Source organism: Prionailurus bengalensis, chromosome A2 (assembly GCF_016509475.1).
Source record: "Prionailurus bengalensis isolate Pbe53 chromosome A2, Fcat_Pben_1.1_paternal_pri, whole genome shotgun sequence".
NCBI classification, from domain to species: Eukaryota; Metazoa; Chordata; class Mammalia; order Carnivora; family Felidae; genus Prionailurus; species Prionailurus bengalensis.
In genome coordinates, this window is record NC_057348.1 from 116,302,976 (window position 1) to 116,566,717 (window position 263,742).

The 263,742-nt window shown below is 41.6% G+C and overlaps 1 protein-coding gene across 6 annotated transcripts; it reads right to left on the minus strand.

Moving 5' to 3' along the window:
• Window positions 1-11,539: 11,539 nt before the first annotated feature.
• OSBPL3 (oxysterol binding protein like 3) lies at window positions 11,540-190,839 on the minus strand. Of its 6 annotated transcripts, XM_043589107.1 has the most exons (24): window positions 190,525-190,837; window positions 143,032-143,153; window positions 101,371-101,609; window positions 79,697-79,813; window positions 79,463-79,516; window positions 78,376-78,489; window positions 74,898-75,065; window positions 74,219-74,342; window positions 72,272-72,375; window positions 71,991-72,083; window positions 70,791-70,947; window positions 60,882-61,012; window positions 57,230-57,337; window positions 49,718-49,852; window positions 48,708-48,801; window positions 44,823-45,073; window positions 41,989-42,126; window positions 31,346-31,409; window positions 26,857-26,935; window positions 25,293-25,437; window positions 22,593-22,737; window positions 20,770-20,896; window positions 19,012-19,134; window positions 11,540-15,314 (listed from the first exon to the last, which is right to left on the minus strand). In XM_043589107.1, exons 3-24 carry the CDS (start codon window positions 101,461-101,463, stop codon window positions 15,218-15,220), a joined length of 2,661 nt encoding a protein of 886 aa, XP_043445042.1. In that variant the 5' UTR covers window positions 101,464-101,609; window positions 143,032-143,153; window positions 190,525-190,837; the 3' UTR covers window positions 11,540-15,217. The 6 variants fall into 6 exon arrangements, with proteins under 6 accessions (XP_043445042.1, XP_043445041.1, XP_043445045.1 ...); XM_043589106.1 differs by lacking the exon at window positions 143,032-143,153 and having other exon boundaries at window positions 190,525-190,839; XM_043589110.1 differs by lacking the exon at window positions 57,230-57,337 and having other exon boundaries at window positions 190,525-190,836.
• Between the last annotated feature and the right edge of the window lie 72,903 nt (window positions 190,840-263,742).

Genomic DNA, 263,742 nt, shown 5'->3' on the forward strand with positions numbered 1-263,742 from the left:
CTAATGAGCTGTATTTATTGTTTGCATTTATTTTGTCTTAAAAAAAAGTTTATGGAACCAAACTCCATCTTCTAATTTTTCTATAAAGAACATGTATGATGTGATTTAAGAAAGAAAACAAATTTATTTTGCCCTTGAATCCACTTCAGCTTCCCATCTGTTCCCCACAAAGGCTCCCTCTGAAAGGCTGAGTATCATAAAAGGGTAAGGGGATGAGAGTAAGAGAAGAGGAAGAGAGAGAGAGAGAGAGAGAGAGAGAAAATGTATATGTGGATGTGTGTGTGCAGATTCATGTGATTGTGTGTGTATACATGTGTGTGTTTATGTAGGGGAGTTGGCCTGGACTAATCGATAGGTTTCAAAAAGTCACTTCCCACTAAGAAAGGTAAAGAGAGGAACAAGATTAGAGCCAGAAGATGACCAGGCCTCAGCCTCCCCAGGAGGCTCAGTAATGAGAGATTGGAACCCCGACATATGCAGACCAGACAACGGGGTGTGGGAGCCCAGCCAAGGAGCATCAGACCTCAGGTTGAGCAGCAATGAAAAAGTGGTCAACAGGGATCTTTAAATCAAATGTGTCTGTATTTATTAGGAGACAGGAGAGGGTGATGCAAAGAACTCCCCCCCTCTACCCCCAGTACAGTGGTTTAATCAAGATGGAAGGATTTTGCTTTTTGTTTGTGTTTTGTTCTCTCTCAAACAAGAGTTCGAGTAGGTGCTCCAGAGTTGGTGTAGCAGCTCGATGGAGTAGGGTGACCAGCTGTCCAGGTTGTCTAGGACTCTGGAGGTTCCTGGTTTGCAGGACTTTCAGTGCTAAAATTGGGAAAGTTTTGGGCAAATCAAGATAAGTTGGTGATCCTGGGTATCGGTATTGACCTTGCTGGTTTGCCAACATGCAGTTTCCACCTTGAAAGGTAGAATAGCTGCTCTAGTTGTCATCATTATGTCTATGTGCAGCCAGCAGGGAGGCAGAGGGCACATTCCCTCTTAAAGACACATCCCAGGGACTCCTGGATGGCTCAGTCAGTTAAGCATCTGACTTCAGCTCAGGTCATGATCTTGTGGTTCATGGGTTTGAGCCCTACGTCGGGCTCTGTGCTGACAACCCAGAGCCTGGAGCCTGCTTCAGTTCCTGTGTCTCCCTCTATCTCTGCCCCTCCCCTGCTCATGCTCTGTCTTTCTCAGAAAAAATTAACATTAAAAAAAATAATAAAGACACATTCCAGATATATCGCCTCTGTTCACAACTTTATAGTCAGGATATAGTCACATGGCCGTACCTAGCAGGACTCTGGGAAATGTCATTAGCTGGTAACCATGTACCCAACAAAAACTTCCACTTTTTGGATTAAGGGGAGAATAAATATAGGTAGGACATCTAGCAAACTGCCATAGTACTGAGCAGATAATACTTCATAATGCCTGTTATAGTCCACACCCCTCTTCTAAGTGGTTTTCTGCATAAGTTGTCATACTGGTACCACGTGACCCTCTGCCCAGCCTCTCGCTGAGTAGAGGAGGGCTGGGCCTATGACCCAAGTATGGTCAGTTACAGTGTCGTCAGTAGTTGACGAGATGGCCTGAGGCGACAGTCTTACCCACCAGGATGTGACCTTTTCTAGAAAAATTGAATTCTGAATGTATTTAGTTGCAGAAGTTGAAAGATATATAGAGAGAATTTAGGCTGTACAAACTGAACAAGCAGAAGCCATGAGAGAGAGAGAAGATAGTCAGGTAAGAGGTTGTTGGTAATGTTAGAATGGCAGGTGTAGAGGCAGAGAAGTGCTCAGGAGGGATTCACTTGTCCTTGAAGAAGAAGAGATGATCTTATTTTTTTAAACATTTATTTATTTTTGAGAGAGAGAGACAGAGCAAGAGTGTGGGAGAGCAGAGAAAGGGGGAGACACAGAATCCAAAGCAGGCTCCAGGCTCCCAGCTGTCAGCACAGAGCCCGATGCAGGGCTCGAACCCACGAACTGTGAGATCATGACATGAAGTCGGATGCTTAACTGACTGAGCCACCAAGGTGCCCCAAATAGATAATCTTATTGATGAAAGTAGGTGGGATGCTGTATAATCTTCCAGTTCCATAAATAGGTTCCAGTTTCTAGAGCCCCAGGAGTAAGCCTGCTCCTACATTCCCTGTGACACCTTAATTTCAGTTCCCAGGTTGGGGAAGTGACAACATGGTATGTTGTGTTTGTGTGTGTCTGCGTGGGTGGGGTGTCGTTCGTGTGCATTCAGCTGGGAAAAAAACAACAAAAAGTGGCCTAATGTATAAGGACATCTGTCATTTCACATATCAAGATGTACAGAGATAGGGCAGCTCCAGGAGGGCTGATTCAGAGACTCGACAACATCATTGCCAGCCTAAGCTCTGTCTGCCATTTCTCACTGCCAATCTCCGCCCCCTGGCATCATCCTCAGGCTCACCTTTTCCTGGCTCCAGGATGACTGCAGAAACAATCCACACAAGTGATGGGCCAAGGCTGGAAGGGGGATGGTCCTTACTTTACTCCCTTTGTCAAACTAAGGAAAACATTTCCAAAGCTGCCAGCAAATCCTGTCCCTGCCTCACCTCGCTGCCCAGAACTGCATTCCATGTCCATTCCCAAGACAGTCACTGGAGGAAGAATTGCCATATAGACTTCACCTCATCAAGACGCTGGGGCCAGGGATGGGGCTTGGCTTCCTTTCAAACACAAGGCTGCCCATATCGAAATAGAACCCAAGTTCTGTTAGTAACTAAGAAGGAGGATGAACACGTGACTTTGGGAAACCATCCATAGTGTGTGATACGGGTCTGAAGGTGAGCTGGCTCTTTTGGCTAGCCTCATGGGGGAAGGCTAACCTTCCCCCTTCACATGTCTGGCGAAATCACATTGAATTCCTTAGTGTTGCAGGTTAGAAATGTAATTTTGCCACCTGATACTGTCTGGAGTAATTGACACATCAAAGGCCAGTTTAAAACTTGGGATATCAGTTAACTTATTTGTAATGCAGGATGCACAAAATGTCTCTCCAATGGCTGGAAAACTCATGTTTACTATCCAAGACAGAGTAGCTAAATATAGCCCAATTAATATCCAGAAAGTTTCTTGGTTGAGCATAACATCAAAGCAAAGGATGCAGGATGGTCTGTGTCCTTCTATGTCTGTGCGACATGCTTCCATGTTTCTTTTCCATTGCACACATTATTTTTCTTGCCTAGAACATCCTTATTGTCCTTCCCTGCATAAAAATGCCCATTCAAATCAACTCCAACATCACATCTGTGAAATCCTCCCCAATCCCCTTCCCAATAGATCCAAACTCCCTTTGTTAAGTTTCCATATGTGGCCAATATTCCTTCTAGACCATTTCCTCTACCAGTGTAGTATAATTCGTAGTCATCTTTGTCCGATGGCAGAGTGAGTGGCTCTTCTGGAACCTAGAAGTATCTAGAAGAGCAGTTCTCAGACTTTGGTGTGTATAAGAATCACAAAATCAACACAGGACTTTCTTTTTATTTTTTTATATTTATTTATTTATTTATTTTTTAAATTTTTTTTTCAACGTTTATTTATTTTTGGGACAGAGAGAGACAGAGCATGAACTGGGGAGGGGGCAGAGAGAGAGGGAGACACAGAATCAGAAACAGGCTCCAGGCTCTGAGCCATCAGCCCAGAGCCCGACGCGGGGCTCGAACTCACGGACCGCGAGATCGTGACCTGGCTGAAGTCGGACGCTTAACCGACTGCGCCACCCAGGCGCCCTAGGACTTTCTTTTTAAAAATCATATCCTTGGCTAGAATATACACTATACACTATAGAATAAAATAAAACTGGCTGTCTTTGACATCTAAGCTTATTTCTAGTCCAACAAATTAGGGGAAACAACCTACAGCTGGCATACAAACCGTACCTATTGTATTAATGATTGGTGGCAGTTCAAAGAACATATTTATAGAATGTAGTACTAAATACATTCATATTTTTCTACACAGCTTTATTGAGATATAATTTCCATTCAATAAAATTTGCCAAAGTAAAAAGAAATCATATTCAGGGGAACCTGGGTGGCTCAGTAGGTTAAGCGTCCAGCTCTTGATTTCAGCTCAGGTCACGATCTCACAATTCATGAGATCGAGCCCTATATCAGGCCAACACTGAGCCTGCTTGGGTTTCTTATTCTCTCCCTCCCCTTCTCATGCTCTGTCTCTCTCTCAAAATAAATAAATAAGCATTAAAAAATTTTAAATCATATTCTTAGGTCCTATTCCCAGAGTATGACTCAGTACATCATGGATGGGGGCAGGAATCTGCATATTAACATGTACCTCAGTGATCTGGTAGCCAGAGTCTAGGCCACATTTTGGGAAACACAGGCTTGGCTGATGATCTTCCTTGCATATATTGTTCTAGTGATGGAGAAATTGCTGTTCACCCGGAAGGAGGCCTTTTTCTCAAGTGTACTGAACGGGCAGTCACAAATCTTTCTCTGTAAAACCTTTCCAAGGAAATCAACAAAATCTCCAAGTTTCTGCCCAAGTCAGTGTGGTTCAGGGGAAAGACCACTGGACAAGGAATTAGAGCAGGAGTGTCTAACTCAAGACAGTCGTCTAAAAAGTGTAGCTGTTTGAGCTGAGGCCTCAAAGAGAGAATGTGTGAGTTTGGTAGATATGGCAGAGTATCCAAAGGCATAGGGACCCAAGGTTGCACATAGCTCAGGAGAGAATAGTGCATACAGGGCAGTGATGAGACTACTCAGGGAAGTCACAAGTCAGTAAATCTGTTATTCATTTACAGAGTCTTATAAAATAGTAAATGTGATCATTTACTGAGCCCTCATTCTCCATTAGACACTGGGGTAAGCAATGACATATATTCTGTACGGCTTAGTGCTGTGTTTCTCAACACCAAATTTGGTCTCAAGACCAAATATGCTCTTACAACCGATATGTTCTCCAGAGAAACTTTATACTCTTGAAAATTATAGAGAAATCTAGAAAACTTATATTTATGTGGGTTATACCTATTGACATTCACTGGCAATAGAGAAATTTAGAAATTTAGAACTGAGATATTTAGAAATATGAATTAATTTAAAATATCAACAATAAACATACCGTATGTTGACCTACAAACATACTTTCAATGAAATAGAACTACCACTGCCAAAGCAAACAAACAAACAAATACAGGGAAGAATAGCATTGCTTTACATTTTTGCAAATATCACTAAATGTCTGGCTTAATGGCAGACAGCTGGACATAACATCAACCTGCTGCATTCTCATGTCTTGTAGCTTCTGGAAAAGTCCACCGTACGCTCATGAGACAATGAGAGTGAAAAAGGCAAATGGTGTCTTAATATTATGATGAAAACATAAGATCTCGCACTTCCCCTGGACGAGTCTTGAGGGCCCGCAGGGGGGCCCAGACCACTTTCTAAGAACTGCTGGCTTAGAAGCTAAGAACACCTGAATCCTGGCTTTATCGAGTATGAAGTTGTGCCTATGCGCTAGTTACCTAACCTAAGTCCCAATTTTCTCTTAGGTAAAGCAGGAATGCCAAAGGAGAGTTGAACTAGTGATTGGCACAAAGTGCTCAGCAGACGGCACTAATCTGGAATCCTCATAGGTGCCCTGGGGGTTGACTCCAGTTTAGAAATGAGGAAGCTGACACTCAGAACAGCAGAGTCCTGGGCTCAAACCCTAGTCTCTCTGACCCCAACGTCTGGTCTTATGACCACTGCGTTACACACACCCCATGCTGAGGTGTTCTGAGCAGAGAAGGATTATAAAGAGATTAATGATATGATCAGACTTTAGAAAAATCACTCTCTTTGCGGCTTGGAGGATGGATGGGAAGGAGTTGGGACTGCAGACAGGGGCTTGTTTGCCAGACTGGAACTGACAAGAGCCTGACCTGAGGCAGGGGCAGTGGGGCTGAGGATGAAATTCACAGGTAGGCTGGGCAGGACTCAGTCTCAATGTGTGGGAATGAGGGAGACGGTGGAGTCTAAAATCTCTTCCAGTTTCTCAGGGAACACATCCCAGCAACTGTGTGTGACAACATATTCAGAGTATTGTCAACCAGGGAACTTGGTTTCCAGGCTTGGTCCCAAAGGCATGGAACACCCATGTAGCTGACCGTCGTTACTTAGTCTCTGACTTGCCCAGAGGTCAAACTGATACAGCGTAACCAAAGTCCCCACTATATAATATTTTGAGCATTTAGCAGGGCCAAGGTCCCAGGTATACAAACCACTCTTACCTGGAGGGATATTCCAAAGGCTTGGAGGGCATCTCCCAGGAGATGGGCAAGGGCCAGTCTTTGTTCACACGTGCAGGGTTTAAACAAGCCAAGCCTGCTGCATTACCCTTTACCACACACCTATATCCAGTTGCCTACTTAAGAGTACCTCTTGGAAAAAATCACCGTCTAACTTTTTTTACCAGAGCACCCAGATCGACTCTGTCCCTAGCATTCCTTAGCTCATGGCAACTTCATCCTTCTAGTAGATCACAACACAGAACTTGGAGTTGCCCTTGACCTCTCTCCTCACACCTCCAAATCCAACTCCTCAGCCAGTCTTACTGATTCTATCCTCAAAGGATCGCCAGTTTCTTACTGCTTCCCTCTACCCTCACCACTTTTGCCCTGGCCCTAACCACCACCGTCTCTCTCTGGATTGGGCTCTTGGTTTTGCCTGTGCCTGCTAGTCTCCACCAGGTAGCCAGATCATAAGTTAAATCGTGTTCCTCTGCTCAAAACCCTTCGCTGACTTTTAATTTCACTCAGAGGAAAAACCCAAGCCCTCTGATCCCCAATATCTCCCAGCCCTCATTTTGACTTACCATCCTGCCCCCTCCACTCATGGCTCCACCTGCACTGGCCTCCCTTGCCACTTCTCCAATAGCACCAGCCACAGCGCCTCGCTTCAGTCTTATATTTGCTGTTCCCAGAACTTTCTTCTGCTTTTCCTCTGCATTCACTTCAAGTCCCTTCAAGTCCTGGACTAGTGAAACCCTCTCTCACCACTCCCTGTAACATGCAGTAGTAACACCCTCCAGGCTTGCCTCTCCACATCCTGGAGAATCTTGCTCTGCAACACTTTCGTATCTGTCGCATCACACACTTGTCCGTTTACGTGCCACCCCCACCCTCTGCGCACTAGACTCTAAGCTCCAGGAGAACAGAAACTTAATTTTTTCTCTCTCTGCTGCATTCCCTGTATTGTTGGCTGGATGAACATGTAGAGGCAAAGGACCATCTCGATAGGTTTGTGACAACTGCTCACTCTTGGATAATTTTGATTCTACAAAAGCATGATGATTCAGAAGCTGGCAGATTTTGCTAAATATGTGATCATCATTGTTCCATACAGCCAAATAATTCCCACTTTCAGGATAAAATAGAAAAGAATATTTTTTTAATGTTTATTTTTGAGAGAGAGGGAGAGAGCATGAGTGGGGGAGGAGCAGAGTGAGGGGAAGACAAAAGGTACAAAGTGCGCCCTGCGTTAACGGCACAGAACCTGATGTGGGGACTCGAACTCACGAACCATGAGATCGTGACCTGGGCCGAAGTCGGATGCTTAACCGACTGAGCTACCCAGGCACCCCCAAAAAGAATACTTTAAAACAGATTCTGCAATTTATAGGTAAGCTCTATGAGGACAGGGACTGTGTCTGGCACCTGTTTGGTGCTCATGGATATTTGTTGATTGACCAAAGAACATTTCCCCTGTTCTTGAGAGCACACAGTGGCAGCATAGAGAGAAACTTAAGAATAATCTTTCCATTTACTGTTGGGGTTGAAAGAGACTTGTATAGGGTAAGTGACCTACCCAAGATCTCACCACTAACTAGAATTAGGTTTCCCAAGTCCTAGCCCATGCTTCTTTCCCATCCTTGAATTGCCTGTGTCAGCCTCAGAGACCTGAGGAAAGCTTTGGAGAACAAGTTCTCATTCTTGGAAGGCACAAGGGTGTTGGGGTCCCATTGTTTGCCTCTCATTCTGTACCAGAAGGAGCTGCATTTAGACCAGAGATTGCTTATGTCCCCATCCCGCTATTAACTACTTGTGTGAGAGTTTGGTCAAGTCGCTTAACTTCTGGTCCTCAGCGAACCATTCTGTTACGCGGGGGATTACCTAAATGGGGCTGCCGTGAGGCTTCTGCAGTACGGCTGCAAACCTGTAACCCACACTTCCACTTACAAGTGAGGAAAACACAAGGCTTCCATCTTGTCCGTAACTGATCTGGTTTTCCTCATGAGCCCTTCAGTGATTGATTGGCAAGAAAAAATTAACTCAAGATCCAGTTTTGCTTAAAGCTTAGTTTAAATGGGCACAAATTCCAGGACGAGACAATGAAAAGGTTCTGGAGATGGGGAGTGGTGATGGTCTGACAACATGAATACCCTCAATGCCACTGAACTATACACTTAAAAATGGTTACAATGGTAATTTTAATGTATATATTCCACAATAAAAAATTAAAATAGAGGCACCTGGTGCTCAGTGGGTTAAGCATCCGACTGTTGATTTCAGCTAGGGTCATGATCTCACAGTCATGGGATAGAGCCCTAAGTCAGGCTCCATCCTGACAGCACAGAGCCTGCTTGGGGTTCTCTCTCTCCTTCTCCCTCTGCCCCTCCCCCCTCTGCCCCTCCCCTGCTCACACATGCGCGCTCTCTCTCTCTCTCTCTCTCTCGCTCTTTCAAAAAAAAAAAAAACCCTTTATCTATTCTGGTAATTCACATGCTCTACTCTGGTAATGCTTAATCACTCTTGGAAAGATGATCAACCCCTCAGATTCCTCAGGCTTAGGCTTGCTTTCCCTCACTAAAACTGTGTTTGGTTACGTAAGTGGGTGAGTGGGTGCGGGGAAACACTGGAGATGGCAACTTATGTGATCTTGCAGCAGAGGAGGAAGAGTGAGGTCCTGGCATATGACTTCCTTGGCCTGCTTCAATCCCCAGGGGTCCCTGGAGGCTGCCTGCCAGGGCTCACCACCCTTTGTCTCATAGCTCCTGGCTGAGGAAACCCCAGATATTGCTACATGTCAAAACTTTCACTGTGGTGTTAGTTGGGAAGCTGAGTTGTGGCTTAACTGGCATGGAGAGGAACCGTGAGTCACATGTGGCATTTTCCCCACCGCCAGCCTCCACCATTGCCAAGTCCTCTCATTTTCTTCACTGTCTGCAGTCTGTCCCTCCTCTCCGGGCACACCTGCCGCTCCCCTGGTCACTTGGGCATTCTCTGTACTGAGCCTTCTTAACCACACTGGTTGTTGACCCACCACTGGCTTCCCACCAGACTGGAAGCTCCAAGGTAGAGGGAGGACTGTATATTCCCAGTGTCTGCGACCATTCCTGGCTCAGCAAATTTTTTCAAAGAATCCCTCACAGCAGCTGCTCGTTGCTCCCTCTGTGCAAGCCCTTTTTAAAGCACCCATCAGGTGTCACAGGAGAAAGAAGCGGCAAGGCCCTTACCTTTACATTTCGAAGAAGGTATAAAAGCAATATACAACATTTCATGAAAAGAAACACGCAGCTGTGGGCCACCTGGGTGGCTCAGTTGGTTAAGTGTTCAACTCGATTTTGGCTCAGATCATGATCTCATGGTTTGTGAGTTTGAACCCTGCATCGGGCTCTGCACTGACAGTGCAGAGCCTACTTGGGTTCTCTCTCTCCCTCTCTCTCTCTCTCTGCCCCTCCCCTGCTCATGCTCTCTCTCTCAAAATAAATAAGTAAACTTAAAAAAAATGTGACAACAACAAAAAATATCACAGAGAATCAGAGTTGTTACAAAGCATAACTAACCATAATTCATCCTTGGTAAAATAACTCGGAGTCAAAATGATTTAATAAATTCTATCCTCTCAAAAAAGAAAAATTGGCTCTTAAGCCTATTTACTTACTGAAAATTCCTCTGAAAGCCCAGATGTGAACTCCTCCAGTGAATATAAGGTCCAGGTGCTTGTATTTCTTTTCTTTTTTTAAAATGTGTTTTATTTTGAGAGGGGGCACTGGGGAGAGGCGGGGAGAGAGAGGGAGAAAGAATCCCAAGCAGGCTCCTCGCTGTCAGCACAGAGCCGGAGCTCATGACCTGAGCTGAAATCAGGGGTCGGAAGCTCAGCTGACTGAGCCCTTTAAGGGCCCCCTGAAGGTGCTTGTATTTCTGTTCGCCACTGCCCGCCCCCTGCCCCAGCAGCTGAACTCTAAGAACTGGGGTTGCCTGCTTGCTTGGGTTCAGCCACCAGGTAGGATGGAGGCCATTGGAGACTGAGGTTGGGACAGTTCTTCCTTCCTCTGGGCTGGATCTTCTAGCAGAGCCGTCCCTCCACCACAGCTCCCCATGGCCCGATGGCCCCTCCCTCCTCTGAAGCTTCGGCTCCTTCAGGGCGGCAGTAACAACTTCCTGCTGTTGCTAACATGCCTTTAACCTGTGAGAAGCCCCTCAAGTAGCCCCTTCATTTTCGTCTCTTTAAGTACTGGAATTAGATTTGGTTTTCTGCAGGGACCCTTAGTAATAAGTCCATAATAAGAAACCCTTGCCTGAGTGTGCAAAGGACAGTGATGTCCTGAGGTGCAGGGCACTGGTGTCCATTCATCACGTTAATGCTGGTATTCTATTGGTACAGCTAGAAAATAATAGGACTAAGTTTGTAAACCAATGGCCTGGAACTCGTAGATTCAAAATTTATTGCCTCCTTGAAGTCGACACTTCTAGATGCTTTAAGACCTATTTCAGCAATGGCCAACATGTTAAACGGCCAACATGTTAAAATATTCTCAGGTTGCTTTTTAAGATTTCCGTTAGTGTTCATAACCCATTATTTTGAATGAGGTTGGTAAATAGTCCTCCTTTGATGGCAGATTCGATTCAGATCAACAGGCAATATCAACAACACATATTTGAAAATTAGCAATAATTTCATTAGGCTTCTATCCAATTTTCACTAATTATCCTCAAAATGTCTTTTATACTTTATTTTTCTTTTAAGCCAGGATCCAACCAAGTTTCATAAATTGCCTTTGGTTGTCTAAGTATTTTTTAGGGACACAGAGATGTGAGTTTATGCACATAACTGCGATCCAGTGCCTTGTGTAACATGATGTATTTATCTTGTCAGTGAACCAGGTGGGCCTTTAGTGAAGACGAAGAATGTTCCTAGCATTGCAAAGGACATAACTTGGATATGGGAGGAGGAGAGGAGCCAGTCACTCATAAGGGCCGTTAAATTGGTGTAAGCAGTCAGCACTTTCCTTTTTCATGTTAGGGCCCGCAGAAAATCTTATTTCCATAGTATGCTGGGGTAAACACAGGGCTCCCTCATCCTGAGGGCTGGGGGACCTACATTTGTAGTACATCCTGAAAATGTGTGGCAACTTTTTGGGTTCCCAGTTTATGTCTCAGGGTATTCTTATTTCAAATCTCTGTCATTTTAGGTAACCTGGTGTGTTTCTTCCTCCAAAGAACCTAGAGTCTTACTCTGTCCCTTTCAGCAGCCACTAATACCCATTAATCTGGAAAAACAAAGACAAAGTTGGCCTTTTTCCATGTTGTTTATTCCCAGTCAACTAGCTACATGAGGGGGATAAACAAATTAGTAGGAGCTTTGTGGAGATAATGAGGTATGGGTGGAAGGGTGGGATTTAAACAGAAAATAATCTTATACACAGCTAGATAGAAGATTTACAGACATCCTTTTTTTTTTTTTTGTAAGTATCCTCTGAGGGTAACAGAGGAAGATAAAACCATCATGAGTAAAATAAATTAGCAACTTTTTATCATTGCATAACCCAAACAGAAGTCTCAGGAAGTGGTTTGCATTTTCTGTCATGATTTACAGATACTTATGTGATACATATTTCCAACACAGGGAAATAAAGACTAACACCGAATAACAGATTCATATATGCAGAGGGAAGTTGAGCACATGAAAATAGCTATCATCTGGTAGCAAAAATAGATTTATGCTGATGTTAATATCAAAATTAAAGACATTCAAATAAATTATGCCAATACATTGGAACTATTATTCCTAACATCACAAGAACAACTTTATTGCTCCTACTCATAACTTTAAAAAAAAGGTCTGAGAAAATTATACGATAGTTTGAGGGCATGATAGAACTTCTGGAGTATGTTAGTAAGCCTACAACAAAATTCAACAGCGAAATAAAAACTTTATGGTTTTTCTTTTAGGGTTGACACTGTTGATGGTCGAACAAGACCACTCATCATAAATCTGGAAAATACGGATAAGGGACAATACTTCAAGTTCAAGTAAATGATTTACTGATGGTAATTAATTATAAGCAGAATGTGAGAAAGGCAGCAGCTCAAATAAACAATCAAGTATTTTTGAGGTTTTTTTTTCTCTTCCAGAGAGCCCCACAGGAAGCAAACAAAGATTGTGGGCTATTGGGGTACTTTCCTGGATAGATAACTGGACTGTTGTCCTAAAGTGAACTCTGGTTCAATTAGTACCAGAACTGGCCTGACTTTTGGGAGGCGAATGGCATGGAGAGCCGCCTTGTGATTCTGATTATTACATTTGACTCGGGAAATACCAGACTGTGCTTTGGGGTCAGCAGAGGGAAGCCATGTGCTGTCTGGATACACTGGAGAGTGCTGGTTTCTTCCTGAATGAATCACCTGCAACTTGGGGTAATCGATAGTGGCCATAGGAACTTCTGAAGTACAATGTGGTTGACGGTGCAAAGTCCCATTCCCAAGAGTATCTGTGTAATTCCCCATGGATTTGGGATAGAATCATCAGGAATAAAATGGAGGTTGGTTACAGCATATCTTAGATGGTGCAGTGACTGCTATTGTTTAATTGGGATTTTCAAAGTTCAGAAAGTCAGATTCTACTTCAATTCTTCCCAAAGAATGCCACGTTTGTTTTCTTTATCTTAAAAATATGAAATACTCTTGAGCTACAAATGACATGGGAAGGTGCTTTTGAGAATAGGGACTAAAGGAAAAAAGAAGCCATTTCCCCCTCAAGGTACTTTTAAGATTGTAACAGTATGACTCACTAAGCTGTTTAAATTTTAGAAAAGCCCTTTACAGATGCTGGTACTAGTAGCTTTTTAAATTTGCATATAGTTCTGTACTATATTCTAATTCACCTCTGTTTCCATCTCAAGTAAGAGGACTACAAAGGTGGTATTTGGTCCATTTATCTTTGTGACTCCAATATAAAGCATAAAATCAATTGAAATAACAGCACGGGGACAATTAAAAAATTTCCAAATACTATATAACAATGCTACACCCATTCAGGCTGCCCATCTTGGTTTTGTTGTTTCTTTTTTGAGCCAGCCTCTGGAGGAGGCCTATTTCATAGTCGATATGGCTAAAAGTCCACATTTTCCTTCACATTGTGAAAACTAGGTTTGTTTTCCCCTAGAGTATCCTTACATCTACAGCCTGCTTCTTCCTCTCTGTGAGCAGACTTTGGATATATGCTTGAAAAGAAAAGAACAAAGCACGTACCAAAGAATCTGATTGTGTCCTTTAACTGCTTAGAAATGGAAATGACATTCACATTGTGTTCATCTTGACTTCTTGATAAAATGGAATGAATGAATGTAATATTTAAGGAACCATTTGTTGTTTTAAAATGCTAATCATTTGCAAATTCCAAAAGGCCATGACTCACTTTCAGTAACTCTACATTTTGAAAGTGCAATACTGTCCAACTAGTTGATTATTTGGTGTAAACTGAAAAAAATCATGTGTTCTTTTTTCCTGATACTTATTCTACTTTTCATTCCTAGAATTCTACATGCTCTGAAATTATTTAAATATCTGTAAGTGTTTTCTGGCGAAAACTGTTTAACACACCATTATACTTGATATTCCATAGGACTGTTATGGACAATAGAGTCAAAGACTTAAAAATTACGCTTTGGTTTTAATGTAATCTGGGCAGAAGTTGGAACTACTTTGATAACACACTTCAACTACTGCACAGATTCTATTATTGTACTTTAAAATAACATATTTAAAAAGACAAAGTTTCCCCTTTCAGGAGTTATCATCTGTATTATTCAAGACTGCTGCAAGACTCACAAAAGAGGGAAATGAGTAAGAAGAAAGTGTAGGAAAGAGAGAAGACAAAGCTTCATCAGAACACAACACAAAGGAAGAACATCAATTCTCTATATTTGTCTATAAGGCAGATGGTCAAACTTCTTATACAAAATCTAAAATATGGTGTTATTAAGAGGTAGAAAATACCAAAACAGTATTTAAGAAAAAACTGTTGAGTTCTTGAAAACAATCAGTTATTTTGCTAAACTTTTAGAAAGTCAAACTGCTGTGTGGAATGCACCGTATGTTTTATGCTAAACTGGAACATTCCATACTCAACAGAAAAGTAGGGAGTGGGGAATCTAGGAGTGGGGCTGGGGGGAAGCAGAAAACAGTTTCTTGTCAAGAATTTGGTCCTCACTAAGGAGAGATTTCCTACTGTGTCTCTGGGATGCCATTGTAGTGTTTAACTAATGGGCATTTCTCAGATTGACAATTTCTCTGAGTAACAGGGTACAGTTTTGCACATAAGGCAATAAGAACTCTAGGGAGGGATGAGCTCAAATGCTTTTCCTCTTCAGGAAGGTGCCGTATCTATGTCATATAAAAACGTACATCCTACTAATCTCCTACCAGCCTCCCAACCACCAAAATGGAAGTATTCTTCGGACTCCAGCACCAGCAGAATTGTTCTGGATGAGCAATTCAAGAGCTGTCGGAGGCAAAAAGATATCTGAGCTACCAAATTAAACTTGGGTAGCTTACGCATGAGTGAGTAACCCTGGGTATTCTTAGTTCTTAATGCACCTGGGAGAGATAAATTTTTTTCTCCAACATAATTTTATAAGGCATGAATTTAATTTGAATTTTCCTAACCTTTGGAAAATTAGTGTTAAAGCTTCTTTTTTAACCCACACATTAACATTCAGTCTTTCATTTTTATTAAATAGCTTATATATAAAATGAAATATCAAGGTGTTCTACATTCATATAAACAATTGTGATAACATTTGAAATTATAAAGGAAACTATTGAAGAAAATACATACTTAAATACAATGCTAAGCTAAGCACAGGTAATCATTCTAGATAATTTCTTTTAAATATATAGACACAGGTTTGTGGCTTCAGAAAGCAAACACAGGAGAAGTACAGGTGTATCATTCTTCTTTCCTTTTTCACCACAAGACAGGATGGTCCAGTTTGGAAAAACCAAGATCTTTTCTAAGTTCCAAATAGGTGCCATTGCTCACCCAACAGTCATCATTGGATTTCCTGTGAAGGATAAAAGAATTTCTTGAAGGCTGCTGAAAACACTGTCATATTCTCTCCTTCCCTTTCCCTCCTTTCTTCCTCCCAACCCTGGGCCAGGCTATCATTCTTACAGACATACAATGTCCCTGATAATCTCATACGGGAACTATGAGGGAACAGGAAGCCTGGAGGCCATTTTGTCACTTCTGACTTTGACTTCTCAAACTTAGAGGCTGTGAAAAATGGTGCTTGAGAGAAGCATGGATAAGGGAACAGTTTGTCATATATAAAACATGGCTGGGATGACAGCCACACCTTGGGTGTGACTATGGAAAAGCTACAAATCAACTAGATTGTTCAATGAAGTGATAAGTTAACATTAAAAACAAAAGGAATTGGAAGACATAAGAGTCAGGAGAGAATAGCCTTGGTTCACTATCCTTTGAATAGATAATATATTAAATAGATGAAAATTCAAAAGGTACAAAAGGGTAGATAGCTAAAAGTTTTCTTCTTATTCCTATCTCCCAGATTTCCAGTCCTTTTCTTCAGAGGCAATGATGATCTTATAAGCTTCATTCTTTCAGGGAAATTTCATGCATGTGTGAGCACGCATGCATACACATACATACTCCACTCCTCTCCCATTTCTTCCACAATGACAGCACTCTATGGTGTCCTACCTTTTGAGTTTTTGACATAACAATATATATTGGAGATCATTTTCTGTTGTCACAGTAAGTTCAGCAAACTACAGCCCAAGGGCCAAATCCAGGCTTCTGCCTATCTTTGTAATGCTGTTGTTTTTTTTTTTAAGTTGAAATATAATTAACATAAATTGTTATATTTGTTTTAGGTGTACAATATATTGATTCAACAATTCTGTACACAGCCATTACATCAGTGGTCACCATAATAAGCGTAGTCACTATCTGTTACCATACATTATTACAATATTATCAACTATATTCCCTATGCTGTGTTTCTCATCTCTGTGACGTATTTATTTTATAGGTAGATACGCTTTAATCTTAATCCCTTTTTATTGGAACACCACCATGCCCATTTGTTTAACTGTTGTCTATTGGTGCTTTTATGCCGCTCAGTGGGTTGGAATAATTACAACTAAGACCTTATGGCCTGCAAAGCTAACAATATTTACCATTTATATTTTATAGTCCCCAAAAGTTTGGGGACTCTGTGGCAATAGGTAATCCTGATTTTTTTTTTTTAAGTTTATTTGTTTATTTTTGAGGAAGGGGAGGGGCAGAGAGCAAAGAAGAGAGAGAATCCCAAGCAGGCTCAGCACTGTCAGCACAGAGCCCGACCTGGGGCTTGAACTCACAAACTGTGAGATCATGCTCTGAGCCGAAATCAGGAGTCAGATGCTTAACTGACTGAGTCACCCAGGTGACCCTGATTTCTTTTTAAACAGTCGCATGATATTCCATTGTAGAAATGGACCACAATTTAACAGGTACCTTACTGGTGAGCCTTTAGAAGGTTGTTTTTAATCTCTAGCTATCACAGACATATGTTAATAATAATATGATAAACATATAACAATATGTAATTTTGTACATATGTGAGTATAGTCACATTAAAAATTCCAGTAAGTAGAACTATGTCAAAGAGGGTGTACATTTATAATTTTGACTGATATTTCATATGCTTCAAAAGCATAAGTGGAGAGTGCCTGTTTCTCCAACCTCCCAGGAACAGGGATTCTTATCACACTTGTTTCCCTATTCTAAGAAAGGGATGTGTCTAAAATAAGCCAGTCTGCATACCTAGTACTTGACTATGAAACAGAGGAGCCCAGTTCTATAGGAACTGTAGTTGCCACTTGGAATTTCTGTGGACACTTCCCTTGTTCCCACATTCCTCTGTCACCTCTTTGCCAGGACCACTACTGCTGAAGAATTCTTGCCTTTTCTCCAGCTCTTCATTTGCCACATCTAATAGCGTGATAATTTAACAGACAATCAAGAGGAAAAAGAGCCACCTGGCTGCATCCATGTTCTGTCCTTTTCCATTCCAGACATAATTCTAGATGGTTTCAACAACAGCCTAGATAATGGTTTATATTTTGCATTTAAATGTTAATTTATTTCTCATAGAGCTCCACAGACTTTGTGGACTTTCACATTAGGTAAAATTGATGACTCTCCCTACCTAGTTCTTGAGACAGTTTAGTTACCTACAGTTTTTAATGATCCTGAATATACTGCAATGAACATCTTTATAAATCTAATTTCCCTTGTTTAAAAATGACATGAGGTGCGCCTGGTTTGCTGCGTCAGTGAAGTGTCTGACTCTTGATCTCAGCTCAGGTCTTGATCTCAGGGTTGTGAGTTCAAGCCCCATGTTGGGCTCCATGCTGGCCGTGAAGCCTACTTAAAAAAAAAAACCAAAAAAAAACCACAAAAACTAGACACAAGACCCTAGATGATTTATGAAAGAAAAAGAAAAAATTAGCCTACTTAAAGGTATATGTGTATATCTATCAATTGATCAGCAAATCAACTGATCAGTCTGTTAATCTATCCATTTATCTATCTCTTGCCTTTAAAAAATAGTTAAAGATGTCTTGTTTTTAAAATATTTAAACAAAGTTATGAATATTCTGGGATGAAACTCTGGTTGATCTTCATTTGCTTATCTCCTGAGTCTGGGGAAATGATCAGAAGGGATCTGGCAAAACCCACATTGACTCTAGGGGGAAAAAGCATTATATTTTGGGGATGAATAGTACTTTTTGCTATTTTGGAATACAGACTTTATTTCTGCTGCTGACAGATTAGTAGCTAATTCCTCCTAAAAGTGTTCATGTTATCCATTAAAACACAATGGCAACCAAAACAAAACAAAAACAAAAAGCAAAAAACCGAAAAACCAACCAACCAACAAACAAACCCCAAACAAAAAAACCCTGGGTTCCCTGAAAGCAAGACTGGGGTGGAAGGGGTAGGGCAGAAGCCTGTGGCTTTTCTATGTGCGCCTGTTTTAATGTTGATTTTTTTTTTATTATTAAACGAATAAAAAAGCCCCTAAAACCATACAAAGCCCTGGCCAGTAGTCAGGAGAGCCAGGTGCCAGTCCAGGACATTTCACTGGGGCCTCCTATGTTCCCTGGGCCTTTGCTTCTGCCCAGTTAATATAAAAGAGGGGGTAAAGGGCTGATGATCTCTGATGCCCCTTCTAGATCTTTAAGTCTATTTTTAACAGGACTTTAATGGCAAGTTATTTTAAAACTAATAGTAAATGTTCCAAATCCAAACTGAAGTGTTTTGTAACTTCTGCAATTCAAGAATTAGACCACTTGCAGGGCACCTGGGTGGCTCAGTCCGTTGAGTACCTGACTCTTGATTTCAGCTCAGGTCATGATCCCACGGTCATGAGATTGAGCCCCATATTGGTCTCTGTGCTAAGTGTGGAGCCTGCTTAAGATTCTCTCCTTCTCTCTCTGCCCCTCTGCCCAACTTGTGCTCTCTCTCAAAAAAAAAAAAAAAAAAAATTAAAAAATTTAAAAAAAGAAAGAATTAGACCACTCAGAATTTCCATTTTCCAGGGGAGAAGTTTCTGTACTCTGAAGCAAGAAAAACACCAAGAAGGCTCTCCTTTGGGGAGGGGACAGCCCATTTACTCTCTTCATACTGGAAGCATCAGGTGTCACCAGTACCTATCCACCAATGACCCACACAATATGCGCACACACCTGAAAAACCGCGGCTGGTGTTCCACATTATTTTCTTCTAAGACCCGTCGCCTTTCTCTCTGTAGCTGTTCAATCCTCTGCTTTTGTATTTCAGCTTCTTCCAAGTTCCCTTCTTCTAGGAACCTGAGGCATTAGGGAAAAAAAACAACACAAATTCTGAGAAAATACTGTTAATCATTACTTCTAGAGTTATGAATCTAAGACTGGATATTCAAAATGCTTCCCTATAGGTAAGAACCCCCCTTCAACCTTTAAAACAGTATTTTGAGGTAGTTAGGGAAGACATCATCATCATCATCATCATCATCATTATTTTAAATGTTTATTTATTTTTGAGAGAGGGACAGAGAGTGAGCAGGGGAGGGGCAGAGAGAAAGTAGGACAGTGGATCCAAAGTGGGTTCTGCACTGACAGCACAGAGCCCGATGTGTGGCTCAAACTCATGAACTGCGAGATCATGACCTGAGCCAAAGTCGGACGCTCAACTGACTGAGCCACCCAGGTGCCCCAAGATATTATTTTTTGAACTGGAGCCATACATGGCTCAAAAAATCAGATCTATAAAAAGGAATTTGTCCCTTTCATCCCCATCTCTCATCCCACCTGTTTCCTCACCATACCTTTTGCCTGTAGCCTCAGAGTACATCAAACTTTTGAATCTTGCTACCTGATACATTAAGAATTAGTATGTTTTTTAAAAATGCATTTTTAAAATGCATTAGTATGCATTAGTATGTTTTTTAAAAATATGCATTTCTTGGGGCACGTAGGTGGCTCAGTCGGTTAAGCATCCAACTCTTGATTTCAGTTCAGGTCATGATCTCACAGTTCGTGAGTTTGAGCCCCACATCGGGCTCCATGCTGACAGTGCAGAGCTTGCTTGGGTTTTTTTTTTTTCTTTTTTCTTCTCTCTCTCTCTCTGCCCCTCCCCTGCTTGCTATTTCTTCCCTCCCCCCAAAATAAACTTTTTAAAAAATTTTTGAAAATATGCATTTTTCAGTGGGACTAAGCATCTTTTCATATGTTTAAGGGATATCTGCATTTCCTACTTTGTGAACAGTTCATTTTCCTATGTCTTTTTTTTTTTTTTTTTTTTTTTTTTAGTGAGTTAATCTTGATTTTTGAAACCAATTCATGAAATGAGTTGAAATATAGATTTCCCAGTTTGTCGTTTGTCTTTTTGACTCTGGGTATAAAAATATTTTTTTACTTTGCCATGAAGAAGTTTGTTTGTTTTTTTTAAATAAAGTCAAATATATAATTTTCCTTTTTCCTTTCTGGGTTTTGAGTCTTAATTAGGCCCCAGGGCAGAGATAATTATTTCTATTATACAGAATAGGAAACTGAGACTAAGAAAGATGACACAGCTTGTGGCCAGCAAACCTAGAATGAGAAGTTAGGTTTTGTGCACCAAAATAATTTAAATCTGAAGTGTAAAGGAACTGGGTGTTTTTCACTCTTTCAAATACACAGTTATAAGTTCTATATTATTATAGGCAGTAAAACTCTTAAAAATAAACACTTTGGGGGGATATTTCAATAGAAATAAGGCTTTACTGATGAATAAAGGCCAGGCCACATATAGAATTAAGCTGGGCTCCATACCTTCCATGACATGATTGTTTTCAGTCCTCCTAGACCTCTACTCCTAACGACATTGTCTCTCTCCAGCTCCTCTGATGGCCTGGGAGTTGTTAGTAAGACTCTTTATAAAGAGTTTTACATCTCTGGAGATAAAGATCTTTAAAAAGTCCTTACCTTTGGTCTGGTCTAAATCGAGTGTCAGTAGGTGGTAATAAAGACTTTGACAATGGATCCATTTCATTTAATTCTAGGGCAAACTGTGTGAAGCCATAATATTGCTCATAGCCTTTTGGCATGGGATCTAAAAGAAAAAGAAATCATTCATTTCCAACTTCCTTTCATTTACATTACATTTTAATTCCTTCACCTTTTTCATCTCAAACCAGCTATTATTTTATCTCTCTCAGCTCTAAATTCTTCCATTTCTATTAAAATATTCTGGCTAACAAATAGGTGTTGAATGTTCCTCCATAAATCTTTTTCTCCCTAAGTTTTCTTCTACCTACAAGGATAAGACCTCTTTTGTGTGGTCAGATAGGGAATTTATGTAATGCTCTGAAGTTTTTATACTGTGCAAGTTATAAAAATAATTTGTTACAAAAATAAACATGTGAAAAAGAACTCTGGGTCCATGTTTTCCTGACTAACAACACTCTCACTCTGGAGAATCAATTTTTCATTTAAGAAATGTCAAATCCTCCTGGAACTCTGTCTAGTACCTAAAATAGTGTTGAACCCATAGCAAGTGGTCAATGTTATTCTTTTTTCCATTCCTGCCCTTCCTTTTACCAAGTCTTGTCCCTCCATATCTTACACATTTATATTTAAAACTAACTCAGTGGAAGCCGGGAATAGACGTGGGATTATACCGGCAGAAATACTGCCAGCTGGATGTCAAGGGGACCGAATGAAGTAAGGGTGTTGGACCACTGGCATTTTACAGGATGCTTCCATCAAGTTACCCAGCTGCAAACATGTGTTAACCCTCAAGCAAAGGGAAGAATGAGTGGGAAGGTGATTCAGAGATTATCAGGGCTACCACTGCCACCACAGGCCCAGACGACAAGGCCCAGCGGGGGAACGATGCCTCCACCCTTCAAAGGATGGGGCCACTGCCACAGTTTCAAGCTGCCAGGCTGCCACCACCCAGAGCCTTGGGCCCCTGCAATGTATCACTGCTACATTGGGAGTGACAAAATGTGTCCTCAATGGTCTGTGCTCTTGACACAGCTAAGTTGCCTGTATAACAAACACGGCCCATCCTACCCCTTCCTTGTTAAGTAACAGCACACATCCTAATGATTTAAGTCACTATTAGAATGGTTTTGTTTTATTTTGTTTTGTTTTTATCAGCCCAAAGCATTCTCGTGGTGGTATCTCAGAATGATGGTTTTATAATATGACCAAGACTTAAAAGATGGACAAACGTCTTAAAAGGTTTTGGGGGACATGTTATGAAGGTTTGGATTCCCTAGCCCTTTCTCCCCACAGCTGCTCAAGGGCTATTTTTCTAGAATTACAAGAGACATCAGAGTGGTTAATGGTATTGGGTGAATCTGGGAGACCCCTGACTTTTGTAGAAGCCCCAGGTCACTCTTCTTGTCCACTGACAGTTTCCTCTTTATTCATTCTTACTCTAGAATGACTTCCTGTGCTTCACTAACACTCCTTAGTGCCCAAGATAGGCATAGGAGTGATGTGTGTGGCCTGGAAGATTTCCTCAGAGAGAGTGACCACGGATTAAGTGACCAATGGCTTTGTTCCAGGATTAAGAACCCAGGACCTAGCAGGCCAAGTGAGGTGTTGTTGAGAAGCATAAGGATGAGGCTGAGATAATGATTACTGAATGAAAGAAGGGCTGGCCGCTCGAATGGAGTTCAAAGCAGGTAGAGGCTAGAGGTACGAGACAGACACTGCTGCCAGCCCGCCTGCGGTTCCTCTGGCCATGTCCCCTACCAGACAGAACTGGCCCAGAACTGATTAACCCGAATACTAACTTGCTCTCCAGACACAAGTGGACGAGGAGGAGCCCCCACAGTAGATGCTTTCGTGCCATTTCCCGAAGAGCCGATGCACGGCTTTTCCATTCTTGTCAAATACCGTACCTTCAATCTCACGGGCATTAGTGCTCCAGTATTTTGCCTAGAATTCAAATATAAGTTATCTGTTTAGTACTTTGGGGTCAACTTATTACAGATATTAAGAGGAAAAGCAAAGGAAAGAGAAAAAAACCACAAGAATGATTCTGCATTAAAACTTTTTGTAAACCAAGAAGGAGGCTCCTTAAAATTGGTCATAATAAAGCAACCAATTTTCAGTTTCTCCGACTATTTCTCCCCCAAACTAGATTTGTTCATCCAATCCATTGGAACATTAGGCAACCCTTGTTTACACTGTGGAATGGTCCTGGTCTGAGAGAGCAGCTCAGCTCAGCTCAGCCTTGTGGGTTTTATACAGTACCACAAGGTGGCCAGCAGAGGGTGGTCTAACTCCCTAGAGTTGTGTGGTTTTTTTTTTCTTTTTTTAATCTCCCCATTACCTGGCTGCCCCAAAAAAATCTCTAAGAAAGAACGGAAGGCATTACTTCATAAATCAAAACTCCCAGTGCTATTTTCAGCCAAAACAGAATCCATATTTGGAAACCAATAAAGTTGAGTGGCATTTTGGGGCCATATTCTGGTGGTTTGGTTTCCCCCTTGTGTGTCTACGAGGAAGATGGAAGGAAGGACAGAGTACAGCAGCATCACACAGCTGAATCAGAAATGTAAACCTGAGGTCTCTACTCAGGTAATAATGGAGGGAAGTGGCAAAAGATACCATCCAGGCTCTTAAGTGTATTCTGAAGCAGGAGTCTGGTTTTCTATTATAGACATTTGCTGACAAATCCAATGCTGGCAATACAAGGGGATGCCACAGAGGAAGGGCTGTGCTCCATTGGGAAGGGCCACATCTGCTTTCAGATTCTCTTTCAACACCAGAGGTACGTCCAGTGTGCCAATCCCCTCATTTCTTGTAGCCACAGAAATCTATTCTCTGGCCCTAAGTGTGTGAGTACTAAGTAGACGGTAGAAATGGGATTCAAGCACATTTCCTTGGGGAAAGTGCTGAGAACCAGGTGGCCTTCACCTGGGTCAGGGTGCTGAGCTACATGAAGTTTTCAAGGCAGAGTCATTTTTATATTACCTCAAACATTACTAGTCTGATTTATAGGATATAATAAAGACCTCCTTCTATCTTGCCATAATATCCCCTACAGGCTACAGGTGGTGCAGGGAGGTCCTGCATGAAATGCCACAATTAGAGCCTAATCTCTTGGCTTCTGATTTTGATCTTAATTAAATGCAAATGTTCCTTTAAGACCATGTTAAGTACATGATAATTTTAAGGGGAAGAGGAATCTAAGGGAATTGAGGCACTTGGAAAGGTAAGCAGACTATTCCACGCTTTTGCCTTTGGCCAATCTGTTCATTTACCCTATGAATGTTCATGAGCCTTTCCAGACATCAGCCTACAGCAGTGAGCAAGATTAGACCAGGCTTTTGCTTCTCCAGAGTCACGGATGGTGAGGCGGGTGTGGGGAACAGAAGATGAAAACACACAAGTAAACCAACAGTGAGCAAGCTAACTATAGATGGGAATAAAAACTTTGAAGAAAATGGGATATGATAGAGACTGACTAAGAAGACAGGGCTGATGATGAAGGATCTGTGGAGAAGGGCTCCAAGCAGGAGGAAATGGAGAGAGAGAAAGGCCAGTGTGGTCAGAAGGGGAGGGAGTGTTGGTGGAAGCTGAAATTGGAGAGGAATGAGTGTGTTTGTGTGTGTGTGTGCGCGCGCACATATCCATATAGAGGCAGGTATGTGTGCATGTGCGTGTTCATATATGTGCAGCCAGCTGTGTGTGTGCAGGTGTGTGTGTGTGTGCATGCACATGTGTTCGCATGTGTGTGTATGTGCCAGTGTGCGTGTTTGTGTGAATGTGTGAACATGGGGGGGGGGGCGGTGGGCAGTGCATAGTGCACAGCGCCTTGTGGGCCATTGTCAGGAGGCAGGCTTTTACTCTAGGAAAGACAGAAGTTGTTGGAGGAATTCTGGGATATACAGTGTGACTTTTGTTTTTTTCATTCTAGTAAAACATAAATAACAAAATGTACCATTGTGATCATTTGTAAGTGTACAATTCAGTGACACTAAGCACATTCACTATGTTGTGTAACCATCATCATTTTATATTTCTAGAGCTTTTTCATCTTCCCAAACTGAAACCGTGTATCCATGAAACACTAACTGCCATTCCCCAACCCACCAGCCCCGGGCATCACCATTCTACTTTTTGTCTCTATGAATCTGACTGCTCTAGGTACCTCAAAAGTGGAGTCACACAATACCTGTCCTGTGTCTGGCTTATTACACTTAGCATAATGTCTTCAAGCTTCCTCCATAAGGTAGCATGATGCATTACATTGTATAAGAGTCCCTCTGGCTGCTGCAGCGAGGACAGACCACAGGGGAGTAAGAGTGGAAGGAGGGAGGCTCGAAGGGACCACAACCCTGGTCCAGGTGAGAGGGGTTGGGAGGGGGGAACACCAGGGATCCCCTGACATTGCTTGCCTGATGGCACAAGGGTGAAGGTGAAAAGTTCCCTGGGATGTCCCGTGCCCGGAGGCCCTGCTCTGCCAAGGCCTTTCTGGCGGTTACCTTTATGAAATTCACTTTGCAGTGGCAGGAGTCATCATTCAGGTTCTTGATGACAATCTCCCCATAGTGCTCAATCCATCTCTGCCCGCTTAAGATGTTATGGATGCAAGAGGTCACTTTGTTCCACTCAAAATGATCTCCAAAGCTAAAAAGGAGGAAATGGTGGCATTAACAATTCCCAGAAGAGCCAGCAGCAAATGCAAACAGATATTGCTATTAAAAAAAAAAAAAGTCACATAATGAATTATTCCTTCCTTCATTTCCAGAACCAACTGGGTGCCTAAGCCATGCTGGGCATTCTGACTTCCACTCCCCCAGGAGTCATCCGTGTCACAGAGGGGAACAGCAGTCAGAGACGGCCACTCTGGAAGCTGACAGGGACTTCACTGGAAGCTGGTGATGTCCTCGAACAACCCACTCTCTCCTTTGACAGAGGAGAAAACTGAGAGCCAGAGGTGACTTGCCGAAAGTCACCAAACTAGAAAACGGAAGAGGCAATGGGGAAGGTGGGGGCATCTTCCACAATCTGCTCTCTACACACATGTGCACATGCATGCACACATATGTGTATATATGTGCACATGCATACATATGTATATATGTATATGCAAAGACACATATCTATGTTATAGATAAATCTTTCTTTAAAAATTTTTAACGTTTATTTATTTTTGAGAGAGAGACAGAGCGCAAGCGGGGGAGGGGCAGAGAGAGAGGGAGACAGAATCTGAAGCAGGCTCCAGGCTCTGAGCTGTCAGCACAGAGCCTGGTTGCAGGGTTTGAACTCACAAACCACAAGATCATGACACGAGCGAAAGTCAGACGCTTAACCAACTAAGCCACCCAGGCGCCCCTGTTTTATATATAAACCTTACACATATCTTAAATCTTTTTACAATGAGAAAGTATTCAGACTTACAGAGTCATATAATAATTATGAGGATAATGATAATAAGACCAAACACTTACATGGCATATACTATTTGCCAAGTACTCTTTAAAGTGCTTTATGTACATTATTCCTTTAATCTTCATAAGCCCTGCAAAGTAGGTGGTTTATTTCTCGTGTTTTATAGATGAGGGAACTAGTGATCAGAAAGATTAAGTAACCTGCCCAAGGATTTGCAATTAGTAAGTGGCAGGGTGAGTACACGAGTCCTATTAGCCCAGTCCCGGAGGCCACACTCACAGCCATTTGGCTTTATAAATGAGTACCAATAATCTCTGTAGGATCAAGTCCATATCTTTCTTTAAAGGAATTCTGACAGTGAGGTAGGACAACAATGTTAAGGCAAACCACCATTCTTAATTTTGTTAGAAGTGGAAACGAGTTTTAAAAGAGCTTTTTTTTTTTGTTCAATGAACTTTGGTTTCCAGGTGGCATTTCCATTTGAAGGAGAGAAAATGTGAGCTTGTCAAAATGAGGTACATTTGAACTTACTGTCAAACCAATGAAAAGGGAAAAAACATATACTCAACACCATGGGGGACAATGGGAGTCCCATTCCTAAAGCTGTATCTTGGCCCTAAATTCTATAAAGTTCCTAAGCACAGAAGAACTTACGCTGGCAGAGTCACGTGGGTGGTGCCAATGGGGACAATTTCCATGGATTTGCCCCAGAATTTGTTTTTCCATCTCATATCTGAAATGAAATACCAATTAGTACATATTTAAAAGGAGAGCCACACAGATCAGAGAATTCTTAGGCTGCATGAATGATCAACCACTATATAGAACCTCTTCATAATAAAATTCATTATTATACAGGATAAATTTTCATTCAATATATGTACCAATTGAGTATCTGGAACAGAATCGGGGAACTAAAATTATAAGGTAAGTTCCTTCCCTTAGAAGAACTCACAGTATGAAAGGGAGACAAAAGTGAAAACAAGTAATGCCCACAAAGAGAGGCACAGGCTGTAACTGAGTATGTTTAAGAAGAAATGGAACCATAGAAGTAGGAATGACCAATATGGGTGGGGAAAAGCATCAGTAGAGGCCTGTCTGAAGGGGGCACTTAGACTGGGCTCTGAAGAATAAGCAGGAGTTCACTAGGCAGGAAAAAAAGCAATAGAAGGCAGAAGACAGTTTGTTCAAAGGGAGAGAGGTATAAGAGAACATGGCGTGGTTCTGTCCCACAGGTCTTGGATTGTTCAGCGAGACAAGCTGAAAGACAGACTGAGTACAAAAACAATGGGCCCTAGAAGCCAGGCTAAGACATCAGGTGTGTATACGCTGGGGGAAAATAAGATGTTTGGTTAGACAGAAAACTCATGCGATTAGATACAGACTTTGCAGAGGCAATTGGGACCAATACAGAAAATGGACCAGGAGCACAAAAGATGAGAAGCAAGGTGACAGGTTACAAGGTTGCTGTAATTGCTCCAAGGATAAGTGAGGGTGAAGTGACCTAAGGCCGTAGCAGACAGAGTAGAAGGGAATGATCCCAAAACCAGGAAAAGAAGTAGGAATAGAACTAGCTGACAAATAGATGCCGATTGTGACAGACAGGGAGAATTTGTAGATGGTCTCATAGTTTTCTCATTTGCATAAATGGTGGCACCAACTGGAAGACACAAACGGAAAAAGAACAGAGTAAAAACAGAAATTTTAAAAAAAGGAATAGAAAAACAATGGCAGAGAGGGTGATCCCTCTGACTGCTGCATGACAATACACAGACCATAGGGGAGCAAGGTGAAAGGAGGGAGGCTGGTAGAGGGCTGTGGCCATGATGCAGGGGAGTGATAGGGCTGGGAGCAGGCAGCCCTTGGCCACATGATTTCACGTCTATAAAATATTCCTAATAGGCAAATCCATAGAGATAGAAAGTAGGTAAGGGATTGCCTAAGGATGGAAGAGGTTGATGGAAATTAGAAGCTGGGGTGGGGTAGGTACTGGTAGGTAGGTGGGGGTGGTTTCTTTTGGAGTGATGAAACTGTTCTGTCGGTGGGAATGCAAACTGGTGCAGCTGCTCTGGAAAACAGTGTGGAGGTTCCTCAAAAAATTAAAAATGGAACTACCCTACGACCCAGCAATAGCACTACTAGGAATTTACCCAAGGGATACAGGAGTGCTGATGCATAGGGGCACATGAACCCCAATGTTGATAGCAGCGCTTTCAACAATAGCTCAATTATGGAAAGAGCCTAAATGTCCATCAACTATGGATGGATACATACAATGGAATACTACTTGGCAATGAGAAAGAATGAAATCCTGCCATTTGCAGCAACACGAATGGAACTGGAGGGATTATGCTAAGTGAAATAAGTCAGTCAGAGAAAGACAGATACCATATGCTTTCACTCACATGTGGATCCTGAGAAACTTAACAGAAGACCATGGGGGAAGGGAAAGGTGGATAAAGTTACAAATAGAGAGGGAGGGAGGCAAACCATAAGAGACTCTTTTTTTTTTTTTAATTTTTTTTTTTCAACGTTTATTTATTTTTGGGACAGAGAGAGACAGAGCATGAACGGGGGAGGGGCAGAGAGAGAGGGAGACACAGAATCGGAAACAGGCTCCAGGCTCTGAGCCGTCAGCCCAGAGCCCGACGCGGGGCTCGAACTCACAGACCGCGAGATCGTGACCTGGCTGAAGTCGGACGCCTAACCGACTGCGCCACCCAGGCGCCCCATAAGAGACTCTTAAATACAGAGAACAAACTGAGGGTTGATGAGGGTGGGAGAGAGGGGAAAGCGGGTGATAGGTATTAAGGAGGGCCCTTGTTAGGATGAGTACTGGGTGTTGTATGGAAGCCAACTGGACAATAAATATTTAAAAATGTTCTAAAATTGATTGTGATGGTAACTGGACAACTTTGTGAATATACTAAACCTCAGTGAATTATACTTTTTAATAGGGGAATTGTATGACATACAAATTTTATCTCAATAAAGTTGTTACCATAAAAAGATAATTGGCTGTTTAAAGCAAAAACAGTAATGTTGTATTGTGGGGTTTATAATGTACGTAAATAAAATGTTATGTTCACAGTAGCACAGAGGTCACAGGTTAGGAGAAGGGAAATGGAGGTATACTTTTGTAAGTTTATTACACTATATGTGAAGTGGCATATTACTTGAAGATAGACTATATTAAAGATACATAATATAAACCCTAAAGTAACAACTAAAACAATGAAACAGAGGTTTTAGCTAATAAGACAACAAAGGAGGTATGATGGAATCATAGAAAGTACTCAGTCCCAAAGAAGGCAGAGAAAGAAAACAAGGTGAACAAAGAACAGATGCAACAAACAGAAAACAGATAATAAGAGGCCACATTTAAACCCAACTTCATCAATAATCATAATAAGTGTAACTGGTTTAAACAACCTGATTAAAAGGCAGAGAAATGTCAGATTGGATTAAAAAGCAAGAGGGGCACGTGGGTGGCTCAGTTGGTTCAGCGTCTGACACTTGATCTGGGGTCAGGTCGTGATCTCACAGGTTTGTGAGGTCAAGCCCCACATTGGGCTCTGTGTTGATAGCATGGAGGCTACTTAGGGGATTCTCTCTCCCTCTCTCTCTCTCTGTCTCTGCCCTTCCCCTGCTCTCTCTCTCTCTCTCTCTCTCTCTCTCTCTCAAAATAAATAAATAAACTAAAAAAAAAAAAAAAAAGCAAGATTTGGGAGTCATGAGCCTATGGGAATAGGTGGGATTGCCCAGGAAAAGGCTGATGAGAAAGGAGAATGGAGACTGAAGAGAATACTGTTGTGTAAGGTAAGGGGCACACAGAAACTACTTGGGAGAAAATCCTTCCCATCACATAATACATCACATCATCATCATCATAATATGCTTCCGTGGTCAGTGACTCTTAGCAATTAGGAAGTTAGAGATCTTATAAGAATTCTTCCCAGAGGGTTTCAGTGAAAGTTAGAGAAGTTTCTAATCAAGCTTCAATTCTAAACTTTACTGGCAAAGATTCCGAAAGGGAACTACGGTACTTGCAACCTAAAGCGATATTGTCTCCAGAGAGAGGAACTGAGTGGCTGGGGATTGGGGTGGAGGGGGGGGATTATTATTATTTTTTTTTTTTTGCAAAATATTCTTTTATATCTTTTAACTTTTATAGGGTTTTTTGAAAAGGCAATGTGGTAACTCAGGTGTTATCACTGTGAGCAGAGAAAAATGCTTTAAAAACTGATGTGTGCTCATTGTTTGAAAATCATTGTTTGAAAACCCAGGATGTTCAAATTCTCCTCCTAAAGTACACTCTGCCTTTTGAATAAATATAAAACTTAATAAAATTAATTAATCCATTTAGGAAATATTTTCAGTCTTATTTATTCTTCAGAACAACCCACCCTCCTCCCAAATCCAAAATATAAACTGAATATAGGGACAACAACTCCCCAACTAAAAAAAAGTCAGCAATATAAAATGTGATGTTTAGGGGTGCCTGGGTGGCTCAGTCGGTTAAGCGTCCGACTTTAGCTCAGGTCATGATCTCACAGTCTGTGAGTTTGAGCCCCGTGTTAGGTTTTGTGGTGACAGTTCAGAGCCCGGAGCCTGCTTCCGATTCTGTGTCTCCCTCTCTCCCTGTCTCTCCCCCGTTCATGCTCTGTCTCTCTCTGTCTCAAAAATAAATAAAAACATTAAAAAAAATTTTTTTAATAATAAAATGTGATGTTTAGAAAAAAAATTAAATTTTTCAAAAGCAAAAAGAACCCTGTTGTCTAGACTCTGATATATGCCTGTAAGTATTTAGTGTCTCTTAAAATACACAAGGCATTTCAAGTGGCTGTGGAATTAGAGAAAAAAGTTACAGGAATAAAATGGTGGTGGCCTAGACATAGATGGAAAATTTTTTTTTTTAAGGGAACAACTTAAATTATCCTCCTGAATCCTTAATTATGAAGTAGACAAACATCAGTAACTGTTCAGAGATGAAGGCATGAACACCAAGTGGTGTAAATCCATCCGACAAAGCCCAAGTCCAGGGCATACTTTTGATCTTAACAAGCACTTGCCATAGTTCCTGATTAAAACAAATCTATAACATTACAAAAAATGATGGAGGCCAAATATATTAGCACATTACCTTGCCAGAAAACAAAATTTCCAGACTCAGCGTGACATGCAGAGATAGGTGGATGGTGGCTGACCTAATGGAAGTAAAATCCAGAAAACAAAAAATTAATTGACTTTCACGTCTCATAAAATCCATTCCTTCACCCTTGGCCTTGAGATGTAACAGTGTGCAGTGTCAAAGCGAAGTTTAGTTTTCCTTCAACAAGTCTGTCCTCAAGAGGGCGCTCCTGATACACTCAGCCCTGATTTGCTCAAATTCCTCAGGCCTAAGAAGAAATCAGGTGATGGAAGCATCTGGAAGCTCTGGGAAAAACAGCCAAAGAGGCAAATGTTGAGGATAAAGAGATGTTTTGGAAAGTGTGAAGCAAAAGCAAGGGCATGCAAGGGCGCCTGTTCATAAACCATATAATCTGACACTGGCTACCAATGTCAAAATCTCTATTAGCTGTTGTGAAAGTACCTGCAAATGTTTTAATTAAGATGTCAGATAATAGATATTTTTGAATGCTGCTTCTGAGCCACACTAAAATGCTCCAGCTCAGATTTTGCTCCTTTGAAAGCTCTGTATCACAAAGCCCAGCCTCTTTCCAAATCACCTAAAAGACTGATTGATCCAAGATAATTTTTTAAAAGAATAATGTTTCTATAAAAGAAAGAGCCAGGGCACCTGGGTGGCTCAGTCGGTTAGGCATGTGACTTTGGCCCAGGTCATGAACTCGCAGTTCATGAGTTCGAGGCCTGCATCAGGCTCTGTGCTGACAACTCAGAGCCTGGGGCCTGCTTCAGATTCTGTGTCTCCTTCTCTCTCTGCCTGTCCCCTGCTCTGACTCTGTCTCTCAAAAAATAAAACAAAGTGTTAAAAAAAATTTTTTTTTAAAGAGCCAAACAATCATTGAAGAAATGTTAGCCAACTGCTAAGATACACATTTTATTCATTTTCTGTCAAGATAAAAATATCTTCAGTAAATAATGTAATTTTGTTCTAGGAAAGAGAATCCCCTGGAATAGAGACTATGGCACATCCCCCTGTGTTCTGTCACTGGGGTCATTATTTCTGTTTTATTCACTAATGAAGAAGCTAAAGGAAACATGGCTCCTGAGTTAGATTTCCTTGTTATCTTAGTAACTCCAGGCATGTGAGTGGCGAATGTACCGTTACTAGGATTCAGTACCAGTGAAACCAGAGTTATGCCGACAACAACGTTTCAAAATTTCTGTGACTTAGCTGGTTCTCAGTGAAGTATCTTATACTTAGAGCATCTAGCCTAATACCTTCACGTCACACGTGAGGAGACCAAACCCAGAGAAACTAAGTAACATTTCCCAAACACATTGAGAGGGAAGAGAGAGAGGTGAAAGGCAGCAGTTTTGGTGCGTATCAGCGGTTTCCAGTGAGGAGGTGACTCCTCTTACCTTGCTCTGGACCCTCAGCTGTAACAAGGAACATGATATGAAAACCACTCATAGGTGCCACTCTGCTGGGTGAGGAACTCAGGGAGAGAGCCGTGCCACATACACATTTAACTGATGGCATTTCAACTGTGCCAGCTTGACCCGATTTCAACAGGGCAGGTATCTTTCAGGTCTCAGTGACCATAAATCCTAGTTCTGACACAAGGTGGGAGATGCAAATTTGCTGTCCCTTGGATGGTTTTAGTTACCAGAGACCTCCTGAGAATGTAGCCCCTCTCCAAACAGACACAAGCAAAGACACTCAACAACACTCATCATCAGGAAAATACAAATCAAAACCACAATGAGATACCATCTCATACCGGTCAGAGTAGCTAAAATCAATAACTCAGGAAACAACAGATGTTGGCGAGGATGTGGAGAAAGGGGAACCTTCTTGCACTGCTGGTGGGAATGCAAACTGGTACAGCTGCTCCGGAAAAGAGAGTGGAGGTTCCTCAAAAAATTAAAAATAGAACTACCCTATGACCCAGCAATTGCACTACTAGGAATTTATCCAAAGGATACAAAAATGCTGGTTTGAAGGGGCACATGCACCCCAATGTTTATAGCAGCGTTATCAATAATAGCCTAAGTATGGAAAGAGCCCAAATGTCCCTCAATGGATGAATGGATAAAGAAGGTGTGGTTATATATATACAATGGAGTACAAGTCGGTATGAAAATGAATGAAATCTTGCCATTTGCAACAATGATAGAACTGGAAGGTATTATGCCAAATGAAATAAGTCAGTCAGAGAAAGCTATCCCATGATTTTACTCGTTTGTGGAATTTGAGAGACTTAACAGATGATCATAGGGGAAGGGAAGGAAAAATAAGATAAAAATGGAGATGGAGGCAAACCATAAGAGACTCTTAAATACAGAGAACAAAGTTGATGGGGATGAGGGCACTTGTTGGGATGACCATTGGGTTTTATATGTAAGTAATGAATAAAAAAAATGTAGCCCCACTCTGTGCCTATGGGATTTTTCAGGTCAATTTTTACTTCCAGCATGCTTTAGAAGCCTAACTCCTAAAATGCAACTCTCTGCTGGCCTTCATTGTCTTCCTTTTTATTTTTTAATATAATTATTTTTTTAATGTTTATTTATTTTTGAGAGAGAGAGAGAGAGAGAGAGAGAGAGAGAGAGACAGAGACAGAGCATGAGCAGGGGAGGGGCAGAGAGAGAGGGAGACACAGAATCCGAAGCAGGCTCCAGACTCTGAGCTATCAGTGTAGAGCCCAGCTCCGGGCTTGAACCCACAAGCCTTGAGATTACGACCTGAGTCGAAGTTAGATGCTTAACTAACTGAGCCACCCAGGTGCCCCATTGTCTTCTTTTTTAATTGAACTCCTTTGGAGATACTTTTTATCACAAAATGTTGCAAACCCATCCCTCTTTTCTCCCCACTGCCTCCGCACCCCTGCCGACCCCACACCCACTCCGGACTATCAATGAAAGCAGTGGAGTTAATTTTTAAACCTTGGGATCATATAAAACTAAATGAGGCAAGACAACACCCACACCCTACTTCTCCCCTCCCTTCCCCCTGTAGCAGGTGAGGAGCTATGGAATGTTCCCCCTCCCCCATAACGTAGGCATATTTTAAAGTAAATTATTAAAAGGCGATCGTATTTATTCCTGCAGAAACAATGTAGTAAAAAATGTAGGATTCACAGTCTTGATCAAGAATTTGGCCTTTTGTAGGTGGGGCCAAATGTAAACATTAAAGCAAAATACAGTATATACAAACTATAAACCTCTTCTGTAATAATTTTAAATCCCATAAAACAGGGATAAATACACTGTCCACATGAATTACAAAAGAAGCCCTATCAGTCCATAAAGCATATATATGTCCCATAAAAAGGCAACCTCGACCTTTTAAAACTATTATGTCAGATACATGAATCAGTGCTTCGCAGAATGACTTTACATGGGTTCAAAGGATGTTTCCTGAATGAGTAAATCTCAACATTCACAGTATCAATGATTTTGCTTTTTTTTTTTTTTTTCTGGCTTAAAAAGGCCTTTGGGAGTGATTTATTTGGTGCACATTTCTTTTAAGAAGTTTACAAAGCTTCTCAGGAAAATGAAATTGGTGTCTTCGTTTTCTTCGATGTATTTCCTCACAACAGGTATTTATTCATGAAACATTTCTGGAACATCTGCCATGTGCTACACTAAGTGTCAGGGAACAAGGGAGCACTTTTGGGGTCCCATAGATATAGGTCCTAACCAGGCAACATCATCTACTGGCCAAATGGCCTTGAGCAAGTTTTTAAACATCTTGGGCCTGAGTGACCTCATCTGTAAAATAGGGCTAATGCCAGTGACTTTGCAAACAAAAAGAAGACACAATTAACATGTCAGGATCATCCACTGGTATGAAGTGGGCGGAGACTAAATTTTAGCCATTTTTCATGAGTAGTATTTCCACTTAGTTATCATGGTAACCTTGTGTCTTCATTCGCCTTATTTTATAAATTAGGAAACAAAGGACCCATCCAATGCTACACAGTTACTAAGTGACAAGGGGTGGTGCTTTACACCAAGGTCTTCTGATTCCAAATCCAATGCTCTTTGCTTTATGTCCTAGCTGCCTCTCTATGGCTGTTCTCAAGGCTGAGCTCTGGTCACTTCCCAAAGCCTCCGCACACCATTAAGTTCCCATCCCGAGGATATTTAGACAAAGAATCTTTGGAGTCTGACCTTCTATTCTGAGTCTCATTTATTTCTTTGTAAAATGAGGTCTGAGGATCCCTCTGACTTCAAAATGCTCTAAATCTAACATCTATTCCCAATGGTCTTCCTCAAATCCCAGCATCAGTGGATGTCAGCCAAATGGAAAAAGATTATACCAGGGCTTAGACTAACTCAAAGGGCCCATCGAAAGGGGGTAACTCAAGGTTCGTAATTTAATCTTTGTTGATGGCAATCTTTCTAAAATCTACTGGAGTAGAGAATGATGGGCACAATCTAACCTTAGTATGGGATTTGATTGAGTTTCTATTCCTGTTATATCTTAACCCAGATGTAACCCAGAAAGGCACTGGATTTTGAGTTTGGGTCTGAACTGACCCAGTCCTGAAGCAGACACTGTCCTGTCTGTCAGGCTACTGGATAAATCCAATTTAAAGGGGTTCTTATCATCCCTCTCCACCATCCCAATCAAATAAGAGCACTTTCTAATCGGTAAAGATTCTCAAACATTCAGGAAATTAGTATATATGGTTTTTATTGTGCAGGTATTTATATGCATCTTTCTTTCGACAAGCCCAAAACCAGTGAGTTCCCCTAGTGGTTGAAAATTCTTATAATTTATCTGTATATCTCAAGACTTACCTAATCATTAATAATTTCTGATTAGAACCTAATCATTTTTGATTTATATTTTGAATGTACTTTATAGAAGAGGCAAGTGGTATGGGGAGAGGCAGATGGGGAAAGAGTATATTTCAATATTTGTGTATTTTTGTAAGTATATCTTTTTTAAATTTAGAAAAATATCCCTTAGATACATCACTTCTGCAGCTGTCCAGAGACCTAATTTTTCAGTCTTCCTAGCTCCTGACTCACCTCCTATCTTGAAGGTCAGCTTGTGGAAAAGAGGACAAGTGCTAGGTAAGAAATCATGCAGAGAGGGACCAAGTGGCCATTCTTCCCACAGCATTTGTCATTTACTAATCAGTAAAAAGAAAGAAAAAAAAAAAAAGAAAAAGCATATGATATGTCAGGCACTGTCCTTGTCACTGGGGATACAATGAGAAATCAAAGAAACAAAAACCTTCATGATTGCAAGATAGATAATAAAGAAATGAGTACATAATTTTTCAGTTGTGCCATGCGTTAAGAAGAAAGCAAGGCGTGAGGATGGGGGGATGGTAAGCGGGAGTGCTGTTCCAGACATGGTGGTAGGGGCAGGACTCTACAGTGGAAGTGTCTGGGGCTAAGAGAAATAAGGAAGTTAAGCACGTGGAAAACTGGGATAAGTGCATCCCAGACAGCACGGGCACTGCTCAGGGCTGGCAAACACTCCGTATGTTTGAAGAGGGGCAAAAAGTGCCTGGAGCTGAATGAGCAGAGGTGCGACAGGCATGCTCTCTGGAGCTAGCATCTTGGTGGGGCTTTCTGGGGCCATGGCCAGGAGTTTGGATTTTATTCCAAGTGACAAGGGAAATCACTGGAGGTTTTAGAGCAGGTGTTACTTGCATTTTGAAGCAATCGCTCTGGCTGTTGGGTGAGGAATTGGCTATGGAAACAAGAGACCAGTGAATGAGTCTATCACAACAATCCCAGTCACTGATTGCCATTGCTTGGGCTTGGAGGCTAACCCCAGTGGGGGAGGCAGTGAAAATGGCTGGCTTTGGAAGGAAGGCTTCTGAAGGAAGTCCCCAGGATTTGCTGATAAATAGGATATGGATTCTAAGAAAAAGCTATTAAGGATGATGCCAAGGCTGCTGGCCTGATCTTTGGGAGAATGCAACTGCCAATTATTTTCTCTTCCCCCATGTTCAGAGTTAATCACCTGGTTTGACAAGCACGTGGCTTCTTGCCAAAACAGAAACAAAAACACGTGAAGCGAGGACTTGACCCAGACGTGAAAAGCACTGGTTTACTTGCCTTGTATTCCATTTATTGCTAGTTTTATTTGAACAGCCTGAATTTCCTTTCTGATAACGTCTTTAAATAAGATGCCACTTTAATCAGTAGTAACTAACTCTGCCTACTAGTAGATCAAAGAACCACTGAGGGGTGACGGGCTGGGAGAGAAGTGATAGGAGTGGTATTTATAAGTCTGTCCAAGAATATATGTTCGGGGTTCTCTTGATGAGTAACCGAAAAGCAAGAAGGGCTGAGGCTGGAGATCAAAGGAAAAAATACTTCATTTGAACCTGTTACATTTTAGTAACCTTCAAAAACTCCATTCAGCTTTTCTGTCACGAACTCTCAACAGTACATGGCTGGGGGAGGAGGGTCCGGGGGGGTGGGATAAATGGTAAAAATGACTCGAACAGTGATCGGATAGCTGAAGTTCCAGATAATCAGGGATAGCTACTTTTAGGTAATAGCTTAACTGCATATCCTTTAGATACCAAACCTCTCCCAAAGGTATAAAAAGAGAAGCAAAGTTAACTGAAACAAGTTTTCTGACCTGTCCAGTCCCTGATGAAGCCCTGAGCCAGCTTGCTAGCCCTTTGCCAGGCAGCAGGGGAACTGAGTAAGGAAGAACCTACCAGCAGGATGCTTGGTCCCTGAGGAGAAAAAGGGGGAATTCAAAAAGGACTTCAGAAAAAGGAAGTCATTTTTGAATTCCCCTTTCTCTGAGCTTATTTAGACAACCGAGGCTGAATCACATTTCTTGGCACAAAGCAAACTCCTCCCCAGAGAAGGTAGAACTGCCAGGGGTTAGAACACAGGACAGGAATGTTTATGACTTACTCCTGAATGTTGCTCATTCACAAAGACCACTCCCCAGACCACAGTGGGAGCTGGGAACAAAGTCCTATGTGGGTTTGGAGGATGAAAGGTGTAAGTGACAATGGCAGGCAAAGTCCCAGAGTCTGATCGGCGCACATAATGCTCTATTCCCATTGGTAGCCAATGGCCTTGGCAGCTCTGAGTAACTACACTTACAAGAGACTCCAAGAAAGGTGAGGCAGGGAGGCCACCGGAATGGAAACATTCCAACATTTCTGGTGCAGGGCACTGGGAGATGCTAATGTTCCAGGCCTCCGTCTTCTTGCCTAGAATTGATCCTCACCTCATCTGCCACACAGCGGGTACTTTGAAGATCAAATAAGATCCTGCACAAGTCCGAAAAGCATAAAGCACTCCGCAAACCTAACAGTTCATTTTTCTGAGGAAAATGTGAATAGCAAATGCTTTCTCTAGTTTCTGACCCCATGAGTCATTTTCATATTGCATTTGGGGGTTGCTTAGGTGAGGAACAATACAGAGGAGCAAGCTGTGATGCAGCCAAACTCTGCGAAGTAGCAATTACTTCAAATTTTTTGGCCTCTGACTGCGTCGAACATCCATACCCCCAACCAAACCACAAAGCAACAACATCCAAAGGCTTCCGGAAAAGGACAGACACTGCTTTTCAAATCTAGAAAACTCAGTGGAAGAGCTGAGTTACCCTAGTTTCCTTCCAGGTCCTTTCACTTGGATACATGGTTTCTATCAAGGTCCTTGTTAGAATAAACTTCCACCCTAAAATACTCATTTGGAGGTCCTACCCAGTTTATTAATCATTCGGTAAACCCTACTCACTGTGGAGAGGTGTAATAAAGCAAAGAAGGCCCCAAACTCTGAAAGCTGACCTATTATCACACGTATATAATGCATGACGGTAGAGTCACGCTGTCTCCATAAAGGGAGACTGTCTCCTAGGCCGGAAGCAGAAAGGGCCATCCTGGCAGGTGCCGGCATGAGACACAACAAACACCCTGGCACGCTCTTTAGATGTGTTAAGTTAGGTCTTCTTGCACAACGGGTCAGCTGGTCATCATAAGTAAGGGTGAGAGGGGGAGTGCAGGAGGCTGAACTGAAGAGTCTCCTGGTGGCCCGGAAAAGGAGCCCTGGACAAAACCCTTTCCACTCCTGGGGCAACGGGCAGCGGAGCACATCAAATTCCACAGCCACCTCCCCTTCTTATTGTACACTTACCTGGTGATTAAATTCCGGGTTCCAAGTGATCTGTTTATGGCGAAAGTATGCTGGGTCATGCGACCAAGGCCCTCTGGTCCCCATAAGAGGTCTATTTTTTTTTATAGTAAATGCATAGAACAGCACTCTTGTTTATATATCAGTTTCCTAAAGGATTAGCTAGAGTGAGTCTGTGCCTGAAAGACTCATCCATTCTTGGGTATCTGAGGCCATAGGCTAAATTCCAGACGGGTGAAGTGGCTCCATCATGAGCAGGACTGCTGGTGCTACCATAGGGACGTCAGCTGTGAGGACTCCCGGCCGCCTCGTGGCTGACTTTCTGTCAGAGACTCGCCAGTGACAGGGTGCCCTCTTCAAACCATTTGAATTAGTGGAATAGATACAGTATATCTTATTTACTATTCTTGACACTGCATATTAGAAAGCACTTTAAAAGTTGCCTCTAAATATGAGAGCAATAACCACGTGCTGAACGTTTACCGTCTTCAGTGCAAGTATTTTATATCTCAGTGTATTATTTCACTAGAGCCTTACTGCGACCTATGAGTCGCAGCTAAGCACAATCATTCCTATTTTATAAAGACACTACTGAGGCTCAGAAAGTTGAAGTAGCTCATACAAGGCCACACACAGAGCATGTGGTGGGGTTAGGGTTGGAAAGCGGGTCTACGTTACATTGAGCACACCTTCTGCTACTAACAATGACTAAATGTCTTTCTTGCTTATTTCTTTGGGATCCATTTCATGGAACCGAAGACTAAGTTATGTAATGCTCTTTCTGTCTTTGTGCCCATGTGCCCAGGAGCTCTGCTTTCTCTCTCCATGGCACCACTGGAGGTACACAAGCAGATCTGGAATTTGGCCCTGCCCTGTCAGGGGCTCATGGGATTGAAGCTCAGCTTTACACCAGCTCACGTTACTAACTCTTTCCTTATACCACTCATCCTGTCCTGATTGTCTGCTGTAGTCCGGGCTATTTTTGGCCTTTATTTTTTCGCATGAACGCATATAATGCCATGGTAACCAAATTATATTTTCATTTATTCTCATTCCATTTTAGCATTAGTATTTAAATAACCCAGTTGAATCTGAATCTAATTATCTTACCCTTTTAACTACTGATTTAACCCCCCGCATCCCCAATATCAGTGTTTAATTTCCTGTTTTAGCTTCTAACTGGCAATCTACTAAAGATGTGCTGTGGGATTATTGTATATTCATTCTCCTTTGGGTTTCAGAGAACACTGCTTGTAATTTCTAGTTGAGACAAGCACCATACTCTTAAGTCTGTCAGCTATACCAGCTTTCCTTTCCTACCCCCCAAATGCAAATCCACTGATAAAGGGGGCAGCAAGACAACAGGAAGGAAAGCAATATTCTAGCAAAAATCCACCCATTTTTCCTCAGTTTTCTAAGAACTGGGAGGAGAGAAACGTAGTGAAGCAACTGTGTTTCATGTTCCTGGGCTAACATTTAGGGACATACAGAGGGCAGACGTGTCCAGTCGCTGTCATAAGCAGGGGTGAGAGGATTATTTTTTATTATCTGTATCAATGCATCCTATCTTAGCGAAATAATTCCATATTGACAGATCCTTGAGAGGTTCCCAATATTCCGCTATTACCAACTACACTGTCATAATAACGACAGCAGACACTCATCTAAGGCTTTATACTCCATGTATCAGACACCGTTCCGAGTGCATTGTAGAGAGTATCTCATTTAACTGTCACAAAGCCGTCTGAGGTCTGCACCACTGTTACTATTTCCACTTTAAGGAGGAAACTGAAGCTAAGTAATTTGCGCTGGGTTACAAACAAACCTGTTGAGAGCTAGAGCTGAGATTTGAACCTAGGCCAGCACCAGAGACCCTGCTCTTTGTTCCTAAAAATTATTACCTGCTAATGCTTAGGTGGGCAAGTCTCATGGAACCTCAAGGAACTCAGGCTACATAAGTATAAAGTATGTCCATCCATTACAGGAAGACCGACACTGACCCCAGCCCCCAGCCCACTGCAGTCTCCCCACACCTGGAACAAGGCTGGATATGTGTGACATGCTCGGGAAAGATTCAGTGATTAAATAAATATATGAATGAATGGTTCCTCTTAAATGGAATCAAGAATAATGCTGTTATTTGATGCTATCCATTCTGATGGGGGCATTCATCCTCTAGAAGGACAATGTCAATGAGTAAGGGGGCATCTTACTTTAAACCTTAAATCACAGTTTGAAAAGTTGCCTCACTATGACTTTACACAAAGGGTGCTGTTGACGCCTGTGGTCAAAGGCTCGCTCAGCATTGCTAGTACCTTCATGTGCCTGGGGGCAACTAGGTTTCAGGTGAAGGGAAGTTCCTTCTCTTTATGTGTAAAAGCACTGTAATTATCTAAGTTGCTTAAAGCCAGCGAAAAGTGGACAATAAATATTTCAAAAGCAGATGTAATAGAAAGCGTAAGCGACTCCTCTAGCACCAGTGGACGAAAAGGGTGTACATAACAAACAGAAAGGGTACATATCCACCTGCTCTGAGAAAAACCGGAAGCCTTTGTCCTCGCGGATACACTCATAGGTTTCTCCAAGAACAGGATTGAAGGGTTTGCTCCCAGCTCGGAAATAGCTAGATGCATATGCTGATACAGCAAAGGCTGCCACGTACACCTGAGGAGAAGGAAGAAAGAACTTTATTATTTCTTGGTGTCCAAGAAATCGTTTTACAAACACATGAAGAAAATAAAACCTTTATTTCTCTCTTTATGGTTTGTTTTGGAAAGCCAACAATTTGTCTCTGGTTTAGAGACCACCAAACTAACTTTGGCTTAAAGTTGCAGGTTTAAATAATGTCCATCTTGGCCTAGAGACCAGTGAAGCAAACATTTTCAAACTGTCCATCTGTTCTGATGCCTAAAAAGAGGCTTTCAAGAGGATGATATTTATCAAGGGATCTACCCTGTTTTTGAGCTGTTAAGTTCAGTACCTCTAAACCTGACGAAATCTGAGAATCCTGATTTTCAGGAAGGAGAAAGAAGAAGAGCATAAAAAAAGCCAAACTTCCCCAAATCCAGGAACAAGCAACCCTTCCTAATTTGATACTGTAGAAACCTACAAACTCATTTTGACAAAAGAAAATCTGTGAGAGTAATTCCCTGTCTGGGTAACAAGTCCCAGGACAGGGCACAGTGCCTTTAAAAGTGTCTTGCTTTCTGGGAGGAAAAATGAAAAATCAAAAGATAAAGGAAGGAAAAAACTATAGGTAAACATGAAATAAGCACTCACTGTGAGGCTGTCACCATCAAGTTCTCCTTTTGGGGCATCAAGGAGATGCGTTATTCTTTTTGCCTTTTTTGGCGAGGGGTGGGGTGCAGAAATTGAACCTAGTTAACAATCTCAATGTCTCCTCTTCCCAGTACATTTCATGAGGTTTCTTATATTGTGTGTTGGGGGTGGGGGTGGGGGGGGAGGAAGCTGAGTGTCTTTCACTAGTCATATAACTTTTCTTAAGCCTTCTGCAATAGGACCCACCTTAACCACTCACACTACAGAATACTGCAGAGCATCTGGTTAGCTTATAAAAACTCAGTTCAGGAGGCTCAAAATTCTGTCTTTGTTCTCAAAGTCCGGGTATCTGCTCTTCTCTTTGCTTCCCCATATGTGTTCTACTGGCTGAAGAAAGTTCACACTGCCTCTCTGGAATGTTGGATCGACCCTGAATCACCTTCACAATTTAAAATGTGACAACATTTATGACAGAAGCTGGTGTCATCCATAATGCTGGGTCGGGGGAGAAGTGGGGGAGGGAACAGGCACAATGAAGCATATTCCTTTGAGGCAACATGAGAGAGAATCTATTCAGGGGCATGAGCTGACCTGCAGGGCAGTAAACAACCCAGGGACAGGGTTGCTGCACAATGCCTTCCTGCACTTTCCCTTCCAGATGCATTGTACTTGAATGCAAAGCCTTCCCTCAAACTCCTTCTCAAGGTCAATTCCACCAATCAATCAGCTGACATCCTAAGGGGCTCTCAATCACCACAAGAATGAAACACCTTGAAGAATATTTTCATCTTCAAAGCCAATCTTTTCTTTAAAGAAAAGAGCTGTCCACGAATGTTGACTTTTCACACTTGCTTTAGAAGCTACTTGCCTCCCTTTGTTCAGCAGAAATTCTCTGGGAAAGGGTAACAAAGAAGATAAAACACACACACACACACACACACACACACACACACACACACACACAGCTTGTTATTTTCTCTCTTGCTCTTATTATCATTAGGATCAAGAAAGTCTCTTTGATGGAGAAGTCCCTGGAGACTGTGGACCTGCAGCGGGATGTCTCTTTCATCCATAGTTAGATTTCCCCTTCATCTTCAAATCACTAAAATAATGAAGTTTTAATGAGGGTCAAAACTAGGGACTGCTTAGAATTTAGAAAAGAATGGTGTCCTCCATCAGTGAGAGGATGACTTAGGGTTAGGTCCATGAAGCCCAGGGGGTGTGCAGACTCCGATATGGCCCATCAGTAAATGCCCAGGACAGAGACTCTGCATTTGGGGGAAGACACTGAAGTCCCAGCCTCCCATTCAAACAATGACCTTACTGTGGAGCAGGTAACATATGAGGGAGCAAAAAGAGGGAAGAATACTCATTTTCAAAGAACAAATTCAGCTGGTCACAGAAAGGGCTGATTTGGCCATCATCTTATAACCATGGTCCCCTTATCTCCACCCCATAAGACAGGAGAAGGATGTGAATCACACCACTAAGTGTTTCTAGGCTCTAAGTAGAGCTTTAAAAAAAAAACAAAAACTTACTCTACAGAATACGAGTGGGGGTGGAACAATAATCTTTCTTACGTAAAAACCTCGAATGTTATTTTTCAAAAATCTAGTTGCTAGTGGGACAACTCCCAAAATAAAAACATTCTCAAGGGAAATTTACCCTGGAAAAGAAAAACAGCACAAGAAATTAAATTCTGTCCACCCGGGATAGTAAAAATAAACACACAGACAGCCCTCAAGACAATGTTTTACAGCCAGGCATAACAGAACCATCACTTGGAAGGTTCTGGAGAAAAAGGAAGCGTAAAACCACAGAGCAGAACTACCCACAGGCACCAACTGTCACAGAGAAGCTCCCCCACATGGCAAATCCTATCGAGGTGACTGAAAATAACCAGGCACAGGGGAACTAGATGTTGGTGAGAAATGAACCAATTTCAAGGATAATCCAAACGAAAACCAGAGGAGCCGGGGAGCTCTGACCCTGCCCGTCTTAGCTTTGCCGGGCCCCCCGCGAGGGGCCGGCTGACTCCGGAGCAGGGGCCAGACAGCACAGCTGGAAGAGTGACTCCTCACCATCCTTTCCAAGGCGCTGGGGACTTGTGCGGCCTTGTCCAGAAGCTCGCTGTACTCCAGCTCCTCGCAGAGCCGCTGCAGGGTGTTCAGCGGCTCGTTCAGCTCCACCGGCATGGCCACCTTGGACAAGTCCTTCCCTATGTTGTTCCTCAGGATGTTCCACAGGCTGATGTTACTGGCGTTGGGACACGGAGCTGGCAAGCAACTTCTTCTTTTGGACTTTGCGTCCCCACCGCTTTCAAGCACAGGCCCTGAAAGGGACATCAGCCTCACTGTCTCTAGAAGACTTTTCATTTTATTATTTAGGTAAAATCAAACAAACTAACAAACAAAAAAAACGAAACCGTGAATAAAACCCGACCCGACAAGTACTCAAGTTTACTATTAATCTCAGTTATCTGGAATATGACCGAATGTCAGAAAATAAAAAGAATTCTGCACGGCTAAATGAAGTACCCAAAATTACACGCACTAAAACTCACGGAGTTTATTTGCAAGGGAAGTCTTCAAGTTCCTGCTCAGACGTTAGTGACTCACCGCTTACATACACTTATGATAAAACTGAAAACTAGATTTCTGTGCTCACAGCAGTTTACTATTTATACCTTTAAACTCTTTAAATTTTTAAAAAGCACTTGAAACCCTGCTTAACAACACTTTTAAGCTCTTTTTAAAAAATCACGTCCAATTCTGATAAAAAAACAATTGTGCTTACTACAGAAAAATGATAAGGGAAATAACAGTCGTCCATTATCCCACTACCTGCATATAATAGCTGTTTATGTTTTGGAGTGTTTTCATGTAGCATTTTCTCCATCCATATAGCTCATACAGCACATCTAGTTTTATGTTCTGCTTATTAACGTAACTATTTCTCCATGCTATTCAAAATTCTTCCAAAATATCATTTGTAATGACTGTAAAAAAAAAAAATTCCATGCTATAGATATGCCATAATCGACTGAATCATTCATCTACTGTTGGACTTTTAGATTTGTTTCAGTGTTTTGCTATGATGCAAAAAAAAAAAAAGTATTCAATATTTATATTCTTGATATTTGATTATATCTCTGAGTATTTGCTTAGGATATATAGACATGGAATTGCTATGTCAAAGACTATAAACATTTTTAGACATTTGATTCAGATGATCAGATGGCTCCTCAAAAAAGGTACATCGATTTCCCATTTATCAACAGCATATGTGTATCTATCTCCTGAGGCCTTTTCAGGCTTGTCATCATTCATGTTGAATTTTTGGCAAATTGTTGGGTGGACGGTGTTATTTCCTTGCTGTAACTTGCATTAAAAAATTCCTAGTAATTCTTTCATGAATATTTCTTCTTTTCTGAATCATCTGTTTTCCTATTTACATATTAAGGCATAAATTTTTTGTTTTTATATTTGTTTTACAATCAAATCCCCATTTGACACTGATCTTTAAGTTTGGTCCATGTGGTTAGCTGACACATAAAACACTTACACTTTAGGTATTTACATCTATCAATCTTTTCCTCTGTAACAACTTCCATTGACTCAGGCTCTGAAATTCTTTTCCCATGCCAGCTGAGCCTATTTTCAAATAAAAGCTTTTGCATTACACCAACACATGAGAAACAGGCATTTTATTTCTACATATTTATTTATTTAAAATGTTTAACATTTACTCATTATAAAGCCAATCACTCTGAATAAAGAGGTTGCTTTGAGGAACAGAAAAGTATGAAACTGGGGTCACACTTTATAGTCTCATGTTAATCTAAGCATCCAATTAATTGTTGAATTGGTGTAAGCAAAAGTCTGATTTACCCAAGTAAACAGCTGCAAATGATGGTAGTTTTTAAAAACAGTTTTCCATGTAATCTCAAAATATTTCTTTGATTCTGCTAATCCAGATTTTGAAACAACACTAGATGAGTGACTACTACCAGTGAATGAATAATACCTATCTAGCAAGTCTTCAAGCATTTTACATATATTATCTATTTTTACATATACTTTACATACATTATCTCTTAAGTAACTTGCACTAGAACACATAACCAGTGAGTGCAGAGCTGAGGTTAACCAAGGAAGTCCGGTCATGAATCTATATTCCTAACCCCTGAACCTCCCACAGCACCCATCATGGTGATAGATCCCAATATTTGCCTCCTGATTTGGGGAGGAAGAAATTAACAGGAATCACTCTAACTATCTAGCATTTACTATAGGTTCAGAGAAACTCTAACATCATAAATTATCAAGAACTTGATCCAATCCCTATTTCCTTTTGTAGGCAAAGCTGTGTCGTATGATGCTAAGGTTAGGTCTACATCCAATCTTTTCAGTAGAGTACTGATGTTTAGAAATCTAATCTTCCACAGAGACAGTTAAACTGAAGGACACCTATTTTGCCTCCAAATTCTGCTGACGAAGAAAGCTGGGTTTGGCCCAGTGTTTGTTGAAGCCAAGGCAATGCACTGATCACCATTCCAGCCAAATGGCTGTGGAATAAGATAGAACCAGCTTTGACTTCTATGCTTTTCCTGGCTGATGTGACCTCAGCACAGCTGGAGTCTTAGGGCAAGTCTTCTGTTTCTAACCTTGACCTCTGAACCCTCTATTCCTGTGCTCCCCTTGGCCCCTCCCTCAGGCCTCAAAGAGAAAAAGACTTCAACATTTGTCCATCTTCCTCATCCATAGTGGGAGTGCCATTTTAGCGTGTGTGCTGTTTGTCAAGGGGATGTGATGTTTCTTGATTTCTCTTTCAATCCACCTCCTTGTTTTTCTAGAAAAACAAGGAGCTCCTACATTATTGGTCTTCTCCTTTGAACCAATGGACTTTTCCACCAAAGTGTTCATCTCTCTGGAAATATTTCAAGCAAGATAGAGCAAAATGAGCATCAGACTTCTAGCAGATATGATGCTAAAAGGATGTACTTCCAGAAAATGGTAAAATTACCTGCCTTTTTTGTGGTCCCCAAAGTGTAGGCTCTTTGGCATTCATATAACAATTCATCATCATATTTCACACATACTTTCTGAACTGGGAAGCACTAAAATACAAAAAGCCTCGACATGGTCCCTATCCTCTGGGTAGATATGAAAATAGGTGGTGCTCTGGGTACCCAGTATGTGGCAGAGGCCAACCTGGAGACCCCGAGGCACACTGAGTACCAAGACTGGGAATGTCTGATGCTACAGGACCCATGCAGAAAACTGTCCAATGGGCCAATTCTTCTTAAGCACATTTTCTGAAACAGACTTCAGTATGCTTACTGAACTCCTAAATCAGAGCTGTTTGGGGATAGGCAGACACTCTAGGTACCCCACAATGCAAACTAACATTTCCTCAGCATCGTTTTGCTCTTGGGATCAAACAGTAATAAAGGGATGTCTTAGATACCCTGACGGCCCATCCCCCCCTTCTAGGAGGTAGCCATTTGTTACTTTTAAATGTGTTATCTTAAAGAATCGGAGGTTGAATTACCACTTAGATCAGGTGTTCTTATTACATAAGCCTTACAGAATTCCTAAAGCATGAAAACCACTAGATATCTAAAGGCAAAAAGCTATATTGTAATGTGCTTGCTGAGAGAATGTTTGACCATATTAGGGGTATCTATTGCACTAATTTTTGGTATTTATATGATAACTGGTATACCCTTACTTTATAAAATCAAACTTTTCATGGGCAGACAAATTTATTTGAATGAATATATATTTCACATGTCAGTGCTGATTCCCCACCTAGATTATATAAACCTCAAGGATGGGGACCATGTCTTAATTTTCTTATATAAAACATGTTACAGTTCTATACCTGCAGAAGATACTCTATTAATGCTTATTAGTATTCACTGAAGATGCAATCTTTCAGAAATCAAATAATTTAAATCTTACCCAAGGTCTGTCTCTCATTATCTAAATCATTACTGAGATTGTCTAAGGAAAGGTTATCACTTATGTCACTGACATAGGAGTCATCCTCAGAAATCTATGGGAAAAGAAAAAGACATTTGAGTAAGAATAAACAAACCAGATTTTCGTTAAACCTTTACTCCAAATCATCAAACATTTTGAATCCCATGTTAAAAACCTACAGAAATAATTTTGGATTACTTTCATAGAGGTCCAAATGCCAGTCTGCCTGAAAGCTGTTCACGGCAAACACCTGTTATTAAAATTTTTATACTTTCTTGAGCAGTTATCACAAAGAAAACACTCAAGATCTTAGTTATTACAAAAAATTCTTATTATTTCAGACTGCACTTTCAGAATTTGCTAGTGTTTGCACAGAATAATTACAATTTGTCTTTCAACTATTTGTGGGGAAAAAAAAGGATCTTCCATGGAAATTAAATAAGATTAGTACTTCTATATGAAAGGTGTAAAATCATCAATTCACATTTTCACAGAGCAATGCCAACTATGATACTTGCTTATTTAGGAAAGTATGATTTTTATGCATCAATATAAAACTGTATTATTATATATTATAAATTAATTATTATAATAGCCATATTAAAATAATTATAGTAAAATAATTGCATGTTATAAATTAATATTGGTCAAATTCAGTGATTAAAAAAATAAGATACTAATTTCCAACCCTGTAGTAGAAATATTACATTATGAAATAGCTAATAGTCAAAATCATTAGCCACTAATTGAAAAGAGGTATAACAAATCAAGAAACAGAAGTGAGGAAGTACCCAACACCTTCTACTTTTGCAACCTTTTCCCTGAGGTCTTGTATCTTTTCGTGTTTTCTGGGGGGGGGGGGGGGGGGGGGGTGAGAAGATCCTCAGAATGCAACGGCAGAAACAGCCCACTGAGTTTAGCATTTCTAAACAAATGAGTAAAGCAACAAAAGAGATTTTGAGGCACGTAACTGAAAACAGTGCTCAAACCTCATTTTCTGAAGAGCTTGGAGATAACAGAACTTCCTGTGCATCAAAAAACTCTGAAAGGGAGTCAGTGATGGAGAGTCTACTTTCATTGGAAAGCTGATGGACCAGAGCTCGGTTGTCATCTCTGGAGTTTTCCTATTTGAAACACAAACACAAAAATGCATATAATTAGAAACAGTCTCAAGAGAAGCAAAAATAAACAACTGATTTCGCTGCATGATACACAAGGTCACAGGCACATGCAAACAAGCAGCTCAAAGCAGAGGTCAGCTCCAAAGTCAAGGAGAAGCAAGCCTCACACAAAACAAAATGAAAAACAAAAGTGTCCCCCACACGGACACCTCACTTTATAGGCACTATCCCTGCTTAGGCACCTGCAACAAATCTCAAAGCAAAAAGAAACTGTCCAAGGTCAGTCTCGGTTCCAGTTAAGAGGGGGAAAATTCTAACACTCTCTGAATCATATCCTCTTATTCTCTCTCTACCACTGCAGGATGTTTCTTTTCATCCTAAAATTTCCTCTGAATTGTGCTCAATGTATGTCCTTGCGTGGCTGATTTGCAGCCACAATGCCTTTTTCTGCCTCCACGCTTTCCCAGAAGCCAATATGCTGTTCTTGAGGCGTCCCTTGACAAATACACGGCGTGTTTTGGTCCAGAAGTGCCCCTGGTGGCAGATCATTCATTATTCATGGATGAATGAGATAAATTCTCTTTGTCTCTCTCCAACCACAAATGACTCTGAGAGGGATGGAAACTCCCAATCCCCTTTATAAACCTCTCTACAAACAACATAATGGGGTATCATGATTTTTCCATCTTGCATGGCCCTCCCTTCCCTACTTCACTGGGTCTAAACTTCCCCGCGGGGAAGGTCCTAAATACTTTGTTTGGAAATGTGCATTCTATTCAATTTGCAAGTGAAAATTTAATACAACTCAACAAATTGAGCAACTGCTTTATGCTGGCTTTGGAGAGACATAAGGATGCACTGGCCTGAAAGAGTGGCGCAAAGAATGCACTCAGCACATGAGACCAAGACTGTAGAAGAGAGGGTACTACAGAAGGGAAGAGGAAGGTGAGGCTGATTCTATTTCGGGCTTTGGTTTGGAGGGAGAGGTGACACCTTGAGGAATGTTCCCCAGTCTAAATTCCTTCAATTCAGAGAAGATTGTTGCCCTGAACTTCCCTACAGTTCACAATTCTCACGGGGCTGATAAAGGAACAGCTTCTGCATCACATGTATGTCATAAAGGAGTCTCAGAATATTTGGAGAGCAAAAGTTACAGCAGATTATGTCCTTTCCAGAAGTTTTATGAGTTCAGGATACGCTCTTCGGTCTCATAAACAAATTATATCCAAGATGGGGATGCGATAACAGAAGGACCATAGCAGATTTTTATAATTAGTAAAGGACAAGTGGTCCCTTTATGAAATGTTTACTTCAGGAACACATTTAAATGGGTACCCCTTCCTCTTGGATTCTTCCTACGTAAGACACCTGGTTATTCAAAGGTCTTACCCATTTTAATACCCATAAAGCCTTGAGAAAAGCAGGCTTCTTTTCTGCCCTGACAAAGAGACCACATTGGGCTCTATAAACAAGTGCCATAGCTGTCACCTTCAAGGGAAAGGAATGTCTCCTCAAAACAGGAGACACCATAGTGAATGACTGAGCGCCTTTAATGCTCACTGAAACAGCAGAATCTTCCTGTGTCTTTTGGTGTGTCGCTGCCACATAAGACTCTAATGATTTATTTACTTGTTCTGTTCATTAATTCATTACTAGTCGCTCCTGCTCTCTATCTTCCTTCTCCTAGTTGGATGGATCAGAAGGATTTCTTGGCTCACCAGCAATGAAAATAATATACCTAACGCTAGCCCCTTCTGACGTTCTACCTCCAGAAACGTCCTATCAATACCCACTGAAAAAAAAAAAAAAAAAACTCAATGGGGCTGCAGCAGCCCCAAGCCTCAGCATACTACCTTACACACACAGGACCGCACTTGTTACATATCAACCTGCTCGGTTCACTTCAACAATTTCCCCACGAGGTTGGAAGGCCTCCATGGTTGTCTATCATTTTTTTTAAATCAACAAAGATAAACAGAAAAAAAGGGAAGGAAGGGAACACTCATAATCCTATCACACTAAAACTACTATAAGCATTTTTTAAGGAAATATAAACTATTATTATTTTTTAAATTTTTTAAATTTTAATTTTTAAATTTACATCCAAATTAGTTAGCATACAGTGCAACAATGATTTCAGGAGTAGATTCCTTAATGCCCCTTGCCCATTTAGCCCATTCCCCCTCCCACACCCCCTCCAGCAACCCTCAGTTTGTTCTCCATATTTAGGAGTCTCTTAGGTTTTGCCTCCCTCCCTGTTTTTATATTATTTTTGCTTCCCTTCCCTATGTTCATCTGTTCTGTATTTTAAAGTCCTCATATGAGTGAAGTCATATGATTATTTGTCTTTCTCTGACTGACCAATTTCACTTAGCATAATACCCTCCAGTTCTATCCACATGGTTGCAAATGGCAAGATTTCATTCTTTTTGATTGCCGAGTAATACTCCATTGTATATATACATACCACATCTTCTTCATCCATTCATCCATCGATGGACATTTGGGCTCTTCCCATCCTTTGGCTATTGTTGATAGTGCTGCTAGAAACATTGGGGTGCATGTGTCCCTTCGAAACAGCACACCTGTGTCCCTTGGATAAATACCTAGTAGTGCAACTGCTGGGTCGTAGGGTAGTTCTATTTTTAGTGTTTTGAGGAACCTCCATACTGTTTTCCAGAGTGGCTACACCAGTTTGCATCCCCACCAACAATGCAAAAGAGATCCTCTTTCTCCGCATCCTCGCCAACATCTGTTGTTGCCTGAGTTGTTAATGTTAGCCATTCTGACAGGTGTAAGATGGTATCTCATTGCGGCTAAAACCACTATAAGCATTTTGATACATTTCTCTCCCATCTTTTTTATACACATAGCTTTGCTTTAAAATAATTGTGTGTGTGTGTGTGTGTGTATATAAACTTATATAAATATATAAAACTGGGGGGCAAATGGAACTGAGTAGTGAACATGTTCCCCAGTCCATTGATTTATATATAATATATATTTATAAACTTTCCCTAAACAACACTGTACCATAGTCATTTTTTCAAAATTAACATTTATCTTGAGGATAAGATAACATGTTTAAAATGGAAAAAAAAGAAAAATGTAAATAAAATACCTATCACTTAAAGCCTCATTGCCCAGATGTGGCCCCTATTAACCTGTTGGTGTACTTTTTATTATTAAAACATGTGTGTGTGTGTGTGTGTGTGTGTGTGTGTGTGTGGTACGTATATGTGTATGCATGTATATGTATTATATAAAGATACAGATTTAAGTTTGAAAAACTAGATCACACTGTAGTCTTTATATAGTCTGCTATATTCATTTAACATTATATTACGAACTTTTTCCCAGGATGTTAGCTTCTTGAGACATTAACTTTAGTTCATAGATAATACTTTGTTATATATGTGTGTCACAAAGTGACACTTTTATGTATTAGAAATTAAGGGCATTTCCAAATTTGTAAAGATCATGAGCATGTTTGCAAATGTCTCTTGTAAACAATGAGATAATACTTGTATCTCACTATTTCTTAGAATCAGTCCTCAGAAGCAGAATTATTAAAAATGTTAGAGGTAATACATATATGATTTAATCACATTAACAAAAGAACCTCTGTTTTCTCTATATCTTTAAGGGCATAGAATACTATAATTTAGAAAAGCTGTATGTTAAACAAATTGTTGTAATTTGCACTTCTTTGTTAAGAATTAGGTCTAACATTTTTTTCTTAAAAAAAAAAAACAACCTATAGAGATGTTGACATTAGGGGAGGGTACATCAGGGTGGATGGGACCTCCCTCTGCATTTCTTTGCACTTTGTTGTGAATTTATAAGTATCACAAAGTCAAAAGTTTCAAAAGAACTGTATGTATTTGGGTTTTTTTGGTGAATTGGGTCCCTTTCTTCATTTGTTTATTGGGGTCTTAAGTTGCTTATTACTTATTAATTATTTACATATTAAAGACATTATCACCTAGTTAGCATTATCTAAGTCTGTCATTTTCACTGAAAATATTTTTCCTAGTTTATTATTTGTCTCTCATTTTTCCATATACACCATTTCTTTCCTAAAACAAAGGTCAGATCTAGTTAATGTGTCTTTTGCAATTTTTCTATTGCTCCCAAATTTAGACAGTCCTCCCTACTCTAGCCATTTGATAAATATTTACGTCAATGGATTTCAGTTTGAGTTTTTATATTTAACTCCAATTCACTTACAATTCATTTTAGTGTGCAATGTGAAGATTTAAAGTGCTCAGTCAAAAGATCGCCTTTGAGCTGTGCCAAACAAATTTGTTGAATGATCCATCTCCTGCCCATTGCTTTTTTTGTTGCTTTTATCATGTGTTTGTTTCTTTTATGTGAAATGGTATTTACGTCTGAGATAGTTTTTCAGTCCATTCTCACACCATCCCCAGCATATTTCCACTGCTGGCCTGGCACATTTCCTCAATATATAGCAGGTGTGATGTTATTGAGAAAACACTGTGCTTTGGGCTCACCAGATGTGGATTGACATCCCAGCCAGGTCTCTTATTAGCAGTGTGCCCTGGGGAAAGTTATTTAACCTCTCTGGTTTCCTTGTCGCTAAAATGAAACTACCATCACCTACCTTATAGAATTGTGGTTAGGTTTTCGTGAGTTAACGCATTCAAATGCACATGGAATAGAGCAAACAGATAGGCAATTGAAAGAACTAAATTCCCTGCTTCTCTTTCAGATGTATCTTTAAAGTTCTTGCCTACTTAAGCCTCTGAAATGGACTGTAGATTAAATAGAGTATTACCACCCAAAGTCACCTAGCCTTTCATTTGGAACCTAAAATAATATAAGAACTAATAAGCTGAAAGTATTAAATATTCACATTCAAAAAGATAAAATATGAGAACTTACTAGAATGTGGGAGTCATTTCGATGGGAGATGGGTAATCTGAGCAAGTCGAACGGAAGGGAAGGGAAGGGAAGGGAAGTACAGAAAACAGAGGGTCCTAGGTTGACCTCACTGTGGGGACTGCCATTCCTTAACAGATTGCTTGGGGTGTCTGTGAGCTACCTAAGAAAAATAAACAGGAATAGAATTTTTAAGCTCTTGGGGCGGCCACTTCCAGTCACTCTCTGGTTTCCTGAAGACAAGAATGGCTTTTCCATTTCTGGGAAAGTGAGCCTGAGTCACTCAGTGAAAAGCAGGATAAAACATGGAGAATATAAAATTACTGAAAGAGGAAACAGCAAGGACGACATGCCATCAATTCAAGACTTCAGTCTAGTGTGGCAAGTGTGAATTTGGGGGACACTACTGCTCCTCCTCCAGGACAGTTTACAGCATTTAAGCCTTCAGGTACATTCCTTGTGAGATCAGTTTAAAAACATGCATTTAAAAAAAAATTTTTTTTAACGTTTATTTATTTTTGAGACCAAGAGAGACAGAGCATGAACGGGGGAGGGTCAGAGAGAGGGAGACACAGAATCTGAAACAGGCTCCAGGCTCTGAGCTGTCAGCACAGAGCCCGGACGCGAGGATCGAACTCACGGAGCGCGAGATCATGACCTGAGCCGAAGTCGGCTGCTTAACCGACTGAGCCACCCAGGCGCCCCAAAACATGCATTTTGAAAAGACTGATTCTGGTTTCCTTTCCAAAACACAAATAGCCCCAAGCATGCACACTGAGCATAAGTACATAGAACCATAAATGAAGTGTCAACTTGCTTAAATAAATGTAGTTGGTGGAAATGCTATTTAAAAGGTAAGCACTGGGGCACCTGGGTGGCTCAGTCGGTTAAGCGCCCAACTTTAGCTCAGTCATGATCTCACGGTTCATGGTTTCCAGCCCCATGTCGGGATCTGTGTTGACAGCCCAGAGCCTGGAGCCTGCTTCAGATTCTCTGTCTCCCTCTGTCTCTGCCCCTCCCCTGCTCAAGCTCCATCTCTCAAAAATAAGTAAATGTGTAAAAAAAAATTTTTAAATAAAAATAAAAGGTAGGCATTGCCTCCCAATAGACATAGAAACCCCACAGAATGCCAGTGTTTGGTGGCAAAGAACACCCATGATGGCCAGTCGTGGAGACTGAGCCCTGCTTCAGCTACTGTGCAGATTCAAAAGAAAGCCCAACTGGGGAGCACATTTCTTTGCCCAGGCCTAAAATGAACGTCACCACAGGTCATGTTCGGGTGCCCAACTTTAAAGACCATTCAGTTCAGGTATGGGTTTTAAATGGCTGAGAAGATCTCTTGGTGGGGAGGGAGTATGTAGAGGAATGTCGTGGTCCACCACTGACACACACCTCAGAAGTAGCAGCAGGCCTGGGAGCCTCTGCAGAGAGAGGGTAGGTCCCTTGTCAGAGAAGAGGGTCCCCTTGGCGTGCGGCCACGTGACTATGGATGCCCCGGCCTCGCCCTCGGTGCTGACCAATTTCAACCCCTAGTCTTCTCATTGCCTGTACACATGGCTTCCCACAGAGTAAAGAACTATGTGGGGGTTTTGTTTTCTTTGAGGACAGGAAAAGGAGGAAGAGGGATTAAGCTTCAACGTTGGAAACTCCTTTTATTAATTTACAGACAACACTCACGTATACACACACACACACACACACGGACATACACCCCTTGTATATTACCTTCTTCCCCTTTTATTTCAAATGTGCTCAGTCCAATAGATTTGTTAATAAAAAATTTAGCAATTCTGAGACAGGCATATAAATATGATAGCTAAAAGCAGTTTTAGGCCTTATTATCCCTTTTTTACTTATTTTCTGAATAATCCATTTATATTTTTCTGCAGTTTCTCATTTTAAACCTTCAAAGAACATTTTGGATAAACATCCTGTCTTGAGAAAAGACATTTTTAACATACTATTAGTGGACCAAGACACTTCAACTGTAATACAATATTTTCTCCCTCAGAAAATACAGCTGTGCTTTTTGAAAGAAAAAAAAAATCACAGGAGACGGAGAAGGTAAAGCCACAAAGAAAGGGGAGGGGGTTCTCACAGAGGGAGCAAGGGATACTGGCAGGGAATTAAGATACCGTAGGGCAGAGAAAATTAGGTCTCTTCAGAAGTAGCAGGAGAAAATGTTTGTCTTTCCCCATTCCAGCAAAATCTAGTAATGATACTTAGGAGGAAAATGGGGTAAAGAAATACAAAAGGAAGAAGACTTCTTGGGGTGGGGAGGGGAGGAAGCAGTTTAACAATGCAGGAGGCACATATTCCAGAAAGCCTTCAGGGGCTCCCAGACCCTGCAGCAGCTGCCGGAGGTGGGCAGAGATGTGAGCACCACTCCCGAGAGGGAAACAGGGGCGACGTGACAGAGGATGTCAGGTGAGGGGGTGGCGGTCGTGGAAACATTCCCAGACGAGAAGCCTCACCCACCTCTGCCAGACTGTCACCCGACTTGGCAGCAGCAGGGGAATCGAGGAGCAGAGACTCAGCATGGATTCTGCATAAGCGTTCTTTAAGGTCTGTGTTTTGTGCTAGGGCCTGGAACATGTTAAAAATAGTGGGGCTCTGTTAATAAACGGATGTATCAGAAAAGCACAGCAGTGGGCCCAGTGGGATGGAGCCTTGAGTGGGGCACTTCCTGGATTTTTTCCTTGAATGCTATCCTACAGGATACTGGTTCGGAGATGCGAGGGGGATCAAAGATACTAAACTTTGGTAGTGATGTCCCTTCTCTAGTCTCACTTCTGGGGATGGAAGAAAGGGTTGACGAAGCTTTCCTTTTGGTGGAGAAGGAAGTCACCAACACCTTCAGCTCTTATTGAGGCCAGGGGTTTCGTGGCCCCTCATCCTCCCCAGATCTCTCCCAATGATCCCACGCTTCTGACACTGCTCCCATCCCTTTTGATTGGATGTCTTTAAATGCTAACCGTTGAAAAAAAAATTTTTTTTTTAAAAAAAAGGGGGGGGGCGCCTGGGTGGCGCAGTCGGTTAAGCGTCCGACTTCAGCCAGGTCACGATCTCGCGGTCCGTGAGTTCGAGCCCCGCGTCGGGCTCTGGGCTGATGGCTCAGAGACTGGAGCCTGTTTCTGATTCTGTGTCTCCCTCTCTCTCTGCCCCTCCCCCGTTCATGCTCTGTCTCTCTCTGTCCCAAAAATAAATAAACGTTGAAAAAAAAAAATTAAAAAAAAAATAAATAAATGCTATCTAATTTTCACACCAGTTTTACTGGATCTTGGGAAATGTGCTTAAAAGCAGTATTCTGAGGAAGATTAATTTTATTATTTTCCAATACAGGTGATGATAGTTTTCTTCATTCTTCATGACTAAGACATATTATTGAAAACAACAACAATGTACTTTCACTTACCTGGATAAAGGCTAGGAACCAGGGTCCTGGGAATGGGGGGAGGGATGTGAGCACACACAAACCCACCCCTGGGCAGGTCTGATTCCCTGTCCTAACCTCCCAGTGGGAAGCAACTGGCTTGAAGGTAGAGGGAGATGTTTCCAAATGATCTGTCTTTGGAAAGGAACAAATGTGCCTGACTGTGACCCCCAGACACTCCCACAATCAGCTCCTTGGGTGCTTGTACAAAAATCGGTCCTGTCTGTCTGTCTTCTAGGCTCTATTCCAAGAATCTCCGATCCTTTCCCATCCATTAGTGCCCACAGGGTCTACCTGCTGAGACCACAGAAGGATATGGCACTGTCTGGCCTACTGCCTGGGTCTCAAACAGGAGGTTGGTTTTATTTTTTATAACCAGGAATAGAATGGGCTTTTGGAAATACTGAGTAAATGTTCTTAATTCACACAAGTACATGTAACAATCTCTATGGGTAGTCCCTTATTTCTGACCAACATGTTGCTGGTATCTAAGTGTAAGTGGCTAGAATCTATACCAGTGGCTATAATCTTAGTATGGCCTGAAAAAAAATGTGTTACTTTAGCAGCTTCTCTTTCCTTCATAAGCCACGGGCAGAAGGAGAATACTGACTGCATATACAGCCCAAACATATCCATTCTGATAGCCTTGAGATGGCACTAAAAATTTTATTTTTAAAAAACAAGTCTTGGGGCACCTGGGTAGATTAGTTGGTTAAGCATCTCTTAGTCACCAAGCAACTCTTGGTGTTGGCACAGGTCATGATCTCATGGTTTGTAAGTTTGAGCCCTGTGTCAGGCTCCCTGATGACAATGCAGAGCCTGCTTGGAATTCTCTCTCTCTCAAAATAAATCAATAAACTTAAAAAAAAAAAAAGTCTGGAATCTAATCCAGGATCCAAGCCGAAAAGAGGAAAGAAAGGATCATTCTGTTATATCTTTAGTTTCCAAAATCCTGGACATGGGGGAGAATTCCTTATCAAAGGTAACAACTTTGGCCTAGGATACCCCTGCCCACTACCAGACAAGCAGACTAACAAGATAAGGCTAGACCTCCAAGGGAGGAGGGCGGGAGAGAGGAAGACCACAGTGAAAGGAATTCTGGGGAGCCCATTAGAGGAACCTTTTAAATGCACAAAAAGTCAACCTACCAGGAACAGCAAAAAAAGCTTTTTAGCACTAAAAAATAAACTCAAAAGAGAACTCACTTTACTTTTCCCAAACCAGAGTAGCACCCAGTATGGCTGTCCACTACAATCCAAAAGGGGGTGTTTCTATTTCTGACCTTAGAAAACCCAGAGTTCCTCAGGGTGGATGACATTGAGACTCTCTACATAGACTAAGCCCACATTATTTTTTTAATTTCTTTCAAGGGTAATATACTTGGAACTTCCACTGGCTAAATATTCCTCAAGTATGTTTCAAGAATATGTACTACTGCTAATGTATTTCCTATTAACGTCACACCAAAATCATTACTTTACTTTTCTCAGTAACATGATGAATCGAAAAGATGAATGGATATTTTCTAGTTCTCTCAAAGCCTGAATTAGCCTCTGAAAACAAGATCCTAAAGTCCATCTGCCCGACCTGACCCTAAATAAAAAGTTCAGTATTGCTTCATCTAGTAATTTTCACTTCAAAAGTGCACATGCTTTCTCTTTACAATAGGAATTCTAAAGGACAGCAAAGATCAGGGGCAAATAAGTATGTAATTTTAAAATTTCTCCAGCTTTTCAATAGATACAGAGTGAGCAACCAGACAACATCCGCTGTTCAAAGTAAAATCCTAGTGGAACCCAACTGGAATCAGGGGGAAAAGTAGAGAGAGTGAATAACAGAAGGGCTTAGTGAAAAACATCTGAAGCTTGGCCGTGATTTTCGTTGTTATGAAAACACAATGGTTATCTGACATTCCATATGACTCATCTCTTTGTGCCTGTACAGGAAAAAGAAGCCAAATGTTTTATATTACCCAAATCAAATAAAATAACTTCCAAATAACTTGAAACGGTGGTAAACAGGATGAGTGCTGTGCAGCAGAAAACATAAAAGTGAATTCGAAATTGCCCTTCTGTTATCTGTCATTTGCAAAGCCAATCTAAGCATAAGAAATCTTAGGTACATCGGGTACCTGGGTGGCTCAGTCAGTTAAGCCTCTGACTTCGGCACAGATCATGATCTCACTGTCTGTGGGTTCGAGCCCCGCTTTGGGCTCTGTGCTGACAGCTCAGAGCCTGGAGCCTGCTTCCGATTCTGTGTCTCCCTCTCCCTCTGTCCCTCCCCTGCTCACACACTCTCTCTCTCTCTCTCTCTCAAAAATAAAGATTTAAAACAATTAAAAAAAATAAAAAAGAAATCTTAGGTACAGAAATCTCCAAACTGTTGGATTTTATATCAACAGACAAATGTCTGTGAGAGTCACACAAACACACAACAAAAGCTTTACAGAAACAGAAAAAAATCAAGATAAATAGAAGGAAACCAAACTTAAAGTATCTAATGCTCAATGAAATACTAGCTACTAAGATTTGAGTAGACTCAGTTTTGGTATTCAGAATTAGCAAATCTGATGAAAGGTTAAAATATCATTTGGATAATTTGTTTGGTTTTCTCATGAATTTTCAACACAACCACGGAGTTGGAAAATACAAATAAATAAATAAAATCATGAGCCTGGCCACATGACATGCAACTTACAGATGACAGGGCGTGCTTCAGACCAATGACCTGGGCCGAGGGGGAGGAGGAGACGTCCTGTTCCATCAGCTGCTTGAGTTTTTCTCTCTCCGTTGATATGGTATTAAAAGCTGACCTTAAAGTGAAGTAAACTATAAAGATATAATCATTATAAAAAGGAATAAAGGAAGAGGCTTAATTAAAAACAAGATAAAGAGAGATGTATTTCTTTTTTTTTATTTATTTATTTTACATTTATTTATTTTTGAGAGACAGAGAAAGAGCACAAGTCGTGGAGGGGCAGAGATAGAAGGAGACACAGAATCCGAAGCAAGCTCCAGGCTCTGAGCTGTCAGCACAGAGCCCGATGCGGGGCTCGAACTCACAAACAGTGAGATCATGACCTGAGCCAAAGTTGGACACTTAACCGACTAAGTCACCCAGGCGCCCCAAGAGATGTATTTCTTACAAAAGAACTTAGAAAAGTAACAGCCCTCAATAATGAACTGAATTATGCAGCAAATGCACACTAATTGACTTTTAAGAAACACATCTGGAAGGCACAACACCAAGTGGGAACTCTAACTTAAACTATGGACTCTGGGTGCTAATGATGTTTCACTGTAGGTTCACCTGTTGTAGCAAATGGCCCATGCTGGTAGAATGTTGACAGTGGAGGAGGTTGTGGGGGGGGGGGGGGGGGGATATGGGAACTTTGTACTTTCTGCTCAATTTTGCTATGAATCTAAAACTGCTCTCAAAAAAAAGTCTATTAAAAAATTTAAAATCATACACATTTGTCAATTCCAGCCCCCCTAATCCACTATAAAACCCCAAGAATTTATGACTTATTGAGCTATTTTGAGACTTGAAAGGACACTTCTGGATTCTCAATTATCAACATTTAGTTTTGTTTGTATCCCCCAAGACTGCAAATATTTGGAAATAAAGCTCATTGCTTGTTGGGGGAAATGGTGACAATCCAGCCAAGAAAGTAGACAGCACCTTAACCAGGTGACCAAAATTAATCCCCCGTGAGGCTCAGCTGGACTCCAGGTGTAATATCTTGAAAAAGATATACCTTCGTTTTTGTTGTACAGCAACCAGGGACAGACAACTCCAAAATGAGGAACACCTTATTTTTAAAAATTGACCTGATTCTCCAAAAGTATCAATTTCACACACACACACACAAAAAAGTTGAGGAACTGTTCCCAGTTGCAAGACACTGAAGAGACATGACAATTAATGCAGTACATGATCATGGACCAGATCCTGTACTGAAGGGGAAAAGTACCATTAAAGGGCATTATCGGGACCACGACAGCATCTGGACATGGAAAATAGAATAGACGAAAGTATTGTTTCAACACAAAATTTCATAACTAAACTGTGGTTAAGTAACAGACTATCCCTATTCTTAGGAAATATACACTACGGTATAAAGGCATACAGAAAGATATCATGTAGGATTCCCACTCTCACACGGTTCAGAAAAATAAACACATGCACGCATGTGCACATATGGTGTGTGTGTGTGTGTGTGTGTGTGTGTGTGTGTGTGTAAAGAGAGAGATAAAATATATGTGGCAAAATATTAACAAATGATAAATTTGGGTAAAGGATACATGGGACTTCTTTGTATTCTTCTTGCAACTTGTCTATAAATTTGAAATTATATTAGGGTATTACCTACCCTCTTTCTTATCAGTCTTCCAACTGCTTGACCCAGAATCCTCCAGCTCTAAGCCTGGCATCCAGCCACTCTGTTCACTTTAGTGAGAGCTTAGCACCTCTAGGAGCTCAGCGGCCTGAACTAAAGTTTTTAAAAACCGCTAACACATATGACAAAAAATTCATCAAATTTTGACCACATTGAGTTATCTCCTAGGGATGGGGAACCACCATCTAAATTACTGATCATGGATACCCTATTTGGATATTATCTTTCCAGTCTCCTTTACTATATTTTGTTTTAGAAAGGTAACCAAGGAAGAGACAGAGACATACTTCTTCTCAGATGGCCTGGCATATTATTGAATTCCACAGGGTTGCATTTTTAGAGGCATTGTCATTCAAGAGTGGCCTATTTAGTATCACAGAAACTAAATACGTATTATTGACTTACTTCCTCATTTCACAGCCACAAGGACAACTGCACCTCCCTATAGGTTGTTGCTGAACTTGTCTGAGGCTGTGGTGTTCAGGGATGGATTTAGATCATCTTCATAAAGTCATGGTACAAATAAGCAATTTGTTTAAACACACACACAGTTTCCTAGGTTATTAGTACAATTCATGTCTTCTCTTTTGCCAACAGAAGACAGGGTAAATAGGTACTAAAGGCCAATAGGCATCAAGTTTTCTAACAATGTCTACGAAACACACTCAACTCTGATTTAACCAATTTCATTGAGCAAAATAATGGGCAGTACAACCAAGTAAGCAACAGTGTGGGCTCTGAACCAGCCCTGGATTCTTCCCAGCTCTTTCACTTATTCACTGCATGACTCTGGACAAATATATGCCATTCCTGAACCCCAGTTTCCTCATTTGTGAATAAGGGTCATAACAGTGTTTACTTTGTAAGATGATTATAGGGATTAAATAAGGTAATGCAGCAAAAGCAAATGACCCAATGGATAGCATAGAATAAATAATCAATGTTGCTGCAATAATAATAGTGATGGTGATAAAAGCAACATGGAGGCGAGCAGTGGTGACTGCACTCTCTTGAAATATGGGCAGCAGTTTTAAGGGAGTCCTTGGGTCTCTTGCCGGGACAACACTGGTAAATAACTGCACACAGGATGCAGGGTCTATGAATGAGGGAATGACCAGCGTCTGTTCAGCAGAAGAACATTCTCAGCTGGGGGGCAACAAACCCCACAAGTAACTCAGCATTTTACGTCCTAGTAGATAGACAAGCCCCCCAACACACACGCTCCAGAAGACACCCATGCCCATCTGAGAGGGCCCCGGGGGAATACCTCTTCACTATCATGGTTTCATTGTTGTGTTTTGGTCTTTTTTAAGATTGATTGATTAATTGATTGATTGATAGAAAGCAGGGGCAGAGAAGGAGATAAAGAGAATCTGAAGCAGGCTCCATGCAGCACAGTGCAGAGCCTGACACAGGGCTCGAAATCATGAACCACGAGATCATGACCTGAGCTGAAACCAAGAGTTGGGTACTTAACCAAGGGAACCACCCAGGTGCCCCTGTTTTTTTGTCTTTGGCCTAAGTTTCCTTAATGTATTATGACAATTAAGTTGTTCTCTTTAAATTGGGGTATAATTAACATTAACATTATATTAGTTTTGGTGTATACCATGATTCGGTATCTGTATCCACTGCAAAATGATCACCACAATAAGTCCAGTTAACAACTGTCACTTCACATAGTTACAGAGGAAACATTTTTCCCCCCACGTCACGTGTAGTGCTTTAAATGAAGTAAATGTGGCACTCAGCTGGCTGGCACTTTAGCAGATCAATTCCTCTGGCTTTCAGATGGCCTGCCGTAAAGCAAGGCTTTCAACCTGATGAGAACATTCCATTTAAAGTTGGCAGAATATACACCACTTGGCTCCAAATGGATAGCTGACAAGACTGCAGTGGGCATAAAATAAGCAGAAAGAAACTCAGATAGTCACTATATTGGGTTTTAAGGTGTGAAGGGCTTTCTAAACCACCTGACAAAGGAGCTTGGAAGACCAGACCGCCATGCACTGAATTTCTTAAATGACTGCTTAGGCCCACTCAGAACTCATTCACAGCATAAGGATCCAGCATACACAGAGGGACTGCTAGAGGCTGATCACGGGAGACGATACGTATATTAATCATTAAAGACACATGATCCCAGAAGTGAGGAATATTGTCTGTGACAGAATGCTTTCTTACTAATTTCTAACATGATGCTAGAGAAAAATTAAAAAACTTACAAAGAGAGAAAATCCAAATACATATATCACATTTATGGATATCTGACAACGAGCAAAACCACACAGAAAGTCTTCAATGCTCAGAGCCACAGAGAACCCCAAAGATCACTAAGGCCACCTGCCATATAGGATGACCAACTCCTCTCCGTCTCCAAACTTTCTTGTCAGTGGTTTTGGGCCATGTTTGCCAGGGCATTTGCTGTCTCCTACAGCAGTCTGTTCTGCTCCTAGATGCTGATGTGGGGAAGGAAGCCCTCCTGTTCCCAAGTCGAAATTTTCTCAGGGCCTCCTCATTGGCAAACCAAACTACCTCTTCATTCAAGTGGTGTTCAAATATCAAAAGGCAATTCTGACATCTCTATTTACACGTCTTTCCCAGACTGTCTTTAGCCATTCCTCAGACCGCCTCACTGTACTCAGAGAGTGGGACGCAGGTTGAGTTTTGACAGAATGGAACGCCATAAGCCTCAGACTATTGACTCTTGGTGACCACTACCTTTCCCATTTCTACAGGCTTCCACGGTATTCTTTTATTGAGTTACACGGTGAGAGTACGGTTAGCACGTTTGGATGGTGAAAGGTGGTACTTAAGGACAGCTGTCGTCTTAATTTACCTGAACTCTATTGTTTAATGTGTTCCTTCTCCAGGAGTTTCTCAGCATCACAAAAAAATAGGTCTTGGGGAAGACAGCTAGGAATACCATGGACACCACTTCTATGGAGGCAGTGTGGTCCAAAGGAAAGACATTTTGTAATAAGGCAAATGTGAACTGAAATCCTACCCCTACCTATTTGTTGCCATTTAGATTTTGGACAAATCCTTGGTTTTCACATCTGTACATGTTTCTAATGCCCACATCTCAAGAGTGCTTTAAGGAATCAGTGAGAAAATATGCTATCATATAGCACCCAACCCAATTTTTCATTCCCTTTTTAATGAAAAGCACACGTACGAATTTTCTTTAAAATGATAACACATCTAAAAGATCAGACTTGATCTTCTGAAATCTGCTTCCTCTAATTTTCAAACCTCATAGGATATCCATGGTTCAAACCTCACAGGCTATCTAACTGATATTCTATCCGAGTGGTCCTTTCATTTAGATACAGTAGGTAATTTGACTGAATGGTCCTACTTACTTTCTGATAATTTACATAAATACAATTGCTCAGCAGATTTTTATGCTGAATCCTAAATTATGTTTGATAAATGATCTGGCTTTTCTTTAAGTTCTGTATATCTTCTGACTTTTAATCTGTGACATGCTTGGCTTTTTATCCAATGCTTCCATAAACTCAAAACAGTTCAGAAGATGATCCTTCAACAGTTAAAAACTCAGCACAGCAAAAGAATCAGGAACAAAAGGACACTAAATAATAAAATACAGTTTAATTTTGTTCTACTTTTAACCTTTTCATTTGTAAATGAGGATTTCCCTCACCGAAAATGCCCTCGGGAAGTATCATTAAACCTACCTGCAGAAGTATCATTAAACCTAACCTTTTTCATCCACAGTAGAACAGAAATGGCCACTTCCAGGGGCACCTGGGTGGCTTGGTCGGTTAAGTGGCCGACTTCGGCTCAGGTCATGATCTCACGGTCCGTGAGTTCGAGCCCCACGTCGGGCTCTGTGCTGACAGCTCACACCCTGGAGCCTGTTTCAGATTCTGTGTCTCCCTCTCTCTCTCTGCCCCTCCCCTGTTCACGCTCTGTCTCTCTCTGTCTCAAAGATAAATAAACGTTAAAAAAAAAATTAAAAAAAAAAAAAAAAGAAATGGCCACTTCCATACTCTGGACCCTGTTCTTATCCTATCCCTTGCTTTCCCACCCTAAAACTGTTCACCATATTCAGTCATTCCTGTTTTGGCTACTAATAGAACCCTGTCTCATAAAACCTTCTTGTACCAATAAGCGACAACAGGAATTCTTTCTATTCAGGACAAAATAACCAATCAGAGAAAAGAGTTACAGAATCTGAGACCCAAAAGTCAGTAGAACTGCTGTAGGACATTTAATGGATGAGGCAACCAAGGCCCAGAGACATTAACTGGTGAGATCAAAATTCCACAGCTGATCATAACAGACTGGCCTAGAATGAATGCCTGTCTTCTGACTCAGACAATACAGAGGATTAGCTCCAAAAAGGTTTATTATTTACCATGTTTCCTGCATTATGTTTCTCAAGAACTTTAGTTCCTGAGTGCCAATAGCTACTAGGAAGTGGGGGAAAAAATCACTGACTTAAACAAAACTAACAGCTCTCTTTGCTGGAGGACTTCTCAGTGCCTTTAATATTTACTATTCTTGTGTAAATTCACAGGGGACCATAGTCAGCAGTGTTTTCCCAACATTTTTAATCATGGAATTCTTTTGTTTTTAAAAGCATTTTATGGGTAAAGTGTTCCACGAAATATATTTGGAGAGATGTAAAAGTTAATATATGCAATGTAAATTCCTTAAGGACTTTTAAGTTTTAGTACTTTTTGTTCTCTATTTGCTTACATGTGTGTCAATTATGCATGCAAAGCCAGACACATGAACCAATGAAAACTATTTCAACGATACGCCGTTAAAAGTCAAATTTAGTTTATAATATATAAGAAGGACTTTTTCAACGATGATGGGTATACATTAGCTGTCTACCCTTTGATCTAATCTTCTACAAAACAGGCTTCAGATGCATTTAACAAATTAAAGGAAAAGTAGGTTACAGAGACTATGTTACCACATCCGTGGAATTCTTACGTTTAGTTTACTTGCTCCGAATCACAATCAATGGATTAGTCATACAGTCAAGAAACTGCAATAAAAACCATCAGTGACAAAATCAGGCTCACACAAGGCAGACAGGTCAAGATGCTGTGAGCTTGAATGCATGGAAGTGAGAAAGCACGCAAGGTCACAGAACTGAGGACAAACCTGAGAAGTATCTATTCCACGAGGCCTCTGAGTCCCAGCCTGTGTAAAAGGGACTCCCAGAGATCTTTTCAGTGTGTGCAACTGTACTTTAGAACCACAGCAATGAAACACAGCTTGTTAGGCTCCCTGTGGAATTCAAGTCTGTAAGCCCATGGGGCAAAGGCTGTTGTTCAATAAACACACCTGGTCTTTTCTCAGAGCACAAACCTTGACCTAGTCTAGGTATGGGGCAGCCCTGCAGCCAGCTGTTTTGAACAAAGCCTGAAAGACAAAACAGCTGGCTGGAGCCCAGTGTAGACTTTCTGCAAGGTCGAGCCCTCTGCAGGAGGAAAGGATCGGCGGATTGACTCAATACGGCAACCTCTCTCTGTTCTGCCGAGGAAGCAGCTTCTTCAACGTCTAAAATTCAGGATATCCCTTCTCTGAGGAGGCATTATCTTCTCAGTAAAAAGACGGTTTGGGTTGTTAAAAAGTAGTGCTCTTTTGCAGGAATTCCCTCTCACAAAGCCTAAAATGCAATGCCGTAATTGCACTCGACCCTTTAATACTAGAGAACATGCAAGAGCCTGCGTGAAGAGCTTTGAAGGGGCCGGGGGAAGCAATTCTTCCCATTTCACAGGTCGTACAACGGTATTGCAAACAGTGACAGAGTTCTAATGGCAACTAGAACAAGGGTTTGAGGTGGGAATTTTTAAAGGACGTGAAGTGGTTTCCTCATAGCCACATGCTTCATGTTTGCGGGGTAAGGGAAAAAAAGCTGAAAGAATCAGTAAGGTCATGGGAGAAAAACATGGGGCTGGGAGAAGAAGGCAGCAGATCTCGTACCTTCTTTTCTCTCACTTCAAACACTGTCCCCCGCCCCCACTTACAACTTTTAAACCCATTTTCTCCTTTAAAAAATAACACACCGGGGCACCTGGCTGGCTCAGTTTGTTAAGCAGTCTGGCTGTTGATTCCGGCTCAGATCATGATCTCACGGTTCTTGAGACTGAGCCGCGTGTCGGGCTCTGTGCTGACAGGATGGAGTCTGCTTGGGATTTTCTCCCTCTGACCCTCTCCACCTCTCGCACACACGCTCTCTCTCTCAAAATAAATAAATAAACTTTAAAAAAAAAAAGGCAGTAAGAACATAATAAGTACTTATAACTCTAGCCTCCATCACTAAAATGCTGGTGTAGATCCTTCCAGACGTTTTAGTATGCCTATATATGCCAGATTTATAAAGTTGGGGTTTTTTTCTAAAAAATAGAATCATACCTATATCGTTTTGAGACCTGTATTTTTACACAATGGTATGTTGTGAACTTCTTCCTATGTCTATAAAAGTAGCCCTGGTCACCCCATCCCTCAGGGTGGTGAGACACAGGTAAGGAGCATAGACTGTGGGCCAGGGAGGATAGGATACAAGTCTCAGGTTGTCCACTTTCTACCGCTATCTTACACAGGAAGCTCTTCAGCTTCTTGAAGGTTCAGCTTTCTTATCTGTGCAACAAAAATTACAATAACATCTGCTCCATAGGTTGCTTCTAGAATGAAATGAAACAGTGCATGGAAAGTGCTTAACAAATACCTGACATAATAGCTATGTGCTCAATATGAGGTTGCTATTTTTATTATTGTGGCTGTCGAGTCTTCTACCGTGTAATTATATTATATTAAAAAATGCAATTTCCCTATTGTTTGGTATTTAGGTTATTTCTAATTTAAAAAAAAAATTTCTATTTTGAAATCATCATAGATTTATAGGAAGTGGCAAAAGTAGTATAGGGAAGTCTGGGGTACCCTGTATCCAGTTCCCACGGGGGTAACACCTTACATAACTATGCTACACTATCCAACCCAGGAGAACTGACATCTTATTCAGCCATCACCAGTTTTACATGCTCTTATGTGTGTAAAATATAGGTCAAGGCAATTTTATCATATGCATGGATTCATGGAACCATCACCACAATTAGGATCAGAACTTTGCATTACCACCAAGATTCCTCCTGATACCCCTTCATAATCACACCCATACTTTTCCCCTTTCCCTCCTCCCTCTCCCTAAGCCGTGGCAACCACTAATCTCTTCTCCAGCAACACCATTTTATCCCTTCAAAAGTATTAATAGGTGGAAGCATATACTGTGTCACCATTTGAACCTGGCTTTCACTCATCATAATGTCCTTGAGATCCATCCAAGGAACTATGCATATCAGTATCTGTTCGTTTGTATTGTTGAGCTGTATCCCACTGTGTGGACGTCCCATAGTTTGTTTAATCATGCGCCTGTTGAAGGACATTTGGGTTGTTCCAATCTTTGGCTAATAGCTAATACAAATAAACCCGCTTGGAACATTTGTGTGTAGGGTTTTGTGTAGACTCAAGTTTACATTTCTCTGGGATAAATGCCCAGGAATGTGAATGTTCAGTTATATGGTAAGTGCATGTTTAGTTTTATATAAAGCTGCCAAACCATTGTCCAGAGTGGCTGCCCCATCTCTCATTGCCGCCAGCAATATATGAGAGATCTAGTTTCTCCGTGTTCTCACCAGCATTTGGTACTGTCTTGTTTTGGAGCTATAATCGGGGTATGGTAATCTCATCCTGGCTTTAATTTGCATTTCCCTAATGGCTAATGATGTTGAACATCTATTTCTAATTTTTGATATAAGCAGTGCTACAATGGGTATCTCTATTTGGGTGAATTTTAAATTAATTCCTACGAATGAATTCTTCAAAGTGGAATTGCTGGATAGATTTTTTCTTTTTAACTTGAAACATAATGTCATACTGCTCTCTGGAAGAGTACCAACTGATAGCCCCCATCAGCAGCATGTGAACCACTCAGCTTTTAAAGAATACCTAACACTCTCACTATTTCCCCTAAGGGCTTAAAAAGAAACTTCTTGTCAATACATTCCCTAGTACCCGAGAAATAAAGTAAAAATTAGATTGCCCCAAATCCTAACAGAGCAGAAAATGAACCAACCAAGATTCCCTCTCCAAGGACATCCCACATCCAGACATGCATCTAACATTTTCATCAAACACATTAGGAAGAAAGAAAACTCATTTACCTTTATGAGCAATATGACACAGTTCTTCTTGCATTTTAGAAAACTCTGATGAGGTTTCAGAGCCATCAGAATAATTTTTCTCTTCTCCAAAATCTAATGTTGACAAATTAGGGTTGGAGGAATGTAGTCTTACTGGGCCAGGAAAAGGTTTAGGGACCTAAAGTGACACCAAAGGGAGACATTTCTTTTCAGATGCAAATGGCTTAGAATATTTACTGTTTCTAAGATTAGAAAGTAGTGCAAGAAGAACATTTTCTAGGTACATCTTTCTGTTGAGATAACTTAAAAATAAATGAAAACCCAGGAAAGCACTTTCTCCAGCAACTTGCTCTGGCTTCTTGCAAAAGAAAAATGGGTGAGAAATCACATGTTCTTTTGGAGATGATAGAAGCATTAAAGCTCTAGGTTGAAATGACAGCTAAAGCTGCCAGGCTCTTTCCCGTTGATACTCAATTCCTTCCTCCTGGCAATAATCACCCAGTATCTATGTTGTTAACAGTGCATAGGTTTAAAAATGTTTCTTTAATTTGTATCTGGTGCTTCTACAAAAGCAACTTCTCACATGCTTGTACACAAATCACTCTTTGCTTCAAAAGTTCTTAATCTCCACCCCTAAGGTGCTTTGAACAAAGAGTGTATAAGAGTATAGTAGATCACTTATCCATTACGCTCCTGATTTATTTGACCCTAACAATGTCCCAATTTAATATGCAATGGCTGAGCTGCAAATCTTGGCCTCTGGCTTGGCTGTGCACTGGGAAAGTAGGTGGCCAGTGTAACACAGTGAAACTCTGATGGGGGTTTGGGAGGTTGCAGACAAGAGACAAGACAGAGTCTGCACAATGTCCCATTTCCAGAGAACTCAGTCAGTAGGCTCAAAGGGATGAGTTGTCCATGGACTAGCAGGAGAACAGGCGGGTCAGAGCACACACACAAGGAGGGAAGAGGGCAGGCAGGCCAAGCATATATAAAGGGGAAACCAAAGTCCTAGAAATGGCTGCAGCCCCTCCAACCTCATACCATTTTCCCCTTACCCAATTCTACTACATGCTTATCCTAGTATCCAGAAAATCTAAGTGATTAAATTTCCCTCTGCCCAGGGTATCTATGAGAACAACTATAGAAAATCCACTTGTCTATTCTATTTGAGTCCAAGCAGCCCCCAGCATGCGGCATGGAGAGCAGGGAAGCGATGGTTACCTGCAGTGTTCCTTTAGCATCTTTGCCAATAGCTCTGGACCGCCACCTCCTGTGTGATCTTTTTTCCTTTTTAGGACTTTCAAAAGCTCCACCCTTTGTTTCAAAACAGGAAAGAGAGCACAGAAAGTAAGGGAAAACTGCAAGCAAAGTGCCCACCTCCATCCCCTTGAATTTGGCTGAAGCAACCGGCCAGATAATGTCCTACTGTTAGTTTGAGGCTGGGGAGGAGAGAGGAAAGCAGGAAAACACCAGAATGCACACAGAAGAGGGATCTGGCTGACCTGGATGGCGTTGATAGCTGGCGCTGAATAGGTCCGATGCAGGACGTCCATACTTTGTAGGAGCTGGCTCATTTCCACCAGGTAGGCATGACAGTGTGCCAGGTCTGGGGGACAGGAGCAAAAGGAAGCTTTATAGCTCTTATCTTGGCATCCAGGTTTCGCTATGCTAGTGCCAACTACCTTCTGTACTCGTCTATACTATTTGATTTTCATCTGTACGGGGAAGAAATTTTATTTCCTTTTTTACAGAAGAGGCAGTACACTGTCACGGTTAAGCGCACAGATTTGGAGCACCAGGCTGCCTCGGTTTGAACACTTCATGAACTGTGAATCTTGGGTGAATTCCGTAACTTCTCTGTGCCTCAGTTCCCTCATCTGGGAAAGGGAGATAATTATATACCTGCTTTCATATGTTGAATGGTTGACATATGCGGCATGCTTGTAGACTGCTGGCATACTGTGAACACTAAATAAATCAACTATCATCATTATTACCATTATTTCAAGTATTACATCATCTGCTTATAAGGACTCCAGACAGGCTAAATGAATAAAACAAAATGAAGGTTATATTGGTCTCTAAGGAAAACTGTGGATCAGGGACCCATATGAGACTTTGATGATCCTCTGCAGGTTGACCTCAGAGGAACTAACCTAAGTCCTCATACCACTTCCTCCGTCACTAACTCCAAAGATAGTCCTTAATTTGCCGCTCACTGGATGATGCCTTAAGAGAGTGGCTTTCAAACTTTGGCATCACCAGAATCAACTGAAGAACTTGTTAAACCACAGATCATTAAGATCCGCCCCCCCTCCCCCTGCTCCGGTTTCTGATTTGGTCTATCTGGGTTGAGCCTGAGAATCTGCATTTCAAATAAGCCTGCAGGCCAGGCCAATGCTGCCAGCCTAGAGGGCACTTCAAGGACTACCTGTGCCAAAATGTCAGTCCGTGAAGCTCTTGACTGTGAGGGCCAAACCTATATGGCTCCAGGTGTGACAGTATCTTCATTCAACAGGAGAAAATGCAATTTTCAAGGCCACCACCTGGTATAGTGGCTCTCAATCATGGCTCTGCTTTAAAATCAACTGGGGAAATTTTTAAAATTATCTATGTGCAAGTTCCATCTCAGATAATTAATTCAGAGTGTCCCCAATCCCACTGGTGACTTGTTTTGGGTTTTTTTAGTTCCCTGGGTGGTTCTGAGCTAATTAGGGATGAGACCACTGAGCTTCCTTATGGAAGAGTTCTTAATCCTGACTCTTTATCAGAGTCATTTGGGAAACTTTAAAAAATTAGTCATACCAAGACCCCAGTCCAGGCCAATTTAAAGACACTCTTGTGAACAGCGGGTACTCTTACATTTTAAAAGCTCTCTTGGGGCACCTGGGTGGCTCAGTTAAGTGTCTGACTCTTAGTTTTGTCTCAGGTCATGATGTCATGGATCATGAGTTCAAGCCCCGCATCAGGCTCTGTGCTGACCGTGTGGAGACTGCTTGGGATTCTCCCTCTCTCCCTCTCTCTCTCTGCCCTCCCCACTGCCGTCTCCCCCAGTCTCTCTCAAAATAAATAAATGAACTTAAAAAAAAAAGCTCTCTTGGTGATTCTAGAGTACAACCAGGGTAGAGAGCTCCTATTTTGTGGGGATCTCCATTTGGTTCACCCACTCACCTTTAGAAGTGACTCCCAATCTTAGATGTGCACCCCTGTCATTTTTGGCACTTAAAAGAAATAGCACCCTTGAAGACTGTGATCTAGTAGGTCCAAATGGAAATCAGACCTGAGTGCTTAAAGAATATGAAAAGCCACCTGTGTGCACACACACCCAGGCACGGATGTCAAGTTCAAATGTAGACCACTGATAGGGAGACTCATCCAAGGTGTAAATACTAACCGAGTCCAATCTACAAGCCATGACTGCAAGAAGCAGAGTTTTCAAGTCACTTTACCTTTTGAGCACTTTTCCATGTCCTCTGAAGACTGTAACCATATTGGAACACGGGTCTCACCACCACAAGAAAATGATAAATTGCTTCCAGTTTGAATTGAATTCTGCTTTGATATACTGCTACGCTGTTGCACAGATGACAAAAGCACATTATAAATGAAAACAGAGCCCAGTGAGAACACTTTAGGGTAAAGGACAACAAAGTAAGCTAGTCGCTAATGGAAGCCATCTGCCTGTAATGGGGAAGAAGCTTCCACAAAGCGCTCCACTAGAGACTTTAAGCTCTGGCTGTCACCTCAGCCTGGCCAAACCATGCTGTCGTGCCTTGGACTGTGGTCCTTAATTTCTTCTTCTGTCAAATGATAATCATGACAAAATAATAGCATAAATGTTGGGAAATTTTGTAATCCTGTACGGCTATAAACATACTTACTGCATTTTACAAGCAGATAAGAAAATCAAAGTCAAAATGGTCAAGGGAAATCTGGAAGAATCAGGACTATTAAATCCCTCCTTATGTGCTATTCTTCAGTTACTGTCCCAGAGATAACGGATACTCCTCGGACCCTGAGTCTGACCAACTGGACAAACAGATTTCTCCCCACAAGCTGTTCTTCCTTTAGTCAGAGCCCCCCATTTGGGACACCCCCACACAAAGCCACTCCCTTCCTTTAAATTACCTTCCTACTTGAAATGGAGTCTAAGACACCAGACGCAGAGTCTGTGACCGTGGGTCCTTGGAAATAGTGATTAACGTCATGTGGAAACATGGCGATTTCATTCTGACGATACATTCTGTGGTGGCGGAGTTTAGATACCCACTCATCGAAGATTTCTTCTGACTTTACCTAAATGATATTAAATTGAAAGAGGGAAACAAGAGCGTCACTCACTCAAAGAAGCAATTATTCATCAAATTGAGACACCCTCTGTTTTCATGTTGGCACATGGAGAAATGTAGAAATATCAGTTTGTTGATTTAGTTTATATTTATGTGATTTATAGGAGCAAGTTTGAGGAGGAAATGGAGAATAAAAATAATCAAAACCTTCACTTAGGCTTTCAATGAAAGGGCCCAATTGTTATGCTATTATTACAAAAGCAAAACATTACTACTTATATTAAACAAATCAACTAGAATTCATATTTATCTGTCTCTTAAAGCATTTCCAAGTTCACATGTCCCCACTCCTCGTATTCTTACTGAAGACACTAGCACTTTTATAATTCAGACTTTTCAAATCAATCTTCTCTGAACTGGAGCAAATTTGTAGATTCCTCCTAAAATATTTAACTTGTTAACCTTCTCTGACAAAGAATACATTGCTCAGGAATGCGAAGGTTATTTTGAAACACATTTCTTCTGTCCTTGGAAATAGAAAAAAAAATCTGGAAAAGTATTATTGGTGATTTCCGAGATTTTTCAAACACACCTACACAAACATTTAGCCATTTTCTCCATAAATGAGTATCTATCAAAGTTTACTTCCCACAAAGAATAATGTTTATAACTAGCAACTTTTATTATCAAGTATTTCATAAAAGCACTAAACAGAATGTAACAAGCACCTATACAGTAGATATTTCTTAGTAGTTAATGCTTTGTGTGTATAAGGGTATATTAATATTTTCAAAATGAAAAATGAGAAATATCTATATATTAGAACAGAGACTCATGAAGTGGCAACTTAAAAATCATCCAAAAGGATGCATGGTAGGTTAACTTCCAAAAAGAAAAATCCAGGTCAATCTGTTAAAATCGTCTCTAATGCTACTGCTGAGAGCAAGGATGTGGAAAGAAATGTCAGCAGCCATTACTCATTTAGGAAATGTTATGTCGGCTCTTAGGTTTATTGTGTTGATTAGAAGTACATACAAGACTTAAAACCCCTCCAGGTGCTTATTGAATAGATCACTTATAAGAAAAAGCAAAACAGACTTAGATCTTTTTGTCTCCCCCTAAATTATGTTCTCAAAATGTATTTCATTTCCCAGATGTGGTTACAGCAGGAATTTTACAGGAATCTTCTGTCATCCTTTGCACTGATCTGCTCTTAGAGGCCCTTAAAAAATCGGCACCCAAAGTATTCATCTTGACTCATTTTTTATTGGTTAAATGAGGCAGAATAAAAGTACTTTATTAAATAACTGTTCAGGGTTCTGTTCCAAACTCACAAGTAGTTATAGGACTGTAGGGAGACACCCACTTAACCTCTCAGCCGCCCAGACTCTTCATCTATAAAAATAACAAAATGGGACTGGATGGCCACCATTTAAACACTGCCAGACTCGGGGCACCTGGGTGGCTCGGTCGGTTGAGCGTCTGACTTCGGCTCAGGGCATGATCTCGCGGTCCGTGGGTTCGAGCCCCGCGTCGGGCTCTGTGCTGACTGCTCAGAGCCTGGAGCCTGTTTCAGATTCTGTGTCTCCCTCTCTCTCTGCCCCTCCCCTGTCCATACTCTGTCTCTCTCTGTCTCAAAAATAAATAAACGTTAAAAAAAAAAAATTAAAAAAAAAAAACTGCCAGACTCTGAGGCTATTAAGGAAGACCCTCAGATGACCACACATATCCACACTAACACTCACAGCTGATGGTCAAACAAATGAACAAGAAATACGAACAGAACTTAAAGTGAACCAACACAGAGAAACATTAAACTGTATTTATCATGATATCAGTATTCAATGTTATTTTAAGGCACTCTCGTTCTTTAAAAATTAGGAATTAATCATTACTTTTATTCTGTTAACTAGAATAAGTGGATGAACAAGAACCTCTTAATTCCTGACCATGTCATAGCAGTAGTAAGAGTCACTGGAAGTACGTGGAGAAACTGAAACTATTCTAGAGGAGAATGATCTTTGGAACAGGGGGTGAGTGGGATATTCTTTCTTAATTTTTTTTTTTCAGTCATTCTCAACCAAGGAACATTTGGCAACGGGAGACTTTTTCTGGCTGTTATAATTGAATGGGGCTTGTTACCAATATCTAGTGGGTAGAGGCCAAGGATGCCCCTCAACATCCTATAATACACAGGACAGGCCCCACAGCAAAACCCTCTCCAGCCCATGATGTAAGTAGTGTCAAGAGTGAGAAACCCTCCTTTACACAAGTAACTAGGGGCTAAGGCTAGGAAACAGTATAGATTTGACCTTCCTGTGCAGTCAATCAAGCACCTGTCTTATGCATATGTTGGCATAAGCACCACATATATGCTATGGGAAGAGTATGGGGCATCTTAAGACATGGAACTCATCATCTCATGCTTTCATTTTTCCATCCCCCAGCTCTAATTCCCAATATTCCAAGTAATTTGCACAAGTAACAAAAGAGTCTTAATATCTTCTCAATTAATTCCTAACATTCGGGTACCACCTAATAATTATACACAAAAACTAAACCTATTGAGCTTACTGAAGGCTGGGCATTATGCCAAGTTTCCTACATGCATCCTTTTCTACATGGGCTCTATAATAATTCCCATTCTGGGGAAGGGTGGTGAGGAAACGGAGACTTTCAGGGATTATAAAATGTGCCAAAGGCCAACAGCTAGTAAGTAGCCAGGTCCAGATCTGGTTCAGAAGCTCTTATACCGTGCTTAGAACCATCTACACCAGCTGTAAGGGACAGGGCAGAAGATGGTAGTTAAGCAGCTTTCAGAGGTCCTACTTGGAAGCCCATACTCAAGGAGAAAAGTTCCTGACATCCGCTGTAGAATGAGAATTTTAATTAGCTGAAGTGGTAAGACTAAATATTCAATATGGTGTTTCAGGGAACGTACGTTAACCTTTGGCAAGTGGTTCTTCACTAAAGTAGGTACAATCTGGGGGAAGGAGGGGTTATTTGGAAACATGAAGATTTTTTTTATTATTGATTGTTGTCACAATCATGGTATGTATGTGGGGGGGACACCTAGGGGATAGGGGACAAAGATGCTAAACCTTTGGCAGTGTGAGAGACAGTCCTGCGCAATGAAGAACCGTCCCATTTAAGATCAATAGCATCTGTTAAAATTACTCTCACAGTGAAGATCTTCTACACGTTGGTTGGATCATTTGAAATATTCAAAAGCCATCACCAACAGTACTATAACTGACATCCCTTTGCAACACAAAGAAACTGTGCAGTAGGAGGTAGCATCTGGGAAGCAATCTCACCTTCAGATGGTAGATGTGCTCTTCGGTATCCAGATCTATGCATTTTGATGACTTCTTCACAGACATCACTGAGAGCCCAACGTCAATGCAGCCATGAAGCTTCTCTCTCTCTATCTGCCGAGATGCGGAGAGGGCCACTTGAGGTTTGTGGTGTTAAAAACAGTAGTAACATCCCTGACGTTCCTTTCCTCTAGCCTCACTTTCAACATCCACTAATATAAGTATAATAACTATGACTTATCAAGCATCTGGTGTGAACCAGTACTGAATTAAGTGCTGCACATGCATGATCCGTTTTAGTCTCTGAGGGGTTCGGTAACAAGTGGCTTGCACAGCCAGTGAGTGAGAAAGCGAGAAAGTAAGTGACTGACTCCCACAGCAATGGATTCACCAGTTAGCTGTACTGCCTTCCACAGAATTAGTTTCTAGTATCTAAGTTCATTTGGAAGCGATTTAAAAAGAGGAGTAAAGGCAGAAAGCTAAGACAGGCCACTGTGGGTGAGGCATTTTCTACAAATTTTCTACAAGCAACCCTACAAGACAAGAACTCGAGGAGTTAAGGGAAGTGAGAAAGAAGAGAGAAGTGCTGGGTGAGAGAAGGACCCGCACAAGGGGCAGGGCCAACAGTCATTCCAGCCCTCGGGGGCTATCTGCCTAGTGTTAACACAACAGGGAAATTCACATCACCTTCATCAAGGGCCTTCTCCACCAAACCCCCTTGGTCACTGTAAGAGTGGGAGTGATACTTGTATGTTTTGCTCCGGTTATCTCAGGGGGAAAACATGTTTTCCCACCCAGACAACCCCTCAGCCCAAACCTAAGACCAGAAAAGACCCCTGGATGTGCAGTTAGGTGTGGAGAGGAGACCTTCACCCTTCACTTGGTGGGCAAACTGAGCCCACCCAAAACCCAGGGCCGGGACACCGTAGAGCACACACCTCTGGTCCATGTGAAAGAACTATTCCTCCCTATGGTTTCCAGTTCAGAAAAAGGCCATCCCCAAATGTGTATGATTTCATCCATGGGGTGACAACAATTAGCCCTGCAGAGTACTTTTATAACATATTTGATTAATAAGAAGACTTACATCGGTTTGGCTCTTGGCATATTTCAAGATTCCTTTGTCCAGATAGAAAAATCTCTGGGGGGAAGAAAGTAAAATTCACTAAGATGTTCCATTTAAAGATCCATCCTTCCCTGGGTCCCAATTTTCAACTTCAAATTAAAGGCAAGTGCCTGAGAATCGACTAAGTACAGCACCTAAGTACTGATGAGGGCAATGTGGGAGCAAATAAAGGTAATGTCAAGGGCAATGTCTTACCTTGTGCCAGCCTTTCAAGGGCCATTTCCTCTTTTTCAGCAAGAATCCTTTCTGCATGGGTGGCTCCTGGGTGTAACTCATCTCTCCTCTTAGCCCTTCCACCACCTCCCAGCTGTCCTGTTCCAATAAAACGGCTCGTGTTTAAATGGCTACCTTTAAAAATAATAACCATGTTCAGAAGCACTGTGTCCTAGTGGGAAATCCATCCAAGACGGTGAGCTTGGCTGGGTTTGTTGGGGAGAGTAAGTTAAAATTTAATTTTCATACAGGTCCTAGACTTCATGGATTTAACACTGTAATTTAATGGCATCAAATTTGATTTTTTTTTTTTTTTTCAAAAAAAAAACATTGCCTAGAAGGGAATGTTTCTCTCTCTTTTGGTGCTTGAACACAGTTAATGGTAAAGCTTTTACTCTAAATTCTATTTTGGTTACCTTTGACATCATCACACATTTACTGTTTACTCGCCACGAGACTTCAGTCTGAATTTTAACCAAAAGCTACATAAGTCAGGTGGGAATATGAGGAAACTGGCTTAAGAACTGGCTGAAAAGTATGAGATGGAATGCAAGTTGGTAAACACAACAATTTGGTCGAAATGATGATTCAGTTGCAAGCTAATCTCTTCAAATTCCAGATATTTAAATATTGGAAATTGTAAAGCATCAAAAAGGTGTTTATGAAACAAGCATTTTTACCCTTTGTTCCCAGAAATGTCCTCCACACCCTTCTTTTGTTTCAAAAACTTTTGGGGGGAGGGCAATTTTTGCTCTACTGAGCTGTTTGTAATTTTGAAGAGATACAAACAGTTATTACAACCAATCTTCTGTTGTTGGCTATCTAGGTTGTGTCAACTAATTGACTGAAAAAGGATTTAAAAGGGAAACACTAAAGAAAAACACTAAAGATTCTGAAAATTTATTTTTAAATGCTTAAAAATGCACAAACTATTGCAAAACTACCAAGATAGACCAAAATTGACAATACTTTAGAGGCTGAGATAATGGATTTTTATTTTACTAATGGATTAGCATACATGAAATGTACAGATATTAAGAGTACAACCTGATGACCTTCAACACCTCTACCATCAGTAACTACCATCCAGATCAGTCAGAAACATTTCCAACACAGGATAAATAAGTTTGGACGAACATGTCCTTCCCCAAACCCTCCAGCTTTTCACAGATATTACTGGCCTATAACACACATAAGTTGAAAGTATACAATGTGATGAATTGATACATCTCCATCCTCCCCATCACTACCACATTTGGGGGGGGGGGGGGGAGCAGTGATAACATTCCAGATCTACTTTCTTAACTCTCAAGTATATAATATGGCATCGTTCATTACAGCCACCATACTGTACATTAGATCCCCCAGGATTTATTCGTCTTAGGGCCAGGAGTCTGTACCATTTGACTAGCATTTTCCCAGTCCCACCCCTTCCCACCCCCGTGAGAGACCATTCTACTCTCTCTTTCCAAGAGTTCAGCTTTCTTAGATTCTGTATATAAGTGGCAACACACAGTATTTGTCTTTCTCTGACTTATTTCACTTAGCATTATGCCCTCAATGTCCACCCATATTTTTGCAAAGGGCAGGATTTCCTTTGTTTTAACGGCTGAATGATATTCCCCTCTTGTTTGTGTAACTCATTTTTTTTAATCCATTCATCCACTGATGGACACTTAGGTTGTTTCCTTGTTTTGGCTACTGTGAATAAAGCTGTAATGAACGTGGGGTGCAAATATCTCTCTTCAAAAAACAAACCTGTTCTTTTGGCTAAGATTTCATGTTGACTAACTTGCTCTTCATCAAATCTCTAGACTGTAGGCAAGGATTACAGGTAGAGGCCAGAGGAATCAGGGGATGCGACAGTAAGTCTGGACCGGAACCAGGCAGCAGAAGTATTATGATTCAAGTCTCAGGGAACAGTCTAATGGGAGGGCACGGGAACCACAGGGGGTCCTGGATGCTCTGGCCCATTTTCTGTATTGTCAAGTTCAACACGTGGGAAACACCTGATAACAGGAACACTCCTCTATTTTAGCCAATGAACTCTTTATATAACAATCCTGGCAGACCTGCCTTATATCTGATTGCACTTTACAGTTAAAAGGTACAGTTAAAGGTACATTCCAGACTTTTGAAATGTGGTAGTGGCATCCCAAGATCTGGAGTTGTAAAAGGGAATTCTTCAATGGAAAAAAGCAAAGCTTATCTTTAGTTCTTAAATTAGAGGACTTTTTCAGAAAGGTAGTGATGTCAAATGAGATTTCTTTATAGCATTACCAATTATTCAAGGTCAGTTATATCCAGACAATAAATGGAGAATTCATATTATTAAGTTTTGAGAAGCCACATGCACACACGTGCAGGTGCACACACACATACACACACACAACTTCTGTTCACATGTATTTCAGCTTAAAAAGCCACTCCTCAAAATTTAAAAATGTTAATGAATTTTTAAGGTTAAGTTAAAAATTCTACCTCCTTTAGGAAGCCTTCTTCAAAGGAAAGTAGTATTTCATCCTAGAAACTCCATCAGCATTCCATCTTACTTTTCCAATGGTTCAGTGCTTACTTATGATAGTATATGTGAAATTTTATCATCCCTACTAGACAACAGACTCCAAAAGGGTGTCAAATGTCTGGTTCACTTCTGATTTCTTCACAATGCCTGACCTGCTGTCCCGTGAATAATATGCTTCTGATCGGCAAATAAGTAAACTTGGTCTTGGAATAACACTGCACACAGATTTATGTTCTTGGAATATCAAATATTGGTATGCATTTGAAATGTGCCCAGTATCTTTGGGCCAAATGACTATTTACAAATTAAATACAGCACATTCATATTTGTGAAAGAGGGTGTACGTGTGCGTTATCATTGTGAAATGAAAATCTATGGCTCAAAACCTTTTGGAAAGTACTCTAAGGAGGACTAGGTCCTTTCGATTTGTTTTAAGATACCCAAGCAGAAGGCAACATGCAGTGATAATACTAGACAATCACGCGCATCTGCTCAACACATTCAGTTGTGCAGAATGCAAATGCCGAGAGGGATTAGACGTTTATTGCATACTTTACAAAACTGAAAAAAAAAAACGGAATGAGATCATATCTGTAGTTGAAAGAAAAACAAGAATTAAATTTCAAAAATGTTTCAAGGATTCATGTTAGAACTAGATCTCTCCTAAATTCTTCAGACATAATACATTCCTGCCAATGAGCCAACGTGGAGGGCAGGGAATTATACTGCATTTGTTGGCATTTAAAGTAAATAAGCCAGAAAGGGTTTGCATTTATTCTAAACCAAGTATCATCTTTTTTCCTCACTTTATTTCTACCTGGGCTCAGAACTTAAAAACTCTTACCAGGTTGGAAAAGCCAGATTTAAAGTATTTAAGAAAGTGAAGACTCTTCTTGACTGAGGAAGAAAGCTCTGTAGCCAACTCCTTTTCTGGGCTTGCCATCCAACTCCTCCCCTCCCAACTTCCCTGTCTGTCACTGTCCTTGAGTCATGCTGAAACCTGAGAGCCAACATGCAGCCAGCCTTCTCAGCGGGCGGGGGTGGGGAGGACAATACTCTCCCCTCTGCGGCTGCTGGAATCATGGGGGCACTTTTAGTTATCATGGTATCTCTGGTCTAATGGCCAAGATCCAGGAATGGTAAATGTCCCACAATGCCTCAGTCTTTTAGACAATGAAAAAGCTGTCCCACTCAAGACTTTCCAAAGTGCCAGTGGACATTTTTGTGGGTGAAACCAGTTTATAATTACTTGAGCACAGAACTTGACTCTGTCTCACATCCATACCAAAGTATTTCTGCATGGTTTTTATACACTTAGAATTCTTGGTGATGCAACTACCAGATAACTGAGGGAAGACTATATTTCCTTCTGTTTGAGACTTTAACAAGCATCACACGCCATTTTGGAGAATTGTGTCACTGAAGGCGATGCCACTTGTGGTATTTAAGTTATTAGCACAACACACCTGTATGGGTCTGCATCAGTAGCTGCCACATTTTATATACATGTATATCTGACCACATCATTATATCTTCTGGTATAATCACATGGGGGCTTCCATACCTTAAAATAAATATTTTAGTATGAACCACTTTGAGCTTTCCTTTATATTATAATAAAGCATTATATTAATATTTTCAAAATTATGTGTGCAGATGTTAATAAATTAATAACATAATTTAATAATAAATTTCATTTGAGGGGAGCAAAGGGGTTATTAAAATAATGGTCATAATAAGGGGACATTGTTTTGGTGGAGTTAAGAACCACTGTTAAACCTGACACAAATTCTATGAGAAGAAACGCCAGGCCAGGACATGGCATAGTGAAATTGCTTTGCAAATGAGAGGGCTTAATTTCTCATAAATAAGTACAATTGGTTTTATCCTCAAAATGTTTATCTTCTGTGTCTCTTCTGTGTCCCTTCTGTTCCCTAGGCACCACCCTGACCCAGGCCCTCATCCAACGTGGTTTCCCAAGGCTCTCCACTTCTATAATCATTTATGGGGCTCCATTATGCCCTACCCCTCCATCCAATATAAAAATGAATATAATGTAACGCGTGTCTTCGTTTCCACTTCTCTGGTACATTTATATTGTTCCAGCCTCCCAGAATCGTCTCTTGATCTTTTCCACCTATGCAAACGCTTCAAAATTTTAGCTCAGTTTCTGAAAGTTTCCTACATTATCCAAAACACATCAATCGTATACTCCTGTAAATACAGTAGCAATATTACTGTCTGCTACCAGATAACTCAGGGTTTAATTAATTCATCATTTTTTTTCCACTTTTATCCCCAAGGATAAAAGTTTCTGAAATGGTTTCTCCCTGACCATCTTTTCAACTTGCTCTTTAAAACCCCAGCAATGAACTAAATATGCATAAATAAAAGAATTCTCCTGGGCTTATTAATTGTTGGGGTTTCAAACCAGGAAATGGATTAAGTTCTCAAGCCAAGTAAACAGTACTAGGTAGTTGGTTAACAAGGAAGAATTAAGTTGTATCCACACTTTAATATAGCCTGCCATTAAAATTTTTTTTATTGTTTATTTTTGACACAGAGAGAGACAGAGCATGAGTGGGGGAGGGGCAGAGAGAGAGGGAGACACAGAATCCGAAGCAGGCTCCAGGCTCTGAGCCATCAGCACAGAGCCTGATGCGGGGCTTGAACTCACAGACCGCGAGATCTTGACCTGAGCTGAAGTCGGATGCTCAGCCGACTGAGCCACCTAGGCGCCCCTATAGCCTGCCATTTAAAACACAAAAGGGTAGTGCCCCGGGAAATACTATCAAATGGGTCTACTAACACAACACATAAATACAACAATATAAACAATAATAACATAAAATAACTGGAGAACACTTTCTAGCTCCATGAAAGCAAGAACCTTTTCTATCTTGTTCACTACTAATAGGGCACAATAGATATGAACCAATATGTTGAACAAATAAATGAAACACGATAACTAAATATATTAAGCATGTACTATCTGCCAGGTAATATACTTACATTATTGCACTTAATCCTTGAACGAGCCTGTGAGGTTGGATTAGTATCCTTATTTTTGGAACGTGGAAACTTTCGGAAATTTTTGGAATGAGGAAGAGAGCATCAGATAACTTCCCCAATGCTATAAAGCTACCAAGTGGTAAAGCCACCTGATTTCAGAACCTACATTTTTAACCATTCTGCTACGTTTTATAATATATTGCATATTCTGCTATAATTTAAATATATAAATTCTGATGATGTACCAGAGTAAATGCCAAGCAGTGGCCAAGATCCTGAAGCAATTTGAAGAGGTTAGGAAGCTTTGTCCTATGGATAGAAGACAAGCAAGTTCTGGGGTCCTGCTCAGAGCTACCACGTTTCCTATCCTATAGTCCCACCAAACTGGGGCAGGAAATCAGCCTGTACATTTTAACTCAGCCGATTCTTTGCATATTTTATATTTCGAACGTCTTTGCCATCTCCTTCTTAGCCTGCGAATTCTCACTTGCCCCAAACCTTCTCCTTAGGGCACAAATTCTCTCCCTCCTCAGCACTTACGCAAATCTCAAATGAGTCTCTCTTTGAGCCAGAAGAATGTGGGTTCTGTGAGGACAGGGACAGGGTCCTCTTTGTAGAGATCTCACTACTGGGGACATAGGGGTCCTGAATAAATGAGTCATTGATTGAATGAGTTTGAAGAACAAGGCGGGTATGAAAAGGGGCCAACAGAGCCCTCAGGGCAAGGGATTTTAATCATGTGTGCTGGAATGGGGTGAGGGGGTACTCAGGGCAGAAAAAAAGCCAAGATGCCGGCTTCTCTGGACTAAAGGGACCAGGTGTCCTGAAGTGGCTGTTTGTGCTCCGCACACCTGGTGACCAGGAGTAGGATATGTACCTTGAGCTGAATGCAGCACAGGGTGGACTTGGGCCCCCAAAGATCAAGGTCCTGCTGACTTAGCCCAACACAGCTGAGCCGATCTCCCGCCCTGGGGGTGTCAGGCTAAAAGCTCACCAAGAATACAAGGTAGAGAAATGTGACAGGGGCGGGGGGGGGGGTGGGGGGTGGGGGATAGCGGCTTCTTAAGGTTTTTGCTTCAGTTTAACTGAAGACAGTCTGGCACTGTCGTCCGGCATTAAATTCAGTCTCTTTTACTGAATGTCAAAAAAGTGCCAAATATAGAAAGCTGCTTTGTGGCTGGAAAGGCAGCTAAGCATTCATCCATGCTCACGCGCTGGCACAGTTCATTTCCATATTGCTGACTGCACGAGTTGAAAGAGCTCCCCCTCCCCACAGCACAGCTGTCTCCACAGTGTACGTCTCCTCTGAAACTTTCAAGGGCTGGATTCTCTGCACTGTCCTTGTAGTGATGTCAGAAATAGAAAATGCCTTAAAACTTCCATTCTTCCTGCAGCTGAAGACTGCTGCGGAAGGAAGTTTGGTGGCTGCCTCTCTCTATCTGGCATGACTGGGAAGTAGGCTGTTCTGATTATTTATTTAATCTGCTTATCCGGTTTTTAAAATTCACAAAGCAGTACCCAGCATTAAATCATATGGAGCATAATTTCACATGTCTTTAAGGACTCTAAGGGCATTTCCGATTTTGTGAAGCCTTAGGATCATCAATATCATCTTTTAGGATTGTACTGTGAACGTATGGAAATACCTGTCAATAGATTTCCAGTTAGTATAATGACAGCTTTAACTGATGCCAGATCAATTCTGTACTTATATTTCAATCGCTCTGAGTTGGGGTTGTTACTTCTTGTCCAACTGTTTCTTCCTCAGCTAAAAATTTTTGAGCACCAGCAAGCCTGATAACAATAGCAATTAAAAGAACAAATTAGGGGTGCCTGGGTTAAGGATCCAACTCATTCGGTTAAGTGTCCGACTTCAGCTCAGGTCATGATCTTGCGGTTTGTGAGTTCGAGCCCCGCACGGGCTCTGTGCTAACAGCTTGGAGCCTGGAGCCTGCTTCGGATTCTGTGTCTCCCTCTCTCTGCCCTTCCCCTGCTCATGCTCTCGCTTGCTCGCTCTCTCTCTCTCTCTCTCTCTCTCAAAAATAAATAAACATTTAAAAAAAATTTTTTTTAAAGAATTAGTTGGGGTGGGATGATCTAATGCAGTGCTTCTCAAAGTGTAACGTGCATACCACTCACTGAAGATCTTGTCAAAATGCATATGTCACGTCAGTAGGTCTGGGGCGAGTTCTGAGCTTCTACACCAGCACAGGTGAGGCCCCTGCGGCTGGACCACAGGCCACTTAGAGTAGCCACGCTCTAGGAGCCCAGGCTGTCTTGAAGAATTGGGGTTTCACTTGATAGGTTATGAGGGCCAAACCAGGACTAATGGGGTGAGAACTATAAGGCCCCAGATCCCACCTCTGCATCAAGGACAGATCATCCAATATCTAATAATTAGCACTATGAACAATAACAAAAGTGACATGGGCAGCTCTATGAAAGATCCAGTTCCCTAATCACTGGAGACCTCCATCAGAGGCTGGCAGAGGGACTACAGAAGGATTCCTAGACCAGGAAGGAGGTCAGAATAAATGAGCCATAAAATCCCTTCTAAATCTTGTATTGCAAACTCATGTCATATAAAATGGGTACGAAGCCTCAGTTATTCAGAATGAAAGTTCTAAAAATCAGCTGTACAACACTATGCCAACAGTTAACAATATTGTCTTGTGCGTGTAAAAACTTACTAAGATAGATCTCTTGTTAAGTGTTCTTACCATAATAAATATATAATAGAAATGAAATAAAATAAAAATATTGACTGATAAAGCCTACTAAAAGCAAATAAAAAACCAGTAGCATTTGCTTCTAACTAGTAACCTCAGGTATAATCCCTGATCTTAGGATCTAAGTGAGAAGGCTGAAGAAAAAGGGAAGGCTGGGCAGGGAAGAGCCCACTCAGACTCAGAAGGCTATGCGGGGAATAGAGTCATGACCTGCCAATGGCCATGTCTTTCCTCTCCTTTAACCCCCAGAGACACAGCTCACCAACCCACACCTGGGCAGGTGAGGAACACCCAGATGACTTCAGTCTCCCAAATGTGTTCAGTCTTAATTACTTGGGTAGTCACAGACCAAAACACTCATGCCTTGATTTCTTAGATAATGGAGCATATGCACTCAGTCTTGGGGGTGAACTTTTGAGATAGCACAGGAGGTAAGGGAAAGAAAAGGAAGGTCATTGGCAGCAGATGACATGGACAAGGCAGAGAAAAAAAACATGTGAGCTGTCGGCTCTGTTGCTGACTCCACCTGAGGTCCAAATAAGAGAAAAAATCCATCTGTGCTAACCACTGATGGATTTATAATTAAAATAGTATTAATAAAAACCTTTAATGTATATATAAATATTATTTCTACCCCATTGAGCACTCAGCAGTTACGGCTGCAATTACACTGGTAGTTTTTTAGGATCTTCAAGTAGATTTGTGGGTTATTAATATCTGTTAAATATCCCCCTAATTGTATGTAAGCCATTCAAGACTCTGGACAGCATCTTCTGTGCACTCTTTTCTCTGTAATGCTCTGCTCTGTCAATGAGGGCCTCTTGAGAGCTACAGTGACCATTAAAGATGGAGACACCCAACCCATAAATGTCACTGTGCTCTGGCCGTGCAGCCCACCAAAAGAGTGAGGCGATTTATTGTCACTGTAGTAGTGATGATAGTAATACAAATAACAACTACTACTTGTTGAGAATCTTCTATGTGCCCCCAATGACTTTATAATGGAGGTATTATGACTCTTATTTTACAAATAAGGAAAATGAAGGGGCGCCTGGGTGGTTCAGTCAGTTAAGCACCTGACTTCGGCTCAGGTCATGATCTTGTGGTTTGTGAGTTCAAGTCCCACATCGGGCTCTGTGCGGACAGCTCAAAGCCTGGAGTCTTCTTTGGATTCTGGGTCTCCCTCTCTCTCTGCCCTCCCCCATTCACACTCTTTCTATCTCAAAAATAAATAAATATTAAAAAAAATTTTTTAAAGAAAATGAAGCTCCAAAGCAGTCTACCCAACATTACAAACTATTAAGTGATAGACCCCATTTGTGGGCTGCAGACCACACGCAGAACCTCTCTGTTCAATGTCCACCCTGGATAAGATCACCTACAGTACATTAGAGTCCATCCAAGGCCACCTACTGCCCTACCACTCCGGCCCCTCGCCCCCAGCGCTGCTACCTCTGGCAGAATCGGTCTATCTCTGGCAGCACGTTCCTGCACTGAATAGGCACGCAGGTTAACCAGTGAGGACAGAAAGACTCTGTCTACTCAAGGGACTCAAGAGTCTCTTTTGCGTTTTCTTTTTCAGGGCGCAGAAGTAATGATTTGTGTTCCCTCATAGAGTCATGGAACAGTTCTTCTAAACCTCCAAGTTGGAAAGAGAATGTGGAAGTCACCCACCCAGCTCTTTCATTTTAGAGACGAGGAATCTAAGATAAATGGTTTGCATAGGGCCACAAAAATGAGTGAAGGACTTCTGAGGACCAGGACCAGTCTTCCAACTCCAACCTAGTGCTCTGCCCACCGCCCCTTTCTAAGAATTGCCTCCCTGCCTCAGTGGCAGACACCCTCATGGAGGAGCCCCAGGGCTCACTCATCACACAGGAGCAGGGGCACGTGACGACCAGGAGAATCTCCCATACAGATTGCTAGGTGAATGGAACTTGGCCAGAGGCACAAAGGAGGGGAGTTGGATACCTTCCAGCATCATTTTAATACTTTATATTTTATACCTTTTCGTTAAAAAGAATCATAGTGTCTTTGGCATATCGTAGAGTGTCTGAGCCTGAAGAGAATCACAGACTGTATTCAGACATAACATTTTGCACCTCAATTACAGGGCACACAACTCCTGAAGAAAACCCACCTCGTTGCTGGGTGGCGCTAGCTGATAACAGTGTTTTCTCTGACAAGTGTGCTCAAAACTGTTTTTTCAGAGCTAATTGAAATTTGCAATCAAAGTAGAGACACATTTTGGCTAACTAATGCGCATATAATTTAGAATCATAGGAGTAGGCGCCAGAATAAACTCTTCCTGTCCTGATCCAAATCATCAGTGATTTCTTCCCTCAGTCTGTAGAAGAATAACTGTTCTCATAACGAGAACCTAGCGACAGGATAAGATCCTGGAGAGCCTTATGACTCAGGGAAGGAAAGATTTTGCTGTTAAGTGAGTTATATTCTGGTTTATCGCTGACCTTCTATTTAATAGGGCAGTCTTCTACTCAAAGGTCTGAAGCTTAGCACCAGGTACTGGAGATTAAAAGATGTAAAACCAGTGCCGGCCCCTAAGAAGTTAGCATATATTAAAAATAAAAAGATACCACGAAGCTGAAAACCTGAAAATGCTGAATGGGAGATTCCAAGAAATATGCTGTAGGAGTTCTTGAGCACAATCACACAAGTCAGACCCACCTTAGGCGGAGAGCTTGAGCTGGCAATCAAAGGAAAATGGACACAGAGTGAGGAGCAGCGTTTCTGAGGCTGTCTTAACAACCGGGTGGCTTAGCACAAAAGCAATTTAGTCTCTCACAGTTCCAGAGCCAGAAGTCCAAAACTGAGGTATCAGCAGAGGTTCTAGAACCCCAGGGGAGATTGCGTTTGTATTAGCTAAGGTTGGTATGATAAAATACCACAGATTCCGTAGAGGCTGGGAAATCCAAGATCAAGGTGCTGGTAGATTTGATTCCTGGTGAGAATCTTTTCTCTGGCTTGTAGACAACTGCCCTCTGGCTGTGTGCTCGCGTGGTTGTGTGTGAGAGTGAGCTCTGGTGTCTTTCCTCTCCTTTAAGGGCACTAATCCCTTCAGGAAGGCACTACCGTCATGACCTCGTCTACACCTAACTACCTCCGGAAGGCCCACCTCTCAATAGCATCATGTTGAGGGTCAAGGCTTCAACATATGCATGGGCCAGCAGGGAGACACAAACATTGCAGCCCATAATAGCATGACCTGCCTCTTCCAGTTTCTCATGGCTTTTGGCATTCCCTGGCCTGTAGCCACATCACTCCAATCTCTGACTCTGTGTTCACATCACCATTTCCTCCGTGTCTGTATTTTCCTCTGTGTACTTCATATAAGGACACTGGTCATTGAATTTAGGGCCAGCCTGGATAATCCAGGATGATCTCCTCATCTCAAGATCCTTAAATTAATTACACCTGCCAAGACTCTCTTGCCAAATAAGGCAACATTCACAAGTTCCAAGAAACAGGCTGGACATACCATTCAGGAGATGGGGACAACATTCAGCCCACTACCCGGCAGTAGGAACTGCTAAGCCAGAGTTTTGCCAGGGATGTGCTTCCTCTGGCGTGGAACAGAGTGAAGGGGGCTTTAGTTGCGCTGTGGGATTGTGTACAGATGCGAAGGGAAGACACAACTGCATTTGATCGTGGAGTCAGCATATGGAGGACTTCAGGAGGACGTCAGATTATCTAGAGAAGTCTTCTGTTTTGCCTCTGTCCTACTTCTTATGCTGTCATTTCTGGGCCTTTAGCATTTTAATATCACCATATCACTGAGGTAAATTTAGACTCTCTCCTTCCTAGGAAAGGGCTGTTGAGTCCATTCAGTTCATATCTGCATGTATAGCTTCTAGAACCTATAGCAGTAAGCTGTGTTCTCAACAAAAACCTGTGGGTTACCATTCAGCTTCCATGTATCCTGCACTATGGCTGATGCCAACCATAAATAAATAAATTGACTTTCTTAAGGCACCCCATGTAGTTTCTACTAAAGTAGTGTTTCTCAAACCCGCCAGCAGATATTTGCTGAGCTTGTCATCCTGGGATTGCATAACAGCACAAACAGGTCAGCAACTTCCAGAAGGGTTTCAAGAGTTCAATTTCTCCTGCTCTTCAGTGTGGCATGTAGCTGACGGTCTACTGTTTGCAGACATGGAGAGTAACAAAGAGGTCCCAACAACTCAAATATGTCATTTTAGCTGACGTCTTCCCCTCTCTCTTCTTCAATCAAATGTTTGTTTGCCTTTTCCTTCCAAGACTTTGAGTGGAAATGTAATGAGAATTGAGCCTTGTATCTTTGCCCTCCCTACTTTCAGTGTATCACATCCAGTGTGACTTGTTTAGGTATGACCGAAAGGTAGGCAGTAAGACATAAAAGGCCCAGAAAACGAAAACCTGGAAAACTAAGACAGAAACATATAGCTAATTATTTTTCTCTGTTGGGCCCACCAGAAACACAAAAAACAAAGAAACAGCTCTAGACAGACACCTCAGGGATCCTAAGGCCCCTTCCCTCATGGATGTTATTCTTATCCCTGCATTCACAGAGATGTTAGCTCATGGAGGTTTGTTTCAACAGCAATCATTTGTACATAAGGCACCTGGAACTTGAATGAACTTATAAAGAAGCTTTCTAGTACCTAAAGAAATCCAGTTTTCTCCAAATACATGGTTACCTGCTCCCCTACCACTTAGGAGAGGTGTGATGAACAAGTCGGTTAATGTCTCTGAGCCATATTTTTTTTCCCAAAGTGTAGAAAATAATATGGATCTCACTCGGTTGTTTTGAGACTCCAAGAGACAGTGTGAAAGGATAGTACAAACTGTAAAAATGGTAACAGGTAACTGGTCATTTCTAACGTCCCTTGCTAATACTCTTCCTCTCAGAGCAGCCCAGACAGAAGCAGCCAAGCCATTTGACTCCACCTTATAGCTGAAAGGAGGAAGCAGGGAAGCAGTCACCATGTGGTATTGCTGGAGGGCTCCAGGGCCTCCTGCTTATGGAAGGAAGGTGAATGGTTTACGTATCCGACACTCACACCACCTACTGAATGCAGGCTTTCTTCTAACGAAGCAGTTTGCACAGTCTTATAAGACACCAAGGCACAGAGGGATTAAGTAACTTGTCCAAGGTCCAACTGTTTATAGATGGCCCAAGATTTAAACTCAGGCCATCCACCTCCCAAGCAAGTTCATGCTTGTTGCCTGTCACCTTTTGTGACCATCCCAGAACAATTGACACAATCATGAATCGTCACATGCCTCCTCCTTGACTGGCCCTCCTGGTGGTGTTCATACAGCTGAGACTTACAAAAGGCAGCTGTCAAATTGCAGCGTCTCTAAAGACATGATTATTTAAAAGGAAGAAGTAGGACTAAGCATTTTCAATGCCCAGACAGCTGAAAATATAAACACCTGAGCACTGTAGCTTCAACTCACCTTTCACCCCTTGGCATATCCTCTCCCATTCAGCCCCCTGTCTTATGGGTTCTGGCACCAAACACAGACAGCCTGGGCTCCCTGAAGCACAGCATAATCTAATAGCCTGCCTAAATAAACTCTCACCGGTGACCCTGGGAGAACTACACCACCACCCCAGATTGGCCCAGGGGCAGGACTGTGGCAAGAGCAAACTGCATAATTGTATGGAGACTTACCTAGTAATGACTATCTCCATTTCAAATCCCCTTGAATCATGAGTGAAGCCCTTGCCAACTATTTTAAAAGGATTCACTTTCTGATTTCCAGCTTATTATACAGCAAATACTAACAACACATAAAGTAGAAAGTAAGCATGCTCTCTTTACAAAGCAGTCTTCCCGACAGAGGCAATTTCTTTTTTTTTCTTTTTTCTTTCTTTTTTTTTTTTACATTTTTAATTTATTTTTGATGGAGGGAGAGACAGAGCACAAGTTGGGGAGGAGCAGAGAGAGAGGGAGACACAGAATCCGAAGCAGGCTCCAGGCTCCGAGCTGTCAGCACAGAGCCCGATGCGGGGCTCAAACTCACAAACCGCAAGATCATGACCTGAGCTGAAGTCGGACGCTTAACCGACTGAGCCACCCAGGCGCCCCGCTATTTCTTAATTATAGTGGTCTATTCAGCTGTCCTTTGTAGCTTCACAAATCCCTGCCCAGGGTCTTTTAATAATAGCTTCTCAATACATACTGGCCGAAGAAATAAAACTTGGGCATGTAGGACCTCTTTCGATAAAGACAAAACTTATTCATTCATCTTTATCTAGCTCAGTCTGGCTCCTGAAATGTGTTATTTTGAAAGTTCTAGGAAGGAAATGTAAGGGGGCAGTGGGAAAAAGACGAGAGGAAATTACTCACATTTTACAAGTTTGGAAATAGCAATTCTCTCTCCCACTTAGGTATCCCTTAACCTACTTAATATATCCACAGAACTTTGCAAACAGTCATCTTTCAACCTAGCAACTGCATGCTTATTCAATTCATTAATCCACACTTACCTAATGTCTACCATGTGCCAGCCTAGGTATTTCATATTTATTATTTCATGTAGTTCTCCAAAGTAAGCACAGTGATCCTAATTTCACAGCTGAAGAACGGAGACTCAGAGGTTTTATATAACATGGCAAGGTCACCCAGCTAGCAAAAAGCAGAGCCAGTGAGTGGGAATGCAGGTCAGTTTCGACAAAGACAATCTTTGCTTCTGTTCCATACTTTCCAATAGAGTGCTTGTGCAGAGACCACGGGTATAAAAAGCATTTAAGGATTTCATCGTTTGGCAGAAGAAACTCAATGCCGAAGCCTTTGTTCATTTTTGAAGATCCTCACAATATGTCACTGGAGGAGGGGAGCTCAGGAATTTGTGGGCCTTTGCTCCCATTCCCCATGTATACCTGGCCATATATTCTAAGCTACCCTGTTGGGTATTTGCTGCTGGCATTCAGTAATTTGCATCTGCCATGTGCAAAGCCTTGTGCTGGGTGCTGTGAGAACTAAAAAGATGTGTAAATAGAAACCCAGGACTCTGAAAACTATACACTCTTTCAACCAATGAATTAATCAAAAGAGGGTTATCCACATGGGGAGAGAAAAGGGCAGTGGGTAGGTAGCCTGGCATTCGTCAGGCTCGAGGTTCCCACACAGAACATGTGTGAAGGCCTCTCTCAAATCCCGTCTGGAGGCCCGGTAAAGTTGGGGTGCCCTCTTTCTCTGTTCCTCTTCTGTCATGAATGAGCTCTAATCTGCCTTTCACACCTACTTCACCCACTAGACAATGCCACCAATGACCTCCACAACCAACAGTCATTCTCAGGCTTCAGTTTATGTGATCTATCAGCAGCCATTTAAAAGTAAATGAATTAGGGGCACCTGGGTGGCTCACTCAGTTAAGCGTCCAACTTGGGCACAGGTCGTGACCTCACAGTCTACGAGTTTGAGCCCCGCGTCAGGCTCTGTGCTGACAGCTCAGAGCCTGGAGCCTGCTTCAGATTCTTTGTCTCCCTCTCTCTCTGACCCTCCCCTGCTTGCACTCTGTCTTTCTCTCTCTCGAAAATAACTAAACATTAAAAAAATTTTTTTTAATAAATAAAAGTAAATGAATTAAAGTACTGCACTTTAACATAGATTGCATGTGCCTCAGCAGTGATCTAGAGTGAGCATACATTATTTTTATAAAAGTTATTTTTAAAGTGTTACAGCAATAAATGAAGATTCTTTTCCAGAAAAAAATCACAAAATTCAAAAGGACAGAACAGTTTCCCATGGATCAGCCTAGCTAAAGGGGTAGCTGAACCAAAGCCCGAGACAGGGAAGGAATGCCAAAGCAAAGACTGACGTAGAACACTGTATAAATAGGGTATGAGTGCGACAGTCAGCCGGGGACTTCCTCAAGGAGAACAGGTTCCTAGCATATAGGTAAAGAAAGGCACTATATCTGAAGGATGCTCTGCTCTTCTTCAAAGACATCCACTTCTTCCACAGACTATCAGGGTTCTGGAAACAAGACCATTTCCATTCTGGCTCTGGAGCTGGCCTGGGTTCAAAGGGAGATGATCTGTGATTGTACGGGTTTCTTAAATTTATAGAGGATCTTTCTCCCAAGAGTTTCAACAGTTTTTTGGTCAGTAAAAACACTCCGTTTTCTCTCACAACAACCCTGCATAGGAAGCAGGAGGAGAGCTTTGTCTCCATTTTATGCAACAAGAACTGAGGCAAACTTCACTTGCCTCAAGTTCCTGCAAGTAGCAGAATCCAGAGACTATAGCAGAGATGGCTTGATTTCAACGCTCTGATGTCACTAGGGGGTGACCAATGTGGCACCTGTGCTGCCGTTCACCCTGCCTATGGGAGCCAGAGCTAAAAGCAAGGTACTCTCTCCCACTGAACTCAGACTCAACTGTAGAATCCTTCTCAACACAATGCTCTAAGCAGCTATGACCAAAGGACAGTTGCTGGCATGGGAAGAGACAAAAAGCATTTACACCCAGAAAGGACAAGCCTCAGTAGAATGGAATAATAGCATTAAGAATTCACCAACTCTTTTCACTTGTTTTAGGTATGGATTATGCCAGGTATTGACGATATCAAATGCAGCCCCTGTGTTAAATATTCTATTACATTCTTCTCTAGAAACATTTTGTTAATGTATATAAAGGAAGGCACTTTTTATTTTAAGCATATATATTCATATGTACATCGTATACTTCTGTGGGCTTTTGTATACTCAAGAGGTATGGGTAGGCACACGTATGACACCTGTACAAGTTTCTGGGGCAAAAAGCAGACCTATTTGCTATGAGCACTTATCTTTTCATAAATAAGAATGAAGTTCAAATTAATGTTAACTATAATAACAAAAATAAGCGTTAATATTAACTCGGCACCTAGTTTGAGTCTGACCCTGGATTAAATGCCTTAGTTTTTTTTAGTTTTTTATTTTTTAATGTTTATTTATTTTTGAGAGAGAGACAGAGGGCAAGCAGGGGAGAGAGAGGCAGAGAGAGAGAGAGAGAGAGAGACGCAGAATCCAAAGTAGACTCTAGTTTCTGAGCTATGAGCACAGAGCCTGACGCAGGGCTTGAACCCATGAATCATGAGATCATGACCTGAGCCAAAGTCAGACGCTCAACTGACTGAGCCACCTGGGTGCCCCTAAACGCTTTAGTTTCAATCTTCACAATAATCCTATGCAAAAAGAACTGTTATTATTCCAATTTTACTGATGAGAAAACAGAGGCTTAAGTTTCGGTGTTAAAGGTCAGAGAACCAATGAATGGGTGGAACCCAGACTTGGGAGTTCAGGTTCTAATCACCGCACATACCTTCCTCCCCAAATTATCTAGGTAAGATTATATTTGCAGGTTGTTTCCATACTGACAAAATGAGGCATACCGTATTTAAAATATCAAAAGCCCTAGGGGCGCCTGGGTGGCTCAGTCAGTTAAGCGGCCGACTTTGGCTCAGGTCATGATCTCGCGGTCCGTGAGTTCGAGCCCCGCATCGGGCTCTGTGCTGACAGCCTGGAGCCTGTTTCAGATTCTGTGTCTCCCTCTCTCTGACCCTCCCCTGTTCATGCTCTGTCTCTCCCTGTCTCAAAAGTAAATAAAAAATGTTAAAAAAAATTTTTTTTTAAATATCAAAAACCCTAGTATTAGGGCGCCTGGGTGGCACAGTCGGTTAAGCGTCCGACTTCAGCCAGGTCACGATCTCGCGGTCCGTGAGTTCGAGCCCCGCGTCAGGCTCTGGGCTGATGGCTCAGAGCCTGGAGCCTGTTTCCGATTCTGTGTCTCCCTCTCTCTCTGCCCCTCCCCCGTTCATGCTCTGTCTCTCTCTGTCCCAAAAATAAATAAACGTTGAAAAAAAAATTTAAAAAAAAAAAAAAACCCTAGTATTTAAGTTAAAAGATGATAGAACCCTTCTCCTTGGGTTTTCATGGTTCCAAGCTGTAAACTCTGTCTTAGGTCACATGTAAAAGCAAAGACACCAATCACAATTAACGCCCAGGTCTCGATCATTCTGTCCTTCAAGGAAGCAAGCTCTTCTAATAGACATTTAGATGAAAGACACATAAAGGCCTAGCTCCTTGAGATCTTACGTGAGGAGGCTCTGGGACAGGAAGGACAAGTTCAAATTCACTTCAAGAAACAAGGACAAGGGGAAAGCCAATGCAAGCAACCGAAAGAAAGCCAGTGTAGCTGGAGTATAGAGACTCTCCATGTCCCCTGGTGATGACGAAGGAGAATTTAAGACAACCAAGTTTTTCAGCTAGGTTTGTATTGTAAGTTTGCAGTTAGTGGCCCTCTCCTGGCTCCAAACAGCAAAAATATACAAAGTTACAAGCATGTAGGGTATGTGGGGGGGTGGGGTCTGTGTGTGTGTGTGGGTGTGAGATTAAAAAAAAAACAACAACACAAGATTAAACATCTCTGTCGCTCAAACACAAAATAGAAAGGCAGACTGTCCAGGAGCCCTATTTCTGTGGGTAAATGGGGCAAAAACTCTGGCTCCAGCTGGCCTCACTGCTGGAAATAAGCAAATAAGGAGGGGGAGCTCCACACCACAATGAAAGGGGGCTTGAAAACTCCTTATCCTGGGAGGTGGCAGGAGGCAGACCACCACCAGACTTAACCCATGTGTGCTGGCTGCTGGTGGATCTTGGATATTCGATCATCGATGTGGAACAGAAACCCCAAACTGCAAATACAACACTTGGCTCTGAACCGGGGTCCCCAGAGGTGAGAAGCAGGAAATAGCAGATCCCTAGATACGGCAGGGTGAGTAGCAGAGAAAGAACATGGAGAGGCAAACTCAAGATGACACTCTAAACCATAATTCCAAAGCATATGAGAAAAACCAGCCTTTTAGAGAGTCCATTACAGTCAATATCAGACTTCTGCACCACTCCCCCACGAAGTGAAAAGAACAGAACTAGCTAATAGTGACTTTGAACAGGGGCTTTAAAAACAAGTAGTTTGGGGGCACCTAGATGGCTCAGTCAGTTAAGCATCTGACCTCTGCTCAGATCATGATCTCATGGTTCATGAGTTCAAGCCCCATGTTGAGCTCTGTGTTGACAGCTTCAGATCCTGAAGCCTGCTTCAGATTCTGTGTCTCCCTCTCTCTCTGCCCCTCCTCCGCTAATGCTCTGTGTCTCTGTTTCTCTCTCTCAAAAATAAATAAACATTTAAAAAATTAAAAAATGGAAAAATAAAAACAATAAAAACAAGTAGGTTGTTGCACAGATTATCAGATTTCAACATTGCTCACATTAAATTTCTTTTTTGTTGTTTATTTTGAGAGAGAGAGAGAGAGCCCCTCCTCTTAGTCTTCATGGCATAAGCTCAAAAGAGTCCTTTGAAAACCAAAATTAATCAATTCAAATAACACAGTAAAAGAAGTTTCTGTGGTATTCAATCGTAGGATGTCACTGCACTGTTCCAATTCCTCTGGTGTTATAAGCACTGGCCATTGAAATGAATCATGTTCTTGGAGCACCTGGGTGGCTCAGTCAGTTAAGCACCAGACTCTTGATTTTGGCTCAGGTCATGATCTCACCTTCATGGGATTGAGCCCTGCGTCGGGCTCTGCACTGACAGCATGGAGCCTGCTTGGGATTCTCTCTCTCTCCTCTCTCTCTCTCTGCTCCTCCCTGCTCCTTCTCTCTCTCTCTCTCTTAATAAATAAATGAGCTTTAGAAATAAATAAATAAATAAATAAATAAATCATGTTCTTTCTCCTTTTATCCAAGAGGGAGATATCAGCGGATGCTACTAGGTGCAAAGAGTGAGGGAAAGATCACATATTCAACCTCTAATCCCAATCAGAATTTTGGCCAGGGAAAGAACCACCCCCCCTACCCCTCCACCCCCATGGAAAGCTGGCAAGGAGGGCGAGCATACAGCTACCCTTACGAAACTGGAACTCCAAAAGGAGTCATGATGCATTAGCCAAGGACTAATTTTAGCCTTTTTTTTTTTTTTAATCAGAGACAGAAGTGATTACTGTGCTGAAAAAATTTTTCTTCCTAAACCCCTCACAGGAGATCTTGGAGGGCTCCGTGAATGTCCAGCCTCAGGCAAAATCTAATGTGTCTACAATCACAGATTCTGATGACATGAAGCAGCACCATGAGGTGGCAAGCTCCATGGCCCAGGCAGTGTTCAGACGGAGAGACCCGTGATGATGTGTCATAAATGTGCGGACGTGCCTGCCGTGGGAGGTCGCCTGATCGGTGCTTCCAAATCTGGAACCAAGAACTCTCTGGGACAATTCCTAGGTCAGCACTTCCCATGAGGGAAAGATAATGCCAACACAGCCAGCAGATGCTGAAAAGGCTCAGAGACCGTTTTGATTGTGAAGCCACAACTTCTTGACACAACTTCTCTCTCTACTGAACTTATGGTGGTAGAATTATAATGATTCATCTGCATTTACCGCCACTGACCTAAAACCCGCGAGTTCTGCCAACAGATTTATTAGAAAGAAAACCAAGAAATGACATAGAATTACAGCTGACAGTTATTTAGGAGTTAATGATTCAGTTCTTTGTTTCACTTTTCTCTTCTTCCTACTTAATACCTTTTGACCACTGCTCTGTGGATTCGATTCCCTCATCCATGGAGAAATAAAGCAGGTGAGACTCAAAGTCACCAGCAGGGCAATCTGCGCTCAGAAGCGGTCGTAAATGACTTATAAAGGGAAGGAAGAAGAGGGCAAGAGGATATTAAACTTACTGGAAAAGTGATTGTGGGGTTTTTTTGTTTGGGTTAGTAGGGTACAAAGGAAAGTGTGGACTCTGGAGTCAGACTGAGCTGTGGTTTCTTATTCTGCTACTTACTAGCTGTGTATCCTTGGGCAAATAACTCAGTTGGTCTGACTCAGCTTCCTCATGGGAAAAAAAGAGATATTAATATCTGTGTCAGAGGACAGTTCCAAGGATTGGATGAAATAACGCAAAAAGCCAAATACAGTTCCTTCCCATCTGGTGAGCACTCAAGCTGCATTATTAAAATTACCTGAAGTTTGGGGCACCTGGGTGGCTCAGTCGATTAAGCATCTGACTCTTGATTTCGGCTCAGGTCACAATTCCATGGTTCATGAGATTGAGCCCTGCATCAGGCTCTGAGCCTACAGTATGGAACCTGCTTGGGATTATCTCTCTCCCACCACCACCCCTCAGCTCCTCCCCTGCTTATGCATGCAAGTGCTCTCTCTCTCTCTCTCTCAAATATTTTTAAAAATTACCTAAAATTTACTCTTCTCATATAATTAAGGTATGACTGAAAGCAAATGCTATTACACTGAATAGTAGAGGTTTCCAAGTAAATGTACACATCTTAATCTGCAAATTTCTTGGTATATATTTGCATCTTAAAATTTGCATTGGTTAAACTTTACCTGTCGACTTCCCTGCTTGGAGGAGCAGCTACTGGTGCTCCTTGAAGGTGAGACCAGTTTTTGAGACACCCCAAGGTTCTTCTCATCACTCATCCTGAACAGCAGGTCACTTGGCCCCGATGCAACTCAAAATGCCATCCGAAGACAATACAGGAGAGTATGGAAGTCCCACACAGGCAGGTGGCTCAGTTCTTATCCAATATGTTTTAACAGCATTTTGGATGACCCGTAGGAAATCTCTAAAAGCAAAAGAAAAGGATTACAGAAAGGTCAGAGGAATCAGACACCATCTATGATTAGCCACTGATTCTCTACAAGTGGTTTGTCTACACTACAGATTACAGAGCCATGCTTAGCCATGTCAGGAGCTGTGAAGGAAAAGATGTTTTACACCCATCTTTTATTGGAAATCATGTATAGGTGGTTCGTCATGTAGCTTTGCAGTATGACAGAATTACGAACACTAGTAAGAAAAACATGGGTCCAGACCCACACAAAATCAGTACATACAAACCATCCCAAACCACTGTGAGATACCTAAGCATCGTTTTTTAACTGGAAAATAACAAGTGCTGGAGGAAACTGGAACCCTCGGGCATTGTTGGTAGGAATATAAAGAGGTACAACAGCACGGCTGGAAGCAGTTTGGCAGTCTTTTTTTAAGTTAAACACAATCATCTGATCCATCAATTCTACTCCTAGGCACATACCCCCAAAGAACTGAAAACAAGTATTCAAACAAAAACTTGTACAAAAATGTCCATAGCAATGCTATTGGCAATAGCCAAAGGCAGAAACAACACAACGTCCATCAAGTGACGAATGGATTAACTACCTATGGTATACACTGTGGTCTGAATTTTGTGTCCACCCCCACCCCTGCCCACCACCAAATCCCTATGTTAAAAATCCTAAGCCCAATGTGATGCCATTAGGAGGTGGGGCCTTTGGTGGGCAGCTAGGGCCTGAGGACACCGCTCTTATGGGTGGAATCAATGCCCTTATCAAAGAGACCACACAGAGTTCCCGAGCAGATACAATAAGTCTGCAACCTGAACAGGTTTTGGGCTCCCAGCTTCCAGAACTGTGGGGAATAAGTTTCTGTTGCTGTCTGTAGTATTTTGTTATAGCAGCCCGAATGGACTAAGGCTATATATCCATACAACAGAATATTACTCAGGAATTAAAAGGAATGAGGTAGTGATCCATGATATAACATGGATGAACCTTGAAAACATTATGCTAAGTGAAAGAAGCCAGACACAAAAGGCCATATACATATGTTTCTCTTTATACGAAATACCCACCGTGGGCAAATCCTTAGAGGCAGAAGGCCAAGTAGTGGTTGCCGAGGGCTGGGGGAATCGGGAAACAGCGTATGACTATGGGGTTTCCTTTAAGGGTGATTAACTAGAACTAGATAATGGTGATAGTTGCACAACACTGCGAATTACTAAATGTCACTAAATTGTACACTTAAAAATGGTTAAAAATTGATTTTATGTGCATTTTACTACAATTAAAAAAAATCTCTGTTTTTTGAGGGGATGGGGTGGAGGATTTGTTCTGCCAAAGGTTTCGGAGACATCCTCTCAAAACACTATTTCATTGTGTGACACAACTGTAACGGCAAACAGAATTTCCCGTATCATCTACTAGTATACTAGTAATTGAAACGATAATCATCTGTGGTGTCCACACTACTTAACGGCCACATCCTAGAGTAAGAGTTTCCCATAAACACGATCTCATTTAATCAACCGTTTGATGGGAGGGGATTAGCTCACTTTTCACAGTAAAGTGAACAAATCTTAAGCACACAGACATCTATCAGAGAAGAAACTGAGTCTCTGAGAAGTTACATAACTTGCCCAGTCATGCAGCTGCCAAGAGACTGAATTCAGGCTAGACCCCAGGGCTTTAACCTTGCTGTCGGAAGTGAGCGTGCTTTAATAGTCAGGTCTGGCGATACGCGCTACTGCCCAACTCTGCGACCTACAGAACTGAGGAGCTGACGGGAAAGACTCTGGAGGAAGCATGTCATACGCCAGCTTTGCAGAGGTACTGCCCCATCCCTTCCCCCAGCACAGTACCAATCTCTAAGATGGCAGCGTGTCTACAGTGGAGAAGGGGACAGACCAGGGCAGACACAGGGACACCCCTTACAAGTAGCTAGCTGGGTTGCCACCTGCCACCTGCCGCTCTTCAGGGGTGAACCCCTTCATCCACAGCCCTGAGTTATGGGTGACAGACATGTTTGGTTTTGCCTTCAGCAGGCCAGTCTTTTATGTGACGCACTAAGTTCAAATAAACTGTACAATTTTCCCAGGCATGTTAACAACAATAAAAAAAAAATTACATCCAATCCAAAAACAAATTTTTTAACATTTATTTATTTTTGAGAGACAGAGAGCAGAGCATGAGCAGGGGAGGGGGAGAGACAGAATCCGAAGCAGGCTCCAGGCTCTGAGCTGTTTGTTCGCAGAGCCCGACGCGGGGCTCCAATTTATGAACTGCGAGACTATGGCCTGAGCTGAAGTTGGACGCTCAACCGACTGAGCCACCCAGGCACCCCCAAGTAGTCTAATTTTAGAAGACGGATGTTACATAATTGTCTATCAGCTAGATATTATATCAAACCTTTGGTTAATTATTAAGTACATAATCTCCTGTGCCTTTCATTAACACCAAGTTCTTTAAAACTGAGTATACTAATAAGGACCTAGTGTTGTACGGAAGTGATGAATCACTAAATTCTACACCTGAAACCAATATTACGCTGTCTGTTAACTAACTGGAATTTATTTATTTTTTTTTATGAAATTTATTGACAAATTGGTTTCCATACAACACCCAGTGCTCATCCCAAAAGGTGCCCTCCTCAATACCCATCACTCACCCTCTCCTCCCTCCCACCCCCCATCAACCCTCAGTTTGTTCTCCGTTTTTAACAGTCTCTTATGCTTTGGCTCTCTCCCATTCTAACCTCTTTTTTTTTTTTTCCTTCCCCTCCCCCATGGGTTCCTGATAAGTTTCTCAGGATCCACATAAGAGTGAAACCATATGGTATCTGTCTTTCTCTGTATGGCTTATTTCACTTAGCATCACACTCTCCAGTTCCATCCACGTTGCTACAAAAGGCCATATTTCATTTTTTCTCATTGCCACGTAGGATTCCATTGTGTATATAAACCACAATTTCTTTATCCATTCATCAGTTGATGGACATTTAGGCTCTTTCCATAATTTGGCTATTGTTGAGAGTGCTGCTATGAACATTGGGGTACAAGTGCCCCTATGCATCAGTACTCCTGTATCCCTTGGATAAATTCCTAGCAGTGCTATTGCTGGGTCATAGGGTAGGTCTGTTCTTAATTTTCTGAGGAACCTCCACACTGCTTTCCAGAGTGGCTGCACCAGTTTGCATTCCCACCAACAGTGCAAGAGGGTTCCCGTTTCTCCACATCCTCGCCAGCATCTATAGTCTCCTGATTTGTTCATTTTGGCCACTCTGACTGGTGTGAGGTGATACCTGAGTGTGGTTTTGAATTGTATTTCCCTGATAAGGAGCGACGCTGAACATCTTTTCATGTGCCTGTTGGCCATCCGGATGTCTTCTTTCGAGAAGTGTCTATTCATGTTTTCTGCCCATTTCTTCACTGGGTTATTTGTTTTTCGGGTGTGGAGTTTGGTGAGCTCTTTATAGATTTTGGATACTAGCCCTTTGTCCGATATGTCATTTGCGAATATCTTTTCCCATTCCGTTGGTTGCCTTTTAGTTTTGTTGGTTGTTTCCTTTGCTGTGCAGAAGCTTTTAATCTTCATAAGGTCCCAGTAATTCACTTTTGCTTTTAATTCCCTTGCCTTTGGGGATGTGTTGAGTAAGAAATTGCTACGGCTGAGGTCAGAGAGGTCTTTTCCTGCTTTCTCCTCTAAGGTTTTGATGGTTTCCTGTCTCACATTTAGGTCCTTTATCCATTTTGACTTTATTTTTGTGAATGGTGTGAGAAAGTGGTCTAGTTTCAACCTTCTGCATGTTGCTGTCCAGTTCTCCCAGCACCATTTGTTAAAGAGGCTGTCTTTTTTCCATTGGATGTTCTTTCCTGCTTTGTCAAAGATGAGTTGGCCATACGTTTGTGGATCTAGTTCTGGGGTTTCTATTCTATTCCATTGGTCTATGTGTCTGTTTTTGTGCCAACTAACTGGAATTTAAATAAAAGCTTAAAAAAGTGAGTATGTTCGGGTGCCTGGGTGGCTCAGTCGGTTAAGCGTCTGACTTCGGCTCAGGTCGTGATCTCACAGTCGCGGGTCTGAGCCCCACATCATCGGGCTCTGGGCTGACAGCCCAGAGCCTGGAGCCTGCTTCGGATTCTGTGTCTCCCTTTCTCTCTGCCCCTCCCCTGCTCATACTCTGTTGCTCTCTCAAAAGTAAATAAACATTAAAAAAAATTTTTTAGATGATTATGCTAAAGCCATCAACTACAACCAACACAATGAGAAATATCAACATCTCAGAAAATAAAGGTACTTGTAGCTGTAGAACTCAATTCCCATGTTGCTTTCATAGAAACCCCCCCAAATCTCTGTATTCATTATTTGTTAGATCCAACAGTAACTAAAACTAAAACCAAACCAACCCCAGCTTCTTCATAAAGTTAGCTTTACTTGTGGGTCATGACTAATTGAAGTCAGAAGCCAGTGCAGTCAAGTTCAAAACTGCCAAGAAAGGCTGTACAGATATATTAATAGTTTGTTTAATAGCATGTTGGCTGTTGCTGTTTAAGAAAGAGAAGAGGAAAAAAAACATGACGGGAACCCCAAACGATGAACTCTGTGTGTTGGGGGTGGGGGTGGGGGTGCAGCCATTGCCATGACAACTGATTCCACAGTGGATTGGGAATACCAACCAAGGGTTTCTGTTTGTGTGTGACAGTATTCTTTTCGTGTTTTAAAAAGCTGAGGTTCTGACAGGGAGAGTGCAGGATGAGGGTTGTTGTATAACAGGTGCAGCAAGAACAGAAAGGAATCCTCAGGGAAAAAAGAGTCGCAGGAATCCTGAAACTGCCAAATTAGAAACACAATAACCCTGTCCCAGAGTCAACTGATATATAGGGTCATCTTTATCTCTCAGCTCTGCTGCATTTCCCCTTGGAGGAGAGAGCTACCAGGGCCAGGGCTGTGAGCAGGCCAACCACCATACTCATTTAAGTCGGTAGTTAGAAGTAAGGCTTCTCCTCAAGTACAGAAACGCTTCGTGGTGCCTCCTTTTCTCCTTCAGAGAAATAAGAGGGTGGGACTCCAGCCCCTCCCACATCCATCCGGAGTGAGCCTGGGATTATCACCTGGGGAAATATGTCTTGTTTCATCAGCCAGAACCTTCCTGCCTCGCCTCATCAGAAATTCAGTTAAAATCACTAGTTAAAATTCAGTTCACTTATGGCTCAAAGGACAAAAGAGGTCAAATTCTGGGGAAAGGACATACTTAAAACACGGTAGGTCAAAGTGTGAGGGCAACAGAGGCCTGAGACTAAGGTGCCCTAGGAGCAAAGTGGTCATGGGGAATGAGGTTGTTATTGTGTCCCCCTAGGGGACCCCAAGGGCTGACCCGGGTCATCGGAGGGAAAACCTTGACGGGAGTCCCAATACAGAGGACCTTAACAAAGAGGGGTCACACTGAAGGTTGGTGTCTTCTACTCCAATTAGCTGACTTCACGGTGCGGACCTAGTAAAATGGGGAGGACAAAGCCTTTAGGGGCGACAGATATAGGCCAGGGGCTGCTGATTCAGGGGTGTATGGATGATGAGGCGGGTACAAAAGAGCTTTGGTGCTTCCATCTCTCCATGACCCTTCCGTGGAAAACCTCTACCTGAAGGGGTCTGTATAAAATATAATAGTTTCCCTGCTCACACGCTGTGAACATGCTGTGAAGGATAAGAATTTATTTCCTCCCTTATTTTTTTTTTACTGAGGCATAACTTACACATAGGAAAGTGAACAAATCTTAACCACGCAGACAGCTCTATGAAATTTTACAAATTTACAATTTGCAAATACTGAAATAATCACCACCCAGATCAAGAAATAGGATGTGTGCAGGGGCGCCTGGGTGGCTCAGTCCGACTTCAGCTCAGGTCACAATCTCCGGGTTCATGAGTTCCAGTCCCCGCATCGGGTTCCATACTGACAGTGCAGAGCCCGCTTGGGATTCTCATTCTCTCTCTCTCTCTCTCTCTCTCTCTCTCTCTCTCTCTGTCTCCCACTTGCACGCATTCTCTTTCAAAATAAATAAACTTAAAAAAAAAAAGAATGTCTGCAACCTCCTCAGAAGTTTCCTTCATCGCTTGGGCATTGATCTGACAAGTTGGGGGCGGGGGGAAGGGGGCCTATCCTCCTGCTGAATGCTTAGTACCTGCCCTCTCTGGCAAGTACCTGTCTGTGCCCCAGGGACGGGCAGCTGGGGCTTCTGTCTAATCCCCAGGGAGAGACTGCTGGGACTTCCCAAACTTACAGTAACAGCTTGTATGACTGCTCATACAACTGTGATGCATTACAGATTTTAGTTTGGGACCTGCTTTCATTTCAACAAACCACCTGTTGCCAAATCCAACAGGTGTGAAAAGCTCAATGTGCTTAGGTCAATTTTAAAAATGTCCTTTGTGTGCTTCTGAGATGAGCTAGGTCCTCTCTCACCATTGCTCCTCACCTTAGGAGCAGAGGGGTCAGGCCCAGGTGAAAATGGCGTTCCAACTAAAAGTCCAGTGGGCATGAGACATGCAAGCATGGGGCTTCCATTAGGGAAAACAGAATTCTGATTTCCACCAAGAATGGGGAAGAATAAATGATCATGGCACTGCCACGCCTTTTGGCAACAAGGCTGATTTTAAGATTTATTTTGGCCATTTTCCCATAAAAAAGAATACATGGTTTAGGAAAAAATGCAAAGGAGACGTACACAGCAAGATGTATGTGCCTTGGAAGCAGCCAGACCTAGGTTTGAATCGGTGCTCCCTTATTATAAACTGTGCACCCTGACAGATGTAGTAACCTCTCTGATCTTTAGGGTTTTTATGGAGGAAATGGGGCATCGTGAGGATTAAATGAAAAATGAGGACGAGGTGTCTGGTGTGGACAGAATAGATACTCCACAGATGTTAGTTCCGTTTCCTCCTCTCCTGGCTCCCTGAAAGTGGCATATACAATACCAAATTAGATCCTATACTTTTCTTGCAACCAAATAAATAAGTACAAACAAATAAGGACTCTATGGAATTTTAAAACATATTAACATTTCCCCAAATCCGTAACACAAATGTGAACAGATTTTGAAATCAACAAAGCAGCATGCTTACTTTGAACAAGACATAAATGCAAAAAGATAAAAGCCACATTATTAAAAAAAAAAAAAAGAAAGAAAGAAAGCCACATTATTCATCATTGGCCTTCCAAGAAACCAACTTAATATTAACTAGTGGGTTTGAAACAGTGGCGTATAACACAGCTATTTTTTATTCTATTAGGCCTGGGGTCTGCACTCACACACTTGGTCATGTTTGGCTGAGAAACAGGTTTTGCTTCCATCCTTGAAAACAACTCGCATGAAGACCAGAGGGCATATAGTTCTAGTTAACTTAAAATTTCCCGGTAAAATATATCGAAAAATTATCTCCGGAATTAACACCAGAAAAATACATACTGGAATATCCATTTCTGATCTTCTGGTCTTCTTTGGTAAAAGAAAATTATTCAAATCCTGGGTGTTCAAATCCAAATTATCCAAATCCTTAGAAATGATGCCCACTGAAACACCTTGATTTTCAAGATGTTACATGATCAACAGTAGGGCTTTGGTTATTTGGCTCTAAAATCCAAAAATTGATCAGAGGTTTCTGGAAGTGGGTTCTAACCACAATGCCCTCAAATAGCTGATCCCGGACCTCTGTGTTTAATGCCGGCCAATCTGACTACCTGGATGGCTGGCCTGATGCTGGGATACTGCTGACTATCCCTGGGGGAGGGATGAGTACCGAGGCTCACGAGACAACCTCATCTCCAAAGAAGTCTGTCCTAGAGGGTTTTTCATGTAGAGTTGAAATCTGTCTCAGTAGGACACATTGTTCCTAGACCTGCCGTCTGCCATGACAGAGGACGAGATGAATAATTTCTTTTTCATCAACACCTGCATTGGAACCAGCACCATCCCTATCCTATCCAGCAAACCTTTTCCTCTCCAGAGCACACAGTCACATTTTCATCCGCCATTTTGTATGTCAGATCATTATGATCAGACATCCAATTCTGATTAGACTTCAGTTTGTCGGTGCTTCCCCAAAAATGGTGCTCAGATCTCACAACAAGCTCCAGGTGTGGTCTGGCTCAGAGTAGGAGAGAGGGGAACACTCGCCTCCCTTGCCATGTGCACACAGCAACTGTGACCCAATGCCTCAGTTTGTCTTAGCTTTGGGGATACCTATACCTCTTCCTGGCACTTGCTGTCTTGACAGTGTTCTCCAGGACTCTGAAGTGATAGGGACTGTGGAGAAGCTGGGCTTTTCTTTCTGAACAAGACTCCCTCCTTTAGCTGAAATTCAGGACTTGACTATTCTTTTTTATTATCGTCTATCCTTATATTAGTTTTGAACCATGATTCCAGCCTGTCAAGACATTTCTGGGACCAGTCGCCATTCAGTGTATTTGGCCGGCTTTTCCTCTGTGGAAGCATTCACAGACTGCATAGGCATGTGAATTCTGTCTTCCATCTAATAAATTATACCGGAAGACTTACTAAGAAGAGCATGAAGGGCATTGAAATCCTCTCCATAGCTTGATGTTAATTTATCCCTTAATTCACACTTCTGGGTTCAAATGTGCCAACCCACTCTAACCCCCTAACGGTATGGTCACATCCAATTTCTCAAAGTGTCCAGATCCATCTTCTTCTAAGTCTCCTGGATTCTCGTTTAAAATGCAGACTTTGGAAGCTCTACTTTGGATGGATCAAATCAGAGTATCTGGGGATGGGCCTGCTAACCTATATAAGTAACACATTCCTCATGGGATTCTGTGCATGACACAGCCAGTAGTCTTTAACCCTTCTTATTTTACCGAGCCAATCTTTCTGTTTGTGTGTCTGTGATAAGCAGAGTGGATAGGAAGCCCCAAATCCCTTTTATTATTCTAGACCTGCGGTTTTCAAAAAGTGGTCCTCAGATCAGCACCATCACATGGGCTTCTCAGAAATGCAAATCCTAGGGGCGCCTGGGTGGCGCAGTCGGTTAAGCGTCCAACTTCAGCCAGGTCACGATCTCGCGGTCCGTGAGTTCGAGCCCCGCGTCAGGCTCTGGGCTGATGGCTCGGAGCCTGGAGCCTGTTTCCGATTCTGTGTCTCCCTCTCTGTCTGCCCCTCCCCCGTTCATGCTCTGTCTCTCTCTGTCCCCCCCCAAAAAAAATTAAAAAAAAAATTAAAATAAAAAAAAAAGAAATGCAAATCCTCACACCCTATCAAAGACCTGCAGGGTCAGGAGCTAAGGGTGGGACCCAGTAACCCATTCTTAATAAGTTTTCTAGGCGATTTTGATACACAAGTTTAAGAACCACTGTCCTAGGTTAATTTGCTACCCATGGCATAGATCCTTGAGGCCTCTGGTATCTATTTGTCAGGAGACTGGAATGGACCCTGAGCTCTCCTCTGAGGAAGATTCTGTCCTGTTGCTTAACTATTCCTTTAAACCAGAGATGGCAAATGCCAGATACATGTGCTTCCAGTCCCCATTCCCATGCTTACTCACCATGGCAAATTTTCTTAAACAACCCTTCAGAAAACTTAAAGAAGAGAATGGGCCAGATAGATCCTATCCTGCTGAGGCCCACATGGGCATGATGGGGTACGTGGAGGCCCCTGCATTCTTTTCTCACGATTAGGAGCCTTCATTTCATGAGACACTAACTGCCGTCTGATCACAAAAGTCACCATATACTGATCTGTCCTTGATCCTCAACACAAAATATCTACACTCGAGGCTCTTGCCAGATATCATAACCTCAAATGCTGTATTGTCCAGACTCTATAGACCCGTGGATCTCAACTCTGACTACACATTAGAATTATATGGGGAGCTTTTAAAAATGTTAATGACCAGGCCCTATCCATGATCTAGTATGGTGGGGCTAGACTTTAAAAGTCCTAAAACCTCCACAGGTGTCTCTGATGCAGATCCAGAATTGAGAGGCATGAGTGCTGATCCAAAAAGCTAACACAGTGTGTGCACATAGCTCATGCCAGATCATCACATAGAGGAGTTGGTCAAACGGCACTGCCTCATCTCGGAAGAACTTCTTTGCCAGCAGTGCCCTCTGGGCTATGCCCTTGGCCTACAATGAGAGAGGTCAAATATACAAAAACGAACAATCCACCCTATGATCTTAGGAAGCTTTATGGAATAGTGTGATAATTAAAGCCACAAGCTCTGGATTCAAACTGCCTGGGTCCCCAACCATCCGTATTAAGTGGCTTTCAGCAAATTTTGAGCCTCTCTATGTCATCAGTGTTCCATGTGACAAATGGAAATAATGAAAGGATTGCCCCAAAGGGGCTGTTGAGGTGATTAGAGGAACTTAGTGTACAGAAACACATGAAAGGTGATGGCCAGTGTATGAACGATGTTGTTGTTAGTCTTGTGCACAACATCACAGCGGCTGCTTTTCTCTTAGCATCAGAAAAATAAAAAGAATATTTATAAATATCCATATTCTGTGGGGCACCTGGGTGGCTCAGTCGGTTGAACATTCAACTTCAGTTCAGGTCATGATCTCACAGTTCGTGGGTTCCAGCCCCGCGTCTGGCTCCATGCTGACAGCTCAGAGCCTGGAGCCACCTTTGGATTCTGTGTCTCCCTCTCTCTCTGCCCCTCCCCCACTCACATTCTGTCTCTGTCTCTCAAAAAATAAAGCATTTTTAAAAAATTTATAAATATCCAAATTCCTATCCCCCCAACGTTAATAGGTCTCCATCCTTATTTATACAGTATTTTATTTTTATACCTACCATTTTCCTGGCTTTTAAAACAATTATCTAATAATATCATAGCATACATTTCTTTCTCCAGCTGGCTTATTTTCACTTACAGTCATTACACCTGCACACACTCTAGTTCATTCCTGTAACACGGTTTCATGGTATGAGTCTCCTTGTTGAACTTACTCTTCCTTCGGGTTGTCTCTTTGCTCTTAGAAACAGTGCCGCGGGGTCCACCCCTTGTGAGGCTGTGGTGTGATTTTCTAGAAGAGAGAGGACCTTCACAAGAAAATTTCCAGGTCGTGGTGCCACTTCTAAATGACAGGCGTGTTCTCCGCTTTTGGACCCTGGGAACTTATGTACGAGAACATACCCCTCTTTTTCTGGGGTAGCAGGACAGACAGAGTCAGGTTAGTGGCACGCTGCTGCTGAACGACGGTGGCCAAGAAGGGCATTTCTGTGCCTGGCTTACCTTATTGTCACTGTGTTCTAATTCTCTCAACCTCCCACTATTTGCCTGGGTAGTGTGTGTATTCTTGGGAACCACTTCAAGTACTTTATGAAATAAGACAATATTTATATTTAATTTTTATTTTAAGCTAGAAAGTTACACAAGCTGCTGTTGGCAAGATGTCCTGATAGTGGGCAGTTTTCTACTCAGCTCTCTAGGATGCCTCCGTGTTGTCTTTCGGGGGAGCTGCAGGCCTCAGCCTGACAGTCCAATTGCCTCGAGATGCTTGGAACAAGTGAGCGGGGAGGGAGGGAAAGACACACAATAACCCCCAGCTCACAGGATTGGAAAGGAGCGTATCAAAGGTACCCGCTGGTGAAGAAAGGGAAGAGGACAATTGGGGGAGATCCTGGTGGCCACGGCTGCTCACACTAGCCTTTCCAAAGTGTACAGATGGATGACTCAAAGCTGGCAGGGCTTCTAGGACAGAGCACTTGCACACAGATATGGGGAAGGAAGTAAAGGTACCTGCCAAACGATTATTATGAAAAGTCCATGTCCTACAACCTAGATGAATCCCATCCCTACACCTAGATGAATCCCCTCCCAAAAGAGGAGCTTTTGACTCAGACCTTAGTTTTCTGCCTGATTCACAGGGATCAGGAGAGTGGCTTTTACTGCTGGCATGATTTCATGAGGCTGTGTCCTCCTCCCCAGCTACCACATTCTCACTATTTTGCCTCCCAGGTGGTCCCGAGGTGGTAGATCACATGTATTAGTCCGTCCCAAGCCTCCCAGAACAAGTTCCTGAGCTCAGAATGACCTTCCCCCAATCCCCACTTATCAACTGGCAGAAAGATCTATCATATCTGTGAGGTTTTTAATTTTTGATTCATTTTTATGATCCAGTAACCAAACCACAAGGGGAAACTAGAATAATTCAGGATGACTTGTCTTACGTAAACCCAAACTGACTCCTTTTCTAAACATAAAACGTTCACCTGATTAGGAATACTACATTAAAGAATTCTGCCATGGATGGACAGAACTCATCTGTATGCAGTTGGGATTCTGACCCCTGGGTGCTTGTGGGAGGATCCTACAGGGTGGTATCATGTCCTTAGCATGCTTTAATCATAAATGTAGGGGTAGGACCTGGGCAGCAGTGGTTTGGTAAGAGTTCCCCAGGAGATTCCAATGTGCAGCCAGGATTGAGGACCACTGCTCTGGAGTTTCCAGAAATTTCCTCTCTTTCTAATGATCTTGACAGCATCTACCCATTTTTAGGCTTCTGATACCTATCGCAATCCTTTTCATCTGACACTACTTACTCTCAGAGGTTCAAGAAGACCAAAGTAATTCAGTTTTGGTTTTGGTCTGAACTGGCATCCAGAACCTGTTTCACAGGGCTAGGTACCTATTTCCTATTCCTTCACCTGTCTTGGTTTTCAATTTCCTCTTCTCTATGTGTATTCAGTTCTTTTCATAGTACTTCTCCTTTTGAAAATAGAGGTAGGGGGAAAAAAGTGGAATTGGAACAATTCTTTTCACTCACGATGTTCTGCAAAGAGCGAGTTTCCACACTCAGAACCTTACTTTTATTTGTTCATCTGGCTCTGGATATACGTTTTGTAGCTTTTAACCACTTTTTGAAAGCCTCAGCTATTTCCTGACGTTAGTTCTGCAGACCTTATTCTAGCATGCTCGCATAACACTCTTAGTTCGTTCCTCTTAGCTTTCAAGTGTGGCTCCCTGGCTCCTGTTTTTCTCTCCAGGCACATAGGCATTGACTCAAGTTTGGTCCTTCATCCACTTTCTTCTGTGAGCTTTAGTTCTTAATCATCTCACCCATGCCCCTGACTTTAGTAAGGCAGCTGTCTACCCACTCTGCTATCTTCACCCTCCTCCAGACCACAGCCTGGTGGATGGCCCCTGGATTCGTCACTGGAACCTGAAGCCTACTGCTTACTTCGAGAGCAAACTCATCCATCCTTCATGCTGATACCTGGGCTGAGTTCCCAGAAATCCAAATACCTCAACCCTTGCATTATTTTCTCAGTCTTAAAAATTAAACAATCATCAAAACAAGTCAAGAGTTTATCAGAAATTAGTGGAATGAGGGGCGCCTGGGTGGCTCAGTCGGTTAAGCATCCGGCTTCAGCTCAGGTCATGATCTCGTGGTCTGTGAGTTCGAGCCCCGCATCAGGCTCTGTACTGACAGCTCAGAGCCTGGAGCCTGTTTCAGATTCTGTGTCTCCCTCTCTCTGACCCTCCCTTGTTCATGCTCTGTCTCTCCCTGTCTCAGAAAAAAAAAAAAAAACGTTAAAAAAAATTTAGAAAGAAATTTGTGGAATGAAACTTCCAGTGCTTTTATCAGCACATTCGGCAGCCCCTCTAGACTTACAGTCTCTGGGGAGAAAGCATCATCTGTCTAGTAATCCATAATATCGGTCCTACTACAACAACATTTCTGTGGCTTTTTTCTCTCTTACCCAGAAATTCACCTTTAAGGTCTGGATTTTCATTCGTCTACTTCTTTAAAGCAAAATATTCCCTTCTAGAATCATAGGTTAGCCATGAGAACCACCCTCACCTTCTTGATGAGATGAATCAGACCATCTTATCTATGTCCAAATTTTAATGTTTCCCGTTTATTTTGCTTAGTCCTCATAGGCTGCACAGAGGCCGATAATACACAACTACCCTGCTTCCCAGGTGTGTTTATGAATTGCTAAAGTTCTCCTCTGTTACCGCACTCCCCCTTTGCTATGCCTATTGTTCTCCATCCAATCAAGTTTTAATGTTTTCTCCATGCCATTAAATTTCAGTTGAACTCTATTGATCAGGATGGCAAGTCTCTTGCCAAACACGCTCATTCTCAAAGATGCCATGAGGCTTCCCCATAAACCAAATCTGTCTGTCAACACCACCTGTGCTATGGTTATTTGTCCACTTTCTATATCCTCTTCCAACTCACAGGCTACCTTCCTCTGAAAGGTAGAAATACCACATGGCCCCCTCGAGACCTTCAGTTTCCTACCATGACATTACAGCACTAGACATTCATTTGAATTTTTGACAGTTTAGCGTATTTTTAACCAAACCAGTGAACAGGGGTGATAGTTGGTACACCTATTTGGGCAGGTTATTATGCATCACTTGGGTTACTGCTCATTGGTATCCATTCTCTCTTTGTTTACTAAGAGAACTTTCAAGCTGTACTTGGCCACAAGGTCATCTGAATAGAAGCTACACTTCCGGCCGTCCTTGCAGCTTGGTGAGGGCTTATGACTAAGTTCTTCCAATGAGGTACCGTGGAAGCTGTGCTAACAAGAGATGTGCACACGCTCTCTGCCCTTTCCCCATTTCTGAGGGCTGAGACACGGTGACAACTAGACCCAGAAAATGAAAGTCATTGGTGGAGGATGGTAGTGTCACTGTGCCAGCTCAGGAATAACCATATCTGGACAGTTACATGAGAGAAATAAACTTCCATCTTGTCAAAAACCACTGAATTTGGGGATCTCTCGGTTACGGTGGTTTAGTGCCAATAACGTATGCCATCATTATGTCAATGATGTAGCATACCTAAAAATTAGGAATCTTGGTCACCTCTGTACCCATCAACAGAAAGGTACCAACCAGCCATTCCCTGGTCAGCTTCCTGGGCCAGAAACAGGGGCCCCTGAAACACCGGCAGTGAGAATCCTCACAGTTTGACAAAGTAAAGAAAGCTATTGTTTTCCAGTTCTAGGGGTATCTTCTCCTGGAACAACCCCATATTCTTGGGCTTTCGGGCAGAGATCCACTCCCCCAAGCGTTTTTTCTTTCTCCAGCCGGACACCCCACTTCACGTTGTATGTGCCACTCACCCACGAGGTCCCGAGAGCCGCTCTAGAACAAGATGTTCTGTGTGGAGAAAGTGGAGTCCACAGGTCAACCCCTCCATGCCTGAATGGCACAATCAGAAATGGTCTGTGCTCCCTCCTCCTACAGTGTGCCCACTCTTACTTGGCATGCCACATCTCAAAGAGAAGAAACACTTATGGATGCATGTGGGCTAATAAAGTTACAGTGAAAATGCAAGAAGCCAAAGGAGAATGGCTACACTGATGAAAATCCAACTCAGTACATGTCTATAAAGTACATACTGAACATCCACAGCTGTGCTAACCCCGAAATGATGGAAACTGAGTGACTGCAGCTGAATGCAAGGAGGAAACCACTCTGATCAAAGAGATAAGATGTGTGTAGATGAAACAAATGAGAACCCAGTTCAGGGCGGGATATCAAGTCGGTGTTGTGGGCAGTCACTGGTGAACAGCTCAGTGGGGTTGGAGTTGTGAGCAAAAGCTTGAAAGAGATGGCCTGCAGGGAGCAAAATGGGAATAGGACCCGACCAGGTAGAGGGGAAGGTGGAGGCGGAGAGGACACCTCATGTAATAGTGCTCAAGCCCGGCTGCATGATGGAATCACCCGGGGGAGTTTCTACAAAATACCAGTGTCACCCCACTCAAACCAATTCATGCAGGCTCTCTGGGATGAGGTCTCGGCCCAGGCGAAGGCGTCTGAAAAGCTCCCGAGGTGATCCTGATGTACGGTGAGGGTGGAGAACCACTGCCCTAAATCTTGCATCCAGAAATGATAGAAAGATTTACTCCACAGAACTGCCTTCCTTTATTTTGGCACTAAATTTCATTTTAGTATCTAACGCCAGACCTACGTCTACTGCATCTAATTTATAGCAAATTAAAATGCAAAACAGGATGTGACTTAGCAGTTTGAAGGGTAAGAAGAGAGAGCGCCACCCAAGAACTTAAAATAACATCTGGTGGTTTGAATTTTATCAGTGGGTGTTGTTATCCATCCTTAACTGACAACTGCCGGGGGAAGCGGGGTAGAGTTTTAACAATTGGCAACCACAAGCTGCGTTTCAGTATTTATCTAAAAAGACGATCAACTGAGTCACTGTGAAATGTGAATACACATTTTAAAAACTTCTCTATCTCCTTTAAAAATCTACTAATTGTCTTTTCAGAAATGTAAACATGAAGCTAAACGTAAACATGAATAATGCTCCAGAAGCACTAGCCGAACCGACTCAAATGACAAGAAACTAAATACCTAGTGGCTGGTGTATCAGATGTGCACATTTGATGTCCCTTTGTCGGCCTGACTAAAAATAACGCTAGGATGGAGAATCTAAGCTTTAAAAAAAATTCTATGAAACGAATTTCTCGATATACAGTTTGGGGGGGTCCTTCCAGAACTGCTATAAAATAAACAATGCCTTGTAAGAGGCTCGAAAGAAAGCAAGAAATCACTAAATTAGTGAATGCAGGCAGGGAGAAAAAGGGACATAGGAAATTTTTACACACTCCTAGGGGAAGGACTGTTGCAAGAAAATGAATGTGCAACACATTTAAATTGTGCAAGCTGAACAAAATTACAAGGAGAACTGGATGGAAAAGGCAGAGAGAACAGATTTTTAAAAACTGGGGTGGATATCAGGAGACTAGAGCTAAAAAGGGAAGAAAAACGTAAAAGCACCTCTGTAACTAATGCTGACAATGCCACGGTTATTTTTTCTCTCCAGTAGTGCACAGACCAGAGGCTATTTGAAGGCAGTGTCTTATTCTTTTTTGGTTTTATCTTCTAAATTGCCTACAACTGGACAGAACCTGGCACGTGGCAGGTTATTTATCAAATTGATGGCCTGTGGGGCCCCTCCCCCATTACATTAGCCACTAGGAGGTTTTTACTGAAATTTATTTTAATCTCAATACTGGAAAAAGATACAAGTATCCCCATTTATCAGACGTAAGAATGTGGGGTGCCTGGGTGGCTCAGTCGGTTAAGCGTCTGACTTCAGTTCAGATCATGATCTCACGGTTCATGGGTTTCAGCCCTGTGTTGGGCTCTGTGCCGATAGCTGAGAGTCTGCAGCCTGCTTTGGATTCTGTGTCTCCCTCTCTCTCTGTCTCTCTCTTTCTCTCTCAAAAATAAATTTTAAAAAAAATTGAAAAAAAACTTTTTTAATAAAAATTAAAAAAAAATAACGTACACATGTAAGGCTGAATGGATCCTGTTTAGAAGCTTGTATCTTATGAAGGCACTACGAAAGAGTAGTACGTAATAGAAATTACAAGAAAACCTAAGTCAGAATGTGAGGTGTAAATAATGTATCGAAACTCTAGCTGAATTCCATTAAATTAATTTTAGAAATGATTGTCAGCAGCCAGGATCCTGCTCTTCATCCTGAATTCCCTTGTGTTGTGCAGGGAGGTTAGCACACTGAAGGTGTTTCAATACCCTACTTTGTATTCAGATAGCATCTCTCATCAAAGAAGTCCCACTGCTATGCAAATAGCAATCCCCCACCAAAGGCAGGGCAGCTCCAGCACCCAGCAATGACAATCATCTCCTGAAAAGGAGAAGTGCCCCAGTTTCTAGACACAGGTCAGATCTCAAGCCTTATTTATGGCTCAGAGAGAGCTGATGCCAATTCTGATTCATCATTACCAGGTGTGGAAGACATATTTTTCAAAGATTACAACACAAACATACATTTCATCTCCAAAGATTCCTTACAAAGTAACACTGACACCACTCCATTGATTTCTGGGGTCTATGTTCCCTTCCCTTGAACCTCAGTGGGCTTGTCATTATGGCTGAAGTGACACTATGTGACTTCCAAGGTTACGTTAGAAATGGTAACACATGGGGCGCCTGGGTGGCTCAGTTGGTTCAACATCTGACACTTGATTTCAGTCCAGGTCATGATCCCAGGGTTGTGGGATCAAGCCCCATGTCAGGCTCTGTGAGGAACATAGAGCCTGCTTAAGATTCTCTCCCTCTTGGGCGCCTGGAAGGCTCAGTCGGTTAAGTGCCCAACTTTAGCTCAGGTCATGATTTCATGGTTCATGGGTTTGAGCCCCTCATCGGGCTCTGTGTTGACAGCTCAGAGCCTGGATCTCACTTCGGATTCTGTGCCTTCCCTCTCTCTCTTCCCCTCCCCTACTCATGCTCTGTCTCTGTCTCTCAAAAATGAATAAATGTTAAAAAAAAAAAAAAAAGATTCTCTCCTTCTCTCTCTGTCTCTCTCTCCCTGTGCCCCTCTCTGCCTGCTCACACATGCTCACTTGCTTGCTCTCTCTCAAATAAAAGAAAGAAAGAAAGAAAGAAAGAAAGAAAGAAAGAAAGAAAGAAAGGTTAACACAGCTTCCACTTGATGATGTGTCTCTCTTGGGATGCTCACTCTACAACTTAGCCATCGTGACATAAGGAAGCCCAGACTAACACTTGGAGAGGTCCATTTTGAAAAGAAGTGAGGCCACACTCCCACAGCAGCTAACAGCCACCACTAACTCTGAGGCATGTGAGTGAGTCTTCAGAGGTTCCTACCCCCTGCCTTCTCACCATGCCAACCGACAGTGAGTGGAGTGGGATCCAACCTCCCTCCGTCCCGCCCTCGCAAATCCTGTTCATATTGCAGGTTTGAGGGCTAAATGTCAATGTTTTAACCCACCAAGTCTTGGGGTCGTTTGTCACATGGCATCAGATGACTGTAACACTAGGTGGGAACCCCTGGCAGACTCCCCTCCAGGTGGGAAGCATGAGAACATGGGGTCAAAAGACAGTTCAATCAGTGGTTATGTCTCCTTCTTCTGACCCTCAGGCCAGCAGGCTCCTCCTACCAGGGCATCCTGCTCCTGTCGTGTAGGTCACCTTTTAGCACAAACCTTAAAATTTCTCACATACACTTGGGCATTTATCAACTGCTTAAGCAGTGAGTGGCTGGGAGTAAACTCTCAGCTTGCAAATGAGCCACACAGAAATTCTTACTGAGGTCATAGGGTCAGCCATGGGCATATTAGGACAGAACCCAGGGCTGTACTCTCCATCAAGAGCATACATCCAGAGACTAAGAGGAAAGTGAAGTAAAAGTCCTAAGCAGATACGTTTAAATATTTCTAAAGAGCGGTTTTATTGTTAAATTAGAGAGTCAAAATCCCAAGAACCATTGAATCCTTTGGTAAGAACACTGACTAGAACTAAGAACTCTTGGGCCTTGGCCAGAGAGTTGTCCAGCTGACCCTTCGGAGCAACGATCTAATCTGGGCCACACACAGGGTTCCCAGAGGGCACCAGCGAGGCAGTAAGAACACCGCCTCACCATCTGAGCTGGAGCATATGAATGACTGAAAGCAGAGGGAGGGAGGAAAAAAACCCAGAAGACCAACTCATAAGGGCTATAATGAGCCCCGGATGATCATGAAATCATGATCAGCATATAAACCGAAGCTATCCAATAGAACTTTAGGTGCTGTCTGATACCACAGTCTCTTCCCCACATGTGGCGGTTGAGCACTTAAAATGTGGCCAGTGCAACTAAGACACTGAGTTTTAAATTTTATTTAACTTTAAATAATTTAAACTCACATAGTCCCATGTGGCTGGTAGCTGCCATGTCAGGGACACAGCTTTACCACACCATTCTGAGCGGCTGATTTTTCTCTCCACTTTCCTTTGGCACAGGACGAGAGAACACCTCGGGACGTCTGGCTCCTGAAATCCTCCAGATGTGTGCTCACCCATACCAACTAGAAAAAGTCAATGGCTGCTGTACAGCTGAATCACCATAAAGGATGATGGCCAAAATTTAAATGTTGTAACTCATCTGGGAAATTTTCCTTCCCATCCTCTCCATCGTTTGGAGAGAATGAATTAAAAGGTGAGATGGGCTATTAGTTTTCTACATAAGATCAGTGGGGAATTTTAGTAAGAAGCCCAACTTTAACAGGTACTTCAAACTATGCCAGTACAGAGATGAGCTTCTTTAAAAAGATCAGATCCTCAGGGCGCCTGGGTGGCTCAGTGGGTTAAGCATCTGACTTTGGCTCAGGTCATGATCTCGCGGTTCATGAGTTCGAGCCCCGCGTTGGGCTCTGTGCTGACAGCTCAGAGCCTGGAGCCTGCTTTGGATTCTGTGTCTCCCCCTCTCTCTGCCCCTCACCCACTCATACTCTGTCTCTCTCTCTCTCAAAAATAAACAAACATTAAAAACATCAGATCTTGGGGCGCCTGGGTGGCGCAGTCGGTTAAGCGTCCGACTTCAGCCAGGTCACGATCTCGCGGTCCGTGAGTTCGAGCCCCGCGTCGGGCTCTGGGCTGATGGCTCAAAGCCTGGAGCCTGTTTCCGATTCTGTGTCTCCCTCTCTCTCTGCCCCTCCCCCGTTCATGCTCTGTCTCTCTCTGTCCCAAAAATAAATAAACATTGAAAAAAAAATTTTTTTTTAAATAAAAAAAAAAAAAACCATCAGATCTTCCAACTCATAAAGCTTCAGTTGAAAACCATTAGGAATGTTACAAAAAGTTGTAAAAAGTTCACATGTCATTTAGGAATGGCTTATAACGGCTGCTTAGTTGTAAGGCAATAGTCGGTGATAGGAAAAAATCATATTTTGGAACAACAACAACAAAAACAGTTAATTCACACAATTATCAGACACCCATTTTTTTGGTAGATAAAAATATTTACCACTTGCTACTATCTTCAGAAGGCATCAAAATCCACTCTCCACCAGCCAGGTGCCTTTTCACAGAGTGGGGAGTGAACGTGAGAAGCCTTTTAAGAGTGGTCCTGCACAAATGACGAGGTCCTAGAAACAGTTCCACAAAGCTGTCCAGTAGTTACCATCTGGCCTGCAGGAAAGCTGTAAATGTGGCAAGCAAATAGGAAATTCACTAAGAAAACAGCCAGTCTCCCAACAGTCAAGGGCTTTTATAATCTGATGTCTAATTTACCAACTTAAACTTCTTTCAGCCACTGCCCAGTATAATCACCACCATTTCAGGCAAGCAGACATTCCTAAAAGTTCCCAATTCATGACAGGCATATTCTCACAAATTGCAAGAAGACTGTAAATCAGCACTACCTCTTCAGAAGACAATGTGGCCACAGCAAGGTTGTCCTTCAAAAATAAAGGCAATAGGCAACAGTTTCCAAAAACAACTCAGAAAATATGGCATCCACAGGCCCTTCCCCCACCCCCCCAAAAAGAAAAACCTTAATGACAATGAAGCCCACCAAATGTTAAATTACCAAGAACGACAAAGTCACGGAGAAAAGACCAATGGTTAACAGTGCACTGATTAGGATTAAAGAAGCAGGGGAATAACCAGGGGAATTAAAGCTAGTGAGTGTTAAAAGTATAAATCCTGAGGCACCTGGGTAGCTCAGGCAGTTAAGTGTCCGACTTCGGCTCAGGTCATGATCTCACGGTTCATGAGTTCGAGTCCCACATAGGGCTCTGTGCTGATGGCTCAGAGCCTGGAGCCTGCTTCGGATTCTGTGTCTCCCTCTCTCTCTGCCCCTCCCCTGCTCATGCTTTGTCTCTCTCTCTCTCTCTCTCTCTCTCTCTCTCTCTCTCAAAAATAAATAAACATTAAAAGAAATATTTTAAAAAGTATAAATCCTAACAAGATTAAAAATAAAACAAGTGACAGACACCTGAAATCAGGGAGGGACGCCAGGCAAAAGTGTCAGATTGTTTATTATATTGCCATAGTGTGTGCAACTCATTGGACTCCCAAGCTGTTGGAGGTGTTCGTCTTTCTTCTGAACTAACAGAACTAACCCTCTTCAGATAAAGGATAACTTTTCAGAAGATTGGCAATTTATTTTCCTTTTGTTAAATGTAAGCAAGATCAACTAGAATAGTTTTCCTGTATAACTGTTTAGTTGGACCTCAGTCTTACACAATTATTTCTGCCCATTGTTGATCTATCCATCCCCCTCTGTCCATCTCTCTCACTCTATGCATAGAGGCAAGCCTGAAATCAACGTCAACACTGGTTATTTTCTGGTTGAGATTTTTTGGGTAATGTTTTAATTTCTCCTTCGTATTTTTTTTGTTTTGTTTTGGTTGATTTTTAAAAATAACGAACACGTATCGGGGATATAAAAATGAAACAACAATTACTTTTCTGATTTGCACAGTCCATTTTCCCCAAACAGTCACCGGATCCATGCTTCTCTTATTTCCCCAATACTCACCAACCTCAGATTTGGACTCGAATACCCTCAGCAGTCCTTCATCTCTGATCCTTCTTTCTTTCTGGTTATGTCTCTGTTGTTTGAAAAACATTCTGCTCCTGGACAGCGAACTTACCTGTGTCATACCCTGCCTCCACCGTCATCAAGGAGGGCAAGGCAGAAACCCCCAAGAATGTAGATGAGAAAAAACAGTGGTGCTTGGGTCTTTTCACTAGAGGTCTGACTGGAAACCGTTGACACTGGAAATCTCATCTGGGCTGCTGTGCCACCACAAGGGTGACATACCAACCCACGGGATTTACCAGAAGTGAAGGTAGCTATACCACTAAGTCCTCTTCTAACCTCTATCTCTTTCTCTTTCTCCCTCTCTCTCTCCGCTCTTCCCCACCCCCTCTCTTTTAAAGACAGTTAAATAAATAAGCCCCCATCAGACTTGGAAGCAAGAAGGAAGGGTGGGTGTTTGGGTGGAGGGAGGGAAGGTAGAAGGGGAGGATCCGAGTCGCCTGCATCCACATTGGTGACTGGATACAGTCTGCTCTACCCCAGAACTCCGGGAAGGCATCCAGTCGTAACAAGCTGGGTCTGACAACCCAGAGCAAGGTGGCTGTCCATGCTTTGTTTATGCCATAGAAGTCAGTGGCCTTGTTCCCTAAGGGTCCTCTTTCCCCTGCATCTTCCTGTCCTTTACCTTAAGGGGTATGGATCAGAGCAAAAAAGCTGCAGAAATTAAATTTGACAAATTCATCAGATCAGGGATTAATAGGCACTACCTAAACCAAGCTATGCATGTAACAGATTAAAAATAAATAAATATTTAGATCCTGGAAGGTAAGGTATTTTATAAATTTTATGTACATATATATGGGTTTCAGGAGTTTGATTACAGCTCCTAGTTTAAAAGCTGACTTTTTTGGACAGGCTTCTTAGTAACACAACGGACACAATCAGCTTCTACGTATACCAACAGTCATGACTCCCTAGAAACAGGAACTCAAAAAGAGTATAAAATCAGAGTTCATGTCTAAAAAATTAAGGTGTTACCCTGGATCATAATTATTCAAAATGTGCTCTGCTAAATACCAGACCCACAGGATTCTCTGTGGAGAGAAAAATAAGTCCCCCCACACCAGTCACCTTGGGAACTGCTGCTCCTACCTTCCCTCTTGAAGACACAGCGTAATATATGTGGGCACATTAAAGGCTCTGACAAGTCCTGCAGTTAAAACAAATACCAAATCTGTTAAACAATTTTGTTGAACCTATTCCAAACCTATTTGACCATGGAATGTCTTCTTTGAGGTGACACTTAAGATATTCCCTCAGCCTGGCGATCCTGTCTAGCTTTAAAACTCAGTTATCCTCTGAGTCCATGAAATGATCTGAACCTTTACCTTTAAAGGTTGGTCTATCCATCATGCAGATAATAGCTTAACATGCACAGACACCATTTCTTGGTTACAATTCAGGCTCACAACAGCCAGTAAATAACATTTAGATATTCTTTGCTTATAATTTCATGTCTAGACTTGGTCTAGAGAAACCACAAGAAACCATGACAATCATATAAAAAACAAAAGCAAGTCTCAGAACTGAGGACACGGTTCCCTAATTGACCCAATCGTCCCCTAAAAGCCCTTCCCTTGTCTCCCATTATCACATACCTTCCCCCAAACCCAACTTCCCAACTCCCGTTCCCCTATTGCTTTCTCAAATTTATACTCGGGACTCCGTCCTTTCAACTTCAGTCTGAAATTGCCCCGAAGAGGAGACAACTGAATGGGAAGTATGGCATCATTTGGAGAAAAGAAGTAGCACTCCAGAGAAAGGTACTGTAAATTGACTGGACAAATTGCTAAAAGAAATCTTGTGGAAATTATCTCAGAAAGTAAGCACTTATGCAACTGTTATGCAGGCTCACTTAAAAACACATCTCCAGTAATCTGCACTGGATTTACCCAAATAAAGAAGAAAATGGGATCAACACTTAGTATTTACTTAACAAATGTTTACTGAGCACTTACTATTGGTCAGGGACAATTCTAGACGGGGATCAAACAGTAAACAAAGCCTGAAACACTGTACTACAAACAATCCTACAGACCAGACTAGAAAACTTAACCATATGATAACCTTGGGGAAAACAGTTTCTAAACTGAAGAAGGCTGATTTTAAGGAAGACCTTAAAACCATCTCATAAGGCACAAAGAAAATTTTCTGGCATCCATGAGAAGGGAACGGGAAAGGCAATACATACTTATTTTGGACCTTTTATTTCCCAGACACCATGCTAGATGCTTTTACATATGTTTAGGATGTTTAATTCTCAGAATGCTGCCTTGACTTAGGCTTTAAGCTTCATCCTTACAGTTAAGAAACCGAGACAAAGCTAGTGGTCAAACTTTTGCAACATGCCCGGTTCCAAATCCATACATTTCATACGTGGATAGTGAGACTCAACCAGAAACAGAATTCAAAGCTGCTTCAAAGCAACATTTCTCATAGCACTTTAAGATGGCAGAGAAAAGATGTATCAAAACGTGTGATGTAAAAGAGTGGACATCAACATCGTATCAAGAAATAATCTTCACAAATCTGTAGGAATCACAGTTTCCAATTTTAAAACTTACTGCAAAGCTACAGGAATCCAGCCAGTATTCAGTGACTTAAAGGGAGGCATACAGATGTAGGGAACAGGATTGAGAATGCAGAAATTAAACCCACAACGTGGTCAATTCATTTGGAACAAAGGTGACAAGACAACTTAATGGGCAAAGAACAGTCTTTTCTACAAATGGTGCTGGAAAAAGAGTGGATATTCTCATGTAAAAGTGGATATTCACAATGTCATACCATATAAAAAAATTTACTCAAAATAAAGACCTAAATGTAAAAGCTCAAACTCTAAAATCTTTTAAAGAAAACACAGGGATAAACTTTCCTGACCTTAAATTAGGTCATGCCCTATTAGCTATGACACCTAAAGCAAAAGCAATAAAAGAAAAAAGTAGTAAGTTGGACTTTATCAAAATTAAAACCCTTTAGGCTTCAAAGGATAACATCAACAGAATGAAGACACAACCCAAGGATGGGAGAAAATATTTGCAAATCATATACCTGAGACAGGTCTAGTATCCAGAAAACATAAAGAGTTCTTACAACTCAACAGTGAAAAAGCAACCCAATTTTTTTTTTAAACAGGCAAAGGACCTGAAGAGATACTTCTCCAAAGAAAACAACACAAATGGTCAATAAGCACATGAAAAAACCCCTCAACCTCATTAATCATGAGAGAAATGCAAATAAAAGCTACAAAAAAATACCACTTCACACCCTTTAGGATGGCTGCGATAATAAATAAAGAAACCAACAAGCCCACGGGCATGTCAGCAAGGATGTAGAGAAATTGGTGGGGATGTATACATTGGGAAACTGTCCGAGGGTTCCTCAAAATGTTAAACACGGTTACCATACGAGGCAGCAATTCCACGCCCAGGTATATACCCAAGGGACTTGAAAACATATGTCCACAGAAAAACTTATGCAAGAATGTTCACAGCAGCCTAATTCATAAACATTAAAAAGTAGAAAATCCACGGGGTGCCTGGGTGGCTCAGTCGGTTAAACGTCTGACTTCAGCTCAGGTCATGATCTCACAGCTCGTCAGTTCAGGCCCCACGTTGGGCTCTGTGCTGACAGCTCAGAGACTGGAGCCTGCTTCAGATTCTGTCTTCCTTTCTCTCTGTCCCTTCCCTGTTTGTGCTGTTTCTCTCTCTTTCAAAAATAAATAAACATTAAAAAAATTTTTTAAATAAAAAAAAACTTTAAAAAAAGCGGAAAATCCTATGTCTTAGCAACTACTGAATGGATAAACAAAAAGTGGAATATCTATATGTTATGTGTTGAATGTGTTGTCATCCCAAAATTCATAAATTGAAGCCTAATCCCCAATGTGATGGTTATTTGGAGGTGAGGCCATTGTAAGCTAATTAGACCATGAGGGTGGAGCCTTCATGAACGAGATTAGTACCCTTCTAAAAAAAAAAAAAAAAAAAAACAACAACAACAAAAAAAGAAACCTTGCTTCTCTCTGCTCTCAGCCACATAAAACTATAGGAAGACCATAACCATCTACAAGCCAGGAAGGGGGCTCTCATCAGACACTGGATCTGCCGGTACCTTGACCTTGGATTTCCCAGACTCCAAAACTGTAAGAAAGCAATGCCTACTTGCTATTGAAGCCAATGAGTCTACAAGTCATTTGTTAGAGGAGCCCAAACTGACTAAGATACCATATAATGGAATATTATTCAGCTATAAAAAAGAATAAAACATTGAGGCATGCTACAACATGGATGAGCTTTGAAAACATGCTAAGTGAAGGAAGAGAGATTAAAAAAAAAAGGCCACATATCATAGGACTCCATTTACATGAAATGTCAGAATAAGCAAATCTACAGAGACAGAAAGTAGATCAGTGGTCTGAAGGTGGGCAAATGGGGAAGAACAGAATTTCTTTTGGGTGACAAAAATGTACCAGAATTAGATGATGGTGATGGTCACACAATCTTGTGAATTTACTTAAAAAACAAAACAAAACAAAACAAAAAAAACACTGACTTATACACTTTAGAGGGGTAAATTTTTTGGTATATGAATTGTATATCGATAAAATATTCCCCCCTCCTAAAAATAACCTTTGAATGAAACAGAACCAGACACTCAGTTATCCATCTCTCCACAACAACCACTGGCACGAGGTAAATCCACTTTTGCTGAGTCAGATATGTGACACTGGGATCTAGTCCTAAGACCCAAAAAAGAACTATTCTGTATTCTGAAAGAGACGACGCTTCGGTGGGAAGTTTTACGAACCCCCTGCCGTGACTGCTGTAAAGCAGGATATTCAATTACAAACACATGAGCAATGTTAATATCAACATGGGAGCCTATCACTTCAGATCAGTCTACATGAGGCCTCTGAATCTAGATGCTCTAGTGAATGCACTGGAAAGGAGAGAATGAAAGAGCTAAGTCAAAGGTCAAAGTCAACTCCAACACATGGAGACACCATTACAAATGACAAGAGTGGCCCACCCTGCATGCCTCATTAGTCATCCTACGAATCATGAACAGATCACGGACACGCCACTTCAAGTGAGAGGTTGCTGACAAGCATACCCAGAAGTGAAACACAGGGTCTTCCCTCCAAGATCTCGAAGCCGTTCTTCTCTGGAAGGCAGTACCAGCCTCTCCCACCAAGGGCCTATTTACAAGCAATCAGGAGTCTAACGAAAACCCTCACCGAATGATTAAAAGCCAAATCTGGATATGGTATTACTTTCAAGCTCTGAAACGGTTGATCTTTGATCTGTATGCCTGCTTTACATTTAGCAATGACTCAGACCCACGTCATAAAAAAAAAAAAAGAAAAAAGTTTACTATGACTTTAATTCTCAGAAATACCACCATGTAGGTTAAAATAGATAACGTGTACACACATAGTCACATGAGCCAACCCATCACCAGTCAAAAGAACGCGGAGCTAATGAAAAGCCTGAATCCCATTGTCTACAGTAAAAGAGCAGGATAAAACTGAGCAAGCACAAGTAATTCCAACTTTTGAGAGGTTATGTTCTGAAAGGCAGTTATAACTCAGCTGTTTGAAACTCAAAGCATTTTTCCCTAGAAAGCTGTTAGCTTGTGATCATATACTCAGGCTAGCCTAGAGAGACCTATGCAATGCACTTATAGTAGAGAGACGATAGCACTTCTTATAGGGAGGGAAATGCCTTCCAGGTTCAACTCCAGAATGCAGTTCAGCAGCAGCACCCCAACCGCAGCATCCAGAAATAGGGTGGGAATGCTCTGGTCCCATCACTCCCCAGATGTTCCAAACTGGTGGACAAATACAAGACACAGTCCACAGTGGGAACCCCTTCTTACTCCCATGCAGACACAAGAGTCCTTCACAAGGACCTCTAAGGCTGGGAGAGTCTGTGGTTCTTTGCTCCTCTCCCAAAGTTCTAATTTCAGTAAATGTCTGCTTATCCGGAAACGAAAGCAAACCAAAGAATTCACAGTACAAGGTTTTTTTCAACCTTTGTTGAACTTCAACATTCATATAGCAAGTCGTATTGCTGAATTTTAAAAAATACACGTTTTAGGGGCGCCTGGGTGGTTGTCGGTTGAGCGTCTGACTTCGGCTCAGGTCATGATCTCACGGTCCGTGAGTTTGAGCCCCACGTCGGGCTCTGTGCTGACAGCTCAGAGCCCGGAGCCTGTTTCGGATTCTGTGTCTCCCTCTCTCTGACCCTCCCCCGTTCATGCTCTGTCTCTCTCTGTCTCAAAGTAAATAAACGTTAAAAAAAATTTTTTTTAATAAATAAAAATAATAAAAATAAAAATACATGTTTTAGAGAAGATACACGAAAAGTGGTGGATTTCAGCAACTTCTCCAATGTTTCCACGGTCACTGTAGATTCGCTTTTCATCACTCCTGTATCCTGCACCTAGTAGAGAGGCTGCACATAGCAAACACCACAAGGACACCCATGGAATCTGTACTTTTAACATCATCAGTATTGTACATGTCATTTACTTTTAAAATACCTAGCGTTTGTACACTGTGACAGGGACTAACAGGATTGGCCTGGCCTCAGAAGAGATACCACTTCGGTGAAAAATAGATAATAATGATTACAAAATAATAACTGGCCACAAATGCTATAGTGTCTGGACTGTGTCACAAAGAATTCCAGGGGCGCCTGGGTGGCTCAGTCAGTTAAGTGTCCGACTCTTGATTTTGGCTCAGGTCATGATCTTGCAGTTGTGAGACTGAGCTCCATGTCGAGCTCTGCATGGACAGCATGGAGCCTGCTAGGGATTCTCTCTCTCCCTCTCTCTCTCTCTGCCCCTCCCCCTGCTCACTCATGCACATTTTCTCTCTCTCTCTCTCTCTCTCTCTCAAAATTAAAAAAAAAAAATTCCAACAGGAAGCAGTGAGATACACTGGGGGAAGCACAAACTTGGGTGGTAGAAAGGCAGGCTTGACCTCACCACGGCATGACTTTGAAAGAGCTCCCTCTTTGTGCCCCAAGTTCCTCAACCACAGAACTAGTCTCACTCGGGGAATTGTGTGGCTGAGTGGCCAAGGTGGGAGGGAAATTAAATTTTCAGTGGATACCCTTGGTGACTTCAGAATGTGGTTTCACAAATTTGAACCACTCATTGAACAACTGAAGAAACAGGATGCATCAGGAGACTGACCGTTACAACAACCCCACATGAGAACTGGGAAGCATGGAACAGCTAAGGCCACCTGTCTGAAGCCCTTCTCTCACCACCTCCTGGCTCTCCTCTGATGTACCCTGAGCTGCCGGCTCAGCCCCCAGTTTAGTCTGACCTCATTCTAGTCTGACCACCTGGTTCTGACTCACAGCCTTGCCGTTCACCCTCCTGGCTAATCCCCCAGCCCCGCTTCAGGTTTTCAGGTCAAGGATCTTTGTCTCCGCCACACTAACCACAACCTGCCATGCGTGCACTAACCTGGAGCTTCTTGGGTAAAAGTGATAAATTGCCCTCCTTATAGAAAGCCACAGGGTTGATTCTGAATACAAAGTGAGCTTATTACCTTAGGGTCAATACAGAAAGAGGAAAAAAAAAAGGAAAGAAAAAAGAAACGGCAGGGATGAGTTAACACTTCTAGGAGCAGAAAAAAAGAAAAGAGAAAAGCAAACCTGTTTATGTAGGACCATCAGAGATACTCTGCAGTATACCCCATCTGCCCATCCTGCACACATGGGGTCGAAGATGGGCCAGCCCAGCAAATTCTTCTTCACTTCAGGGACAGCAAATCTCATCCTAAGAGATAGTTTCCATCAACTGTGATAGATTACCTTTCAAGAGAGGGTGTGCAGTAATCTTTCTTGGATAGGCCCACAAAGAACACAAGACACGTTTTTGAGTTGTCTTTGCAGAGAGGAGCTCATCACGATGGGGGTAATGGGGGAAGGTGGTGTCAGGACTATACAGAGTCTGGGGTGACTGTGGCTCAGTTGGTTAAGTGTCTGACTGGCTCAGGTTACGATCTTTCGGTTTGTGAATTCAAGCCCCGTGTCAGGCTCTGTGCTGACAGCTCAGAGCCTGAAGCCTACTTAGGATTCTGTGTCTCCCTTTCTCCGTGTCCCTCCCCTGCTTGTGCTCGCTCGCTCTCTCTCTCTCTTTCTCTCTCTCTCAAAAATAAATAAACATTAAAGAGAGAGAGAGAGAGAGAGAGAGAGAGAGAGAGAGAGAGAGATGACTATACACCATCTTACGATAGGCACCAAGCAAACATGAGAGAATCTCAGGGCAGGGAAGGCAGACAGAGAGGGACTGAAAGACGAAGAGAGACAGGTCGACCAGAAACACAGAGGAATGCAGAACGAGGCTCACAGAAAGACAGACAACACACACAGGCAACAAGACACAGCCAGGGGCAAAGTAAGAGAACAGAAGAGACAAATCAGATGGAGAGGCCGAGCGGGGTGGGAGGCCTGGCAGGGGAACGCAGACTTTGGTGGATTGCTGCCATGTCTGAGGCCTTGCCAAGTTCCAGCTGTGCTTCCTATGGCCTGCCCTGGGCATGACCTGTCACCCCCCCCAGTCATGCAACAAAACCCTCCTTACCTGACCCAGTTGTATGTTCTATTTCCACATGGAAAATTAGAAAAGTAATTTAAAATGTCAATACCCAATGATGGGAAGGACTGGAAATTTTTGACACCTATTACTGATAGCAGTATAAATAAGTAAAAATATTTGGGAAACCTATTGAGCAATTGTTTATCAAAATGTTATAAACTACTCTCACTCAATATTTATAATAGGGAAAAAAGTAGATACAATCTTAAGGCCCAACAGTAGGGGAAAAGTTAAGCAAATTAACACTAGAATATATTATTTCATGTCAGGAGTAATACTGCCTCTAAAATCATCTGTGAGGAATGTAATCTGTAAATCGTTCATGTTGAAAGAAACATGCTAAATATAAAAGTTCAGAAAACTAAAAATATAAGTTATAAAGATCATACACTTAACATTCAAAGAGATAATGGGGGACTACATTTGGATGGCAAACTGAAGGGGTTTTTCCCTTTCTCCTTCTTATTAATGGACTTTCAACATTTTAATAAGAATATATTCAGGGGGCGCCTGGGTGGCTCAGTTGGTTGGGCGGCCGACTTCGGCTCAGGTCATGATCTCGTGGTCCGTGAGTTCAAGCCTCACGTCGGGCTCTGTGCTGATGGCTCAGAGCCTGGAGCCTGTTTCAGATTCTGTGTCTCCCTCTCTCTCTGACCCTCCCCCGTTCATGCTCTGTCTCTCTCTGTCTCAAAAATAAATAAACGGTAAAAAAAAAAAATTTTTTTTTAAAAAGAATATATTCAGGATGATATATCTAATCACTTAAAATGAGGCAGAGGAAATAGTGAGAATCTATTCCCTTCCACTTTTGCACTTGATTTTCTCAGGCTGTGACTCACCCCTATTGCTATGGTCTCGGTATGGATTCGTGCAAAGAACTGCTACTCCAAGAACTGGGGTCGCCCAGTTAACCTTCCTGCCAATACTGTTACGGGGACATTTATTTACTACACATGCCTGCCCACCTTGTATGAAACTGAGTTTAACTGGTGCAGATACACTGATGGGGTGACTTCTTACTTTCCAAGGCAGCCATTCCACTTTTAAATGGTTTTTTTTGTTTTTGTTTTTTTTTAATTTTTTTTTTAACGTTTATTTATTTTTGAGACAGAGAGAGACACAGCATGAACGGGGGAGGGGCAGAGAGAGAGGGAGACACAGAATCGGAAGCAGGCTCCAGGCTCTGAGCCATCAGCCCAGAGCCCGACGTGGGGCTCGAACTCGTGGACTGCGAGATCGTGACCTGAGCTGAAGTCAGACGCTTAACCGACTGAGCCACCCAGGCACCCTCCACTTTTAAATGTTTTGATGATGTCAATGATGTCCAGCTTAATCTGCATTCCCGAGGCTTATGGGAAAGGCCTGTCAACCTCCCGGAAGTCAGGAGACTATCCCGTGTCCCACAAGGTCCCCTCTTCCCCCAGATATTGAGACTTATAGCTGTGCTGCTCAAAGTTCTGCCCAGGGAATCAGACTTGTCCTGGCTCAGGCTGGTCGTTGATTTTCCCTTCTTTAGGGATAATTCAAAGTAGCTACATATAGTTGTCACTCGTGTCCCCTTTTTCATTTCTTTTTTATGTACATATGTGCATACATGCAAAGGGGACAAGGGAGGAGGCATATAGTAATTTACTGTTTTTACATATGCCTTCGGGTCTTTACATCATAAGAGCACAGGAGACCTATACATATAATAGACATTCAAAAGTGTTATTAACGATTACTAAATGACAAAAACAAGTAAGTAAATAAAGATTACTAAGTGCCACAGAATTCAAGATTTTAAATACCACATATGTGAGCATGGGGTCTGAGCAAAAGGAGCCAACAGATGAAACATATCACCCTGGTAGGTCACCCCTTTTAACATGCAGCCCAGAAGCATGGGTAGACGGAAGGTAGTAAGGTTGGTGTATTTACCTGACTTTCTTATTTGTCATCTAGGCCTTGGAACCCTAGAAAGGATGCCTACCTATGTCATAACGTGGCCGGATGCCTTTTCAAGACTGGAAGTAATATCCTAATTCCGACCCCAATACTCCAAGGCCCAAGGCATTTCCTACACCTCTCCTTGCTGGGCCTCTCAATTAATAACAAAAACTTTCTTCCTTCCAAGCGGCCAGAAGGCAGGCCTGCTTGAAGCGAGGTATCAGATGATTTCTACAAGGACGGCTTTTCTTTCAGATTCAATTCCTGAGGATGGAAAACTTCACTGCAGGAGCAATCGCTGGCTTCTCGGGGCTACAAATGCATTCAGCAGTTCCTACTCCCATGGGAATGTTCCACTGCCCTTCTCTGTCAACTGTTTGTGGCAAACAGTATAGCTGGTTTGCACAGAAGAGGAGAAAAGCAGGAAGAGAGCAGGTTCTACTAACTGTGTTTAAGTAAGGTTTTCTCTCCTTTATGCTTCAGTGTGGCTAGAGGCCAGAGAGCTGGCTGGTTTGACATGGACAAGCCCACGGCCATGATCTTCCCCGCATCTGTGACATGAGAAAGGTTAAGTAGAACAGCTGTTTTGGCTTCCGTGGATCACTTTTAAGACAGAGTGACACTTTTAAGACAGAGTTTTAAGGTATAAAACTTACTCTGGTACATTAAAATGATCCTTAAATAGCTCTAGAGTAAAACCTTGTCAGCCTTCAGGGTTGCACCCGTGTGGTGAAGAGGCAGACAAGATTGCTAGGTGGACCCCTCTCATTTGGGACAAGTGGCCACTGGAAACTGTTACATCTTCACGACTAGAACAATGACCCTCTGAGGGTTCTGAGTTGAGGGAAATGATAGTAACTATTCGCAGCTATGGAAACAGTGTTTACGAGATGGACACCCTTCATATAAAGCTCTGCGGTACTTGGTTTGAACATGTCAGGACGTGTCATGCCCCTGTTCAAACGTCTTCAGTGGATACTCATGACCTACAAATAACAGACAATCTGGCTGTAAATCAGAATCATCTGTGCACATTTAAGAAAACCAAACATGCTCAAGTCCTCTTCCTGAAGATGCTAATTCAACAGTCTCGGGATCTAGGTATGAACATTTTAAAGACAAGTTTTCCAGACGATTAAAACACACTGGATCGAGGGCTACCTGTTTACAGAAAGACGTCTCAAGCCTTATGTGCTACCCACAAGCCTCAATTCCCATAACTAGCCACCTCCAACTTCACCTTCCAAGGACACCAAACCACGTGCAGTTCTGCACAAACTGTCCCTGAGCCTTTGCAGGACCCACCCCTGCCCCCATTGTGAGTATGAAAGATTAGCCACCATCCAGGTTGCAGCTCAAATGAGGCTTTCTGACCATCCCTCCCTAACATTTTCAGATACACAAAAGATACAAAGGAATGTAAACATACCACTACAGAAATCATCAAATCACAAAGGAAGAGAACAAGAAAAGAATAGAGGAACAAGGGAATTACAAAAGAGCCAGAAAATCATTAACAAAAATGGCAATAAGTACATACCTATCAAAAATCACCTTAGGTGTAAATGAACTAAATTCTCCAATCAAAGACGGAGTGTCTGAACGGGTAGGAAAAAAAACAAAAAACAAACAAACAAACAAAAAAAACCGACAGAAGTAAAGACACATCGACTGAAAGTGAAGGAATTAGAAAAAGATATTCCATGCAAATAGAAATGAAAACTTGGATAGCTATACTTCTACCAGACAAAATAGACTTTCAGGCAAAGACTATAATTAGAGACAAGGAAGGTCATTATATAATGATAAAGAGGTCAATCCAACAAAAGGTGTAATGTGTGTAAATATTTATTATGCACCCAGCATAGGAGCACCTAGATATATAGAGCAAAGGTTAACAGATCTAAAAGAAGAAATAGGTAGCAATACGACAATGGCAGGGGGTCTTAATGCCCCACTTCTGTCAATGAATAGATCATGCAGACAGAAAATCAGTAAGAAAACATTGGCTTTAAATGACAAGTTAGACTAGACGGACTTAACATCCCCAGGCTGGCATACCCCAACCAGACAGCCCGTGCACATAACTTATGCTAGCAATCACATTTGTCGCAATGCAGTATTTATTTGCATGCCTCCTTACCGAACTGTGAGCTCCTGGAGAACCCACATTACTCTTTTTCTTCTTTATATCCTGCTGTCAGGAAAAATACCTGTCATATGATAGGTACTCAATCAATTTTTGGTGAATGAACTAATAAACACACCCCTGTGAAAGTAACATAACCAAAAGTGTAACAAAGGATCCTGTTGGCATTCTTTTGTTTCAGTTGAGGAAAAGAAAACTTCAATAAATAAAAATCACATTTTTATTCAATTAGATTCTCCATAAGGTGCCTTGGGTTCTAAAAGTTACTTAATAATCGTCAAGCACACTAAAGGGAAAGCTCTTGGGAATCTCAGACTCTGCTAGAAGCAATGCGGCTTTCATCTTATGTCTAGAACTCATTTCAAGGGGACTCCGATGACTTCAATTCTAGTCTCAGATATTGCTGAAAGAAGTCTCTGAAAGAAGCTTGCAGGAGAATTGGCAAGACAAAGATATATTGTATATGCAGTTGAGACTTTTCTGAATAGCATTTTGCTAAGCTACAGGCTTAGAGAATTTAAAATATGACTCAGAACATCGACTGTGATGCCAACATTTCTATTTTTAGACTTTTTAGCAGAGAATATGGCTATAAATTCAACCTACTCAGTCTACAAATCCTCTAAACTTCCTCCTAGAGAACAGAAAAGCACTTGGCATTTCTCCGGGTATTATTTTATTTGCATATGTAGTTATGCTGGTAAAATTTTGGTAACTAAAGAAGAATTAATAACTGAAGCTCTAAATGATTCCCATGATTACTGCTTAAGTTGGCAAAATATCCTCAAGCACAGAAGAAACTTGCTCATGGAAATGTACATGGGTGGATTGTTCAGTTTTTTTCACCATGGTAGGCTTGCTTGTAGTTACATCTGTGTTCTCAGACAAGTGCCACAGGGACCATCACACAAGGACCACAGATATTTTGAGAGAGAAAACGGGACCACAGAAAATTCAATGGCATAGTCAAAATATTTTATGCTTTATACCAAGTGTGCTTTGCTGTTTGACACCCTGGCTTCTCATGATCCTATTTCTTATTTTTTAAAAATTCAACTACATTGAGGTATGATTTATATACAACAAAATCCACCCCTGTTAAGTGTATAATTTGATGATTTGGACACAGGTATACACCTATGCCAACTACAGAACACCTCCCTCACCAAAAAGTGCCCTTGTGCAATCAACTCCCACACTCACTCACCCCTCAGATTTCTGTCACTTTCAGTTAGTTTTGTCTGTTCTAGAGCTTCATATAAATGGAATCATGCAGAATTTGCTTTTTGTGTCTGCTTTTTTCCACATGGTTTTGGGTTCCAGCTACGGTATATCAGCAATCCCTTCCCCTTCTTTGCCGGACTAGTATTCCATTGTATAAATATATACCGCAAGTTATCTGTTCACCAGCTGATGAACATATGAACTGTTTCCAGCTTTTAGTTGTTATAATAAAGCTGCATTGAATATTCGTATATGGGCCTTTCTCTTGGGTAAAAGCATAGGAGCAGAACTGTTAGGCCACAGGGAAAGTGTGTTTAACATTAGAAACTGCCAAACTGCCTTCCAAAGTAGCTGTGTCTTTCTCTACTCCTACCAGCCATGCCTCCTGACCTCTCCAGTTGCTCTATATCCTAGTCAACACTTGATATTGTCAGTCTTTTACATTTTAGCCATGCTGGTGGATACAGGTGTACCTCATTGTGGTTTGATTTACAAGGTATGAAACCTGTTTCCTTCAGCATTCAGTCCTGGAACTGAATGTTACCTTACATGGCAATATGGTATAATAAAAGATCACTGGGTCAGTTTCTGGAGTCTTGAATTTTATCACCAACTTTGTCCCTAAACAGTTGCATAATGCTGTAAAACCCATCCATCCTGACCTCATTTTTCCCCCCTCCATAAAATGGTTAAGTCAGCCCAAATGAGTCTTAAATTCTTGCTCTAAATAAAAATGAACATAAGTGAGTTTTATCAAAAGCAACAAATTCCTTTCAAAATAGTTATGCATTATTTTTACATAATGTCCCACAGTTATCAAAGAGAATTTGTATCAGGGCACCTGGGTGGCTCAGTCGGTTGAGCGTCAGACTGCAGCTCAGGTCATGATCTCGCAGTCTGTGAGTTCAAGCCCCGCACCAGGCTCTGTGCTAACAGCTCAGAGCCTGGAGACTGCTTCGGATTCTGTGTCTCCCTCTCTCTCTGCCCCTCCCCTGCTCACTCGTGTGTGTGTGTGTGTGTGTGTGTGTGTGTGTGTGTATGCAGTGTACTTCCAAAGGCCTTTTATCTATCAAGGGGAAAAGGAAAATAATCCACCTGCCACCAATTCAATTGATCATTAACCTTTCCTGGGTCACTAAGATCTTTAAAAGTCTAATGAAAATTAGACATTCCAGAAAAACAATCCTATGGCTTTGCATAGCCCCAAGAGGTTCAGCACCATGAAGGCCTTCTGTGGAGCCTTAAAGGCTCAAGGACCCCGGGCTTAGAAGAAGGGCCCAATGAAATAAATTCATCAGTGTGATTTCTGCTGACAATAATTCAAACATAGCCTATATATCCAAAAAGAAGGCAGCAAACCTCTCCTAATCCAAATCCCCAATATATACATGGTATAAACTGAAGATTTTTTTGTTAATTCCAAAAAGTATTGAATATTCTCTCAAGAAGTATGTGTTCAGAGGTAGAAAGTGAGTATTGGGGATGCTCCTGGACATCCATTCCCCAATCATGGCCCCTCCAACATCAGAGTAAGCCAACAAGTATGCATAGTCATTTGAGTGGGTGATGTCAGTGCCTTCTGTTTCTAGAATAGGTTTATTCTAAAAGGAGGAATTCATTATGGGGCACAGAGGAAGGAGAGTAAATGGCTAGAAAAATGTATGTGAACAAACTGATATGATTTAATGTTGAGACATTCAGAAATCTGGGTGAAAAAAAAGATAATTTGAGAATTCTGGCTCATAAGGCAAGTGTCTGTGGTAAGTGGAATAACAACCCCCAAATATATCCACAGTCTAATCTCTGGTACCAGTGAATGTTACTTTATATGGCAAAATGGACTTTAGAGATGTGATTAAAGTAAGGCCCTGGAGACGGGGAGATTATTCAGGATTATCCATACAGGGCCCATGCAAGCACAGGGTCCTTACAAGAGAAAGGCAAGAGATCAGTTAGTAGACAGCAATGTATTGAGATGTGAGGATGGAAAATGAGATGTGATTGATGTGGGGCCACGAGCCAAAGAACGCAGGTAGTCTGTAAAAGTTGGAGAAAGCAAAGAAGTACATTTTCCACAAAAGCCTCCAGAAGAACACAGCCCTGCTGACAAACTGATTTTAGACTTCTGACCTCCAGAACTGTAAGGGAACAAATGTGTATTGTTGGAAGCCACGAAACTAAACAATTTAGTTCTGTTACAGCAGCAATAGGAAACTAATACATTCTCCATCTTTTTTTTTAGATGGTAAGGAAGCAAAGGGAAGTATGAAACTGCATATGAAAAAAGTATTTTCTGATGAACAACAAATACCTCCATTGACAAGGCTAAGAATAGTTCAGATGTGGCTCTGAGCTAGCAACACATGAGAAAGTTATGTGAAAGACACTGAACTAGGAGTTAGAAAATATGGATTCTCATCCTTGCTCTAAGTACAGCTATGTGTCATCAGGCAAGCACAAACTCTGGGTCTCAGTGATTGACTTTTAAAATGAAACACAGACTACACGAATTGTAACGTCTCCTTAACAAAGGCCAGAGGACTTTCTCTACTGATTAGTTCTAACCAGCAGCTAAGTTTTCACATTACCTACTTCTTACATGTCTTATCTGAATCCTTTTACCACCTGTGAGGCTGGCCACACATTTCCTGTTCTCACCTGAAAGAAGTGATATCATTTGCTCATCATCTTTGGGATTTGGATATAGGTCTGTCTGACTGGAGGCCGCCTTCTTATCCACTGTTTTGTGCTGTCTTTGATGGGCACCAACACAAACCAGGAGCATGGTTATGCCGGAGAACATTGCAGGGCAGTGGGAAGACTAAACTGCCTCATATCCAAGCATTTTAAATGCCAGACATTCAAGAATGAACTTTCTGGGATGACTTTTTAAAACAAAAGAAACCTTTCAAGACACAAGGTGGCCTCAGAGGGCAGACACCCAACTGTTCTATAGGGTAAAATGCTATGTCACAAGCCAGTGAAACGTCTTTCCTTCACATTCAAATTCCACACTGGGCCTACACTGCTGCAGCCACTCCAGTCTTCACGGTTCACAGGAGGAGAATGGAAAGGCTGCTGCCCAAAATAGTTTAATAAGGCCAGCAATGATTCATGGAGTAATAACAGGCCAAGCAGGCAGATGCCTGCAGAACTGGGGCCCAGCTGAGAGGGGGGTTCATGGCTCAAGGTTACAACAGAGAACAAAGAGGACATTCATTACACATGTTCAAGGAGGGAAAGATCATTAGTACCACCTGCAAAATCCCAAAAAGAAAATCAAATGTGAGATAATTCACCTTGACAATTTATTAATGCCGTCCTAGAGTTTAACGGCTTTGTTTGTTTTGAGAGAGAAAGAGAGAGAGAGAGCATGAGAAGGGCAGAGAGAGAGAGGGAGACACAGAATCCGAAGCAGGCTCCAGGCTCCATGCTTTCAGCACAGAGTCCAACGCAGGGCTTGAACTCACAAACCGCGAGATTATGACCTGAGCTGAAGTCAGATGCTTAACCAACTGAGCCACCCAGGTGCCCCAATGCTGTCCTAGATTCTAAAAGCAATAGACTCATAAAGGTCAAAAGCAACCATGCAAACAAAAGCCTTTAGCATGTCTTCTCTCTCAAAGGCTCTCTGATTTAGTCTCAAAATTTATCTTGTTTATGAATAGTTGAAAAGAAACAGAAGATGTAAAGGAGAACAAAACTACTCAGAATATTATAAAGATACCAACAATCATAGGCCAGTCTAAAAACCAAACTTGAATAATGTCCCAATACAGAACACTTAGGTCATTAATGATATTTCTGATTATACTTCTGTTCCCAAAGAAAACTAACAGTTGAGCAAAAGTTTAAGCATGCTATGCAAAAAAAAAAAAAAAAAAGAAAAAAAAAAGAAAAAAAGAAAAAAGAAAAAAAAAAGAAAGAAAGAAAAAAGAAAGAAAGAAAATTGGCTTTTTGATAATTAATCTATCTTAAATTCCAGTTGAGGCAAGTATTTGCATATGCTTCCAGTTCTGATCTGAAGTCAATGTTTACATAATTAGCTATTAGACAAGTACACAGATGGGTAATTCACAAAATTAATCACTATCTGCTTTTGCTATCAGAATTTGGTACTTCAGCCAAAGAGAGTCAAACATACCTATGCAAAGATAACATATAAGAGTTACATACAGCACAAATGGAAAGGGTAAAAGAATAAACACTAAAATGCATTGGCATTACAGTGGTTTAATCTAGAAATAGCAGCATGGATAAGACGAGAAAAGCAAAGTTTAAAAGAAGGAAGAGACAGAATGTGATGAAGCGGATGAGAAAAAGCAGGCCATATGTGTAATTGCTCTAAAATGGGACTCTGAGAGAAAGTCAATTTTCTCAGCTGGAGTCAAAAGTAAAGAGTCTGGAAGTGATGGAGGAAAAAGGTCATGTGAGAGCAGTTTTTTACATGTGAAAAGGTAAATCTCACCACTTCAATGAGTTTTTCTGCCTGCCTCTGGTATAAAACACCAGCATCCATGACCTCAACACATTTTTATTCAAATGCTAACAGATAACCACAGCATGCTCAACACTGATCTCATGGACAAGTAGAAGTCTTCTTTGTTGGACATGTGAGAAGCAATAATCTTTTCATTATATTCCTCTCCTGTGTCTGAGTTGGAAGCTTTAATGACAAATGACTGAGTTCCTGAGATCAAAGACAAAATTGCCCAGTAATAGAAGTAAAATGAAAACAACTGTCAAAAGACAACAACAAGAAAAAAATACCTACAGCAAATATTAGAGTATAAGGTACCTGCTGAGCCAAAATGGAAAACAACCCTCATTTAATAGGTACTTTGCCAAAAAATATATCTTTGTTCCCCTAAGCACTGAGGAGTAAGAAGTACATTATGTTTTCCAGAAACCTGTGTCCAGGCTGGTCTCCTTAAAATCAGATTAAAAATCAGGATGAACAGAGGTGCCTGGTTGGCTCAGTTGGTACAGTATGCCACTCTTGATCTTGGGGTCATGAGTTCAAGCCTCACGATAGGGTGGGTAGAGCTTACTTTTTAAAAAAATCAGGATGAACACCACCAGAAAAACTTAGTATAACTACTCAGATGGTTTTATCCTTTAAAGACTATAAAACTGAGTTTGCCATGCAGCTCACCTTTGAGTGAATCTTCTAGAAAAATTTCACCCTTGAGAAGCAATGTAATGACCTATGTTTTAGACAGGATGCACTTTCATTTATATCTTTGATTCCTTGGTGCAGAGTTCAATATCCTTGGGCTTTGGGCAGATGGAAAAAACAGAAGTTACAATTTTGCTGAAATGCCTTCTTCCTGAGAGAGTTAATCGTCCCCACCACACAGGGCTGACTCACTTTATGTAATGCATGATCTTGAAAATTGTAGTCATTGAAAAGTGATTTTTAAGAACATAGTAGTAGCTTTTTCTTTTTTGAGATAAGATCCCTTTCGAAAAATACGTACAAGTTCGCTCATCACAAAGTTATTTGTACGAATAAAACCTCCAGAAAATGAATGGAGAATTGGTTATATAAACTATTGTATATCCATACAGTAACCTGTAAGACACCCATTAAAATAGTAAAACAAGAATGAGGAAGATTTCTTTAACTTAAAAAAAAATTATTATAGGATCACAAGAAGTTGCCAAAACAATGCAGTGTTCAGTGTACCCTTCACCCAGCTCCCATCAATGGGACTAGTTATGTATAACTAGTCAAAATCAGGAAATTAACATTGGTACAACACAATTAGCTAGACTAGAGACTACTCTGATTTCACCAGTTTTTACATGCACTTATTTTGTATGCATGTACACAGTTTTCTATAAAATTTTATCACGTGTATATTCATGTACCCATCACAACTAACCTACAGAATTGTTCCATCACCACAAAGGAACTAAAACAGAGAGCCTTTTGAAGTACAACTAAGTGTTAACATGTCTTAATCTGGGTGATGGTTAACACCATCTGGTGATATGGGTGATGCTTAACATTTATGTGTTTTAGAATGTAAGTTGCCTGAATTTAAAAAGAATGATGATGGGGTGCCTGGGTGGCTCAGTTGGTTAAGCGCCTGACTTCGGCTCAGGTCACAATCTCAACAGTTTGTGGGTTCAAGTCCTGCATCGGGCTCTGTGCTGACAGCTCAGAGCCTGGAGCCTGCTTCAGATTCTATGTCTCCCTCTCTCTCTACCCCTTCCCCTGCTCATGCTTTCTCTGTCACTCTCAAAAATAAACATTAAAAAAAATTTTTTTAAGAATGATGATAAAGCTTTATTGATTGACATGGACAAATATTTCAGATTAGGTTAAAACAAGTTATAAAACAGTCTTTATGAGAGGATCCCGTTTTCGTATAATTATATGTCTCTATGTACCCAGAAAAAGAAATCCCAAAACGCTAAAATTTAATTATCTTCTAAAAATTATATTTTGTTTCTGAATATTTATTTTGTAATGTATAAGAATTACTTTAATAAAACAGAGGGAAAGACCCTCCCCCCATGCATATATTTTCAAGGAGGGAATCTTTTTTTTTTTTTTTTATCACCACCTAATTCATTCTTAGGTTTCTCCTGGTTGAAAAGTTAACTTTTATACCTCCAATACAATCCTTTTTATCACTCCTCTAAAATGCAATGTCAGTCAACTTTACAATGAATGGGCCTCAGGCTATCAGTTCTAGTAAAAGATGAACTTGAAAAGGCCTTCCTCCTGAAGCTCAGTGTGTTAGAATATGTCGTGATTTTTCAAAGGAACCTGACACAGTAAATACAGACTGTATTTAGGGCTAACTTTTCCTCTCACAATTTTTACAAATACAAAACAAAACCACTACATTCTTTAGATACAAACTTCAATGATCACAGACCATGGGCTAACTTATACAAAAGGGTTCCACGGACCTCAAAATGCAGAAGACAAATATCCTGCTCTTAACAAGGTCAAAATTGCAATTCAATAAGCCAAGTTCTATACCACCAGCAAGAATAAAGTCATGGGATGGGCGCCTGGGTGGCTCAGTCAGTTAAGCCTCCGACTTTGGCTCAGATCATGATCTCGCAGTTCATGAGTCCCATTCCTCTCCCCTTCCATTGACTGGCTTAGGCAAGGGCACGTGATACAATCCTGGTCAATGGGAGCCCAGGGCAGTTTGAAGAGGAAATACATCTACCATGCTATGAATGGCAAGGAGGAAAGACTAAAGAAGTGGGATCCTAATGATGCTGTCAAACCATTACAATAAGCTAATCTGAAACTGCCCTACTTCTAGATTTCTTTTATGTAGCCTCTAATTTATGCCTCTTGTGTTTGGGTTTTCTGTAATTTAGGCCAAAATCATTCCAAATGATGGAATAGTCAACAGTATCAAACTTATAGACGGGCAAGATGTCATTGGGAGGCCCTGGGACATGGGATTTAGAATGGAATAACACAGTTCTGTCACTGAGGGGGGGAAGTATCAATAACTCTCGGGGCTGCATATAAAGTTGGGAAAATTGCTCCTTAGTGACCTATTTCTAGATAAAATGAGGGTAAGTTCAAATGCTGAGAACGAGATGGAAGAAAGTTGCATCTTTTTTTTTTAAGTCTATTTATTTTGAGAGAGAGATAGAATGCGTGCAAGTGGGGGAAGGACAGAGACAGAAAGAGAGAGAGAGAATCCCAAGCAGGCTCTGTGAGTGCAGAGCCCTACGTGGGGCCTGAGGCAGGGCTCAAACCCAGGAACAGTGACATCATGACCTGAGCTGAAGTGGGCCCCTTAACTGACTGACCCACCCAGGCACCCCAGAAGTTGCATCCTTAAAGAAAATAATAAAGGTTTAGAACAGCTGCTACAGAAAATGGGAAGGGATGCAACTTTGGACCAGCAAAAAGATTTCCAAGTAATCTCTTAACTTCTGTTAACCTTAAAATCATACACTGGAGTAAGGAAGCCAGCGGCCAGTTATAGAGTGAGTTCAGAGTTAGAAGAGTCTGTGGTTTCAATTCAGAGATGGAAAGAGAAGGGAGTACTTCTATAGAAGGCCAATCGTGAAGAAACTGCTGTTGACAGAGTGACAGTCATCTGCCAGTGACAGATAATCAAAACTATTGACTATGCCGTCCAGGTACACCAGGGAAAAAGTGAAGGAGTGGGGAAAGTAAAGGCCAAACACAGAAAACAGGGTGGGGATCAAGGGAATAAATACACAGACAGTCTGAAGAACAGGTTTAGTGGGAGAACGCAGACAGGAAAGGTAGAGGCTCTGATGGAGGGAAAGGTATCTCAGAAGCGAGAGTCCTAGGCCACTGAGTGGGCTGTCGAGGTGGTGTGGAGAGGAAGGTCACTGACACCAAGGAGACGGGGCACGGTGAATGAGGACATCAGATTAGTCCCCAAAACAGTGCAGCCCAGGCCAGGAGCCCAAAGGAAATCAGGAGACAGTTACAGAGAGCTGATACCCGCCCCAAACAATTCTTCTCATGTTTCTTCTCGTTTCTGGACACTTATGAAATCCAAAGATTCTTTTAAGAAGGAGAACTCTTCTAGCCTAGGCAACGGTTTCAGGCAGGTAGCTTTTTACAGATGTATACAAAATGTGACCATGAACCCTAGGTAAATCCTAGAAAACCCAGTCTATTACCAGTTAAGTCCTCCTAATTGGGTCTTCCTTCCTACCAATTTAAAATGCCCTTGAGGAATGAGGTGGGAAAACTGCATTTAAGATGTTTCTTAAAGTTTCTGCTTCCAGCATTTCCCTTTTTTCTTTTCCCACTGCCACCTGACAGGCTCAGGTACAAATTACTGATCCTTGCCTAGATGACTATAATAAGCACCTGCCTAGCTTGCCAACCGCTGGGCGCTCCTCGCTCAAACCAAACCAGTCCTCTTAGAGTAGCTCTGTGATCACATCTCTCCTCCCTGCAAATATCTGCAGTGACTCATCATGGCCCAGGGCGCTGACTTTCAAGGTTGAGCTCTTACAGCCACTACATTCCCTGAGAGGGTTCCACGTGCTCCCACTATGGAAATCAAATGAGGCAATCCTTTCTCAAACTGCAAGAAGAAAAAAAATAATAGATGTAACAGATACTTTTCCTCCATTTTAAGTTTCTCTCTTTTTCACCAACTCCCTCTTGTCCGCATTACCATCTAATAGAAGAGATACCTAATGTAACGTAATGGATTTAGTTACTTGAAGCATGAGTACATCATTTCATAGAATTCTTCTGTGTGCAAATCTTGCAAACAAATGATACACAAAATAAAGTCTATCTATGTACAGGTGGTATTTGAGGCCCTCCCCAGTTCTGACCCAACCAACCTCCCTTTCCAATCTTATCTCTCACACTTTAGTCCACTTACCCTAAATGCGAAGCAAGCTGGACCGGCTTCCTAGTTATTTATATCCACACTGATCTCCCTAAGGACACAAGCTGCGTATTGCTCACACTTCTCTATGTCACATAGAACACAACAGGAAGGAAGAAGCTTTGCTCTGCAGGCCCGCTGCTGATCTGCTTCACATACTTTGGCCACAACCGTAAATGAATGTTGAGTCCACCTGACTCAAGTAACCTTACCTTAAAAATCTCAGGAATTTATTTTATGAAACTTTAGAAAGAAAATAATGGATTACCTGAAAAGAACAGAACTTGCAGAATATGGAATACTCTATGCCAAATGTATTAAATAGTCCGGGTAAGTATAGACGTTCTCATATACCACAATAATGAGTGCAGAGATCAAAATAAAGAGAAGAGCCGCCCCTCCTGACACAGCATTAAGTTCACTAGAAGCCGTGGGTGACTAAACTCATGACCGTCCAGCTCCTATCCAGACACTTTGCTGCTTTGTTCCCTGGCTTTAGATCCTTCACAGGCCTCTACTCTGCCGCATGACAATCCACATATGCCATGCTGCTGGTCATCGGAATAGGAACGTCCTGGTAGCAGGTCTCATTTACTCAGAGAGAGAAAATTCAAAGTCCCGAAATGGGAAATTAGGACAAATGCGAAATACAAATGTTTCTGTGCTTCTAGGATCGTGGCCATTCTTCTTCCTGTTGGGTGCAAGTCTTCAGTCCCTTTGCTGAAATCTTTGAGGCCAGAAATATATAGAATTGGTTTTGTTTTTAATTTTAGAAAGGTAATATGGCATGTATGTCATATAAGAACAGCTCCAGCAGGACCGGGAGTGGCATCTCATGGTCCAACACAATAATATTTTTATAGCAAAATGTGTGAACGCTCCTATTAACTCGAACAAAGACCACACATAAATAGCTTCAGGCCAGACCTGGCCATCAAATGAGCTATAAAACAAAACAAAACAAAACAAAATAAAACAAAATCAAAACCTGTTGCTATCCAGATTCACAATTGTGGGAAGAGACCGAGCTATAACTAACTGTGCAATGCTGAGCTTAAGGAGGTGACCATTGCTATTGTCCCTTCTGCAAAGACAGCAGGCTGTTATGGCAATGCCTGCCTGGAAAGGCCATCCTCTGTGGCTCAGAAGAGAACTCGGATTCAGGGACCACAAGAAATTTCCAGGTCAGATGGATGCTCAGAGGGCTCCCCCCATAACTTACAAATTTCCTCAATTTATTAGTTATTTTAAGCGCTATATATCACTAATACGTATCCTGACTGTGGCAGTGCAGGGTTTTAGGATTTAACCGATTTATGCCACTTTCATAATTGCACTAGGCACAGTGCTGTATGGCAATATTCACACCCAAGAATCTGACTCATTCCACAGTGCTCTGGTTCAGATCATAGCAAGTCATGACACAGTGAGCCACGCAAGAATGCTTATGTCACAGAGGCAGCTTTACATATCTGCTTGTTACTCCTACAAGTTCAAGGAACAGAGAGGAAATAATTCAGTCTGTTCATTCATTCAGTCATTTCATTCCAAAACAAAAATCACAAAAAAGGACTCTAGCTTCTCAACTGGCCCCTCTCCACCAAAGATTATTAAGCATGAGGACACGCCCATTTACAACTTTCTAGGACCCAGCTTCCTGGTATTTAGTAATCAGCAAGTTCATCAGCATAAAGTTTAAACAGGAAATAAACAACAATGAGCCAGAAAAAAATGGGCACATGCATACCCAGGGATGTAAATAAAAGCGTTTATGTCAATTTGCCTCATTATTTATGTGTGATGTCAGTTTGCATTTCCACAGATTAGGTTTCGGCATAAAGGCACACCTGTATTTGACATAGATTGGAGGAAACATAGCCCAATATTAAAACCAAAACCAAAACCTATATTTCTCTATATTCTCTCTATTTCTCTAAAGTCTTCAAAGCTTACAACTGAGAAAGGAGAATCCTTTTTCTCATATCAATAAATAGGAAATGCTCACTCTCTTTCAACAGTCCTATGAATTGCGTAAATTGCTGGGATGGGGCTTGGGATTTGCCAGATACATGGATCCACATTATCTGCTCCTTTTGGAAGACCTATCTGTAGTGACACCTAAAAATTATTTCCCCCCATCCATGTCTCCACCTTCAAAATCACCCCTACCACAAGATACCAAACTCACAATGAGAAATGTAGCACCTCAAATCTCATCTTCATAGCTTCTATATTTGCTTTTCTAGACATTTTAATGACCTAAATAAGAACATACTTTTCTAAGAAGGCCATTAAAGAAGATCAGGGTTAACACCATAAATCTATATCTATGCATATCTCCAAGGAAACCCATCTAATATTAGAGCCATGCTAAGAAACATTCAATTTTGAAAGAAACCAGGCAAGTAGAATTTAATAAAATGGAAATGTGACTCTAAGAAGAGCTTTCATGTTCCCTGATGCTGACTGTATCCTCACTACGACACAACTAAATTGGGATGAACTACTGAAAATGTCACTAACCAGAGTCAGTATTATAAACAGATATGACTTTGGCTGGTCCATTCTGAATCTTCCTTGACACTCATCATTGTACTCTGGGGTAATCCGTGTCTGATGCTTACCTTGTGTTTCAGGTTAAGCACAAACTAGAAGAGGCAATAACAGTCAAATTAAGAATCCTTTACTCAACCAGTCTTCCCCACACGAATACGAAACTATAAGTAGTCAATAATTTCCTTTAAAATGCAAAAAAAAAAAAAAAGGAAGAAATTAAAGTTTGTCAATCTGAAGTCAAGAATAATTCAAGAAAATAATTTTGGGGCGCCTGGGTGGCTCAGTCGGTTGGGCGGCTGACTTCGGCTCAGGTCATGATCTCGCGGTCCGTGAGTTCAAGCCCCGCGGCGGGCTCTGTGCTGACAGCCCAGAGCCTGGAGCCTGTTTCGGATTCTGTGTCTCCCTCTCTCTCTGACCTTCCCCCATTCATGCTCTGTCTCTCTCTGTCTCAAAAATGAATAAATGTTATAAATAAACAAACAAATAAATAAATAAATAAATAAATAAATAAATAAATAAAAGAAAATAATTTTATTGGTGAGAAACCAAAGATTAAAAAGCTATTTGACTTGGAGGGATAATGGGGTGATCACATTCTTTATATTCTAAAATACCACTTTCTGGTTACAAATGTGGCTGCAACATCTTACTTACACTTATGATGAAACTTTGAGCAAGAGCTTTTATTTTCTTATTTGCATTAAACTTACCTGACTCAGTTACTTAGATTACAATGGTGATGCTAAGAAGAAGAAATTTCATGTGTTAAAAATGTCTTTAAGAATCAAAAATCTCAAGGCACCTGGTTGGCTCAGTCGGTTGAGCATCTGAGTCTTGATTTTGGCTCAGGTCATGATCTCAGGGTTCATGAGATTGGGATTCTCTCTCTCCTTCTGTCTCTGCCCCTCTCCCACTTGCACACAGGCATTCTTTCGCATGCTCTCTCTCTCAAAATAAATAAACATCTTTTTAATATAAAAAAAAAAGAATTAAAAGCCTCAATAAACCTGACCCCTCTCTCCCTCCTAAAAGACAAGGAATGCCAAGGACTCTTCTGTAGGCTCTATTTTATCCAAAGGTTTGTACCACAAAATGGTATTTGTATTTTTCTCATCTGGGCAAGGTATGTAACTCCTCTGTGAGGCCATTCTTATTTAACAGTGACATATAAATTAATGAGCAACCTACATCTACACTGTCATTAAAAATACTTTAGAAACCAAAAATAACCAGCAATAACTCTGGCCCAGTGAGTCAACATCTGATTTTTTTTCCCCGAAGTATTCCATGGTTAGCTTATTTCTTATATTTGAGCAAGCAACATCCATAAGCCAAAACAGCCACCACCAAGTTACTTGATAAATTCCACTGAAGGCACTATTTGATAATAAAGAGACAAAAGAAAATCTACTTTATTTCAAATCAAGCACCATTTCTCTTCCACATGACAAGCTTTCCTCCCTTCAAGCAAGTCTTCTTTTTCCAGGCTGAGCATCTCCATTTCATTCACTCATTTCCCACAACAGTTTCCTGTCTCTTCTCCATCCCTGCCACTCCCCTAAGGACAGAATCTGTTGTGAGTACATGTTCTGACCACCTGACATAGTGTCCTGTATCTACTCAGTCAACAAACTCTTAGTGAGCATCAAGTGTTACTCTAGGAATGGAGGATACACCCCTGGCAAAGTCACTGCCCTCTCCAAACTTAGCATCTCATGGAGCACCTAGAACAATGCTTGACACAAAGTAAGATATTTTTAAAAATATCTCTCATGAGGGGTGCCTGGGTGGCTCAGTCGGTTAAGCGTCCAACTTTGGCTCAGGTCATGATCTCGCGATCCGTGAGTTCAAGCCCCGCGTCGGGCTCTGTGCTGACAGCTCAGAGCCTAGAGCCTGTTTCAGATTCTGTCTCCCTCTCTCTGTCCCTCCCCCATTCATGCTCTGTCTCTCTCTGTCTCAAAAATAAATAAACGTTAAAAAAAAATTTTTTTAAATATCTCATGAAATGTAGTACCTGCATTTGAACACGATGATTCCAAATGTAAAGTTTGTGTTAAAAGTGGCATACTTTTATATGTGTTATAATGACATGATTACTGACAGCTAGGGAAAAGAAAAAACTAGTAGTAGGTGCAAGACTTTGAAAAGCTTATCTGTCTAGACTTTCTTTGCAACTCATTGTATAGCTCAAGGACATAACTACGTTAGTCACAGTGTAAGATATAAGATGTTCATGGTTCATAAGAGGTTCAAATTATGTCTGCACTCTGTTCAAAAGTGCAGATAATACATTTTAGAGAGTTGCAAGACACAGATGATTTGAAAAATTTTATTTCTTTGTACTTGTTCCAATTACTATTGCTATTTACATTAGCAACTTTGAACAACTATTGTATATGGCTCATAATTCAGAAGGGTCAAGAACTTAGGAAAGGCTTGGCTGGACAGTTCTAGTTCAGGGTCTCAGATGCTAGATGGGGCAGATGTCATCTGAAGGCCCAATTGGGTGGATGTCAAGATGGCTCCCTCACAAGGCTGGGAACTAATGCTGGCTGTTGGCTGGGAGCTCCTTCACATGGCTTTTCCAGCACGGAAACCTCAGAGTAGTCCTATTTCTATACCACACTTAGCTTCCCCAGAACTAATATCCCAATAGAAGTAGGCAGAAGTTTGATGGCCTTTTATGACCTAGTATTATAAGTCAAATAGTGTCATTTCTGCCATATTCTATTGGTTGAAGCAGCCACAAGCCAACTCATATTTAAGAAGAAGGGTACACAGGCCCCACCGATCAATGTCAGGAGAATCCTGGCCACTTTTTAAAAACCGCCACAGTTCTTAAGGGATAAGTTTCAATTATTTTTAAAATGTGGCTAGGTAAAATACTGCATTCTAGATATGAGTCATTATGAGGGAAACATTATCTGTTACTTTGCTCAGTCTAAATGTCTTCTTTTATTAAATGAGTTAAGCTTACCCAATTGATTTGCTAACAAGAGAGTCACAGAACAGCTTTCAAACTTTGGTACTCCTAAGCAACAAAAGGCCACAAGAGCACGGAAGTCCTGCTCTTAAGGACTTCTTAAGGACAGGTTCCAGGCCCACCTTACCCGCTCCAAGTAGCAATGATTTCTCCCTCCTCTTCTCTGCTCCCTTCACTTCTCATCATGTACTTGGAATTGATGAGCTACAGAAGCAGGTGGGAGCAGAGGCAGTGAGAGAGAGACAGAGAAGAGACTCCATCTTTGTGATTAGTTTTGTAAGGATAAGAACTATCTGAATTCTTTCTATCCCACAGCATCTAGCAGCCACCCAAAAAAGGTCTGCTCTTTCACCTGTGTTCAGAGTCTTAGTGTTCATTATTCTTGCCCCATTCATACCTTTAAATAACTGAAACAAAGAAGACAATCTGGATGACAGAGGCTGGACTACTGAGTTCTAGAGAGGCTAAGAGCTGTCTAAAGCAAAGATGGGGAGTTGCCCATTGCTGACAATGGTCAAGTCAAGGTGTGTAAAGAGGAGTAAAACACCACAGGGAGATTGGACTCAAAGACTCTCAAGGGCCTTTCTGAGCAAGAGCTCCATAACTCCATAATATAGGATTTATAAAATAAAAGCAAAATTGAATTCCGATAAATGTGTTACAAATTAACTTCACTATCCTTCCAAAAATGTATTAAAAATAGAGAAAAAGATGGCTAGGAAACTCTGAATAAAGCATCTTAGTTGGGAGGGCATGGGGGAAACTCTCTGGAAAACAGCTTTTCTAAGATGTGTATGGAGAGTATACGGTTGCATATGATTCAGCAAAGGAAACCAGTTGTTCTTAGTGGCGGTATCGCCACTTAGTCAACAGAGCAGTAATTAACTGAACAATATTCAGGAGAAAGTTTTAGACGTGACTGTCATGATCTGCCATTGAGTTACCAAAAGACACCACAGTCATGATTTCTCTGGAGCTCCATTTCTTCCTTGTCAATTTCTTGGCACCATATACATTCTCACTGTGAAATATCATTAGGCAATCTCACCACACCGGGAAGAATTAATGTTAGCAGCTCGGTGGGAATCCACCTAGAATTTACGGATCTATTCATTTACATTAATGGAATCATGTTTTACATATTGTTGTATGTAATGTATACTACAGATTTCATTTAACAACACATTCTGGGTATCCTTCCATGATACATACAGACCAAAGCATAGCTTCATAGTATTCATTATATACTGTGTTTCACCAGTTTTAGGAAATGCTTTTTCCTACATTTTAACATCTCTGATATTAGGTGTGCCTCACATTTAATGGCCACCATAGTTTACTTGGCAGCATATTTTTCTTCTTTAGTGGTACATTTTCTTTCTTAGTGGCAAATAAATTAATGGTGGATCTTAGTATTAACAGCCTTTGATTCAATGATATAGTCAGCTGTACTTCAAATGTACTTTACATAACCAATCTACTTGTGGTGTTGGTGTTGACAACAGATACTCTTGATGCCCCTTGTCACATTCCCCCTGCCCAGTTCTGATTTTGGCCATAGCCATGGTAGGGAATTCCAAGTGGGGTAGATACAGGCTGACAACTCCCACCACAGGCAATACAAGGACCTCCTTTGTTTTCCAGGGCCATCTCTGAAGCTAAACACCAACTAAGTCTGACGACAGAAGTATGAAGGCATTCATAGCCTAGATTACAACCTCAACCAGGAGGCTGCAGGGGAGCTGTGTAAATGCATTAGCCTCCTTCCTTTCCAAAGGAGGAATCAGGGGGTAGGATCAAGCCCCAATTGCCTATAGTATCAGCATCACTACACATTCTAATTTTGGCTTTTCCTCCCACCCTACCCCTTCCCCTGTTCCCTCAATACTGCTTCTTGAGATTGTCTCCCAAATAAACTACCAAGCACACAACTTCTTCCTTAGGCGGTGTTTTGGGGGAAATCAAAACTAAGGCAGCGGTCATTTCGGTTATCTCTAGGTCTGTTTCTTTACCTATAAAATGAGAAAATGGAACTAAAATCCCTTCAAACTCTCACATTCTTAGACTCTAAGGGATCTCCTTCTTTATATCGTAATGAGGGTGACCTCTTCAACCCAGAGGAGCAAACTGCTTCTTTCTCCTGAAGCTTGGTAACCCGTCATCACACCAATAAGCTCTGATATTCCGAATCTTAATCATGAAACTTTTTGGTAAATATAGGACCAGGCCTTTGAAGTAGGACAAAGAGGAAGCATGAACCACTCTTAGATGCCATAGTTGATGAGTGATCTGCTTCAAAATGGTGATAATCCCATTAACGAACTCACTAGACACATCATTAACACAGAGAAATATAAGCCTAACAGGAAAGCTGACCTTACTGACTATTTAAACAGCCTCCAATTTTCCAACGTTCTATGTTTCAAAAGTATGTTTGTAAATCAACTGCTCAGCATTTGCAATTTACTTTTCCCGCAGAAATGCTATAAATGATTAGGCTCCCAAGCCAAGTCATTGAAAGTATTTATTCTGCAAAAGCACCAGCAAAAAAGTTCCTAAGGAAACACATAGTTTTACCATGCTTCATTTCTTAACCACAGAAAGTATTTAGTTATGCAACCAAGACTCCCAGAACAAATATTCACCCCACCCCAACACAAAGACTACAAACACACATTCTGGCGAAAGATGATTTCTCAAGAATCAAAATGCCTATACCATGTTCATTTAAGTCCTTATAATTGGTGTTGAAGTGAAGGTAAATCAAGAAAAAAAACCTTACTCTCACCAGAGCTCTCAAAGGTGAAAACAGAGACAATTAAGTTCAATAAAACATGTAAAACTTCTTGGCCAAAGATAAGAGTCAAAGGAAAGAAAAAGGGCCATTCAGAACAAGTGTGCTCAGAATTAAAGTGGTTATATAATATGGAACTCAGATCACCACAAAGGACTGTTTAAAGTCAATGCCCAACAGCTGAAAACCAAGTTACAAAAATCACAAGAGACCAAATCTGAGTTTAAAAAAAGTTTCATATTTATATAAGGTTAAGCCTTAAATCTTAATTAATAGATCAAAATTGCATCTATATGAAATTCTATAAAAACCATACAAATAGTATTTGTTCACTTAACATTTAAATCAACCACCAACCACCACCACCCACCCTCATAAAAAGACTGTCCTGATACTTGCAAATCACGTATCTCACAAGGAGTCAATATCCAAAATATAGTAAGAACTCATGCAACTCAACAGCAAAAACACCAATCTGATTAAAAATGGGCAGAGGAACTGAATAGACATTTTTCCAAAGAAAACATCCAGATGGCCAACAGGTACATGAAAAGATACTCAATGTCACTAATCATCAGGGAAATGCAAATCAAAACCACTATGAGATAGCACCTCATCCCTGTAAGAATGGCTATCATCAAAACGACAAGAAACAAATACTAGCAAGGATATGGAAAAAAGGGAACCTTGTGCACTGGTGGTGGGAATGTCAATTGGTGCCACTGTGGATAGTAGTGTGGAGGCTCCTCAAAAAATTACAAATAGAACTACCACATGATCCAGCAATTCCACTTCTGGGATTTATCCAAAGAAAATGAAAACACAACCTCAAAACGCTATCTTTACCTGCATGGTGATTGCTGCATTATTTACAATAGCCAAGATATGGAAACAACCCAAGTGTCCATTGTTGGATGAATGGATAAAAAAAGTTGTGGTATTTATATACAATGGAATATCATTCAGCCATAAAAGAAGGAAATCTTGCCATTTGTGATGACAACATAGATGGACCTGAGTGAAATAAGTCAAAGAAAGACAAACACTATATGATCTCACTTACAGGTGAAATCTAAAAAGAAGGAAGGAAGGAAGGAAGGAAGGAAGGAAGGAAGGAAGGAAGGAAGGAAGGGAGGGAGGAAGGGAGGGAGAAAAAATGAACTCATAGGTACAGAGAACAGATCGGTGGTTGTCAGAGGTGGGGATTGGGGGGTGGGCAAAATGAGTAAAGGTGATCAAAAGATAAAATCCTCCAGTTATGAAATAAGTAAGTCCTGGGGATGTAACATACAGCATGGTGACTACAGTTCATAATACTGTATTGCATATTTAAAAGTTGCTAAGAGAGTAAACCTTAAAAGTTCTAGGAAGGAAGAGGAGGAGGGAGGGAGACCGACTTTCCTAACACCAATTAACTGATAACTGGGGCATCAGGGAATAGAAAGTGGATAGGAGAAAAATGAAGAAATCTGGGATTGTGGAAATTGACTGTCAAATAAATTACTCATAATCTTATGTAAAAATCTTTTTTAATGCCCTAACATAAGTGGATCCTTAGGTGATCTTTTCTCAAGTTTCTTAAAAATAAAAATGCTTTTAAAGGAAAACAACTCCTTGATCAAGTAAAAAGTAAACCATAATTATTTTTTCAATTGTGCACAGAGGATTTGTATTTAATTTCATATCCCTTCCAGTCAAAAGAAGAGAAAAATGAAAGGTAAATGCAAACCAAAACCGTCACAAAGTGATATTAACTATATATATACAGCCCATGGCTAAAAATGTGGACACCAAAACAAAAAACACTCCCAGAGGCAGGAAAAAAAATTTGATTACAAAAGCCAGAAGATTATTAGTGCTTATGACCTAAACCTTATTATTGTACATGTTCTGGTTTTTTTTTTTTTCTTTTCCCCCCAAGTTCCCTAGTTTACTGGTAAAGACGTAAGAGTTGAGCTTAAAGAAACAATATTCTTTCACTTTTTTCTCCCATGTAAGGGCTGACAAAAAACACCACAGGGGAGAAACCTGTATTAATCATCCTCATGGTTTGCAAGAAAAGCTCTTTATTAATTTCTGTCTAAACAAATACAAGTAAACAGAGACAAAACACTCTAGACACTACCTGCTGCAAAAGCTCTCAGAAATCAGACATAACACCCACAGTACATCTTTCAGCTTGAATGAATAAACACTTCCCGCAAGACCTCAAATGTTTTCATTTTCTTAAAACATAAAAGGGAGTCATGTTAGTTAAGCATGAATGAGACTGTAGAGAGCTTTTATATTGTTGATAGCAGCAATTCTTGGAGATACTATTAACTGGATTATATCTCCGAATAACTAAAAGGAAGAACATTAGTGAATGTGGAGGGGCCTCCTCCCAGCCATTCTTTGAATGCTTTGAAAACAGAGCTCAGGCATGGGTAGCTTTAGAATGCAACAGTCAAGAGGCACTTGAACTACCCAGGTACCAAAATGACACACAAAATTCTATGAATAAGGCTAGTATTTGATTGGGTTAGAATCAATAATCTAAACAAAATTAAGGAAAAGAATTTAAGAAGCTAATTAAAACATAAGTAGGTCCGCCTTTTATTTTAGGGGCAGGGAAACTGAGGCCCATAGATCTGACAGCAACCATAGAGCTGCTTATCTAGGTCTATCTTGTGACTGCTTTGACAGTCAGTATGATGCACTATAGCAGATAGAAACCTCAGAAGATAAGCTCTAATGTTCCCTGTCTGAAAAATTATTTTTAACATCTTTTCACTTTGTGTGTGGTTTTTGTTTTTTGGTTTTTGTTGCTGTGTTTGTTTGTTTGTTTGTTTGTTTGTTTGTTTTAAGCAAGTTCTAGGCCCAAAGTGGGACTTGAACTCACAACCCTGAGAACAAGAGTCGCATGTTCTACCAACTGAGCCAGCCAGGTGCCCCTGTTTTTAACATCCTTAAACAGTACATACAATTGGGTGACATTTTTGGTGTCGTTCTACTAATTAAGGAAAGCCTCCCTGAGCCATCTCAAGCAACTAGGTGTTAAAATTTTTCACCTAGTTCAATGTAATTCATGCCAGGCAGACATATATTTATAGACAAAATTTTACAACATTCTTACTTCTATGTTCTTAACTCTATTCTTAATTCAACCCTAAAGAGATTATGCTTAGGTAATTTCCAGGATTCCCCCACCCTAACAATCTGCAAACCACCATCTACATCTATAAATAAGAGTACCATTAAGAATACCGTCAGAGTTCCCAGATCTAAACATCCCCCAACAAATTCCCTTTCCCCTCCTCCATCTCACCCAAAATAACTCTGCACTTTTTCAAACGCAATACCACCCTAAAAGGTGAAAACCTTAACTCACTTGAGTAGTGTGGCTTCATCAATCTAACTGTTCTGGTGACCATCGACAGCTCGATTCCCAATACCCAACCATTTGTCAGCTTTGCCAGGGAATCAGTCCGTATCTCTCCAAAGCAGGCAACTCTTCCCCGGGTTTTTTTGTTTCCTTGTTTTTTTTTTTTTTTTTTTTCAGGGAGAATTACACCAGCAAGTTCTAATTTCCCATCCCTGAAGGAAAGGTTGCTCAGAGCTTGAGTTTTACTGCCCCTTATTGAAGTATAGCCTGCCTGCTGATTTACGACCAAATTTTCAATCATCACCTTAAATAGGAGTTTATTAACTGAGCACCTGTTATTATTCTCAGTATGACAGCCAAATAGATTAACAGAAAAAGGATTTAGTGAATTAAAAAACAGTCAGATGGTATCACTGATTAAGTACTTTGTGGCCATGGCCAGAAGCTTGCTTTACACAGAAGCTGCAGATTTATATCCACTTCCCATTTCAGGACCTGGCACAACAGATCCTCAGTAAATGCTGCATGAATGAATGAAGATAAAACCCCACATCACTTCACACCAAGTCACAGCTGAGGCTCCATTTTATAGATGGTCAACGCCATCTGGCACTGCATTACATGCTCAATGGCATGAACTAGAAGGATGCTGCATGTAGCCCAGGATACCTCTTGCTAAACTGTTAGATACAACAGTTCACAAAGAAAATAATCTTCATGCTAATCAACGTGGCAACAGTGATAGACAGTCGGAAACACATCCTCCATCGTTGGGACAGGCTTTAGAAACACACTCAGAGAAAGGGTCTGGGTAACACCGGGGAGAGCAGCCCCAACTAAATCACATGATGCTTTTTTCCACTCAAGACCATTCTTCCTCTTTCATTGTATTCCGCTCTACTACCTTCCCCAAAAATTACAGTTTTCGTGTAGGCAAACAAAGGAGCTATGAGGTCCAAATATACAGTCACTCAAGCCAAAACACTGTCCTGAATCCCAGGAATAAACTAGCTGCTTTATTAAGTTACAAAAAGTCTTTCGAGTCAAACATTTTGGATTGTTCTATTTTTATGAATTTATTATTTATTCTCTGTACCAAGACAGACCGTTATTTTTTAATCCTTTCTCCATATGGGTGTCAAAATCTTTCAGCCTCAAGGTAAGGCCTCAAACCAAAATGGCTTTAAAAGTCCCATATAATTAAAAAAAAAAAGTCCCATACAATTATAAATGTTGTTACAGCTATTCTTATGCCAAGAATCATGTTACACCATTTGAATTCATATAAACACATTCCCTGGAGACCCATTTAACCTGAGCATTTCCACTCCAAAGACGGTATTTAGACAAACAGCACTCTCACCATTCCAACCATATCATTCAGTGCTGCCTGGACAATTTTCTCATACAGATCAGGAAAAGGAGAGGAGGGGATCTGCAAAAAGGGAAGTCCTACAATCCTTCTCACCCCACCTCCTGCAGATAAACTTAGGTTCTGTCCAAATAGCATAGTAAAAAGAATTTAAAACTTCACCCCTAAACAAAAACAAAAACAAAACAAAACAAAAAAAATCATTCTGCATTGACACATTCTCTTTGCATTCAAACCTAGAAAAAGTTTTGGCAGGACTATGGTGGCCAGACCATGTTACCTAGAAATAGTAAGGGTAGAAGACACATCAAAAGGATTTTTTTTTAAGCATAAGAAATATCATACTGAGTCTGGTAAGTGGTCACTCTGGCCAAGGGTTCTTGCCAATGGTACCAAAGGGGATGGAGTCAAGGATAAAGCAATTGGGCAAATAAGGGAAATGTTATTATGGCCTCCATAATCAGGACTTCAAAGACCCATGATATCCTCTGATCACCAGAAGTTTCATGAGAATAGGGATTTTATTTTGTTTACTGCTATACATAACGCCAGCACTTGAACAATGTCGGGCCCATAAGAGGCTCCCCCAAAAAACTACTTCTGAATTAATACATTGTTACAGTGAATTTGCTTAAAGACAATAGCACATGAATTTACCAATTAGCTCCCCAATAACAAGGCAAAAAACACTTAAACCTTTACCGTAAGACTGGGTGCCACCAGGTCATTCAGGGATTCATTTATCCCTGCAACAAAGATACACTGAGCACTGCAATGTGCTGGGAGCTTTTCTCTACTCTGGCTTTATTGCCCACCTGCCTATTCCATGTACTTGTTATGAAGAACTGAAGAGCAAAGACTAGAATATCTGTTGCCTTCTTCCTGTCTTCCTTCTCTTAACTACCAAATCAGCATCTTCTTTGGTCTTCGTCTTGTGCACAGGATGCATGTTTTTCTCACAGAAGGTGTTTTTGTTTATAAAGCTGGTCTTATTGTTCTACTTAAAACTTCAGGATTTTGTATATTCTTCCTTGTGAATCTGGCCCTTTTTCTAAATTTTTTGGTTTTCCCAACTGTTTTTAGGCTACCTGCGTAATTTCATTTTAATAATCAAATTTTATTTTTCAGTGAGTACATATTGTTTTGTTCCTCTACTTTTGAAAAACTCTTCTACTCTCAGCTATTACTCTCTTCTCATGGAGTTCCTCTGGTATTGAAATTTCTTTTTACGATAGATTCCCTCTGCTCTACTGAATTTCTAGTTCCTGGGTTCATGGCTGGCTCCACCAACTGAAGTAGTGAGATCTTGGGCATGTCCTTTCACATTTTTTTTCTCCTCATCAATGCCTCCCCCAATCCAAAGCTCCAATGTTAAATACTCAACAGAATGTTCTAACTGCATATCAGTGTAACTGGAATAAATCATGTCCTATCTGTCTCACCTGGCACCTGGCACTTGGTCAAATAAGACCAACTGGATAGGAATGGTTTCTCAAACCATTCTAGAAAGTTTGTCTTTATACTTGAATAGGCCCTTTGCTTCTGACAAAAGAGTAATTTAATACTCTGAAAGGAAGGGGTCCAATCCTACTGAAGCAACATAATTCGCTCATGTGGTCTTTGTTGAGATCATGGCAGAACAGACACACACACACAAAATTCACCCTCATCAACTAAGATTTGTGAGAAACAAATGCTTCCCATCGATACAACAATACTATACTTCCAGACCCCCAAAACAAACAAATCCACAGGTTGCATTAAGCAAAGTGTTATCAAGCCTTCAAGCACCTCCTTCTTAATGAATTTCAACTTTTTCACCCAGAGATAGTTTGAAACCCAGCTCTAATCCAAATTGAACAGCTGAGATCTGATCACAGCACTAACAGTGGATGCAGATAAAAATTGCTAAAAAAACTTCTCAAATCACAGCTTCAACTACTATTGTTCAGAACATATTCTTTCTGCCTAAAACTACCTTCACATTTCACCTTTTGCCCTTTTATTAAAATTCTAGTAAGTCATTTCTTAAATAATATACTTGATGGCCTCAAATCTAATATCTGCCACTGAAAGATTTTGTGCAAATCGCTTAAAGATCTAAGTCTCAGGTTGCTCATTTGTAAAACAAAAATAAATTCTGTTTCTTCACTTGGCTATTGTAAAGATTAAAAGAGGGAACACAGGAGAAAGAAGTTTGTAAACCCTAACAGAATACACATAAGCATAGTTTTGAGACCACACTTCAAAGTACTTTGTGATCTCATTTCCTATTGGGGGGGCAGGGGATAATTTTTCTTATTCTGAATGAGTAATACATTCGCTCGGTTCAAAATTTAAAAGTTGCCAAAGGGTGTATAGCAAAAAGTCTCCCACCTAATTCTCCTGTCAGGGAGCAACTAATGTAATCAACTTCTTATTTATTTTTTCAGATACATGGGCATTTTCCCTCAATTTTTAAATAAAGGCTATTGTACTATTCACCATTTCACACCTTTCTTCCAACTTAACCATACATCTTGGGAATTGTTTCGTTTCCATATATCCATTGAGACAGAGAGACAGCCATTCTTTTCACTGGCTGCACAAGAAGCCATTGAGTGGAGGAACCATGACTTACTTCCCCGTCTCCCACATTTAGGTTATTTCCAATCTTTTACTGTTACAGCCTTTTGCTCATATATAAACATATTTGTAAGATACATTTCCAAAAGGGAATTGCTGGGTCAAAATGTATACACATTTTCAACTTTGAAAAAGACTGCCAGATTGCCTTCCATAAGAGCTCATAGCAATTTATTCTCCTTCCAGCCATAAATGGAAACAATTTCTCCACATACTTGTCAATACAATCTCTTGTCGAATACTGTTGTTAAGTCTCAGCCAATAGGAGAGTAAAAAATGGTATCTCTGTGTGTTTTAATTTGCTTGTTCTAATGAGTTGTTTTGGTCCTTTATTGATTGATAGTCGCTCTATGAATATTAAGAAAATTTATTTAACTTTCCTCCTCTATATCCCTCTGCACATTCTAAGATTCAGGCACTCTGTGCTGCTTGCTACCCCTAAATGGGTGGCATTTCCCAAAATGTGGCCCATTCCTTCTAGTTCCACTCACAAAATGTTTTGACAGTCAAATTTAAAGGCATTTCGTTGTTTATTCCTCCCACAGGACTTAATTCCTCCTTCCTTAGGGAGCCCAGGGCGCAATGTTAGAACTTTATATAGCATCATTTCACTCTGCTATGTACATATAGGAGCTTCTTAAAGTTTAACACCAAATTCTCCACCTTAGCATCCCCTATGATGTCCAACACATTTGCTCAACTAATGTGAGATGAAAGATTGAATTAGAAATAGAAACTGTGGGAGTGCCTGACTGGCTTGGGCCGAGGGGCATACGACTCTTGATCTCAGGGTCATGAGTTCAAGCTCCATGTTGGGTACAGAGATTACTTAAATAAACAAACTTAAAGAAAAAAAAAAGAAAGAATAGAAACCATGAATTTCTAATTGTATGTGTATCCTTAACCTTCCAAAACAACATTGTAAATCTAATGATGGGGATAATAAAATAAAGATCTAGAGACTTGTTCTTTGGCCTAGAACATCACATCACAACTTAATAAATGCTAGTAAAGCCTTCTTCTAAGTTTTTTGTTTAATGTTTGTTTGTTTGTTTGAACACCAAAATCCTGGCTGTGACTTAAATGACTAAAGAACATAAGTAAGATCAAAGTATTTTTGTAAAGCAATATATTAATTCCCAATAAGCCCAAGGAAAGGGAATTCACTTCTTTATTAATCAAGGAAATGCAAACTAAAAATCACAAGATACCATTAAACAATGAACAGAATGGCTGGAATGAAAAAGACAAAAAATGTCAAATGTGAATATAGATCAACTAGAACTCTGATATACCACTAGAGGAAATGCAAATGAGTACAGCCATTTTAGAAAACTGTTGGGGGAAATTAATTTAAGCTACATATATGCCAGCCCTGTAGCCCAGAAATTCTACTCTAGGTATATACTCCACAAAAGCACACATGCTGCTCACCAAAAGCTGTACAGCAGCATTCATCATAACAGTCTAAAATGGGAAAAACCCAAATTCTATCAATAGAATTGATAAATTTCGGTACGTTCATACAATGGAATTCTAACAGCAATGGAAATGAACAAACCACAATTTCACACCAGAATATGAGTGAACCTCACACACTCAAAGAGTCTATACGATCCTATTTATATAAATTACAGAAATAGGCAAAGCTAATCTGATGGTGCTACAAATCAAGAAAGCCCTTTGGAGTAGGCATAGGGACTGGGAGATATATGAGGGAACTTTTGAGGAGCAAATAATATTCTCGTTTTCCAGATCTGGATGCTGGTTACACAGATGTGTTTACCTTATGAAAACTCATTAAACTATACATTGGTGCTTTGTATACTTTTCTGCACATGTATTCTACCTCGGTAAAAAGTTTACCTAAAATACAAGCAATAGGCTAACCCTCCAAAAGAGAATATATTTCTCCCAAAATATCTGTCATGAATAAATGGGTTCTTTTTAATGTCATGGTGATTACCAGCCACTTGGAAACCCACATGATGTGCACTGGTTTGACCCAAGAGCCTACTGCTAAGAAGAGATCCCAGAAAAAGCAATTTTCTATTTCTGAAACAAGGCAGGAGCTGCAAATGGTATTCAGAATTGTTTGATTAAGGAAAAAAAAAAAAAATGAGATGACCAAAGGAGATCAGCTGTAGGGAATGAGCAAAGATTGCAGAAAAGATGAAAAGAAACAGAAGCTCCTTAAAATGCACAAAAATAGCAATTACTCCTAAATGAGACTTCTGTTGAGCTACTAAGAAAAAACCAACTATTTATTCCAATGTAGATATGTGCCTCAGAACCCTGCTTCTGTCCCAGTATTATTTTAAAACACTGCACAACAGACAAAGAAAGAGAGAGTGCCATGGGAGTAGTAATTAATGGCAAATGCAGGTGTCTGAGTAGAGGAAAACCAAGGGAAATGAAACACAAACCCTTCCACTTCATTAGTGTTCTAAAAATATTCTCGTAATACAAAGACATGCCCTGCATATGTAGTATATATACATGAATGAGAAACCTAATCAAAATGGTTTTTGTGAATCTCGACCATAGCCCAGATACAAATACTTTAGAGATTCAAAATGGAAATTAAAAAATTAATGGCACTGTGGGGCGCCTGGGTGGCTCAGTCGGTTAAGCGTCCGACTTCAGCTCAGGTCATGATCTCACGGTTCGTGGGTTTGAGCCCCACATCGGGCTCTATGCTGACAGCTCAAAGCCTGGAGCCTGTTTCAGATTCTGTGTCTTCCTCTTTCTCTGCCCCTCCCCTGCTCATGCTCTGTCTCTCTCTGTCTCAAAAATAAATAAACATTAAAAAAATTAAAAAAAACAATTAATGGCACTGAACCAGTCAAGCAGTGCTTCAAGTAAACACAGAAATAGACAAAATAAATGTAAACTCAATTGTCTGTGCTAATGAAGGCAGATTTTTAAAAATTTTTTTTATTTGGAGGTGCCTGGGTGGCTCAGTCAACTAAGCATCTGACTCTTGGTTTCAACTCAGGTCATGATCTCACAGTTCATGAGTTCGAGTCCTGCATTGGGCTCTGTGCTGGCAGCGTGGAGCCTACTTGGGATTCTCTCTTTCCCCCTCTCTCTCTGCCTCTCCCCAACTTGCACTGTTTCTGTCTCTCTCAAAAATAAATAAAATTTAAAAGAAAAATCTTTTCTATTTGGCTATGAAATATAAAAATAATACACACTCCAAGACTGATGAACAGACACAAACACTTACCCTCTTCTGAACTTGACATTACTTCATGTTTAACTTGACCTCAACAGGACTCAAGAAAGCAAAGAGAAAGAGCTGAAGTCCAGGCAACTAGTAGAGGGAGGTGACTTTGCAGTCAACATTCAAACTCCTGTTGTAAAACTAGACATGAGAGAGATGATTAAGTAGAATTCACATAATCCATCACAGTTCATGTTGGTCAATGTACAAACTGGTTTTGCACAGAAACATAGCCAAGGAGGTAGCCCTCCAGGAAAAAAGAAAAGAAAAAAGATAGGATGCTGTCAAAGTTTTAATTACATAGATTCCTTGATCTTATCTTATCTACCTTCAGGCAAAGGTGCTAATAAGCAGTGAAATTTGCAGAAGACAGGTAGCAACAAGGAAAACAAGCAAGAGATTTGCATAATCAAACTTTCAGGTAAGTTTTTTCTTAAACCTGGAACTAATAATTCTTGGCTCATGTAGGGGCGCCTGGGTGGCTCAGTCAGTTAAGCGTCCGACTTCAGCTCAGGTCATGATCTAGCAATTCGTGGGGCTCTGTGCTGACAGCTCGGAGCCTGGAGCCTGCTTAGGATTCTGTGTCTCCCTCTCTCTCTGCCCTCCCCCACTCGCGCTCGGTCTGTCTGTCTGTCTGTCTCTCTCTCAAAAGTAAATAAACATTAAAAAAATTTTTTTATTATAATTCTTGGCTCATGTAATGATAAAAAATAAAAACTGGTCTCCCTTTATAGGAAGAAGGACTAGAAGTAACTACATTGATCTGAGCTAGAAATAGCAGTAAGGAAAAAAAGATCAGAAGTTACCTCCCTTCCCCCAATAGCAAAGCAGATTTATTACAGGCATCTCTGCTGACTATTCTGCCAAAACCAATCATAAATTGTTTAGCTTTGACATAGGTTCAAAGAAAGGATCACCATCATCTAGCCAAGACCAACTGAAACTGGCCTTGAAATGAGCAAAAACAGCAAGAAGAGTATTTGCTGAAGGCCTAACGAGGGCTGGCAGTCAAGTTAGTACATTAATCAAGGAATGACTAGGCAGTCTCTCTAAAAGAACTCACAAGTCCACAAAATAAATGAGTAGCTTGAGAAGGGGCTAAATCAACAAATGTATAGAGAGCATGAGAGCTGGGCGTTTACTCACCCACCAAGCATTTACTCTAGGGTTAACAACACTATGAAGAATGGACATCCATTATTTTTGCTTGTCCAGCCAATTCATCTGTCTGGTACCAGCACCTAAATTTCCCCTTCCCTCTTCCACAGGAAACACCAGAGACGCACCTGGCCAATGACAGCCCTGATAACTCTGGTTCCAGTCACTGGCTCAGAACTAGGAGCATGACGAAAGGCAGGGGCAATTGGGGGCAATAAATGTCTGCAGAATACAGTTGCTTGGCATGTAGGAAATAAGCCAGTAGCTGTTAAGAGCTACTCAGGTGCAAAAATTCTGCCTGAGAATGAGGCCAGATAAGAACAGGGTGGAAGTTGGCAAGAAACAGGGCCCTGATGACATGGTTTGAGCCCCTAGATCCAGCCATGCCTGAAGGTAGACCTACTCTTGGACTTTTTGCAACATAAGCCAGCACATTTTCTTTTTTTTTTTTTTTATGTTGCCTTTTATTTTTTATTTTTTTTTAATTTTTTTTTAATGAAATTTATTGACAAATTGGTTTCCATACAACACCCAGTGTTCATCCCAAAAGGTGCCCTCCTCAATACCCATCACCCACCCTCTCCTCCCTCCCACCCCCTATCAACCCTCAGTTTGTTCTCAGTTTTTAACAGTCTCTTATGCTTTGGCGCTCTCCCATTCTAACCTCTTTTTTTTTTTTTTCCTTCCCCTCCCCCATGGGTTCCTGTTAAGTTTCTCAGGATCCACATAAGAGTGAAACCATATGGTATCTGTCTTTCTCTGTATGGCTTATTTCATTTAGCATCACACTCTCCAGTTCCATCCACGTTGCTACAAAAGGCCATATTTCATTTTTTCTCATTGCCACGTAGGATTCCATTGTGTATATAAACCACAATTTCTTTATCCATTCATCAGTTGATGGACATTTAGGCTCTTTCCATAATTTGGCTATTGTTGAGAGTGCTGCTATGAACATTGGGGTACAAGTGCCCCTATGCATCAGTACTCCTGTATCCCTTGGATAAATTCCTAGCAGTGCTATTGCTGGGTCATAGGGTAGGTCTATTTTTAATTTTCTGAGGAACCTCCACACTGCTTTCCAGAGCGGCTGCACCAGTTTGCATTCCCACCAACAGTGCAAGAGGGTTCCCGTTTCTCCACATCCTCTCCAGCATCTATAGTCTCCTGATTTGTTCATTTTGGCCACTCTGACTGGCGTGAGGTGATACCTGAGTGTGGTTTTGATTTGTATTTCCCTGATAAGGAGCGACGCTGAACATCTTTTCATGTGCCTGTTGGCCATCCGGATGTCTTCTTTCGAGAAGTGTCTATTCATGTTTTCTGCCCATTTCTTCACTGGGTTGTTTTTCGGGTGTGGAGTTTGGTGAGCTCTTTATAGATTTTGGATACTAGCCCTTTGTCCGATATGTCATTTGCGAATATCTTTTCCCATTCCGTTGGTTGCCTTTTAGTTTTGTTGGTTGTTTCCTTTGCTGTGCAGAAGCTTTTTATCTTCATAAGGTCCCAGTGATTCACTTTTGCTTTTAATTCCCTTGCCTTTGGGGATGTGTCGAGTAAGAGATTGCTACGGCTGAGGTCAGAGAGGTCTTTTCCTGCTTTCTCCTCTAAGGTTTTGATGGTTTCCTGTCTCACATTTAGGTCCTTTATCCATTTTGACTTTATTTTTGTGAATGGTGTGAGAAAGTGGTCTAGTTTCAACCTTCTGCATGTTGCTGTCCAGTTCTCCCAGCACCATTTGTTAAAGAGGCTGTCTTTTTTCCATTGGATGTTCTTTCCTGCTTTGTCAAAGATGAGTTGGCCATACGTTTGTGGGTCTAGTTCTGGGGTTTCTATTCTATTCCATTGGTCTATGTGTCTGTTTTTGTGCCACAGCACATTTTCTTTTAAATTGTCTTTAAGCTCAATGGGTTTCATTACTTACAAACAAAATGCCCTAATGTATCACTACTGCCCTAGTCCTTTCAACCCCTTTGTAGGAATAATTTCTCAGCCAGAGAACTCACCCTCAATTATTAAATTATTTTTAATTTTTTTTTAACGTTTATTTATTTTTGAGACAGAGAGAGACAGAGCATGAACGAGGGAGGGTCAGAGAGAGGGAGACACAGAATCCGAATCAGGCTCCAGGCTCCGAGCTGTCAGCACAGAGCCCAACGTGGGGCTTGAACTCACAGATCACAAGATCATGACCTGAGCCGAATCGGACACTTAACTGACTGAGCCACCCAGGCGCCCCTCAATTATTAAATTTTTTAAAAATACCTTTGAAATGAAACATTCTGAGAAATGGATATGAAATACGTTTGTCCCTTATTATTCCCTACATTTTAGGAACCTTTTGGTGACTGGATTATTTCCTCCCCCAGAGGAAAATAAGCTTCTCAGGGTAATTGATTATTCACACCAGCTCCTAATAACAGGTTGTTTGGGCCTTTAGAACACCAAAAATCTTTTTGTTCAGCTCTGCCTTTGTGCATCCCAGGAGTTCACAGGATGAAGTAAAATTTGAAGGTTTTTGCTGCTTGAATTCAATTCTTTCTGCCCCTCCATTGAAAGGGGAGAACTCCACTGAAGAGTGCATGAATTCTACGAACCTCCCTTCTATCTCCACTTCCCCAGAGAACAGAAGCCAGTCGTATGATTGAACCTCAGTTGCTAAGTGCTAATGTAAGCAGTAACATACTATTGGTTTGTAAGTTGTCCACCATTACAAAATCCCATTCTAATTGGAAAACACACACTTGCCATGGCAGTTTCCACAAAGAATCTGGCCAGTACTCTCTTATATCTATTGTGAGTAGACAGCAGGACATCCGGTTGAGTTCACATCTGACTACGCACAATGTGGGTGAGGTGGGACTGTGCTGAACTAGGTTCTGAGTGGAAAATCTGCCAACATAAAATGATAGAAAAGACCCAGGACTGGAAGTCTAGAGGACCTGGACCTGGTCCTGGCACCAGCTTTGCTTCCAACTATGCATGACCCTGGATAAGCCATTTCACTGTTTAAGATGCTGATTTCCTTACTTTTCACATGTGATGAGTAGAAATGGATCAGTGTTTTCACTGTGGATGGTGACTCAGGTAGCAGATGATGAAATCAATTTAGTGGATCAAGACCAACATTAAAAACACTATTCTAGGGCTGAGGCAGGAATCACACAAGATGAGTCTAGAGCATCTTGTAGTTCCAAAAAGTAAGAACATGTTAAAAAAACAAAAATGATGGGTTTATGTCAAAGAAAACAGGAAGGGTGGCTGGGTAGCTCAGTCGATTGAGCATCTAACTCTTGATTTCGACCCAGGTCATGATCCCAGTGTCCGGGGATTGAGACTTGTGTCGAGTTCCATGCTTAGCCTGGAGCCTGCTCAAGATTCATTCTCTCTCTTTTTTTTTCTCTCTCTCTCTCTCACTCTGCCCCCTCCTCCACTCTCTCACTTTCTAAAAATTAAAAAAATAATAATGTTTAAAAAAAAAAACACAAGAGCCAACTGAAAGTGCACCTACTAGTCAAAGCTGGTACAATTATAGTGACAAAATAAATAAAGCACTATTGGATTATAGCCCAAAGTGTAAAATAAATATCCATGAATCCACACGGATATAAATACTGCTTAACTGAATAAATCAATAAATGGAAGACAGACAAACCTCACATGCAGAAAATACCAAACAATGTATGTAGATATTCCACCTTCAAGGAGGTGAACATAACCCCCCACTCCTTCCGTGTGGACGGCACATAGTGGGTTGGGGAAAGAGTGACAGGACAGTGGAGAAACCTGGCAAGCACTACCTCAACCAGGTGATCAAGGTCAACACGAACAGTGATAAATCATGTTGACAGTATGTACCCTCAATATGATGCGGGAAGAATGGCACCTCACCTCTGTAATCTTTCTCCCAGAAACCCATTAACACTAATCTAATCATGAGAAAACCAAGAGACAAATCCCCAGTGAGGGACCTTCTATAAAATGCCTGGCCAGCATGCCTCAAAACTGTCAAGAGCATAAAAAACAAGGAATCCTGGAACAGAAATAGGATAGCAGGTAAAAACCAAGGAAATCTGGACAAAGTAGAGACTTGGGTTAATAATAATGTATTAGTGTTAGTTCATTCACTGTGACAAATGGACCTTCAAAATGTCCAACAGAATTGACAGAGGAAATTGAGTGTGAGGCATAAGGGAGCTCACAACTTTTCTGGAGATCTGAAACTGTTCTAAAATAAAAAGCTATCTTGGAGTTGGAGGGTGACTAAAACAAACTCTGAGCATTATCAGAGCAGCTAATCTCTAAGCTTTTCAGTGGCTTTAAAGGCTAGTGAAACTAGAAGGAACTCTAAAGCTACAGTGAGAAAATCTAGACGCAGTCTCAGCTCTGCAATTCGCACTCAACTTACCAAGGTGCTCAGTCTGATTTTCCCCAACTATGTAACAGGGTTTAATACCTGTCCAGCCTACCTCACAGGGTTGTTTTGTTGTGAGAAGCAAAGTACATATGTGAGTTACAAATGTGGAAATACCATATAAGATATGGGGGTTATGATAACCTAACCATGATGTTAACCAGAATTCTCTGGTCCCTTCCCAAATCAGAGTAGACTCAGGGTTACTGAAACTCAGTCTTCTGCCTACTGAACCAGTATTTGGGTTTTCAAAGGGGTCTCCAGACCACCAGCAGTAGTATCACCTGAGAACTTGGAAACAGAGTATCTCGGGCCCCACCACAGATCCACTGAATCAGAAACTCTGGGTGTGGTGGCCAGTAACCTGTGTTTTGACAGGCCCTGAAGGTCATTTTGGAGCTGCTGAAGCTTGGACCCACCTCCCCAGAGAAAATGACAGATAATCGTGATAACTGTGAGGCCCATTCACATGGGCCACATTCCTCTAGCTGGCTTCCTGCCCAACTAGCAACCATGCGACTCTCCAGAAACCCCCTCACATCTACTAACACTTGGCTAATTCTCATAACTCCTGAGAGAGTGGAGGACAAACAGTATTACCCACAGGGATGTAGGGAAGTCCGTGATATGCTAAACCTTGTGTGAGTTAACTAGCTAGAGCAAGACACAAGTACATGGTTATTTTTCCCAAGTAATCTGTGAAATTCTTAGCGATAAAGGAAAATCAGGGCACCTCTCAGGACCATACACCAGTTTACAAACACCCAAATTCCAACATTCTGTCCTTCTGGTCCCAGGCAAATTTGTCAAACAAGGTGTCTTAATCTGTGGATCAGAAAAGGTAGATAAACATCTCCACCCTATCTACATGCACCTATGAAAACAAAACCTTTAAATGCCAGAAAACAAAAGAGACTTCCAGGCCCTTAAGCAAGGCACAAAAAATGCAGAATGAAAAGTAATAAACAAACTAGAATACTACTAGAAAAACAGGAATTACCAGTCAAGAGAGCCACATTTTAGCAGGTTTGCATGAAGTCCATGCAATCCTTTCCAGAACCACGTTTAGGCCACAGCTATTACCCTTTTCCTTGTTAACTCATTATTGATATTATTCCCAAGGATACACACACAATAAACGTAAGACAATACTGGGCTAGAAAAAGATGGAGTTAAACACCTAATTAGGGTGAATTTCACGCTGCTTGTGCACAGGTATATTTACAAGGTAGGAGAGCTGCTGGCACGAACAGTGTCTCTCAGAAGAACAGACACAGGACTTGCTTGTGTCTGGAGACAGAAATATTATGTCTCAGCACAACTCACAAAGAAAACATATGCTTAAACATATATGTCACCCAATAATCATTCCTTCATTCACCTCCACTTTCCTTATTCCTCATTGACAGTCTTCTGGAAGATAGAGACTGTATCCCATAATTTAGTGACAGATGAAAAGAAACAAGATAAATGACATGCCTATCTCATAGGTAAATTCGCCCCGAGTGAACCATCACAACTCCTGCCTGCAGATACTCGGAATACCTGTATTCATAGGCCATCTACATGATCTAGCTTCTCCTGTTTCCCACCATCCCTCCTCCCCACCAATGAACACACAGTAACACAGCATTTGAATACCAGCCAGACTAGTGAAAGCATATTCCTTAGCTCAGAAACACTCTGTGGCTCTCCGAATGCAGAAAACGGGGTAGCCGTGCACTGCCCTCAAGCTTCCCTGCATCTCTATCCTCCAGCTACGTCAGACAGCACCTCCTTCGGCCATTGCTCAATACTCCCTCTGCCTGAAATGTCTTGACCTTTAAAATCTTACCACCTGCTCTATTAACATCCCCCCCAGGAGCTCTCTCCAAGTTTACTCTTTGGAATTACTCTCCTGCCTTCACTGGCAATCATGGAAGTAACACTCCCCTCCCCCGCCATTGAGTGATTCCAGGAATTAAATCAGGTAACATTTTTTCAAAAAGTACTGAGAATAGTGTCTCACTTTTTGTACATAATCCATTAAAGAAAGCTACTGTTATTGTCATTATAGGGTCCTCCTACCCTTCCCCAACCTACCTACCTCTTAGCTGGCTTTCCCCAAGGGACCACATGCATCCATCCCCCATTCTCTCCGGACACCTGCCCAAAAGGTTGTACAGCTGGGGCCTCCCTTGGAAACCTCAACTGCCATAATTTCAACTAAAACCACAGGCTCACAGAGGTGACCACCAGCTTTACCCTCTCTTCTGAGTTACCTGCTGGATATCTCCACTGATGTCACCCATATACTTCAAGCTTAGTCTGTTCAAAACCAAAAGCATTCTTTTTCCCTAAAATCTATTCATCTTTCTATTTTCCCTTATAGTGTTCATGGCACCTTAAATAAAATAGTCATATAGGCCTGAAATTCTAGAGTTACTTTTTTTGTTGGCTTTAATATTTACTGCAGAATAATACATTTATGTGGAACCAAATTTGAGAGATACAATTTCAGTCTCACACTTGTCCTTTGCCACCTATTCTCCCTTTCTTGGGGAATCTGATGTTACCAACCTCTTGCAGATCCTTCAAAAGATAGTTTATACTTCTGATACACAGTGGGTATGTGTATCAGAATACCTGCTTACCAACCAGTTCTCTGGAAAAACAAAAACAAAAGCCCTGATTTATTGCCTTTGCTGATTTCCATGGTGTAAAGACTCCCACCATGGCCAATGTCAAAACAACCAATGCAAAGTCATTGGCCAAGGAATTAAAAAGAGATGCACACAAGTGGTTCTCACAAGCTGGTAAAAGCTGACTTCAGCCCACCAGTTTAGGACTGTGTGTACAAAAGCATAAATATGTACATGTCTATGTATAGATAGATACAAAATATATTCTCAGAGATTGTTCCTAATCAGCAGCTGTAGAGCTGCCTCTTTTTTAACTGCTCCATCATTTATTAACCAGTCCCTACTGATGGACAATTAGATTATTTGCAATTTTTTATTTATTTGAACAATGCCGCAATAAATAACTTTCCACATAGGTCATTGTGCACATACACATATCTGTAGGATAAAATTCATAGAATTGTTATGGCGGGTTCAAAGGGTGCATGCATTTGCAATTTTGATAGATCCTGCCAACAGCGCTACACAGGGCCATTTTCACTTCCATCCACCCTAAATAGTGAGTCGTCAAATAGGTTACTGCCAACAGTGTTAACACATCTCATTATATTTGTCAAACTGATAGGTTGGAAACAGCATCTTATGAAAGTTTTAATTGGCATTTCTCTTTTTATTTATGAGGTTATGGTTCTCATATGTTTAAGAGTAATTGTGTGCTCTTTTGTAAACTGTCCATATTCTTTGTCTCTATAGTAACTGTTCTTTCTCTTACTGATTTGTTGTAATTCTCTATATACTTTAAAAAAATTTTTTTTATTTACTTACTTTGAGAGAGAAAGCGTGCATGCGTGCACACCAGGGAAGGGCAAAGAGAGGGAGAGACAGGATCCCAAGCAGGCTCCTCGCCATCAGCACAGAGTCCGACACAACCCTCAAACCCACAAACCTTGAGATCATGACCCGAGCCAAGATCAAGCAGGACACTTAAACTGAGCCACCCAGATGCCCCTGTAGTTCTCTATATCCTGATGAAATTACATCTCTGTGACATGTATTGAAATTATATTTCTAAGTTTATTCATTGCCTTTGACATAGTTTTCTTTTTTTCATTTCAAGATTTTATTTAAATTCAGGTTAGTTAACATATATGGTAATACTAGTTTCAGGTGTAGAAGTTAGTAATTCATCACCTACATATAACACCCAGTGCCAATCACAAGTGCCCTCCTGAACACACATCACCCATTTAGCCCATCCCCTGCCCACCTCTCTCCATCAATTCTCAGCTTGTTCTTTATAGTTAAGAGTCTCTTATGGTTTGCTTCCCTTTTTTTTTCCCCTTCCCCTATGTTCATCTCTTTTGTTTCTTAAATTCCACATACAAGTGAAGTCATATGGTATTTGTCTTTCTCTGATTTATTTCACTTGGCATAATACACTCTAGCTCCACCCATGTCATTGCAAATGGCAAGATTTCATTCTTTGTGATGGTGAAGTAATATTCCATTGTATATAAATATCACATCTTCTTTATCCATTCATCAGTCAATGGACATTTGGGCTCTTTCCATAGTTTAGCTATTGTTGAAAATGCTGTTATAAACATCGGGGTGCAGGTACTGCTCTGAATGTGTATTTTTGTATCTTTTGGGTAAATACCTAGTAGTGCAATTGCTGGATGGTATGGTAGCTCTATTTTTAGTTTTTTGAGGAACCTCCATACTCTTCTCCAGAGTGGCTGCACCAGCCCGTATTCTCACCAGCAGCACAAGAGGGTTCCCCTTTCTTCACATCCTCACCAACACCTGTTGTTTCTTGTGTTGTTAATTTTAGCCATTCTGACTGGTGTGAGACGATATCTCATTGTGGTTTTGATTTGTGTTTCCTTGATGAAGAGTGATTTTGAGCATCTTTTCATGTGTCTGTTAGCCATCTGCATGTCTTCTTTAGAAAAGTGCCTGTTCATGCCTTCTATCCATTCTTCACCAGCTTGTTTGTTTTTTGGGTGTTGAGTTTGAGAAGTTCTTTATAGGTCTTGGATAGTAACCCTTTATCAGATATGTCATTTGCAAATATCTTCTCCCATTCTGTTGGCTGCCTTTTAGTTTTGTTGATTGTTTCCTTCTATGTGCAGAAGCTTTTTATCTTGATGAAGTCCCAATAATTAATTTTTGCTTTTGTTTTCTTTACTGCCAGAGACCAGTAAGAAGTTGCCGCAGCCGAGGTCAAAGAGGTTGCTGCCTGTGTTTGCCTCTAGGATTTTGATTCTTTCTTGTTTCACATTTAGGTCTTTCATCCACTTTGAATTTATTTTTGTGTATTATGTAAAAAAGTGGTCCAGTTTCATTCTTCTGCGTGTAGCTGTCCAGTTTTCCCAGCATCATTTGTTGAAGTGATGGTCTTTTTTCCATTGGATATTCTTTCCTGCTTTGTCAAAGATTAACTGACCATATAGTTGTGGATCCATTTCTGGATTTTCTATTCTGTTCCATTGATCAAAGTGTCTGTTTTCATGCCTTGTCAAAGATTAATTGACCATATAGTTGTGGATCCATTTTTGGATTTTCTATTCTGTTCCATTGATCTAAGTGTCTGTTTTCGTGCCAGTACCATACTATCTTGATTACTACAACTTTGCAATACAGCTTGAAGTCAAAAATTGTGATGCCTCCAGCTTTGCTTTACTTTTTCAAGATTGCTTTGCCTATTCAGAGTCTTTTGTGGTTTCATACAAATTTTAGGATTGTTTGTTCTAGCTCTGTGAAAAATGCTGGTGGTATTTTGATAGGGATTGCATTAAATGTGTAGCTTGCTTAGGGTAGTATAGACCTTTTAACAATATTTGTTCTTCCAATCCATGAGCATGGAATGTTTTTCCTTTCCTTTGGGTCTTCTTCGGTTTCTTTCATAAGTGTTCTATAGTTTTCAGAGTATATATCTTTTACCTCTTTGGTTGGGTTTATTCCTAGGTATCTTATGGTTTTGGTGCAATTGTAAATGGAACTGATTTCTTGATTTCTCTTTCTGCTGCTTCATTATTGGTGTGTAGAAATGTAATAGATTTCTTGGGGTGCCTGGGTGGTTCAGTCAGTTAAGCGACCAACTCTTGATTTCAGCTCCAGTGATCATCTCAGGGTCATCAGATTGAGCCCCCGACTGGCTCCACACTGCGCATGGAGCCTACTTAAGATTTTCTCTCTCTCTCTCTCTCTCTCTCTCTCTCTCTCTCTCTCTCTGCATCTCTGTGTGTGTCTCTCTCTCCAAATAAATTAATTAATTAAACAGAAATGCAATCGATATCGGTACATTGATTTTATAACCTCCAACTTGGCTGAATTCGTGTATCAATTCTAGTAATTTTTTTGGTGGAGTCTTTCAGGTTTTCTACATAGCGTATCATGTATGCCTTTGGACGTAGTTGTTTGTTCTGGTTTTTTTTTTTTAAGTTTACTTTATTTATTTTGAGGGGTAGGGAGGGGCAAAGGGGGAGAGAGAGAGAGAGAGAGAGAGAGAGAGAGAGAATCCCAAGCAGGTTCCGTGCTGTCCAGTGTGGAGCTGGACACAGGGCTCAATCTCATGAACCATGAGATCATGACTTGAGCCAAAATCAAAAGTCAGACACTAAACCAACTGAGCCACTCAGGCACCTCTTGACATAGTTAAAAAAAAAAAAAAAAAAAATCTGGCCCTGCAAACATTATATGTAGTCAAATGATTCAATCTTTTGTTTTATAAGGTCTAGATTTTGTGTCATATCTTGAAAGAATTTTTTAACGCCATTATCATTAAAATGACATTTTGTTTTTTTTCCAAGTTTTGCATCCATGTGAATTTATTTTAGTGGAAGTTACGATGTAAGGCTCTAACATTTTTACCTGATTGTACCAACTCTGCTTATGATCTCCCATTGGATCCTATTTGCCTTCTCCCTCAACCCCATCCCTCAGATCCCTGGAGTTCCAAGGGGCCGTCATCCTAACCTTCCAGCGTTTCTGAGTGATCTTTCGTTTCTTCTCCATTGTTACCACCCCAGTTCGGGCTCACCGTGCCAGCACTCCTAGCCTCTGACGTTCTCCACCAGCTATAGAATACTTCCTCAAAGATAGCTCCCACCATGTCACCTCCTTGTTCACTGTCTACAGAATAAGACCAGGATCCACTCCAGTTGGGCCCCAACCTACCTCTCCATTCTCATATCCTGTCACTTTTCCCATAAAAAACAGTCCACTTTTCCTTAAAACAGTAATTATCATACTAGAGGGTTCCTCACTCCTTAAAAATGCTACACCCTGACTCATCCAGCATTCTCAGCAGGCTGTGCTTTCTACATAGTCCTCTGTTCCCTTCCTTTGTCCCAATACTATGTGTCCTTTGAAGCCTGTCTCAAATGCCCACTTCTCTGCAAAAGCACCTCACATTGCTCTTTCTGCGCTTCTCTAGCATGGCAATACCTTGTTCACAGCAAGGACCACCCCTCCTTGTCTCTCACAATGTTCCTTAAGAGCAGTGGCTGTGACCAATTAATTTTTTCATGCTCCCTGCTTCTACGTAGCACCTCATGCACAAGAAATTGTTTTTAATGAAATGAAAATGCCTTTAGTGCATATCAGAATCACCCGAGGGGCTTGTAAAAACACAGATTGCTGGGCCCACCTGCAGAACTTCTGATTCAGTAGGTGTTGGGGGGAGGCCCAAGAATCCACATTTCTAACAAGCTCCTGGGTGATGCTGATACAGCAACTGCTAGGACCCACTTTGAAAACCACTGCCTCAAACCACATCACAAACCTCAAATTGAAAGCCTTTAGAAACTAGGACACAGTATGTCCAAAAATCTCATGGAGAAGGAAATCTTCTCAGGCTGGGTGTCATTTAGATATGGGTAGATTTTTTCTTGTCCATCCAGTTCATCCTAAAAAGGTAGTGAATGGCCCATGACCACCAAGGTAGAGACACTGCTATGATTAGATCCATTCTCTGGCTCCCAGTCCAGTGCTCTCCCCGCATTGAGGGGCCCTCTGGTCAAGGGCCTGGCATTAGAAGCAGAATGACCAGACTGTTCCCTTAGTGACTGTGAGTGAATAGTTAAGCCACTCTAGGCCTGTGACAGTCAGGGGTTGAGCGGAAGCAAAAGAAACCAGCCTGGCAAATGAAACCAAACACAGTATCTTGGAAAACTACCGGTGTCATGAGCACGCTATGCAGGCGCACATACAAGTTGTGTCTTTCCGCGATGTCGGTTTTATTCAATCCTAAAGCAAAGTTAATCATAATTATAAAGCAGGTTCAGGATTCCAAACTCAATGACATTTCACCATGTGATTAAACCTGCCTTCTTACACAGCACACAGAGCAGAACCTAAGACAAACCACACAACAGACAACAGAAGGGTGTAGGAAGTTAACGAACCAAATGTGAAGTCAATCTGCGAGCATGTAGTTGAGATAAGGCCTTGGGCAGGCCCAGGTCAGCTCTGGGCACTAACTGCTTATTATGTTCAAGCAGGAAGGATCTCGGTTCTTTTCAGTAGCAGTTATCTTTTTTTAAGGGGTTAGGACTCAAGGATCTGACAGTTTGCTGCAAAAATCCTCCCCTTTTTAAAGGGATTGAATCGGTCATGGGCCCCTGCAGACCTCCTCTGTTTCTGTTTGTTATCAGTTCTGGGGTGTCAGCTGATGCTGGTCCCGGAGATACCTCATAGCTGCAGTACCTTTAACTCTTTGCGTCATTGCTTGACTGAGGCCCCTGCTTGACATGTGAGACTCCATTTTGCTCTCTACAACCAGTTTAAGGAATTTAAGAGGAGGCTGGAGAGGCCAGCACTGGCATAGCTTCCTGGGAATGGAAGCCAGGCCACAACAATGTGGTACAGATAGGAATGGACTTGTCAGGACACACCCTCAGCAGCAGAATCTCCATGGCCCTTGGCACTCACCCAGAGTCCAGCAAGAGGCATGTGACTGGCCTGGCTCACAGGGCCACCCATGGCCAAGAAGAATGGAGCCCTGGTTCTGGACTCAGCAAACTGTAGGCAAAGAAGTGATTCCTCAAATGGAAATCAGGAAGGGTAAGTGGATGTTGGACTACTAAAGAGCAAGTAATCGCTCCTGAGCCTCTGTTCAGTCATTGGTAAACTAAGATGATGATAGCCACCTTACAAGTTATTGAAAATCTAACAAGATAGTATAAGCAAAGCACTTGGGCTGGCACGCGGTTGAGTGCTTCACAGTTACTAGGTGCCATTGCAATTTTCATTATTCTTTGTAATTATATGCCTTTAAAGGCAGCATGGCTCCAAATCCCCCAATGACTCCAAAGGATACCTCAGTTAATTCTATAGACAGCAGAAATCTGCTTGAAGCAGTCCTGAACCTGTGAGGAAAAAATCCACGTGGGTCTTCCCCATATTCTTTGAGGCTTTCAAATACCCCACACTCACTGCATCTCAGATGCTAGACAACGGAGCAACTCTAGAATTTGAGCCAGCAAATGATTTTAAGCTACTTTAATGGCTTTGCTAGAGAACAGATTGTTATATCTCATTCAGTTTCAGTTACAAAGGTGGTAAAAACTCAACTTTGGATTCAATTCCCAGCAGCAAATAAACAAACCTTGTGTAGCAACAAAGAAAGCAATTCAAAAGCTCAGGACAGGCATTAAACCCCTCCTTCTAGTCAGTTCCACCTGGCCTCCGGCAAGCAGTACAAAGACACAAAAAGGGTAAGATTTTGCTTGGACCATCATCCTCGGAGGATCCCGAACCCCGTTATCTCCCCTCCTCCTTCTTCAGACAATCAGCAGCCTGAATCATGACCTACAGAAAAATAGAACTTTCCTCCCCAGGGCCCCAATTAAAATCCAGACTCATTCCCTTTGAGCCACATATCCCCACTGTAACAAACAAATTCTCTGTGATTGTTTAATATATCTGTCCCCTTTGAAACTGTAAGCTCCTCGAGGGGAGGTTCCACGTTTGGACAGTTCATCACCATATCCTATGTACACAATGTGGTACCCAACACAGCGTGTGTCCTCAATAAATAGTTCTTACATGTCTGAGCAGAAATCATATTCCATATTTTCATTCCAGGGAGGCCTTTACTTCAAGTTTAATAATGTCTGTGAGACTAAAAACATAATATTATTTAGTGAGATTTAAAAATTTTTTTTTCAACGTTTATTTATTTTTGGGGGGACAGAGAGAGACAGAGCGTGAACGGGGGAGGGGCAGAGAGAGAGGGAGACACAGAATCGGAAACAGGCTCCAGGCTCTGAGCTGTCAGCCCAGAGCCTGACGCGGGGCTCGAACTCACGGACCGCGAGATCGTGACCTGGCTGAAGTCGGACGCTTAACCGACTGTGCCACCCAGGCGCCCCTATTTAGTGAGATTTAAAAAATAACTCTTGCTTCGAAACATGTAAGATCACTCCCCACTCACAAATGATTTGGAGAAAGAAATTTGTTTTATTACACTTATACTGTAACTTTACATTTCCTGTATTATAACATTTGATACCAAGAAAGAAAATAAGTGTGGGAATCTTTAATGGCACTATATTTTAATACATATGTGGAGAAATGTTATATTGAGAAAAGTGACCCACACATTTTTGAAAAGTCAGGTTTTAATATGTTAACTGTAGAGAGTAAACAAAATAATAAACTTGATTTTATACTGACAGTCACAGATCCCTTGATGATCTCTTGGGCTGTTCATGGTGATTTAATTCTGTTCTGCTTAACAGTAAAGCTATTTTTCAATTCAGGTCCACTCTCTAGGAGTAAACACAGACATTCAGAGAACAACATGATAATCGTCTAAAAAATTTTATATGAAGGCAATGTGTTTCTCAGCTGTAAATCCACGTATTGCTATTTAAGAATCATATTCCACTCATATTTCAGGGGTCTTGGGGAGCCTAGAAACAATCACATTCTGACTCACAAACAAACAAATTTAGGCAGAGTGACTATAAATCAAGTCCAGAAAAATTCAACTTCAGGCTATAAACACTATGACTAAGAACAATGAAATTACCATTGCATTTTCTGTATTTCTCCAAGATGAAGGAAATATTTAATCAACTTTAAAACAAAAGAATCAGATAAATAACTAAAGGAACAACTCCCTCATGCTGCTATTCCATCTATTATAAAAGAATTTTTAAATTTTCACATACAAGCAGCCCAGGAAGGGCTGTACAAGGCTACAGTCTGCCTGTTGTAAGCTTCTACAAAGAATGATCTTTGAATAAATCCATATTTATCAATCTTTTCACATAAGAGGAATCATTTCCGAAAAATATTTTACTTCAGACTTTTTTTTTTAATGTTTATTTAGTTTTGAGAGACAGAGAAACAGAACCTGAGTGGGGGAGGAGCAGAGAGAGAGGGAGACACAGAATCTGAAGCAGGCTCCAGGCTCTGGGCTGTCAGCACAGAGCCCGACACGGGGCTCAAACCCACGAACCGTGAGATCATGACCTGAGCTGAAGTCGGATGCTTAACCAACTGAGCCACCCAGGCGCCCCTACTACAGACTTTTAAAAAAATTCAAATGTCTTTGATTTTAACTTACGAAAAATCTCCAACATATGCAAAAGTATACAGCAACACTGTCTCCAAAGAAATGTAATATGACCCATATATGAATTCTAATTTTTAAGAAACCAGTTAAAAAAAGTAAAAGAAAATAAGTAAAATTTGTTTTAATTATATATTATCATAATATATCCAAAATATTATCATTTGAACATATAAACAAAAACTATTGAGATAATCTTATTCTTTTTTGCACTCTTTGTATATTACCCATACTGTATATCTCAATAAGGATTAGCCACATTTCAAGCGCTCAACAGCCATTTGTGGCCCATGGCTGCCCTAGTAAACAGCTAATATAGACAACAGTACTAAAAATCTCATGAATTCTCCAGACAGCTAACAGACACATGAAAAAATTCTCGAGGGGCGCCTGGGTGGCGCAGTCGGTTAAGTGTCCGACTTCAGCCAGGTCACGATCTCGCAGTCCGTGAGTTCGAGCCCCGCGTCGGGCTCTGGGCTGATGGCTCGGAGCCTGGAGCCTGCTTCTGATTCTGTGTCTCCCTCTCTCTCTGCCCTTCCCCCGTTCATGCTCTGTCTCTCTCTGTCCCAAAAATAAATAAACGTTGAAAAAAAAAAAATTCTCGACATCACTCATCATCAGGGAAATACAAATTAAAACCACAATGAGATACCACCTCACACCAGTCAGAATGGCTAACATTACCGACTCAGGCAACAAGACATGTTGGCGAGGATGTGGAGAAAGAGGATCTCTTTTGCATTGTTGGTGGGAATGCAAGCTGGTGCAGCCACTCTGGAAAACAGTATGGAGGTTCCTCAAAAAAATTAAAAATACAACTACCCTACGACCCAGCAATTGCACTACTAGGTATTTATCCAAGGGATACAGGTGTGCTGTTTCGAAGGGGCACATGCAACCCCATGTTTATAGCAGCACTATTGACAATAGCCAAAGTATGGAAAGAGCCCAAACGTCCATCAATGGATGAATGGATAAAGAAGATGTGGTATACATATACAATGGAGTATTACTCAGCAATCAAAAAAAGAATGAAATCTTGCCATTTGCAACTACATGGATGGAACTAGAGGGTATTATGCCAAGAAAAATTAGTCAGAGAAAGACAATCATATGACTTCACTCATACGAGGAATTTAAAACACAAAATAAATGAACATAAGGGAAGGGAAGCAAAAATAATATAAAAACAAGGAGGGGGACAAAAAATAAGAGACTTAAATATAGAGAACAAACAGAGGGTTACTGGAGGAGTTTGGGAAGGGGGGTGGGCTAAACGGGTAAGGGGCATTAGGAAGACACTTGTTGGGATGAGCACCGGGTGTTATACATAGAGGATAAATCACTGGAATCTACTCCTGAAATCACTGTTGCACTATATGATAACTAACTAGGATGTAAATTAATAAATAAATTAATTAATATTTTTTTTAAATCCCATGAATTCATCACCCAACTTCCATAATCATTAACTCATAGACAGCCTTGTTTCCTCTAAACTCTCTCCCCAACCTCAGATTATTTTGAAACAAATGCTAAAAATCATAGCATTTCATCCATGTTCAAATTTCCTTCATCTTTTTTTTTAACAGTTGTACATTTGTTCAAATTGGAATCTAAACAATCAACTATGAGGATCTCTTTTTAATGACATTTTTGATGACACCAACATAACAGGAGTTGTACTTTTAGTAAAATGCTTCCTTCATTCAGATGTTTATTCCACATCTATCTTGCGTCAAACACTGGTCTAGTCCCAAGACACAACCACGAACAAGACTCAAAGGAACTTGTGGCTTAGTTCCTGCCTGCACAATAGGACCACTCAAGGCAGCTTTAATAAACAGTAACAGTTCCATCAATGGGCAAATGGATAAATAAAACATGGTATTACATACAATGGGGGCGTTATTAGGCAATAAAACCGAATCAAGTACTGATTCATGCTGTAACAGAGATGAACTTTGAATACAATATGTTTGCTGATAGAAGCTACACACAAGACCACAGAGTGTGATTCCAATTACATGAAATGTCCTGGATAGGCGAATCCATACAGACATAAAGTAGGTTAGTGGTTTCAGGGTGAAAGAAGAGACTGCAGACAGGGGCGGATTTCTTTGGGGGGTGATGAAATGTTTTAAAATTAATTATGGTGATAGTTACACACCTGTGAATACACTAAAAAATCATTGATTTGTATACTTTAAGTGGGTGAATTGTATAAAATATGAATATCTCCATAAAGCTATTATTTAAAAATAAGTAACTAGATAAAGTATGTTACACACAATGGAATACTACCCAGCTATCATACAGAATGAGAAGTCCTTTAAAACAAAATAATTCCAGTGACCAACCCTCCTTACCCCCAGCCACCTGATCCAGAAGCTTAGGGAGTGCGGCCTGGGTAGGGAAAATTTTTTAAAAGATCCCTAAGGGGGGCGCCTGGGTGGCACAGTCGGTTAAGCGTCCGACTTCAGCCAGGTCACGATCTCGCGGTCCGGGAGTTCGAGCCCCGCGTCGGGCTCTGGGCTGATGGCTCGGAGCCTGGAGCCTGTTTCCGATTCTGTGTCTCCCTCTCTCTCTGCCCCTCCCCCGTTCATGCTCTGTCTCTCTCTGTCCCAAAAATAAATAAAAACGTTGGAAAAAAAAAAATTAAAAAAAAAAAAAAAAGATCCCTAAGGGATTCTAATGTAAGTCAAACAAGAGTCAGCGGTTTCAAGGAAGATTCAGTCAAGTGATCAACAGTTACAAAACGGTATGATAATGACTCTCTATAAAATGGGTAGGCAGAGTGGCAAGAGTGTTCTCCGACTTTAACTTGGAGGTGGGAGAGGAAGACTTCTTGCAAGTGAAATCCACGCTGAAATGTGATGGACGAGTGGGAATTAACCAGGTGAATATGGGTGAGAAAGAAGAGATTACAAAGACGGAAGTTTGTGCAAAATGGGGAGGCCAGAGCGCATTATGCATAGCCCTGGGGATACAGGCAGGGTGCTGCATTTAGTTCAACGTGACTGGAAACCACAGAGCAAAGTGATGAATGATGAACTGTGAGCCAGAGGTGATTCACAAAGGTTCTGGTAAATCAGGTTACAAATGTGAAATGCTCATTTATCAACAAAAAATTGACCAAGATATAGTTCAAATTCCATAAGTTTTAATTCATTTTTAATAACACCACCATATATATGAAAAAATAGTGCATATAAAAGGCATTTATTCTACAATGTTTATTTGTGAATGGGTCTGAGATCTCCTTACAATATCTCCAAGGTGAAAACAATCAGAATGGGTACTTCCCCAGGGATTTAAATAACTAGGATTTCTTTTACTTCATCATAAGTTGATGAAGGCATTACAATATTGTGGATCAAAAAGTAGGAAACAAAATGCCACATTCCAATTACATTTTTCACAGAATATTCTAACAGAATATAACCAAATACAATCCTTTCATATTCTCTTTTTAATTGAGCACCTGCCGTGGACAGGATACCACACTTAGTGATCTGAGGAACAGAAATATAAGGAAAGTGTACTAGCTGTGCTTTTAAGGCATTTACAATCTAGTAAGGGAAGCAATACATTTGAATAAATAACTAGGCCAGGAGGCAGAGGGGTGGGGGGATTGCTTGGGTGGGCGGAGGTAGGAAAGGAACAAAGTACTAAAGGAAAGAAAGAAGCCAACATATTCAGTGGTCAGAAACTAAACTGAGGGCTCATTTTTTTTTTTTAAATGCTGTGAGAGATTAAGTTCAAAGACATTATTGTGGCAGAAGTGGCTTATGAGTTCAGCCTTTAAAGAGTTGGTTTTTCACAGCTAGAGACAATGAAAGAGCTTTCTAGGCAACGAGAGTGTATGGGCCAAGGCAAAATGCTCAGTTGCTGAATAAAGTGCTCAGTTGCTGCCGGTGCACAGAGTTGGGGAATGAAGGGGGAAGGCGGGTCCTGAGCCCAGGCTGCAGAATCCTGACTATAGGCTGGGGACTCTACACTTAAATGGGAAGAGAAAGGACTTGGCGTTTCAGGCTCAGATCCACCTGTATTAGCTGTGAAGCAGCCTCATCTGGACCACAACTTTTCCAACCCTGACCCGGAATTATAATAACAGTGCCTGCTCTGGTGTTGCTCTGAGGACTAAAGGTAGTAACTCATATACGGCACGCATGACAATAGGGCACAAGACGTTTGGCAACTACTGCTGCTGTTATTAATGTTATTACTATTAACTATAGAAGCCACTCAGGAAGTTTTAGCAACATAAGGACAGCACTTAAAGCACTGACCTGAATGTGATATGAAGGAGACACTATAGGAGGAAAATCTGCCTGTAAGTAATGGTAGGACAGTGCAGCAGTCCTAAGACCCCGAACTGAGATGGTGCAGGGGCAATGGGAATGGATCCATGTGAAAGATGCTAAAGACAGGGACGAGAGTTGGGGTGAGCTTAAACGTGGCCTGAACAGTAGTGACTGGAAAGTCAAGAGGGAATTTTCCAGAAGAAAGGGGTTAAAAAGCGGATGAGTAAGATGTAGACAGAAAAGAAATTCACAGAGAACTAGACAGCTCTCAATTATGCCTGGAAGGCTCTATCTTCCTTCCTGTGCACCCCCCATCACTTCTGTGGACATTCTGGGTTGGAGGGTTCCCCAACCCTCGCTGGAGTACTCCTAAAATGGAATTAACCATTAAGAAAATATAGTACTGCCAAGAGGCACATTATAAAACTGGATTATCCAGACTCTCATGCAGGGAAAAATGTTATATTACCCCCTAAAATGGGAATGGAAGAAGAAAAACAAATGATCGCAAATTCCTTTCCACCCTATTTTGCCATTAGCCCTTTAGGCATGGTAACCTTAAAACTCTTATCTAACTTCTCCTTGCTCTCAGTTTTATTACAAGAGTACAGAGCTGAAATGTAGTTATTTTACTAAAAGGTTGCTGCAGAAGCTTTTAGAATTAGTAGTGATTTCTGACTCTCCTCTGTTCTACATATGGCAACAGAGGAACTAGCTGTCTTTCCAGCACTTTCCTTAAGAAGCATAAAGCATTACTGCGTTCAAAGTTCATTTACCATAGTGAATAAAACCCATCAGATTTCTCTTTAGACTTAAGTGAAAGGTTCAATTTAGATTTAGGTGGAAGAAGAATTTCCTTCCCTTTTATAGTATTAAAAGTCCCCCATCTACCAAGCCCACAAAACCATAAACTCAACCACAAAAATCAATGGCAGTAAGAGTCTCAACAATTCAGAAAATAGTACAACTAGACACGTGATATCGTCAGTGATAACTTTATAGCCCAACCTCACATGGTTTTAATATATTGTATCATTGGACCCTATCCTAAGTTAACAACTAATTAAGCAGTGGGAACAGGAGAGACTTCTATGTAGTTGAACGATCTAAAGATTTGGAGTCAGAAAAACCATTGACAAAACCGAGCTCAGCAATTTACTATTGACCCCGGGCACGTTCCTGAACCTAGGCTGCGGTTTTTTGATCTGAAAAAACGGAGACAACCTCACAACATTGCCTATAAGATGGTAAAAATTAAATGAGATAATACAACCTACTGCAGCCTGGTAGTATCTGTCCTACAACATAACTATTAGCTATTATTGAAACTGTTACCTCAATGACAAATATACAAATAACAAATATTCTTTTGGCTAAGCAATACAGTTTTGTCACAAATAAAGTTAAACAGAGTCACCTGGGTGGCTCAGTCCGTTGAGCGTCCGACTCCGGATCAGGTCATGATCTCACGGTTTGTGGGTTCAAGCCCGGCGTCGGGTTCTGTGCTGACAGCTCAGACCCTGGAGCCTGCTTCGGATTCTGTGTCTCCCTCTCTCTCTGTCCCTCCCCCACTCTCTCTTTGTCTCACTCTGTCTCTCAAAAATAAATAAATGTAAAAAAAAATTTAATAAAAAAAATTTAAAAAAACAAATAAAGCTAAACATCTATTGGTTTTAATGGTGAAAAATACATTTTAATTTCTTGGAAGTGGTCCAGCACAACAGAAAACGGAATGGAATTCTAGTTCTGCCAGGATAATCCTGGGGAAATTGGTTAACCTGCTAGAGCCTAACGTCCCATCTGCTTAGAAATACCTAATAATAACATTACAGTAATGTTTAATGAGGTAATCAATATAAGTTTCCAGCACATATCCAGTTCTTAGTAGGTACTCAAACAATAGTAGTTACTGGTATTTGTTAATTTTCTGAATAGAAAAAAAAAAAAGGATAAAAAAGCATGAAAATCAAAACCAGCTATGTAATCACCATTCTTCATATTTTACAGAGAAGTTTTTATTCGTTTATTCCATAAATTTTCTTGCAGGCACTGTTGTTGACTTTGGGGATGCAGCGATGAACATGACAAAGTCTTTGCTTTCCTGGAACTTCCATTCTGGTAGGGGAAGCCAGACAGTAAACAGCCCAAGGCGATCGTTTCAGAGCCACGAGGAACACCAAACTGGGAAGGGGGTGTGTGCTAGCAAGCTGGCGAGGGGGGGGGGGGGGGGGGGGTTGGTAGGCGAGGGGTAATCGTCATTTAGCTAGGTGCATTTCTGCCCAGGCCTGCGTGAGTGGTCTCCTTTGGCCAGAAGGGGGAACTTCATCTTGTATGATGCTTATGGGTAGAGTGTGGTTATCAGAAGTCAGACCTACATTTTTTCCTGTCTGTGTGAGGATCTCTTTTGCAGCTGCAGCTTAAAATATTTCTAAACGAATCAACCCAGTTCGCAAAATCTGAGGCTCAGTGCAACATCAGCGGGGGAGGGGGAGGCGGTGGAGGCTTCAGATGCACTTCAGCACAGACCCCTTCAAATGCACAAACTTTACAGACCCCTCGGCTAAGGGGTTCCGACTGAGCCTGGTAGTTTGTGAAACGGGGGAGGAAGAGTACAAGTGTGCAGAAGGTGGCTGGCAAGTTCATTAACCCGGTTAAGAAGTATCTGAACGATCTACCATTATGCCCTCCGATGACTCTAGAGGCTGCAAACGCTTCCCAGGACGCTGGAAGGCCCGAAGGGGCGGATGCCCTCAGCCGGGAAAACCGGGAGTGGGGCGGGCCGAGCCAGGGGACCCAGGCGAGCCGGGCGCTGCAAGGCCAGCGTCGCCCGCGTCCCCCCAGCACGCCCCATCCCGCGGATGTGGTAAGGCCGCGCGCTCGGCCCACTTAAACAGGTTTCCTGTGCCTCTCGCCCCGGCGCCGCGCCTCTCGGCTGCCCAGGACAGCCTCTCCGTGCCGACCCCTCCGGCGCCCGGACCCAGGCCCCGGCGCTCCGAGCCTTCTCGCCGTCGATCCTGGCCAAACCGTCCCTCCCAGGACGGAGCTCCAGGGTGGACAGCACCCCGGCCCTACCTCCCCGGAGGCTGGCGCCGGCCCCGACAGCAATCTCCTGCTCGGGGCTGCCCCACCAGCCAGGAGCGACAGGAGGCAGACTCTGGTCCTACCGAGACTGTTGGCGCCCCTCAAACCGGGGTCCTTGCGAGCCAGCACCGCCTCTGGCCCTCACCACCCCAGAACCCTTCTGGCGAGCGTCCCGGCGCTTACCTGCACGCTCCGCCGTCGGGGACTCCGCCTAGTTCTCCGGTGCCCGTCTCCCGGCTTCGCCCGCAGACCCGGGAGGAGGCAAAGCCGGCTTCTCCGGTCCCCCTGCAACGCGCAGCTGACAGTTCCCGTGCCAGCAGCAATAGACGGCGGCGGGGACGGCCACTAGCGGATGGACAGCGGGGCCGGAGTTCGCGCCGCGTACTGGCCGCCGTGCGCTGGGGTCCCCGGCGATGCCAGGATTGCCGGCGCTGCGAACGCGCAGCCGGTTCCCAGTACTTTGCCCAGAACTTCTCCGCGCCGGCAGTAGATTAGCGGGAGGAGCACAGCCAGGGGCGGGACGAGGAGGAGGAGCCTGCGGGGGCGGAGCCACACAGAGGAGGGCCGCGGGAGGCGTGGCAAAGTGACCACACTCCCACCAATCGGGAGTCGACCCGAGGAAGGAGGTGGGGCGATGGTCTCTTAAAAAGCGAGTGGTTTCCGTGACGCAGTCGGGGCAGTTGGGACCCCTGGTTTTCCGCAGGTGGGAAGGGCGGAAGGAGGGGAGAGCTGCCGCAGCGTCAAAGAGGGGCTACTGGCAGCTCAGCGCGCAACCTGTGTGCTGTAGTTGCTCAATAAATGTTGGTCGAGTGGCATTTCCAGGACAGAGAAGGAGGGAGAAGAGAGGGCGGTGTGGGAGGGGCTTAAGGAGAATGTTCCTGGGGATACACGTGCGAACAGGCAAAGAGGACTCCATCTCTTGAGGAAGTCAGAGGCAAAGGGATTGAGAACGGAGAAAAAACGTGGTGAAGGGAGGCTTGCAGGCATTGGACGACGAAGAGTAGAATCGGTGTGGGACCCCGCCCAAGACAGTGACCCTAACATCCAGAGGCAGTGGCCCAGATTGGTGCCGGGGCCCCAAGAGAAGACCTGAGGGGAGTGTAGTTGTTCTGTTTTATGCTGTTCCTGTGCAAAGGGGAAGGAAGAGAGAGCATCATCGTTACAATTAAAATGCCAGAGCCCTTTGGTAGACGAGGAAGTCCACCCGGCTTAACTGCCCAGTCGCTCCTCGGCCTCCTTTGATCCTAGCGTGAATGCAGCAACTGCTCACCTGGGGTCAGTTTGGAGCCTGCAAGATGTGCGAGTGCCGGAGGTGGCGGGGTGGAAAAGGAATGACCAGTTACGGGGTGCCTGACTATGTGCGCCTGAAGCAGATGTGGCCTTGCTTCAGGGATAGCGGCACACCAGGTTCCTGCTCTCAAGGAGCTTACGTCTTGGTGGGGAGACATACCATAAACCAAGAACATACACAAATATAAACAAACGGGAAAGTAAGTACTGATGAACTATGAACACTGACGCAATTGCTAAGCAGAGTTTTCCTAAAGTGTTGATGTATGAGACAGGGAGCTGTGAAATGCCCTGAGGGCCTCTTGGAGGAGGTGGCTTTTTTTTTTTTTTTTTCCCCCTGGTAAGAGGTGCCACACCCCAGTCTCCGGGAAGAGCGTTCCAGGCAAAGGAAATGGAAAACGTAAGCTGTTTTAACTTCCCTGAAGACCCATGTAACTAACCTACCAGACCCAGCTGAACAAGGAGTGTGGCTCGCTAGGCTCCGTGCTTGGCACAGACTACAGGCTCCAAAATGTTAAATTCCAGCGCCACACATGACCTGTGGCGCTCGACGTATTTCCCAGTCTCCCAACTACCCCAAACTGAGATGTTTAAGTCTCTTGCCGGAGCCACACTATTCACATGTCATTCGTAGCTCTCGGTTTTTCCGCTCTCTGGAACCGTCCCCGTCGCGGAATGTCTGGGACTGTCAGTTTTCGATGTGGCAGGCGGCGAGCGAGGTTGGGAGGCCGGACACGCGGCAGAACGAACTGACTGTGCTGCTGCCCTCGTCGGACACACGGAGAACCTTAGCGGAGATCTCAAATCTTAGTGACTCGGGTATTCTTAAGTCACCCCCCTCCCCCACCGGCACCCGAGGAACGCCAGGTGGATGAACTTGTCTGGCAGGTACCCGGACCATTCATTCCGAATTCAAGGAGGCACCAGGCCCACGCCCCTCCCGGAATGTCTGAGAAGCCCAGACTTTGTTTTCCCAGTCCTTCCTCCATTTTTCCGTGATTCCTCTCCGACAGAGAAGCTCGCTCTTTCCTCCTCCTCCAAGCTCTTTTTTCTTTTTTCTTTTTTTTTTTTTTTTCTTTTTTCATTTCCTCTCTCCACCTCCCACTCTTCGCCCTGTTTCATTAGCATTGTTTTTTTCCCTGCGGGAGAGAAGCCTTAAATCCTAAAGGAAGTGATTTGCATAGGGCGTCATTGTTGAAACTAGCTCACTGTTCTTGGCTTTCTCTTCAGTTTCTTCCAAATTCACCAAGTGTGTCTATTTGTTTTTTTCTATCCGTACTTGAGGCAGTTAATTGGACAGGATGAGAGAATTATTCATATTCATATTGTCCCCTGCCTCCAAGAAAAAAAAGGAATAGTACTGTGCCTTTTCATGGTTTCATTTCCTCTTCTCCTAAACAAGCTTCCAGGCTTACCAGCTCCTAAGACACAAAAGGAAAAAAAAAAAAAAAAAATTGAAGTTGAATACCATGCAGAGCTAATTATTCTTGAAAAAGCTCATTAATGTCCTAAATTAGCTTTCTCCTCAGAGTTTTATTTTAAAGCAAGGACCCGAATGTCTACTCTGGTAGAGATTAATGGTGCCATAGTAAGAGCTTCTAAAGACCTTCTCCTTTGAACTGTTGAACAAATATTTGTTATCTTTGGAGACATACCCACCACGGTGGGAATTTTGCAGAGCTGGCTGAATGTTCTAAGCTTCTGAAATTCATAATAGGTAAGCAGACATGTCTTGAGCATACATATTTTGATGGTAAAGGAAGCTGGTGATAATAGAGGCTCATGGTGGGGAACCAAATCAAGACCAAATCAAGACCGAATCAAGATTACCTGGGTTCCTGTCCTGCATGGCCACTTCCTGACTCTGAGAGCACCTTTCTTCATTTTCTCATTTTCTTCCTGTGAAATAAAGGCATTGGACTAGATCAGGGGTGACATATTTTGCCTTGTTTGCTGCCACTCCTGTCCATTCCTCAAGCCAGACATCACTATGGAGTCAAGGCTGTCTTTCCCACTGAGTCCAAAAAGGGCCTCAGAATCATTCTCAACACTGTGCTTTCAGAAGCTACGACTGATAGATCAGTGTCAGCATGTAGGTGATGCAGATTTATCATGCTGGGGTCTTATGATCTTTAAGTTTTTTAAGATTAAGATCTTAAATCATCATAAGATGAGAGCTTCGATCTTCTAGAATGGTGACTCTACGAGACCAATGTGATGAGAAGGAATGATAGGCCATCACCTCATCAATCCCTTTTATGAGGGAGAGGAAGAGTTTCAGCATCTTGACTAAAATCATAAGCCCGTGAGTGGTTAGAGGTTGGGTCCCTACCCTCTTAAAGTGTCTGTCCTCTTTTTACTACTGTCCCCGTCAATGGGAGGTGGAAGAAACACTAGTCCAAAGCAGTATGGCAACCCTCCCCATCCTGTACCCATTTTTTCTTCTCCTTCACTTTAATCTGGAGTATGAATCAAAGTATTTAGTGGAATAGTTACAACACATTCTAAGCATTCTTTCAAAAGTGTTAGTCCTCATGACTAAGGCACAAGAATTCACCAATTCCTCCATTAACTATAGATTGACAGCTTCCTTTGTAAAAGGATCCATTCTTAGCAGGCACTTTAAGAGATCCAAAGATGAATCAGTGGGTGACCTGCCCTCCATGTTTTTATAGTTTTGTCTATTGGACAGATCAGAAATGGATATATATAGCTCTGATACAGGCTGAAAAATAGAAAATGTCCTGAGAGAGGTACCAAAAATATGTTTAGAGAAGGAAGAAATTATTTGGGGAATTGGGAGCAAAGAGTCACTTCCTGCATGTCTTTGTTGACATTTTTAACTCTTTGACCAAACATTCTTATGTATTACAGCCGAGTTATCCCCTGTAGAGGAAGTTGCGATGTTGTTAGGCTTCCTGGTTTAGACACAGTTTCTGCTTAGTTTAAGTGGATCCTATCAGTGCAGCTGAAAGGCACAATTCCTTCTGACTCTCATAGCATTTGTCATCAGATGTTTAAAATTTCTGGGATGGTCTAGAGGAAGACTGCTCCTCTTTAATGACAACAGTCTAGCTTTCTCCCAAGCATCTGACAGAACCAGTTTTTCAACACCTGATACCTTGGGAGCATAGGCTACTTGTAAAAAGGAACATAAAAGGAGTGAAGGGACATCAACGTCATATACGTTAAGCCGTGGAACAGTATTTCCTTCAGGACTGAATTACCTCGGAAGTCAGGCTGAGCGTTCCATTATCCATTAGGTACTATCTTCATAGCACACAGACATCCAACAGTAAGTATTCTTTTTTGGTAAATACTAAGTATAATAACAGCCCACACGTATTAAGCATTTATGTGGCAGCCATTGCCGCAGTTAAGCTGCTAAGATGACTGTCACTCCTGCCACCGCCAGGAGGCCACCTGTCAAACCAGAAAGGCTCGGCAGAACTGTTGGAACCACACCCCTCCCGCTACAAGCCACACCAGCAAACCCCATGCCTCGAATCCTGCTTCTCCTTTGTTACCTCATTTCCCAGTTCATGCCTTGCATAAAGGTAGCTGGTTGGTACACTCCAAATCCCAGTCACAAAAGTAGCTGCAAGGAAGGCTGGGAAATGGGATTTTTGGCTTTCCGGCCTCTGCAGTAAGGCACATGAGGAGGAAGTTGGGTAAGACTTGGAGTGAACCAAACCACAGCATCCACTGTGTCTTTTCCTTCAAAACTCCAAGAGTGTTGGCAGAAAAAAGATTTACATGTTATACCTTCTTTGATGTGTTTCAGTTGTTACAGAGTAACCCAGAGGGCCTACTCCTTTACCAATCCCCCTAAATATCCATCTCTGTCTCCACCAGCAACACCACTGTTGTCCAAACCACCATCATTTCTTGCCTATATTTCATTGGGTGCGCATCTTACATTCCCCTCTGGGTTATAAACCTTTTTTTTTTTATTTATTCCAGGATGTATTCCCTTCTCATAGCACAGTGTTCCTCCCACAAAAGATGTGTTACAATTGTTTATTGAAGAATTGTATAGACCTATTTTCCTCAAAACTATAATCTAAATTCACTTAGCAAGGTAGTAAAATTATATTCCTTTTGTCTGCTAGAACACTTTGGCTTCAATAGAAAGTTCTCTTGTTTCAAGAGAAAACCAATTCAAAATCACTTAAACAAGAAGGAGATGTTTTACCTCCCATAACAGGAAGTCTGTACACATAGTGACTTCAGTATCGGTTTATTCAGTAGCTCAAACATGTCAGCAATAGACCCAGGTTCTTTCTGTCTTTCTGCTCTGCCAGGTTCGCCCTGAGGGCTTCTTCCTCAGGCTGGATGTGAAGCAGATGCAGCCGTTACCAACATCATGTTCAGAGGCAGAAAGAAGATCCCTTCCTTGAGTCACATTCTATAAGAAGCCTCTGCTACAAGTCCCCCAGCCAGGTGATCTTCATGTTTCATTGGCCAGAATTGGGGCACATGCCCATTCACACTTAAAGCAGTCACTGGCCAAGTGTCAGCCATGATTGATTTAGACCACAGGCTCATACCAGAACAATGAAACAAAACAAAACACTGGAGTTCAATTAGCAAATGTTGTAGAATGTGTTACATTTCACCAATATCCTCTTTCACTAAGACAGAATTATGATCCCCTTCCTCCCACCCACAACCCCATCCCTACCACCCACTGAAGAAGTCTCAGTCTTGGCCACATGACCTACTTCGGCCAATAAAATGACAGTAGAAGCTTTAAGAGCCAGTCCTTGCTTTGCTATGCAAACGTCCCCTTACCATAGGCACCAGCACTATTCCAGTGAAGGCCTCCATCTACCTGGCAAGATAAAGTGGCAGGAGTTGGACCCAACTGAGCTGAAATGCTCTCTCAGCACAAATGAGAAATAAACTTTTGTTGTTACATCGTTGAAATTTTGGAATTGTTACTAAAGCATATCTTAACCCCTTCCTACTGTGATAGCAGGAAAAAGCGGGAGCTAGACATTGAAATGCACCCCCGAGGTTGCTGTGTTTCCTTTCATTCCTAATAGAAAGTATCACCTGTATGAACATAGAAGTGACATGACACAAAGCAGTCCCTTGGGCACAGCAGCTGCCTTAGTTGTGCTTTCCCAACTCTCCAGTCACCAGTCACGGCATCACCGCCCTTCCCTTCACTGGAGTTCACGGCACTTGTTCTGAATTTTCCCTTCTCTTGCCAGTCTCTTCCCATTTGCTGTCAATTTGTCATAAAGGTGACTCACAGGCACATTGCTGCTTCTAAGCCCAGCCACCTGTCAGGGATAACTCCGCAATTCCTGCACAAGTATCCATTCTGGTCTTCCTGCTTACACTCAAATCCACTGGGCTCAGAAATGTTGGCATGCTCTTCTTCATTTACAGTTTTCTCCCCACACACAATTCTACTTCTCAAGAAATAGCCCTCAAAGGCACTTGGGTGGCTCAACCAGTTGAGCATCCGACTCTTGATTTCAGCTCAGGTCATGGTCCCAGGGTCGTGGGATCGAGCTCCATGCCGGGCTCTGTGCTGAACATGGAACCTGCTTAAGATTCTGTCTCTCTGCCTCCCCGCCTCCGCACCCTCCCCCCCGCCAACCAGGTCCTGCCCCCCCCCCCCACCTCGTGCTTGCTGGCCCTCTCTCTCTCTCTCTCTCTCTCTCTCTCTCTCACACACACACACACACACACACACACACACACAAAAGATTCTCTCTCCTTCGGCCCCTCTCCTCCACTCACACACTCACTCTCTGTCTCTAAAATAATGATAATAATAAAGACATTCTGTTGCAGGTCTCTGTAAAGCCATGTTTATTTCCCATACCTAATACTAAGTTTTGATGGAAATGCATCAATGTGGTATCATAATCATCCCTGCCTTTTTACCCAGAAAATACTGACCATAGTTTCACTGTTAAACTTTCACTTATGATTCAGTCTCTATTTCTTACATTGATTGTTGAAGTGATACAATGATGGCCTCGAGAATTACTGGGATATATAAGGTTATCCACCCTGATGCACACTGATTCCTGGTGCTTTTTGAGTTCTTATATATTAAAAAAAAATAATAAAACAATAATAAGAATTTGTTGAACTCTGACCATGTTCCAGGCACGATTCTAAATGGTTAATTCTCATTTAATCATAAGAGTCCCAAAAGATAGGTACTATTCTCACCACCATTGTAGAGAGTGGCAAAAGTCAGGGAACACATGAATGTTTCTAGCAGCATTATTCATAATAGTCAAAAAGTAAAGACGACCCAAACACCTTTACACTGATGAATAGACAAGCAAAATTTGGAATATCTATCCAATGGAATATTATTTAACCATGAAATAGACTGGAGTACTGATAATATGTCTAATGTGGTTCAAATTTGAGGAAAACTTATGCTGAGGGAATGGAGCCTTTTGCAAAAGACCACCAAAAGAATTGTAAAATTCCATTGATATGGAATACCCAGAATACATAAATCCATAGAAATCCATGGAATGCAGATTTGTGGTTATCAGGGACTAGGGGGAGGGGAGAATGGGGAGTAACTGTTTAATGAGTATGAGGTATGACTTCGGAGTGATAGGAATGTTTTACTAGTAGATAGGCGTAGTAGTTGCACAACACTGCGAATATTCTAAATGCCACTGAACTGCTCACCTTAAAATGGTTAGTTTTATGTTATGTGAATTTCACCTCAATAAAGTAATTTTTAAAAAGTCAGGGGACAGGGAAAGAGTCAACATTTAAAAAATGCTGCCTAGGGGCACCTGGGTGGCGCAGTCGGTTAAGCGTCCAACTTCAGCCAGGTCACGATCTCGCGGTCCGTGAGTTCAAGCCCCGCATCAGGCTCTGGGCTGATGGCTCGGAGCCTGGAGCCTGTTTCCGATTCTGTGTCTCCCTCTCTCTCTGCCCCTCCCCCGTTCATGCTCTGTCTCTCTCTGTCCCAAAAATAAATAAACGTTGAAAAAAAAAATTTAAAAAAAAATAAAATAAAATAAAATAAAAAAATAAAAAATGCTGCCTAGAGAAACAAATCATAAAATAAGGAGTGTTACTTTCCCAAGGAAGGCTTTGATGTCTATTGAGAGCAGTTTTACAGGTTAAAGACATATATATATATATATATATATATATATATATATATATGTACATAAAATAAATGTACTCTAGGCCATGAGGGAAGCATACAGGGACTGTACAGGGACCTTTGTTTTTAATTTTTAAGTTTTTTCTGGGTTTCAGAAAGCTGGGATTACTAGATAATCAATCCTTCAAAACACACTTCTCTCTTCTGGCTACATTTATTCTACATACATTTCAATTGTACACAGTTTGAAGGCCAAGAATGGTTTCTCTACCTCTATTGCTCTCTGCTTCCTCAGACCATGCTATGTATACCAAAGGCTATCAGCAATGCATGTCTGTTTATTGTAGCTGGATCTGCCCTCCTGGCTAACACAGCTGCAGTCACCTCTCTGCCCATTCCTTAGTCAAAACAAATGAGTCACACAAAAGCCAGAAGCATTCTGGAGTTGTCATTCCCAAAGTTGGACAGCAGAAAATTGCCCTCGATGCCTGGGGCTGCCAGGTTCTGGGCCATGTGGGCTCCACCATAGATGAGGGGAAATGGGTGAATCATGGACTGTTCATTAGCATATCTGACCCCAGACCATTTGGTTCCTGAATCTGTCCTGAGCACCCTGAGAATGATCCAACTGGTAAAAAAGTGCACTGAGAAATTCCAGGGTGTGGCACAGAGTTCCAGCTTCTGAAACACCTAGTCTGGATGAGAGACTCACTTCAAAGAAATCTCTGAGAAGCACATAATAGAAGTCCAAGCTTCAGCCAATAACTCCCTGAGGACAGTCAACCTCAGCTTCCTGTATATTCCTTGTTCATTATTCATTTTTGTTTCCCTTTCTTAAAGAGCTTTAGGTCATTCTCTAAAATGTCACGCCTCTGAAGTTTTGTTCTCTTCAAGCTTTGGGTAACGTTTGTATATATTTCTACAGCATCTATCACTTTAGTAAAAACAAAGCTTGGCCTAAATCTACGAAAAAAATTGAATTTTCCAAATGAGTTATGACCTGAGATCGGGTGCCACTTAACGGTTAAGGAGAAAACAAAACTGGCTTAATTAATGTCAGCTGGCCAGTCCCTGTTTTCCAGCACCCTCGTGGTTTTCTTAGTGTGTTTTCCACAAAAGGTAAAATAGTCTCCCATTTGTTTGATTGACTTTTCCTGCTTGTAACCCAGAAAATTATTTTTTGTAGAGTAGACTATATTCTATAGTTACCTCAATGGGAGTACTATCACTTGAATGATGTAAAAGTTCCAATGAGGTCAAGCAACCAGTTTTGTAAGCATTTGGCTTAAAGAGTCTTTTATTTCTGCTAACAACTGCTTCTCTGTGTCAAGGAGCCCCGAGACCACCTCCACGTGGGAGGATTCGTTATGAGGATGCACAGGACCCAGCACCCAGCCATACTCATGGCTATGATTTATTCCAGCAAAAGGATGCAAAGCAAAGCCAGCAAAAAGAAAAGGCACATGGGGTGAAGTCTGGAGGAAACCGGCCACAAGGCACAACTAAGAATCCTTGCCCTATAGAGTCACACGCATGTCACAGGACATGCTTAATTTCTCCAGCAATGAGTGTTGTGACAAGCCAGTGAAGGGCCACCAACAAGGAAAGCTAAGTGTCACGGTTTTTACTGAGGGCTGGTCCCATACGTACCCCCTGCCTAGCATATGCTGCAACTCCAGATGCCCAGAAGGAGAGCAGGTATTGAGCCTAAGCCGCATGGTTTGTACCAATACTTCAGGCACAGTGAGCCACTCTACAGTTAGGGAATTGTGGGAACTTTCCCCACATCTAAGTTCCCGATGCCAGCCAACAGTCAACCTCGGAAGCAAGCCTTTCACAGGATAGTAGTATGAGGCCTGTCATTAACTCTTTTCCGCACATCTTCTCTACACTTGAAGCGTGTCTTACCTACCCACAAACTTCCTTAAGATCATGAACTTTCTTTGCTTCTCAAGAGTGGGCGGAGCAGGTGCATTTTCAAGGACCTCTTTTCTGTCTTGGCTGTGTGTTCACGGCAGGACCCACACAACTGCTTTCAGCCAAATGAAGCAACGTTTTCCTGGGAAATGTGCAAAGTTAGACTGCGGGAGCTAGTGTGGAAGCCCTTCTAGGGCTGTTCACAGAACAGCCAAGGCACGTCAGTGAGGCCTTGGCCACATCAGAAAATAATGAGTCCGCGTATTCACTCTCATTTTTTTAAAGGGCCTTACTCTTCGGTGGCATATATAATCTTCACGTCCATCTTGTCTGTTCTCTTGTCTGCCATCAGTGTCATTGGTCATCATGAGATACATACCAAGTAGTCATCTGTTTCTAAGCACTTGCCCTTATTTTAATAATGAGCAAGAAAATAAGTCCATCGTTGCCTTCGCTAATGGAAGGGAAGTCACATTTTCAAATAATGTTCATAATAGAGAAACATGCCAGGGACATCCCACAGTGTCATGGTAGGGACGTAGTAGCCAAGTCTGTGCAGCAGGTGTTGCCCCTGTTTAGGAAGAGGATGATCACCAGCAATCCTATGGAGCCTTTCCTTCAAAGTCGTTGCGGGTTTGGTTTATTTTCCCAAGTATGATGATGGATTTGTGTTGCTCAAGCTGTAGGTTGGGAGTGGAAAGAATAGAATGTTCTTCATTCTGCAGTGAAAAATCGGTATCTTGGCTTTTCGCAGTGCCTTTAATTTCCAACTGAGTGGACCATTGCTATGGATTGAATCATGGCCCCGAAAATTCGTATGTTTAAGTCCTAACCCCCAGTACCTCAGACTGTGGCCTTGTTTGGAGATAGGATCTTTACCAAGGTAAATTGAGGTAATTATGATTGGTCCTGGTTCCGCATTACCAGTGTTCTCGTAAAAAGGGGAAATCCAAACACAGACACACACAGGGAGAACACAATGTGGAAAGTGAGGCAGAGATTGGGATGGCATGTCTACAAGCCAAGGAATGGCAGAGATTGCCAGCAAACTACCAAAAGGTGGAGAAAGACGTGAAGCAGGTTCTTCTTCACCAGTCCCAGCAGGACCAATCCTACTGACAAATTGCTCTCAGACTTCCGGTCTGCAGAACCACGAGAGGATACGTTTCTGTTGTTCAAGCCACTGTGTTTGTGGTCCTTTGTTACACCAGCTCTAGCAAACTAAGAGGATGAGTCATTCAATTCAACAAAAGTCAACAGGGCCCAGAAAGAGCAGAGAAGACAGTTAGGTGCCATGGGGGTGAAAACACGCTGTGGCATGCTGCAGGGGGAGGGGGAGAGACAGACAGACACCCAGGCAGACACACTGCAGGCTGCCGGGCACCCCTGCAAACTCCCAGCTTTGTTTTGTCTGTTTTTCAGGAGGATCCCTTTCTCCCCAAAAAGTATCTATAAATAGTTTATACTGTTAGGTTTAACTAAATAATAAGAAACAAAAAACAAAAAAAAAGTTAGTAATAATCAAGATTGCTTAGGGCGCCTGGGTGGCTCAGTCGGTTAAGCGTCTGACTTCGGCTCAGGTCATGACCTCGTGGTCTGTGAGTTCAAGCCCCGCGTCAGGCTCTGGGCTGATGGCTCAGAGCCTGGAGCCTGTTTCCGATTCTGTGTCTCCCTCTCTCTCTGCCCCTCCCCTGTTCATGCTCTGTCTCAAAAATAAATAAACCTTAAAAAAAAATAAAAAAAAAAAAAAAGATTGCTTAAGGTTCTAATCCATTAATAATATTGATGACCACAAACCCTTCTTGAGGCTTTACACCTATGTAACATCTCATTTAATCTCACACAAACTCTGCAAGATGGCTCTCAATTTATCCTCATTTCTCAGACTAGGAAACTGGGGTTCAGAAGCTTCACCTCTTATCCCAGGTTACACATTTCTCATGTGACCGAACCCAGTATGGCTCCAACACACTCAACTCCAGACAGTGTTTCAACGCATTTGGTCAGTGGCCACATCAGGATCATTCTAGTCACTTGAAAGAATAAAGAGTTTGGGACCCAATCCCAGAATTATTGAATTACTTAATCCCTGCTCCTGAGAAATCTTTGTTTGTTTGTTTGTTAACACAAAGTCTCCTGGTGCCTCTGATTGACAGGCACTGGTGTTTTTTTTTTTTTAAGATTAAGAAAAATAATAGTCTCAACACCCAACGTGGAGCTCAAACCCACAACCCCAAGATCAAGAGTCCCATGCTCCACCGACTGAGCCAGCCAGGAGCCCCTTGACCGGCACTAGTAATGCAGGAAATGAACTCTGCTACCTTTGGAGAACTTTCCTGCACTTATCCCTTTAGAATCAACTGCGTAGCTTTTAAAACTCCCAACCTCCCCCGTCCACCTGAAGCAGAGCCCCCATCAGTGGTCTAGGGAATGAGCTCTAAACATGCCCCAGGTGATTTGAATGAACAACCTCTACTGAGAACTGCTAGTGGGGCATCCATGCTTTTAATTCAAAATGTTGGACTCCACCTTAAAAACCAAAAGGCAAATCTAAACAACAACCAAACAAACTTTGTGTTTTTAAAAATTTTTTTAATATATATATTTTTTAACGTTTATTTATTTTTGAGACAGAGAGAGACAGAGCATGAACAGGGGAGGGGCAGAGAGAGATGGAGACACAGAATCTGAAACAGGCTCCAGGCTCTGAGCTGTCAGCACAGAGCCCGACGCGGGGCTTGAACTCACGGACCGTGAGATCATGACCTGAGCTGAAGTTGGATGCTTAACTGACCGAGCCACCCAGGCGCCCCAAAATTTTTTTTAACGTTTATTTATTTTTGAGAGAGTGTGAGCAGGGGAGGGGCATAGAGAGAGAGGGAGACACAGAATCCGAAGCAGGCTCCAGGCTCTGAGCTGTCAGCACAGAGCCCCATGCGGGGCTCGGACGCTCAAACTTGTGAGTCACAAGATCATGACCTGAGCCGAAGTCAGATGCTTTACCGACTGAGCCACCCAGGCGCCCCCCCAAACAAACTTTTAATAGCTAAAGGTTTAAGCCATCTGAAGGTAGAAAGACGATTCTGATCGAGAAAAGAAGACCATGAAATCAGTGGGCACCTGAGGAGGGAATAGAGTGAAGTCAAAGGCGGAACACTAATAGATAAAAGGCCAAAGAGCAAAAGGGGGAATTTAGGACAAGATGTTCTGACTTCACAATTAGCCTTAAATTGACTTCCGGAAATGCTGCTTCAATATCCAAAATGCATAGGACAACTTCTACAGCAGAGAATTATCTGGTCCAAAATTATTTGGTCAGTAGTACTGAGGTTGAGAAACCCTGGTTTAAACACTATCATGGCCTTGAGCTTAACCCCGCTGAACCTCACTCCATCTTCCCCTATGAAAAATCGGGCAAATAAAACCTATGGCACAGGAGTAATACCTAAAACTCTTAAGAAGAGCTTACTATGGGCCAGACACAGGAAACCAAGACATAGAAGCTGACGTTCAGAGAGGTTGGTGACCAGCTCCAGTTGCACGGCTGGCCTCCTCCCTGAGCTCTAATCACAATGTTGTACGTCCATTGGCAACAATTTGTTCATCTGGAAAAGCTGAGGTGTCAAAACAAAACAAAACAAAAAGTTGTAGCCAGAAGCCAAGAATGGAACAGAACTGACATCCGAGTATCTCCAGAGGGTGGTGATGCATTGCGATCAGTGAATAATAGTCTTGCTGAATGTAAATGGACAATCTAACGTCACTTTTTCAGGAACAAAAAACCCTGACTCTAGCTTTTCAGAATCTTAGGGTATTTAAAATTTCCAACACTATGCCCTTTACTGCTGCCAAACCAACAGCTAAAGTGCTTTAGCTAGAAGCTTCTTGCTCAAATGGGTTTCTTTAACAGACAATGATGGCTCCATAAACATAAGTAATAAAGGTCTTGTCTTTTTCCTTTTGTGGATATATACTTCCATTGCTTTTCTGTCTTCAAACCTGCAACATTTATTTTTTATCCTGAGAAAGATTTTGTGAACATAGCTTACAAAATTCTAATGTGGATATTAGATATGGCTCTAACTCTGGACATATTACCCAATTTTCCTGGGTTTAGAAGTCCAGATTTAAAGAAAATACATTCTCAGTTGTAAGTAATAATAACAGCCAATTATTGCATGTATATCATATCCCACGTGCTTGACATGTACTATTATTCCCATTTTACAGTTGAGGAAACTGAGACTGTTTCCTGACAATGGCTTGCCCCATGTCACAGGAAATGACAAACTCAGCATTTAAAACTGGGGCTCTCTGAATCTGAGCCCTGACATCATGCTGGACACCCCAGCAATGACAAGTATGATGCAAGCACAGTGACCTACCATGACAGCCTCAAAGAAGAAATGGAAATTCCAAAAGTAGGATTAGTCATATGTCTTTAGGATGGGATTTTGTCTACTTTGCAAAAGGCAAAGGGTGGTTAGTAGGAGAAGTAGGGAATCTGGAGTCGAACTAGACTTAAATCCCACTTAATGAAGTGACATAATCTCATAGTGATATGGTTTTCCTTTGTAACTTTACCAAAATTATAATTTTATATTTATTTGTGTAATTATATGGAATTTCTCCCCCACATGCTCCAAGAAATTTGAAGGCCTGGGTTTTTGGATTTGTTTTCAAAGTTTATTTATTTATCCTGAGAGAGAGAGAGTATGCAGGAGGGGCAGAAAGAGAAACAGAGAGAGAATCCCAAGCAGGTTCTGCACCACCAGTGGGAAGCCTGATTCAAGACTCGAACCCACAAACCGTGAGATCATGACTTGAGCCAAAATCAAGAGTCAGACGCTTAACCGACTGAGCCACCCAGGTGCCCCTGAAGGCCAGGGGTTTTTAACTTTTTTATTCCCTGAACCTAGTATAGAGCCTGGCACATAGTAAGTGCTCAATAAACATTTGTTAGGTAGGAATGAAGAGAGGGAGAGAGGGAGGGGAAAAGGTCACTGTTTGATTTTGAGTAAGTCCCTTAATTCTTCTCCCCTCAGTAACCTTTCTAATGGAAGTGTTTACAAATGCCCAAATTACCTCCTTGGGTTGATGCTGGACAATGTGATGAGTCTGTTTTCCACATAGTCCAGTCTCTGAATAGTGTTGGTTTCAAAGGAATGTAGTTCATCCACAAAATATTAATTAAGAAGCATTTCCAATCCTTGTACCCACCTCATGAAAAGCCTTCAAGTTGCCCCAAAGCACTTCAGGGCACGTACTATAATTCACAGCACATCCTATACTTTTCAAGCTCCTCTGGGATCTCTGATACACTACATCACAAAACTTTCTCGAGCCTCAGACTCACGCGTATGCTTGCAGACCTCAGTCCTTTGCCACACAGGCCTCTCTACAAGGTTGCCTCAGGACATGGCAGCTGGGTTTCCCCAGGGTGAGTGAGTGATCTAAGAGAGTGAGAGACAGTGTGTTCAAGACAGAAACCAAATCCTGTTTATAACCTAATCTTGGAAGTGACATCTCATCACGTCTGTCCTATTCTGTTCATTAGGAGAGAATCAATAAGTCCAGCCACACTCAGGAAGAAGGGATGACACAGGGACATGAATGCTAGTAGGCAGGGATTTTGGGGGGCCACCAGAGACTGCCTACCTTATTCCTTTAAGTTATAACACAGTATTCCAAACTTTGGACAGACTATAATTTCCTAACTATTAGCCATGATTTCTTGTTTATTTTCTTGAATTTTCTTTTCACATCCTGCTTTTTGCTTGATTGGTTCTACTTTTTTCTCCAGTGTTTTGGAACTTATACATGGTATTCGTGTTGACTAATTGATATTTTTGTCAGGATCTGTATCTTACTACCTACCTAATCCCAAGAATAAGACAAGGCTCTTAGGATGCTTTTACTTCCCATCTGCTTCTTTATTTTCTTAAAGTCATCTACACTCTTAGGTCTAGATGTCTGCTGTCCCATATGGTCACCCTAGACACATGGGGCTATTGAGCACTTAAAATGTGGCTTGTCTGAATTGAGAAACACTTTGAGTATAAAATACACACTGGATTTCCAAGACTTAGTATGGAAAAAAAAAGTAAAATACGCCGTGAATAATTTTTATACTGATTATATTTTGATTATATTTCTGACGCTGGTGTGCAGTCAGGGTTGAGAATCACTACTGGCTTTAAAATACACAACAGTGGAAGAGGAAGAGGAAATGAGAACCTCTTATCAATAGCAAACATACCTACATTATCTGAAAATCAGAACAAACTAGTGAATGCACACATACACACACACCCTTTTAAAGCAGACTTTAAAAAAACACAACACAATAGGTTCACAGATATGTGGGTTGGTTGGCCAGAGTTTTGTGCTTAGAAATAGAAGATATGAGGAGTCTGCAATGGCTTTTTAAAATGATTTAATATTAAATTCTAAACCATAGCAAAGATTAGCTAGCCTAAGCCTGGCCCCTACTGACTCTAACAATCACAAGACTTTGTGACTTTGACCACAAGATTTCAAACCCTGTAGAAAAAAAAAATGTTCTTGATGGTGTCTCCTCCTCTCTGTCCATTCAATGGATGCTGCTGGAAGACTGAGGACATTGGGGATGAAGGGCTTTGTAGTCTGAAGACCAAATGTTCATAAACCCTAACTCTGACCCAATTTTCCGAACATGCTGAGCCAAACAGAAAAAAAAATTTAGACTCTAATGTCCAAGTGCTTGCAACTATTTTGGAGGAAGGGAACAGTGGAGAGGAGTTCTGTAGTAACTCTAACCATTGAAGGGGATTTCATAAACAGTCACTTGTTTATGTGCTAAAACTTGCCCAAACTAACACCCTTGAGAGATGAAAGAAGGGTCTTACATATGTTGCTAGGAACCAGCACTCAGTTCTACAATGAGCTAGAAACTCAACCACCTGCAGGACTGAGACAAATGATCAAACACAGATGACACACTGGTAATGAAAGGCAGTGGCAGCTAATTAAATCTTGAATATTGATCACTGTGGTTCTCAGGGTGGCCTTCCTACTTGACCATTTGTCCTTGAATTCCAACAGGCACTTTCCAATTTACTGCAAATACGTGGGATCTGGTTTTGTAGTTTATTATCAAAAGCAAGCACTGCGGCTATGTTAAAGCCTAGAGGGAGTGCGTGTGAACAAATTTCTTTTCTAATCTTTCGAAGCAGAGAAGTGGATATTTAAGCATCCAGAACCCTCAGGGTCTATGTGTCATACCTCCCACCTACTGTATACCATCCTTTAGAACATGTATCGTCAAACACCTTTCAAAGTGCTTTCAAAGAACAATCTCTTGGGACAGGCAGGAAGTATTACTGACCCCAATTTAGGAGGCACCTGTCAGGAGAACTTCAGCAGCAAGTAATGGAAAACCCACTTTACATAATAAGAAACACTTATTATCTCACATAACAATTGCAAATAAAGACAAACTAGTTTTTCCACAGAGGAGAGGAAGTCAGTTACAATCACTACCTGACAAGATGGAATTTACATAATACTGGTTACCTACAATTTACAAAGAGTTGCAAAATAGCAACTGGAACTCACCAATTGCAGTTATGAGTCAAAGTCTTAACTAACTTAACTAACTTAACTAACTGAGCCACCCAGGCGCCCCTCCCATTTCTATTTTAAACAAGGTTTCCTCTACTCATTTTCACACAACCAAAGAGAGAGTTAGCATCAAACTCAGACACTAACGAGAGTGTTGGCACATTGGGCCCAGAGTGATACTTGCAGAGAAGAACATGTCCCAGGGTCAGAATTTGAGCAAACTTGAGGCAGGCACAGGAGGGGTCTGAGCTTGAAAGAAGTTGCAGAAACTAGATGGTGAGGCTAACTCCAGAGTCAGGTTCCTGGTGAACCTCTATTTCAGTTCTTGGAGATCTGAGCAAAGCAGTTGGTAGAAGACAAAAGGGTCAGGAGAAGTCTAAGAGCAATCTGGACCCAGTTTTGGGACGCAAAGTCAGGGGAAGGGGATATTTACTGATCACCTACAGCATGACAAGCACTCTAAACACACATCCTCCTTAATCCACTAACGACACTAGCAAAATTATGCCTGGCATATTCTGCTTATGCCTTCAGAGCCACTCCTTACCGTTCTCCACCTTTGCACCCGGACATCATCAATGGTTCTCCAAGTGTGATTCCCTGATGAGCTGGATCAGCATCACCTGGGAACATGTTAGAACTGTAAAATCCATCCCCCATCTGCCCCCATTGAATCAAAGTTTGTTTTTCAGCAAGACCTGCAGGTGATTCTGATGCTGGCTCAAGTGCCCGAACCACTAGACTTCATCAGAAGGTCCTCTTGCCCTCTGGATTCAGGTTAGGTTCATCAACCAGCAAGCACGTGTGGCAGGTGAGAGGGAGGAGGTGTCTGAGCATAGGTTACTTGTTTCCCCAGCTGCTCACCCGTACGGTCCCATCAGTCTCCACAAAAGGTGTAGCTCCTGTCGGGTTGGCCTCTACAAGATGTGCTTCCTCTGTGTTCTGGTAACTGATCCTCTCTTCTTACACGTAGGGGTGGAAATGACCTCCACTGTTTCTAGCCATGAGGTATGCACTGTCTCTGTGCACCTTAACTTTGCCTGCAGACCCTTTATTACATTTTGTAGATGCAGTCTCTTTAATAATTTTACCAACTTCAGGGTGCCTGGGTGGCTCAGTTAGTTAAGCGACTAACTTTGGCTCAGGTCATGATCTCACAGTTCCTGAGTTTGAGCCCCGCATCAGGCTCTGTGCTATCAGCTGGGAGTCTGGAGCCTGCTTTGGATTCTGTGTCTCCCTCTCTCTCTCTACCCTCCTCTGCTCATGTGTTCTCTCTCCCTCTCTCTCTCTCTCTCTCTCAAATAAATAAACATTAAAATTTTTTTTAAATAATAATTTTACAAGCTTCTCAAATTATGTATTTAGAAGACTAAATGTTGAAGGTATGCTTCAAAAAAGGTATGTTTCAAAAAAGAAACAGGTCTTCACAAGTTAACTTATAATTTTAAAGTATTAGAATCTAGAATCTCAAAAGACTGTTTTGGAACTCAAAAGAGAAAGAAGATTCCAAAGTTTATTCATAAGGGTAAACAGACTAGTATAGTCAAAATCGTGTGTGAAAAAGATGAAAATGATTGGAAAACATACCTAGCCCTGCCCACAAAAAGCCCACACATTTTTTAAAATTTAAATATATATATATATATTTATATACATAATTTTAATTTTAATTTATATCTATATATACTAGAACTGGCATACAAGCCAGTGGATCAGGATAGATAGCTAAAAAGCAAACCAAAGTATACAAAATGACTCAATTTATTATAAAGGAAGCCTTATAAATCAATTAGAAACAGAAGAATCATGCCATTAATAAAAGGGAAATTGACTTAGGTATTAGTGGGAAATAAATCTATTTAGATTCTCACCTCACAATATCATCCAAATAAATCCTACATGAGTCTAAGAGCTAAATAAATAAATAAATAAATAATAAGATAAAAAAAATCACCACAAAATTAGAGGAAAAATACTTGTCCTAAGACTTTTTATTTTTTTAAAAATTTTTTTTGTTTTTAATTTTATTTATTTTTGAGAGAGAGAGAGACAGAGTGAGAACAGGGGAGAAACAGAGAGAGAGGGAGACACAGAATCAGAAGCAGGCTCCAGGCTCGGAGCTGTCAGCACAGAGCCCGACGTGGGGCTCAAACACAAGAACCGTGAGATCATGACCTGAGCCGAAGTCGGATGCCTAACCAACTGAGCCACCCAGGTGCCCCTCCTAAGACTTTTTAAACCTAAAGTAAATGGAAAATAGTCACAAAAGAAGAAATTATATGATTATATTAAAATCTTTTAAAAATAATTACAAGGCAGGGGCGCCTGGGTGGCTCAGTCGGTTAAGCGTCAGACTTCAGCTCACGTCATGATCTTGCGGTCCGTGAGTTCGAGCTCCGTGTCGGGCCCTGTGCTGACAGCTCAGAGCCTGGAGCCTGTTTCGGATTCTGTGTCTCCCTCTCTCTCTGCCCCTCCCCACTCATGCTCTGTCTCTCTGTCAAAAATAAACATTCTTTAAAAATTAAAAAAAAAAAGTTCAGTCTCATTGAGCATCAGAGGATGCAAATTTAATACGAGGAGAATATGTTCAGGACCTTGAGGTGTACAAATTTTCTTTAAAAGGACACAAGTATTAACTATAAAGGGAAAACATGGATAAAGGAGTCTATTGAAATGGGCATCTTTTGCTAATGCAAAGTATAGTGAATATAGATAACAATACTGTATTGTAATCATCAAACATGTTAAGAAACTAGACCATACTTATTCCAACCATTAAGGATAGATATGGATAGAAAGTATAATTATGTGACACTATAGGGGTGCTAATTATCACTACAATGGCAATCATAGTACAATATATAAATGTTTCAAATCAATATATTGCACACCTTAAATTCACACAATTTCATATGTCAAATATATTTCAATTAAAAAAAGAAAAAATTGACAGAGGAAAAAAAAAAAAAGTAACCAAAACCAGACTCTTAACTGTAGAGAACAGAGGGAAGGTGGGTGAGGGACAGGGTGAAATAAATCGAGGGGATTAAGAGTAGTACACTTACCATGATGGGCACTACGTAATGATGTACAGAACTGTTGAATCACTGTTTGTGCACCAGAATTATGTTATATGTTACCTATATTGGAGTTAAAAAAACAACACTGAATACATGCTGCTGCCCAATCGCAGAAAAGGAAAAAAAAAATTAATTAAAAAAAAGAAAAAAAAAGCGTATCTTTTGTTCATCAAAATACCACTCAAAGAAGAAGGCAGCAACCCAAAAGGTAGAAGATACTTGATACCTTACAAAGGATTTTAATCTAAAATATTACAATTGTGGGGTGGCTCAGTCAGTTAAGTGTTCGACTTTTGCTCAGGTCATGATCTCACAGTTCATGAGTTCGAGCTCCACATCAGGCTCTCCTCTCTCAGTGCAGAGCCTGCTTCAGATCCTGTCTCCCCCTCTCTCTTCCCCTCCCCAGGTCATGATCTCTCTCTCTCTCTCTCTCTCTCTGAAAAATAAATGAACATTTAAAATAAATAAAATATTAAAATTGCTTATACAAGTCAATGAGACAGACAATTTAATTTAAAAATGGGCAAAATAAGGGCTCCTGGGTGGGACCTGGGTTGCTCAGCCAGTTGAACATCTGGCTCTAGATCTCACTCAGGTGTTGATCTCAGTGTTCTGAGTTGAGCCATTGAGCTCCACACTGGGCATGAAGGCTACTTAAAAAAAAACAACATTTTTTAAAAAAGGACAAAATACTCAAATAGACTATTTACAAAAGAGGGTATTTCCAAATGGTCACTAAACACATGAAAAATAGTTCAACTTTACAAATCACCAAGAAATGCAAATTAAAGCCACAATGATAAATCCCTACATAGCCCAGCCAAGAAGCTAAAGTGAAAAAAGACTGATATTACTTTTAAAATGTTTATTTATTTTGAGAGAGAGAGAATGTGTGCAAGCAGGGGAGGGGGAGAGAGAGAGAGAGAGAACGAGAGAGAGAGAGAGAGAGAGAATCCCAAGCAGGCTCCAGTGTCAGCGCAGAGCCCGATATGGGGCTCAAACCCAGGAACCATAAGATCATGAGCCAAGATCAAGAGTCAGATGCTGTATCAGTCAGATACAGCAGTCAGAAACTAATACTGTTTCTTTTTTTTATTTATTTATTTACTTATTTTGATAGAGCGAGAGAGGGGATCCCAAGCAGGCTCCACTCCCAGCCTGCATGGGGCTCAATCTCAAGACTGTGAGATCATGACCTGAGCCAAAATCCAGAGTCGGTCACTTAACCCACTGAGCCACCCAGGTGCCCCAAGATTAATAGTATTAAGTGTTAACCAAAATCTGGAGAAGTTAGAGCTCTTATATACTCCTGGTAGAAATATAAATTGACACAACCATTCTGGAAATTGCTTTCTGGTGGTATGTATTGAAACAGAATATAGGCATAATCTATGGCCCAGGAATTCTACTCCCCGGGTCATGCCTATCAAAAATGCATACATATAGTCACCAAAGGAAATGTACAGAATTGTTCTTAATCCCAAACTGAAAACTCCCAGATGTCCATTAACAGCAGAACAGTTATGTACATTGTGATACACTGTAGTTATAAAATGGAACGCTGCACCTGAATGAGAAACCAAATGGGACTAATCTGTTGTTAGAAATCGGAATGGCGGTTATCCCTTTGTCAGTAATAACAGGATTGGGGGATGAAGGGGCTTCTGAAGATGGTGAGTGTTGTGGATGCTGATTACTTAGGTGTGTTTGCCTTGTGATAATCAGACACTTTTCTACATATATCTTTATGCTTCAATAAAAGGGTTAAAAATAATAATCAAATAGCATTTTTTGTTATTTCTAAATTGATAGTTCTCAAGGTTGGCAAGGGAACAGAAAATGGGTACTTTCATATACTGTTGGCAGAACTACAAATTGATTCTACCTTCCTGGAAAACACATTAAAAATATGCATAAATTTTTCTAAAGTCTATGCTCTTTGACCGATTAATTCCATCTACATGAATCTATCTTAAGGTGATTATCCACTCAAAAAACTGACAAGGAAAAAGATTTATGACAGGATGTAAAACTATGCCTAAAATGACGTACACACAATACAATCCCAACTATTTTAAATACATTTAGAACAAAAAGAAAACACTGGAAGGAACCATGCCCAAATATGATTGTTATGTGTTGAATGTTTGTGTCCCCCACCTGCACACACACATTCATGTGTCAAATCCTAATCCCCAATGTCATGGTATTTGGAGGTGGGGCCTTTGGGAGGTATTTAGATTTAGATGAGATCATGAGGGTGAGGCTCTCATGATGAAAGTAGTACCCCCCCTTTTTTTAAGTTTGTTTTGAGAGAGAATGAGCAAAGGAGGGGCAGAGAAAGAGGGGGATAGAGGACCCAAAGCAAGGCCTGAACCCACAAACCATAAGATCATGACCTGAGCTGGAGTCAGATGCTTAACTGACTGAGCCACCCAAGTGCCCCAAGAGTACCCTTTTAAGAAGAGATGTGTGAGCTTGTTCACTCGCTCATTCGCTCTCTCACTCGCTCACTCACTCTCACTCTCTCTCTCTCGCTCTCTCCATCATGTGAGGATACAGTAAGAAAACAGCCATCGACAAGCCAAGAAGAGAGATCTCACCAGAACCAGACCATGCAGGCACCCTGATCTTGGACCTCCTGGCTTCTAGAATGGTGAGAAATAAATATTTGTTGTTGGAGCCACCCCAGTTTATGGTATTTTGTTATAACAGCCAAATTAACAGAGCAAATTAGGGCAGTGATCAATAGTCAGATTTGGGTTTATGAGATTATGAATATTTTTTTAATCTATTCTTTTCATTTTTTTCAAAATTTCTACAATCTTTATGAATTACTTTTTAATTTATTTTTAAGATATATTTCTTTATTTAAGTAATCTATACATTTAAGTGGGGCTCAATCTCAGAACCCTGAGATCAAGAGTCACATGCTCCACTGACTGAGCCAGCCAGGCGCCCCTAAGTTTTTATTTCTATAAAGCATAATTACTCATTCACACATGAGTGACTAAACCCCATTGCACAAGTCAAACAAGAGAAAGATAAAGTAAAACATAATAAGTCCCATTTAACATATTCTCACCAATCCCCCTTCCCCAAGTTTGGTTTCTTAAAGATAAGGACCAAGAAAAATTTATATGTATCTTTCCAGGTATTTTATTTTGTATTTGTAAACATGCATACATATATAAGTAAATATGCATATCAGAGTTTTTTATTTTATTTATTTACTTTTATTTAAATTTTAGTTAGCATACGGGAGTAGAATTCAGTGATTCATCACTCACATACAACACCCAGTGCTCATCACAAGTGCCCTCCTTGATACCCATCAGCCATCTAGCCAACTCTCACCCACCTCCCTCCCTCCATCAACTTTCAGCTTGTTCTCTGTCAAAGTCTCTGTGGTTTGTTGCCCTCTCTTCTTGCTTTCCCTCTACTTAGCATATATTCATCGATTTTGTTCTCTTAAATTCCACATATGAGTGAAATCGTATGGTAATTGTCTTTCCCTGATTTATTTCACTTAGCATAATACATTCTAGCTCCATCCGTGTCATTGCAAATAGCAAGATTTCATTCTTTTTTTTTTTTAATTTTTTTTTCAACATTTATTTATTTTTGGGACAGAGAGAGACAGAGCATGAACGGGGGAGGGGCAGAGAGAGAGAGAGACACAGAATCGGAAACAGGTTCCAGGCTCTGAGCCATCAGCCCAGAGCCTGACGCGGGGCTCGAACTCATGGACCGCGAGATCGTGACCTGGCTGAAGTCCGACGCTTAACCGACTGCGCCACCCAGGCGCCCCTAGATTTCATTCTTTTTGATGGCTAAGTAATATTCCAAAGTGTGTGTGTGTGTGTGTGTGTGTGTGTGTGTGTGTGTATACATACCACATCTTTATCCATTCATCAGTCAATGGACACTTGGGCTATCTCCATAGTTTGGCTATTGTTGATAATGCTGCTATAAACAGTGGGGTGCATGTACCCCTTCGAATCTGCATTTTTGTATCCTTTGGATAAATACCCAGTCATGCAATTGCTGGATCACAGGGTAATTCTATTTTTAGTTTTTTGAGGAACCTCCATATTGTTTTCCAGAGTGGCTGTACCAGTCTGCATTCCCACCAGCAGGGCAAGAGGGTTCCCCTTTTTCTGCATCCTCACCAACATGTGTTGTTTCCCGAGTTGTTAATTTTAGCCATTCTGACAGGTGTGAGGTAGTATCTCATCGTGGTCTTGATTTGTATTTCCCTGCTGATGAGTGATGTTGCGCATCTTTTCATGTGTCTTTTAGCCGTCTGGATGTCTTCTTTAGAAAGGTATCTATTCCTGCCTTCTGCCCATTTCTTAACCGGGTTGTTTGTTTTTTGGGTGTTGAGTTTGAGAAGTCCGTTATAGATTTTGGATACTAACCCTTTATCAGATACGTCATTTGCAAATATCTTCTCCCAGTCTGTAGGCTGCCTTTTAGTCTCGTTGATTATTTACTTCTCTGTGCAGAAGCTTTTTATCTTAATGAGGTCCCATTAGTTCATTTTTGCTTTTGTTTCCCTTGCCTTCAGCAACGTGGTTAGTAAGAACTTGAGGCAGCCAAGGTCAAAGAGGTTTCTGCCTGTGTTCCCCTCTAGGATTTTGGTGGTTTCCTGTCTCACGTTTAGGTCTTTGATTCATATTGAATTCATTTTTGTGTAGTGTAAGAAAGTGGTCCAGCTTCATTCTTCTGCATGTTGCTGTCCAGTTTTCCCAACGCCATTTGTTGAAGACTGTCTTTTTCCCATTGGCTATTCTCTCCTGCTTCGTTGAAGACTGGTTGACCATATACTTGTGGGTCCATTTCTGGATTTTCTATTCTGTTCCATCAATCTCCGTGTCTGTTTTTGCACAGTACCATGCTGTCTTGATCATTACAGCTTTGTAATATAGCTTGAAATCCAGAATGGTGATGCCTCCAGTTTGGTTTTTCTTTTTCAGGATTGCTTTGGCTCTTTGGGGTCTTTTGTGGTTCCACACAAATTTCAGGATTGTTTTTTCTAGCTCTGTGAAAAATTCTGGTGCTATTTTGATAGGGACTGCATAAAATGTGTAAATTGCTTTGGACAGTATGGACGTTTTAACAAAATGTGTTCTTTCAATCCAGGAGCATGGAATGCTTTTCAATTTCTTTTGTAAGTGCTCTACAGTTTTCAGAGTATAGATCTTTTACCTCTTTAGTTAGTGTTTTTTAAATTATTACTTACGAACAGCCTTCAGGAAACTGGCTACTCCCAGTATAGTGTTTTGTTTGACAGACATAATGATTTAAAAGGTTGCATAGCTACACAAATAGTACTCTTCTACAACATAAACAGCTTGGCACCTGTTGTCATGTACCGGGCCCTTCACAGTTTTAATATGTGCCTGACCTACCTAGGTTTTTGTCTTTGTCACCCTCATCTCTTTAACATATTGCTTTGTAAAATTTAAAAAAAACACAAAACCCCCCCACAAAACACCAGATAATAAATATGTTTGCATATCAGTATATCTGCCTCATTCTTTTCCACTTAGCATTCCATAGTACCCATTATTTTTATAATCAAGATTTTGGAAAGCACATATTTTATTTTAAAGGAGTTTAGATGCAAATTTTCAATTTGATTCAAGTTTCCAGAATGTGTTCTTGTCTCACATAGCTCATTAGGTATGAAGCAGGAAGTCTTTTAGTCCCTGTTTAATTTTTCATCAAAGATGGTTTGTGAAAGGGTGCATCAGTGATCTGGAAGGCGTTCTTATACTGAATGCTACATCAAGAAAGACTCCTGTTTGCACAGTGGAAAAGCCAAATTATTATTTAGAAACTCCCTTGAGGAAACTTGCTTTTTGCACAGAATGGATTATTTGTCTAAATGTCAAAGGACTCTCTATAATTTTTGTAAATATTTCTCATGCCCAGAAAACAGTTGGTTGACTATTTTGTGATTCACAATTGCCTCTGTCATTCTAGATATAGCTTAAATCTTTGATTATACTCAGTTCCATACATTTCTGCATACTGTCTTGTATTATACATTCCAATCATTTCATTTAAATATTTAAGCCCTGAATCCCCCAAATATGGTAATTTCTTGGAGAAAAGGATTCTTGAATCTCTATGTAGACAAAATAAAACCCAGGCACCCACCTGGCTCTGTCTCAACAGGGAGTTGCAGACTGATTCCAGCAGTCAAGAGTAATTAGGAGTAATTCCAATCTTACTGGCATCTCTCAAATATCATTAAAGTGGATCCAAATCATAGCCTATGGTGACAGTTCTCCAAATGCTCTTTCCCTAGTCATCTGCATTACCTATCTTTCTCAAAAGTCTGGCTAAATGCCTTTCTTCCTGTAGCTCTCTCTAGTGTCTCCCTTTCCAAAGCCAATCCCCATCCTCGCTTCTCTGTTCTTCCCAATGAATTGTCCCCGATGCATTCTTTGGAACCCTGGAGTAGGGGGCAGACAAGGAAGGGCACAATCCCATCAGACAACACCAAAATAAACCTAGCAGGAGGGGAGAAGGCATGAGAGATGGAACAAAATCTAGATAGTTCTGTTTAATATATTTTTTGTGCATGTTAACTAAACCTACCATGACTATATTTTTCAGATGAACAATTTATATGCACAGTCAACAACAGGGCAACATATTGAAGCTCAGATTATTTTGGAAAATCAAGGGAGAGGTTTTTTGTGGTCTGTTTGTTTCTTAAAAAGAGGAAGAAAGTGACATGTATTGAGTGTAAGATACTGTGGAATGACCCATTCACATGTGATTTTGTTCAACTGGCACAACAATCCTGAGAAGAACATTTTATATGTGAGAAATGTAACAGACACCTTTAGTGTATCTGTCCATCCATCTCCTAAGGAGCCCTGCATTCTCCAGGGATTGTCCTGTCAAATTCCTGGTCCACAAAGGGACTGGCTTCTCTGGCCAGCTCTGACTGGACCAGAGGCGTGAGCATGTGACACAAAGTGGGCCAATCAGATATTCTCTCGCAAAAATTTGGAATTGCGATTCAGAGAGGGAACCAGAACTTGTAAGACAATTAACCCTCTCCGAGAGTGGGTCCTGATGTCTGGAGAATCGTTGTTGGAGGATTGCCATGGTGGGTCGGGTCGTGTGTTGAGAATTCAGTCAACTCTAGAGGCTGGGAGAAGTTCATGCCCCTGCTTACAAAGGGTGAGAGATGGATAAGTCTGGTGGAGGTGAAGTGGGTGGGGAAGGGGAAACTCCGGGGCAAATTTGATGTTGTGTAGGGACGAAAGAGAGGAGCCCTTGATTGGCGCATTGCTGGGAAACTTTGGGAACACTGGAGAGATTTGGAAAATACCCTGGGCAGTGTGCAGGGTGACCCCTTCTCTGTCCTTCCCTTGAACTCCACAGTACAAGTGGCTGAGTTGCTCATGAGAGACTCCAGAGAGCAGGTTGTTTCCAGAGTGGTGCTAAGTCAGGTGTCAGGGGTGGGACAAGAACAGGGAGTGAACATGGGGACAACCTGCATTATTTGGGCTGAGTGGGTAAACTCAGGGGCTGTGGAAGGTCCATGTGGAGAGGGAATGGGTAAAGCTGGATAACAGAGAGCGAGGAAATCTGACATGAAAAGAGAAAAAAAGGTGAGTAACAGAATAAAAGTCTTGTTTTGTGGGTGGTGTTTTGTTATTCCCAGGTCTTGGTTCAAGTTCTTTCCTGCCCTTGCTTTCTGGATGACATACTGTATACTTACTATAAATTCTCTTTTTTAGTTCAGCCTAGCTCAAAGTTGGGTACGGTTGTGGCTGAAAATCTTCATAATTACAAGGAATCTATGGTTGCTAGAGACTAAATTGGTTGAGAAAAGTTCTGTGGCTACTTAGTGGTAGGAGATGGGGTTCAGACCCTGGTGCACTCTCCCCCTCACGCTCTGCTGAGTGACACTGGCCAGACTGTTTATCCCACAAACACAAGCTAATGCCCAGCCTAGTGGGTCCCTTTCCCCTGCCCAGAACAGGCTTAAAGGCCATTCCTTCATCACATTTAGGTCTCAATTCAATTGTCGTTCAGAGATACCTACCCTAACAACCTCACCTAAAATAGTCACTCTCCAGCCTCTTTCTGTTTTATTATGCTTTTTTTCCCCAACGCTTATCACTACCTGAATTTATGTTACATAGTTATTTCTCTATCTGCTCCCACCAGAATATAAGCTCCTTGGGGGCCGGGATCAACTCTTGTTCATCGTCATATTTTCAGTATGCTGGCTGGAATAGTATTTGACTTACAGAAGGCACCCAACAGATATTTGTTTAACCACTTCATTAAAGTCCAATCTGTTTGGGGCACCTGGGTATCAGTTAAGTGTCCAACTCTTGATTTCAGCTAAGGTCATGACCTCACGGTTCATGGGATCAAGCCCCATGTTGGGCTCTGTGCTGACAGTGTGGAGCCTGCTTGGGATTCTCTGTCTCTCTGTCTCTCTGTCTCTCTCTCTCTCTCTCTGCCCCTCCCCCACTCCACTCTCTCTCTCAAAAATAAATAAATAAACATTGAAAAAAACAACAACAACTCTGATCTGCTTCTGACTTCCATGCTATTTTCATGGTCTCACAGTGCATGATACAATTCTAGAACCACTGGATTAAGGATGAAATTCATGTCTGAAAGGCATGGGGAAAGTTGGCTCATCTTCACAAAGGGACGTGCTGGCTATTCGCAGGGACTGAAGGCATGAGGGAAGTTGAGGCAGCATGCTGTGGCCCAGCCTTTATATGAACCGAACTGAAAGTTGGTAAATTCATCTCTAGCTGTTGTCTCCTAGTTAGTTCCCTGGCCTGGGCAAACAGAGCTCCAATGACAGTAAAAGTACTCTTGTTCCCATGGTGCCACACGTTAAATTGCAAACGACATCTACTTTGCTCTTGGGTTAATATTATTTTCTGGGTCCGTTCCATAAGGATGCTGACGTTTGTCATTCTCACTGTCCCTGAGCTCACGTGTCAGCCTGAGGCAGGTTCTGGCTTGCTGAGGGTACCCTGTCCCTCCAGGAGGAAACCTCCTGGAGACTCAGTTGGAAGCTGAGGGAGGAGGCAGACAAAATAGCCCATGCTCTCATCGGAGCCTCTCCAGGCTCTTTCACTGTGTCATTCTGAAACCACACTATCAAACAGGGAGTCACTTTGGTTATGGCTTGTAGATCCTGTCCCCCACCCCTAATGCATATACCAATGTTAATGATGGCTCCTAACTTGTTACCCTACACATGTGTTGTTTCATCTATTGATTAGTTCATGCCTGCACATTACTCTTAATGACCCTAATGTCTTCACTTTCACAGCACCTAGTAAGTAAGAAACTCACCATGATGAAATAAATGGCTGGACTGGGTTCTTCAGCTAGTTAGTGTGGCAAGGCCAGAATTCAAACTCAGACCTCTAGGCTCCAAGATCAGGGCTCTTCCCACTGCACCTGACTCTCTATCTTTACATTCAAAGGATGGTTTTGCTATAATAATTATTTTTCATAACTATGTTGTGTTGCTAAATATGCAGAATCTTTGAGGGCCACAAATTCAGGGAAAGCTAAAGATAAATCAGCAGCCTGTAAAAGACACTTGGTAGCGTTTATTTGGTAAATTACAACACTAAGTCAGACATTTCCCCAAGTTTGGGTGATAGACTCATTTCTCCTGAGAGCCGAGACTGATGCAATGAAAAGATTTACAGCACCCATCACCACTGCCCCGGATGCAGTGCCTGGAGACTTCCTAACTAGCAGCTGGAGTCAAAGTCACCAACTGGTTCAGTTCCACAGATAGCAAAGGACACTTCGCTCCTTAACTGACTCCTACCAAAATTAAAAACCTGGCGTTGGAATGGCCGAGCAGATGTCTTTCTTTTACCAGACTCCTCATAGAAAATAAAGTGGTGAATCCAGTAACTCTCTACCTAATTCCAGCAACTTTAAAGATGTTAATAATTAATTCCAATTTTCCCTCCCTTCCACCACTCACTCATGCCAGACAAAGGGGAGTCAATGTTTGTTTGAACTATCCAGATAATTGCTTATTCTTTCCACTTGCCTGAGCATGTTCTAAAAGCATAGATATCAATTACCACCAGGAAGTGGTTTTCCCCCTTACGTCTTTGTTTTATCATTTTTTTTAAAGTGTAATGTGATCAGACGGATAGTTCCAGTGCCCAGAGGCTGAGACATGTAAACAGATTGGGATGGCAGAAGGAGAAGGGCCCTGACTGTATATGGAGATCTACAGGTGGGAGACAGGACTTACACGAAAGAAAGACAGCAGGAATAAATGTCCTTACACTTTGCCTTTATTTTTTTCAATTTTTTTCTTTTTTTTTTTTTTAGTTTAGAGAAAAAGAGAAAGGAGAGAGGATCTTAAGCAGGCTTCATGCTCAGAGCAGAGCCCAATATGGGGCTCGATCCCACAATCCTGGGATCATGACCTGAACAGAGATCAAGCGTTAGATGATCAACCGACCGAACCACCCAGGCCCCCTAAACTTCACTCTAAAAATCCTAGTCTTGTACCCAGCAATTCCACTTCTGAGAATTTATCCTTCCATCAGTGGGGGTTTAACCTGAAAAAGAGCAATCTCTCTGAGTGGTTACATCAGGGCTGTCCAGAGTGGAGCACCGTCAAGAAGCCTCTCCAGCTCCCTAGCCAGAGAGGAAGTAGGTGAGAGGACCAGGGTCTAGGGTCACCTGATGGAAGCGAGGACTTCAGTGCACCTGCCGGGCAGTGGTGGAACCACTGAGGAGAGAAAGACTCAGTGCAGGAGCCCAAGGCCCCTCCACCCTCTCCCATTCTTACCTCCCACCGGACAAGTCCCCCCTGGAAATGGACGGACACAGGAATCTGAGGAGGCCAGCCTGCAGGGTCTTCCCACTGCCAGGGACACAGAGTCCTCAGGGAGGGTAAGAAGTGGCTCTGAGGGCTCATAGGCCCAGGAAAGCAACCTAGAGTGAAACAATATGTATTTTGATAAGTAAATTGCTTGCAAATGGGTAGGTGAGGTCATAGATGCCTGTCCCTTCTTACAAAGAGTTTAGATTTAAGAGAAACGAGATCATCAGAAGCACTCCAGGAAAAGAGGTCCCGGAAATGTAACAAATATATGTGGAATAAAAGCTAGAGTTCAGATAGATGAAAGTAGAATACATATTTGTAAGTAATAAGAGACAGAGAGGGGAATAACCCTGGCCGAAACATAGAAAACAAGCCAAGGCAAACTACACACTACGGTTTACTTTCTCACAAATGAGCTGGGCCTTATTCATAACAGTAGAGTGTCAAAGTAATTCCCTGCGTGATGACATGAGTGGGGCCAGTGACAAAGAATCATAGAAGGTATGATTCTCTATCTTGAAGTCTTAACTGCATGTCCAGGCACATGTTCAGTATCCGGAGACTCTGGACTTTATATACTGATAAATGATCAGAAATAAAGGATGAAATGGACAAAGCGACAGTAACACAAGGGGTCATGATGAAGTTGGGGTATAGACCTCTAGGGATGTGATCAGAATGATTAAAAATCGGCAGGCAACTCAAAGGGAGGACTAACAGTGATATCCTAATTGTTATTTGGCCAAGAAAAGCCTAAACAAACAAACAAACAAACAACCTATGAACTACAAATACTGTATATCACTAAAAAATAGTAAGGTAAGAAAAATCTTAGAATAAGGCCAGGCCTTTAGATTGAATACATTTAGATAAAATAACACTATGTTGTCTGATTTTTCTCCTTTTGCTACAAAGCTGTTTGGTAACTACCGGATTTTATGACCCCTGAACCTCTTCCTATTCCCAAGATTCTGTGATCCTGCCCTATTTTGTTAACACAGCTTGTTTTCTGTAGAAGGCACAAGCTGAACAGATTCCTAGAGTTAAGAGCAGATTTATATTTAATTGATATCTTGCCAGGTGATTCACTCACCATCCATCACCACTATTGGCAGCAGGAAAATTGCTCTCCTCAAAGGAAAGAGGAAACGTAGCGGGCACACCCTCATCCCCTGCAGACCCCTTCACCATGTTTGTGCCAGATGAACATAACTTCCTTTGGCTGCAGTTCTTTGGACCACATGCATCACTTGACCCCCGTGTAATCAGTGTCCAAGTTGGTCAGAAGTTCAGGGTCGGCCCTGGTGCAAGAAACATTGTCTAAACAGGGATGGCGATGGCTCCGTGGCCTCTCGTTCTTTTTGAGAATTTGACTATGAGATATATGTGGCGAGAATTTAGTTTCCGATTGTTCTAGTGGTGGTACTGTTGTGAAGGTGGAGATTTCCTGATGCCAAGAGAGGTAGCAATTCTCTCAGTGGCTTACTATCTGCAGTGTAGCTTTGTGAGTGGTTCCTGAAAGCCTAGTCTTGAGCTTACTTTTCCCCTCCCAATGACTTGATAAGCCACGTAATATATCCACAGTAAATCCTTTCCTGCTTGAACTGGTTGGAGTGGATTCTGTTCTCTGAAATTGAGCCCTGACTGATAGAGATGTAATTTCTGCATTAAAGGCATTGCAGCCTTTTGGGAAGAGAGGCATGTGAACACGTCCCTGAGGATGTTGCTGTAATTCAGGTGCATACAGAGTACCCTGGACGCAAAGAAGAGCAAATATCTAAACTTGAGGGTGCAAAGGAATGATTCACTGAAGGCAGCACTGAAATCTGAAACACTGAGGAGGTTAGCAGAAGCACAAGAAAAGGAGGGCATTGCACACCAAGGAAATGGCAAAGATACAGATGAGAGGGTCGAGTTAGAGAGTTGAGTTGAGGGGCAAGGACAACGAGAGAAGAGGCTGGTCAGGTTGCAGGTGTGTGTGTGTTAGAGCTACAAGAAAGTTTGGACCTGTTCTGGCGCAATCCATTTATCTTACGTATCCGAAAACTGAAGCCAGAGAGGTGACATTGACCAGGTCAAGACCAAAAAACTAGCTTCCATGTCCATGCTAGAGCACAGATCTTCTGACTCCCCAGGTCAGTGTCCTTCTAGGTATTATGTGTTAATTCCTAAATGTATCGTGCAGTGATGAATGTTATAAACAACAGAATAGAGAAAGTGGGTGAGTGACAAAATGTTCAAAGAGCTGAGAAGGGCGAGGTTGTTTAGGAGCCCCTGTGAGTACCCTGAGCCAAAGTGGCAAGAACTCTCTGACTTCGCTCTTCCATGTAGCAGGAGACTCCTGTGGCACATTCCTGTCCATCAGCCATTTGCCTAATGTATGCTTCCAGTGGCCCATGTAGGTCAGTCGTCATGGCTGTTCTGTAAACCCAAGACACCTTGGTATCCTGATCACTGGACATAAAGGAAGAAGACGAGAGAGACTCTCGGTTGGTAGAATCACTCAGATCTGTGCTCAAAGCTGCTTTTGGAAAAAATTGTGAGGATTATGCTCTCCCCTTCATCCTCCACATCCAAAAATCATTTATCAGTCTCTTCAACATCCATCCATCCACCCATCCATCTATCCAACTGTCCATCCTTCCATCCCTTCATTTATCCACCCACCTATCCTTCTCACCACTTATCTGCTAATATCTCTATGTATCTATTTATTCATGTATCTACAGCTGTAAAATGTCAAATCCTCACCTAGTGCTTCCCCTATGTCAGGCAGTGCACTTTATGTGAATGAACTCAGTTCCTGTAATCTTCACATCCCTGTGATGTATTGTTTTTTTATAAATTTACTTATTTTGAGAGAGAATGAGTTGGGGAAGGGCAGAGAGAGAGAGAGAGAGAGAGAGACATTTCTAAGCAGGCTTTGCGCTGTCAGTGCAGAGCATGATGTGGGGCTTGAACTCACAAACCATGAGATCATGACCTGAGCTGACATCAGGAGTCGGTTGCTTAGCCAACTGAGCCACCCAGGCGACCCTGTGATACATTGTTTTTATCTCCATTTTACAGATGAGGAAATTAGACACAGAGAGATTAAGTCACTTGCCCAAGGTCACACAATTCCTATCTATCTGTCTACCTTCCTTTGTGTTTACATCCCTTCTCGTTCCTTGAAGGGTGATTCATCCCACTGATGACAGAGTTTGTTGCTTCTATTTTTCAGTTACCTCTCCACCTGTCTCCTTTCAAGTCAGTTCAGGCTTCCTCCCCAGCCACCTGGCCAGCTCCTGATTTGGGATGATTGCAATAGTGTTCCTACCAGTCGCTCTGACTTCCTCCACTTCCTCTCCCTCCACACTTGACATGTTTCCCCGGCACAGGTAGAGTGATTTTTTTAAACAGTGTTTCTCCAGGGAGCTGTCCTGAGCATCAAGGATGTCTGGCAGGCCTGGCCTTGGACCACTGTTAGCAGAGGCACCCCTCAGTCACTGTGAGAAAGGAAATGCCCCCAGACATGTTCGGACATCAGCGTTGAGAACCTCTGTTAAAAATCCTACATAAGATCGTCTCTCTTAAACCTACTTAAAATCCTTAGGTGGGTTTTAACAAACAAGTATTAAACAAATATTTGTTAATCCCTTCCCATACCAGGCACTGGGCTAAGTGGTGGGGAGATAGCAGTGAACAGCCAGTCACGGCCCCGTCCTCATGAAGCATACTATTTAGAGGGGATGCCGGATATTGAACAAATCCTCACGGATGAGTTCAACGTGGCACAGAAGTGCAGTCGGGGGGCACTGAAAGCCTGAAGAGCCAGGAAAGATCCCCTGAAGGATCAAAGATTTAAGCTATAACCCAAAGAGCAAGCAGGAGGCAACGGGGCACAGCGGGCAGCAGGAACAGGGTGAACGTTCTGGGTAGAAGACCCGCATGGGCATAGTTCTCAAGGGAGAGAAAGGCATGTTGAGTCCTGCAACCAAAAGCCTGGTGAAGCCAGGGCAGAGCAGTTTGGTGAGATTGTTTGCCAACGTGGAGATAAACCACAGATTCAGTGTTTGACCCAACGACTTAGAGGCACCAAATGCTACCTATGAGATGGGAAGGAGATAGGGGAGTGGCTATAGATGGGTAAAGGATCAAGGAAGGGATTTTTCTATTTGTACATTTATTTGCTACCTTTATTTATTTACTCGAGTGGAGCAAGATACAGTAAAACCATGGATTGTAAGTAACTTGTTCTGCGAGTGTCCCACAAGATGAACAAGCATTTCTTTTTTTTTTTTTTTTTTTTTTTTTTTTAATTTTTTTTCCAACGTTTATTTATTTTTGAGACAGAGAGAGACAGAGCATGAACGGGGGAGGGGCAGAGAGAGAGGGAGACACAGAATCAGAAACAGGCTCCAGGCTCTGAGCCATCAGCCCAGAGCCTGACGCGGGGCTCGAACTCCCGGACCGCGAGATCGTGACCTGGCTGAAGTCGGACGCTTAACCGACTGCGCCACCCAGGCACCCCTGAACAAGCATTTCTAATAAATTCTAACTTGATAAATGAGCAATGTCTTGCAATACACATAGTTTGTGATGCCAAACGTCATGTGATCACAACTGAGCCGATGGTTCTTCTCTGTCTCTCTCCTTTCTCTCTCCCTGTGGGATTGTGGGTGATCATCTCTCATACTCGGATGCTTGGTCTCAGGCCACGGTGTTTAGCAGAAATCAGTGATGTTTCAGAACATTGGAAGGTGCCCACAGCTGGCACTAGTGTATTTTTTGTCACTTCAAAGCACCTATGGACGGTCCTTTGTTTTTCCATACAAGAGTAAGGTTAGGAATGCTTTGCTTCCTTCTAGGTCAGGCTGCCTGCAGATATAGACCATTTTTCTCTGCTGCCTTATTGCCAGTTACATTACATACAGTAAATGACAAAAGTTTACGAATACTGTATTGTAGTCAACATCTGTGTGAGCATATCCAATGGCCCCCATCCAGAAAAAGATTCCATTGAGCTAAAAGATTGCAGTGATTCCGTTAGTGATAGTGAAATCATCCTACACAATAATTCTCCTCTCTCTTGTCTCCCTCACACCAGCCACAAAAGTTTTCAAAGGTAAGTGCAGGTTAATTTATTTTTCTTTACATTTTGTATTTTCTTTATTTCATATTATATTACAGTATTATCATCATTTTTATATGAATATTTTTGGGTTGTGGAATGAATCATCCGGGTTTCCATTATCTCTTACAGGGAAATTGGCTTTGATATGCAAGTGCTTTGGATTACAAGCATGTTTCCAGAATGAATTATGCTCGCAAACCAAGGTTTTCCTGTATTTCCTTTCTGCTCCCAGCCACCTGCCTTTTGTCCAAGGAGAGTGCAGTCAAACTCAGATGGGTTCCTGGAAGCAGGGAGATAGAGACAGCATGTTTCCAGTAGGAGGAGAGGAACCAGAAAAGAGGAGGATGCTGCAGACACAGGAGCGAGGGGAGTCACGGGGGCGTCTGCTGGATGGGAGACTGAGAGCAGCAATCCTCAGTGATGCCTCAGGTCCTTACAGGCTCCTAGGGACAGAATTGGTGGGAAAGTCTTCTCACAGAAATGGATTGTGCCAATTATTCAATTACTTGCACTTATAAAAATTGTCATGATAGTTGGTACCTGCAAGAGGCAGCTCAGGGGAAGCTGTAATTCAAAACTGAGATAGATTAGCTGAGCTCCTTGATGAGAATCTCACTGACCTCTCCCTTCATTTAGCGGAGCTCTGGCCATCCCTTAAGTCTCCTTTTAGGAAAATTGATTTCGGTTGCAGTTGATGGCTCTCAATAGCAAAGGCACAGCCCGTAAGTACAGAGCTGGGAGGTGGGGAACCCTCTCCCCGCTGCAGAAGACAGTCTTTCTACCTCCTCTACCCTCTGATCCCAAGGACGGCCTGCGGTGATGTTCTCTTTCTTCAAACAGTGGGAAGAGAACCAGATCCCCAACACTTCTGTTCTCAGGGAAGAACAGCTCTGCCAACATCAGTATATTACATTGCAGACGATTATATGTTCTTCACACATAATTATGCAGATGCTATCAACATGTTAGACCCTGAATTTTTTTTTTTAAAGATTTTATTTTTGAAGTAATCTCTACACCCAGCATGGGGCTCAGACTCACGACCTCGGGATTAAGAGTCACATGCTCTTCCAACTGAGGCAGCCAGGTGCCTCAACTCTGAATTCTTTTTAAAAAGGGAAAGACAGTAGCTTCTCTATATCTCATGGCCTGTTGCGTATCTACCCTTTATAAAGCTTAACATATGATACCGAGTTCTCTTCTTTTCATGTTTATCATCCCCACTATTCTGTACATTTTCCAAGAGCATCCTTATGTTCTTAGTGCCTAGCACAGGGCCACTTATAGTGACAAAATACCACTGTTTAGTCAAGTTATTTAAAGAATGTGTGAAATGTATTTAAGGGGAGAAAAAAAACCACATCAGTATGTAAACATTGGCTATAACTATATATTGAGAAACGTGTCTTTAGCAAAATATCAGAAGAGCATTTGTAGTTAATTCATAAAATAATGAAATGTATTGTGGAGGTTTCCCTCATAAAGTTATGTCCATTAGGAATTTTAAAAACTTTTTTCTTTTGAGGAGGACCTGGGTGGTTCAGTCAATTAATGGCCCTGACTCTTGGTTTTGGCTTAGGCTGTGATCTCACGGTTTGTGAGTTGGAGTTCTATGTCAGGCTCTGTGCTGACAGCATGGAGTCTGCTTGGAATTCTGTTTCCCTATCTCTCTCTCCCTCTTCCCTGCTCACTCTCTTTCAAAATAAGTAAGCTTAAAAAAAAGAAAAAAAGAAAAAACACTTTTTCTTGAATAACTTTAAACACACAAAGTTGCTCAACAAGGGGGCACCTGGGTGGCTCAGTCGGTTAAGGGTCTGACTTTGGCTCAGGTCATGATCCCACGGTTTGTGGGTTTGAGCCCCATGTTGGGCTCTGTGCTGACAGCTCAGGGACTGGAGCCTGTTTCAGATTCTGTGTCTCCCTCTCTCTCTGCCCCTCCCCTGCTCATGCTCTCTCACTCTCTCAGAAATAAACATTAGGAAAAAAAAAATTCAAAGATGCTCCCAAAAGTACAGAGTTCACGTATAGCATTCAAACTGCTTCCCCCAATGTTACCATCTAACATAACCTTAGTACTTGTATAAAAATCAGGAAATTATCATTAGTATAGTACTGTTAATTAAATTAGCACAGTGTTTGAATTCCACCCATTTCCTCCCTAATGTCTTCTTTCTGTCCCAGGACCCAATCCATGATCCACGTCATATTTAGTTGTCATGTTTCCTGACTTTCCTCTGATCTGTGATCATTCCAGAGACTTTCATGACCTTTACACTTTTGAAGAGTACTGGTCAGTGATTTTGTGGAATGGTCCTCATTTGGGGTTTGTCTGATGTTTAATAGATTGAGATCCTGCACTTGGAGGAGGAATCCCCCAGAAATGATGTTGGGACTTTCTGAGTGCATAGTATTGGGGGCACATGATGTCCAGATGTCTCACGACTAGTGATATTAAACCTTTGATTGCTTGGTTAAGGGGATGTCTGCTGGATTTTTTTTTTTTTTTACTGTAAAGTTACCCAATATCCTAGATAGAGGAGAGGCTTTGAGACTATGCTTACATACTGTTTTTTTCAAGCTTTCACCCACTGATTTTAACATCCAGGTTGATCTTTCCTGCAATGGTGATTTGCTATTTTCTTCCTTTGTTCAACATTTTTAAATGAGAATTTTTCTATAAGAAAGACTCATCCCTTCTTTTCCTTTTAAATGTTAATTAATTAAAATCACGGATTCATTTTATTTTATGGATTATAATCAATGTGGCATCATTTACTTTGTTGGTTAAATTGTTCCATCTTTGCCCTCTGGGAGCCCACTTTCAGTTGGTTTTATAGTTTTTTTGAGAAGCCCCCAAACTTTTTCAGGCACTTCTTTATTTTTTGGTACCATAAAATGTTCCAAGCTCATTTTGAATTTTTCCTACCCAAACTCTGGAATCAACCACTTCTCCAAGAAGCCTTGATTCCTTGTACTGGAAAATCATTATCGAGAAACTGAGATCTGAGTGCTAAGGTGTTTTTGTTTTGTTTTTGTTTTTAATTTTTTACTGAAGTATAGTTGACATATAATGGCTATGTTAGTTTCGGGTATGCGACACAGTGATTCAGCAATTCTTTTATTGTTTTTAATGTTTACTTATTTTTGAGAGAGAGAGAGACAGACTGTGAGGGGGGAGGGGTAGAGAGAGAGAGAGGGAGACACAGGATCTGAAGCAGGCTCCAGGCTCTGAGCTGTCAGCACAGAACCCGATGGGGGGAACACGACGGGTGCCCGAACCCAGGAACCATGAGATCCTGACCTGAGCCAAAGTCAGACACTTAACTGACTGAGCCACCCAGGTGCTCCTAATGCAATATCTTTTAAAAATAAAAATCAGTGCGAAATGATGAGCAAATGCCAAAGTTTTAAATAAAGAAGTGCCTTGCTGAGCCATATTAGAGCCTGAGGCAAAAGGAAAACTCAGTAACTCTGATCCTATCTTCATTTTAAAAATTTTGTGTTAAAATATTATCTTGATGACTGAGGCTTTGGCACCCACTTAAATTCTGCCTCACCGTCACCTGCCTTACCCTAGCCCTGGCCCTGGCTGGGATACTCCTGGATTGTTTAAGATACTATCGCCAACTCGCTTTTAGGTTTAGCTGAGGACAGCAAGCTGTCTTTTGTCTATGACACCATCCTTGCCACTCTTCAGTCTCCTCTTTTACAGAATGCTTTCGTCCTACTAAACCCTCGGAAGGTCCCAAATATTCTTCGCCTTTTCATACCTCTGTCTGGTGTATATTTAAGCCTGCTGCTTGGAAGGCTCTTCCCCCACTTGATAAATTCCTAGTCATTCATCTGCCCCAGCTGAACCATCACCTCTCTGAGCCTTCTTTTACATCTCCAATTAGGATTTACTATTTGCTTCCTCCTTCCAAACACACTCCATTGCTACTATTTATTTATCGGTGTATTAAGAACAAATGTTCGCTTTAAATTGGTTTCAGAATACCATTGGGGACAGAATTGTCTTTGTGTGCTCTTTGAGGGCACAAGACATTTTTACTTAGATATTAAAAGCAAGGTGACTCCATAACATTGGAAGCTTTGGGGATAGACGCATTTTCATTTCCCAGGGGACTGTTAGTTTCCTGAAGACAGGGATCGCGTCTTTCTTATCTGCTAGTAGGCACGTGGTGAGCTTTCGGTAACATTTTACTAGAACTTGGACTCAGCGTGCTAACACTGCTTCCATCACCCCGGTCCTACTGGTTAGTGGTGGTATATGTCCGTCAGTGGAACAACAGAAACAAAACATTACTATTAAGAGCTCTTCAGGGGCGCCTGGATGGCTCAGTCAGTGAAGTGTCTGACTCTTGATTGCAGCTCAAGTCTTGATCTCAGGGTCATGAGTCCAAGCCGTGCTGTTGGCTCCGCATGAGATGAAGCCTTACTTAAAAACAAAACAAAACAAAACAAAAAAACCAAAAACCAAAAAACAACAAAAAACTAATAACTATGTGGAAAAATAACCAAATGTGAATTTAGTGGTAGAAATATAGTTAGTGATGAGACATAGAAACCCTGCAGCAGCAAAGGTCTGGAAGCCACAGAGGACAAGAGGCTGGTTAAGAAGACGGGGACAGAGTTAATTCGGGGTGAAAGGCTTTAGGGGCATAGGAAAATAATCACTGCGCTGCTTTCAACAGAATTCTTAGGATCAGAAATCTATTCCTTGGGGGAAGGAAAAGATTAGCAGCTGGCTATTCCCTTTTTCCTTGAGAAGCCACTGGAAAGAAACAAAGGAAAGAAGGAAAATAAAGGCAGTTGACTCTATCAAATCTCCTTGTGAAATTCTAGTGATATGCTTCCTGGAAAGGAAACTAATAGGTACTTATTAATGAGAGAGCCCTTATCTATGAAAACTTTTTAGCAGGATGTACCTGGTCAATCTAGGGTGGCTTATGATAAACACGCCTGAAATCTAAGGATTTATAGGGCAGAGCTCTCTGGAAAATGACATGGAAACTATGTAACTATGTGAGTATAACACTGAGGTATTTCATGACCCGTGTGGTTCTTTTTGCTTTAGTAATGACAACATGTATCACTTGAAGATCTCCTATGTTAAATCTGGGCCAGAGCAAATTCTAACATAGCAAGAAAGGACCCACAGGGCAGTTTTCACAGACCCAGGTTTTCCAGAATTCACCTGTACCCCATAATTACCTTTACTCTTGAAATTATTAGTAACTCTTATTACTGGGCAAGATCGTATCTCCTGTGAGTCTGATTTGACAATCTGACCCTTTGTGCTATCTTATCTTGAATATCCAAGTCTTATACATAGTTTATATTTTCTTTATTTCCCTTATTTTTTTTAGAAATATCGCTTTAGGTGAGATATTTGTAAAATCCTTGTGCCTGATACATAGTATAGCACTCAATACTATTAGTTTATCCTCTTTCTTGTTCTTCAGATGTGTAGGCTTGTCTCAGTTATGCTGTTGGAAAACAGGAGAGGGCACCATGTGGTAGTGGCATGTGAGATAGAGTTGAAAGATTTCACAAATACAAACGCTCGACATGAAGACCTGTTGAATATCTATACAGCCTTCCTTTCCTTTTTTTTTTTTTTTAATTTTTTTTTCAACGTTTTTATTTATTTATTTGGGACAGAGAGAGACAGAGTATGAACGGGGGAGGGGCAGAGAGAGAGGGAGACATAGAATCGGAAACAGGCTCCAGGCTCTGAGCCATCAGCCCAGAGCCCGACGCGGGGCTCGAACTCACGGGCCGCGAGATCGTGACCTGGCTGAAGTCGGACGCTTAACCGACTGCGCCACCCAGGCGCCCCTAGCCTTCCTTTCCTTTTTGGAGATTTTGCTCTATCAGGAGCTCTTCTCTTGTTCCTAGAGGAGTTCCAAAAAGAAGCCCAGGGAACACTCATGGTAAGGCCATAAAGGTCATGAGTGGAAGGTCAGGGCTCATTCAGGCAGTGTGCCTTTCCTGTTAATGCCTCTCTCACTGTGGAGCATCGCTCTCAGGTCCACAAGCTCAGATACCTGATTAGTTAGTGTCTCAAAAGAGAATCCATCTTTCAGGGACAGGCTCACATTAACTAAACCCACAGAAGCTAAAGTACACAAACACAAGCATGCCTGTATTTATTTATATGAAAAATGCAGGGAACTGGAGATATCCGTGTCCTCTGGCTGGCACATTCTCTATAAGCAGTCTATTTGGAAAACAATACTGGAGTCAGAAGGTCACTTGGTGAGCAAGCATTCATTCTGAAAAATTTACTTAGTGCCTATTAGGGGTACTAGAAACCTTTGGGAACAGAGGTTACAACCGGCAACAATATTTACAAATCCCTGCCATGGAGGGGGCGCATTCCTAAGGTTGAGGAGCCAAGAAACAAGTAAACAACAATTAAAACTATCTCCAGATAGAGATAAGTCCTATAAAGAAAATAAAACAAGATGAGGAGATAAGGTGTACTGGGTGACGAGGGGAAGGCGTGTTAGTTGGGAAAGTATGACAAGAAAAAGCCAGCCACATGAGCTGGGGCCAGGGAAATAGGTGCGAAGGTCCTGACGCAGACAGAGTTGGCAAGTTTGAGGAACAGGGGGAAGGCCAGTGTGGCTATAGGAAAGTGAGCGAGGAGCAGAGTGGTGGGTGACCAAGGAGAGAAGGAAAGTGGAGGTCAGTCCTCACAGGGCTTCAAGGGCTACGATGAGGAGTTAGAGCACTGTTCTTTGTGCCGTTGGAAGCAACTAGATGACTTCAGGCAGAGGACTAACTTTGTAAACGACTGTAGGGCAGCTGGGTGGACAACAGATGAGAGGGCAGAGAGGAAGCAGGGAGACCAGTTAGGAGGCCACTGTAGCAGTCCCAGTGGGAGATGATGGGGTTTGGGAAAGAGCCACGGTGAAGACTGGAAGATTCGAAAAACATTTTGGGGGTGCTGCTGATGGGGCTCCTTGACTGGATGTGTAGGAAAGGAAAGAATCAAATAAGCCTCCTGGGTTTGGATAGTCAGACAAAGGGTTTTAATGGTGCATGTTTTGATATCTGGCTGTATTATCCTTCTGAATTCTTCTTTTTGCCTGCCTCCAAGACCAGAGAGATGAGCCAAGACTGTCATTCTCCAGGCACAGGAGAGGTGATGGGGCACTGCCTAGTGCTGCCTTCTGATCCTCTTTCACTCTGCATCCATTCAACCCATTCAACCAGTATTTATTAAGCGCTTCCTGCATGGCTAACACTGTTTTAGGTCTTGGGACTACAGCAGGAGAGAAATAACACCATCAAATATCAACAGTTTGTTGGGAGAGTTTGTGCTCTGTGGGAGAGTTATTTGCCATCCCTCCCTTCTCTTCCCTCTTCCTTACAACCTCCCCACTGTGCCATAAAGCTTTCTTTGGGTCATTCCTCCACCAATCCACCCTCCCATCCAACCTTTCCACCTCTGTCCTCACCCCACCCTGGGCAGAGCCTCAGCGGGCTTATGCAGTCAGTTTCCCCAAGACGCTCTATTTTCCTTCCCCTACCTCCAGCTATGGTCACTCGGCTCTTGTGAGTCTTCCCAATCTAGCTTGGCAAACCAAAGACTGGTCATCTTGCAGATGACGCGAGGCTGGGTTTTCTTTGGACACAATCTGAGGGATGAACTGAGAGACTGCAGGAAGCAGCTGAAATCACCATGAGTTCATGAAACCAAGGGAATCCTAAACTACCTAAAATACCTTTATCTCTGTGTCCTTAAAAAGTCCGCCTCTCTCTGGGTGCCTGGGTAGCTCAGTCGGCTGAGGAGCCAACTTCGGCTCAGGTCATGATCTTACTGTTCGTCAGTTTGAGCCCTGCATCAGGCTCACCGTTGTCAGTGCAGAGCCTGCTTTGGACCCTCTGTCTCCCTCTCTCCCCCTCACCCCTTTCTCAGCAATGAATAAACATTAGGAAAATTTAAAAAGCTCACCTCTCTCATTATCTCCTGCATCACATTAGAGCAGTGATTGGTACTGACCAGACCTCAGCTTGTTAATAGAGTGGTCTCTCCTGGACACTTTTTCCTGCCCTCTCCTCATTCTCTATAAGAACAAGTCACTTTATAATTGTACAACATTTTGCAAGTTAAAACGTGCTTTACCTATCTGACAAAGCGTCACTTCATCTTTAAACAACCCTGGGGAAGCAGACAGTGCAGATATCGACATGTCCTCTGAACATGAAAATGGCTTGTCTGAGGCCACAGAGCCTTTCAGTCCAGTGTTATCATTACTGTGGTCACATTACCCTTTTGCTTAAAGCTTTAAAAAAAAACGTGTTCTTTAGTAATCCCCATATCTCTATTAATATACACGTATGTGCTATATCTATATATGGAAAATGCCCATAATCTGAATGTATGTTGCCCATGGTTGCTTTGCTCAAAGATATATTCCTGGAAACTATCTGATAAAGCCGATCCAAGTTTCCCGTAGAAAAATGTAATCTCTGAGAATTACGTTGCCAATGACCCAGTATCAACTGAATCACAGATTAGAATCAGAGTGTGTTGGAAAAGCAGTGTTTTATATCAAGTAGAAACTTCTAAAGCTATCTGATTTACCGCTTAAAGTGGCAAATAATAGAATTTTAGAGTTAGAAGGAACTGTGAGGTCATCTAACGCAGTTCATTTATTTTGCAGATAAGGACCCTGAGACCCAGAGAGGCAAAATGAACCCCACAAGGTCAAGTATATATCTAAGTCAGGGAAGGGACTGAGACCAGAAGGAAGCTTCTGGTTCTTACCTGGTGCTCTTTCTACCACTCCACTTAGCGGTCTCCCTTTTAAGTCCTAATTTTGCCGCACTGATTATTTGAAAAATCCCTGTGGGAGGGGTGGGGTGGGGTTCTTGTTTCAATTCCTGGTTCTTTTTTTGAATCTTGAGATATAAATTATACACAGAGGTTTTAAGCAAATAGATTTATGAATCTTGACAAATAAAATCACCTTAAAAGTTGTATCTTGGAGTCAAATAATGGGTAATAGGGTAGATACATAACTTTGAGAGCTCCAGCTTCTCCACATCCTCACCAACACTTGTATGCTCGGTATTCTAAATTTTAACCAATCTAGCGACTGTATAGTGCTCTCTTATTACAGTTTTAATTTATATTTAGCTGATGATTAATAAAATCCATCTTATTATGACCAATGTACTATTAAGCATATACAGAATAATTTATAAATCCAACCAAATGAACAAACAAGCTAAAGAGTGATAATTTTGTTAGTATCCTTAGACTTAAGGGCTTCCGCAGGAAAATGTGGATATTCTGGTTTTCTTCGCATGAACTCTCCAGGCAAGATTCAACTGACGGTTTCTTTGCTGTCAAACAAATTATTTGTAGCAAGCAGATATATTCAGGGGTATGCCATTAGTGATTCTTTCTAAAGTGGTTGTTCTAGCAATTAAATATTTGATGACTTCAGTAAGGAAATTAGTTACAAAAATTTAAGAAGGCATCAGAGGAGTATAGGGAACGTGTGGCCTTTGAAGTCATAGAGAACTAGATTTTGATCCTGACTCAGGTTTTGTTTTTCTCACCTGTAAAATGGAGACAAGAATACCTACCATATTAGTTTTTTACTGATGCTCTAACAACTTACACAAATGTGGTGGCTTAAACAAATGTACGTATCTGGAGGGTGGAAGTCGCGAGTGGGTCTCACTGAGTTAAAATCAAGATGGCAGCAGGGCTGCCATCCCCCTGTGTCTCCTTGCCTTTTCCAGCTTCTAGAGGCTGCCTGCACTCCTTGGCTGGTGGCCTCTTCCATTTTCACTCATGGCTTAACATGTGTTTTCCCAGGTCAGGGTCCTGGGAGCAAAACTGGCTACCATAATAGCAACCAAAGGGTGTTTTTCTGGGGAAGCCCCGGCCTGCAGAATTATAGGACCTCCAAACTATGCTCCCATCCCCACAAGAGCCTTTCAGTCCCAATGGAGACATGGGGCAGTGCACAAGCTATCCCTTTTGCAGATTACATTTCTAACCACTACTCCCTAGCAGTGGACCTTGCCTGTGCTCCCTTGTATGCAGCACCTCCCTCCGTCCTCTGCTGATGTGCCGGCAGCCTCAGCGAAACTGGTGAGATTAGGGCCACGTCCTGAGCCAAGTCACAGCCGGACCCATGAACACCTACCTTCTCCAGGTCTCCACCTGTTACCTGGTGGGGGCCCCATGACAGGGTTTACACTGTTGCTGTTACCACCCACAGGCCAGTTCGCCTGTGTGCCCACCCAGGCCTGGTGTCCAATGAGGTCCCCGAAGCCAGGCCTCATTACCGTCCCCTCACCCACTCCTCTGACCACACATTGTAAATCTCTACAGCACCATTCACACCCCAGAGGCTGTACATGTGCATGTCAATTATAAAAACACTCCAACAGATGGTAGTCTGGAGCCTTCAGGAAGGGACGCTTTTTGTTTTTGAGTATAGTTGCAGGGGTACAACATACTGACTCAACTTTAAAAATTTTTTTTAATGTTTATTTATTTTTGAGACAGAGAGAGACAAAGCATGAACAGGGGAGGGTCAGAGAGAGAGGGAGACACAGAATCCGAAGCAGGCTCCAGGCTCTGAGCTGTCAGCACAGAGCCCGTTGCGGGGCTCGAACTCACGGACCGTGAGATCATGACCTGAGTCGAAGTCGGACGCTTAACCGACTGAGCCACCCAGGCACCCCGGTACTGACTCAACTTTATACATCACACTATGCTTACGAGTGTAGCTACCATCTATCACCATTCAGCTCTATCACAATACCGTCAACTAGGGACATCCTTTCTATTTCACAAAAAGGTACCGGAAGGACTAGCCGCAGTGTCCCTGACACAGAGGGGCCTCGAGAGCTTACTATCCCCCTCCTGAAACATGTGAGGCAGATTCAGCCCTGTGGATCCTGTGCTTTCAACTGCTGATATCAGCCCAAAGGATCGGGAGAGCAAGTGTTAGCATCACTAAGCACGAAGGTGCCCAGCATGCCCTCCCACCCAGGTTAAAGGAGAGGAGTGCCCCTGCTGTGCTGCCCGCCAAGGACCTTCAACCCCTTTCTGTCCCTGGAGCAGAAGGCCTCTGTCTGAAATGTGGGCAGGATGAAGCCTAGTACTCTCCCTTTCTGCTCTGCCCCCAGCTGCTGCAGGTGCTACCTCTCAGATGTATGGGGGGGGGGGGGGGTTGCGGATTGGTTTCCTTTGCCTGGGTAGCAAAAGTTTCTCCTTTCCTGCTCCATGACTCCATAAGGCATTGCAAATAAGAGGGTGCCTGTATACGTCTTAAAGAGTGACATTCAAGGGTCCCTTAGGTGGTCTTGAACGTGCTCAGAGTGAAACCAGAGGCGTGAGAAAGCTCAGGCTGTCTGTTTGGATAGAATGAGTCACACTGAGCAGAGGGTGTGAAATATTAAACAGTTCAGCCCAGAGCACTCTGATAGTTTAAATGCCAGTCACTGCCCCAGGAAGCAGGGCTGCGCTGCGTGGGGTGGCAGGAAGTCGCAGACACTGAGGCTTAGGTGACCAGGGCCAAGCAGACTGTCACCACAGAGAAAACAAGTTGTCAGTTGCCCATTATGTCAATTAGTGGTTGCGTGGGTTGGTGGAACAGGTGACACCAGAGGAAGATGATTTCTGCGAAGGACCCAGTCTGTGTGGGGAATGAGCTGGTTAGTGACTGATAAAGAAATTAGTGATGAAGTTAAGGGTGAAATTAATGATGAACTGGCCATGAGTGGCAAGTCAGCAAACATCAGCAAAGAGATTTCTACAATGGAAAAACTTTCCAGACCCTCTTCCTCCTTTCTTCCCAAGACTAGGAGTGGATGAAGGGGCACGTGTGCACACAATGCACATGCATGCGCATGCTCAGTGAAGGTGAGGGTTGGGGGGAGGGGGGATTCTTCAGTCTCCTTATGTCGTCTACACTGTGGTCAGAGAGCAGTTTTAGGAAGATAGCTGTGTTCTCCATTTCTGAGCTTCTTCTCTAAAATGGAGCAAGTCTCAGCTAGCCGCCGCTTTCCAACCACTGCTTTCTGGAAAGATGAATAGTTCTAACAGTGATATAATGAAGTATAATAGTAGTAATAATGATATAATAATGTCATCTGACTCTACTTTAAAATCTTTCCTATGCATTACCCCATCTGAAGCTATCAGTATTAGGGTGCTGTGAAGAAAAGTAAATAAAAGTGTTGCAAAGTACTTTGTAAATAATTAAATATCAGTCCTTCATCCCGGTAGTATTTTTTTTTAACAATACTTTTTACATTTAAAAAAATACCATGAAATGCTTAGGTGTAAATCTCACAAATTACATGTGAGACTTACACTCCGAAAATTATAATATTGTTAAGATAAACTGATAAAAGCTAAATAAACGAAGATGTCATACGTATCTGTGCCCTGGAATACTCATCAACCCTAACATACCATTTATCTACGCATCAACCAAGAGTTTCAATTGAATCCCAAGCAAAATCTACAAATCGATTCCAAAAGTTATATGAAACTGCACAGGATCTAGAAAAACAAAGAAACAACTTTGAAAAAAAAAAAAAAAAAGGTTGAAGAACTCAGATGTTCTGATTTGAAGCCATAATGTCAGGCTACAGTTCTGGAGATTGTGCTTTTCTTCGGGGCGAGTGCATTGCATCCCAAAGGGGAAAGGAGCCTTAGGCCATGTTAGGGGCTTTCACCATAAATAAGCCACCATAAAATCTGTTAACAGCAGTCCCCCCTTTAAGTTGTCCTTCTGTCTTTTAAAAATGTTGCTGTGCTAAACCAAAAGGAGGAGAGCAAAGGTTTCAAAGCAAGTGGACAGAATGGCTTCAAACAGGCTCCTTAGCCAGGAACAGAGTGCAAGATTAACATTTAATTGCACCAACCCCTTCACAAAGTCATTTTATGACATTTTTTTTTCTTGACCTTTTAGCCAATACACAGAGTCATGCTTCTCCTGGGGGGACCCACCCCCACCCCACCTCAGACCATCTCACCCCCTGGTAGGAAACGTTACCCAGGAGATATTTTTTTCCATTACCCTTTTAACAACGGTGTAATTAGCGTATAATCTAAAAGGTTAAGAACCACCTACATTTTGATTTACTTGTTTTCCAAAAGAACAAGCCAGGTATAATAGTTAATTTTTGTTGCTTGCCTTCTGGCTCTGAGGTAATACTACCTTACTTCAAAGTTACACATTTGCAGGTTAGTGGTGACCCCCTGTCTTTAAACAAGTAAAGGTAGTTTGTACTTTTTGTCATTTTGCTTTTTTGGCTTATTTGATATTTGCCTGAAAACCACCGATGATTACATAATAATGGGCAAATTCCCTTACCCCCCAGGAATGTTACATATATGAAATGGTCTGAGGCTTGAGGATGAAAAGAGAGAAAGGATTCCCCCGACTGTGGGCCCCAAGATGCACAGCTCAGGGTAGAGGGGATTCCCCAGGACATTCTGGGGCTGCAGTCGGTAATCTTCTGTGGACCCAGCCACCTTGGTGCTGATGGGATGTCTCTGCGGAAAAATGTGTGTGTTTACACCTAAAGAGGTATGTCATTAAAGGGCTATAGTGTTGGCCTGAAGCACCCATAGTGACCCAGGACTCAGAGGCATGATGGTAGACCAGCAATCATGAGCTCATCAGTGGTTCTAACTCATCAAAACCTTCACTTGGGTGAACAGAGATCATATCAGACTATACTATCAACAGGTATCGGTGGTGAAATCTGCCTAAATCACCACAGATGATCACACGGTGACTGGAAAGAGGGTATCAGGTGACTGGCTGGCCCCGTTTATTTTTTTACTTTTTTAAATCTTCATTTATTTTTGAGAAGAGAGAGAGACAGAGCATGAGTGGGAGAGGGGCAGAGAGAGGGAGACAGAATCTGAAGCAGGCTCCAGGCTCTGAGCTGTCAGCACAGAGCCTGATGGCCGATGTGGGGCTTGGACTCATGAACTGTGAGATCATGACCTGAGCCAAAGTTGACGCTTACCAGCTGAGCCACCCAGGCATCCCCAGCTGGCTCATATAGGGATCATTTTTACCCTGGACAGGACGCTTTGAAAATGTTTGCAGTGACAGTTTAGGGATATTATTAGTGAGTTTGTAAATCATAACCAAAAACGGTTGTGAATTTATAAGAAAATCAATTACAATTGTTTTCTATTGACTATTAACAATAACTAAATATTTAAATGCAATAAATTTCATTGATTTTATGAGGATGTTTGCTAAGATGATGTCAGAATTGTGGATGGCTGATTGGCTGTTGGAAGTGTCAGCGTGTGAGAGGATTTAAATGTTGGAAGCATTAGGGGTGCCTGGCAGGCTCAGTAGGTAGAGCATGTGACTCTTGATTTAGGGATTGTGAGTTTGAGCTCCGTGTTGGGTATAGAGATTACTTAAAAAAAACAAACATTAAAAACAAACAAACAAACAAACAAACAAATAAATAGTTGGAAGCATTTATGTGTGGCACTGCGAGTATGTGGGGAATACATAATTTGACTGGCTGGCTTCTGAGGCCCAAGCACAATACAGGTCAGCACCAGGTAATGTTCTGGTTAACGTCCCAGATCAATATATCCTGGCGGAGCCAATTCCAGCAGACTGCCCCCACTTATAGCCGGCTTCCCTTCCGTCCATTGTTGTAGTAAATATCTACTGATTGGCCTTTCTAGCTCAGCTATTAGTCTGGGTGCTGGAGAGAGAGCACTCAGCAAAGTCCTGACCTCATGTACCTTCCATTTGTAGCAGAAGAAAACAAACAATAAACAAATATGTTAACATATAACCTAATGTCAGGAGGTGATGGGTGCTCTGACGAGAAATAAAGCAGGGCAGTGGGGAGGGGCATGTCATCTTAGATAGCATGATCAGGGGAGGCCTCCCTCATGAGGCCACCTAGGAGCCAGGTCCTGAAGGGGGAAGAGGACTTTGAACATACATGGCCAGTGAAAGGCCCCTAGTGGCTCCTGAAGCTGTCAGAAAACTCCCGTGACATGAGGGAGGTGAGTACATGAAAGAGCCCTAGGAGCTACAGTGGAAGAGAGAACCAGGAGTGAGGTCAGGTAGACCTAGGCAGGTCCCGGTAAGACATTTGGATGTCGTCTTCAGTGCAATGGAAGCCACTGGAACATTTTGATCAGGGGAGCGACCTGATCGAATTTACTTTGTTAAATCAGTTTTTGGGAAGAAGTTCCCTGTTTGCCATGCAAAAATTGGCTTGCAGGTGGTGGGTAAGGTCAGGACAGCTGGGCCAGTCCTAGTTGTAAGACAGTGGTGACGTGTCTTTTGGAGGTGTGATAGTGGAGATGGTGAGAAGTGATCTGTTTTGAAGCTGAAGCCAGTAGGAGTTCCTGTTGGGTTGGGTTGGATTGGATGATGGAATCTGAGAGAAAAGAGCATAGGATGACTCCGCCGTTTGACCTGAGCACCTGGGTAAATAGAGATGCTCTTCACTGAAATGGGTAAGACTTGAGGAAGAACAGGCTTTGAAGGGAAAGGTAAGAGTTAGTTATTGATAGGCTAGGCTTGCAACACCTGTTCAGTGACAAAGTGGAGATGTCAAACAGGCAGCTAGATACGGAGGCTGGGGCAGAGGGAGGGGTCAGGAATAACATATTAATTTGGGAATTATAGAGTATAGATGATATCCAAAGTCGCTGGGCTGGATGAGATCACCTAGGGAGAGGCACAGCTAGAGAAGATGTCCATGGCCCAGCACTCCTCAGTGAGGGATCATGAAGGTGAGGGGGAGTTAGCCAAGGCTAAGAAGGAGAAGCCAGGGAAGTCATAAGCAAGTCAGGAGAGTGCAACCTGGAGATGAGAGGGTTTCAGCAGGAACTGGAGTGTGATCAACCCTGACAATTACAATCACGATCGATGAGGACTATGAGTCAACTGACCATTGGATTGGGCAACAGAGAGAAAAGAGGGGTTTTCAGGGTACATAGTGGGCATAAAACCTGATGGGGGAAGAAAATGGGAGAAGAGGAAGTAGACACCCTGAGTGTAATAAACTCTTGAATTTTCCTCTGAATCGGAGCAGAGAAATCAGACAGAAACTGGAGGTGGTGTGGGGCCAAGGGAGGACTTTTTTAAAAATGGGAGACATTGTAGCATGTTTGTTTGCTGGTTGGAATGATTCAGTAGAACAGAAAAAATGTGATGATGCAAGAGTCCAAATGAATCCCAAAACAAATAACCCAGTCACTCAAAGCTTTTGGATCCCAGGATGTATGCTCCCTTCCTTCCCCACCTGCTTCACTAACATCAAGAGTATAAATTGGTAAAGGTCCCAGATCTAGAGCAGGTAGATGGTAATCATAGGTAACACATGTACTCAAATGTTCAAATTTCTCTTGTAAATTATAATCTTATTATATCTTGACATTTAACAACAGGATTATACATTTATGTTTACATTCTTCAATCTGTTCCTTAAAAAAAAATCTCTTAAAACAAGAAAAAGAGTTAATTAGACCTTTGTAGGGCGGATAACTCAGGTTTCAATAGCGACACCTAGTGGCAGTAAGTAGCTCTAGCTGAAAAGAATTGAATTCCTGACTGAGCCAATTTTCCATTTTTTTCTTCCTCAGGTAATAGTAACTGAGACCGACCCTTTGTATTGAATAAACATCCATGAAGTTTCTTGAAGTCGTCTGAGGAGGTAAGTCCCCAGAGAAGGGAAAAAGCCACTTACTTGGTGGATAGGACCGGGGCGGGGGTGCGGGGGGGGGGGGTGCGGGGGGGGCAGTTGAGAGTCATAATTTAATTTGAGTAATAGGAAAAAATTCTTCTGAGCTTAAATGCTCTTTGAGTAATTTGGGGGGTTAGGTTCTCCCCTGACCTGAATTTTCTGAGAAATAATTTGGGCTGTTACCTACAACTCGTATGCTAAATAAACTGAGCTGAGGGTTGGAATAGACTGGTCTACAGAAGGTCTCACCTTAGGACTTCGAACTATGGAGTAGGGGCATAGCAGGTGTTCGTTTCCGATGAATTTTGGTTGGCTCTTCATTTACAGCTTCTCTCAAGAACATAGAGGAGCACCACAGTCAATTTTAAAGGCAGGGTTAAATTTCATCTTTTTTGCCATTCGCTTGATGCTGCAGAATGTCCTCAACAATCTACGATTCCCCAGATGCGAGAGCTCCTGCAATTTTATTAGTGTCACAGGCACATCATATTCTGAGTCTTTATTTTAAATAATGAAACGAATAAATTGTGCAAATAAATGAAAACATCCAAAATGATAAAGGAAGAAACTCACACAGCTGAAGAAATGTTTCTACCCTGAAGTATTTACCATAATAATACCATAAAAGATCATGACACATATGGGAGTATTACAGGGATTAGGAGATGAATAAAATTCATGGGTTGAGCTTGGAAATCAACTTCTCATTTGGATTCTGAGGCAAAAGAAAAACACAAGGCAAAGTGCTGGTAACTCTCTAGATTTGCAGTAGTTTGGTTTTCAAGTACTTTGTGAAAACAGGTTGCTTCCCATTCTATTCCAGCCTAGTGTGTATTTTTATATTAGCTTCATTCTTGGCACTTTTAATATGTAGGGAAAAATTTGTGTTTCGTTGGAAATTGTATGCTGTTTATACTCTAGAGGATACCCCTCTGGCTGTTACAGGATTCTGATGACATGGAAGCCATTTTGTAACTTTGCAAACTGTAGATTATTGATAGTAATAATGCAGGAGGGATGCAGAATAATTCTTGTGAATAGACATGCAAATCCTGTCCTGTCTAGGAAAGGCTCAAAGGACTTCCTACTCCTACAGTGAAAGGGGTCAGTTTTGCCTCTATTTGTACATTCAATATTCCTGCTCTTTAAATATTTCATTAAAAAAATCTTTTTAATGTTTATTTATTTTTCAGAGAGAGACAGAGATAGAGCATGAGCAGGGGAGGGGCAGAGAGAGAGGGAGACACAGAATCTGAAGCAGAGCCTGACATGGGTCTCGAACTCACAAACTGTGAGATCATGACCCAAGCCAGAGTCCAACACTTAACTGACTGAGCCACCAAGACATTCTTAAATATTTAATTTTTTTTAACTTCTTCCTTAAACTCATTGTAAGACCCTTGCCAGTTTCATGAAAAAAATCTTTTAACACATTTTCACTGTATATCTATATTTTATGTCATGGTTCTGCCTTATTTTGAAAATTATATTTTGAAATGATCACTTTTGAAGCTATGAAATTATTTTGAAAACAATATTTTTGAAAATTGTCATTGTTTCTATCTTTTTCTCAAAAAAAATCTTATGTTACTTTGATTTTCTATTGCCTTGCTATATTTTACATAGTTTTTAAGTTGCCTTAAATCCTTTGTGAAATAAGTTGGGGTATAAATGAATAAAGAGTAAGCACTTGACAATCAAAATGTTTAGGTGATCTCTAAAGTTCCTTCTTTGATAGTCTATTCATCTGGGAACAGGAAGTTCAGAGTAAACCTTTTTTTTCTGATACAACTTTTCTTTTGTTGTGGTAAAATATATGTATAACATACAATTTACCATTTTAATCATCTTTTAAGCCATATGATTTTGAGAGAGAGAGCCAGCGAGCGCTGGGGAGGGGCAGAGGGAGAGGAGAGAGAATCTTAAGCAGACTCCATGCATAGTGCAGAGCCTGGGACAGGGTTTGATCTCAAGATCATGAGATCATGACCTGCTTGGAAACTAAGAGTCAGCTGCTTAACCAACCGAGCCACTCAGGCACCCCTTAAGTCATATGCTTTAAAAAACAGGAGGGTATGAGAGTTCCCCGAGAATATACAATTAATCCAGGAAACAGCGATGTCTTAGCCATGTCCCAAGTTCAAAATTTGACACCCCCCCCCCCAGTCTGCCACTGGGGTGCTCCACCAGTCCATTTTCATGATTTAGAACAAAGGGCATTAATAACATGTTGTGGTTGGGTAGACAGAGCGTGGGTTACCCCACTTCCTACTGTCACTGTTGGAAACCACAAATGCTTGATTTAAATAAGTTTTTGAAGACAAAATTCAGCTATGAAGTTTCTTGTAATGACCACGCTACCTGTGACAATAGTTAAGCAGGGAAAAAGCAATCAGAGTACTCAACTTCATTCAGGACACTTGTGATATATGCTGACTGTTGGTTTTACTTCAGGAAGTTGGAAAAAATGAGGGAAGGACTAGTTTGTGATTGGCCAGGGTTTTTAATCATCTGTATAGCTCAAGACAGAAAAAAATGTCTTAGTGGTTTTAGAAAAGACTCTATTTTATGATCTGTCAAAATTGAAGGTGCTTTCATTGCCTGGGACAGACCTTTCATCATTGTTGTCATCATTGGCATTATTATTGATGAAGAAACTGAAGACACAGGATGGACAAAAGGATGCTACTATCCCTCTTGTCCTTGATGAAATACAAGACCAGACGTTATTACCCTGAGCTCATCTGCACTGTTATTGCACCTCTGCCTGAAGGAGCATGTCTTAATTATCCAAATAGTCCAGAGCACCAGGACCCCGGAAAATGGGGTGGGCCATGCAGGGATGTGGCTGTCCCCACCCGCCCATTGAATCTCTGCCAAGGTGAGCAGGAGACTGTTCCAAAAAGAGGTGTCCTGAAGGCTTTCATTTCTTTCTTTGGGACATAAAATGTGAACTAGTAGAGACACTCAGTCATAACTCTCAGAGACAATGATGGATGAAAAATTTTTTCCTTAATGGAAATACTTTTTATTTATTTATTTTTTATTTTTTAAAAAAAAAAAAATTTTTTTTTCCAACGTTTATTTATTTTTGGGACAGAGAGAGACAGAGCATGAACGGGGGAGGGGCAGAGAGAGAGGGAGACACAGAATCGGAAACAGGCTCCAGGCTCTGAGCCATCAGCCCAGAGCCTGACGCGGGGCTCGAACTCACGGACCGCGAGATCGTGACCTGGCTGAAGTCGGACGCTTAACCGACTGCGCCACCCAGGCGCCCTGGAAATACTTTTTAAATAACCAGCATAATATTTTTATAGAGGTGTTCTTCATAGGAAAATTGCAAACATCACAAATACCCTTCTGAAGAACAAAGTCATACTCTGTGTTTTGGGAAGGTACACACAGATGTTGACTATACTTCCCTTGAGAAAAATAGGTAATACTGAAGAAACTTCTCATTTGACCTATTATAAAATAATATGTACATAATGTATTTGCATACTTTCATTTTTCGTACATAAATCACTTCTATAAAGCATTATTTGTGATTTGGGGTTTCCTTTCTTGAAATAGGGGCCGAGCTGAGCAGGCTCTGTAACATGGCCAATATGATATTTTTTAGTGGCTCAGTTTTATCACTGTAGGATAAGAATTCTATCCCAAAGAAATAATTTTAAAAAATGAGAAAGTGTATGCACCAAGGTGATCTCTCTGTCACCATCCATATTAATGAAAGAAAAATTAATGTAGCCTAAATAAAAAGTAGCATTTGCCTATCCAAGAAAATACTAAAATCTTATTAGAAAATTTTACAATTATATATAATGTCATAGAAATGTTTATTATAAAACAAGTGAAAAGGATATAAAATTATAAATGGAGTCTGATTAAAATTATTTTAAAAACATACTGTATATTGAAAAATAATATACCACATCCTCTCCTCTCTTCTTCCAAAGTACTAGCATGTGGCTTTCCATTATCCAGCTTTATTGCTTTCTACTAAGGATGATTCCCCACATCACTAAGGTGGACTCGGTGCCCAGGATGGTTCTGACACTGGGAAAATACAGACTGAGAAGAGTGTGACTAGCATTTCCTGCTGACCTCTTTGGGGCGGGGCTTGAGGACCTGAACTAGTGACTCCAAGAACTGCTACAGCCTTTCTCATGCTACCAGGCCCTTTAGAGAATCTACTCATTATCTCTTTACTATCCATGACCTTCTCCACTGAGGGCCTCACTTCTAGAGCATATCAAGACTTAAAAAAAAGAATTTTTAATATATTTTAATTATTAAAAAATTACTAAGTAGTAATAAATAATAAAGAATCATTGCTAATTACTAATTTGTAATTGAATACAAAATAGCAAAGTGTAATTTAGTTATAAAAACTAATATTTGCTCATTAAAAGTGCACAAGCCAAGAGGGAGCCAAGATGGCGGAACAGCATGGAAGTTTTTTGTGTGTCTTGCGTCCGTGAAATACAGCCAGACCAACACTAAACCATCCTGCACACCTAGAAAACTAATCCGAGGATTAACACAACAATCTGCACAACCTGAACCACAGAATTCAGCAGGTACACGGCACGGAGAGATGAACTTGGGGAGAGAGAAGGCGCGGAGGGCAGGGAGCCACTTTTACATGCAGAGAGAGGATGGAGACGGGGTTGGGGGGTAGGTTTCAGGAAAAGCACCCCTCCCCCCCAAAATCAGCTGGAGAGAAAGTGGAAAATTGGAAACAGCCACAGGGACTAAACTAAAAAAGGGAGAAAGGAGAAAGGAGACAGTTTAAATTCCATTAAGACTGTAAACAGGGGGAGTGCAGAGTCTGCAACTCCGCAGCTCGATACCTGGCGGTGCTCTGGTGGGAAGGGCAAATTTCCAGGAGCAGAGTGGAGTCCGGGGTTCTTCAGGTCACACAGGGAGAGGCGGGTCCACTGCTGGAAAGACATTTGTAAGAGGCTGTGAGGCAACCTGGGCCCAGCAGATCCAAGAGAATGGCGACATTCGCTGGTGCTGGAACAAGGTCATTAAGGGTGAAGCCTGGTGCCACATGTGTTGTGATTTTCCATAATCCCTGAAACGCTGCTGGTACACTGTCTCATGAACTTTATCTGGGGTGGGCTGGCACCTGGCCGCAGTCTCGGGGCACCGGCAACAGCACAGTCCCATGAACTTTCCTGGGTGCAGCACCCAGCCATTGCTCGATGAGAGCCTCTGCAGAGGGGCGGATCGGGTCAAAGCAGCAGTCCCTCAGAAGTAAGGGGCCGGGGAAAACAGCCGTATCAGAGACAAAACTCGGGAGAGAGGTACTGCCTGGGGCCTGGTTGCGGACAATGAACAAGCAGGGAGTGGATGAAAGCTGAAGACAGAGGACAAATGTGCAATTGCTGATCGGGAAGAACAGAGTTTCGATACCAGAGACTGGGTAGCTGGGTGACGCCATTTTCACCACTCCTGCGCATGCACATACCCACCTACGAGGGCAACACTCCACCCCAGTAGGTTAGCAGCACCATCTAGTGGAGAACAGAGCTGTTACACTGAGCCCCACCCAACTGGGCCAACCTTGCTCTTCAAGAACAGAAGTCTCACCACCTGGTTAGTTTATGGACTATAAAGTGCTTCATATTCTGACTTCTAGGGGAAAACAAAGTAATTTCAGTCGTATTACAGGCTGTTAGCAGGTCCATCTATTCAATTTTCTCTTTTTCTCTTTTTCATTTCTTTTCTTTTTCTTGAATACAGAAAGAAAAAGTCATTTTTATTTTCAATTTTTATTAAAAATATTTTTATTTAACTTTTTTACCATATTTTTTACTTTTGTAAAAGTAAATTTTTTCAGGAGTGCCTGGGTGGCTCAGTCGGTTGAGCGCCCGACATCGGCTCAGGTCATGATCTCATGGTTTGTGAGTTCGAGCCCTGCGTCAGGCTCTGTGCCGACAGCTCAGAGCCTGGAGCTCACTTCTGATTCTATGTATCCCTCTCTCTCTGCCCCTCCCCCACTCATGCTCTGTCTCTCTGTATGGCATAAATAAACATTAAAAAAAAAGTAAATTTTTTCAAATTCTATTTTACTTCCATCATCTTATTTTAGTCTACTTCAGTGTATTCACTTTTTCAAATTTTCAAACGATTTCCTTTTTGTCCTTCTTTCTCTTGTTCATTTGTTTTCTTTTTCTTGAATACAGAAAGAAAAAATTAATTTTTATTTTCCATTTTTATTAAAAATATTTTTCTTTAAATTTTTTTACTATATTCTTTACTTTTGTGTACACTTTAACAAATTCTATTTTACTTCCATCATTTCATTATAGTCTCCTTAAGTGTATTCATTTTTTCAAATTTTCAAACTATTCTCCCCCCTCCCTTTTTTCTCTATTCTATCAAGCCACTTTCACAACCCATACCAAACACACCTAGGATCTAGCATCACTTATTCGATTTGTGTGTGTGTGTGTGTGTGTGAGTGTGTTTAATTTTTTAATTTTAATAATTTTTTAATTTTAATATTTTTTAATTTTAATTTTTTCTACCTCATTAATTCCTTTTCTTCCTTCAAAATGATGAAATGGAGGAATTCACCCCAAAAGAAGGAGCAGGAAGAAATGACAGCCAGGGATTTAACCAACACAGATACAAGCAAGATGTCTGAACCAGAATTTAGAATCACGATAATAAGAATACTAGCTGGAGTCGAAAATAGATTAGAATCCTTTCTGTGGAGATAAAAGAAGTAAAAACTAGTCAGGATGAAATAAAAAAATGCTATAACTGAGCTGCAATCACAAATGGATGCCGCAGTGGCAAGAATAGATGAAGCAGAACAGAGAATCAGTGACATAGAGGACAAACTTATGGAGAATAATGAGGGAGAAAAAAAGAGGGAGATTAAAGCAAAAGAGCATGATTTAAGAATTAGAGAAATCAGTGACTCATTAAAAAAGAAGAACATCAGAATCATAGGGGTCCCAGAAGAGGAAGAGAGAGAAATAAGGGTAGAAGGGTTTTGTGAGCAAATCATAGCGGACAATTTTCTTAACCTAGGGAAAGACACAGACATCAAAATCCAGGAAGCATAGAGGACCCCATTAGATTCCACAAAAACTGGCCTTCAACAAGGCATATCATACTCAAATTCACAAAATTCTCAGGAGAGAATCATGAAAGCAGCAAGAGGAAAAAAGTCCTTAACCTACAAGGGAAGACAGATCAGGTTTGCAGCAGACCTATCCACAGAACCTTGGCAGGCCAGAAAGGAGTGGCAGGATATAGCCAATGTGCTGAATCAGAAAAGCAGCCAAGAATTCTTTATCCCGCAAGTCTGTCATTCAAAATAGAAGGAGAGAGGGGTGCCTGAGTGGCACAGTTGGTTAAGCGTCTGACTTTGGCTCAGGTTGTGATCTCACAGCTCGTGGGTTCGAGCCCCGCGTCGGGCTCTGTGCTGACAGCTCGGAGCCTGGAGCCTGCTTTGGATTCCATGTCTCCCTCTCTCTCTGCCCCTCCCCCACTCACACTCGGTCTCTCTCTCCTTCAAAAATAAATAAGCATTTAAAAAAATCCTCTTTAAAAAAAAAACAAAATAGAAGGAGAGGTAAAAAGTTTCCCAGACAAACAAAAATTAAAGGAGTTTGTGACCACTAAATCAGTCCTGCAAGAAATTTTAAGGGGGACTCTCTGAGGGGAGAAAAGATGAAAATATAAATAAATAAACAAATAAATAAATAAGGACAAAAAGCAACAAAGATTAGAAGGGACCAAAGAACACCATGAGAAACTCCAACTCTACAAGCAACATAATGGCAATAAATTCATATCTTTCAGTACTCACTCTAAATGTCAATGGACTCAGTGCTCCAGTCAAAAGATATAGGGTAATAGAATGGATAAGAAACCAAAATCCATCTATATGCTATTTACAAGAGACCCACTTTAGACCTAAAGACACCTTCAGATTGAAAGTAAGGGGATGGAAAACCATCTATCTTGCTAATGGCCAACGAAAGAAAGCCAGAGTAGCCATACTTATATCAGACAATCTAGACTAGACTTTAAAATAAAGACTGTATCAAGAGATGCAGAAGGGCATTATATCATAATCAAGGGGTCTATCCACCAAGAAGACCTAACAATTGTAAACATTTATGTGCCAAATGTGAAAGCACCCAAATATATAAATCAATTAATCACAAACATGAAGAAACTCATCGATAGTAATACCATAATAGTAGGAGACTTCAACACCCCACTCACAGCAATGGACAGATCATCTAATCAAAAAATCAACAAGGAAACAATGACTTTAAATGACACGCTGGACCGGATGGACTTAACAGATACATTCAGAACATTTCATTATAAAGCAGCAGAACGTACATTCTTCTCCAGTACACAGGGAACATTCTCCAGAATAGACCACACACTGGGACACAAATCAACCTTAGCAAGTATAAAAAGATCAAGATCATACTGTGCATATTTTCAGACCACAATGCTATGAAACTCGAAATCAACCACAAGAAGAAATTTGGAAAGGTAACAAATACTTGGAGACTGAAGAACATCCTACTAAAGAATGAATGGGCTAACCAAGAAGTTAAAGAGGAAATGAAAAAGTATATGGGAGCCAAAGAAAATGATAACAACACAACCCAAAACCTTTGGGATGCAGCAAAGGCGGTCATAAGAGGAAAATATATAGCAATCCAGGCCTTCCTAAAGAAGGAAGAAAGATCTCAGATACACAACCTAACCTTATGCCTTAAGGAGTGGGAAAAAGAACAGCAAATAAAACCCCAAACCAGTAGAAGACAGGAAATAATAAAGATTAGAGCAGAAATTAATGCTATCAAAACCAAAACAAGAAACAAACAAATAAACAAACAAAAAAACCAGTAGAACAGATCAATGAAACCAGAAGCTGGTTCTTTGAAAGAATTAACAAAATTGATAAACCACTAGCCAGTTTGATCAAAAAGAAAAAGGAAAGGACCCAAATAAATAAAATCAAGAATGAAAGAGGAGAGATGACAACCAACACAGCAGAAATAAAAATAATAATAAGAGAATATTATGAGCAATTATATGCCAATAAAATGGGCGGTCTGGAAGAAATGGACAAATTCCTAGAAACATATACACTACCAAAACTGAAACAGGAAGAAATAGAAAATTTGAACACACCCATAACCAGTAAGGAAATCGAATTAGTAATCAAAAATCTCCCAAAAAAAACAAGATTCCAAGGCTGGATGGCTTTCCAGGGGAATTCTACCAAACATTCAAGGAAGAGTTAACACCTATTCTCTTGAAGCTGAACCAAAAAATAGAAATGGAAGGAAAACTTCCAAACTCATTCTATGAACCCAGCATTACTTTGATTCCAAAACCAGACAGAGACCCCACTAAAAAGGAGAACTATGGACCAATTTCCCTGATGAACATGGATGCAAAAATCCTCAACAAGATATTAGCCAACTGGCTCCAACAATACATTAAAAAAATTATTCACCACGACCAAGTGAGATTTATACCTGGGATGCAGGGCTGGTTCAATATATGCAAAATAATTAACATGATTCATCACATCAATAAAAGGATAAGAACCATATGATCCTCTCAATAGATGCAGAGAAAGCATTTGACAAAAGACAGCATCCTTTCTTGATAAAAACCCCCAAGAAAGTAAGGATAGAAGGATCATACCTCAAGATCATAAAAGCCATATATGAATGACCCAATGTTAATATAATCCTCAATGGGGAAAAACTGAGACCTTCCCCTGTAAGGTCAGGAACAAGACAGGATGTCTACTGTCACCTCTGTTATGCAACATAGTATTGGAAGTCTTAGCCTTTGCAATCAGACAACACAAAGAAATAAAAGGCATCCAAATCGGCCAGGAGGAGGTCAAACTTTCACTCTTCGCAGATGACATAATACTCTATATGGAAAACCCTAAAGATTCCACCAAAAAACTGCTAGAACTGATTCATGAATTCAGCAAAGTGGCAGGATATAAAATCAATGCACAGAAATCGGTTGCATTCCTATACACCAACAATGAAGCGACAGAAAGAAAAATCAAGGAATCAACCCCATTCACAATGCACCAAAAACCATAAAATACCTAGGAATAAATCTAACCAAAAAGGTGAAAAATCTATCCACTGAAAACTATAGAAAGCTTATGACAGAAATTGAAGAAGACACACACACACAAAAGAAAGAAAGAAAGAAAGAAAAAGATTCCATGCTCCTGGATAGGAAGAACAAATATTGTGAAAATGTCGATATTACCCAAAGCAACCTACATATTCAATGCAATCCCTATCAACATAACACCAGCATTCTTCACAGAGCTAGAACAAATAATCCTAAAATTTTTATGGAATCAGAAAAGAATAGCCGAATAGCCAAAGCAATCTTGAAAAAGAAAACCAAAGCAGGAGGCATCACAATCCCAGACTTCAAGCTATACTACAAAGCTGTAATCATCAGGACAGTATGGTACTGACACAAGAACAGACACTCAGATCAATGCAACAGAATAGAGAACCCAGAAATGGACCCACAAACGTATGGGCAACTCATCTTTGACAAAGATTTATTCTAATGGAATAAAGACAGTCTCTTCAGCAAGTGGTGCTGGGAAAACTGGACAGCGACATGCAGAAGAATGACCCTTGCCCATTTTCTTACACCATACACAAAAATAAAGTCAAAATGTATGAAAGACCTAAATGTAAGACAGGAAGCCATCAAAATCCTCAATGAGAAAGCAGGCAAAAACCTCTTTGATCTTGGCCACAGCAACTCCTTACTCAACATGTCTTCAGAAGCAAGGGAAACAAAAGTAAAAGTGAACTACTGGGACCTTCATCAGAATAAAAAGCTTCTGCACAGAGAAGTAAATAATCAATGAGACTAAAAGGTAACTTACAGAATGGGAGAAGACATTTGCAAATGACATATCAGGTAAAGGGTTAGTATCCAAAATCTATAAAGAACTTACCAAACTCAACATCCAAAAAACAAATAATCCAGTGAAGAAGTGGGCAAAAGACATGAATAGAGACTTCTCCAAAGAAGACATCCAGATGACCAACTGACACATGAAAAAATGCTCAACATCACTCCTCATCAGGGAAATACAAATCAAAGCCACAATGAGATACCACCTGACACCTGTTGGAATGGCTAACATTAACAACTCAGGCAACAAGAGATGTTGGTGAGGATATGGAGAAAGAGGATCTCTTTGGCATTGTTGGTGGGAATGCAAACTGGTGTAGCCACTCTGGAAAACAATATGGAGGTTCCTCAAAAAACTAAAAATACAACTACCCTATGACCCAGCAATTGTACTACTAGGTATTTATCCAAGGGATACAGTGTGCTGTTTTGAAGGCATACATGCACCCCCATGTTTGTAGCAGCATTATCAACAATAGCCAAAGTATGGAAAGAGCCCAAATGTCCATCGATGGATGAATGGATAAAGAAGAGGTGGTGTATATATATATATATATATATATACATACATATATATAATGGAGTATTACTTGGCAATCAAAAAGAATGAAATCTTGCCATTTGCAACTACGTGGATGGAATTGGAGGGTATTATGCTAAGTGAAATGAGTCAGTCAGAGAAAGACAAAAATCATATGACTTCAACTCATATGAGGAATTTAAGAGACAAAACAGATGAACATAAGGGAAGGGAAACAAAAATAATATAAAAACAGGGAGGGGGACAAAACAGAAGAGACTCATAAACATGGAGAACAAACTGAGGGTTACAGGAGGGGTTGTGGGAGAGGGGGATGAGCTAAATGGGTAAGGGGCACTAAGGAATCTACTCCTGAAATCATTGTTGCACTATATGCTAACTAATTTGGATGTTAATTAAAAAAAAATTAAATTAAAAAAATTTTAAAAATAAAATTTAAAAAATAGCTTTAAAAAAAGTGCACAAGCCAAATGTATAAAAACACATATAAATCCTCTCCAACTTTTCTCCATTCTTCATATCTGAGGTAACTGAAGTTAATAGCTTATGTATAGCCTTATAAATACCCACAAACAAGTATAGGTGACTTCATGGTTTGATATTTACAAATATTGGATTATAGTGTACATGTTGTTCAGCAATTTGTTTTTTTTACTTAATAATAATATTTCATATATATCTCTCCAGGTCAACGGATATATTTGCATATAAGTTTACTTATTATATCAAACGAATTACAAAGTACAGAAACTTAAATGAGACAAAGGTTTATATATCTGTGATGGTTAATTTTATGTATCAATCTGACTGGGCTAACACAGCTATTATAACTATGCTCCATAAGCATAAACATGAGGTAAAGGTAAACACACTTGAAATGAGTGGAATGGTAAAAGTCCTCAGCAAAGATACATAAGCTATATAAACTTTAGAACTAAAAAAATACAGTATCTGAAATGAAAAATTTACTGGATATGTTTAATGTCAGGATGGAGAAAATAACCAGTGAACTTGAAAGTACATCAGTAGAAATTATCTACTCTAAAGAGCAAAGAAAAAAAAGATGGGGGGAAAAAAACAGGTCCAGAAACCTGTCAAAAGGTTGAGCAATATGTTTCATTGAAGTCCCAGAAGAAGAGGTAAAAAATTTGGATTAGACAAAAATTTTAAGTAAAAATATGGCTGAAAACTCCTCAGAATTGGTGAAAGACATAAATTTAGAAGTTCAACAAGTTCAGCCATCCCCAAACAGGACCATTCCTAGACACTTCATAGTCAAATTGCCACAAAAAAAGAAGAAAAAAATTTTAAGAGCAGCTAGAGAAAAAGTATACATTATTTACGGGGATGGGGGGGCGGTGTGGTTTGGGGATCACTATGGAATTCTCATCAGAAACCACAAAGTTTTTCTCATCAGAAACCACAGACAATAATAGAGGAACATATTTAAAGTGATAACAGAAAAGAATTGTCAACCTAGAATTGCATAGCCTGACAAAATTACCTTCTAGGATGAAGATGAAATAAAAGACATTCTTGAAAGAGGAGAATGAATGGAATTTGTCTCTAGCAGCCCTACTCTGAAAAAACTGTGGGGGCACCTGGGTGGCTCAGTAGGTTAAGCTTCCAACTCTTGATTTCAGCTCAGGTCGTGATCTCACAGTTTGTGAGATCAAGCCCAGTGTTGGCGTCTGCACTGATGTGTGGAGCCTGCTTGGGATTCTCTCTTTCCCTCTCTCTGTCCCTCCCTGCCCTCTCAAAATAAATAAATAAATAAACTTTTAAAACAGTTGAAATCATACAAAGTGTGGTCTCTGAGCAAAATGGAATTAAACTAGAAATCAATAACAGAAAGATGTCTGGGAGTCCAAATATCTATAAATTAAAATTTAATAAATATCGGCTGAATATTTTCCCAAGATTTTAGCAAAGCAAATCCCCATATATGAGAGTGTTTGTCCCACGGAGAGAACTTCTTTCTTCAAAGGTGGTTTAGAGGACAAATAAGATTCAGGACTAATCTCTGGTACAAACACGTTAGAAGAGGGAGTATATTAATAGAAATAGCATGGCGTCTGGGGCTAATTGTGTGACATCAGGAAAAACACTCTACCTCTGTCTCGCTTCCCTATAGCAGAGTCACTATGGAACTCGAGTGTGAATATTGGGCTTCCAGTCCTGATGCCATCACTTACTCATGTGTGATCTTGGGCAAATTAATTAACTTCCCTGTGCTTCAGTTTCACCACCTGTGTAATAACAACAACAACAACAACAACAATAATAATAATAATTCAGGTCAGTGCATGTCCTGGTTTGTCTGGGACAGTTCCCTTATGTTTGTTATTTGGCTGTAATTAGTAACAATGTCCTGGTGTTGGGAGTAAATTACATGCTCACTATAATAATAGTACCTATATATCACTGAGTTGTTGAGAGGATTGAGTTTGTAATGATGCATAGCGTTTTAGAATGGTGCAGGCAATCAGGCTCATATCCATCCATCCTTTTGGTATATCTGAGTGCCTGCTGTGGTCCAGGCACTTTCCTAGATGCTAGGCTATGGTGCAGATGCCACACTCAGGGTCTGGGGCCTGGCGTAGGGATTAAGCGCACAGACTGTGATGCCAGACTACCTGACTATGAATCCTTGCTCTACTCTTTATTAGCTGCATGACTTTGAGTGAGTAATTTTAGTGTACGCCTGTCCTGAGTTGTTACAGTTTGAAATGGGTTAATATTTGCAAAGCACATAGATCGATACCTGGTACATAGTAAGTACCATATAAATATTTGTTGAATAGAACTTACATTCCAAATGTTAGGAAGATTAAATGCATTGGTATATGTAATGTTTATATGCATTTATACTGGAAACTTGCCTTTTATTACTCAAGTTGTCCATTCTGGTGTTTTTCTCCAAACAAAGGGAATCTCCTCCAAAGGTGAATTGACGGCTCTTCTCCTTCTAGACAGTAGACTTCCAGGAACTTTTAGAAGACATTTTTTTTCTAGCTTAAAAAAATACAGTCGTGTTGTATTCTCACAATAACCACAGTATTATGAATACGGTTCTTATACAGGCCGGAAGACTTGCCAAGTTCACAGAGCATTGCGTCTTTTTTTTTTTTTTTTTCAACGTTTATTTATTTTTGGGACAGAGAGAGACAGAGCATGAACGGGGGAGGGGCAGAGAGAGAGGGAGACACAGAATCGGAAACAGGCTCCAGGCTCCGAGCCATCAGCCCAGAGCCTGACGCAGGGCTCGAACTCACGGAGCGCGAGATCATGACCTGGCTGAAGTCGGACGCTGAACCGACTGCGCCACCCAGGCGCCCCGCATTGCGTCTTTTTGATCAAGTCTTTGGCAAAGCTATTAAGGTGAATGTTGCATTTCAGTGTGCTTCTAGAGGACAGCAAGCAAGCTTCTGAATGAGTCCAGAACAAGTTCAAGTAGCGCACTATCAAAACCAACACGAAGAAGCGAGATTGTTCCATTATCAGAGATAGAAAAGCTGTAATAATGAATCTCCGTTCAAACACAGGCAGTCTAGCTCCAGACACCATGTACAGAAAATTGCAGCAATAGGAAGGGAAGAGATCCTAGAGTTGACTATAAATACAATAGTCAGCCCTTACCTTTCATGGGGTGAGATAACACAACCTCCCAAGTGGGCCTTGTAGCCTAACCGTACCTGCCACAGTGTTCAAGGACCCTTTGCACCCACCAACTCCCTAGCTTTGATGGATTTCATCCATCACCATTTCCAACATCCATTTGCACAGGCAGCATTTTATTTTCTGTGAAGAGACTCCAGACATTTCCAATGGCTAATGCTTGTGGGTCTAATTCAGGATTTGCTGGCTGAAACCCGACTACAATGACATTTATATGCTATAATATACGCAACCGATGCACTCAGCAATGCTCCCTCCTCACCCCCAGCCTCTTGGAATGTGCAAAATGTGCCTGTTAAGTATCATAATCCTTTTTACTTGGAGTGCCTTTTCCCCTGGAGCCTTGCAAGTGCTCTCCGCTAATGGCCTATTTTTAAGGATCTCCTGGAGACCAGAGATGGCACCCGGGCCTTAAATCTAATAGAATCAGAGCCTGTCCCCATTTTCAACATTTCTAATGTGCTCAGAAAAAGGCCCTGAGACATGGACTGTCTTTACCCTTGGTTTCTTATGGGCTCTAGGGAAGTCCTGATTTGGAAGATGCGCCTCTCACTTAAGCTTAAGCTGCTCCTGCTGATGACATATCTGACCGTGAGCTGCTATTTTGTATCCCCAAAGTGGGCCATCAGCCTTTGACCTGTGTCCCAGTCTTCTCTGGATAAATGTGTGGTTTTTCGTGAATCTAAATGGAAAAGAATAAAAAACGTAGACTAAAAATTTCAGAATTGTAAAGAAGGGGAAGACATTTTTCTCTTCCAACACGAATCATTTTAAACGTGTAATTTTAAGGATGCATTTCACCTGCTTGACAGTTCTTGCAAGGAAGACTTCCTTTCCTTTCTTCATTCTGTTCCTGGACTCCCTTCCAGCTATTAGCTAAAGCCAGAGGTGAGACCCTATTGAGCAAAACTGCTAGGAATCCTATGATTCACTCAGTGGGTGGTTCTGAATGGTTAGTCTGGTGGTGGGTGTTACTTTTACTACTGGTTATCAGTCTCCAACTCTTGAGATGTCAGGCAAAAACATTTGAGAGAGAAGACAAAGGATAAAAGGATGAAGAATCTGAGAAGATGTGCTTTCTCCCTGGAAGCCCTTTCTGTCTCCACTCCATGGGGAAGAGCAGAATCATGAAAAGCCCATTTATAATTAGTGGTAGTGAAAACAGGGGCTTTGGGGAATATCAGTCCTGAACAAAGGCAAGAGTGGCAAATCTTTTTTTCTTTTTTTTTTAAATAGGCTTCACACCCAGCGTGGAGCCCAATGCAGGGCTTCAACTCAAGACCATGAGATCAAGACCTGAGCTGAGATCAAGAGTCAACCTGAGCGGAGATCGAGTCAGACGCTTGACCAACTGAGCCATGTAGGCGCCCTAACTGTGGCAAATCTTGATAAATTTTGCAAAAGACACAGGAATTTAGAGAGTTGAAATACAGAATGTCATACATTAGTTGCTAAACTCATAGGGTTCTACTTAAGGTAATTTTTAAAAATAAATGTTATAATGTTGTAAGAGAAAATTCCCTGTAAAATACATATATATATTGGTAGGCATGAGCTTTTATTCTGGAAATTGCCAGAGCCACATGTCACTGGTCCACATCATGCTGATTAATGCCTGATCAATGAGAAAAATTCAAGGGTGAGGTATTCGGTGTTGTCAGTGAACTGGCCACATTGGTCTCCAGGATTTTCCCCAGGGGATTAAATGCTTACTATCACCAAGTGTAGCCACCAGAGAAACTTGTACTACCTCTGTGCTTCACCAGGGGCAGAGAAGACCCAATAAGAGTAGTTTTCCCCAGTTATCTGAAATTGGAGTGTTCTTACGAAAACTTCCGAAAGCGGGAATGGCATAAATTGAAGCAATTACCATTAATCTATATGGAAACTTTATTGAGCATCCCCAGACCAAAACCAGAACCTCTCTTAGGTTTCTCTAATACCTTAGGATGCATCTTGCTAACAGATGCACAGCATAAATCAAGATAAAGCACAGATACTCACTGGACACAGTTCAAAGCCAGGCGGCTTGCTGCTGAAATGTAGCTCCCAGGGAAGGAGTTTGGTGGGATCACTCTCACTGCCTCTACAAGCCTCACTGCAAAACCAATGCCAAATACTATTTTCACTTTCACCCTTTTTTCCTAAAAGCAAAAATCCTCTTGAGATTACTTTCGGTTAGCGAAAACCCGTACTTCTGTAGCTCTTTCGTAAAAGTGGTGTCGCGTGCACTTCCGAACAGCGGGAGATACCCATGTTAGGGCCGTGGCAGGGCTTGAAAGGGCTTGTCTGCATGGAGCCAGCAGTGAAAGGGCTTGTCTGCATGGAGCCAGCATGTGAACTCACGCAGAAGCCTCCTCTGAGTTACTTATTAGGCTTGTCTTCCTCCTCAGCTCCAGGACATCCAGGGATGCATCTTGGTTTTCTCCCTTTTTCCAGTGAGAGCCATCCAACTGGCCACGGGGTAGCTATTCATTCTGCATTTACTGCTCAAATGCAGGCAAATCAGCCCATTTACCTGCTCCAAAAATACTGTGATGTAAGGTTATGCTAATAGAACATGTGAGTCTCTAGGACTTCCTGGCATTCAGAAGCAGAGGAGCAAGTCATACCGTACTTCATCATCAGGTTGTTATTATGTAGCTTTGCACTATTTACAACGTTGTTGTTCTTTGTGTGTGTGCTTGCTTTGGCCGTACATATGTTAAATAAATTTTTTTTTTAATTTTTTTTCAACGTTTATTTATTTTTGGGACAGAGAGAGACAGAGTATGAACGGGGGAGGAGCAGAGAGAGAGGGAGACACAGAATCGGAAACAGGCTCCAGGCTCTGAGCCATCAGCCCAGAGCCTGACGTGGGGCTCGAACTCCCGGACCGCGAGATCGTGACCTGGCTGAAGTTGGACGCTTAACCGACTGCGCCACCCAGGCGCCCCACGTATTTTGATGACTGGTTCAGCCCTACTGGTGTAGATTGGCTCGGATTCAGCCTTATTCTTAAGTAATAAAAAATCAACTAGTCATGTCCAATGCCAAGTCCTTGATTAAAATTTTATCTCATATAGGGGTGCCTGGCTGGCTCAGTTGGTAGAGCATGTGACTCTTGATCTACAGGTCATAAGCCCAAGCCCCACGTTGGGCATGGGGCCTACTTAATTAAAACAAAAACCAAACAAACAACCAAAAATTTTATCTCATATATTAGCCATAATGCTAAATTTAATTTTAATATTAAAGACTTTCCTCTACCCTAGATGAAGAAAGAAAGGAAAAATCAGCTTCTCTCTTTCCTTGCCCATACTTTCTGCTTCCCTCTTTTCCAGGCGCCAGGATGACTCTGGCAACTCCATGGGTGACAGGGCTGGGTGGGAGGCCGGGGAGACAACTGAGGAGAGAGCCAGGAAAGGTGCAAATTCACAGGCACAGATGTAATCTGGCGCTGGAGTCTTTGATGCTGGCAGTATAGAATACTGTCTGTAAAAAGTAGATAACTACAGCCTACATTTCTAAGATTGTAACAAATCGGGGCGTATGTTAATCCGGGCTATGGTTATGAGCCTACAGGTGGCAGGAAGGATCAAGTGTTGATACTGCCACCAGCTGGGCAAAGAATGTAATGCAGCACTTTCTCAGACCAAACTGAACAATAGTCTATGCTTTTAAGAAAGACCATTAAAGAAAGAGGTTGAGGCAACATGTATACACCTTTTAAAAATAGTTTAGTAAAAAGATGGAGAGAGAATAAAAAGTAGCTAAAATGTACATATGTATATTTACCACAATCTTCAATGATCAAACCACATTACCAAGAAATGCAAAATATATAGAAAAAAGAGAAGAAAACAGAATCCCTCCACGCTAAAACAAATATGGTTAAAATGTTGGTGTATTTTCTTTTAATATTTTTCCTGTAACAATAATTACTAGGTAGAGGTGCCTGGCTGGCTCAGTCTGTAGAACATATGATTCTTGATCTTGGGGTTTGAGAGTTCAAGCCCCACATTGAGTGTGGAGGTTACTTAAAAATAAAATCTTAGGGGCGCCTGGGTGGCGCAGTTGGTTAAGCGTCTGACTTCAGCCAGGTCACGATCTCGCGGTCCGGGAGTTCGAGCCCCGCGTCAGGCTTTGGGCTGATGGCTCGGAGCCTGGAGCCTGCTTCTGATTCTGTGTCTCCCTCTCTCTCTGCCCCTCCCCCGTTCATGCTCTGTCTCTCTCTGTCCCAAAAATAAATAAAAAACGTTGAAAAAAAAATTAAAAAAAAAATAAAAATAATAAAAAATAAAATCTTAAAAACAATTACTAGAGAGCCTGGGTGGCTCAGTCGGTTAAGTGTCTGACTCTTGATTTTGGCTCAGGCAGGTCATGATCTCACGGTTCATTGGTTCAAGCCATGGGGTTGTGTGGACCATACCTGAAATTCTCTCTCTCTGCCCCTCCCTGCTCATGTGCTTGCTCTCTCTCTCTCAAAATAAATAA

Excerpts from the sequence above, each read along its gene's own strand:
- OSBPL3 (XM_043589106.1), bottom strand. The coding sequence starts at position 101,463 with ATGAGTGATGAGAAGAACCTTGGGGTGTCTCAAAAACTGGTCTCACCT. Across the intron at positions 74,343-74,897 it reads ACTCCATTTCAAGTAGGAAG|CGTAGCAGTATATCAAAGCA; the intron begins GTAATTTAAAGG and ends TCTGTGCAACAG. Across the intron at positions 72,376-74,218 it reads CATGGAAAAGTGCTCAAAAG|ACCTGGCACACTGTCATGCC; the intron begins GTAAAGTGACTT and ends CCTGTCCCCCAG.